This window comes from Microtus pennsylvanicus, chromosome 18 (assembly GCF_037038515.1).
Source record: "Microtus pennsylvanicus isolate mMicPen1 chromosome 18, mMicPen1.hap1, whole genome shotgun sequence".
NCBI classification, from domain to species: Eukaryota; Metazoa; Chordata; class Mammalia; order Rodentia; family Cricetidae; genus Microtus; species Microtus pennsylvanicus.
The window spans coordinates 28333963-28610915 of NC_134596.1; the positions used below are offsets into that span (position 1 = coordinate 28333963).

General features: G+C 49.8%; 14 protein-coding genes, 1 non-coding gene and 1 pseudogene across 37 annotated transcripts; 7 read left to right on the plus strand and 9 right to left on the minus strand.

Moving 5' to 3' along the window:
* The first annotated feature begins 31849 nt into the window (after window positions 1–31849).
* On the plus strand, window positions 31850–73386 carry Sema4b (semaphorin 4B). 2 transcript variants are annotated; one of them, XM_075953056.1, is made up of 15 exons: window positions 31850–32446; window positions 44702–44951; window positions 60296–60459; window positions 60595–60657; window positions 63328–63426; window positions 64088–64199; window positions 64509–64622; window positions 64723–64874; window positions 66426–66607; window positions 66725–66875; window positions 67679–67889; window positions 68000–68115; window positions 68335–68501; window positions 71087–71172; window positions 71729–73386. In XM_075953056.1, exons 2-15 carry the CDS (start codon window positions 44837–44839, stop codon window positions 72466–72468), a joined length of 2472 nt encoding a protein of 823 aa, XP_075809171.1. In that variant the 5' UTR covers window positions 31850–32446; window positions 44702–44836; the 3' UTR covers window positions 72469–73386. The 2 variants fall into 2 exon arrangements, with proteins under 2 accessions (XP_075809171.1, XP_075809172.1); XM_075953057.1 differs by lacking the exon at window positions 31850–32446 and having other exon boundaries at window positions 44494–44951.
* Window positions 73387–73931: 545 nt separating this feature from the next.
* On the minus strand, window positions 73932–78484 carry Cib1 (calcium and integrin binding 1). Its single transcript, XM_075953063.1, has 7 exons — window positions 78327–78484; window positions 78162–78196; window positions 76585–76693; window positions 75220–75370; window positions 74987–75105; window positions 74817–74905; window positions 73932–74160 (listed from the first exon to the last, which is right to left on the minus strand). Exons 1-7 carry the CDS (start codon window positions 78375–78377, stop codon window positions 74139–74141), a joined length of 576 nt encoding a protein of 191 aa, XP_075809178.1. The 5' UTR covers window positions 78378–78484; the 3' UTR covers window positions 73932–74138.
* A 232-nt stretch (window positions 78485–78716) lies between these two features.
* Window positions 78717–84278, plus strand: Gdpgp1 (GDP-D-glucose phosphorylase 1). Of its 4 annotated transcripts, XM_075952635.1 has the most exons (3): window positions 78732–79011; window positions 79200–79751; window positions 81209–84278. In XM_075952635.1, the coding sequence occupies exon 3, from the start codon at window positions 81217–81219 to the stop codon at window positions 82375–82377; it is 1161 nt and encodes a 386-aa protein (XP_075808750.1). In that variant the 5' UTR covers window positions 78732–79011; window positions 79200–79751; window positions 81209–81216; the 3' UTR covers window positions 82378–84278. The 4 variants fall into 4 exon arrangements, with proteins under 4 accessions (XP_075808751.1, XP_075808750.1, XP_075808748.1 ...); XM_075952636.1 differs by lacking the exon at window positions 79200–79751 and having other exon boundaries at window positions 78717–79011; XM_075952633.1 differs by lacking the exon at window positions 78732–79011 and having other exon boundaries at window positions 79125–79751.
* Window positions 84279–84776: 498 nt separating this feature from the next.
* On the minus strand, window positions 84777–84894 carry LOC142837998 (U6atac minor spliceosomal RNA; annotated as a pseudogene).
* A 3756-nt stretch (window positions 84895–88650) lies between these two features.
* On the plus strand, window positions 88651–104976 carry Ttll13 (tubulin tyrosine ligase like 13). Its single transcript, XM_075952269.1, has 14 exons — window positions 88651–89398; window positions 90092–90132; window positions 92062–92180; window positions 94574–94704; window positions 95112–95268; window positions 95665–95808; window positions 96331–96416; window positions 96735–96966; window positions 97560–97744; window positions 100466–100651; window positions 102647–102827; window positions 103115–103294; window positions 103859–104177; window positions 104561–104976. The coding sequence occupies exons 1-14, from the start codon at window positions 89142–89144 to the stop codon at window positions 104818–104820; spliced, it is 2478 nt and encodes an 825-aa protein (XP_075808384.1). The 5' UTR covers window positions 88651–89141; the 3' UTR covers window positions 104821–104976.
* Window positions 104977–105651: 675 nt separating this feature from the next.
* On the plus strand, window positions 105652–110546 carry Ngrn (neugrin, neurite outgrowth associated). The gene is made up of 3 exons (XM_075952268.1): window positions 105652–105870; window positions 106255–106365; window positions 109645–110546. The coding sequence occupies exons 1-3, from the start codon at window positions 105707–105709 to the stop codon at window positions 110183–110185; spliced, it is 816 nt and encodes a 271-aa protein (XP_075808383.1). The 5' UTR covers window positions 105652–105706; the 3' UTR covers window positions 110186–110546.
* A 5124-nt stretch (window positions 110547–115670) lies between these two features.
* On the plus strand, window positions 115671–137067 carry Vps33b (VPS33B late endosome and lysosome associated). Of its 5 annotated transcripts, none has more exons than XM_075952259.1 (23): window positions 115671–116085; window positions 120146–120226; window positions 120499–120560; window positions 121410–121459; window positions 121749–121816; window positions 126099–126144; window positions 128809–128903; window positions 129701–129805; window positions 130182–130278; window positions 130468–130545; window positions 130727–130800; window positions 131184–131270; window positions 131365–131455; window positions 131679–131753; window positions 131965–132029; window positions 132148–132202; window positions 133139–133185; window positions 133543–133675; window positions 134481–134554; window positions 135843–135944; window positions 136121–136188; window positions 136291–136415; window positions 136719–137067. In XM_075952259.1, the coding sequence occupies exons 1-23, from the start codon at window positions 115990–115992 to the stop codon at window positions 136796–136798; spliced, it is 1854 nt and encodes a 617-aa protein (XP_075808374.1). In that variant the 5' UTR covers window positions 115671–115989; the 3' UTR covers window positions 136799–137067. The 5 variants fall into 5 exon arrangements, with proteins under 5 accessions (XP_075808374.1, XP_075808377.1, XP_075808373.1 ...); XM_075952258.1 differs by having other exon boundaries at window positions 115672–116085; window positions 136121–136196; window positions 136299–136415; XM_075952262.1 differs by lacking the exons at window positions 121410–121459; window positions 121749–121816 and having other exon boundaries at window positions 126099–126160; window positions 136121–136196; window positions 136299–136415.
* On the minus strand, window positions 124438–124544 carry LOC142837988 (U6 spliceosomal RNA). The gene has a single exon (XR_012908439.1). It is a non-coding gene; the product is annotated as a U6 spliceosomal RNA (small nuclear RNA).
* Window positions 137068–139567: 2500 nt separating the features above from the next.
* Window positions 139568–160918, plus strand: Prc1 (protein regulator of cytokinesis 1). 5 transcript variants are annotated; one of them, XM_075952253.1, is made up of 15 exons: window positions 139568–139727; window positions 143282–143414; window positions 144064–144186; window positions 148781–149014; window positions 149091–149261; window positions 151063–151212; window positions 151449–151596; window positions 152458–152594; window positions 153129–153224; window positions 154180–154326; window positions 154507–154617; window positions 156250–156354; window positions 157854–158030; window positions 158349–158390; window positions 159933–160918. In XM_075952253.1, exons 1-15 carry the CDS (start codon window positions 139717–139719, stop codon window positions 160002–160004), a joined length of 1857 nt encoding a protein of 618 aa, XP_075808368.1. In that variant the 5' UTR covers window positions 139568–139716; the 3' UTR covers window positions 160005–160918. The 5 variants fall into 5 exon arrangements, with proteins under 5 accessions (XP_075808368.1, XP_075808369.1, XP_075808370.1 ...); XM_075952254.1 differs by having other exon boundaries at window positions 154507–154608; XM_075952255.1 differs by lacking the exon at window positions 158349–158390.
* On the minus strand, window positions 158027–168969 carry Rccd1 (RCC1 domain containing 1). Of its 4 annotated transcripts, XM_075952264.1 has the most exons (9): window positions 168767–168906; window positions 168031–168494; window positions 167473–167869; window positions 167263–167384; window positions 162867–162965; window positions 162418–162588; window positions 161767–161796; window positions 161264–161455; window positions 158027–158182 (listed from the first exon to the last, which is right to left on the minus strand). In XM_075952264.1, the coding sequence occupies exons 2-8, from the start codon at window positions 168359–168361 to the stop codon at window positions 161304–161306; spliced, it is 1302 nt and encodes a 433-aa protein (XP_075808379.1). In that variant the 5' UTR covers window positions 168362–168494; window positions 168767–168906; the 3' UTR covers window positions 158027–158182; window positions 161264–161303. The 4 variants fall into 4 exon arrangements, with proteins under 4 accessions (XP_075808379.1, XP_075808382.1, XP_075808378.1 ...); XM_075952267.1 differs by lacking the exon at window positions 158027–158182 and having other exon boundaries at window positions 160903–161455; window positions 168031–168330; window positions 168767–168969; XM_075952263.1 differs by lacking the exon at window positions 158027–158182 and having other exon boundaries at window positions 160903–161455.
* Window positions 168970–169739: 770 nt separating this feature from the next.
* Unc45a (unc-45 myosin chaperone A) lies at window positions 169740–184879 on the minus strand. 2 transcript variants are annotated; one of them, XM_075952417.1, is made up of 21 exons: window positions 184767–184879; window positions 183903–184315; window positions 183558–183719; window positions 183336–183372; window positions 182862–183180; window positions 180896–180988; window positions 180285–180452; window positions 178584–178752; window positions 177961–178131; window positions 176766–176937; window positions 176098–176398; window positions 174722–174816; window positions 173815–173956; window positions 173374–173514; window positions 173033–173160; window positions 172796–172862; window positions 172294–172407; window positions 171938–172053; window positions 170764–170881; window positions 170502–170657; window positions 169740–170347 (listed from the first exon to the last, which is right to left on the minus strand). In XM_075952417.1, the coding sequence occupies exons 5-21, from the start codon at window positions 183078–183080 to the stop codon at window positions 170090–170092; spliced, it is 2628 nt and encodes an 875-aa protein (XP_075808532.1). In that variant the 5' UTR covers window positions 183081–183180; window positions 183336–183372; window positions 183558–183719; window positions 183903–184315; window positions 184767–184879; the 3' UTR covers window positions 169740–170089. The 2 variants fall into 2 exon arrangements, with proteins under 2 accessions (XP_075808532.1, XP_075808531.1); XM_075952416.1 differs by having other exon boundaries at window positions 182862–183037; window positions 184767–184855.
* A 2292-nt stretch (window positions 184880–187171) lies between these two features.
* Window positions 187172–188751, plus strand: Hddc3 (HD domain containing 3). Its single transcript, XM_075953064.1, has 4 exons — window positions 187172–187328; window positions 187618–187673; window positions 187779–188019; window positions 188322–188751. Exons 1-4 carry the CDS (start codon window positions 187217–187219, stop codon window positions 188450–188452), a joined length of 540 nt encoding a protein of 179 aa, XP_075809179.1. The 5' UTR covers window positions 187172–187216; the 3' UTR covers window positions 188453–188751.
* Window positions 188752–192116: 3365 nt separating this feature from the next.
* Man2a2 (mannosidase alpha class 2A member 2) lies at window positions 192117–213948 on the minus strand. 2 transcript variants are annotated; one of them, XM_075953055.1, is made up of 23 exons: window positions 213356–213948; window positions 212186–212335; window positions 211246–211503; window positions 211021–211165; window positions 210733–210904; window positions 210435–210562; window positions 210046–210219; window positions 209538–209724; window positions 207018–207144; window positions 206561–206763; window positions 206237–206419; window positions 205975–206089; window positions 205700–205767; window positions 205406–205571; window positions 204081–204317; window positions 202171–202293; window positions 201777–201891; window positions 201411–201544; window positions 200729–200870; window positions 198647–198780; window positions 195810–196004; window positions 195571–195678; window positions 192117–194717 (listed from the first exon to the last, which is right to left on the minus strand). In XM_075953055.1, the coding sequence occupies exons 2-23, from the start codon at window positions 212315–212317 to the stop codon at window positions 194565–194567; spliced, it is 3399 nt and encodes a 1132-aa protein (XP_075809170.1). In that variant the 5' UTR covers window positions 212318–212335; window positions 213356–213948; the 3' UTR covers window positions 192117–194564. The 2 variants fall into 2 exon arrangements, with proteins under 2 accessions (XP_075809170.1, XP_075809169.1); XM_075953054.1 differs by having other exon boundaries at window positions 207018–207195; window positions 213356–213947.
* Window positions 213949–220370: 6422 nt separating this feature from the next.
* On the minus strand, window positions 220371–230251 carry Fes (FES proto-oncogene, tyrosine kinase). 4 transcript variants are annotated; one of them, XM_075952729.1, is made up of 19 exons: window positions 230131–230251; window positions 229427–229648; window positions 229127–229300; window positions 226829–226925; window positions 226446–226629; window positions 225696–225833; window positions 225506–225625; window positions 225204–225326; window positions 224920–225106; window positions 224706–224789; window positions 223983–224192; window positions 223542–223664; window positions 223170–223223; window positions 222544–222662; window positions 222098–222192; window positions 221882–222005; window positions 221227–221384; window positions 220996–221118; window positions 220371–220725 (listed from the first exon to the last, which is right to left on the minus strand). In XM_075952729.1, the coding sequence occupies exons 2-19, from the start codon at window positions 229637–229639 to the stop codon at window positions 220583–220585; spliced, it is 2469 nt and encodes an 822-aa protein (XP_075808844.1). In that variant the 5' UTR covers window positions 229640–229648; window positions 230131–230251; the 3' UTR covers window positions 220371–220582. The 4 variants fall into 4 exon arrangements, with proteins under 4 accessions (XP_075808844.1, XP_075808847.1, XP_075808845.1 ...); XM_075952732.1 differs by having other exon boundaries at window positions 221882–221975; window positions 230131–230247; XM_075952730.1 differs by having other exon boundaries at window positions 230157–230242.
* Window positions 230252–231751: 1500 nt separating this feature from the next.
* Window positions 231752–244890, minus strand: Furin (furin, paired basic amino acid cleaving enzyme). 3 transcript variants are annotated; one of them, XM_075953264.1, is made up of 16 exons: window positions 244643–244890; window positions 241041–241375; window positions 240558–240656; window positions 240358–240453; window positions 239823–239951; window positions 239644–239720; window positions 238877–238965; window positions 238241–238413; window positions 235824–236036; window positions 235358–235458; window positions 235148–235251; window positions 234945–235062; window positions 234655–234834; window positions 234246–234370; window positions 234044–234154; window positions 231752–233833 (listed from the first exon to the last, which is right to left on the minus strand). In XM_075953264.1, the coding sequence occupies exons 2-16, from the start codon at window positions 241215–241217 to the stop codon at window positions 233241–233243; spliced, it is 2385 nt and encodes a 794-aa protein (XP_075809379.1). In that variant the 5' UTR covers window positions 241218–241375; window positions 244643–244890; the 3' UTR covers window positions 231752–233240. The 3 variants fall into 3 exon arrangements, with proteins under 3 accessions (XP_075809379.1, XP_075809378.1, XP_075809380.1); XM_075953263.1 differs by lacking the exon at window positions 244643–244890 and adding an exon at window positions 243667–243816; XM_075953265.1 differs by lacking the exon at window positions 244643–244890 and having other exon boundaries at window positions 234048–234154.
* On the minus strand, window positions 237088–237408 carry LOC142837880 (small ribosomal subunit protein uS14). The gene has a single exon (XM_075953266.1). It carries the CDS (start codon window positions 237358–237360, stop codon window positions 237190–237192), a length of 171 nt encoding a protein of 56 aa, XP_075809381.1. The 5' UTR covers window positions 237361–237408; the 3' UTR covers window positions 237088–237189.
* Window positions 244891–276953: the final 32063 nt, after the last annotated feature.

The following is a 276953-nucleotide window of genomic DNA, read 5'->3' on the forward strand; positions in this document are numbered from 1 at the left end:
CTGTGCAAATGTCAGCCTGAACCTTAGAAATCCCTCATCCCCATCTTTGGTACTATAAAAACCCAGCTCTAACTGAGCTCGGGGCTCATAAAAACCCAGCTCTAACTGAGCTCGGGGCTCTCCGATCACTCCAATACATTGGACAGAGTTTGCAAACTTGTATAAGAATCTTTTACATACCGGACTTGGTCTTATGGTTGGTTTTGGGGGACTCTGATCCGGGCATAACTTGCATCACCACTGCCTGGAGGCCAAATTCTTCTCCAAGCAACTCTCCTGAGATGCTTTGTCTCAGCAATGAGAAAAATAAATAATACACCAATTAAGCCAATTTGAGAAAAGTTTTTGTTACCTTCAACCAAAACTAGCCAAATGATGCTCCTGCCTCCCACCCCATGTCCAGGAGCAAAGCTGTCCTGTTCAGAAGCCAGAACATGGAGTCCAAATGGGTCATCCAGTGCCTAGCCAAAGACAAATTCAAGTCCAAAGACTGAGCTCATCGCTGACAGCAGAATTCCTTCTTGCTAAGGAATGGGACCTGAGCCATTTCAAAAGCAGTGGGTGGCCAGCTCCCTAGGGTTAAATCCACTCCTGTGCTCCCTGGAGGGGTCTGCCTCCCTCACGTTGTGAAAGGTCCCAGGGGATCCAGACGTGGATGCCAATTCCTGGGAGTGGGAACAAACCTACCTGGTTCTATCTAAGCCTACAGGTTTTGATCCATTCAACTGTCTTTAGTTGGCTTGCTTGAGTTTTTTGTCTGAAGCTGAGGTGGTGGTTTTTGACACTGGGGATTTAACCCCCAGCCTCACTCTTGCTAAGCGTGTACTGCAGGCAGTGTGAGCACACTCCAGGTCCTTAACTTTCCTTGTCGCTGAGAACTGGGCTTTTCCCTTGAGAGTATTTCCCATTTGTGTGTCAATTTACGATCACAGTGTAAATGAGTAAAAGGCCTACTTCTCTCTCATCTTCTGGAAAACTACTACGAAGTCAAGGTCAGGCTCACTGGAGTCCTCAACCCTGGGCAGGCAACATTCCTCACTAATGACCCCCCCCCCCACACACACACCAGATGTGATTAAAAAAAAAAAAAACTGCCCTCAAGCCACACTGCTTGAGGGACCTAATTTAAGAAGCCATACCCAATCTAATTGAGCCTGAAGGAGGGTCAGGCTTCCCCGGCAGGCAAGTCCGAGTAAACAGCTGCAGCCTATAGTTCCTTAAGGGTCTATGCATCTAAGCCACACAGACCCTACCCTGGGATCCTCTCTTTAGAGAGTAAACAGCCAGCTTCTGTGGGTTAGAGCCCTCTGGACTTTGGTGATCCCAGGTCCCCATCTGCTCCCTCCAAAACAAGGAGACAGGGGAGATGAGGATATAGGCAACGGGGCTCTGCTGTGGTGTGCCTTGAGGGATTCTCGGATGTCCTGGTGAAGCCTTAGGTCCCCGGGAGCAGGAATAGGTGAACATCTGAGCCCTGTGGAACTGGTGTGGTTCACAGTTGATTCTCAGTGGCGCAAGTGAATGTCGGGGAGAGAGAAGGTGGGGAGGTTCTCCTGGTCTGGTGGCACAAATTTGTAATCTCCGAATTGGGAGTGGCAGAGGAGGGCTAAGGAAAGAGGATCAAGAATTCAAGGCCAGGAGCCGGGTGAGGTGGCGCACGCCTTTAATCCCAGCACTCAGGAGGCAGAGGCAGGCGGATCTCTGTGAGTTCGAGACCAGCCTGGTCTACAGAGCTAGTTCCAGGACAGGCTCCAAAGCTGCAGAGAAACCCTGTCTCGAAAACCAAAACAAAACCAAAAAAAAAAAAAAAAAAAAGAATTTAAGTCCAGCCTGGACTACACAGGGGGACTGTCAAATAAGTATATAAACAAATACAACCAACAAGAAGGATTTATTTATGTTTTTTTGTTTTTCAAGACAGGGTTTCTCTCTGTAGCTTTGGAGCCTGTCCTGGAACTAGCTCTGTAGACCAGGCTGGCCTCAGACTCACAGAGATCCAACCTGCCTCCACCTCCCACGTGCTGGGATTAAAGGCGTGCGCCACCACTGCCTGGATGCTTTTTATTTTTTGAAACAGGCTCTTGCTACGTAGTTTAATCTTGTGATTATCTTACCTCTGTCTCCCAGGTGCTGGGGACATGAGCGTGTGCCACCTTTCCTGGCTGTTGTGGAATCTGCATGAACAGAACCTTGAGCATTGTTGACAAGAGAGAGAGCCATGGTTCTTTGGGGGACCATAAGGGCTGTATCTCCAGAGAAGTGTAGATGTTCACCTTGACATCTCTTGGGCCCTCACGAGGCACCGGTCCTCCAGATTCTCTCGTACAGTCTTTCCTGCCATCAGCCTTGCTCCCACCCAGACGACTGCTATGAGCAAGGCTGGTGACACTGTTACGGTGTCGTAACGACGTGCAGGTGTGTCACCATGTTTGTCGTGTCTAAGAGATCAGGGTCTGTCTTCTGGGTTTTGGAATCCTCTGCCCCAGCCCCAGTAACTCCCAGGCATTTCCCAAGACAGACAAAAATGCTTGTAAATTAATTAGCGTCACTGGCACGGGTTTACCCCACTGCAAAGAAACGACATAGGTCTAAAGCTGGACTTTCAAAGCTGGGGAACGTGTGGGGAGAAACCCTTTCCCTTTTGTTTGACAACAGAGGAATCTTTTTGTCCTTTTTTTTTTTTTTTTTTTTTTTTTTTAAAATATTTTTTATGGTTTATTTAACTTTATTTTATGTGCATTGGTGTGAATGTGTCAGATCCCTGCAACTGGATCTTCAGACAGTTGTGAGCTGCCATGTGGGTGCTGGGAATTGAACCCGGGTCCTCTGGAAGAGCAGTCAGTGCTCTTAACCACTGAGCCATTTCTCCAGCCCCCTTTTTGTCCTTTTTATTACATTGTGTGTGTGTATGTGTGTACACGTGTATATGCCACGGTGTTTATGTGACTGTCGGAGAACATCTTTAAGGAGTTAGAGCTCTCCTTCCACCATGTGGGTTCTGGGGATTGAACTCAGGTCATTGGACTTGGTGGCAAGCGTCTTTACCCACTGAGCCTTCCCACTGGCCCCTCTGAGCTGATGAGGCTATTGGAATAGAAGAATAGAAGGTTCTAACTTTGTGGAGCATCTTTCCATAAGGCTGTCTGTCTGAAGGTTTTCAGATGCAACATCTTTCTGATTAGCTGGTAAAACAGGAAAGAATTAGGGGCTGGAGAGATGGCTCAACAGTTAGGAGCATATACTGCTCTTCCCGAGGACCTGAATTCAATTCCCGGTGCCTGATGTGGGTTTCCCCTCTGTATGCTGTGAATATGTTTTATTACCATTGGTTAATAAAGAAGATGCTTTGAGCCTATAGCAACACAGAATAGAGCAAGGCGGGAATTCCAAGCAGAGATAGAGAACAAAAGAAGGTGGAGTCAGGGAGACACCATGTAGCTGCCAAAAGAGAAAGACACAAGCTGTCAGCCAGAACCTTACCACCTCGTGGTGATTCACAAATTAATAGAAATGGATTAATTTAAGATATAAGAGTTACTTAATAAAAAGCCTAAGCTGTTGGCCAAGCAATGTTGTAACTAATATAGTTTCTGTGTGATTATTTTGGGTCTGGGTGACCAGGAAATGAACAAGCAGCCTCATCTCCAAGCACCCATCTCACAACTGCTTGTGACTCTAGCTGAGTGGGCGGTGGTGGCACACGCCTTTAAACCCAGCACTCAGGAGGCAGAGGCTAGTGGACCTCTGTGGGTTTGAGACCTGCTTGGTCTACATAGGAAGTTCAGGATAGTTAGGGCTACATAGACTCCCTGTCTCAAAAACAACAAAGTGGGGTAGGAGATTGAAGAGAAAAGGAGGGGAAAGGGAAAGGAGGAAAGGGGAACTTTGGCTTTGGAAACCTTAGAACATCTTCCAAGTTTTTGCTATGAAATTCCTAGAGAGACCGGCAAGGCTTTTACTTTCCTGTTCTTGGTTTTGCTTTGGATTCTGTTTTTTTGTTTTTTGTTTTTGTTTTTTCAAGACACACACAGACAGCCTTGATTGTCCTGGAACTCACTCTGTAGACCAGGCTGGCCTCGAACTAGAGATCTGCCTGCCTCTACCTCCTCAGTGATGGGGATAAAGGTGTGCACCATCGCTGCCTGACTCACTTTCCGGCTTTTAATGCAGCGTTGGGAATAGAGCCCAGAGCTTCATATACTCTACAGCTGAGCTATCCTCCGCCATCATTTTGTGTGGTTTAAACTGTTTGTGGCTGTGTTGTTTTTATTGTTTAAATTTATTTCATATATTCAGAGGATAACTTCCAGGAGTTATCCAGGTTCTTTCCTTCCATTGTGTAGGTCCCAGGAATCAATGTCAGATCATCCAGCTTGGCGACAAGCACCTAACTCGCTGAGACATCTTGTTGGTCATTTATTTGTTTGTCTTCTTGTGTTTTTGAGACAGTGTTTCTCTGTGTGACAGCTCTGGCTGTCCTGGAACTCACTTTGTAGACTAAGATGGCCTCTACCTCCCGAGTGCTGGGATTAAAGGTGTGCACCACCACCAGGCCTATTTATTTTTTAAACAATAAAAGAATAAAGGCACAAAATCTGTCTCTATGAAGGTGAAGGTGCTGGGCAGCTCTTGACCACAGGGGGTGCGTGTTCTCCCTAGTCGGGAGCTAAGAACCAACTATGGGGTCTGTGACTATGTCCAGCCTTCTGCCTTGCAGAAATAAGACAGCTAGCTCCCCAGAAACCAAGGGCCAGGGATCCCAGGAACCCCAAATCACTTCCCCTATTCCAGAAACTCCAGCAGCTGAGTGTGTGTCTGGTGTGCAGAGGCTGTGGGGAGGAGGTCATGTTTAAATTACAGACTAGGCAGGAATGCTGTGTTGGCAACTTTGCCCAGAAGCCAGCAGGGCGGGCGGTGTCTGGGGCATGACCTGGTGATGGCTGCCATGCGGGTTAAGGTGCTGGGTGGAGCTGGCTGCTAAGGGCCGGGAGAGCGTGGGTGTGACAGCCACAACAGAGATGGGGCTACACAGGGCGGGTCAGCGGCAGCTCAGTCCTGTGATTTAGGCAAAACCTACTTTTTATATATATATATATATAGTAAGAATATCTGTGGTCTGGCAACAGTCTGGCTCCCTTGACCTTACCCTCTTTAGTGGTAGCTCTTCTGCCCACTTCAATGACTAGCTTTTAACCAAGTGACACACTTTTCTTCCTTCCTCCGTCCCTCCCTCCTTCCGTCCCTCCCTTCTTCCGTCCTTCCCTCCCTCTTTCCTTCCTTCCTTCCTTCCTTCCTTCCTTCCTTCCTTCCTTCCTTCCTTTCTTTTATCTATTCATACACAAAAGAAACACTGAGTGTAAGGCACTGTGGAGCTGGGAGCCGGGGCTCTGGTCCTAGATGCTACAGTCTTTTGGCTCTATCTCTCCACCACCCTCCCCACCCCACCCAGGACAGGGATCAAAACCAACCATCAGCAGCCAGTGAGAACACATTCAGAGCCAGCGGCACTCCACCACCAAACGACATCTCTAGTCCTGTTTTTACTTTTTTTTTTTTGAGAACATCTCCCCGCATTGTCTAGCCGGGCCTTGAACATGTGGTCCTTCTGCCTCCGCCTCCCAAATACTGGAATCACAGCTCTGCCTCCTGATCTTTATTTAGGCTTCTCCTAAATAAACTCCCCCTGCCCCCCCCCTCTGCCTAGCCAGAATTGATCTTCCTTCAATGCCTTTCTCAAGCCCCACCAGTCCTAGGACGTGAAAAGGGGAACTTTTCTTCCTTATCCACCATGGTCATGTGACTAATTACACCCCTGGCTTGAGCAGGACCCCGATAGATACCTGAATGGATGAACGAGGTACCTGCCTCTGAGTTCACAGCTGAGACTGCCCAGAACTTTCACTTGGCAATCCATCCAGTCCTGCCGGTGACATCTCTCCTAGTAAACTGTTGTGTTTATTACCTCTTGAGCCTGTGTGGTTAAACAGGGCTCGCAAGATGTCAGCAACAGCAAGGAATCGAGTTGCCTCATTCAGCTACAAAATGGACAGGCAGGCAGGAGGGAAGACGGGGACTTGGAAAGATGCGAAGGGAAGGAAGACGGGTTTTTTTCCTTTAAAGCTTTCAGCATTACCTGCTTCTGCAAACAGCCTTTCTAGCCCTAGAGGATGGCTGTCTGCTACTGCTCTGGCTTCAAATCCTTCCAGCTCAGCAACCCGGAATGTGCCTCTCTAGTTCCAAGTCTAAACTCCTGGTAGAAGTTCTGGCTCATGTAGGTCTCTCATTTTTCTTTTCTTTTTTTCTTTTTCTTTTTCTTTTTTTTTTTTTTTTTTTTTTTTTTTTGGTTTTTTGAGACAGGGTTACTCTGTAACTTTGGAGCCTGTCCTGGAACTAGCTCTTGTAGACTAGGCTGGTCTTGAACTCACAGAGATCCGCCTGCCTCTGCCTCCCGAGTGCTGGGATTAAAGGCGTGCGCCACCACCGCCAGGCTTCTCATTTTTCTTGTGGACCAGTCAGTCACTGTGGCCTAAAGTCAGATGATTGGCAGTCCTCCCTTGGATAACCAGAGGAAGAGAAGGGCATCTCCGGACCACGTTGGAGGGCTTGAGCGAGCCTTTAGGAAGAGCTGGGGCAACACTCTGACGTCTATGCCTTTGTCGGTGATGGTGTTTGTGTTCTTGTGTTTATTCTTTTTTGGAGTAGGGGAGGAGACAAGGTTTCATGTATCTCAGGCTGGCCCCACACACTCTATGTAGTCAAGAATGATCTTGAACTTCTGATCTTCTTGCCTCTGCCTTCTATGTGTTGGGATTTTCGGGATGTGTTACCACACCCAACGTGTGTGGTGCTGGGAACACACGACACTGTGTATACTAGGCAAGAACTCTACAAACTGAACGGCATCGTTGCCTCTATCCCCCACTGCTGGACATGTCTGTGGTCCCCTGACTAGTAATGGTGATAAATTTGGGCAACTTTTACAGGGAAAAAGTTTTTATTTGCTTTTTTTTTTTTTTTAGGATCAGACGTCTTTGGTGAATCTTCCACAGAGTCTTCGTGAACCAGTAAATCATCTGTCACCTAGCACCACTGCCAGAGAGTCAGGTGTCTTGTCTCAGGGTTTGAAGCTAGAGAGAATCATAGCAGCCAAGTGATGACTGGAACTGTCGCTTCTGCTTTCCCTTGTGAGAAAACCCTTTGTTCCCCGTAGTATAACACTGGACTTAAAAAAAAAAAGATACGTATTTATTATGTAGTGTTCTGCCTGCATGTTTGCCTGCACGCCAGAAGAGGGCACCCTATCACATTAGAGATGCTTGTGAGCCACCATGTGGGTGCTGGGAATTGAACTCAGGACCTCTGGAAGAGCAGCCAGTGCTCTTACCCTCCGAGCCATCTCTCCAGCCTATCCCTGGCCTTTGTTGGTCTTAAATGAGCACTTGCTAAGCCTGGCTTTTCTATTTGTGTTTCTTTGTTTATTTTGATAGAAAGCAGGGAGGACAACTTTGAAATCGGCAAATGTAGGAGGGAGAGCCGCTTGCTGATTCCCAGCCGCCCCGGCTAACTTAGACCCGAAATAATCACACAGAAACTGTATTAATTAAATCACTGCTTGGCCCATTAGCTCTAGCTTCTTTTTGGATAATCTCTTACATATCAATTTAACCAATTTTTTATTAATCTGTGTATCAACACGTGACAGTGGCTTACCTACTAAAGTTCCCAGCGTCTGTCTCCGGAGGCTCCATTGCTTCTCTCTGACTCCGCCCTTCTCCTCCCATGCTATAGGCCAAGCCAGTTCTTTATTCATTAACCTATAAAAGCAACACACAGACAGGCAAATGTAAAACTGAAAGTACGCTTTCTTGCATGGCCTCAGCAATGTACTGCCAGGCTTTCGCAGTCGTGGTAGCACTATACTTACATGCTGGATGAGGAAACTGAGGCCCAGGTTTGGCTGGAACTGTGCCCAACATCACAGTGCCCCTCCGGGAAGTGGGACGACAACAAACAGGTGTGTGCAGACTTTTCTGAGATCAAACCAACTAACGGGCAGGGTGTTTTGGAACTGTGAGTGGAGACCAGGGCCTCACGTGTTAAACAAGGGCTCAACCATTGAGCTGCAGGCCCAGCCTGCTCATATGCTCTGCGTAGCAGTTTTCTGAGGTCAGAATCAGTGGAAGGCTTTTGTTACTGCTTGTTTTGAAATTGTTTATTCATTTTATATGTATCAGTGTTTCGTCTGCATGTGTGTCTGTGCTATGCCTGTGCCTGGCGCCTTGGGAAGCCAGAAGAGAGTATAGATGTCCTATACGTTACAGAAGAGTTCAGGCCACCGTGTGCTGAATTGGGAATCAAACCCAGATTCTTTGGAGAAAAAGCCAGGGCTCTTAACCTCCAGCAATCTCTCTACCCTCTATTTGCTTGTTTTTGACACAGGTCATACCTAGTTCAGGCTGGTCTTGACCTTAAGAAGTGGTTGAGAGTGACTTTGGAGCTGGCTCTTCCTGCCTCCTCCTGAGCTAAGGCCGATGACAGGCAAGAGAGAACAACACACTTGGTTTATCGGGTGCTAGAGACTGAACCCGGGGCTTCCTGGCATGCTGGTTAAGCACCCTACCAACTGAGCTACGTGTCTAGCCCTGAGAATCTGATGAAGTTTAAAGACTTTGCCCAGGGTCACAGGTCTAAAATTTGTGGATTCCAGAATCTATTGTATTTCCAGTTCCTGTCGCTGCACGACCCTGGGTTGGTCATCTAACCTGTTTGTAAGCTCCATTTCCTAATCTGAAACATGGGGGGTGATTATGGCACCTGTCCCTTGAGGTTGTTATGAGGCTTAGGAAAATGACCAGCTTGATCCCCATCAGTGGACCGCTAAGATTGGTATTGTTGAAACTAATATCACGAGACCTCCCACAGGGTCACGAGTAGGCCACTCCTTGTCGGAAGAGAACCAGATCCCGTGGGAGCTCCTCTCTCGTCCAGGTGCTCCGAAGACTCAGCGCAGGCGCTGCCTGGGAAAGTTGGCCGTGGAATCAAGGAAACAAAGGCTCCAGGTGCTCCGATGGCTGATGCCTGGCTGGAGGCCAGTTTCCTGCTCGATCAGGTTGCTCTTGGCTGCCCAGGTTCAGGGAACTTACCCCTTGTTCCATGCTCCTGCCTCTGCCAAACGGTAGGCTGAGCAATGAGCTTGGCCCCACAGGACAAGACAGAGCTTGGTCTCTGTACTTCCTCTCCGGAGCCCAGTATGGACTGAAGCCGGAAGTTCTGGAGCACGAGAAGGGACCCTTGCAGGTTCTCCTTCCTGCTCAGTGTCCTTGTAAACCCTCTGAGGATTGAGGCTAGGATCAGAGACTGGGCTTGAATGTCCGCGGGAGAATGGAGCAGCGGGGTGTCCTAGGGCATGCCAGCCAGGCTCTCTGTAACTCATTTCTTACTGGTTTTTTTTTGGGGGGGGGGTAGTGAGAGGGGGTTGTTCATGGTTAAAGCCTGTGCCAGGCTTGCAAATTCCCTCGTGTCCTGTACAAAGCCTCCGCGAAAGGGACCTTCAGTTCCAGCGGAGGGTGATCATTGCGGTGCACAAACTAGATCAAGTTTTGAAAGGTCTTTCAAGCCTGCCTCAAAGCCCAGCCTGCTCCACCCCAGCGGGCTCCCAGCCAGCAGCCTGCACCATGCTCCGGTCATGTGGTTAGAGTTTGTTGCCCTGGGACTTTCTGCTCACTGGTCCTTTCGCTGGGAACACTTTGTCCTCCAGGTCTTCCTGTGACTGTTCTCGCGCAAGCGCTCAGGTGTGTTCTCAGGTGTTAACTCTTTTATTTATTTATTTTTGATTTTATGACACACAATTTCTCTGTGTAGCCCTGGCTGTCCTGGAACTCAGAGATCCTCCTGGTTCTGCCTCCTGATGGCTGGGATTACAGGTGTGTGTCTCCACTCACTGCCTGGCCAGATGTTACCTCCTAATAAACCTTATAGGCCTGGAGAGATGGTTCAGTGGTTAAGGGCACTGGCTGCTCTTCCAGAGGACCCAGGTTCAATTCCCAGCACCCACATGGCAGCTCACAACTGTCTGTAATTCCAGTTCCAGGGAATCTGATACTCTCACATAGACATACACGCAAGCCAAACACCAATGCACGCTTAAAAAAAATAAAATTAGCAGGGCGGTGGTCCAACACTTCAGGAGGCAGGCATCATTTAAAAAAAGAAAAAAAAAAAGAAAAGAAAGAGAAACCTTTTTAGGTGGCACCCTGAAAGACTCCCCGCTTTGTTCTTCTGCACCTGCACCACCCTGGCTCTTACACCAAGATCTCAGAGGACATATTTTTCCAAGCTCCCATTTTCTTTTATTCTTCTCTTAGATTTTGGAGTTATTATTGCTATTTTTTGTTTTTATTTCCACGCGGACAGAATTTTGCTGTCTTGTAGTTTAGACTGGCCTTGTACTCTCGGCAATTCTCCTGCTCCGGCCTGTGGTTATTACAGGTGTAAACCAGCAAAGCCACCTGGCTGATGTTCCTTCTCGCTCTTTGTGTTGCCCTTGGAGAAGGCGCCCAGGGCTTTGTTCAGACTCAACAATTGCTGTACTGCTGAGCTGTGTCCATGGCCCAGCGAGCCTTCCAGGCTGCTGCTTGCTCCTACCCCACCCCAGCCTCAGCTCCTAAAGTATGGTGACTAAGTCTCCCCCCCTTTATTTTTAAAAATATAATTTATTTATCTTTCATGCCCATTGCATCTATGTCTGTGTGAGGGTGTCAGATGCCCTGGAACTGGAGTTACAGGCAGTTCTGAGCTGCCATGTGGGTGCTGGGAATTGAACCCCAGGTCCTCTGGAAGAGCAGCAAGTTCTCTTTTAACTGCTGAGCCATCTCTCCAGCCCAAGTCTCTTTTCTTTATTATCTCCCTCCAGCACCCCAGCAGTGCCTGGCCGTGTAGATACCCGGGTACTTGCAGGTCTGTGTGGTCTCCCCCTGGAATCCGGTTTCCCGGCTGACCCCTTCATCTCCTCTGCTTTAGGCAGGGGCTTGGATCTGTGATGTGCACCTTTGTGGGTGTGAACATGGGTGGATTTCCAAATTACTTTCACTCATCAGTACCTCACTCCAGAAGTTCTGTCAGACAGGTAGGGCAGGATCGTAAACCCCATTTCACACACGAGAAAATGGAGACATTCAGAGGATTACAGAACTTGCCCAAGACCACTGGCCTCCGTCACCAAGGGCAAGGAGTTAGGAAGCCATTCCCAGGACACCAAGCCAGACATACTGATAACTGGAGGGGGACAATCTGCACATTAAAACAATTTTCCACTAAATCAAGCTATAGAACTGATTAGTTATAATTACTTTAAGAGGGGCGGCTGGATACTGGTGGCACATGCCTTTTATCCCAGCACTCACATCAGGAGGCAGAGGCAGCAGATCTCTGTGAGTTCGAGGCCAGCCTGGTCTACAAAGCAAGTTCCAGGACAGCCAAGGCTACACAGAGAAACCCTATCTCAAAAAACATATATACATATATAGAGAGAGAAAGGGGGGGGCAAGTAGTCTGGCCTGAATTTTCTGAGCTAAAACAATTTTTAAAAAAGTATATCAAAGAGCAAAAGGCAGCCTTAAGGTCTGAGGAGAGACTGCCTCAAGAATCCCGTGGACACGAAAACCCACAGACTCTCAAGTCTCTTATATAAAATAAGGGAGCATTTGCACAGCACCTGGACTCATTCGCCCACGAACTTAAAATTATCTCTAGATAACTTCTAACACCTGGTTCATTGTAAATACTTGCGGGTAGTGCACACCTGTGATCATAACACCTGGCCAAAGCAAAAGGCCAAGGAGAGAGAGTTCAAGGCCAGCATAGACCACATGAAGAGACATAGGCTCAAAACCAAAGTAAAAGCAAAACCAATGTAAATGCTTTGTCACAAGGAGATGGGGGAACAAAATCCATTTTACTGGTCCTTTCTTTTTTCTTTTTTTTCTTTTTGTTTTTTTTGAGATAGGGTTTTTCTGCAGCTTTGGAACCTGTCCTGGAACTAGCTTTTGTAAACCAAGCTGGCCTCCAACGCACAGAGATCTGCTTGCCTCTGCCTCCTGAGTGCTGGGATTAAAGGTGTGAGCCACCATCGCCTGGCTTTTTTTTTTTTGAGACAGATATTTCTGTGTAGCCTTGGCTGTCCAGAACTCCCTCTGTAGGCCAAACTGGCCTCCACCTCAGCAATCCACCTGCCTCTGCCTCTAAATCCTGGGATTATGGGATTAAAGGTGTGAGCCACCTCTGCTCGGCTTCTTTTGCTGGTTCTTAATCCATACAGACTGGAGAGAAAGCTCAACAGCTAGAAGGGGATGAAGGAGGAGAAAAGAAAAAAAAGGCAGACTTACAGCTGTGTATGACAGTTCACAACTTTAGTTCCAGCACTTGGGAGTCTGGGACAGGAGGATTGCCATGGGGTTTAGATCAGCCTGGGCTACACAGTGAGACTCATTTAAAAGGGGGTTATAGACCATCAGCTGTGCCATGTGTCAGAAGATGTCGAATGTCTCTAGCAGATCTCCAGACAATGAGAAACACCCACTTCTGCACCAGAAAGGATCTTATTGGTCCCAGCACATGCCAGTTTTACTACATGAAGCTGGAAAGATGCTGTGTTAAGTTCTAAATGGGGCCTGGTAGCAGCTGTCAGGCAAATGGCTCTTTTATTTCCTTCTTCCCGCACAGCATCCTTTATCATTATGTATATGGTTGTTGTATCGTGTACAGGTTCAGCACAGACGTGTCCACAATTGTGTTGAGACAAGGTCTCACTGTGTATGCCTGGCTAGCCTGGAACTCAATGTACATAGACTGAGTTAGCTTCTGATTCATAGAGATCTGCTTGCCTTTGCCTCCCAAGTGCTGGGATTAAGGGGATGTACCACCTACCCCGACTCTAATCATGTTTTTAATCTGTGTTTGGTTGGATGTATGGATGCAGAAACAGTAAATATAGAAGGTTGAATGTGTGCATTACTTGTAACATCTGGGAAACTCTAAAATTCTTGCCTTCTTCCTGGGTTGGACAATCACAGTTTCTTCTTTATTTTCTACCATGGAATCATAGCGAGTCCTCTGTGTAGTTGAGCACATAGCACACACTACAGATTAATGGCTTAGTACACAGTGCTTGGTGCTCTCCTAGTACTTCACACCAGGTCTTAAAAATTCTTTTTATAGGGGCTGAAGAAACAGCTCAGCGGTTAAGAGCACTGGCTGCTCATGGTGGCTCACAACCGCCTGTAACTCCAGATCCAGGGGGGTCTGATAACCTTAAGACATACACGCAGCAAATATATATTCTTTTTATTGTTTTATTGTCGGGCATGGTACACACACCTTTAGTTCCAGCACTTTGGAAGGAGAGAGAAGAGGCAGGTTGACCTCCATGAGTTCAAGGACAGTCTGGCATACAGAGTGAGTTCCAGGACAGTCAGGTCTTTTACATAAAGAAACGCTATCTTGAAAAACCAAAAAACAAAAGAACAAAAAAATTTTTTTGTTTAAGGATTTCATACATGCATAATGCCTTGATCAAATCCATGCTCCCTATTCCCTTCCTTCCGATTCTGCCCCTGTCCCTCCCCACCAGTTTTCTCTCCCAATTTCATGTGCTTTGTTTTTATTTTTTGGTAGGTTTTTGTTGTTGTTGTTGTTATTGCTGATTACCCCCCAGACCTCCCAGACAGGGTTTCTCTGAATAGGCTTGGCTGTCCTGGAACTAACTCTGTAGATCAGGCTGACTTTGAATTTAGAGATCTGCCTGCCTCTGCCTCCTAAAGGTGTGCGCCACCACCAAATCCTCTTAATGCTGCTGTGGGACCATCTGTTGGAACTTGAGTAACCGCTTTAGACTGACGCCCCAAAGAAAACTGACTCTCCTCTCCAGCAGCTGTCAACTACTCTCAGCTAGAACGGGGGCATCGTGAGCCCCTCATCTTTCCTTGCTGGACTTCTGGATGCATTGATCTTGTAGAGCTCTTAAGTGTGTAGTCAAGACAACTGTGAGTTCCACATACTGTTATGCTTAGCAAATAACACTGTTTCGCTATGGATACCTCCATGCCTAGCTCTTATAATCTTTCTTCTCTTTCCTCTGCAATGATCTGGAAGCCTTGTGACGTAGACGTCCCATTGAGAGTTGAGCACGCCACATTCCGTCTCTTGTTCTCCACACTGGCCAGCTGTGGCTTTCTATATTAATCTCCATCTACTGGGGATTTCACACCCAGTGTTCACATTTTTTTAGCTGTACCTGAGGTTGAGAGAGGTGCAGCGACTTGCCCACACAGGAAAATGACAAGAGCCCGTCTAGAAACTCAGCCAGCCTGACTCCAAGCGGGGTGTTCTTCCCATCATGCCCATCCGCCTGTGAGTCCATCCAGCTGCAGGGAACGTGGAACTCTTCATGGCTAAATTGTTAAAAGCATAACGCCATCTTTAGATACCTTTATTAAGCTCGTTAAAGGCTAATTGAGTCCTCACCATTGCCTTCTGCTAGATCTTGCAGCAGGAAGGGAGGAGACAAGAGGCTTCTGTTGAAGCCACATCATGGGCTATAGGGCAGGTCCCTCCAAAGGAAACCAGAAACCGCATGTAGTAATAACTTTGTAAGCCGGTGTGCACCGTGTGGACGCATGTGCAGAGAGCCTGTAAGGATCTGCTCCAAAATGTCAGCTCCAGTATCCTTGGGAATGCTCTCATGAACGACTTTCCTTTATTTTGTTTGTTTGCTTGAGACAGAGTTTCACTCTTGGCTGCCCTGGGTCCCTTGGCAATCCTCCTGCCAGAGTCTGGGTGCCGAGATTATGGGCGTGAGTCACCATTCCTGACTCTCTTTTATTTATCTTTTTTTTTTTTTTGAGCCAGCATCTCACTTTATAGCATAGGCTTGCCTTGGACTTTAAATCCTTTTGCCTCAGCCTCCCAAGTACTGGTATTATAAATATGTACCACCAAATCCACCCCACTCCTCAGCCTCCCCTTCTTCTTTAGACTACTTTTTGTTATTTTTAGTTACATATATGTTTGTGTTGATGAGAATTTATATCATGGTTTTAGGTGCCAACAGAGTCCAGGGAAGGGCTCCAGATCCCTGAAGCTAGGATTATTGGAGGTTTGTGAGCTACCATGTGAATCTTGGGAACTGAACTTAGGTCTTCAAAAAGAACAAGCACTCTTAATTGCTGAGACATCTCTTTGGCCCCAGAAACTCTCTTCTTCATCCTCCTTGATAACTTCTGGAGTTTGTTTTATTTTACTTCTTCATTTAATTTTGTAATGCTGGGGTTTGAGCCCAGCCTTGTACACGGTAGGCAAGTGTTGAACCACAACTCCAGGGCCTAAATTTTATTTTAGAGAGAGAGAGAGCGAGAGAGAGAGAGAGAGAGAGAGAGAGAGAGAGAGAGAGAGAGAGAGCTTTCTCTTTATAATCAGAAGGAACTGATAAAGGGAATTGGAAAGGGAGATTGAAAAGGAAATTGTAGGGAGCCTCATACAGCAGTGACGGATGTCAGTCAAATTGCTGTAGGTGGGATGGGGGTGGGATCTGTGGCCACTGATGGACTTGCTATGTGGGAGAGTCAAATGTTAGGTAATCAAAAGACCTGAGGAATGAGGTCTCTTTGAACAGCTTTCTTATGATCTGAATGGCCGGACTGGTGAGATGGGTCTCGGAGTAAAGGCACTGACAAGCTGAGTTCGATCCTCAGGACTTTCAAGGTGAAAGGAGAGAAAGGACAAAAATTGTTCTCTGACCCCACCCCCACCCCAATCTGTACACGTCAAATAAATAAATAAAAGATATGACTGAGTAATGCCCCAAGCCCTTCCCAGGGAGTGTGGGATGACTGTGGACGAAAGCAAACTGAGAAGTGAAATGACTTGCTGTGGGTAATAGTAATGAGTCAGAAGGCAGAGCCTTGGAGTTTCCAGGCCGTTAACTTATCTCCTGAACCTGTGAGTCAGGGCCAGTCAGCCCAGGGGGGGTGTGTCCGTGCCGCCCATCCCTGCTCGCCCAGCTGCTGTGCCACCGGTCTGCTGGAAAGTACAGAAGACCCGCCCACAGGCCACCTCACCCGTGTATCCTGGGAAGGGTCGGGCATGCTTGGCTTATTCATCCCTCTACAGGAGACTGTGACTGACCTCTTAAGTGGTGACGTTGGACAGGAAATGTCAGTTATGGACCAGGAAAGGGAAAAGAAATACCTGAACCTCCTGCAGCTTAGAGCAGGTGTTTCTGAATCAGAAGAACCAACTACGTGTCTCTCAACTGTGGTCCATTAGATAACATTGTTGCAGCCGGAGATGGGGACACATGCCTGCAATCCTGGCAATAGGGAGGCAGGAGCAGGAGGGATGTGGGATTCCCCTCTGTATGCTGTAAATACCATTGGTTAATAAATGTCTTGGGCCTGTGCAGGGCAGAGCATAGGTAGGCGGGGGAAACTAAAATGGAAGCAGAGTCAAAGAGAAACCATGGAGCCCCACTGGAGACAGATGCTGGGACTTTACTCAGTAAACCACAGCCTCGTGGCAACACACAGATTAATAGAAGTGGGTTAATTAAGATTTAAGAGTTAGCCAGAAATACGCTTAAGCTATTGGCCAAGCATTATTGCAAATAATACAGTTTCTGTGTGGCTATTTGGAGTCTGGGTAGCTGGGAACGAACAAATGCCCTCCTACTACACAGGAGGATTGCTGTGAGTTCAAGCCCAGCCTGTTCTACTGTTGATAGTGAATATCAGGCTAGCCAAGGCTAAAAAGTTAGACCCCTGCCTGAGCGGGTTAGGCTGCTGCTGCATCCTTTCGGGATGCTTTGTTTGTTCTGACATACATGGAAATTTATCACAACTTAAGTACACAGAATAGGTTTTGTAGCCTAGCATAGATTTGAACCCCCCACAGCCTGTTTATCCACTGTGTCCCCCTTAGAGGAGTCCCTTCATCTTTCCAAGATTCTATTTCTTAGCTAGCTAGCAGTCCCGTTCTCTATCCAAAATTTATTTTGTTATTGTTTAATATTTTAGTCCTTTTTTTCAAAGATTTATCTTCATTATTTTTAATTGTGTGTCAGGGTGTGTGTCTACATGTGGGCATATGCGTGCGAGTGCAGGTGCCTGCAGGGGCTGCTAGAAGTGTCTGATCCCTTGGAGTTAAAGATGACCGTTAGCTGGGCATAATGGTGTATGGCTTTAATCCTAGCAGAGGCAGGGAGGTCTTTGTAAATTCAAAGTCAGTTTGGTTTACAAAGCAAGCTCCATTATCCAGAACTGTATAATGAGACTTTGTCTCAAAAACAAAAAACAAGAACTAACGGAGGGAGCTGCGAACCATCTAACACGGGTGCTGGGATCTGAATTCTAGGCATCTGAGAGTATAGCAAGGAACCGTCTCTCCTGACTCTGCATCTGTAAATTTTTGCTTGGGGATGGGGTGAGACAGGGTTCCTCTGTGTAACAGCCCTGGCTGTCCTGGAACTAGCCCTTGTAGACCAGGCTGGCCTTGATCTGCCTGCCTCTGCCTCCCAAGTGCTGGGATTAAAGGCATGTGCCACCACCGCTGAGCTGTAATTTCTAATTTGCACTATCCACAGTTAACTGTGGCTCAGAAATATTAAGTGAAAAATTGCAAAAATGACCAACTCCTAAGCTTTAAATAGAAGCCTATAATCTCAACACTTAAAAGATTGATGTTGGGGCTGGAGAGATGCCTCAGAGGTTTAGAGCATTGCCTGCTCTTCCAAAGGTCCTGAGTTCAATTCCCAGCAACCACATGGTGGCTCACAACCATCTATAATGAGGTCCGGTGCCCTCTTCTGGCCTTCAGGCATACATACAGACAGAATATTGTATACATAATAAATAAATAAATAGATAGATAAATAAATATTTTTTTAAAAAAAGATTGATGTTGGAGAGTCTGGAGTTCAAGGCCAACTTGGACTACTTAGCAAGACTGTCGGGGGGGTGTTAAATAACTTTTATTATGGCCTATAGCTATAATTCGTCAATTTTGTCATTAGTCATAGTTTCTTTACTTACTCTAATTAATAAATTGATCTTTATTATAGATATGGACATACATAGGACAAATCCCTGCCTCTGCTTCTGAAGTTTAACCCCACTGGGAGAGAATAAGACCACCACCACAATTTTTGAGCCAAATTTGAAGCAAAGTTTATTCAGGATTGACCAGGATGATGGGCACTGGCCAGGTCCATACCCTGGGTTCCCAGAGAATGGCCATGAATTACATTAGTCAGGTGTGTAGAAAGACCTGACCCATAATGCTATGTTCTTACCTTTGCCCAATCAGGGGCAAGCATATATCCTGACATGCTTTCTGCCTCCCTCTCTCCTGCCTGTGTGTGGTGATCAAGCACATTCGGTTCAGCTGGGGCAACCACGCTTGTTTACAGCAGCCAAAACACGGGGCTTGTTATCTTATATGAACAACAGCCCCCAGCGTTCCAGGAAGTTACCTGCCCTTAGGTAAGTGGGGCTTATATATTAAAGGTATTTTTGTTTTGTAGATCTCTTAAGCACAGCAATTTAAACTTAAAACATATCTTTGGTCATTACATTGCCTTGCCCAAAGTCACATGTCACTCAAACCAGAGTTTCCAGGCTTCCAGTCTTTTAGGTCCTGTCCCCTCTGCGAGCAGCCAGGAGGCAGGGATGGTAGGACCTCTATGAGTTCTAGGCCAGCCAGGAATACATATAAGACCCTGTCTCAAAACAAAACAAAAAATAAGGAAGGGAAGTAACTGAAGAGGAAAGACAAGTGAAGCAAACTGTGTTTGCTACTTATCAGATGCACTGCAAAAATGAAAGTTCAGAAAGTGTGGACAGTGCACAGGGATAGCATCCATCTTCCTAGACCTGAGAACGACAAATCAGTAATATGCTGGTTCCTGTCTTTTAAGACTTTCAGGCCGGGCAGTGATGGTGTACACCATTAATCCCAGCATTCCGGAGGCAGAGGCAGGTGGATCTCTGTGAGTTTGAGGCCAGCCTGGTCTACAGAGCAAGTTCCAGGACAGCCAGACTAGGCAGAGAAACCCTGTCTCAAAAAGACTTCTGTTTGCTTGCTTTCTCTGTGGCAGGGTCTCTCTAACTGAAGATGACCCAGGAGTCCTGACCCTCCTGTCTTTACCTCTGAGACCACAGGTGAGATGTTTTGGGTTTTTTGTTTTGTTTTCTCCTCCTTTTGCATGTGTGGGGAGATGAGACTGGAACCAAACCCAGGGACTCTTGTGTCCTACTTCTGAGCTACACCCCAGAGCCCACCTTTTTATATTTTCCTACTTTTTAAAGGAATGAAACAGAGAACACAAATGCTTTTACATGCTGCTTTTTATATTTGCTTTCTCAGATGCTTTTTACATTTGTGTTTAATGCTTTCTGCAGATTTGCAGGCTTTCGTGTTTATATGTAGTTAGATAAATCATCGTTTGTTTAGTTCTCTAAAGCTGAACATTTTGGTTGAGGTGGGCAAGATGGTGCAGGGGGTAAAGGCGCTTGTCACAGGATCTGAATTCCCTTCTGGAACAAACCCTGTGGAAGGGGAGAGCTGGTTCCTACAAATTGTCCTCTGACAGCAGAAATGGCCCAATACACTGATTCCTACAAACTGTCCTCTGACGGCAGAACCGGCCCATTACACTGATTCCTACAAACTGTTCTCTGACAGCAGACCGGCCCATTACGCTCAGACTCTCACCGTCCTTTGTTCTAGGTTGGATTTAGAGCTGGACTTTCATACTCTGGCTCCAGATTTTTCTGCAGCCTGCAAAGCTACCCCGTTTTGAGCCCCTTCTTTAAAACGATATCCTCAGGGTACAGGTCCTTCCAGCTGAAAATGGCTAGGGTCTACAAGAAATTGCTACCCCCAGGATCCGCAAGCTGTGGGTGCCCTGCTGGTGGGGTTCCAGCCCTGCCTGGGGTTCCAGCCCTGCCTGGGCTGCAGGACTCAGGGCTGAGACTTAGAAAACTGCAGTCTGCCTCTGGTTGTCAAGAGGGTGAGGGTGGTGGGTTGCTCTCGTCCTGGCATCTGGCCTGGTGTCTGTAGAACCAGGCAAGAGCTGCCCAAGAGGGCTGGCTGGGCGCCGGGAACTCGTAGTCTTTCTATTTAAACAGACACAGGCTGTCTGTTGAGATCCTGGAAACATCTGACCTTTTACAGAGCATCTCTCGAGCTCTCAAGTGCGGAGGGAGCCTCCTGAGTTCTGGAAATGATTTAACCCTTTCCAGTAAAACCCTAGCAAGGCTGAGGGAGAGGCAAGAGAGAGGGAGGGAGGGAAGGAGAGAGAGAGAGAGAGAAATAGAGAGATCTGTTTTTCGGAGCTACACAGATCCCTTTGGCCTTTTCGGTTAGCAGCAAGGGCAGCAACCTTCAACCCAGGAACCTGCTAGGTAATTCTTAGGGCAGGAGGCTCTGGGAGAGCAGATAGGAGGCTCAAATAGAACCCAGTGGTTGCAAGGAGACCCCAGGGGAAGCAGAGGGAGGACAGGCAACAGGGTGACTGCCCCTCCGACCGAAGGCGTAACCAACGATACTCCTTCACCCAGTAATGTTGGGTTGATTTGCTGTTCTGTTTCAGCTTGAGACAGGCACCGATCTTGGTGCGCGGCCCATGCAGACCTGGAAACCATTAACCTTTGCCGCCGTCTCCTGAGTCGCATCTTACAAATATTTACCGGGCACCTCCCATATTCCAAGCACTGTGCGTGACGCTGAGGGTCAGTGTTGAGCAAACACAGGTAGATATGGCCTGGTGCCATACTGTAGTGCTGGCTGCCTGGGAGAGTGGACTGGGGTAGAAGGGAGAAGAGCGGAAAGGAAAAGTACCAGCTCAGGACCCCTGAGACCGAGTTCTCAGCACAAGGGAGATTTATTTGACTCAGAGGGACAGAGGGCTGGGAATAAGAGATAAAGACAGGAGATAGCGGACAAGGGGAAAGGGGGAGGGGATAAGAAAAAGAGGAAGGGGAGCCGCTGGATAGAGAGGAAACCCCATATTAGGATGAGGTGTTTAATTTTAATCGGGCATGTTTATTAGATGAGCCAAAAGGGGGCTTTTGATTTCTAGGCGTCAATACTTTGATAGCTGGGCCTTGGTAGTCAGCCTCAGGAGGAAGAAGTGGCCAAATAAGGGAATAGACCGTGGTGGCTCGCTTCCGGAATGTAATCTAACAGTTTTTAGCAAGGCGGAGGGATGGAGAGATGGGCAAGGCCAGCCAGAGCCCCACCCATCGTGGCTGAGCTGGCTAGAGTTCCTTCACCCCCACCTTTTTGTTTTTTTATTGGGTCCTTGAATGTTGGGTAAGTGGGCGTGTTCTCTATGTCTGCTTCCTGGTGACCTTGGGGGGATGGGGGTCATTGTTAGGGGACCCAAGGAAGTTGGGTTGTTGGTCAAGGCTGGAAGTGTGGGCTGCGGGGCTGGACCAGGATACAGATTCCAAGGATGCTGGAGTTGCTGGAGCCGTCTGCAGTTGATTTGAGTCTGCTGGAACAGATAAACCAGGACAGAGGGGAAGCTAAAGAGCTTAGAAAAAGGATGTCTATTTGAAACTTTTAGGTTCCTGGTCCTGGCGGTTGGTTAGGAAGAGGGAAGAAGGACAGGTCCCAGGGAAAGGGGACGAGACCCCACCCTTAGGAATAGGCAATGGGCAGGAAAACGTAGGCCGTTGGCTGCCAGGGGTGCTTGTCTGGAGTCTGTTTGAGAGTTCTTGAGAGGAGCCAGGACAATTTAGATTGGCTATGTAAGGTTAATTAGGGGAACGACTGTTATCTGAAGGCAGGGTCTGGTTGTGTTGGGGGAGGCATAAAATTGGAGAGGCTTCTGTTACATCAGAATGGTCTTTCCTGGGGTGTTCAGGTGGGTTCTGAAATTGAAATATTTTAAGAACACAGACGACTGGGGAGACTCTTGACAAACCGTGAGAGAGGACGCACTATAACAAGGTTTTGGGGTTGGTGTAGAAAGGTTGAGAGAACTTGGCTTCAGCTCCCAAAGGGGGACTTGGATGACCAAGGGGACAAGTGGTCAGTAGTGGGGGTGGGACTCTGGCCGCTGGGCTATCAGCACCGAGAGGGACAGCGGACTAACACGGTGTGGAAGAGAGGCGCAGAGGAAATAGCAGGAGGCCCTGAATGAGCTGTTCTGGACAGTTAAGGCATCTAGGGGAGTTGGTGTGGAGAGTCTTTAGCAGTCATGTGGGTGGGGTGTGGAAGAGAGATGAGGTGTGTGGAGATTGTGAGGGAATGGGACCCTGAGGGCGAGCATGAACACACAAAGTGGGGGCTAGGAGAGCGGCACAAACATCACAGCAAATGGTAGCACGCAGGGAGCCAACATGGCTCCCCTTCACCCTTGTAGGTTACTTGACTGAACTTTAAATCGAATGACCCACAGGTTCAAAGAGGTGCAGGGAGTAACTGAGGAGGCCCTTGCCATCATGCCCAAGGGCCCTGGGTTCAGTCCCCAGTGCTATACTCACGCAAATAGGTGAGCGGTGAGGGTGGGGTGGGGTGTAGTTTAGTGATAGAGTTCTTACCTCTGAAGCACTGGGCCCTGGGGTTGTAACCTCAGTGCTTCTTGGAGGCAGTGGGGTGACGCTGTAGCTTTAGCTGGCCTAGAATTCATTCTGTAGCCCAGTCACAGCCACAGCAATTCTCCTGCCTCAGTCATCCAAGTTCCAGGATGGCAGGTGTAAGTCACTGTGCATGACTTTAAAAGCATATTCAACTCATAGAGTGTGCACAGAATTCTACAGAACGAACTGGTCAGAGGGTTGGGTTATTGATGCTTTTATGGCATCCTGGGCTACACAAAGGAAGGAGCAGGACTTAAAGCTTTGGAAGTCAGTGGGGACCTGGTTAGAGAGAGCAGAGAAGAGAGTACAAGGAGAATGAAGATTCTGGATGGGAGGAAAACTTCATCTCAGGTGATGTGTTTAAGAGATAAACCCAGACAGGGCATGGTGGCTCAGGCCTTTAATCCCAGCACTCCTAACACAGTGGATGGATCTCTGGGAGTTCAAGGCCAACCTGGGGTTCGGAATGAGTTCCAGGATAGCCAGGGCTACAGGCAGAAATACTGTCTCGACAAAAAGAAAAAGAAGATAAGGAAAAGAGAAAGATAAGCCCTCAGCAGAACAGGGTATGGATTGCCTGAGTGTCTGGGTGTGGTGTCCACTGAATCTTCCTGGTTGATAAGATGTCTGGGAGAGCTCGGTGTTGTAGTGTGTACATCCACAGTTGCCGCCCGTGGGAGGTTGAGCCAGGAGGACCACACTGAGTTTGAGGTCAGCCTTGGCTGCATCTCAAGACCTTGGCTCTTAAAATCCAAAATCAATTTTTTAAAATATTTATTTATTTATTTATTATGTGTATAGCATTCCTTCCATGTGTGCCCACAAGCCAGAAGGGGGGCGCCAGGTCTCATTATAGATGGCTGTGAGCCACCATGTGGTTGCTGGGAATTGAACTCAGGACCTCTGGAAGAGCAGTCAGTGCTCTTAACCACTGAGCCATCTCTCCAGCCCCTCCAAAATCAATTTTTAAAAGGAAATAATCACTTCTTGTCCTTTTGGCTATAATCTAATAGAAAAAGGAAATAAATAAAAACCCAGGGGTTGGGGGTAGCAGGGAGCTAATCCCTTAAGCAGGAGTTACTGCTTTGCTATATGCAGACAGAACTGCACAGCAATTAGATCTGAGACCAGTTCAAACGCAGCCTTCAACCTCACCCCAAGCCTACAAGGAGGAGAAGGAGGAGGAGAAGAAAGAGAAGGAAGAGAAGGAGAGGAGAGGAGGAGGAGGAGGAGAAACAAAGGAAGGAAGAAGCAAATGAGACAGGAAGAGAGACAGAACGAACCCTGACATTAGACTGAAGGGAAGACAAGTTGATCATATATGTGGAAAAGTTGTGAGAAAAAGCAAGTGTTCCACAACTCAGTGGAGATTGGATGCTCATATTCTACACTCTGGGTCGTGGAGAGAAGAAGGGGTGGAGGCAGTTTAGGGGAGAACAGTCTTGGGGGAGAAAATAAACAGGCCAAACAGGTGGCAGCCTGTGACAGCATCCAGTCTCCCCCAGTGATTAGAGTGCCGGTCAGTTTTTGGTTGCAGTGATAGTGCCTGAGAGAAACCATTTCGGCAGAGAAAAGGTTTCTTTCGGCTGATGTTTTATTGTATTTTGTTTTGTTGTTGTTTTGAGACAGGGTCTCACTATGTAGCTCTGACTATCCTGGAACTCACTATGTAGACCCGGCTGTCCTCAAACTCAGATCCACCTGCCTCTGCCTCCCAGGGGCTGGGATTAAAGAACTGTGAAATCTGCCTGACTGTTTTATTGGTTTTCCTAAGGTATAGTAGAAACAGATGGAGGTACTCCTGTGTCCTATATTATAAGGGCACATTTGTCCTCCATGCTGCAGAAAGGAATCGGTATTAATAGCCTAACAGTCACACACAGTTAATGATTTGTCTATTCTGAGTCAACTCCACCCAGCCCAGATGCTCCTAGAGCTGATACTGCAAATAGTAACTGTATCCGACGACGTGCCTTACCTTGGCCTCACTTCTGAATATTGTCCAGTTAAGCAGGTACATGCTTTTTTTTTTTTGAGACAGGGCTTCTCTGTGTAGCTTTGGTTGTCCTGGGACTGGCTCTGTAGACCAGGCTGGCCTCAAATTCACAGAGATCCACCTGCCTCTGCCTCCTGAATTCTGGGATTAAAGGCATGTGCCACCACTACCTGGCTGCGTGTACATGTTTTAAATAAAATAAAAACACATGTACATGTAAAAATAAAGTAGTTTGATATGTCAGGAAGAAGAAGGGGAGGAGGAACCCGAACCTAGGTCCTCAGAAAATGAAGAGTGAGCACAGGAGCTAATGAGGGACACACAGGTAAGAGTAAACGCTGAAGCAATTGACTCCCTTTGTCCCCTTTCCACCCACTAAACCCTGCTGGCTGGAGATGGGACTGAGACAGAAGCGGGGAGGGGAAGCAGGGTGAGGAGGGTTAGTGATGCATTGTTATTGTTTGGTTGGCTTTTCAGGTATTAATTTGCTGTCTACCAACTCTTGAATAAATCACAACTTAAGCTTTGGGCCCTGCCTCTGCTCTTTGGTGTTTGGGGAGGCCCTCTGCACAGGCTTAGCATTCTGTTTCTTATTTGTTTGTGTTTTGAGATGGGGTCTCACTATTCAGCTGGCTGGGCTGGAACTCACTATATAGCCCAGGCTGGCACCAAACTAATAAAAATCTGCCTGTCTCTGCCTCTGCCTCTGGAGTGTTGGGATTAAAGGCTTGTGCCACCACATCCAACCTTCGTGGTTGGTTGGCTCCATTTGTTTTGCCTTGCTTTGTTTTAATAACTGATTAGGTCAACTTATTAAAAATAGCTGACTTAGGTTTCTGTAATAGTGACTTCAACCTCCAGGCCTGGCTCAGTGTTGATGGAAGTAATGTATTTACCAATCTCAGAAGGACCATGTAAGCCATTCAGTCGCCTGTGGCCTTGAATCCTGTGTTTTGGAACCTTTACCAGGTGTTTTTCCTTTGTGGTTCTTAGTGTCGTGGTGGTAGCTTGTGACCTGGTCAGACAATCCCTTCCTTTGCACCGCTGATCAAGTCAGCACACGCACTTGACAGAGACTTCACCTAGCCACTGATGAGGGTGAACACCCACCTCTGGTTCCGCGGCTGCCTTCCCAGCATCTTTAGAAGCCACCGTGACTGGAAGACAACTGTAGAACAAGAGGTTCTGAGCGGCTGAAGCAAAGAGGTACAAGTGAAGACAGCAACAAACGATGGAGCAGAGCTAGCGCCCATGACAGTCAGAAAACAGAGAAAGAGGGCTAAGACCAGAAATAGCCCCTAAGAACACATGCCCAGTGACTATTTCCTCCAACTCGCCCCGCTCCCCGAGAGTTTCCGCCATCTGCTAACAATGCTAACAAATTATGAATCCGTCTCTGGATCGATCCGTTGGTGCAGGTGGAATCATTAGGATCTAATCATCTCTCAAAAATTAATGCATCCGTTGAGGACCACATCTCCAACACAAGAGCCTGGGGGCAGGGAGTTAATGACATTTGGCGGATGGGACCTGGAAGGGACCCAGAACAAGGGGATTCTTCCTGAGAGGCCAATCTCAAGACAGATAAGGGAAGTTCAGAAAATGCATCTCCCTGTGCTTTGAGAGAGAAACAGAAGACAGATGGCAAGATTCTCCTTCAGTCCAAGGCTCTTATCCAGCTGCTGTGACATGCTTTGTGGCATCCCTCTAGTCATTGCGTTTGCTGTGTTAGCGTTCATAAAAAGTTCTGGTTTGCAACAAGAGCACACTTGGCAGTAGGACACGTGCTAGGCATGCACAAGGATAGTCAGACTTTCTTTGGACCACCAACGCCCAAATAATAACACAGAGACTTCTTATTAAGTATGTACGCTTGGCCTTAGTGTAGGCTTGTTCCTAAACAGCTCGATAACTTAAATTGACCCGTTTATATTAATCTACATTCTGCCACTTGTTATATCTCTTCAGTTCTGTATGTCTGACTTGCTCTGCATCTCACCGCCTCTTCTCTTCTCAGAGTTCCTATCTCTGCCTGGAAGTCCCGCCTATCCTCTCCTGCCTAGCCAAGGGCCATTCAGCTCTTTATTAAGTCAATCAGAAGGTGCCACGGCAGAGACACATCTTGACAATGTACAAAAAGATTATCTCACGACACACAAGGCCCTGGGTCCAGTTCCCACCACCACTCCCTGCTTACAGGCAAAGCACTAAATAGGGTGCCGTGTGCAGAGATTTCAGAGTTTGTGTTTGTTGAGACCGTGTCTCATTATATAACCTTAGCTGGCCTGGAACTTGATCTATTGGCCTCTGCCCGCTGAGTGCTGGGCCACGTGCCACCATGCCTGGCTATATTTGTTCTACAACCTGCTACAGTTTATCCATATAGTCTAAGACAGCCTGCCTTTCCCAGATAGCTTTAATGCAAGCAGGAAGACCAGAAGGGAACTCCCCAACCCCATGTTGACTTTTATTTGGAATGTGAGGTAAAGGGAGATCATGTGACACTTGGGTAGGGGGAGAAGATCGAAAAGAGCTGTGCAAGGCCTGGAAAGATAGCTCAGTGGTTAAGAGCACTGGCCGCTCTTTCAGGGGACTCAGGTTCAATTCCCAGCACCTGTATGGCAACTCACATCCATCTCTGATCCTATTTTTAGGGTAGTCAGTGTTTTTTTCTGACTCCTACAGGTATCAGGCATCACACATGGTATACAGACATCCAGGATGAACACCTGTACGCATAAAATACTAAAAAAGGACGAAAACAGGTGCACAGAAAGTGTTGAAGAAGAGGCCAAAGACATGAAGAAGATGCTGTCAAAGGCCTGGTAGAGGCTGGGGACCTGCATTTGAAGCGGGAAGAGCAGTGACTACAATTTACTTTCTTGTTTCAAAAGGACTTGGAGGACTTTTAAGTATATATGTCACACACTGAAGATAGAGAATACAAACTAAACTGGACGGTGGTGGCACATGCCTTTAGTCCCAGCACTCGGGAGGCAGAGGCAGGCAGATCTCTGTGAGTTCGAGGCCAGCCTGGTCTACAGAGCGAGTTCCAGGACTGGCTCCATAGCTACAGTCCTCTCCTGGGGCAGTCCTGCCTGGGATTATGGAAAATTGTCACCACACCTGGCTTTTTTGGGGGTTTTGATGTCTTTTTGAGACATGGTTCTCATTCTGGGGCCCAAGAACTGTGTCACTCAGGGGGCCTCAAATTCATGGCAATCCTCCTGCCTCTGCTTCTTGAATGTTGGAGTATAAGCACGAGCCACCATACTTGGTGGCTTTCCCTATTTTTTTTTACTGAACTTTGATGAGATGCAAGGATCCTACCAAGGCCTCTCGAATGCTGAGCAAGCATTATACTACTGCTGATCCCTGGCTTTTGTTGGATTAGTTTGGGTTTTTTTCCCCCACATGTAGGGCTTATTTCCTGTGAAATGGTATCTTACTCAATAACAGATGCTACGGAGAAGTGGGTCTGGCCCTGGGCAGGCCTTAACCTGGCCCTGGTGCCAGGGTCACTGTTAGTCCCTGTGCTGACAGAATTTCCTGGTTCCTCTGGGCAAAATGAGTCAGCCTTATGCTGAGCTAGGACTGACCTCCACGGTCAATCCCCGTTAGGACTGAGTCTCTCTCGTGTGTGTTCTCTAAAGAGGAGCTGGGATGTGCAGCAGGCTTTGCTGGACTGCCAGCCCCCAAACACAGAGACTTAATTTCAATTATGAATGCCCGGCCTTAGCTTAGGCTTGTTTATAGCTAGTTTTAAAAAAAAAACTTAAATTAACCCATTTCTATTCATCTCTGTGCTGCTGCAAGGCTTGTTTACCTCATCTGTGTACTGTCCTTCACTTTCCTCCTTTCTTCGTGTCTGTCTGGCCCCCAGCTGACTAGCCCCTGGCTCTAGCTGGCCCCTCTTTCTCTCTGTCCACCAGGCCCTCCTATCCCTCCTCTGTCTAGCTATTGGTCATTCAGCTTCTTATTAGGCCAATCAGGTGCCTTAGCAGGCAAGGTGAAACAGCAACACATCTTTGCATAGTTTAAAAAGAAATGCAACATGAACAAACGCAACACATCTTTGCAGTTAAAAACATTCTATCCCACAGCAGGGCTGTACTCCGCCAGCTAATGCAGGAAGGCAGGCAGGTCCAACAGTTAGCTACAGACTCGAAGACAAGCTGCCACCCCTGACAGTGATAACAGAAGCAAGGACCCTGTCTCATGGTGTGTTTACTAACTGGGGTGTCAGATGCTGCTGGGGTTGCATTGTGGGTGAGCCGGAGAATGGCAGAGGGGGCACGGCAGCACCCACCTAACTTTCAAGAGGATCACTCAGAGTTAAGAGCTGCCATGTGCCACCTCGACCAGGCCTCCTAGAGCCAAAACATGCCTACAATGTGTAAACTGTTACAAGGAGGCACTGGTGGCTACTGGGTTTTCTTGGGTCACAGTTAGTCTGCCCGTGTGGTCTCATTCTCCAACTTCAGTGTATGACAGACATTCTCTTAAGCCTTCCAAGCCCCTTTGAAACAGGGAAGTAAACAAAAAAAAAAAAACAACAAAAGAAACAAACAAAAAGGTAAAAAACTGATAGTAGAATCTACAGTCTAAAAGAATTGAACCAATGTCATTTTCTTGATTCTGCAATATCTTATATGTTATCATTGGAAAAATTTGTTAATGAGTTTTTAGGGTAAATTTGTTCTGTTTTACAACCTCCTGGGAGTCTATAATTATTTCAAAATAAAATAGTTAACAGAAGGGCTGGGGATGTAGCTCAGTGGTAGAGGCTTGCCTAATGTGCCCAAGAGCCTCAGTACATAGATATACAGTCAAAAGAACAATGATATGTATAATTGTACAATATATATTTTATAGGAACACGTAAGAATAAAAACAGGGGCCGGGCAGTGGTGGCGCACACCCTTAATCCCAGCACTTGGGAAACAGAAGCAGGCAAATCTCTGTGAGTTCGAGGCCAGCCTGGTCTATACTGTGAGTTCCAGGACAGCCAGGGCTGTTACACAGAGAAATCCTGTCTCAAAAGAAAAAAAAAAGAGTAAAAGTGTAGCCTGGGGTGGCGGTGCACATCTGGTCTACACAGGGAGTTTGAGGCCAGTCAAAGCTTTATAGTGAGATCCTTTCTCAGAAAGAAACAAAAAAGAAAGAGAATAAGAAAAGCATGTATTCATGCTTTCTGGCTGGTTTTCTGTGCATTTGACACAAGCTAGAGTCATCAGAGAGGAGGAACCCTCAACTGAGAAGCCTCCATAGGCTTCTCATGATCAGGCTGTCATGGCAAGCCTGTAGGGCGTTTTCTTTATTAGTGATTGGAGAGGGCCCAGCCCATTGTGGGTGGGGCCACCCCTGGGCTGGTGGTCCTGGGTTCCACAAGAAAACAGACTGAGCAAGTCACGTGGAGAAAGCCAGTAAGCAGCCATTCCCCATGGCCTCTGCCTCAGCTCCTGCCTCTAAGTTCTTGCCCTTGTTGAGTTCCTGTCTTGGTTTCTTCCTTCAATGGTGGACTAAGATGTGGAAGCATAAACCAAATAAATCCTTTCCTCTCCAACTTGATTTTGGTTATGGAGTTTTCATCATTGCCATAGTAACTAAACAAGACCGCTTATTAAACCCCTTGGGAAGGGAGTCTGTGGGGGAGGGGAGGAGGAAAGAGAAGGAAAGATGAACACAGCTGTATAATCAAGGAGTGTTTTCAGTCAAACACTGATGGCAGTTATGTGCGGTGAACTGAAACATTAGCTCCAACCACCTCCTGCACCTGAGGTCCTGTCGTAGAAAGGGAGGGTATTGACAGGACATTGGGGACAGATGGATCCACAATGCTAAAGACCTGGCCCCTTCTAATGGCGCCTCCTCCAAGGATGTGAAATCGTTTCCTTTTACCCAACAAAAGAAAGGTGGGAAGAGAAGCGTGAGAGACAACAGCAGAGAGCAAAGAAGCTGTGGAGGAAGGTTGAGGGTGCATTCTCTTGCGGGTCTGCGCTTAATGAAGGAACCAAGGGGACCACACAGAAACCAGCTGAGTCCACAGGCTTGGAAGGGCCCTGGTCCCGGTGTTTTTCCAAGCAGCTGGTGCTCACAGGGTGCTCAGGAAACTGAAAGTACAGACTCTTTTGCATAGCTCCAGGGTCATGATGACCTTTCAGGGACCTCTAATTTAGCTGTGCTGGCAGAGTGCTTTCCCTAGGTAGACTTCCGGGGGCATTGCCGGGAATCAGTGATAGCAGAAAGGGTGGGGAGACTTCCAAAGCTATTTCCCTAAGTGCACTCACTCCCTGAGCTAGAAAGACAGTAGGTTTTATTTTCCTGCTAAATTGCCTGCTCACGATGAGGAAGCAAAAGGAAATCATTGAGGAAGTGTCTAAAGGTTTAATGAGAAGGATGCCCATCTCAACCTGTTCCATAGGAGAGACTTGGTTAAAAATTTATGCCGTGGCCTTGTGGGGTTGTAAACACCTTTAACATCTGGAGGCAGGGGGATCCCAAGGAGCTCCAGGCCAGCAGGACCTACACAGCAGACCCTGTCTCAAAACAAACAAACAAAAAAGTGTGTGTGTGTGCTACTCAGTTGGTAGAGTTTTTGCCTATCAGGCGCGAAGCCTTGTTTTCCCATGACTCTACTGCACTTCTGCCGTTCACTTATCCCAGGGATTTCGGGGGGGGGGGGGGGGGGGGGAGGGATCAGAAATTCAAGGTCGTTTCCCATTTTCTCCTCCAAGATTTAGACTAGGACCCCATTCCCCGGGTGGTGTTACTTTACACTGTTTTCAACCTCCCTGCCATAAACAGGTAATGCGTTTTGTTGATGAGTCAAAATAACCACTGTGTTCTTTTTTCTGCTGGAGCTCTTCCTGAGAAGGCAGAGGGACCAGGCACTTGGGACTCATTTAGCCCCGGAAGCGCTGGCCCTTGGCCTACTAGCGTCTCCAGCCTCCTAACCAGCCAGCTCTGGCCAGCTCAGCCACTTTCGTGCCCAGAACTGGTTGTTTCAGGAACCGCCCAGAAAGCTGCTGTCCCTTCGGGAAGACAGGGGAATCTCGACGGCCAGGGCAGGAGAGGGACGGGCCAAGGTCACTTGATAACCGCTGTTTATACTTGTACTCCTGTCTCTCCCAACTCGGTGGGTCGCAGGTTTAAGGGTGGAGCCATGAGAGGCGGCTTTGCACTCCTCTCTTTCCTTAGCCTCCACTGTAAACAATACTACCATTATTGAGGGTTGACCAAGTGCCGGGTGTGTGCTTCTCACCACTACGCTGAGGTTCCTGTTGGTTTCATGCCCACTTTGCAGGCGAATTCAGGCTCAGAGAGGTTAAGACACTTGCCCTAGCTAACACAGCCAGTTAAGTGTTAGCGGATCTGGGTTCCAATTCTATAGACACGAGCAGATTCCAGCTAGGGAGACCATCAGCGAGGCTGAGCAAGCCAAGGTCAGAGAGGGTGCAACCCAGTGGACCTGGGTCTATCTATGTGGGCAGCACAGCCATGGTGGGGGGCCCTGGCCCGACGTGGGTAGCACCGTGCCCAGAACTGCTGGATCAGGCTAGAGGATCGCCGAGCAGCGGCAGCGGAGCCAAGGAGGGCGCCTCCGGACAATTCCCGAAAACGCGAGCGGCGGGGTGGGGCGGGGCTTGGAGGCCGCCCAGCATTTCCGGGGACACCGCGCAGGACGCAGAGTGTTCACGGTACACTCCTGGTCCCCGGGGACGGCGGCCAGACGGCCGGGCAGTGGGAATGTGTCTGTGGAACTTCGGGACCGCGCGGAAGTAGCCTTGTCGTGGGAGGTAACTCCTTCCAGGTAGGGGACCCGGAGAGGTGGGAACCGAGGTCTGGGGGGGCGGGGATGGGGGTGACAGGACAAGCCCAGGCCTTCGTCGTCGCCCCCCACCTTCCTCCCGCCCCTCTCTCCCAAGAGGGCGCCACCTGCACGCTCTGATGGGCACCAGCCGGGGCCAGTGGGGGAGCCTGTTGCCATGGCAGCGCAGGAGGTTGGGCCCACGTTCCCATGGTCACCGGGGGCCTCTGCGCGAATCCTTTAACAGCGTCTTTCAACACCGCCCCCTACTCCTGGGCCGGGAGGAAAATCAGTAGGAAAAAGGCCTGGGGCTCCTCCTCCGAACGTTTGTGGCTGTGACCTCTGAGTTAGGGCCTTTGTCGTGGCTTCTTTCTTCTCTCTGAACAACAAGGTGGATTAAGGGCCAGGAGAGGGAGGAAGTTGGGGTCCTGGGAATGAGGCCGTCGCCTTTCCTTAGCTGTTCTAGTCTCCGCAAAGACTCAGGAGTCCTGGGTCACGTCGGGAAGGTCATCAAACCTCTGTTCACAGCCCCTCACCTGTCCTGTGAACGTGTTATTTAAGAAACACAGGAAGGGCTGGTGAGACGGCTCGGCAAGATGGGCGTTTGCTGCCAAATCTAAGGACCTGAGTTGTTTCCAGGACACAAAGGGTAGAAAGGGAGCACATTGCCCTCTGACCTCCACCTCTGCAGCTTGGCACTTGCTGTGGCCATCACGTATGCAAACACGCATTTAGTAAGTAAATAAATGGTGGCAAATTTAAAGAAAAAAAAAAGAATCAGAGATCATCGTAAGGGTCACCTGCAGTTAGAACTGGATACCGTGGAACTGGAGGAGATCTAAGAATCACCCGTTCCCTTCCCTTCATTTTCACCGGGGAAGCTGGACCCAGAGATACTCAGTTGTCCCCCAGGCAACTCAGTGGGTTTGTGTAGCTGAGAGTGGTTTTTTCCCCCCCCCTGAAGTTCATAGAAATAGAAGTTGTATCTTTCTGCACTTGAGGTCTTGAGCTCTTAATGACAGGTGACCTAAAGATGGACTGGGTGTGTGTGGCAGAATGACTTCTAGGGTAAAGGGGTCTGTCTTCAAGCCTGATGATCTGAGGCTGACCCCACGCCTCCCGTGGTAGGAGGGGAGAATGATCTCCTGAAAGTGCCCTCTGACCTCTGCGTACAGAATACACACGCTCCCTCCCTCCCTCCCATAGGCATAAATAGATGTCATTTAAGAAATGATAGCAATGGGGCCAGTGTAGCTTGGTGGTAGACCACAATGTGGACCAGCCTGTGCAGGACCCAAAGGAAAGGATGGTGACAACAGAGGAGGGCAGGGTATGGCGGTGCACACCTCTACCAGCACTGGACAGGCAGAGGCAGGAAGACTAAGAGTTCGAGATTATCCTCAGACACATGAACTTGGAGGCCAGCCCGGGATACATGAAGTCCTGTCTCAGACAAAAACCAAACAAACAAGTGGAAAAGCCCGAGAGAGTCCCAGAGTCCAAGATCTGTGCACCAGGAAGACGTTCAGCTCTGCCTGGGGCCAAACACTCCCATTTCCTGACATCTTCAAGTCATCTGCAATGTTCCCATCATGGTTTTATTGTCTGTCTTATTATATACATTGTAAATCATTATATTCATTTGGGTATCATGTAAACCAGACTGGCCTTGACTTCTCTGTGTCACCAAAGGTGGCCTTAAGCTTCTGGCTCTCCTGTCTTCATTTATTGAGTGCTGGACTACAGGCGTGTATACCATGACTTGTTTCATGCAGTCCCTGGAATCCAGCCTGGGCTTTGTGCAGGTGAAGCAAGCATTTTACCAACTGAGCTACACCCTCAGGCCCTGGGACCCTCAGTTCAACGTAGTATCTGACAGGAGCCGAACATTCAATCACCCTCCAACATGGCATCTCTGGTGAAGCCAACAAAGCTGCGGAGAAGAAGGGGAACAAGAAAACCCTGGGCTACCCTAAGGCAGGGAAACGGGGCCATGCCACCCCTTTGGGGAGGGGCCTTTTCTTAGTCACATTCTTTGAAAAGAAGAAGAGAAAAGCAGGTACAAAAGGATCTGGGAAGAACTAGGATGAATCACAGTCACCGAGAGCAGAAAACTCATTTGTTCATTTACTCAGCATTTACTGGGTGCCTGCTGGTTCCAAGCTCTGCCCCGGGGCTGGACATTTAAAAGCCTGAGTTGGGCAGGTCTGATGTGTGCACTCCGGAGCTGTGGAAGGGATGGGAACAGGGATGAGGTGTGTGAATGAGTGCTTTACTGTGGCCTAATGAGTGCCTTAATGGAGATCCGAGCCCAGGGCAGAAGGAGCCCCAGGAGCAACTCCGGAAATCAGTCGAAAACAGTGGGTTCTAGTCTGTGCTGCCTGGGACTCCTGGAGTTCCACCAGGCTGGCCCTGACTACTACCTTTGTCAAAGTCAAAAGGATGCGTGATTGAAAGTGTCTAAAGACATGCAGTCCAGGATGGGGAGACTCTGCAGAGAAGCATTGGGCGAATCGTGATGAATTATGAAGTCCTTGCCTGCAGCAGCTGTGTTCATTTCATCAGTCTGAGCCGTGCTTCTGGCAGCCAGCGAATAAGAAACAGTATTGGATGAATGAAAAACCGAGGGGAAGGGAAGGAGCGATGGGAGAGGGAGGGAGGGACAAAAGACAGCCGCCTGTATCATCAGAAGTGGAGATGGCTTGCAAGTTGAGACAAAACCAGGCTGAAATTTTGTTCCTAGGTATAATGCCCACGTGAGTTCTGCAGCCCACAGATCCCTTGGCCCCAAGTCCTCACCTGGCTCACGTGTGGCCCTAGCATGCCCCTGAACGAACCTCTGCAGCTCGCTGTGGAGTGGGAATATGGAACGATAACTCTGCTTTCCCTCTGCTGTGAGGATGAAAGATTAATAAATGTGAAAAGATCAGCATAATGTCTCACAACCAGTGCTAAGGAAAATACTACCCATATAACTGTTGAGTTTGATTTAGGTGGGGGGAGTTTGCCAAATACTTCATGTGGAGGTTACATAGCTATTCCAAACGAAAGACGATTTTGTTTTTGTTTTTGTTTTTACCAGATAAAGGCTAATTTTGTAAGTTCCCTGTTTCTGTATATAAAAACACTTTAAAGAAGTAGTTATAGCTGGGTGTGGTGATACACACCTGTAATTCCAGCACTTAAGAGGCTGAGACTGGAGGGGTATGTTTGTGGTCTGTCTCGGTCCAGCTCAAAGTCAGTCTGGGCTTTATAGTAAGACACTGTCTCAAAACCAAGTTGGGCAGTGGTGGCACACTCCTGTAATCCCAGCAGAGGCAGGTGGATCTCTGTGAGTTCGAGGCTGGCTTGGTCTACAAAGCAAGTTTCAGGACAGCCAGAGCTGTTTCACAGAGAAACCCTGTCTTGAAACAAAACAAAACTAAACACAAACAAAAAACAAAAACCCAAATCAACAATAACAGAAAGAAAAAGAAAAAAAAGACAATGTTCTTCACCTTGCCCTAGAGTAGGGAGTATGACGAAGTCAAAGCCCCTTTCTGGAGCACGCCAGGCCCGTGTTTGAACAACTAAGCTACATCCCCAGGCTTGTGCTCAAGTACCAGAGATCTGGGGTGTCTCACTCACAGTCCATATCTGGCAATAAGCATCCCTGGGATTTTCTGGTACTGCAAGAGGACCCATCTAGGTAGGAGTCTACCTCATCCCATCTCTCTGTGAGTGTGTCACCTGCACCATTTCTCCCACCCCACCCCACCCCCAGACTGGGTTTCTCTGTGTAGCACAGGCTGCTCTGGAACTCACTTTGTAGACCAAGCTAGCCTCAAACTCAAGAGATTCACTTGCCTTTGTCTTCCAAGCGCTGGCATTAAAGGTGTATGCCACCACCGCCTAGCCTGATACCATTTCTTTAGGATAACAAATTTGAAGACTGCCATGGTAGAACATTCCTTGTAATGACCACCCTGTCAAGACACTGTTGGAGTTGTAGATTGGTGGCAAAACTCATCTTCTATCTCCACTGTTGTCCCTGCTTTCTCTCTCGGTTCAGTATGACAGCCAAGAGCAAGACTGTGTGGGAGAAGTGTCAGCCAGGGTGATTTAAAATGACAGAAACAGGAGCTAAGTTGCTCCTCCTCTGGGAAAGCAGTCTCTGAGGTGGAAACTTGGTTTCCTGAGGATCGAGGTATAGCCTTCAAAAGGCTGTAGCTAGGGGTCTCGGGGCTCAGAGTAGATTTACAAGGGAAGGAACTTGATGGCAAATTGGGAGATAGGTTTTTAAGATCCTTTAAACCTAGCAGGGCGGTAGTGGTGCATGCCTTTAATCCCGGCATTCGAGAGGCAGAGGCAGGCGGATCTCTGTGAGTTTGAGGCCAGCCTGGTCTATAAAGTGTGCTCCAGGGCAGCCTGTGCTACACAGAGAAACCCTGTCTCCAAAAACTAAAACAAAAAGTTTAAATTTTTATTCTTTTGAGACATGGTCTTTCTAAATAGCTCTGGCTGGCCTTGAACTCAATCTGTGACTTAGGTTAGCCTTAGAACTTACAGCGATCCTCCTGTCTCAGCTTCTCAAGGAGTACAAGTATGAGCCTGCACCCGGCCTCTTGACTTGAGATCTTGAGAAGAGAGCAAGGTTTCATAAGCTGGACTGGAAGCTGAGCCTCTACTACTTGACCCTTAGCCTTCTGACCCCATCCTCGCCTGGCAGGATGCCTGCCTTCTACCTGTGAGTGGCAGGCGGTAGTTTGAGAGCCGCAAAGAGTCACTGAACAATCACTACTCCGGGGATCAGCTAGGCTAGTCCCCCTGACTGGGCAGGCCTCTAGGCAGGGACAGCGCCGGAGCACAGGAGTGACAGTGTCAATTTCATGTTTCACCCTGTCTGGGCAGGGACAGGCTGAGCCTTGCTGGTTGCACCACAGCCCTGTAAGGGTGGGGGGATCCCCTCCCAGGGAGTGGCCAGCTCAGGCCCTAACAGGCCCAGTGGAGGCGGTGCTGTGTGGTGGGCTGCTTGCCACAGTAGGCACACCCAGGGCTTGGGGCTGGGCAGCCTGGTTCCTTCTGCCCAGGAGAGTTGCAGCCTCAGCATCGTGTTTACAGGAGGCAGCTGAACCTGAGGGAGCACAAGGAAGGGGCTTCTAAGACTCCATGCTTTGTTGAGGCCATGGGGCAACCTTCAGATAGAGAAGCAATAACAGACTGGGACATAGGGCATTCACTCTGTGCCAGGCTACGGGTGGCTTTATAGGTACTATCTCATCGTGTTCCCTAATCATGCCATAAAGTCCTGTAGTATTTCCACCACAGGAGAAGCAGGCGACAGCTAGAGAGACTGTGGTCCTCTTAAGCCCCCCCCCCCAATGGGTCGTGATGAATTCTTCTCTACTTTATGCTCAACCGCTGAACTCCACCACTTAAAAGGGTGTTGGGGAGTGGGGAGCTCAGCAGGGGGCTGTAGAGGGAAGCTGGTCTGGGGAAGAGGTGAGGCTGTTTGATTTACATCCGTCGCAAGACCCTGTTGGAAGCTGTCTGAGAGAGCTGAAGGCAGTGTTAGTGCCGACCCTGGGTGGATGTCCTCTGCTCTAGAGGGTGCTGCCTGTCCCAGGGAAGTGCCCAGCTCCCAGGACCTGGCAGCCATTGGATGATTTAAAAGCACACATGGACTGGGTTAGCTGCTGTGACTTTCCTATCCAAATGTATCTCTGCTGCAGCTGAGTTGCTGCCGGGCCCCTGGGGAGGAGACACGGCCTCGCCTCGTGCCTAACCAGGGCAGGGTGGGGAACCGCAGCTGCAGGTTGGCATAAGAGGAGAGCTTGGGGCTACGAGGGGATGATGGCAAGGAGCCAGGTCCTGGGGAGCTAGCTGGGCCACAGCCAGTTCACGTCTGAGAGACCTTGCTAGGCAGCCTGCCAGTCAGCACCCAGGGGTGGGGGAAGGGGGAGGGAGGAGTCTGAATGCTGCCCAAGGAGGGGTGGGTGGGACCTTTGGGTTCAAGCTCCAGTGAGCTTGGCAGGAGGGCCCTCCCCCGCATGGATGCAAACAAAGCTACAAGTCCGGAGTAGAAGTGAGGGAGCATAGAGCCCTGCTCCCCTGGGTGGGAGTCAGAGGGGGCAGGCCTGGCAAGAGCCCTTTGGCGTGTTTCATGCATACCCAAGGACATCTTCCTGCCTGCACCTGGGCAGAGGCTGTACCAGAGGGTGAATGTTTGTGATAGGCTGACTTCAGGGAGCAGAGAAGCCAGGCCACGGGCAGATGTGCTGATTGTTTCTCTGTTTTCATTCTTCCTTCCCTTTTCTTCTTGCTTCTCCTCGGTCTCTCTCTCCTGTTCTGTCAGTTTGTCCTTCTCCCATTTGATTCTCTAGTCACAGTTCATTCCCCTACTCTCCCCGCTCCTCTTCTCCCTGTGTTAACCGGTGTAAAATATAAGCATAGAGCAGGGCATGGGGGCAGACTTCCACTCCCAGCACTGGGAAGGTAGAGGCAGGAGGTGGAGAACACAAGGCCAGTGTGGGCTACAGAGCAAGTCTTAGGCCACCTTGGGCTATGTAAGTGAGACGCTATCTAAAAACAAAGAACTTAAATATAGCGAAATACATAGATCTTAAGATCATAGAGCTCAGTACATTTTAACATGTGTACAAACTTGAAAATCCAACCCCAGATCAAGATACTGAATCTGTCTGTCATCTCTGGAGTTTCTTCACCTGCCTAAGAGGCATGTGCCCACTGGACTCTGACATCCCTCAGCGCAAGGCAAGTCTGTCTGGGCAGCAGCAGCAGCTGCTTCTCCCACCTCCTTTCGGGTTTCAAGACAGGGTTTCCCTGTGTAGCCCTGGCTGTCCAGAAGCTCGCTCTGTAGACCAGGCTGGCTTCAAACTCAGAGATCCTCCTGTCTCTGCCCCCCAGTGCCGGGATCAATGGCATGCACCACCACCACCTACTGGCTTTTCTGGCTTTCTTTATAGTGTATTCTTATGAGCATTTGACCTCTCATCTTTGCATTGGTGAGTGTGTGTGTGGCATGGGGGTGGGGGCAGACAGACAGACAGACAGGATGGCAGGAAGAATGAAGGTGGACAGAGGGCCAGACTTAACAACTTGGGGATGACTTCATCTTGCAGGCTGGAGCACGGAGGAAGCATTGCTTTTTTTTTTTTCTTGCTCTGTATTTTGGTACTCTCTTTCCAAGCTGCCCCCCCTGAGCTCTTTGTAAACACTGGCTGCCTGGCTAAAAAACACTTGCCTACATCCAAGAGTGGCAGAGAGGAGCAGGAGACACATCGTTGGCTTGGGAACCACTCTTTAGCCTACAGGAAGTTAAGTCAAAGGCAGTTTTTCTCTGTCAATCACCCTTCTGCTCTTTCCAGTCTGGGAGAGCACATTAGGAACCATAGGAGCACACTAACGGAAGGCAGCGGAGCCCGCCAGGAGAAAGGTGCCACGTACATGGATTGGAGGGTGCTTCCCCGGGACAAGAGTTGGGGACCCTCATGTAGACAGCGCTGTGTGTTTCTTACTGGAGTGCCTTGTTAGGCGTGGGGGGGAGGGGACAGAAGACTTCTGTCACTGTTCTCTAGGGGCTTGCTGCCCAGTTGGCATAAGACAAACTTCCAAAGCATGTGAGCAGGATATAATTAACAGCCACGCGAGGCCGCATCAGCCCCTGCCTCCTCAGGGATGAGTACAGCCATCAGACAAGCCCTTTGTTGCCAAGACACAAGAGCAGACCAATCCCCTACAGCTTTAGGAGCTACTGATGCCCGGATTTGGGCTCTCAATAAATGCTAATTGAGGAGGCAGCCATCGATCAGGCTCTGGTCTGGAGTGGGGTGGGAAGCAGAAGGAAGTGCTGTAGCTAGCGAACATCGATTTCTGACGAGGGTTTGGTATGCGTGTGCAGGGATCTGTGTGTGCAAATATGAGAGTCACATGCATGAGTGTATTTGTATGTGTGCATCGAGGCCAGAGGACAACTTTGTAAGTTACGTCTCAGGAGCCATCCCCTGTTTTTTGAGACAGGGTCTCTTACTTGGCCTGGAACTTGCCAGGGAAGTTAGGCTGACCAGCAGTGAGCCTCAGGGTCTGCCTGCTTCTGCCTCAGCACTGTTGGGATTACCAATGTATTTTTGCCCCCCGCCCCCCACTGTTTTCACATAGTTCTGAGATCAAACTCAGGTCTTCATGCTTGCATAACAAGCATTTTATTTATTTTATGTGCATTGGTGTTTTGCCTGAATGTATGTCAGTGTGAGGGTGTCAGAAGCCCTGGTACTTGAGTTACAGACAATTGTGAGTTGTCTCACGTCAGTGCTGGGAACTGAACTCTGGGTCCTCTAGAGAGCAGTTGGTGTTCCTAACCACAGAGCCATCTCTCCAGCCCTGCATGACAAGCATTTTATCTACTTAACTGTCTCCTCAGCCCTAGTCGAGGTTTTTTTAAAAAAAAATTTCTATAATATCATTATGGATATGATGAAAAATGTGGGCGGAGCTATGTAGTGAGGAAGACACAGAGTCAGTTGCTAAGTCTACAAAGAGCACTCAGGAGGCAGAGGCAGGCAGATCTCTATGAATTTGAAGTCAGCAATTTGGTCTACAGAGCAAACTCCAGGGCAGGCTCCAAAACTACAGAGAAACCCTGACTAGAAAAGCAAATAAGAATATTGGTCACTCAACCCTCGTGGAAGTTTCTTCTGGCATGTCGCTGGACACTGTTTTGACATGTCTTATTTTTTTCCCCTAAATGAAGAACTAAAAGATTGGTATAAGACGTTCACACATATTTACATAGTTTGACCAAATTATGGCAGCTATGCTCATACCTCGACACACACACACACACATGCACATACACACACATGCGTTTTTGCACATGTGTATTTGAAAGATAGTTTCTGACGTCATAGTGCATCATCTCTGAAAACAACAAATTGTATCTCCCAAATCTGGAACTTTCTATCATACCCAAGAAATACCATGCTCTTTTTTTTTTTTTTTTTTTTTTTTGGTTTTTCAAGACAGGATTTCTCTGTGGTTTTGGAGCCTGTCCTGGAACTAGCTCTTGTAGACCAGGCTGGTCTCGAACTCACAGAGATCTGCCTGCCTCTGCCTCCCAAGTGCTGGGATTAAAGGTGTGCGCCACCACCGCCCGGCTTTACCATGCTCTTATGTAAGAAAACGAACATTAAAGAAGCTATTAAATAATATGTTTTCAACCTAGCACAGGACTTTAAAATTATTGATAATATAAAATGCATATTAAAAGTGTCTTAGCTGCTCCAACACTTTTTCTTCCTCTAAAATGCAAGCAGGGTTCACATATCTTTTGTCTTTTAACTGTAAGCCTTCCCTATTTTAACTAATTTTTTTTATTTTTTTCACCTTTACAAGAATGATTTTTTTTTCTTTTGATGAGCCCAGGCTAGTTATCATTGTCAAATGCTTTTCATGCTGGATGTATCTGCTTTCCTCCTCATTGTTAGATGTGGGTTAAACCCCATTGGATTGAGACTGTGATTCTCTCATGGCACTGGATAGGAGGGGGCAATTACGTCACATTCCTATGGCAGATGATGTTTGACCCCATGGCTAAGATGGTGACTACCATCTCTTTGGCAGAGACATATTTTCCTTTGGACTGTAAGTCATCCATGGTACAGGCTCTCAGACGTTGTTTCCTCACCGTCTTTACACCCAGCCATGATCTCTGCTCAATTTGCTGATCTTCCATTTCTACACTGCCCAGCCGGCACTTTTCCATAAAGAAGTTTCCTTCTCTTCCCTTCTCTTTCCCTTTCTCTCTGAGTCACACTCCAGACTAATGGGCTGTATTTCAATTTGATACATTAGAAGCCATTACTCGTTAGGCCATTTGATGACCAAAGTGGTCATCAAACTGTCTCCTGCATCCTTTAGGCAGAACCTCATTAGTTGTCAATTTCTTTCCTTTCAGACCATCAAAATGTCCTTTCTGCCTTGTGCTTTCTCTTTCACCCTCCAAGGAGCTCGCTTTCCTCTTCCGGGGGAGTGGCGTGCAGAAACCAAGATCTGGAGGCAACGTCTGCACACCCATTATTTTTATCAGTGACTTGATTAAAGGTCTATGGAATACTTAGCCAAATTACAATGACTCAAAACTTGGAAGACGATATGAATATGAAATGGGATGATAGTAGAATCGATATTCAAAATGACCCGTGGGATGAAATTGGGGCCAGAACCAACAGATTTAAGAGTGATAATTTTGAAGTCGTGTGTTCAGTTGAAAGAGTTTATTGCCTAATTTCAGGTTTGGAGCACTCTTCCCTAGGTAGGAACTGATCCCGAGGGTTGTTCCAGGTTGTTAGTTAATACGAGCGAGTAGTAGTCTGTGGCTCCTGTTCCGCTCATTCACTCGGTCATTCCTTCAACCAATATTTATTGACGGCCCGCCTACCACGCACGTACGTCGACACTGTTCCAGGTGCTCGGGAGGTTTTGAGCTGAAGAAAGCTGTGCCTAACTTCTTTCATTTATTTATTTAAGGTATTCCGTCTTTGTTTTGTTTTGTCTCTTTTTTTTTTTGAGACAAAGAGCCTCATGTAGCACTCACTGGTTGGCGTCCAACTTGTTTTGTATCTGAGGTTGCCCTCGAATTCCTGGTCCTCCTGTTCCACCTGCCAAATGCTAGGCTTTAAAAAATTTTCCAGCTGACTTTAAAAAAATTACTGTTAAGCCAGGCCTGTGGCCCATGCCTTTAAATCCAGCAGCTGGGAGGCAGAGGCAGGTGCATCCCCATGTTTTACAGAGTCTGTTCCAGGACAGCCAGGGCTACATAGAGAAACCCTGTCTCAAAAAAAAAAAAAAAGTTTTTACATGTATCTGTTTTGTGTGTCTCAGTCACACAGGTCAGAGGACACAGCTTGAGGGTGTGCATCCTCTCCTTCTACCATGTGGATCCTGGGATGGAATTTAGGCCATCAAGGGTCTACCCACTGAACCCTGTAGCTGAACTATAGCCCCTGACTTTCATTTTTAAGGCCTCTGGCTACCATGTTGAGAAGAGATTGTAGGAGCAAGGGAAGAAGCAGTTGGAGGACCCTTAGTGTAGCCAGGAGAGCAAAAATACCCCAGGGTGGGATGTAGGGAAGCAGTAAGTTCAGATTTTGGGTCTGGACATGAGGAGTAAGAGACAAGACATGAAACTGTAAAAGGATCTCGGGGTGTGGCGATGGTACAGAAATTGTGGGACATTAAGGAGTCTGGTTTTAAGAAAGGAGACCTGTGACCACCAAGCGCGTGTCTACCCTGCCACTCTATTTGTGGGAGGGGGTGGGGAAGCCTGAGGGTGGGGATGGGGGACGAAGATGTTGCTTTGAGACTGCTGATATTGTCAGTGGGTGCAGAGTAGCTATTCGACCCACCCAGTTCCGGGTGAAATGGTCTCATTGCCACGAGAACAATGAACACAGATTTTCAAGTTTTTAATTCTATCCATGCACCCAGAAAAAGCTGGAACGGGTTTCCCAAACCTTGTCTCTCTGTTGAGTTCCCTTCCCATCCCCCACCGCCTTATTTCCCTTTCTCCCTGTCCACTGAAGATTAACCAAACTGACCTCAGGTCTGGGTACCTGCTGGTGAATACCTCTGGTGTCTTACTCCATCCTTAGGGAATCCTTTCCTATGCTCAGCCACGTGCTGGTTGGGGGTTGGGGGGAAGGTCTAGTCTCCTTGGCTAGACCTTCATGCAGCCCATGAAATCCTATTATCCCACTTGAACTAATTCTGCGCCGCCCCGGGCTTCGTGTGGACAGAATTCTAAGCATGGACAACCCAGCAGAATATCTAGATTCTAGACCACGCATAGACCTCCTGCAGAAAAGAGACTGGAAAGCCACCAGTCCCAGTGTATGCACAGATCCTGGAGCAAGGGAGTGGGGATGGGTAAGCGGCGAGTGGGGCAGGGTCCGCAGGAGCCGGAAAGAGGGCGGGTCTGAGTGGCCCCGAGAGACCTTGCGCGCCCCTCATCTCCGAGCTTCGGGTCCCCAGGCTCTGCCCCGCCGGGTGAACCGATCTGGCGCCCCTCGTACTCCAGCGCCCAGGAAGGAGGAAGGGGGAAGAGCTGGGTGAGAACCAGCTAGGAGGCCGGCCTACCCTCTGACTTCCTGCTCCGCGCCCTCCTCCCTGCGGCGGGGCGAGGGACTCCCACTCGGCTGCACTCTAGGCAGAGGAGCCTGCGGTGCGGCCGTCCACGTGACCGTCTTCTCTGCTGCCCCCCAGGTCCGGAGGCGAGGCGGAGGAAGGACTCTGGGAGACCGAGCTGGGCGGAGCTGCAGTCCGCGACTCCAGTTAAGCAATCTGAGCCCGAGCCGAAGGACTCCGCTGGCTGCTGTGCTCCGAGTTCCGCGCGCCGCGATGGGCCGGGCGAGCTGCTCCGCCGCCCTGCTGCGCGCGCTGCTGGTGCTGCTGCTGCTGCTGCCGCTGCTGCGGACGACGCGGGCGCTCGGCCCCCGGATCAGTGTGCCTCTGGGTGAGTGCTGTGGGGCGCAGCCGAGGGAGGGGAGCGCGGGTGCCCACGACAAAGGAGCGTTGAGGTTCAGTAAGACCCCTTCCCTTTTCAAAATGCTGTGGTCAAAGCGAGAGGAAAGGGAAGCTAGGGAGCCGAGAGCCTCTTTCTTCCATTTTCTATGGACCTGGAGAGGGCCACTCTCTCGCACCGTTGCTGCTGCTGGTTTCCTAGGAGGGGGTACACTCAGCACTGTCTGGAGGCCTCAAGTGCTGGCCATCCTGCCTACTCATGTACTTGTCTTTGATGCTGACCAGAGCCAACCAGGGAGCCACCCACGGCACGGGGCTGAGAGGACTGCTGCTGGCCGCTCTCTAAACTTCTCAGGCAGAAGCCTGGAACGGGGCGGGTGGGCGCCAGGTCTTTCCTCCCTGCCATTTCTGACTGACTGACCTGGAGGGTACACCCCCCCCCCCCCCCGCGGATTTGGAAACTTACGTTCCGAAGACCCTGCAGGACCCTAACTAGAGGGACTTGAGAGTATTATTATTCTGGTTGAACGGGATTCCTTTCCTGTAGCTTTTTATCCGTCTCTGTCTGCCTGTGTTTTCACCCCTCCACTCTATCTCTCTTTATTCCTCTTGGTCTGATTGTCCCTGACCCTTCTCCTGGGGCCCTCAAGTTTTGGAAATTTAGAGACTTGGATCTTTTTTGTTTTGTTTTTGTTTTTTCGAGACTTTGAGACAGCGTTTCTCTGTGTAGTCCAGACTGTCCTGGAACTCACTCTGTAGACCAGACTGGCCTCGGAACTTGCAGAGATCCACCTGCCTCTGCCACCACCTCCTCCTGGCTGGACTTGGGTCTTAAGCCCATCAAGTAACCCCTATTCCCTGTACTCCAGCTTCCTCCTCTGCAAAGGTGGCTCAGGCGACCTTGCAAAGCCATCTTGGGAAATTAATGAAAGTTGGTGCATTGTGGGCATCAGGCACATAGGCGCCAACAGTTACTGTTTGGCCAGACCCCTCTAACTTGCAAGCAGTCACGTGTGAGTTAGGACAGAATGAGCATAAATTAGAGGTTACACACTAGAACTCCACCAGACTTCCTTCTCTTTATTGCATCCCCACCCCTGAAAGCATCCCATTTGCAAAAGTGTAGAACCAGCTCTTCAATTATAAGGCCCCTAACAGGATCTAAATCTCTTATCGGAAACATTACTGGTGCTCCAAGTTCAAATTCTGCCTTGGCCATTTAGTTCCCATGTGACCTTGAGTAAACAGTTTCTCTGCCTTGATTTCCTCATCTGTAAAATAGGGATATTAGCACCTTGCTCAAGGCTCAACCCATTACTTGTTGTAAAGTCCTTAGGAAAGGGCTTGGTACAGAAACCTCTCTGCCAGTGTTTGCTGTCATTCTTGTTATGCTAAACTTGGACCAGCCCTGCTTGGAGTTGGGTGGTTCTCCACAGGGTGGAGATGGTTCCAGGGTCTTAGTTCCACTGCGGGCCCCTTGGGAGTTCTGTTCTTGGGGCGAGGAAGGACTGAAATCGGAATCAAGGATCGCTGCTCTGCTACTTTTAAATATTTAGCTTGTGTGTGGGTGTGCGGGCACACGCAACCCATGCGGAGGTCAACGAGGTCAGAGGGCAACTGGCAAAGTTCTTCTGTGGCCATGTGGATCTCAGCTGTTAAGCTCAGGTCATCAGGCTTGGTGGCAAATGCCTTTTCCGGATGAACTGTCTTGCTATACCCCTCTGACCCTTTTTTCTTCTGAGCTTGACTAATCTTGCATTAGTCAAGTTACCTCTGAGCCAGACCCATTGCTGGTTCTGTCCTTCTGTGTCTCCCTAGACCAGCGGTTCTCAACCTTCCTAATGCTGCGATGCTTTAACCACAATTCCTACTGGTGACCCCAACCATAAAATGATTATCATTGCCTCTTCACAACTGTAATTTTGCTACTGTTATAAATCATAATATCCGTGTCTTCTGATGGTCTTAGGTGACCCCTGGGAAAGGGTCTTTCAACCCCCAAAGGGGTCAAGATCCATGTATTGAGAACCATTGCCCCAGACCCTTAGACTCTCTCAGCTTTAGGAAAAAATGCAGGGCGTACAAGGTGGGGGTTGCTGCCCTGGGAGGGCACTTAGGACCACACCAAACACAGCAGGTCTTGTGTCTCAGGGAGTGGTGGGGAGACCTGAAAGAGGAATAAAGAGGCCCTGCTTCCTGGGAGAACATCAGCCCTTGGTTAACTCCACATGATTTTTTGGGCTGCCACAGGTGAGCAAGGGGTGTCTTGTGCACTGTACAGAGATTCAGCTGAGGGGTTAAAAGGGCCTCCAGGCCAACAACTGTGTTTTGGGGGTTAATTCTGTCAGGTTAGTGGGGCCATTTCTAATCCTCAGCACTACCTGCGGTGTTTCAGCAATGGCCAGCCTCCTGAACACTGAGTGTCCCTCCACATTTGACTGAGCTGCCATGCTACCACAGTGCTCCACCTTCCTGGGCCTCCACAGTACCCTTTGTCCCTGCTTCCACTCCCTGTCCTCCCATGTACAGGCAGGTTCTGTGGCTTGAGTCCCAAATGGGGAATGCCCTGGTGACTGAACAGGCTCACCCTTTGAGTCTGGCCTGAGACAGTTTCCTGTCTCATCCCTGGGGGCTTGTTAGATGTTCCTGGCACTGTGCCCATTCTTGGCAGACTCGTGGTGACCATGGGGTGCCTGGCCTAGAGCCCTTCAGCCTTCCGAGACAGGCTTCCCAGGGATTGCACAGAATGGAGACCATGCCCTTTTCCCGCCACCTGAACTGAATTCACACCCAAGCTCTCCCCCACCCCCACCCAAGGACCTGATGCTTAGGGATAGTGGGCTCTGTGATCAAAAAGTCCCTTGAAGTGGAAAGTCCAGTTTACTCTGCATCTAGGATCTCTCGTGAGAATTCTCATTCCTGTTGATGGTTCTTGGGAGTCCTCAGGCTGGAGGGGTCCTTGTGACCTCACCTGATGGTCAGTGGAGGGAAGGAAGACCTGGGGCATTTTGAGTGGGAGTGGGGGAGCATCCTGCAGACTCCTGAAGCCAGCTGGAAGTCTGTGAAAGCTGCACTTCTGAGAAGAGCACGAAATTGGGGTTCTTTTGCCCTGCAAACTTCAGGGCCATAATGTGGGGCAAGAGCAGGAGTTAGCCCTTGCAGCCTGGCCCGTTTGAAGAAACAAAACAAAACTGCTGCCACGGCCTACTGAAGTCAGGCAGAGTCCCTTTATTTGGGCAAAGCAAGAGAGCTATTAATTGTCCCCCAGCCCCAGAAGCAACCTGCTAAAAAGCTCTGGAAAGTGTATGAACCAGATTGGAATTAAATCTGTAGGCCTGCAAAATGCACTCAACAAAACCCCATTGAATGCAGAGAACAAGGCTCTTGGCACGAACCAGCTGCCCATCCTCCGGCCTGGAGCAGGCATTCAGAGTCAAGGCTGCCTGAGTGGCCCCTGTGCTGGCCCCCTGCTTTGGTCGCCTCTTGTCTGCTTACTGACCTCCCTCCTTGATGTGACCTCAGCCCAGCATGAGACTCTGAAGTTCTGTCAAGAGGCTGGTCTGTTCCTGAGTCTTCAAAGGCAAGTAGTTGAGAGCCCTAAGGATGGGTGCTGAGAGCCGGGCTGGGAGAACTGGCTACTACCCTTATCAAGGACACACCATAGGGCAAGCTATAGCCTTCTTAAGCCTGTGTTTGTATCCACACGACAGGAAGAATAGCGGGACCCATCTCCCAGACTCCAGGGAGGATTATTGAAATTATGTATGTAAAGTGCTTGGCCCGGGCCCTGACACGCGCAGCCCTCCCAGTGGAAGGTATCAGCTTCTGCTGCATGCTGCTTTGCTCAGACCTCCTACTGGCCTCACTCCGGGAGGTGCATGCTGTGCACAGGCAGTGTCCTGGACTCTGGGAGATGCCAGCACAGCTAAACCCTGTATCTGCCATGGGAGCTGAGGGGCGCAGTCCTGCTCTGCCCTGGGGAGGAGCTGAAGCAAGGGCCCCAGGGTTGATGGGAGGTCATTCCCATGGGGACCCGCTTAGGTTTGCCCATTTTTGAAAAGCTCCTGGTTTTATCCTTTTAAAATGTCTTCTGTGTCTCAATAATCTTCTCTGCTTGAGACTGAATTTCCCCTCGTGATCCTCCTGGCCTGTCCTTCTGCGCTGTGGTCTGTGAAGTCCCATTCAGTTGGTGGTGTGTGTGCCCAGAACACTAGGCTTGCAGAGTGTGGGAGCCCCTTGATGTTCTATATAACACAGGCATCATCTGATGATGGGGCCTGTTTGAAAGGCTCTGAAAGGTCACGTCGCCATTCCTACCTTCCTCTTAGCCCTTTCTTAGATCCCATCGCCCCGTCCCAGCTCCATGGCTGCTTAGGCTGGGTCAGGACTCAGAAGCCTTAGGTTGAGCCCTCCTCTGCTTCACGGGAGAGAGAGGATCAACAGAACTAATCCTGTGGTGTAGTTGGATTTTTCTTTGGGCCACCAGCTCACAAATAATGACGTGGAGACTTATTATTAATTATGAAAGCTAGACCTCAGCTTAGGCATGTCCCACTCGCTCTCACAACTTAAATTAACCCATTTATTCTCGTCTACGTTCTGTTGCATGGCTCATTACCTCGTCTCTCTGTACTGCTCATGGGGCTTCCTCTGCTTCTGACTGGTGACTCTGCCTTCTCCTTCCCAGAATTCTCTCTCTGTCTGAAAGTCCCACCTATACCTCCTGCCTAGCTATTGGCCATTCAGCTTTTCTTTTTTTTTTCTATACATCCAATGCACATTTATTGTATAGTCAACAGAAAAAGATGGTCCAAATACTGAAGTACAAGCAAAACATGAAAAAGATATTATTAAGAAACCATGCAAGAATTTTTAAACAGTGATGCTAACCCTGACACATTGGATACTCTAAGCAGAGAAAGAGCTAGTTTAGAGCACGGGAGGAGGGGCTTATATTCTGCCATTTTAACTATGGTTATCACTACAGTGGACATCCAAGCACTTTTAAATACTGACATCTACACTAACAAATTGGCATTTGCTTTCTAAGTAGCTGTCACAAAAGTTTATACAATCACTTTAATTTTAAAAATTATCTTACTGAGAAGGTTTAATTTTCACTTTCATTTCCATTTTAAGATGAACTCACAGTCCCTATTTTTAAAAAGTAATTTCTTTCTCTGTGTTTCATTCAGCTTTTCATTACACCAATCACAGCAATACATTTTTTTGCACAGTGTACAAATATCCTACAGCTGCTGGGCGGTGGTGGCGCACGCCTTTAATCCCAGCACTCGGGAGGCAGAGGCAGGCGGATCTCTGTGAGTTCGAGGCCAGCCTGGACTACAAGAGCTAGTTCCAGGACAGGAACCAAAAGCTACAGAGAAACCCTGTCTCGAAAAACAAAACAAACAAAAAAAAAACCACAAATATCCTACAGCACAGTGGTCCAGGCTGCCCTCTCTCCAATAAGCATCCTAGAAAACATTGTCTCAGGGCTGGAGAGATGGCTCAGTGGTTAAGAGCACTAACTGCTCTTCCAGAGGACCCAGGTTCAATTCCCAGCACCCACATGGCAGCTCACAACTGTCTGAAGATTCAGTTGCAGGGAATCTGACACCTTCACACCAATGCACATAAAATAAAGTTAAATAAAACATAAAAATATTTTAAAAAAGAAGAAGAAAACATTGTCTCTTAAGACTGCATTGTACAGCTGGGCAGTAATGGCACCTTTAATCCCAGCACTCAGGAGGCAGAGGCAGGCGGATCTCCATGAGTTCAATTCCAGCCTGGTCTACAAGAGGTAGTTCCAGGACAGCTAGGACTGTTAAACAGAGAAACCCTGTCTCAAAAAAAAAAAAAATTGCGTTATACAGCCACTTGTCCCCAATTATCCCTCGCTGCTCTTCTTTACCTTCTGGCCTCCTGTCCTGGGAAGGTTTGTCCCATTAGGGACAGCGTCTTGACAAGGGACCTTTCTTGCTGTTCTGAAGACCAAACACCTCTCACTTGCTCATTTGCCCTCTAGGATCTCCCTGGTTCGTGCGTGCCACAGGGCTGCCTCCAGCCCTCCAGGGTCACGGCTCATGTTCCAGTCTTGGGAACCTAGAAGGATAGGTAGTGAGGGGACAGGGGTAGCTGAGGATCACAGAGGGGAGCGATTTATCCACATCAGGTTCTCCCTCCCAAGCCTGTGGTTCTGCCTCTTCTTGGGCCCATCTGGAAGTTTTTCCTCTAGCCTGGAAGGCTAGCAGAGATGCTTTGGGGAGGGGCTTCTGGTAGGGTGGGAGATAGAACCTTCATTCCTCATTCATTCCTTATTCCTCCTTTCTCCTTTTTTTTTTTTTTTTCAAGACAGAGCTTCTCTGTAGCTTTTGGTACCTGTCCTGGAACTAGCACTTGTAGATAAGGCTGGCCTCGAACTCACAGAGATCCGCCTGCCTCTGCCTCCCAAGTGCTGGGATTAAAGGTGTGCGCCACCACCACCCAGCCTAGGGAATTTTTTTTGCCCATTGCTAGAGTTGAACCCAGAAAGACAGGGCCTTATGGCTGCTAAGGAAACCCTCTGCCATTGTGCTACACGCCAGCCCTGGCCTCATCTTCCTCATCCTACTCACAGAAGAGGAGGAACACAGTCTGCACGCGGTGCCCACTGGGCTAGGCTCACTCGCGCCCGTATTGTATTGTTTCACCCATTGTAGAAAAGAGTGCTGAACCTCAGCGGAGCCACCTCATCCTGGCAGGGTCACGCCTCACTGAGGACAAGAGACTGTGCCTGGGTCAGTTTCTTCACTGACTCAGGAGCCTCATTCTTTCCTAGAGACCAGCTGCCTCTCGCTTCACCTGCCATTCACACAGAAGCGGCCAAGTGGTCCAGCTCAGCCCTGTTGTGATTGATCAGCGCTGTGATTCCCTCTGTAAAGAAGTCTGGTGAGGTCACTCCTCAACAGAGCAGGGGAGCCAGCTGAGGCCCCTGACGGCACTGTCAAACTAGATAGCAGTGGTCTCGGCCAGGAAAACGGGGGCACATATATCAGAGGTTTGCATACTAGGTAGGGGTGGCGGGCAAAGCCAGTCTGGGGTTATATTTTGCTTGGCTTCCAAGTGACTTAGAAATTTTTAATTAGTAACTGATATTTAAAACTTAGGAAATGTTATATAAAAACCCAGATTTCCGCCTGAAGGGGAGTCTGGCAAGGCAGTGTCCCCTTTCCTCTTTCGAGGGCCCCCTGCCTCCGGATGGCTATGCTCCTACCCATTCTGTCTCCCTTGCCTGGCACCAGGGTGCCAGATGTTGCACACAGGAAGGCTGTCTGGTGTGTGAGAAGGTGAGAGGAAGGGAGGGGAGGGCAGTAGGCAGGAAGGGGAGCGCTGTGTGCTTCATCCATTCTCTTAGTCATCCAAGTCCTCCCGCGTGGAAGGGTGACCTGTCTCCAGGCAGCTCCACAGTGATTGGTGATGAAGTCAGGATGCACAGGAACCTTAGGACTTCCTGCCCATCCCCTACACCTCGGTGGCCCCGTTTCCTATTTCCTGCAACATTTTTAGCTGCCACATGTCTCCTTGTGATGCTGTGACTGACAGAGCTGCCCGTGTACTGGAGGGGTCAGACACAGTGGGGAGCGGGAGCCTTCGGTACCTCCGTGTTGTCAACCTAGGGCTTCTCTCTGGACTATAGCACCTCAAAACGAGGAACTCTGACCTGTGTTCAATCAGCAAACATTTGTGACGTGCCTCCTTGGAGGTCACCTGATCGGGTGATGTGTGCATGGGGTAGCAGTATGAAGATTTGTTCTTGATCCTGAAGGTGCTCTTCTGTGTGGTGGGAGAAAACAGGCCCAGACACCTCATCATAAAAGAGTGTCGCTTGAGTCTGTGACAGGGGTGACTAGTGTGGCAAGCCCTTGTCTGGCTGGAGATTCAGGCAGGCCATAGAAGGGCTGATAAATCCAATTTAGTCAGAGGGAGAACTGTATCACAGAGCTGCCAGTGACCAAAGCACCCTTGAACTGCTCTTGGGCGTCACTCTCGACACAGGGCTTTGCGACACAGGGCTTTGCGAGGTGGTGGTGACAGTTCTTGGAGAGCCACCCGCTGTAGCACAGCCCCTAGGAGACTACAGTAACCTGGGTGGGAGTAGGGAGTGTCCTGGTTCAGGCCTACGGTGGTGGAGTAGTGACATGGTGGGGGGGGGGATCTGAGAGTAGGCGGGGGATTGACAGAATTTGATGGTAGAAGGCGTGTGCGCCGCTGAGGAGAGGCAGAGTGGACACAGCGGAGCTGGACGGTAGTGAGACAGCAGAGCTCAAGACACGGAGTGAGAGGCCTGAGAGGGCCCAGGAGGGTACCCTTGGAGTAACTCATTGTCCGTGCTTGTGTGGGACACCAGAATCTGTATCACATGACCCTTCACAGAGTGAGGAGACAAGAGCAGCACAGGAGAGAAAATCCTTGACAGGCCAGAGAGCAGCGCCACTAGAGCAGGCCAACAAGGGCGCGGATCTCGCCTCTTCCACATCCCCCACAGGTCAGTCCCACCCGTGGCCTCCTGGACGGGCTGTGGGACTGAGTCTACAGGGGCCAGGATGTGTGCGGAAGGCCTGGATGACCCTTGAGAGCCTATGGGGCCCAACACTTGAAGACAAGCGTGTGATGGGGTCTAGGCTACCAGTGAGACGCTTCCTGGGCCATGAGGGATCTTCCACCAAGTGTTGGGCTGGTTGAGGCCAGTTCCCTGGAAGAGGGAGTGGGAGGCAAAGGCACTGGCGAGAGCTCTCATAGGGAGTTCGCCCTTGTTTCAAGACAAAAAAGTGGCTTCTGAAAGGGACAGCCTGTGTCTGAGGAAGCCAGAAGTTGAACAAACTTAGAGGCATCTGTGAGGAAGAGGGTAGGTAGGAGGGAGAGGCCACAGGAGAGGGAGAGTTAAGAGTGGCCAGCCACTGAGCAGAGGGACACGGGAGCTGACTGTGGTCCTGGGTGGCTTTTGGAGGGGGCAAGCAGAGGTCAGGCCCTGAAGGTGTTGGGACAGCCTGTGTTGATGATGTACAGGTCCCGTGGCTTTGGGGTTCTCACAGGGGTTGGCCAGCTCACAAGAGGGACAATTGGGAGGGAGGCATTCTAGAGTAAACCCACCCCTCGAGCACAAATGCTTGCTCATGCTCTCTCTGGTGTATTATTATCATTATTATTATTATTATTATTGGTTTTGTTTTTGAATCAGGGTCTTGCTGTATAACTAAGACTTTCTTTGAACTTCCAGTAAGTTTTTCCTCAGTCTCCCAAATGCTATAAATGCTTTATTTTTTGTGGGGCGAGAAGGTGGATTGAGACAAAGTCTTGTGTAGTCCAGGCTGGGTCCAAACTTGCTTTAGAGCCGAGGTCGACCTCGGACTTCTGAGCCTTTATACTTTTACCTCTCAAGTACTTGGATTACTGACCGCCATACCTAGCCACTAAATGGACTCTTGACCACTTCAGCCAGGGCAGACTTTGGCACATAGTCCTCCACAGTGGGTCTGACTCTTGTGAACTCTGCCCTGGCCTCAGCCCATTGATGTCGACCTTGGTCCCATGCTTACCTAGCCTGAGGACTAGGTGGCTGCTTCCTGCCCAGTACTGGGTGGTGTGGAAGGAGGAAGTACATCCAGGCCAGTTTGCTGCTGACTCTAACAAGTGGGTTCAAGGTTCTGGTGACTTGGCATGACGTCCTTGAGACCAGCCACTCAGGAGGCCCTTCACACCCCTGCAGAAGGCCGCTTCCTTGCTCAGACTCTACAAGGAGGCTGGTGTTTTCTGGTCACAGCCTGCTGGGACCTGTGGAGGGCTAAAAGTTAGAGCTAGGTCAGCATCTCCCTGTGGTGGCTCAGGAGCCACAGAGCAGAGAAAAGTGGGGTGCTACTCTGAGTCAGCCCTGCCCAGGGTGGGGCTAAGCTATATTCCTGTTTTAACCCAGAAAGCTCCAAGCATCTGACTGAGTCACAGGGAAGGGAAGAGTCTTGGTGAGCCTAGGAACTGAGAAGTTCCCACATCACTTCCTGCTAGAATGGGGTGTGTGACCCTGAAGGTGGCAGCCCTGGAATAGCCCCATCCTATCTTTTTGAAGGATGGGGCATCCTTGGGAAGGATAGGCTTTTGGGCAGCCACTGGCTCAAGTTGCCAAGGGAGAAGCTCTGTCCTGATTGGGGCAGCAACCAGAGCCTCTAGTTAAGGGATAAATAAACCCCAGGCAGCGAGACAGGGAGGGTATGTGGACCATACTCACAGCTAGGAGACCAGGTAGAACATGTTTGACACAAGAGGCACAACCACACACATAAACACACATACGTGCTCATACACACACACACACACACACACACTTCCAGTCACCTCTGCACACAGAGTACCAGGAACTCACACACAAGCCTGGACAGGCCCCAGAGTTCTGTGCTTCCGTGCACATAGGCACACAGACACACAGACATGGGCAGGCTCAGGCAGAGCCTTCTGCACAGACGTCCACACAGCCATTCTGTCACTCTGGAGGTGGCACCAGACGGATGGGAGCTTGGGCAGTCACAGCACTTGTGACTTGTAACACACATCCCGTTTCTGAGCCGATCTGACCATGAGACCCTTGTGGGCCCCGCTCAGGCTCAGGTGGAGTGGGCCGGCACTGTAACCTCATGGAGGGAGGCCACACCCCCCTGTCCTGCCCTCTGTGGCTTGCTGGGCTGGATTTTCCTGCAGGGCTTTTGGATTTTGTTTTTGAGCCACTCGAGTGTTGATCGTGTGCCAGGCACCATGCCAGCACAGGGAAAACGTGTGCAAAGTTGTTTTGAGTGAAGCGCTCAGTAAGTGTGGGTTATTATGGACATTATTATTTACATACGTAATCTCGTTTCTTCTCATAACAACCCTGTGAGGCAGAGGGCAATTATTGTTCCCATTTTGCAGATAAGGAAAGTGGGGCTTGGAAAGGTTAAGTGGCTTGCCTTCTGAGCAGTAGAGGTTGGATTGGAACCTGGTCTCTAATGCCAGTATATGCTCTCGATCTGTCCTGTGGGGTAACCAGTGGGGAAGATCTAATGAAGTCTGCCTGCAGGAGTGGAAGGATCGCTGGCAGCCGGGTTCATCAGCACAGCATGGCTCTTAAGTTTGAGACAGGGTGGAAGGGAGGAGAGAGGAGGGCAAGTGTGGAGGGCCGTCCCCCGCTTCAGGGCTTGTGCCACTTCCCATCCCGTGGTCATTTTGTTCCGTGTGTTTCCAGCAGACATGAGGGGTCGTGGGCCGCTGGCACCCAGACTGTCCCTCCAACCTGGCTTGCCTTTGTCTGAGGGACCCTGGGCAGCTCGCCATCCACCCGGGCTAAAGTGGAGGGGGCGTTGAGCTCCACCTGGAGCTTGTGCTTATCTCGGACTCTTGGCATTTCTGTGTCTGGACGGAATCCAAGGGTGGCTTCCCGCTTAGAGCTGTAGGTCCCACCCAGGTGGAAATGCCCTCTGGTGTAGGCAGATAAGCCTTGGCAAGCCAGAGGCAGCCTGTGCTTTCAGAAAACCTTGAGGGGTGCAAGAGATAAAGAAGGGGTGCAGGAACTGTGTGCCTTGATCTCGCTGAGTCGCGTGGGGCTCCTGTGAGCTGCGCTTTCCGTGTTATCCGAGTTATATACATGAGAAACCACAGCGGAGTGAGCGGCTGTCGTCGGGAAGGGCCTGCTTGGTGCCTCTCAGTGTTGTCCTCCAGCCTCCTCCTTCCGAGTCACCTGGAGCTGGCCCGCTGGCTGTCTTGCAGACCAGCAGTTTCAGAATCTCTGAGGAAGGCTTGGAGTCCAGATGTTTCAGGGGTTGGGAGGTGGTGGAGCTTTCTCTGGCCTCCCAGTGTGAGGAGCTGAGGGTTAGGAGTCTTGGTTGCTAAGGAGTTAAGAGTTGGAGAAGAGGCTCTTGGCAGTTTGAAGAGAGGGCATCTTTGGGCTGTGACTGCCTCTGGTGTCATCGGCAGAGTTCAAACTCTGACCTCAGGACCTTTCCTCATGAATTCTAGTGCAGCGCTGTGTCTACCTCTGGGTCACAGGAGGGTGACAGCCACACATATTCCCCTCAAACTCCTAGTTCTCCCCGCCACCACCTTCCACCCTCAAGGAGACCTCCTGGGGAGCAGATATAGCCCCTCCCTATCTATCATCCTATTGACTGGAGATGGTAGCCATCCCACGTGTCCCAACAGGCTTGTTGGAAAACCCCGCCTGAGAGCTTCTTCAGCATTCCGTGCCATGTGTAAAAGGCTTCTGGTGTGTCTTCCTGTTCTTGAATAGTGAGAACCAAGTTACTTCATTTCCCTTTTCCCTGTGGCCGCCAGGGGTCTTGGTGTTTAATGCGGAACCCACCCCTAGCAGCTGTGTGAAGACCGTGTGACCCGCTTATGTGACCTCTCCCCTTTCTAGCTTAGATGTCTTCCTCAGATCAGTTTTTCCCTGCTCCTGATTTTAATGCTTCTCTTTCGCCACTTTCTTGCTTTGTGTTTCCTTACCTCTTTCTGGAACCAGGCTGAGGGTATGTAAAAACACTGGACATACAAACACACATGAAGTCATCTTCACATTGCTTGGCTGGCATGCTGCCCCATGGCTTCCCGGCTCTGGGAGCCTTGTTTGTTTGCATGGTCCCGACCCACTGGTCAGTTGGGACATGCCTGAGGCTGCTCGGGGGCTGCTTTCTGCTTGTCTTTGTATCCTGTCTTCAGCCGCTTAGAATTTTTTAAATAATTTCTCTCTGAACCCATTAATCATTCAAAGCATAAATAGCGCACTGATGGGTCAGTGGGCGTTGACTTGTTTCTTTTTCTCCTCCTAAATTTATATCTTTTACATTATGCAAGTATAGGTTGCTTACTGTAAAGCCCCCATGGGAAAAATACCCGTGGTTCTAGTAATTGCTTCAGGACTTGGCTTTATTCATTCTTCTGTCTGGATTTTTTTCTCATTTATATTTTTTCCCACTAAGTGAGATAATCTGACCAGACATATTTTATAACCTTCATTTTTAGTAATAGATAATTAATATCTCCTAATTATTTCATCTTCTGCAACAGTGAATAGGCCCTAAAGTTTTCTCAATGGTCCTATATATTTGTATGTATGTAAATGCGTGAGGTCTGGCCAGGTGGCTCAAGGTAATGGCGCTGTTGTTGTCAAGCTTGACAATCTGAATTCAGTCCCCAGGACTCACATGGTAGAAGAGAGAACCAATTCCCAGAAATTGCCCTCTGACCTATACACGCATGCATGCGTGCACTCATACACACCCACACACCCTTCACTCCCCACTTTTAAATGTTAATTAAGCGGGAAAGGCTTTGCTGTAAGAACCAGCCCAGAGCTCAGCCTCTGTGCTCTTTGTCTGATGCACAGAGTCACCTCTGGGTCGTAGAGAGTTCCCAGGCTTCCAGGGTTCCCCTGGACACTGGCATGAAAGGCTCACACCGCCATCTTCCATCTCTAACCCTTTGGCTTGCTGCTGAGAAAATCAGGCTTCTGTCACCCTTGCCCTCCCTTCATGCCCCTTACCTTTTCACCTTTGCTGTTGCCTTTGCCACTTCAAGTAATACGCCTGCCCCGGATGTGGTGGTGCACGCTTATCACCCCAGCTTATCATACAAGAGGCTGAGGCAGGAGGATCATGATTTTGTTCTAGTCTGGGCTATGTAACAGAGCTGCCTCAAAAAGTCAAGCAAGCAAACTCCACTTGGGCTAAGGTTATACTGCACGGTGGTATAGGCTGTGTCATCCACGATTAAAATAGCAATACACTTTAACATCTTTTTATTATTTAAAGAATTTTTATGATTTATTTAACTTTATTTTATGTGGATTGGTATGAAAGAGTCAGATCCCCTGGAACTGGAGTTACAGACAGTTGTGAGCTGCCATGTAGGTGCTGGGAATTGAACCCTGGTCCTCTGGAAGAGCAGTCAGTGCTCTTAACCACTGAGCCATCTCTCTAGTCCCCTTTAACATTTTTTAATGTCTAATATAATTCTCGATTTTGTTCTGTCTGCAGATCCATGCAAATGTGCTGTTAGGGATCAAACCCAGGCCCCGATACGTTAGACGAGCATGCGCTGAGCCGCACCCCAAGCCCTAGCATGGCATTGTGACCCTCTTTGTTCCTCGGAGGGACAGCAGCGTCCCATCCACCCCCCCGCCCCCGGTCATGCAGTCTGTCGCACATTCATGTTTCCGAGCTCTAGGCTGAGGACATTCATGCTCTGTCTGGTAACTAAGTCTCCATGGGCACTGGGGGCTCTGGCTCGAGATGGAGGGGTTCAGTGCATCCCTGCAGGGCCAGGGAGGGAGAGGGCTGCCCTTGCATTTCCTTTTGTTTTGGTCAGATGCTGTCAGAGGGGGTGTTAAATGTACCAGCTTTCTTCTCTGTCGCAGTATTTATTTTTGTGTGTGCATGTACACTGCCATAGCATTCACAGGGGCATCAGAGGACACCTTACGGGAGTTCCCTCCCTCCTTCTACCCTCTGGGTCCCTGGTACTGAACTCAGGGCGTCAGGCTTGGTGGCAGGTACCTTTACTCACTGAGCCTCTGCCTGTCCTTTCTGAGATTCTATTATGTACTCACAACCATGACTTTATATTGTAATTTGCTTTGTATTTTGACCCCTTCTCTCTTAAAGTGGGGGCCCACTTAAGTAAACCCAGATTGGCCTCCAACTTCTAATTCTGCCTCATCCTCCCATGTGCTGAGATTACAGGCATATACCATCATACCTAACTAGATTATGAATTTATTTGTTTTTTCAATTTATTTATGAAGTATGGAGTGTTCTGCCTGCATGTGTGCCTGCTGCACGCCAGAGGAGGGCACCAGATCTCATTATAGATGGTTGTGAGCCACCATGTGGTTGCTGGGAATTGAACTCAGGACCTCTGGAAGAGCAGCCAGTGTTCTGAACTTCTGAGCCATCTCTCCAGCCCCTATATTATGAATTTCTTACACAGCTTAGTTTGCTTATTTTCTGGAGTTTCTAATGTATTACTTTTTGCCAGCTGTGTAATATTCCACTGAATGGAATATCATAATTATTTTTGTCCAGTCCCCTATCCTTGGACTCTTGGGTTTCCACTTTCTTGATGATATGAATGGAGCTATAATTAATGTTGTCCCCCGTGTTTCTCAAGTGCATTTCTTTCGTACATTTGGGTGTCAGAAATGTCCTTTGTACCCAACCTATTGTCCCAGGTTCTTGCCACCGACTGCCCTGAAAACCTGTCTTAGATTAAATTAGATCTTTCTTGAGATAAATGGAAAAGGCCATTCTCAGGCAATGCCCGTCTTCCTTTCCCTAGGCTCTGAAGAAAGGCCGATTCGGAAATTTGAAGCCGAGAACATCTCCAACTACACAGCCCTTCTGCTGAGCCAGGATGGCAGGACGTTGTACGTGGGGGCCCAAGAGGCCCTATTTGCGCTTAACAGCAGCCTTAGCTTCCTGCCTGGTGGAGAGTACCAAGAGGTGAGGGGGGCAGGTGGATGGAGAGGGGTGGCTGGGGAGCTCAGCCTGCAGATCAGAGGGTGCTTTGGGCAGGAGAGGAGCCTGGTGCTACAGACCTCCATGCCCTCACACCTGTTTCCCCTTCTTCTTCCTTAGCTGCTGTGGCGAGCAGATGCTGACCGGAAGCAGCAGTGCAGCTTCAAGGGCAAGGACCTGAAGGTGAGCCTGAAGTTGGGGAGGGTTCTGAGCAGAACTGAGCAGATACAACCAAGTGTTATGGGAAGTGCATAGCCTAAGAGATAATCAACCCCAATCCCATCCTTTCTGCGATCTTGAATAAGTAGGTTCATCTAGCCGAGCCTTACAGTTCCTACCTGTAAACTGGGGGTCACATGCTCGTGTCCCTGGATAAACCAGTGGGTCCAGGGCCCCTGACATATAAACAGTGCCAAATTACCCTTAGCACCAACAGGGACTGGGTGAGGTGGCGATCGTGACTGCGAAAGGTTTCCAGTAAAGGGACAGGCCTGGCAGATTCTATTTTGGTTTTGGCAAAGACATTAGATGGGGTCCAGCCCAACACATGATTCTCCTGAAGGACATCTCACCATCTTCCCAGAAGCCGCAGGTCCCAAATAGAGCAAGTGGCATTCGAGGCAGCCTTCAGGTCAAGTCCTGGCTGCCCCTACCCAATCATGCTTCATTCTGTAGTCAGTTAGCAAGTACTTGTTGGCAGTGTGGAGATGGAACTCAGCACCTCCCACTCTAGAGTGTTCTGACCGTGAGCTGAGCCTCGGCCCCTCTTCAGAACTTGTTCTGTAGTGTTAGCTACTGGAGACATTGTGAAAATGTAAAACCACGTCTGTAATCCCAGAATTTGGGCAGGAGGATTAGGAGTTCAAGGTCATCCTTGGCTACCTAGCAGATTGGCAGACTGAACTCCATGACACCATTTCAAAAAGATAAGAACAAAAGAATGAAAGATCAGTTTGTTTACAAGGTGGGCATGGAAAAAGAAAAATCTGCTGGAGAGATGGCTCAGCAGTAAGAGCACGAGCTGCTCTTCCAGAGGACCAACCTATTTCCCAGCATCCACCATGACAGACAGCTCACAACCTTCTGTAACTCCAGGGGACCCAGCACCCTCTTCTGGCCTCCACAGCACCAGGCACAAAAGCGGTCCACACATAGATGCAGGCAAAACACTTGTACAGATAAAGTGAAAATAAATAATTATTTAAAAAGAAAGAAAGAAAGCAGTTTACATGCTGAAAAGACATTTGAGCCTTTGAGATTTAGAGGAAGGTAAGGAACTGGCTGAAATACCCAGAGAGTGAGCAGGACTTTGGGTTTCCATCTGAGCAGATCCCTTTGGACACCAGTAGAAATCAGGCTAAGCAAAGAAGTGGCATGGTCTTGCCTTTGTTTGTGCTGTTTTACAGAACTGGGAATCAAGCCCAGGGTCTCATACGTTTTAGGCAAGTGCTCTACTACTGAGCTACATCCCTGACCCTCTGTTTTTGAAGCAGGTTCTCACTCTGTAGCCTAAACTGGTCTTGTAACCCAGGCTGGTCTTGAACTTGTGATCTTCCTGTCTTGCCTGTATTTTAAAAGTTTCACTTTGAGCTGGGCATGCTTGCACCTGCTTGTAATTCTAGTGGATTGTAAGGCAGAGGATTATTGATTCCGGGCCAGCCTGGGCTACATGGCAAGACTGTCAGAAATAAAAATAGGTAGGTCCCATTGTGTACAGGATAGAGTGTTGTATGATGTTTTACTCTTTTGATATTTTGAGGGGCTCACTACCTGGCTCCCAAATAAATCACACACAGAGGTTTGTTTATTCTTAGTCATGAATGCCCAGCCTTAGCTTGGCTTGTTTCTTGCCAACTTTTCTTTTCTTTTCTTTTTTTTTCTAATTTGTGGCCTGGTCATATACTTGCCAACTTTTCTTAACTAATTATCTCATCTACCTTTTGCCTCTGGGCTTTTATCTTTCTCTGTTTCTGTATACCTTTCTTTACTTCTTTCTCCATAGCCTGCTGTGTAACTGCTGACATTCTCCTCCCCTTGTTCTCTTGCTCCTCTTAATCCTCTTCTGTTTATTCTCTGTCTGCCAACCCCTCCTATCCTTGCTCCTGCCTCACTATTGGCTGTTCAGCTCTTTATCAGGTGTTTTGGACAGGCAAAGGATCACTGCTTCACAGTGTTAAACAAATGCAACAGAAACAAAAGCAACACACCTGAAAATCCTCCCCAACAGTAGAGTGTTCTCTCTGGGGCTGGACACAGGGAGGCCCCTGGGGGTTAAGCTATGACAGTGCTTCATCCAAGGTTCGATCCATAAAGGGGGTGAGAAGTGGTCAGGTTCTGGGGTTTTGGCTCTTGAATGCTTAGTGTCCAGAAAGGTGTGGGGTTTGAGAAACACCAAGGCCAGGGCCTCCCTCTGGAAAGATGGAAAGATCCCAATGGGAGTGTCGATGTCACCGAGTTGGGAATTCCTGTTAGATACCTTATGAAGGTGGCATTTGTGCCAGGAGTTCAGGGCTGAGCAGTTCTTCCTGTTTTGCCTTCTATTTCCTCGCGGGATTGGAGAAGAGTCTCAAGAGGGCCCAGATACTCCAAGGGGTGAGCCCCCTCCCCAGGGTGCCGGTCACCAGAGAGAAGGAGCATTTGCCAGTCTAGAAACTAACTCAGCTCCAGGATCTTCTGCAGTGCAGAGCCCGCGAAAGCTCTGCCAGCCAGCCCACAGCTGCTGGTTTCTCTATTGTTCCCTTTCTGTTACCTCTCAGGTTCCCAGCAAAGGCCCTGCCCCCAGGACTGGGGAGGAGGCCTCTGCAGTGCCCCCTGGTGGCATCTGTGGACCTGACGTTTTCTCCTTCCCCACAGCGAGACTGTCAAAACTACATCAAGATCCTTCTGCCACTCAACAGCAGCCACCTGCTCACCTGTGGCACGGCAGCCTTCAGCCCCCTGTGTGCCTACATTGTGAGTTCCCTCCGCTACCCTGGGGCTTGGCTGCAGCTGCCTGGGCACAACCTTTCTTTGCAGGGTGTGGTGGTGGTGGGGTGCCCTCCTCTAGCCCTGACTCCTGGTGAAAGAAGGATCCTCAGGGCAGGCTTCTAGGCAGCAGTGGGCATTTGAGACCCCTAAGCACATCATCCTGGCTGCTGCCCACCCCCTATTGTGTCTCCCTGCCGGGGCAGGGAGAGGTGCATGCAGCCACCTTCTCCAGAGATCCTGACTTCTGGCCAGCTTCCTGCTCTCTTCTGCCCTCCGGACTTTCCCTTGCTGTGCTTCACGCTCTCGCTCTTGCTTTGTCTCGTGCATGCCCACCCTGTGTTCCTCCTCCTTGCCCTAACATACTCGAACAGAGAGTGGCATTAAGGCTGTGTTTTGGAACACAGGCCTTGGAGTCAGAAATCCCTGGGTTTGCATTGTCTTGCTCTCCCTGACTCTAGGACTATTTTCCAAGCCTCATCTCTTTTCTGCTCACTGGGGATTGTTGCCCACTGCATACATGCCTTCATGTAGAGCATGGGGTAAGGAGGACGTGCACTTTGGCACCTGTGCACTTTGGTATCTGCACGGATCCCTGCTGTGCACTTCCTTGTTCCCTGCCTTGAGCCACTTATCTACTCCCCCACAGAACATAGCGAGCTTCACTTTAGCACAAGATGAGGCCGGCAATGTCCTCCTGGAGGATGGCAAGGGCCGTTGTCCCTTTGACCCCAACTTCAAATCCACGGCCCTTGTGGTTGGTAAGTGGTGGTGTAGGCTGGGGGCTTCGGGGCTTTATGGAGTTGCGAGATACACAGGGCAGGAGAACTGAGTCTGGGATGTGTCTAGGCTCTGGGCAGTGTGTGTCCCAGGGCTGAGCTGGGGTCTCCATGCTGCTGTGCTGGTTCCCAGCAGGCATTGAGTGACCCTGGGCTGCCCTCCCATTTAACTCTTCCAAGTTCCTGCTTCCGCCTAGGCGGGATGGATGGGGCTGTGGTCACTGTGGGCCCTAAGCAGGGCACAGGGCCTGGGCCAAGGGAGCCATTCCCATGGGAACATTCTCTTGGCAGATGGCGAGCTGTACACTGGAACAGTCAGTAACTTCCAGGGAAACGACCCAGCCATCTCCCGAAGCCAAAGTCCCCGCCCCACCAAGACTGAGAGCTCCCTCAACTGGTTACAAGGTGGAGTTCTGCCTCAGGCCCCCTGAGCAGTCAGGCCTTGGGAAGGGGACATTGTCCCAGGGGTTCCTGGACTGACTGTGTACCCTCTTGGCCTCTGCAGACCCTGCCTTTGTAGCCTCAGCCTACGTTCCTGAGAGCCTGGGCAGCCCGAATGGTGATGACGATAAAATCTACTTCTTCTTCAGTGAGACCGGCCAAGAATTTGAGTTCTTTGAGAACACAATTGTGTCCCGAGTTGCTCGAGTCTGTAAGGTGAGTGGGGGTGGGGAGCGGGTTCATCCACCTAAAGGACACCCCCCACATCTGTGTCCTCTAGGGAGCAACAGCTCAACCAACTACCTGTCTCTCTTCTTCATCTTCCTCTTCATTTTTTTTTGAGGCAAAGTCTTGCTATTTAGTTCTGAGTGTCTTAGAACTCATTATATAGACCAGGGTAGCCTCGAACTTACAGAAATCCACCTCTCTCTGCCTCCCAAGTGCTGGGATTAAGGAGAACATCACTGTGCCTGTCTGGCCTCCCTCCTTTTAGTTGAGAAAATCTCACATTGAAGGTAGTGGTGACAATGCACACCCAAAATCCTGACACTTGGGGAGCCGAGAGGTTGGGTATTGCAAGGTTAAGTTCATCCTAGAACACATACCAAGATCCTATCTTAAAAACTTGGGGTTGTTTGTTTGTTTTGTTTTCAAGACAGGGCTTCGCTGTATAGCCCAAGCTGTCCTGGAAATAGCACTGTAGACCAGGCTGGCCTCAGACTCACAGATCCACCTGCCTCTGCCTCCAGAGTGCTGGGATTAAAGGTGTGCGTCACCACCATCCTGCTTTAAAAACTTTCTTAATAGTAGTAGTGCCTCTCTTAGAGAGGGGCTCATGTATCCCAGGCTGGCCTCACACTTACTGTGTTGCTCAGGATGACCTTGAACTTGTGATCTTCTTGCTTGTGTTGTCATACCTGGTTTACCTAGTGCTGGGCTCAGGTTGGGGATTATAAATACTAGGCTGGCGCTCTACCGACTGAGCTACATCCCTTTGGAAAAGACATCTTTGGCTTTCTCTTGAAAACTGAAAATCCTGTTATATGGCAGTAATAACACCACTGCCATCAGAGCTGTCGCGTGGGTTAAGTTCTGCCATGGAAAGCTCTTAAGGTCCAAGCTGGCCGGTGGTGGCGCACGCCTTTAATCCCAGCCCTTGGGAGGCAGAGGCAGACGGACCTCTTGAGTTCCAGGCCAACCTGGTAATAACCTGCCATCCCTACAAGAAAGGACCACCATCAACATTAGTGTTCTTTGCCGATCTGTTAACGCTGATGTATTTGTATTAACTTCGTTACAAAGCTGAGTTGTGCTATTTCAAGGTGCTCCTTATTTGCTCAGTAATCAATCACAGACTCCTTTCCCTATTATAGTTTATTTATTCATTTATGTGTTTAATGGGTTGAAGTCCTACTGCGTTCCCTGGCTAGCTGCAACTCCTAGACTCGTGATCCGCCTGAGTAACTTGAAGCATGCCCAATGATGCTGGCATGCTGGATGGCATTGTGTCCCTGAACTGTCTTCTGTCCCTTCCCTTGGTCCTTGTCTGCTCATCCTTCACTGTAGGGCATGCACTTTCATGACGAGAAGCACACACTCCTTCCTAAGTTTTCTCAATTTTAGTTGCATGTCTGTCTTGGCTTTATCGCGTTCTTCATTCCTGTGTCTGTCTCAGCTGCTGCTGAGGAGGGCTGGCGAGGCACCACCGTGCCTCCCGCTGTGGCCCTTGGTCTATGACTAAGCCAGCGGCCCCTCTTCTCCTCCCAGGGCGACGAGGGTGGAGAGCGGGTATTGCAGCAGCGCTGGACCTCCTTCCTCAAGGCTCAACTCCTGTGCTCCCGGCCCGATGATGGCTTCCCCTTTAACGTGCTACAAGATGTCTTCACCCTGAGCCCCAGCCCCCAGGACTGGCACAAGACTCTTTTCTATGGGGTCTTCACCTCCCAGTGGTGAGTGAGATGCTAGGATTTAGCTGGGGACAGGAGGGTAAAGAATGGCTAGACCCCACTGACCCAGTCTTGAACCCCATTCCCAACTCAGAATTAATTTGGCTGTTTCTTCGGCAGGCACAGAGGGACCACAGAGGGCTCTGCCATCTGTGTCTTCACCATGAATGACGTGCAGAAGGCCTTTGATGGCCTGTACAAGAAAGTGAACAGGGAGACACAGCAGTGGTACACTGAGACACACTCGGTGCCCACGCCCCGGCCTGGAGCGGTGGGTATCAGTAGTTGACTTTGAACTCCTGATCATCCTGCCTCTACCTCCTAAGTCCTAGGGTTACAAGGAGGATGCCACCATACCCAGCTTTGCGCGATATTGTACAGTACTATTACTGTCCCTTTACTCTGTCCGTCCCGGACTCTGCCAAGTCCTCCTTGTCTAATTATCAAATGACTAGATGACCAGATCATAGGTAATGGTAATAGTCCTTTCTTACTTGCTTGGAACCCAGTAGACCACCAGGGTATGAGTGCCAACAGTTTGACTGGGAGGTGATGTTGACAAGCAGCGTGAGAGAATGGACAGGTGTAGGTGGAAGGACCAGAAAGGATTTGTCACTTAGCCTTGGCCACTCTGGGCTGCTGAGTCCGGACCCTTCCCAGATACCACACGGAGTTGTGGAGCTATTCCGTCTCAGACTACGATGCTGATCGGGCTGGAGCTATTGTAGCGTACGCCATTAGTTACAGATCACTGGGCACGGAGAAACCCTTGCGCAGGGAGAAACAGGACCCGGGCAGTTATGGGACTCAGCTGTGGCTGGCTTTATGGAGATATCGATCAGCCCCAGCTTGAGGATCCCAGGGTCAGATGCTAGATGCAAGACGAGGAGTCACACTTTTTGAGGCCTGTTTGCAAATTTGGCAAGGGGTTTCCTCACACGTCCAGTTTGTCTTTGGACCAGCACTGTGTTCTGGAGCTCGGGGGGTGGGGCGGGGCTGGCCACTACTGTCCCCTGTGGAGGCGTGCCTCCTCTCTGATTCCTGTTTCTCACGTCCTGCTTCTGCCTTCTTCAGTGCATCACCAACAGTGCCCGGGAACGGAAGATCAGCTCGTCCCTGCAGCTTCCAGACCGAGTGCTGAACTTCCTCAAGGACCACTTCTTGATGGACGGGCAGGTCCGCAGCCGCTTGCTGCTGCTGCAGCCACAAGCCCGCTACCAGCGCGTGGCTGTGCACCGAGTACCTGGCCTGCACAACACCTACGATGTCCTCTTTCTGGGCACTGGTGAGTGCTTGCCGCCGAGCAGGGTTGAGTGATGGAGGGGAATCTGTGCGTGGTTGGTGGATCCTGGTCAGTGGACTCCTTCAGGGCCTGAGCTCTGTCCGTGTTTCCAGGTGACGGCCGCCTGCACAAGGCAGTGACCCTGGGCTCCAGGGTGCACATCATTGAGGAGCTGCAGGTCTTCCCTCGAGGCCAGCCTGTGCAGAACCTGCTCTTGGACAGCCGTGGGGTGAGTGGGCTATAGAGTGAGCTTGGCACCAAGCCAATTCTCCCTCCCCTGCCTAAGCCAGATGGAAAGTTAAGGAGCCCTGACTCGTGGCCATCAACAGGACGTGGGCAGAACTTGTCAGATACTCCCTGGGCTGGCTGTAGTGACGGTCTGAGGCTAGTGTGACTGAGTGACGGGGCGCCCATGCCGCCCTCTCACTCTCCGTGTTTGGCTGTGTAGGGGCTGTTGTACGCCTCCTCCCATTCCGGAGTGGTGCAAGTGCCGGTAGCCAACTGCAGCCTGTACCCAAGCTGTGGAGACTGCGTCCTGGCTCGAGACCCCTACTGTGCCTGGAGCGGCTCTCGCTGCACACCTGTCAGCCTCTACCAGCCTGATCAGGCCTCCAGGTGAGAGCTCCCAAAGTTCCTGATGCTCATCGTCTCTGAGCACCCCATCCTCTCTGGGACCCCTGCATGGTCTCAATTCTATCCACATCTCCATGTGCTTATTTCTCAGTTTTCTACTTCCCTCAAAGTCAGTATGGGCCAGATAGGCAGTGTTTGCCTCACCTGCCTGGAAAGGGGAACAGGGTTTGGTAGAAGATGAAACATCTAGTGTGGATTGCCGTGTGCACATAGCCCACTAAGGACTACAGCGGCCTATTAAACCAGTAAAAAAAAAGGTTAGAGTAACATTTGATTTGAGATGTCTATTTAGAAAATAGGGATTTGGCTTAGTGGCACACACCTTTAATCCCAGCATTGGGGAGACACAGGCAGGAAGATCTCTGAGAGTTCAAGGCCATCTTGCTCTACAGGAGACCCTGTCTCAACTTTAAAAAAAAAAGGATGAGCAGTTGTGATGGGGGGGGGATGCCTATAATCCCAGTACCTGGTTTTGTTGTTGCTGTTATTGTTTATTTTTTGTTTTATTGAGCCTTGGCTGGCCTGGAACTCAGTATACAGTTGTGAAGGATCAAGAGAAAATAGGGCGGCCGGAACATGGTGGTGTATGTCTATAATCCTAGCACTCAGACGGTAGAGGGAGGAGAAATTCAAGAGCCTTCTCTGTGACATAATGAGTTTTCAAGGGTTATGGCTCAGCAGTTAAGAGCACTGGCTGCTCTTGTAGAAGACCCAGGTCCCATTTCCAGCACCCATGTCGGGCAGTTCACAGCCAGCTGCCTGTAAGTTCACCTCCAGGGTTGGCACCCAACCCTCTGGTCTCTGGTCTGCACAGATCCTGGTACACGTAAACTCACCTAGGCACATGTAGATACACATACATGAAGGTGATAAATCTTTCTTTTTTTATTGAGAGAACCGGGATGCGCACAAAGCTGAGCGCCGCCATGCCTCAGCTGGCGGGATTTTAACACACTGCCCTCATGTTTGTCTACAAATGTGTAAAGCAAACAGTCTCATTGTTTTAATAAACATAGGCTGTCACATCTGTAGCATTCTTTTGTTTACAGGAAAAGGGACACAAATTAATGCATGCCTGGAGCGTGGAAGTGTCACATTCCCCGTTAGTTCATTCTTGTTTCACAGAGGGTGTCAAATCTGGGGTCTGTTTAAACTAGTTCAGGAACTTCAGTATTGGGGATGGCGGTGCATGCTCTGCCATCAATCCCATTAGGAGGCAGGTAGAGGCGGAAATCTGCAGTTCAGAGTCACTCGTGATTACATTACAAGTTTGAGGCTAGCCCAGGCTACATAAGACCCTGTTTCAGCCAGGTGCTATGGCACATGCACTTGGGAGGCAGAGGCAGGCAGATCTCTGAGTTTTGAGGCCAGTCTGGTCTACACATTGAGTTTCAGGACAGTTAGGGCTATATAGAGAAACACTGCCTCAAAAGAAGCTCTGTTTCAACTTCGTTGTCCTGCCCCCTATCCTGCCCCCCAAAAACCAAAAACAACCCAGCTTCTTAAGGAGCTGATAACCTGGAAGGACATACCCAAAATTCTGTCTTGGCTGCTTCATAGCAGGTTGTGGGAGGCTTCTGTAGTGTTGTTGTTTATTCTTTATGCTTGGTTGAGTTTTTTTTTCTTTTCCGTTGAGATGGTCTCAGTATAGCTCTAGCAGGCCTAGAACTCACTATGTAGACCAGGCTGACCTCAAGCTCACAGATCTGTCTGTCTCTGCTTCCCCAAATGCTGGGATTAAAGACGTGTCCCACACTGCCTGGCTGAGTTTTCTAAGTTTTTTAGTGCATGAAAACCCATCTTTCTTTTTACACGTGTAATCTTAACACTAGAGAAGGTAAAGTAGAAGGGCTGGGAGTTGGAGGCTAGCCTGGGCTACATTGCATATCATAGGTTTTTTTGTTTGTTTGTTTTTTGTTTTTAAAGAAAAAATAAAAGGAAAGTTTCAGACTTTTTAGACAAAGTCTATCCTCCTGCCTCAGCCTCTTGGGTTTTTAATGGGGGTGATGTATTTGACACAGGATCTCATGTAGCCTAGACTGGCCTCCAATTCACTACGTAGTCAAAGATGATCTTGGATTTCTGTCTCCTGTGTCTACCTCCCATGTGCCGGGCACATTATGCTTTTATAGTGGAAGGAGATTGGGACTTTTATTTGTAATAATGTGTAGACAGGGGCCTGAGAGGATAGTTCAGTCAGTGAAGTACTTGCTTTAAATGCATGAGAACCTGAGTTGATTCCCAGAATACACATATAATGCCAGGCATAGTGGTAGCAAGAGAGAGACAGGCAGATCCCTGGGCTCACTGGACACCCAGTGGATTTTAGTTGGTGAAGTCCAGGCCAATGAGGTGCATGGTGTTTCTAGGGATGGTACCAAGGTTGTCGGCCAACCTCCGCATAAATGTGCACACGCATAATCACAACTGGAGATGCCTAGTCAAGCATGGTAGTGAGACTGCTCAGGGAAGTTCTGTTCCTTGCTGCTTTGGACCTAGTAGTCCAGATCTAGAGGGGAAGGGAACACTGGTCCATGGGATTCTACCCAAGATTTTCTCATACCCAGGCCGTGGATCCAGGACATTGAGGGAGCCAATGCCAAGGATCTCTGCAATGCTTCCTCAGCCAGGGCCCGGATTTTGGTGCCACCAGGTAAGATGCCCTGGAAAAGGTGGGTCATTTTTGCTTGGAAGATGACTCCAGGCATTTATAGATAAAGATTTTTTTCTTCTAGTCCTACAAAAAGGGGTCCAGATAGTGAGTCTCGCTCAGTTCCAAGAATCACCCAAGTTAACATCTATCTTAGGGTTCTGTTGCTGTGAAGAGACACATTTATCGCAGCAACTCTTAGAAAGGAAAACATTTCATTGGGACTGGCTTAGAGTTTGGAGACGTAGTCCATGGTTGTCATGACACGCAGGCAGACATGGTGCGGAGAGGTAGCTAAGAGTCCTACATCTGGGTCAGTGGGCAGCAGGAAGAGAGTGACACTGGGCCTGGCTTGGGCTTCTGAAGTCTCAAAGCCCACCCCAGCGACAACTTCCTCCAACAAGGCCACATCCCAAAAGTGCCAGTGCCTATGAGCCCACAGGGGGCCATTTTCATTCAAACCACCATCACAGCACCGGAGCACAGCTAGGAGGATGGGACTAAGCCTGGGGTTACTCTAGCCACCGGCTCCTTCTACCCCTGTCTGTTCTGCCCACAGGCAAGCCATGTAAACAAGTCCAGATCCAGCCCAACACAGTGAACACCCTGGCGTGCCCACTCCTCTCGAACCTGGCCACTCGGCTCTGGTTATACAATGGGAGCCCTGTCAATGCCTCTGCCTCTTGTCGCGTGTTGCCCACTGGCGACCTGCTCCTGGTAGGCAGCCAGCAGAGGTTGGGGATGTTCCAGTGCTGGTCAGTAGAAGAAGGATTCCGGCAGCTGGTGGCCAGCTACTGCCCAGAGGTGATGGAGGATGGGGAGATGGACCAAAAGGACCAGCGTGATGGCATCCCGGTCATTATCAACACATCACGAGTGAGCGCGCCCGCTGGCGGCAGGGCCAGCTGGGGTGCAGACAAGTCATACTGGAATGAGTTCCTCGTGATGTGCGTTCTGTTTGGGTCTGCCGTGGTGCTTGTAGCTTTGTTCTTTCTCTACCGACATCGGGATGGCATGAAGCTTTTCCTAAAGCAGGGCGAATGTGCCACTGTGTCCCCCAAGACTCGCCCTATAGTGCTCCCACCTGAGACCCGGCCACTCAATGGTGTGGGCCCTCCTAGCACCCCGCTTGACCACCGAGGCTACCAGGCCCTGTCAGATAGCTCCCCAGGGCCCCGAGTCTTTACTGAGTCTGAGAAGAGGCCACTGAGTATTCAGGACAGCTTTGTGGAGGTATCTCCCATGTGCCCCCGGCCCCGAGTTCGCCTGGGCTCTGAGATCCGAGACTCTGTGGTATGAGAAGTGACTTGAGATGTGGCCACCCTGGCCTCGGGCTGTGAATGTTCGGTGGAGGTCAGCTAGACCTCTGCTTCTCACAGAACACAACCATGGTACCCGGCCTGGGAGGCAGCTGGTATCACAGCCCCGACAGCCCAGCCAGCTGGTTCCAGTGCCTGGCTGAAGATGGATCTGCCTCCAGGGGCCAGAGGGCCTTGTCCTGTGGCAGAACTCTGCTACTTAAACTGAGCCCTTTGTTTAAAAGACAACCACAACTGTGAAGCCAGAGCAAGAGGGAAGAAGACAGAGACGAGGAGGAAAACGACACAGCCACAGCCACTCCAGCCTGCCTGGAGTCTTGGACACTTAGCCAGAGTGGCTGTGTGAGATGGCGGTGGGACTCCTTCCCCGACTGGCCTGTCCTACCTTCCGCCTTACTCTGCTGCCTTGGGCTACCCTTTCTCAGTGCAGAGCAGGGGCCCTGATCCAGCGCCAGCCCACCGAGGACGCATCTGTGGCTGCTGACACCCTACCACCTCAGGGACCCGAGGGCTAGGCTGGCTCTGCAGCCCTCCTCACCGGACCTGGGCCCAGTCCCAGTTCCTGGACTTACCAGGCCTGTATCAGGCTGTGGCCTCAAGAGAACAAGGGAGTGACCCCAGAGGAGTTCACGATAGAAGACTGTTTGTTGCCTGCTGCCTTTTCCCCAGAGAACCATGACCCCACCCACCTCGCCAGCCCTGTCTTTCAGTTCCAGCACAGGGACTGCTGAACTCTCATCTTCTCCCACTCCTAGGTCACCCTGCCCTGTCTGTCACTTAGTCTAAGGGATACTGCCCATCACAAGGACCCTGAATTTACATGGGTTTTATATTTTTTTAATAAGATGCACTTTACTTTCTTTTTTAAATAAAATCTTGAGGAATTGTGTTAATTGTGGCCCTGACTCTGGAAGGACTTTGTGTGTATGTCCTTAGGTGTCACCCTTAGGAACTGCACTCCTTTCTTCACACGGGGTCTCATTAGCTTGGAGTTCACCCTTAGGATAGAGAGGCTGGCCCGCTAGTCCCAGGGGTCCTCCTGTCTCTACCTCCTCAGCACTGGGACTTAGGGACTGAAGTCCTCATGCTTCTGAGGCAGACACTTGACCAAGTGAGCAATCTCCCCAGCCTGGCTCTGCTTTGTAAAGTTCCATCTTTCCGGGGTCCCAAGCCTTTTTCTCAAGCCTGCCTGCTGTCACCTGGCCAGGTGTAGTTAGCAGGGTGACTCCCTTTTGTCCACATGCAGTTCAGGGCACAAGGAAGGACTTTTTTTTTTTTACTCTGGAGTGTTTAAAATTTCCAGAGGAAGATGTGGTAAAATGGACTTTTCTTTGCCATGCCAAAGTTCTCCCATGTGGAAATGTACTTCTTGAGTGTGTCCAAAGTACGGACAGGCAGCAGCTCCTACAAATCCAGTCCGCTTTGTGTCATACGAGGAAGTCAAACATTCCTAACCCTTTATTACCGATCAGTAAAAACAGTGATGACAACAGCAATGAGAAGGGGGAGGAGGGCCCTCCCCTGCCAGGGGGCCAACGCTGCAGTGCCCTCTCCAGGCTGGGCCGGCGCTGGCCCTGACACACAGGCGTGACCTTGGCCACATCTCAGCAGTGGAAAGGTCTTGGACAGGATGCTGGTGCTCAGAAGCCATCACAGGACGATCTTAAAGGAGCTGCAGGAGGAAGGAGTGAGTTGGGTTTGGTGCTGGGGATCAAACACAGGGCCCGACATAGGGCTACACATATAAACTCTACCACTGAGATATACCCTAGCCCGTGTTTGGTTCTCTGGTAGAAGGTGGTGCAGACCTTACTGATCATACCCACCTCTCTCCCATGACTAAACAAGCTCTAGCTGGCCTGGAATTCCCTGTGTACACCAAGCTGGCCTCGGATGTGTGCTGGGATTATAGACCTGCACTGCCACAGTTTAAGATTCTTGTTTGAGGGGCTGGAGATGTACCTCAGTAGACTGACTGCTTGCCTAAAATGTCTGAAACTCTGGGTTCAGTCTTTAGTACCACAAAAATGAGGCACCCCAGCACTCAGGAGGAAGAGGAAGGAAGACCAGAAGTTCAGTGTCTAGGTTACGTGTGGTGGTATGTGGTGGTACGCAACTTTAATACTAGCACGAGGGAGGCAGAGGCAGGTGGAGTTTAAGGTCAGCCTGAGCCACATGAGACCCTGTCTCAAAAAAAAAAAAAAAAAAACAAAACTGGAGTAGGCTAGTTCCCTAGTGTGTCCCCTCTGGAAGACCACCCTTAAACATCCCTGTCATACTATCCCGGAGTGAGTGGGTACTCAGAATGCAGGGGAGCTCCTGTCACACCTGGCAAAGTCTGGTGAGCGGGAAATGACATGCTGGAACTCCGAGAGATTGATGGTCCCATCCCTGTCGATGTCCGACTCTTCCAGGATCTGGAGAGGGGAGGGCTTTAGGCTTCAGCCCCAACCCTTTCCACCCGACACCCCCAGGCTCAGCGGGCACAGTCAGCTCACATTATCAATGAGCTGCTTCATCTCAGAAGCAGTGAGCCGTGTGTCCTCGCCCTCTCCTGTGAGGCAGTTCACAAGCCGACTCAGGTCCTCTCTGTCCAGGGTTCCATCGTCATCAAAATCTAGGCGGCAGACACAGGGAGCAATAAGGACATGCGCAAGACGTGTTCTGCAGGCACACACCTGGCCCCCACTTCCTGTGTGGGAAGGAACGGGGTCCTGCTTACGGTGCTTACCAAAGATGCGGAAGGCATAGTGGGACTTGATGTCTGGGGTTGCTGTGTCACTGAAGACACTCAGGAGGTCCAGGAAGTCCTCGAAGCTCAGGCTGTCTCTGGTCGGGGATGTCGAGAAGACCGTGCAGATTCGCTCCTTGAAGGGGTTGGCCTGGGTAAGAAAGCCTTCCGTGAATGTCCCAGGGCACTGCCTGGGTGACATGCTCAGCCAACTCAGCCGGAAACTTGAGGGAGGGTCTGACAAACTCTGGCTGATCCTCCTGTCTCTACCTCCCAAGTGCTGGGTTACAGGCATGTGCCACCATGACTGAGTCCCTTCTGGGAACCTGAGGAAGCTGATGACAGTGGTGGCACTTCATGGAGTTCAGGCTCGAAGGGGAGAACCTCTGAAGGTCGGACTTGGAGGGCTCAGGAGGGACCACTAAGCCAGCCAGGAAAGGGGCAGAGATGGTCCCTGGTTGTAAGCGCACATGTGAGCACATGCCACCACACACGTGTGGAAGTCAAAGGATAACTTTCTATAGTCAATTCTCTTCCACCATATGTTCCAGAGGTCAAACTTAGGTCCTCAGGCTTACAAGGCAAGAGTTTTTAGCTTTAAGCTACTTGGAGCAAGTACCCTCCAGCTGGACCACGCTGGTCATTTTGAAATATACTTAACTGAACAATTATTTTGTTACAGAGCCAGGCTCTTTTCATAGAAATTTCCTAACAGACAGGTGTTATGGTGCATGCTTTTAATTCTACGCCAAGGAGGCAAAGGCAGGTGAATCTCTCTTAAGAGTTCAAGGATAGCCTGGTTTACATAGGGAGTTCCAGCCAGGCTAGCTAGGACTCCACAGTGAGACTGGGCATGGTGATGTCTTTAATCCCAGTGCTCAGAAGGCAGGGAAAGGAGGATTGAAGCCAGTTCAAGGCCAGCCAAGGCTACATAGTAAAACCCCCTATCAGAAAAAAGAAGTGGTGGGTTAGTCCAGTCAGTAAAGTGTTTGCCATGTAAACATAAAGACGTGCATTCAATCCCCAAAACTTCTGTTTTTAAAAAGAGAGGAGTGGGCTGGAGAGATGACTCAGCAGTTAAAAGCCTGTGCTGCTCTTGCAGAGGACCCTAATTCAGTTCCTAGCACCCGTGATGGGCAGCTGTCACTCCAGCACCAGGGGATCCAACGCCCTCTGTACTCTGTGGGCACTGGCACTAACGTGTGTACACAACCACACACAAACAAGTACATACCATCATCAAAGTTAACCCAGGGTGTGGTGGCATGTGCTCCCAACCAATCAGAATGGCAGGAAGAGTTAAGTAACGTAGTAGAGACAGGATGGATGACGTGGGGAGAGGGGAGAGTGGATAAAGGACTGAACCTTGAGCTCTGGAAGGCTGAGAATCTGCTCGAATGACACTCGGGTGTGCAGTGACTCTTCCACGCTCCGATGCTCCGGGGGAAGCAACTCACAAAACCGCCTGTGGGCTCTGGCAGAGAGAGGGTAACTTACTGGTGCCTTCAGGCAGCCCGGCTCCCTGGGTTTCCTACATTCCCATTCTGCATTCTAAATGCCGCAGAAACCAGGTGTATTAGTAAGTCACATGACCGAGACTTTCAGTCACTGGGTAACCTTCAGCCAGAGAGAAGTCAGTCACAAAGTAGCAGAGGCCTGGAGCCCCTTCTTAGGGTGGGTATTTATGGAAGAGAGGCATGTGTGTCTGAGGACACTGTATCAGGCACTCTATATAATCTAGAGATACCCGTGCCATTCCCTTTGGCTGTCAGGCTACAGAACCAGTTGTCCCCAAGATATGGGAACTCCCCAGGAATCTCATGTGAGAAGGATGAAGCCTGGTGTCAGCCAAGGAGGAACTGTCTACAGGGATGGGATGTCACACACTTCCAGTGACTTGTCACCTTTCATAAGAGAATGGAGCGGAGACTGATGGAGAGACCACATCCTGACCAGACTGCTTAGTGTCACATACCTTATGCCCTAATTTAAATATAAGCCTCATGTCAGCTAGACATGAAGGTTCACTCAGAGGGAGGGGGTTATCACAGGACCTCTGTGTTCCTTTTCCCAGTGTGGTCACAGTGGATATCTTTCATTCCTGTGCTTTTCAACATTATCCCTTTAATCAGCCTACTGAGGGCAGGTAGTCCCCCCAGCCTAGCTGGTTAGGGCTCCTGGAGAACAAGGTCCTGGACCCTAACAATGGCAGCAACAATTTCAAAGATTCCTAAAGAATGGAGAGGTTAGGGTCGGAGTTATAAGTGACTCTAAACAACGGGGAGAGAAGAGCAAAAACACGATGTCACTTTCATTGCAGGGACCCCCTTCTCTCACCTACCACCTCTTTCCCAGTGGAATTTCTTTGAGGAGATCAGGAACCTCCCTAAGTCAAGCGTCCTGGCCATCAAAGCACTTACAGTGTGCTTTATAAGCAAGTTACCAGAAACCTCTGAACCTGTTTCCTTGTTCGGTAAGCTCCTCCTGAAGATTTAAGTAATGTGGGAATCACTCAGTGGCTCCTGGGCTCAGTAAACGTTAACGGTTGGTTACTGTATTTTAAACAGGTAAAGTTGGGAGGAAGGTGAGCCAGCTCCTCAAGGCTTCTTGCTTTTGCCAGAGGGCAAAGTCCGCACAGAGCCACAGCTGTTCCAGAAGATAACAGGAAGTTCAGCAGTGAGGAGGCCAGCGGGGCTCAAACAATCCACCTTTTCCTGGATACACAGAGTGTATGTATGCGTGGTGCAAAGCTGAGATCCCAGCGCGGGCAAAACTTGCACTCTGGGCCTCCGGTTCTATATCCGCTGATCTTAATTTCCGTGAAACCCGGCCCCACCCTCGGAGGAGAGGTGTCCAGTCAAGCCCCCGCTAGGACAGCACCCCCAAAGCTCCCTTCCCTTAGCAATCCCGCGGTGGAGGGCAGGGATTGGGACAGCACTCACAGAAGGATCTCCTGCTTGGTCAGGAACGTCAGGTCCTGAAAGGCAAATCCAGACAAGGGTCAGCAAGCCGCCGGAAAGCCACGGCTGCCCCGCCGCCGGCTCCCGAACCCCACTCCCCGGCGCGGGCCCGCACGCGAGCTCCGCGAGAATTGATGCCCCGCGCACCTGGTACTCGGCCAGCAGCTCCTTGGACAGGCGACTGCCCGAGCCTCCCATCGCCGCGGTGCGCGCACAGCTTCACCAACTCTCCCCGGGACTCCGGCAACTTTCTCACTTCCGTCCTCGGGGCCGCGTCCCCGCCCCGCCCCGTCCCGTCCCCACAGCAACCGCTGCTTGGCCTCCGCCCCCGGGCCCGCCCCTGCGTCCAGTGCCCTGGCACCCTCCGCACGGCTCAGGGTCTCCGCTCCCGGCTCCCCGCGGGCCCAGGAGAGCTGGAGGCAGGGCCCGGGGGAGGAGCCGGACGCGCCGGGGCGGAGCCCAGGCCTCATGGCCCCGCCTCCTGGTGGGCGGGACAGAGCGCGCCTCGCGCACGTGGTGCAAACTGCGCTTGCGTCGGGGCCACTACGTCCCTCGTTGCGTTCCCCCGGAAGCGTCTCCGCGCAGATCCTGGAGATGCATCCGCCTCGCCTAAAGCAGGTGCTGGAGACCTCTGTCCTGGGTGGAACAGGTAACCTCCCCGGAGAAGATCCGGTGCCCCTCTGCCGAGAGGGACAGTCCCAGACTGTCTTACTGGATACAAGCTGCAGCCTCCGCCACCTTGCCGACTCTTCCAGAAGTAGCTTACCACCCTGCTGCCTCCTGAAGCTGTTTGATTGTGCAGTTATCGACCATTCGTGGAACAGTTGACAAGGTAGGCTTCCATTTTAAAAAACAGATTCCATTTCAGTGATGTTTCAGGACTCAGGCTTTTTAGAGATCCGTCCTGTCCACAGATCCCCACTGCCTTTTATCGTCATAGCTATCCTTTGACTCCTTCTGCAAAGTTCAGGCTTCCCGCCGTGGAAACCAAGATTGCTCCCTTCTCATCTTAACCGCCAGGACATTCAAATAATTACCAGATGCACTTACGAATGAACAAACTTACACTGCGTGGAAAAGTGGGGATTCCAAGCTGCCGGGAAGAGGAGGGAAAGGTGGATTCTGTGACAGTTAATGTTGGTGTCAATTGATTGGATCTGGAATCAAGGAGAAGGCAAAACTGCTGGGCACTCCTGTGGGATTTCTTTGGTCAGATTATTTGAAGTGGGAATGTGCACGCTGCCTTCGGGTAGTAGCTCATACAAAAGGGAAATGGAAGAAGGAAACTGCTTGTGGCCCGTTTGCCTTCACTTGCTGATAAGTCGTCTATCCGGTGACTGCACTATGGAGTTCATTTGCTGACATTAGAACCAGCCTCTTCCAGCTTTCAACTCAGACTAAAGCCCAGTAGCTATCCAGGAACCCTCCAGGCCTTCAACACCAGATTGGGATTGCTGAGACACTCATCCTTGTGGACTGAGCAACTACCATTGTTGGCCTGCCCAGGCAGTATCAAGTAAAACAGTCTACTAAAGCCCTGTTTAATATATATTCATCAAGCACCTTTACACAGTGAGCCTTCTTGCCAGCCCCTTCACCTTTATTTATTTATCTTAAAGATTTATTTATTATATAGACAATATTCTGTCTGCATGCATGCCTTCAAACCAGAAGAGGGCACCAGATCTCATTACGGATGGTTGTGAGCCACCATGTAGTTGCTGGGAATTGAACTCAGTACCTCTGGAAGAGCAGTCAGTGCTCTTAACTGCTGAGCCATCTCTCCAGCCCCCCAACTTTATTGTTTTGAGAGTTCCCTCTGTGTTTAAATTTATTTTAATTGATTGACTGATTTTGAGACAGGGTCTCTCAAGTAGCCATGCTATAACAGGCTCATCTCTGAACTCACAGAGATCCTTCTGCCTCTGCATCCTAAGTGCTGAGATCAGAGTGTTTGCCATCATCTCCTGTTTCAAAAACAAAAACAACCAAACAGTAAAAGCAACTGCCTCTGCTTCTCGAGTACTGAGATTAAAGGAATGTGCCACCATAACCAGCTCAAAATATATTTTTATTACACACACATATTTGATTTTCAAGACAGGGTTTCTCTGTGTGTCTCTGGCTCTTCTGGAACTCACTTTGTAGACCAGGCTGTCCTTGAACTCAAAAATCCACTGTGCCTCCCGAGTACTGGGTGCACCACTATGCCTGGCTATATTTTTAATTCAGTAAAAGCACCCTCGTTTGCAGATTATAGGATTATGAACAATGTCTATGCTTTCTAAATGTTTTGCCAAGGTCATATTATCTCTTGCTTTTATTTTTTCTTTTGTTTTATTTGATTTTTCAGGATTTTAAAAACGGTCCAAATGAGGGGTCTGGTTCATTTCAACTCCTTTGCTTCTAAGCTTCTGCTCGTCAGTGCTGACCAGGGTGAAATCCTGCAGCATCGAACCTTGAATTTCACATTATCCCCATTCATGAGCTGACTGGTTTGGCATCCTTTCGCCTATGCACGGCAAATCCTTGACTTCATCAATTTTCTCAGTTTTAGAATTAGAGTAAAAACATGATTCAAAAATAATCTCTGGCCGGGCTGAGGTGGTGATCCCAGTACTCAGGAGGGAGAGGTAGATGGATCTATCTGCCAGTTCTAGGACAGCCAGAGAAACTCTACACGGAGAAACCCTGTCTCAAAAAAAAAAAAAAAGATAAAACAAATATAAAACAATAAATAGTAATAATAATCTCTGAGCTGGGCTGTGGTAGTGCAGGCATTTTTGTTGTTGTTAAAAAAAAATCAAAAGCAGCCAGGCGGTGGTGGCGCACACCTTTAATCCCAGCACTCGGGAGGCAGAGGCAGGCGGATCTCTGTGAGTTTGAGGCCAGCCTGGTCTACAAGAGCTAGTTCCAGGACAGGCACCAAAGCTACAGAGAAACCCTGTCTCAAAAAAAAAAAAAAAAAAAAAAAAACACCTCTGGAAACGGGCTGTCTCTTATTTATGTACTTTTTATCTCTGTTTCAGGTAGCTTCATGGCTGCTCCAGATGGTTCACAGGATTCACAGGAAACTCCCTATCTGCTCCTTCCGAACCCTGAGGACTGGAAGGAGCAGGGCATCCCGGACTTTGTCTATGGACAGAAAGACCTCGTCGGGAAGGGAATCCAGTGGCCAGGGATTGCAGGCCTCACCCTGGACTCACTGCCAAGGTCCCGCTTTGACTCTGCCCTCTGTTCTGCGTGGAGACAGCGAGTGGAGCTGGGCCTCTTTCGATACCGCCTGGAAGATCTGCAGACCCAAATCCTCCCTGGCTCCTTGGGCTTTGTAGCTCAGCTGAATGTAGAGCGAGGAGTACAGAGGAGGCCACCCCAGAATATCCAAAGTGTGAGGCAGGAGTTTGACCCCGAACAGTTTAACTTCAATAAAATCCGACCTGGAGAAGTCCTTTTCCGTTTGCAACGACGGGAGCCGGAGGGCCCAAAGCAAGAGGACATCCTTGTGCTGATCAATGTCAGCCCCCTGGAGTGGGGGCACGTGCTGCTGGTGCCTGAGCCTGCTCTTGGGCTCCCCCAGCGCCTGCTGCCTGGAACACTGCGGGCGGGGCTTGAAGCTGTGCTACTGAGTTTGCACCCAGGCTTCCGGGTCGGCTTCAACAGCCTGGGAGGTTTGGCCTCCGTGAACCATCTCCACCTGCATGGGTACTACCTGGCCCACCCACTGCCTGTGGAGGGCGCCCCAAGCACACCTCTAGACCCAAAGGGCTATATCCATCTGCTGCAGGCCCTCCCAGCCCCTGGCTTCCTCTTCTACACTAGTGGGCCAGGGCCTGACATGGAAGGCTTAATTCGCAGGGTATGCCGGGCCACTGACTATCTGAGTAACCATGAGATTGCACATAATTTATTTGTGACCCGGGGCGCTCCACCCGGGCCCGCATCATCTTCCGCAGGCCTCACTGGGCTCCGAGTCATTCTGTGGGCCCGGAAGTCCAGCTTTGGAATCAAGGAAAGCGGGGCTTTCAATGTTGCACTCTGTGAGCTGGCAGGCCACCTACCTGTTAAGACATCCCAGGACTTTGGCAGCTTGACAGAGGCAGCTGCAGTGGCCCTCATTCAGGACTGTCTGCTGCCCCAAGCTCGGGCGGAAGAGGTGCAGGCAGCGCTGGTGGCCCTAATGGTCCAGGAAGAGCTGTGATTCTTCAGGAGTTTCTTCTTTCTTGATTCGAGGCCCTTTCCAAAGGCTGCTAATCGCTGGTATTTGGGCATCTCTTGTATGACGGCCTTCCCACTGCTCAGCTCAAAGACTGAGTATAAAAACAACGTTGAATGAATGTAGCCCAGCAGCGAAGGTTCCAGCTGCTTCTCCCCTCCCTTAGACAAGCCCCAGGGGTAACAGATCTACCATTAAGGGCCAGACAGATCACTCCCTAGGTATAAGAGTGCTTGCTCCATGCCTGTAGACCTGAGTTCAACCTCCAGAGCCCATGTGGTCCAGGTTGCCCTCTGACTTCCACACACACACCATGGCACACACACACCCAAACATGTACACACACATAAAAGTAAATATATCTCAAAGTATGTGTGCCAGGTGGTGGTGGTACACACCTTCAATCCCAGCCTGGGGTGGGGGTGGGGGCAACAGAGGCAGGGAGATCTCCGTCACTGCTTCATCCATATGCTCAACTTCCCGTCTCTCTGATAATCCATACTGAATTTTCTGCTAGCACCTAATAACAGGGTTGACTAGTGAGCTCAAAGGCAGCCTAGATCACATACCAACTCTGCCTTAATTTTGTTTTATTGCTGGTCATAGGCCAGCAAGAGAGCTCAGGGCTGAAGGTACTTGGCATCAAGCACAAGGACAGGAGCTTCATCCCTAGGACACACTTCGTTCAAGGAGAACCAGCACCTGCAAGTTCTCTGACTTCCCACTGAACAAACCTAACAAGTTTTCTGTTTGGGTTTTGTTGTTTTGTTTTTGCTTTTGTTTTTGTTTTGTTTCAAGACACGGTTTCTCTGTGTAACAGTCCTAGCTGTCCTGGAACTCGCTTTGTAGACCAGGCTGGCCTCGAACTCACTGAGATCCACCTGCCTCTGCCTCCCAAGTGCTGAGATTAAAGGCAGGCACCACCACCCGGCTCTGTTTGTTTTGAGAAAGGGGTCTCACTATGTAGCTTTGACTGGCCACCAACTCACAGAGATCTGACTGCCTCTGCTCCTGCATGCTAGGACTAAAGTGTAGCCTGACTTAATTTTTTAAAGAAGTGCTGGTCCTTTTACTGCTTCCACTTAACAAATGAAGAAATGGTTGTTGACAGTCACTTTCTTAGGTCAAGCAGCTATTAGCAGAGTCAAGGCCAAAGCACAGGCCTTGACTTGAGAGGCCAGGACTTCCTAACGCTGGTACAATGTATAGTTGAGACGGTCTTTCCAGTCAGCAGCTTCCATGATGGTGGTGCTGTCTTTCAAAGTTGATGGCCGTCCTGGGATCTTTCAGCAACTAAGTCCCTGTACCCTACCTGTGGTTGAGTCAATCTGGGAAGTTTTTTAAAGCTGAGTTAGGTGTGATGGCACACACCTGTAATCCTAGCATTTGGGAGGCTAGGACCCCTGTTTAAAAAAACAAAGGGGATGGAGAGATAGTTCAGAGGTTAAGAATGATGGCTGAGCCAGGCTCAGGAAGCAGATCTCTGGGACTTGGAAGGTATCCAGGGCTACATGAGGAGACCCCGTCTACAAAACAAAAAACACCCATCCCGGCAAGGTGGCATAATGCCTTTAATCACATCACTGAGGAGGCAGAGTATTTATGGGTTTGAGGTCATCTTGGTTTACATAGTGAGTTTCAGGTTTGCCAGGGCAACATAGGAAAACCCTGTCTCAAAACAAAAACATCCACAAATATTAGGACCAACTTCTTTGAGATCCCAACATAAACTGAAAACCCGAAGCTCTCCGAGAATCCTTGAGGCCTCCAGGGCCAGGAGAGGACTGCTGAGACATGCTGCCTCGCAGACAGAACAACAGCTGGATTCTTGGGTTCTCCCAGGTGAGACAACCTCCTACACATAGAGAGAGAATATATATAAACAAAGCTTTGTTCCTTCCCTTTTTTTTTTTTTTTTTTTTTTTTTTTTTGGTTTTTCGAGACAGGGTTTCTCTGTAGCTTTGGAGCCTGTCCTGGAACTCCCTTTGTAGACCAGGCTTTAGAGAACCCGGACTAATATCCTTGCGCAAGACTTGAACAAGACCAAGTCAAGCCAACCAACATTCCAATATAGATGGGGAAAGTCTTTGAAGACACGGTTTTCTTCTCAGAAAATCTAAATTTTTGTTTGTCTGTTTTTTGAGACAGGATTTGTCTACATAGCCCTGACTAGCTTGGAACTTAATATGTAGACCAAACTGGGCTTGAACTCTTCATAAAATCTGCCTGCCTCTCCCTCTGAATGCTGGGATTAAATGTGAGTGCTACAAAACCTGACCTTTTTTAGGAATTCTAGCTCACACCTAGAACTCACTCTGTATTTCAAGATGACCTTGACTTTTGAATCTCCTGCCACCACCTCCCAAGCGCTGGGATCACAAGTGAAAGCCACCACGTCTGTTTTTTTTTTTTTAAACTTAACCATATGCATGTTATTAGGCCCAAGGGCTTCTTCCATCCTTGTCAAGAGGTGTGCTAACCTTCTCTCCTTTCATACAACACCACCACGTCTGTTTTATGGGGTGCTGGAGATCAACCCAGGGCTTTGTGCACGTTAGGCCATCAGTCAACCCAGCTGATCTACATCCCAACCCCAAGTCTTCACTTTAAAATTACATTTATCAGTTTACTTTGTGTCTGTCTAGATGAGTGGGTAAGTTTTGGGAAGTCAGTTTTCTCCTACTTTGAGGACTCTCTAACTCAGGTCATCAATCTTGAATTCCTTTACCTGCTGAGCCATCTTGAAGCCCTGCGCTGTGTGTGGAATAACCCCTCTGTATGCTGTGAATATATTTTATTACCATTTGTTAATAAAGAAACTGTTTTGGCCTATAGCAAGGCAGGATATAGCCAGGTGAGAAATCCAAGCAGAGATACAGGGAGAAGAAGGACAGAGTCAGGCAGATGCCAGCCAGCCACTGGAGCAATAGTGTACTAGAGAACAGGTAATGCCATGAAGCCACATGGCAAAATATAGATTAATAGAAACGGGTTAATTTAAGTTGTAAGAGCTAGTCAGTAATAAGCCTGAGCAATAGGCTAAACGGTTTCTAATTATGTATTAAGCCTCTGAATAGTTATTTTGGTTTTTTTTGTTTGTTTGTTTTTTTGTTTTTTGAATGGTTATTTTAAAAGTGACTATGGAACCTGTTAGGACAGAAAAACCTCCATTTACACCCCTGCCCTTAACTTTTTAGGCAAATTCCTTGATTTGAATTATGAAGTTATTACCAGATTACATCACTTTTCAGAGTCAGTTACAATCATCTTGAGAAGTACTGAAAAAAAACCTTGACAAGGGTACATCAACGCCTAAATACACACCTTTTTTTTTTTAAAAAAAAAAGATTTATTTATTTATTATGTATACAATGTTCTGTCTATATGTATGCTTACAGGCCAGAAGAGGGCACCAGATCTCATTGCAGATGGCTGTGAGCCACCATGTGGTTGTTGGGAATTGAACTCAGGACCTCTGGAAGAGCAGCCAGTGCTCTTAACCTCTGAGCCATCTCTCCAGCCCCTAAATACACACTTTTCATTCTCTTTTTATAGGTATACAATTTAAAAGATTGTACACTGAGCATATGTACCTTACAGAATTTCATCTAAGTTATGAACTCACTCTCCTCAGAAATGTCATATTCAACAACATCTTAAATTTAAGGAAGGGTTTGATGATACAAGTTTCAAAATAAATATGTATTGACTTGACCTGTTTATGACAAAATATTTGTTTATATATTAGATGTCAGGGTAATGTAACCTCAGGGTAATTTTTTCTGCACTTATAATGCTTGCTTGTTTACTTACTTGAAACCCCTTTAAGGAGTAACAAGATCAGCAGATTTTTTAAATATAATCTCCTTTTTGGGAGTTTTTTATTTGTTTGTTTTTCCAAGAGAGGGTTTCTCTGTCTAACAGCTCTAGCTGTTCTGGAACTCACTCTGTGGACCAGGCTGTTCTCAAACTCAGAGATCTGCCTTCCAAGTGCTGGGATTAAAGGCGTTTGCCACCACCACCTGGCTAGAATAATACTTTTTTAATCACATAGAATACTAATTTTAAGAATAAAAGAATGAGAGTCTAGAGATGGCTCAGGGCTGGAAAGATGGCTCGGCAGTTAGGAGCACTCGTATCTCTTGTAAAGAACCAGCGTTGGTTCCAAGCACCCACATGGCAGCTTGTTACATATCAACCATATGTAACGCCATTTCTAGAGGACTGACAATGGCCTCTCAGGGCATTGCATACATGTGATACACATATATAAATGCATGCAAAACACCCATACAAATAAAATAATAAGTAAATTTTTTAAAGAATGAAAGAGGGAGCTGGAGGAATGGATCAGTGGTTAAGAACACTGGCTGCTCTTCCAGAGTACCTGGATATGACTCCCAGCACCCACGTGGCAGCTCACAACCATCTATAATTCCAGTTACAGCTGATTCACCACCCTTTCCTGGCCTCTCACAGATACGCACTCAAGGACACAGACATACACATAAAATAATTTTTAAATAAATGCTAGAGAAACGACTCACTAGTTAAGAGCACTTGTTGCACTTCCAGAGGGCTCAGGTTCAGTTCCCATCACCCACAACCATGTGTAACTCCAGTCTCGGAATCTGATGCCTTTTTCTGACTTGCACCAGGCACCAGAATGCGGTCCAGATCCATACACGCAGGCAAAAGCTCATACACATAAGATAATTTTTAAAAAAAATTAAAAGTAGCTAAAGCATCCATTACCACACAACCAATTACTTTGGCAAATTTTCAGTAAGCAGAAAATACTCATATTCATGTAACATCTGGAATGTTTGTCTTCTTTTTTTTTTTTTTAAACAAAACACGTTCTCTGAATTTTGCCACACAAAATAATCCAGCCAGGCAGTGGTAGCTCACGACTTTAATCCCAGCACTCAGGAAGCAGAGGCAGGTGGATCTCTGTGAGTTCGAAGCCAGCCTGGTTTAGAGCGAGTTCCAAGACAGTCAAGACTGTTTCACAGAGAAACCCTATCTCAAAAAAGCACCAAACCAATCAAACAAAAAATAAATAAATAATCTAAATCACAAATTGGGTTGGGATTGGTGGAGGAGGCTAGTGGAGGTCAAAGTGGGGGAATATCAGGTATAGAAAGGCGATAACAACAGAGCAATCGGATGAGGTAACTACTATTTCCTCATCGTTCAAGTAAAAACTTGTTTATGGTGGTGGGCTCCTTGCCAAGGCATGGGTGTAGAGGTCGAGGAGGACAGTTTACTGTTGCTCTGGTTCTCTCCTCCCACCATGTGGGTTCCAGGGATAGAACTCAAGTCCGCGGGCCTGTCAGCAAACACTTTAACCCGCTGAACCACCTCTCTGGCCCCATTCTGTAATTCGTTAATGGAACTGTTTCAGTTTATCAGGGTGAAAACCTTGGAAGGCACGTGTCCTAATCGCTTGCTGTCCCTGTCAAGGGCGGGGACTTTTTTATTTATTTACTGTTTATACATTGTTCTGCCTGCACACCAGGAGAGGGCACCAGACCTCATTACAGATGGTTGTGAGCCACCATGTGGTTGCTGGGAATTGAACTCAAGACCTCTGGAAGAATGGCCACTGCTCTTAACCGCTGAGCCAGCTTTCCAGCCCCATATCACCATTTCTAAAATGCAGAAGAAGCACAAGCAGGCATTTGTCCCAAAGAAGAGACTTGTTTGCCTTGTCCATCGGATTGCAGGAAAGGTGGATGGAGAAAGCGCCCACCCGCGTCAGTGCAGGAGGACTACAAGTCCTATAAAACATTGGAAGAATCCCTCTTGGTTGATCACGGGCTCTTCTGCACTCTGATCTCCAGCTGCACCCGGCAAAACCAGACAACCCGGGGCCAAGATGGCTTCGACTGGCACCAGAGTGGGTGTGGTTCCCGGGAAGGCCACGCCCCCAGAACGCTACTCCAATAGGGTTCGCCTTCGTGTCCATAGCGACGGCGGCGGCGGCGGCCGTCGGCTTGCTTAAGGAGGCGCCGCCGCCGCCAGGATCTCGGAGCTAGGAGTTAACCCCGAGGGGGAGCGGGCTCCCCCTCGCGACGGCGGGGACAGACAGTCCTGTGGAACGAAGAGACGGTCCCCGACGTCCAGCAACGCCCAGGAAGAGCCGCAGCGGGCGAGGGTCGGCCATGAGCGACCAGCTGAGTCCAACCCTGGGCTGCTAGGGGCAGCTCCAGCAGCCCCTGAGCTCTCCTCGAAACCTCGGGTGGGCAGTGTCTGCCGTGGGATTCCTTTCCTCTATCAGAGCCCAAAGGGTCTCAGCCATGAGATGCCCGACCCTGACGTGTTCACATAGGGAAACTGAATCCTGGCCTAGGGAAAGGGCCGGCCCAAGAACTTTTGATCATCAGGGGTATTTTAAAGCAAAGAGTCCTCCAGTTCTGTCAGCCACCTCTCTTTCTATTCAGGAAACAAAACAGCCGCGGTCGTAGCTTCTGCCTGCTCTGTTCTGCATGCATGTCAGTTTGTCGTATGGCCCGAGGTAGTCCTGGATGATGGGGTCTTTTAGTTCAGGGCTTACATCCTCCACATCCCGTGCTTCCCACAGCCCTGTACTTGGAAACAACCTAGTCTACATTGGTCTGAAAGAGCAACATTTTCTTCTAGCTTCATAAAGGGTCTCTGGATGAATTCCTGCAGGACTTCCTGGGCCTGGAAGGAGGTCTGATAAATATTTCATTCCCATACCTTTCCCCTTAGAATCTAAGAGGATGGAGCCCAGTACCTGTAAGAACAGTGAATCTGAGGAAGACTATGTTGAGGAAGAAGAGTCTGAGGAAGAGTGTGTTAGAGAGGAAGCTACCACCCCTAACTCTTCCCAGCAGGCACTTGCAAAAGCTGACTATAAAGAGCTTGAGAATGGGATTACCTTATCTGTTATAGCCAAGAAAATTCCAAAGAAAATCCTAAGTGCAACAGACACAGATGATTTGGAAGTTGGGAGAAGAAAGAGAAAGCGGAAACGAAGGTAACTTTCCCCTAGACCCCTAAGAGGTCTCGCTCTAGAGAGTCACCCCTTGGCCACCATTTGGTAGGGGAGAATGATGGGATATAAGCTTTTCACGTTAGCCTTTGGGAGACCGGAGGAGAACCAGGTTGTGGTGCGCGTCCATCAATAATCCCAGCAATAGGAAGGCTGAGACAAAAGAATTACTATTCATTCCGGGCCATTTTGGGACCCTGATTAGAAAACCATATAGCAATGGGCTGAAGTGATGGCTCAATAGGGAAGAGAGCCTAGTGTGCATCACCAAAGGCCTGAGTTTGAATTCCCAATGCTCATCAAAAAGGGGGGGGGGAGCTGGTCATGGTGGTATATGCCTTTGATCCCAGCACTCAGGGGCAGGCTGATCTCTGAGTCCCAGGCCAGCCTGGTCTACAGAGCAAATTCCAGGACAGCCAGGGCTACACAGAGAAACACCCTCTTGAAATGAAAGACTGGAGTGGTATTAATCTTTGCTGCAACAGGAAAAAAATAATCAGAACCATTTGGGTCTGTCCAGCTTGGTGATTTGGCATGTTGGTTTGGTATTTAAGATGTTGCTAGAGAAAATGAATTTATATTATACATTTGTTAGCTGTTTCTTCACCTGAGCTCCCGGCAGCCTGGAGCCTCCCCTGCCCTCCCGCTCTGCCTGATTTCTGTTCTCCTTCATTTTAGACCCCTGGCCATCAACCTGACCAACTGCAAGTATGAGAGTGGTAAGCGCCGGCCCCATCTTCCACAGCTGTGTGTGCAAGAGGGGTTGTTCTTCTTCCTGGGACAGCCACAGCCATTCTCCCAGCCCCTGGCTCTTGCCTAGGTGGCCTACTACCTACACCGAGGTTCCTGGGCGTCCCCAGGCTTAGCTCCTGGCAGCTGAAATGTCGCTATAGCAGCTTGTCACACTGGTAGGGAAGGTATCTCCACAGTTAGCTTGCAAAACTGAACACACACACACACACACACACACAAAAAAAAAAAAAAAACCCACAAGCCAGGCACTTGCAGATCAGAGGCTGGCAGATCTCTTGAGTTCTAGGCCAGTCTGACCTACATAGCAAGTGACAGCCAAGGCTACATAGTGAAACCCTGCCCTCCCCCAAGTAAAAACTAAAATAAAAAGGTTGCTAAGAATATAGCTCATTGGTAGAATACTTGTCTAGCATGCATGAAGCCTTGGGTTTGATCCTCAACACCCCATCAAACTGGTCCTGGTAGCTTATGCTTATAATCCCAGCATTTGGAAGATAGAGTCAAATGGATCAGAAGTTCAAGGTTATCTTTGGTTACGTAACCAGCAAAAAAAAAAATAAAGAAAGAAAGAAAAAAGAAAAAATTTGACGAAATGTCACATTGTTCTTCCCTTCAAATAAGGAGCATAAAGAAAAGTTAAAGCTGCTTTTGGGGCTAGAGAGAGCTCTCTTACACATGCACGCTTGTCCATATGGCTGGCAACCCAAGTTTAGTCTCTGGGGACCCACATGGCAGAGGGAGACCCTTGCTAATCATCTTCCGACCTCCACATGCATGGCCTGACCCACGTGTACCCACACACATACACGTGATTAAAAACAACAAAAATCTTTTTTGTTGTTGTTTTGTTTTGTTTTCGAGACGGGGTTTCTCTGTGTAGCCTGGCTGTCCTGGAACTTGCTCTGTAGACCAGCCTGGCCTCGAACTCCCAGAGATCCACCTGCCTCTGCCTCCTGAGTGCTGGGATTAAAGGTGTGTGCCACCACTGCTCAGCAAAATAATGAATATCTTTTTTTTTAAAGATGTATTTATTTATTATGTAAGCAACATTCTGCTTCCATGTATGCCTGCTGGCCAGAAGAGGGCACCAGATCTCATTACAGATAGCTGTGAGCCACCATGTGGTTGCTGGGAAATGAACTCAGGACCTCTGGAAGAACAGTCAGTGCTCTTAACCTCTGAGCCATCTCTCCAGCCCCAATAATGAATATCCTAACAATAAGAACAACAACAGCAGCTTTTGAAAGTTGAGAACATAGCTCAATGGTAAAGGACCTGCCTACCATGCAAAAAGTCCTAGGTTTGCGAGGCGGTGGTGGTGCACGCCTTTAATCCCAGCTCTCGGGAGGCAGGGGCAGGAAGATCTTTTTTGAGTTCGAGGCCAGCATGGTCTATAAAGCAAGTTCCAGGACAGGCTCTAGAGCTACAAAGAAACCTCGTCTCAAAAAACAAAACAACAACAACAACAACAAAGTCCTAGGTTTAATCTCCAACACCACAATAATGAAAACCGCGTTTTTTCCCTTGAGAGGCTCTCAAGGGGCTTAGCAATCAAAAGTAATAACCCAGCCAGGTCAGGGTTTTCATCGTTCTCCTCTTCTGACATCTGTACAAAGAGCCACTCAGAGTCTTAGGTGCCAGTGTGCTCCATCCAACCTAGGGTCAGCTGTATATCCACATGGTCCTGACCCAGAGCAGCAGAGGTCTGGCTCTTGTTTTCTCTGCTAGCCTCATGAACTTGCGATTGCAGCCTGGTAACTAAGATGCTGGGGTAAGAACCACATGCCTTTACAATCTGCTCTTTGGTCAGGTCTGTTCCTTCTTCAGCCCAGCTAGAGTCCCAGGGCTCATGACTGGTACCCAGGCTGGCAGCATTGATCTCCCTGTCTCTACAGTGCGCCGGGCAGCCCAAATGTGTGGCCTGAAGGAAGTGGGGGAGGATGAAGAGTGGACTGTGTACTGGACAGACTGCTCTGTCTCACTGGAACGAGTCATGGACATGAAGAGGTTTCAGGTACCAATGTCCTGGCCCAGCATCCAAAATGAGCATTCCCACCCCGTCCGCCCTTGCACTGGGAGACTTCCTCTTCCCATTGCTGCACCTTTCTTATACAGACAGGGAGGCCACCCCCAGGTCTTCAGCTCCAATAAAATTATTCTTTTCTTGGCTCTCTGGAGCTTCTGTTACCTGAAGTAGGCGGTGGGTGGGCCCATCACTGTCACATTGCTTGTTCTGACTGGTAGCATCTGACGAGGCTGCCTGCCTCACTGAGAGCAGGGGTGCCCATCTTTGCTTCACTGAGAGCAGGGGTGCCCATCTCTGCTTCACTGAAAGCAGGGGTGCCCATCTCTGCCTCACTGAGAGCAGGGGTGCCCATCTTTGCTTCACTGAGAGCAGGGGTGCCCATCTCTGCTTCACTGAAAGCAGGGGTGCCCATCTCTGCCTCACTGAGAGCAGGGGTGCCCATCTTGAAAGCTGCTTCAGGGCTAAGAGCAGAAGCCTAGGGATGTACCTCAGTGCTCTGTGGTGTGCAGAAGGCACTAAGTTTGATTTTCAGGATCTAAAAAGAAAAGGCGGGGCTGGAGAGATGGCTCAGTGGTTAAGAGCATTGCCTGCTCTTCCAAAGGTCATGAGTTCAATTCCCAGCAACCACATGGTGGCTCACAACCATCTGTAATGAGGTCTGATGCCCTCTTCTGGCCTGCAGGCACACACACACAGACAGAATGTTGTATACATAATAAATAAATAAATATTTAAAAAGAAAAGGCGGGGAGGGAGATAATGGTTAGGTCAGATGGATGGTTTCGTATCTAAGCAGCTTAGCGTCACACATCTATCAAGAGAGCGTGGAAGAGCCAAGCATGGGTGACAGGTAGCGTGGAAGAGCCAAGTGTGGTGATAGACACCAGTGGTCCCAGCCCTTGGGAGGTGGAAACAAGGCTCAAGGAGGAGATCAAGGCTAGCTTAAGTACAATCCAGTCTTAAAAGAAAAAAAGAAAAAGAAAAGAAAAACACACACACACTGCCGACAGAGAAGGGGGCCAGGAGAGAGAGCCAGCCAGTAACTGTACACATGGGGCTGGGCATAGTATGGTGGCACAGGACTGTCTGTAATCCCAGAAGTCCGCAGCTAGTCAAGAGGATGAGGTATTTGAGGCCATACACCTTGGGTTATATATCAAGACCCTGGCTCAGCACAACAACAACAAGAAGACAGAGTTTCATCATGTCTGGTGAAGTTGTGTGCAGCTTAGGGGTGAGGACTCCTGCGAGGAACAGGTTGGGAGGCGATTTCATCGTGGGAACATCATGAGTGCAGACGACAGATGTCCGCCCAGTCGCTAGATGATGGGGTTCTCTAGGAGCACCATCGGGTCTCAAGTCTGTCTTTATCTGAAATGTGGTTATGCAGCACATGACTCATTAAAAAGTGTCTGTGGACTTCTTTAAGGGACTCCAGAAGGGGGGCCCAGGACACTGGAACTTATCCCAACCTAGTCTTAAGGGAGGAAGCAGAAGAGAGGAACTGTGGGTTTTGGAGAAGCCACAACTGCAGGGAACAGCTGTCAGATGAAGATGGCGGATTAACAGTAATCGCTTTCACAGAGGACTCCTATGTATTGGTCAGATACTGCGAGGCAGTTTTATATTGCTTCTTCACTAAATTCTTAACATCCCTGAGTGGCAGGTAGCAGTTTGTTAAAAAGAGGACAGGAAGGCTCAGAACACAGAGTCAGCATAGCTAGTAACTGAGAACACCAGTTGAATGCGCTCGCCTATCTTTCACTTCCACCTTCCATTCCTGCAGAGCAGAACAGCTTAGGGCCTCCATCAGACACCCCATCCATACTGTGTGGTCTCCGGGTGCTGTGGGGTGCATTCCCGATAGTCTTCTTAGTTCCTTTTCTCCTTGGTGTTTTCAAATCTTCAAGGAAATGTTTCCTTATTTCTTTGTGCTATCACGTATCATTCATTATTCTTCTATTAAAATGTCAGTGTGTGTGTGTTTGTGTGTGTGTGTGTGTGTGTGTGTGTGTGTGTGTTGCTGGAGACTGAACCTAGGACCTCATGCCCACTACTCAAAGGCCCCATCACGGAGCCTTATCTCCAGACAGGACTGAGCGAGGAGGTGACCGGAGGGCACAAAGGTCCTGGCTAGTCCACCCGTGTCCAGCAATTCTGCCTTTCTCAGCCGTGGTGTAGACATGTACTGGGGGGAGACATGGAGTGACTTCCAGCCTGCCTTAACGGAAGCTTCCTGTTTCACCCTTGCTGACTAAATACAATGCTTCCTTCCACTGGGACTTATTCCTTTTCTTCCCAATCTTTCTATGGCTTTGTGGGATGTCCAGGTCCCAGGAGCTGCCACGCAGGGGCAGTATAACCCACTGACTCTGTTTCAGAAAATCAACCACTTCCCTGGCATGACGGAGATCTGCCGCAAAGATCTGCTGGCTCGGAACCTCAACCGCATGCAGAAGCTCTATCCAACCGAGTACAACATCTTCCCGAGAACCTGGTGTCTCCCTGCAGAGTGAGTGAGCCGAGACCCTGGGGGCAGGGTAAAGAGTCCCTCTCTGTGGTCTTGTGACCCAGATGTGTTTAAGAGGGTTGGAACTGGACCAAGACAGATTCAGCTGACTGGGAGTGGTGGCGCACGCCTTTAATCCCAATGCTCGGGTGAGAGAGGCAGGTGGATTTCAGTGTTTGAGTCTAGCCTGGTCTACTTAGCCAGTACAGGCTAGCCAGGGCTACAAAGAGAGACTGTCTCAAAAAGGAAAAAAGAAAAGAAAAGAAAGTTTCAGTTCACCAAAGCAGAAGTGGGTCCAAGTCTAAGTGCTCCAAGAAGAGCCTGGAAATAGATAACAAGAAGATGGCCATGGGGGTCCAGGACAGACAGGATGCACAGAAACCCTTTGACCGGCCTCTCTCTGCATGTAGCTATGGGGACTTCCAGGCCTTCGGTCGTCAGCGGAAAACCCGCACTTATATCTGCAAGCCAGATAGCGGCTGTCAGGGCCGTGGCATCTTTATCACCAGAACCCCCAAGGAAATCAAGCCAGGAGAGCATATGATCTGCCAGCAGTACATCACCAAGGTGAAGGCCACCTCGGAACCCCCAGGCCTTTCCCCCTGCACTAGCATGCCTTATCCCTGGTACATCAGGGCGGAAGTCAAGCCTAGGCTCCTGCCCTCTCTGTTGCCCTTGTTGTCTTACAGACTAGAGCCATTGTTCAGAGCTAGCCAGCCTGGATTTGACTCACAGCTCCCCCAATTCCCAGACATAGGATCTTGAGTCTTGAGCAGTTATCTGGCCCTTTCCTTGGTGCTGTTTCCTCACTGTTAAGTGAGAATAGCCACAGTAACTACTTTATCTGATTACTGTGAGGACTCAGTGTGTTACGTGTTGGAAGCACCTGTAATAACCATATATTGCATGTGATAAGCACTTCAGAAGTTCATTAGTCTCCCCTCTGGGTTTGCACGCTCTTAGCCCTTCCTCATTGATGGCTTCAAGTTTGACATGCGAATCTATGTTCTGATCACTTCCTGTGACCCTCTCCGGATCTTCATGTATGAGGAAGGCCTGGCCCGTTTTGCCACCATGCCGTATGTGGAACCTAGCCATAACAACCTGGTGAGGAGACAGGGTGGTACCCTCTTCTCTTCTCTTGCCATGAGTGCCTTGGTTCTAGGGACAAGCTTGGTAGAAAAGTGTGCCATTGGCAGCCAAGACCAAGGAAGGAAGCCATTGAGAGCCATAGCACCTGGGGGAGCTCTTGTTGGGTGGCGACTGAGGAAAGGTTCTTTTTTTGTTTTCTGTTTTTGTTTTTCAAGACAGACCTCCTCTGTATAGTTTTAGAGCCTGTCCTGGAACTCGCTCTGTAGACCAGGCTGGCCTCAAACTCACAGAGATCCTCCTGCCTCTGCCTCCCCAGTGCTGGGATTAAAGGCGTGCGACACCATCCCCTGGCCGAAAGGTTCTTTCTGAAGTTACCCAGCACAGCCTCTTTCCCGGGATCATACAGGACAGTCCCTGGTAAAGAGCACCAGGAGATGAGCAGTCTTGGGGCAGAGCAGTAGATAGTAAGAAGCACCAAAGGGCGGGAGAGGCCGCATGGAGGCAGTGTGAGCAGATCCAGGGCCATTCACTTTGCAGGAGGATGTCTGCATGCACCTGACCAACTACGCCATCAATAAACACAATGAGAACTTTGTCCGAGACGATGCTGTGGGCAGTAAGAGGTATCCCCTATTCTGTTTCCCTTGCTTCCTCTGCCTTTAGCCCCACAGTGTCAGGAGCCCACGGAAGCTGGCTCTTGGGGAGTTGATTTCTTAGGAGTCTCTGCTTTTTAAGTCCCTAGTCCTATGTCTGAGCTCTAGGCACAGACTCAGCAACCTACAGCCCTGATAACTAATCCTCGCCCCCAGCTGCTAGCAACCCTTTGAAGCCCAGGGTCCCAGGCATGGAATTGGGGTTAACGCCAGGGAGCCTCGTGCCTGCCTGCAGCCAGGCCCTGCTGGCATGGAACTTGGTCTTCCTCTGAGCACTGGGCCTCATAGGAAGCTGTCGACACTCAATGCCTGGCTGCGAGAGCACAGCTATGACCCCCGAGAGCTGTGGGGGGACATCGAGGACATCATCATCAAAACCATCATCTCAGCCCACTCTGTTCTTCGCCACAACTACCGAACCTGTTTCCCCCAATATCTGTGTGGAGGTACATGTGCCTGCTTTGAGATCCTGGGTTTTGACATCTTACTGGACCACAAGCTCAAGCCCTGGCTTCTCGAGGTAAGATTTCTCTCCTCGACTTGCCAAAGTCAGAGGCCTCACCCGGGAAGGAGTGCACTGACATGGTAGAATAGGAGGATGGGGAGGCAGAAGTCTCAGGGTGGGCAAGAACCAGAAAGCATGACTTCTACCATTTGCTGAGACAAACACTGGTGGCCTCTGACCTCGACAATAGTAATTCAGACTGGGCATGGTGGTACATGCCTATAATCTTGGAACTTGAGAAGTAGAGGAAGGAGGAGGAGGATTTCAGAATGAGTCTCGGCTACATAGTGAATCTGAGGCTAGCCTGGATTCAGTGAGATCTAGTCTTAAAAACCCAAGGGGAAAAAAAAAGCAAGCAAGCAAACACAGCAATCCATAGTCCGGATTTCCCAGTTGGTTGAGTGAGTCTTGTCCTTCAGAACCCTGTATCTGGAGTCCAGTTGTCTGGTTTTCTCTTCCTAGCCCATAGAAGGGTCAGGCCACACCTCAGTGGTTAGCTCAGGCCACAGGAGGGAGCTGTGTCTCCCCAGTCCCCCAGTTAGACCTGCGAGAGACCGCCACCTACTCAGGTGGTCTGGGAAAGGGGCAATAAGGACTCCTCTCGGCAGGTCAACCACTCCCCAAGCTTCACCACAGACTCCCGCCTGGACCGAGAGGTGAAAGATGCACTTCTCTGTGATGCTATGAACCTTGTCAACCTCCGGGGCTGTGACAAGAAGAAGGTGATTGAAGAAGACAAGCGACGAGTCAAGGAGCGGCTTTTCCCGTGTCACCAACAGCCACGAGAAGCCAGGTGTGCCCATACCCGATAGATATTTGTTTATTTCAGACAGGTCTCTGCCTGGCCTGGAGCTCAATGTGCAGACCAGGTTGGTTTCAAACTCCCAGTTGCTGGGATTAAAGGTGTGTGCCCCGTGTCCAGTTTATCTTTAAATTAATATAGTATTGGGGGCTGGAGAGATGGCTCAGTGGTTAAGAGCATTGCCTGTTCTTCCAAAGGTCCTGAGTTCAATTCCCGGCAACCACATGGTGGCTCACAACCACCTGTAATGAGGTTTGGTGCCCTCTTCTGGCCTGCAGACATACACACAGACAGAATATTGTATATATAACAAATAAGTAAATAAATAAATTAATTAATATAGTATGTGCTTATTTTGTGTGTGTGTTTCTGCACTGTGCCACGCCAGACCTGTGGTCAGAGGACAACATGTGGTAGTTGGTTCTTGCCTTCCACCATGTTGGGTTATGGGAATTGAACTTGGGTCCTTAGGCTTCTTCTCATTAGTGACTACCCACTGAGCTACCTCGCAGGTCCTGGTAGGCGTTTAGCTGTGCAACTTAACTTCTTTATTATTACTTTCTTGAGAAAGGGAGAAGTCTGTAAGGAGCTGATTAGCTTTTAAAAACTTTTTTTTGCATAGATACTACACTACATATTGTACAGACATATTTTAAAAAATACATGGAGTGGTCTTTTTCATGCCCCTTTCCTGCAGCAAATGGTTTTCAGCTGACCCACGCCACTATTGTATTGTTCATACTTGTACAAGCATTTCAAAGTCTAAAGTGGGGCTGGAGAGATGGCTCAGCAGTTAAGAAGCCCTCTGACTGCCATTCCAAAGGACCTGAGTTCAACTCCCAGCACCCAGATGGTAGATTGAAATCATCTGTAACTCCAATCCTAAAGGCTCTGACCCCTTCCTCTGTGGGCACTGCACATACACGGTGCACAGTCATACAGGCAGGTAAAACATCCATACACGTAAAAATAAATATTAAAAAAAGTCTAAATGTGTTTATACAAACTATTTCCTCCTTGTCTACCCAGAGTGTTAAATAAGTCACTTTCTGTAGCTTTCTTCACTAGGCTTGTAGGGAACTGTATGTATGCATGTAGTATGATTAGCTGGTTGGGCCTGTTTGGTTCTGTTACTTATTTTTTGACACATGTTCTTGCTATATACAGTAGCCCAGGTAGGCCTTGAACCAATGATGCGCCATAACTCCCGGATGTTTTTTTTTTTACTATTTTTATTTATTCTTCAGAGTTTCAAACATGCATACAATATATTTTGATCAAATCCATCCCCCCACTGCAACCCCAACCCCTCCCAGATTGACCCTCCGAACTTCTTTTTTTAAAAAATATTTATTTATTATGTATACAATATTCTGTCTATGTGTATGCCTGCAGGCCAGAAGAGGGCACCAGACCCCATTACAGACGGTTGTAAGCCACCATGTGGTTGCTGGGAATTGAACACAGGACCTTTGGAAGAGCAGGCAATGCTCTTAAACCTCTGCGCCATCTCTCCAGCCGCCGAGCTTCTTTTTTTAATAACCCACTGAGTCTGAATCGTGTTGTCTGTGTCCTCACCTCTAGCTCCATGCTCTTTCCATCCCCTCCTCCACGACGTGAACGAACCTTGCGGGGAAACTGGTTTGCTTTCTCTCAAGCTCATCTAGAGACCGATTCCTGAGAGTCCCTGTAATAATGATACACAGGAACAGTTCAGTTGTTTAGTAGATTTATTCTTGGTCACCCTTTATCTTCACTATAAAATAGGTTACAAACATGACAACTGGTTGCTAATACTGAAATTGTATTTTTGTTCATGAGACATAAAATTGAATTAATCTGGAGAATACCATTGTTTTTCTCTGTTTGCATTTTGATGTACAGAGGCAAAGTGTATTTGATTCCTTGAAATAGCCTTAGGTGCATAGCAGGTGCTCAAATGTTTGGTGGTGAATGGGGGTGAGGGATAATTGTGAGCACCCCAAAGAATCCCAAAAGATTGGGGGGCACATCTGAATGGATCATGTCTTTAGTGGGGAAAATGTGTGGGAAAATACTGTACTAAAGAATCAAAAGAATCCTGGTGTCATGGTACAGGACATTCCCAGCACTTAGGAGGGAGATTCAGGAGGGTTATAAGATCAAGGCTGGCTTGAGCCACTTAACAAGATCTTTTCTCAAGCAAATGAACCAAACAAATGTTAAAAACACAAGTTTTTTTTCTTTTTTACAGTCTAGGAATGAAGTGTGTGCCTCCCGGTATAAGCATGAGGCCGGCTAGCTGGCTTTGGTCTCACTAAGGAGCTGAGGCTGGATTTGAACTCTAGCTCCTCCTGCCTCTGCCTTCCCAGTGTTAGGATTATAAACCCGCAGCACATCTAGTTTAATCTTTTTTATTTTTTTACATTTTCTGTGACAAATGGGTATTACTCTTACAATTAGGAACCCGAAAGACTGTGGTAACTAGATTGTTTGCTTATGAATAGATCACTCTGTACTTAGGATGAGAATCAGAATTCTGGAAACCAGACCTAATTTGACAATTACGTACATGGTGGGGCTGGCCATGAGCTTAGATCCTTCCCTACACAAGCAGGGGTCTCAGGAAGACTAGGCAGCATTAGGAGGTTTTGAAAGCCTGAGCCAATATTCTTCTCTCTCTGGGGCATTTTCACAGCCCTTCTCTGACTTCCCTGAGCTTGGTTCCTATAGGCGAGAACAGATTGAGTCATCCCAGGCTGCCATGCAGGACCAGGAACGATATGAAGATTCCCACCTAGGGGGCTACCGGCGGATCTACCCTGGGCCTGACTCAGAGAAATATGCACCCTTCTTCAAGCACAATGGCTCTCTCTTCCAGGAGACTGCTGCCTCCAAGGCCAGAGAGGAGTGTGCCAGGTACCTTGGCTGCATTTTCCTTTGTACAGGTGGGTTGGGTACAAATCCTGAAGTTAAACTGCTCCCCAGCAGGGCAAGAGGAAGCCACATACTTGAGAAAGGAGAAATAGAGCAAAAAATTCTAACAGGTTCTCTCCGTGTCCAGGCACATACATGCATGCCTTCTTCACTTGAATGTATGATGTGTGTGTACGCACATACATGCATGCCTTCTTCACTTGAATGTATGATGTGTGTGTACGCACATATGTGCATGCCTTCACTTGAATGTATGATGTGTGTGTACGCACATACGTGCATGCCTTCACTTGAATGTATGATGTGTGTGTACGCACATACATGCATGCCTTCTTCACTTGAATGTATGATGTGTGTGTACGCACATACATGCATGCCTTCTTCACTTGAATGTATGATGTGTGTGTACGCACATACGTGCATGCCTTCTTCACTTGAATGTATGATGTGTGTGTACGCACATACATGCATGCCTTCTTCACTTGAATGTATGATGTGTGTGTACGCACATACGTGCATGCCTTCACTTGAATGTATGATGTGTGTGTACGCACATACGTGCATGCCTTCACTTGAAAGTATGATGTGTGTGTACGCACATACATGCATGTAGAGGCCAGAGGACAACCTTGGATGTTGTCCCTAGCTGTTCATCTTGTTGATGCGTCTTTACATATGTAAAGATCACATTTACTTATTTTTGTATGTACGTATGGACATGTGTACATGTGCGTGTGTACGTATACCATGGTGCACATGTGGAAGTGAAGTGAACTTTCAGGGGTCAGTTGTCTCCTTCGAGCATGTGGGTTCCAGCATCATAATTCAGGTGGTCAGGTTTGGTGGTTGCAGGTAAGCACCTTTGCCAACCAGCCGAGCCATCCTGCCAGTCCCACTTTGTTTTTATTCTTTATTATTATTATTATTATTATTATGCTGTTGTTGTTTTTCTCATGTGACAGGGTTTCTCTGTGTAACTCTGGAGCCTATTCTGGCACTCTCTCTGTAGACCAGGCAGGCCACAAACTTGCATAGATCCACCTGCCTCTGCCTCCTGACTGCTGGAATTAAAGGTGTGCGCCACCACCACCGGACATAAGTTTTGTGTTTGTGAAACTGGGTCTCAATATATAGTTTTGATTGACCGGCAACTTGCTGTGTAGATGAGGCTGGCCCCAAAAGCATAGAGTTTTGCCTGCCTGCGCTTCCCAAATGCTGGGACTAAAAGTGCGTACGTACCACAGTGTCTGGCCCACTTTAGTTTTTGAGTCTCTCATTGGCCTGAAACTCACCAAGTAGGCTAGGCTAGCTGGCCATCAAGAATCGCAGGGACCTGCCTACTTTTGCCTACACGGTGTGCTACCACACCTAACTTTTTTTTTTCCATGACAAGGTTTCTCTGTGTAGCCTTGGCTGTCCTGGAACTCACTCTGTCTCACTCTGTAGACCAGGCTGGCCTTGAACTCACAGAGGTCCACCTGTTCAGCCTTCAGAGTTTCGTAGTGCTAGGATAAAAGGCTTGCACCACTACCACCACTTCCCAGCCCTGACTGTTTTTTTGTTTTGTTTTACACAGATTAGAAGGCCTGAATTCAGGTCAAGGACTTGACTGCCAGAGCTGTCCTCCCAGCTCACCAACAGATTATTATTATTATTTTTTTTTGGTTTTTTGAGACAGGGTTTCTCTGTAGCTTTGGAGCCTGTCCTGGAACTCCCTTTGTAGACCAGGCTGGCCTCGAACTCACAGAGATCCGCCTGCCTCTACCTCCCGAGTGCTGGGATTAAAGGCGTGCGCCACCACCGCCCAGCTCACCAACAGATTCTTAATGAGTCTTTCCTTTAGTGCGATTCCTGGACTCTCTCTCATCAGTTCCAACAACACAATTTCCTTGTATTATCCCATCCTGCTTTCCTTCTCGCACCCCCTTCTCCCCACACCTTCTTTCTCCAGTGTCTGAAACTGCTGTGTCTTGTCAGGCAGCAACTGGAAGAGATTCGTCAAAAGCAGGAACAGCAGGAGAATCCAGGCACCAAAAAGCGAAAGGAAAGCAAGGACCAGAACCAGGGTGAATCAGCTGGGGAGAAAAGCCGATCAAGAACAGGAGCACGGAGCCTTATCACCAACTTGGCTTATAGGAACCGGAACCGGGAGAAAGAGGTGTCAGGGGCTGCGGCTCTTTTCTTTTCACACGAAACTCAATTGGGACCACTAGAGAAGGGACTCCCCACTATCCTCTCCTCTCCTTGCTTGAGAAAGATGAGTCTCTAACTAGTAAATTGAATCTGACCCTTTGGAACAGAAGGTGAGAGGATGGACAGCTAAGGGAACCTTACAGTAGGGTCTGGGGAGGGAAAGAAGTAGAGCGGGGCAGGGGTCCTGCAGCCATCCTTGCTGACAGTGTGAGCCTCATCTTGGACATCCTGTATCTCTCCTGTGCCTCGTAGCTGATCCCAGTACTCATGGACTCCATGCAGCCTCAGGACATTGTGGAAGAGGAAGAGCTTGAGCGGATGAAGCTCCTGTTACAAAGAGAGAATCTTATCCGAAGCCTGGGTATTGTAGAGCAGCTCACCCGCATGCTGTACCCCAGCCACCGGGGCCACAGAAAGCTTCATGAGTATCGGGTGAGGGTCCCTGCGAAGCCTCTCACAAAGCCAGGGAACAAGGGCAGTGACACCAACACGTGGTGGTGGTTACACCAAAGGAGGTTTATGTGATGGTAACTATCACTGGAGCCTGGGAGAGGGTCTGTTCGTCCCATAATGGCTGTTGCCAGGCCCCCTTGGGTTTGGTATTGCCACCCAGCAAAGTGCAGCTCCCAACTTTCTCAATGGCAAAAGATGTGCTCTATCCCTATTTCATAGTAACCCGCAACTTCTGACTGACAAATAAGAAGACCACCACATGCCCAGTGGCTTCTGTGTAATCACCCTAGCACTGCCAATGCCCTGGCTCTATGGGAGCTAAGTAAACAGTCTTGGGCCAACAAAACAGCTGCCGTTTTCACTATTCCCTGGGCTAGTAACAAACCTGTTGGGCCCTCTGTTTTTGTTGAACCCCAAAAGAATAACTAGTTAAACAGTGGCTGTGGCCTAGAAGAGATTGTTCTATGTTTTAGCTACGTATTTCTTCCAACATTCTACCCAGCCTTGCAAGAAATATGGTAAGGGGCTGCTCTTCTCCTCTAGCCTAGATTTCACCAGGACGGGCTGGGCAGTCAGGAACTGCAACCTGTGAATTTGGTCCCTTTGGTGTTCCTGAAAGGGGCTGCCACAGAACAGGTCCCTCCTCATTTCCTGCAACCACTTCGGCCCCATGAATTGATCCCCAGGATCTTAGGGCCACTGTCAAGCATGACTCCCGCAATTGCACAGCATTCTCGGTACCATCTGCAGCCCAAGAGCGTCAACTGGATAAGAGATCCAGCAACCATTGGCGCCTGTTCATTGTCAATGAAGAAATCTGGGAGGCAGTATTTTTCCAGCTCTAGAGTCAGGCTCACTAGCCGTAAGTATACAAAACTAGCTTCGGTCACTTTGACTGGTGTGAATTCCCAGTAGCGAATATTACAGCTGGGATGCTCCCAAGACAAAAAGTGGCACGCCTGGTAGTGTAGCAATGGGGGAAGGCGGTGGACCCGCTTATCTTCTTGCTGCTATCCAGTGACCCTGGTGATAGACAGGGCAGAAACAGCCCCAGTCAGTCCTCAACAGAGGTTGACAGGGAAATGGACACGTAAACAGACTAATTAAAATACAGTGTGGTAAAGATGCTGGAGGGAAGCGTGGGATGCCATTCTTCTGTGTAATTGGACCACAGTTGGGAAAGAGGTGAGAACATCTCTTCCATGAGTACCCCAACTTAGTGGGGAATCCATGTTTCTACCGCAGAAGGCCGAGCCAGCAGAAGGCTAGAAGCCATAAACCGAGCCCTGTCAGGATCAGTGCCACCCACTTTAACCCCAAAGCAGGGCTGTCTTCTCCAGCCCGATAGACAGCAAAGTGACTCATGGGCCGAATGCTGCACCTTGCCCTCCATGGTAAACTCTGAACACAGAGGAGCCAAGGCTGGGGATATCACCCTTTGCCCCGCCTCTGCGCCAGTGCTGCAGCATTCCAGCCCACTCCTCAACATCATCCAACACAGGTAAAAGAAGGGACGCCCAGCACGCAACCAAAAGAGCAAATGGCCTGCAATCATTGCTCATTGAAAGACTGCCACCAAGTTCCAGTTTGAAAAGCTCTGGCCAGGACCTTTGTTGGCAAAAGGCATAGCCCAAAGACACCAAGGATTCTTCAACATTCTAAGATTCTTTGGGGGAATCGGTTAAAAAAAAAAAAAGATGAAGAGCTAAGGCCAGCATGAATGCATCTCTGCTCGTCAAGCCTTAGGCTGGGTTTCTCGCTAAGCGGTGGGTCTGAACCCTGGGGCTGGAGGTCACTGGGCAACAAGGAGTTCCTTTCGCAGTGGAGTCAAATGCCCAAGGAACGGTTTAGTCACCATCAGAAGATTGCTGAGGGTCCGCCCTTCCTGCCACAGTGGCAGAATCAGGCAGGCCTGGGCAGCCTGTGCCAGAGGGGCGGCTCTGGGCAATGAACTCGTCTTTTTATTAAAGTTTATGTCGTTTTCCAGGCGCGTCCTGTACCTCCTTTCGATCCTCGCGTCTGAGGCAAGCTCTTCTCACAGTTACAGTAGGGAAGCCCAGCGTGGTGGCTCGGCCCTGTAATCCCAGTTACTTGGGAAGCTGAGGCAAGAAGATGATGAACTCAGGCTAGGATAGTTCAGTCTCAAAATGTTTGGTTTTCTTTTAAATGGCGAGGGAGACCATTTGCCTAGCATGTACGAGGACCTGGCTTGGCTCCCCAACACCGCAAAAACAAAATAAGAAGAAAAGGGTGGGCAACTGGGCAGTACAAGGGCAACCTCCGCCTTTTGGTAAACTGAAGGCTCACGGTCCCATTCCGGTTCTCCGTTCTGCTTCCGATCCCGCCCTCTCGCTTCCGGTCGCGAGCTGCGGAGGACTGTCTTGGGTCGCGATGGCGCTTACCCTGAGCCTCTGGTTCGGCGGTCGTGTCCGGGCTGCTGTCGCTCGTTGTGGGTTCGCGACCCAGGGCGTAGCGGGACCGGGCCCGCTCAGCCGCGAGCCGGACCCCGATTCCGACTGGGAGCCGGAGGAGCGGGCGCTCCAGGAGGTGGAGAGGTACCGGCTCCTTGGAGGGCCCTCTGCCTGAAGCTAGGCCTCCCGCCCCCCAGTTCCGGGCGTCCAGCGACCGCGTGTCCGCAGAGGCTCTAGTTTCTTCTCACCCGTTGTTGAGGGTGCAGGGGCAAGTGGTCAGCTCCCCTGGGACCCCTAGGATCATCGCTAGTGATGTGTTTCATCTCCCGCTCAAAGAGTTGGGCATGCTTATGACAAGGTGTTAGATTTCTGGGGCGGTGTACAGAGAGTTGCTTTAACCTGGCAGATATGGCCGGGCTGCCTTTGTGGGCAAACAAGGGGGCTGGGCTCTCTGTGCTGTAGTCCGAGGCTCTTTAAACACCCATCTTCCTTCCACGCATGGCTTCTGCCGTTGGTTCTTTCCCCCAGCACTCTGAAACGACAGAAAAATGCAATACGATTCCAGAAAATTCGAAGGCAAATGGAGGCTCCCGGTGCGCCACCCAGAACACTGACGTGGGAAGCCATAGAGCAGATCCGGTAAGATTCTGTTTTCAAAATGAGGTTTTCTTCTTGAGGATTTTAATTTTGTTGCCTTTTCAGCAGAAGATGCCCGTCTAGATTGTTTTGGTTTTTGTGATGCTGGGGTCAACATAGGACCTCACCTATGGTCCGCCAAAAGCTCTACCTCCAAACTACATCTCCAGCTCGGGTTTAGTGCGCTGCCATTATGGACTGTTGGTTGGTGGTTTTGGGTTTTGTTTTGTAACAAAGTTAGTATTTGTAGAGGCCCAAACGCCTAACATCCGAATAGAACGCTATGTCCCACTGAGATCTTGCAGAGGAAGTTTCCGCGTTTATGTGCGTTGTCTTTGGAAGAGAACTGTGATTTACAAGTATTGGAAGGAAACTTTCTTCTTGACAGTCTCATGCAGCCCAGGCTGGCCTCTAGCACACTGTAGTCGAGGACGGTCCTGAACTCCTTATCCTCCTGAGTGCTGTGTGTGGGAGGGAGAGTGCAGGTATGTGCCAACTCGCTTGCAATTTTTTCTTTTTCTTTTTATTGGGGAGGGGACAGGGCTACTCTGTAGACTGGGGTAGCCTGGAATCTGGAATTCTTGGCAGTCTACCTGCCTCTGCCAAGTGCTAGGATTATAGGATTACATTGTGTGTGAGCCACCACTATTGCTTGAAGGGAGTCTTTTTTTTTAAATATTTATTTATTCATTATGTATACAATATTCTTTCTGTGTGTGTTTGCAGACCAGAAGAGGGCAGCAGACCTCGTTACAGATGGTTGTGAGCCACCATGTGGTTGCTGGGAATTGAACTCATGACCTTTGGAAGAGCAGGCAATGCTCTTAACCACTGAGCCATCTCTCCAGCCCCCTGAAGGGAGTCTTAAAAGAATTTTTCTTATTTCCTTTTTTTTTTTTCTAACTATTAAGGTCTCTTAGGAGCTGGGGCGATAGCTCAGTTGGTAGCTTGCTATTGTAATTGTAATTCCAGCAGTGGAGAAATGGGAAGCAGAGACGAGACACGGCACATCCCTGGAGCTGCAAGGCCAGTTGGTCACCTCCACAGTAAAGGTGCGGGCCAGTGAGACCCTGTCTCAAAAGGATAGATGGCATCAGAGGACCAACATTAGAGATTGCCCTCTGACCTCCATGCACCAAGACACATACATGCACCCTCTACAGATGAACACACACACAATTTTTTTTAGATCCTGTTTTAGCTAGATTTGGCCAGCATATAGCTGTAATCCCATTACGGAGGAGGTGTGGGACAGAGGCAGGTAAATCTGCCTGAAAGCCCCAGTGACCTACATTCTGAGTTTGAGGGCAGCCAGGACTGCATAGTGAGATTCGTCTCAAAACAAACATTTGAGAAAGTCTCATTTATCCCAGGCTGGTCTGGAATGTGCTCCTTGGCTGAGATGACTTCCTTCCTGACTCTCTTAAGTGCTGGGATGACATATGTGTACCACATCTGTTTATATGAAGTGCACAGGATTGGATCTGGGGCCTCATGCATGCTTAACCAAACCGCTACGAACTGAATTACATCTTAAAATCCCTCTTTTTTGCTTTTTCTAAGGTTTTTGTTTTTTCATCTGCTTGGTTTTGCTTTGCTTTTTGAGACAGTCTTCACTGTGTAGTTCAGTCTGGCTTGAAACTCTTGATCTTTGCCCTCTCTTCAATCCTGGGATTACAGATGGGTGCTATTAGCCCTCCCTCTGCTCCACCGGTAACACGGTGCATATTAAGAATTATTTGCTCTATTTGTGTTTTGTGGTTTTGCTTTTCCCCTAGGACAGGGTTTCTCTGTGTAGCCCTTGCTGTCCTGGGAACTCAATTTATAGACTAGGCTGGCCTTGAACTCACAGAGATCCGCCTGCCTCTGCCTCCTGGGTGCTGTGATTAAAGGCGTGTGCCACCACCATCCAGCAAGTTTTCATTTCTTAAATCACAAACTGCATACTATAAATTCTGTTCCAATCTTTTCTTTTTATACTCACTGTGTACTTTTGCTTTGTCCATTTTAGTAGTGAGCTCCTGGCTCCTGGGCGGGAGTGGAGCTCAGAGCATTTATCTAGTAGGCATGAAGCCCTGGGGTCAGTCCCAAGAACCACCACCTTCCCTTCCTGACCTGGGAAAAAAAGTTTTACTTAAGTCTTTAGTAGGTGCACAGTGAGCCACAGTTTATCTTACCTGTCTTCTGTTAAAGGTGTTTAAATTCTTAACCTTACAATGCATTCTCCAAGCTGGGGAGGAGGTGAGGAGTGGGGTGGTTGCCCTCTCCATGAGTTCAAGGACAGCCTGGGCTAAACGGAATCCCTATCTCCAAACCAAAATAAATAAAGAAATACTAAAGATAAAAAGAGCTCTCCAGTAAACAGCTTTGTATATGTAGTATGCAGCATATCTACTAGAAATAAGATATTTGCATTATAATAAATAGTAATAAGTAGCCCTGTGTTGACTATATACCCTTTTCCATTTGTATGAGAAAGACTCTAATTAACAAAGAGAGCACTGTAGAGCTGGGTAAAGACTTTGTACTGTTTCCTGGATACCCATGAACCTGTACTATTCCTCATCCCCAAGGTTCTGAGAATCCTCTTCAGAGCCTCAAACACACTGGGTAAGTACTCAGCCACCGAGGAATAGTCCTCTACATTTTATTGTCTCAGGCCTTTTTTCCTTTGGAGATAAGGTCTATGTAGCCCTGGCTGACCTCAAGTTCATAGAGATCGGCTTGCCTCTGCCTCTGGAGTGTTGGGATTTAAAGATATGTGCCACCATTCCTGACTTTTCTGCCACTTGGGAAATAGCTTTTAACCAACCTTCCAGCTTCCTCCCTATCAGGTCCTTGCCTGTAGTCAATAAATGTCCTTTAGCTTCAACGGAAAAACAGGTCGTGAAGTAAAACTCGCCAGTTTCCTGTTCTTGTTCTTTACCGCCCATTATCTTGCAAATGACAGCTGTCAGCCAAACTATTTCCTGATGCAGTTTTTTTTGTGTTTTTTTGTTTTTTGTTTTTTTTGGTTTTTCAGTTAATGGTTCCCGTGTTTCTTGCTCTACAAGCAGTATCTTTGCTTTCTCCTTTGTCTTTTTCCGGCTTACTCCTGACCTTTTAGATCATCTCTATGTTGGATTTCGCTGTTTGCACACAGTATAGAATTAACTGGCACAGTCTAAGGGCTGCCTTCAGTCTTCCCCAAACTCTTTTACTTATTTGTCACTAGCATTATCACTTCTAACTCTTCTCATAGGAGACTTACTCGCAATCTGAAAAACTGCAGTTTTTCCATAGGTATTTACATGAGGAATTTGCAGAGTCCTGGTCGGTTCCCAGGTTGGCAGAAGGCTTTGATGTCAGCACCGATGTTATCAGAAGGATTTTAAAAAGTAAGTTTGTTCCCACTTTGGAGCAGAAACTGAAGCAGGATCAGAAGGTCTTGATAAAAGCTGGTTTCGCTCCGGCTTCTGGAGATGCAGTGAAGTCACTCAGTGCAGGGCATTCTGTTTCTGGCCTGCTGCTGCCAGGGGATGAAGTTTTGTCTAAACGTCAGACTCACAGCACAGCAGGTGCACAGAAGAGCCAGAAAGAAAGGACTAAAAGAGAAAGCTTGCTGCCTGCCACTGCAGCCACGGGCCATCAGAGAAAGCGTGAGAAGCACACCACCAGCGATTCGGAAGCCACCAGAAGAGCTGATGGTGACAGAGTGCCAGGTGTAGAGAAGCCGGGGGAGCTGAAGGCTGGGGAGCCACGTGATCAGAATTTCACCAGCAAAGTCGTACAGAGGGGACGTGAGTTCTTTGACAGCAATGGGAACTTTCTCTACAGAATTTGAGCCTGGGCCTGACTTTCAGAGATGCCTTCACGCAGCTGAGCAAGTAGATTTGCAGTTGCCAGCATTCCTGCCGATTTGGAAGAAAAATTAAGGCTAGGATGTGGGTGGAGGAGCTACTTGGCTAGAGTCAAACTTCTGGAGTAAGCCCCATTGGACCCTACGGATCTAAATACTCATTCATCCTTACTGCTTGGTCTTTCTGCTGAGAACAAGAATTACATGTCATGAATGTCTGTTACTGTGTTGGGAGGAAATGGAAAGCCTGCCTCCTGACCTCATTTCTTTCTTGATCACTAGCTGTTCTCGCACAGTTTAATCAGTTGGTTTCCTTATGTGCAAAATAAAGTAAAGCATAGCAGTTCGTTGCTTGGTGCTCTGTGGATTGGGATTTTCCTGTAAACTTTGGAGTGAGTGGTGGACTAGAAAAGGTGGAAAGGAAAAGTATTCTTTGTCATTAAATTTTGGTAGATGGCACGAGAAGAATCCCACCCAACAAAAGGCTCCTGTGCACAGCACTCCCCTCAGTGATAAATTATATTTTAAAGTTTAAAATTAGATTTTGTAGTGTGCCACAGTGCACATGCAAATGTCCTGAGACAACTTGTAGCAGTGTTTTCTCTTTCCACCATGCCTGTCCTGGAAATATGGCTTAGGTTGACAGCAAGTGCTTGTACCTGCTGAGCTGTGCCACGAGCTCCCACGGCAGCCCAAACTTGGACATTTTGAATTGCTGGGGTTCTGAAACCCATTTAGGAATGGGAACAACAGAGCAGCTTTGAAACAAAGATTAAAGTCTTAGAGTCCCTAACACATTTCCCCGAACTATGCTAAAGTTAAACTGTATTTGATAGCCCAGTAGATGCCAGGCTTTTCTTAAAGATGGGAGTGTGTAGGGAACTCAGCCCCTGAACAAATGAACAGACCCTATGATGCCTGCTGATAAATGGTAGTTCTGGGACTAAACCCAAGCCGCCTTTAAAATCCTAGCAATACAGCACTATGTGGCGTAATTTCTGGTTGTTTTAGGAGTTAACACTAAAAAAAAAAATAATAAATAAATAAATAATTGTAGTAGGAAATGAGAATTTCAGCAACAAGAATCCAGTAACACATTTCCTTTGTGCCTCATTCTAACACCTGGTCAGCTAAAATTGGTACTCATAAGTGACAGGCGGGGATCCTAACCACTATACTAACGAGGAGTCGTTGGTACTCATAAGTGATGTTGTCACTTAAAGCCTGGCCATCCCAATGTGACATTACTATTTATTAGAGTCTAGCTATCTGAAACGTTGATGACAGTAGTTATAACACTGACTGCTGTCTTCATTGTTTTTGAAATAGCTTCTTACTAGCCCAGGCTGGCCTGAAACAGCAGTTCTTTTCCCCAGCCTTGGAAGAGCTGGGACTACAGGTTTCTGATGCCATTTCCCTAGTGGCTTTCCCAGTCACCCAGGCTAAAGCAGCTCTGTCAGGTGTTCTGTGTTGCGCCAGCCCGGCAGAGAAGGAGAGTTGCCCCAGAATGTAATAGGGCTCTCTGGCAGCAAGGTGGAATAGTTCCTGAGAACGGAACCCCAAACTTCTGTTCAGAACCATATTTATTGGCGGCTGATCACAAAGGTTGCGTTTGAGATACAACAAGTTCCTCATGTCAGAAGCCCCTTTGATTTATCCTACATGTTATCTGAAGAAAACCATCACACCCTCGCAACCTTCAGTCACATTGTGTACTGTTGCAGTAACCAGTGATAGAAGACCTCCAGGTGTACCTGGATAGTCTTGTGACCAAAGATGCAACGGATGAATAAGCCCTTCAGAAAAATAACTATAAATCATAGAAAATAATCACTGTTCTTTACATGATTTCTTCAAGGTCCAGGTGCCTTCAGCAACATCAATCATGAAACCTAGATAACAGCCGGAAACAATTATTACATTTTATGTTTACTCCAGATACAGTGACTACGAGACTCCCACCACACAACTGTCTTCATGTTCTGTGACCCTACCCTTATTTCCTGTAATTTGAGAAATTAATGCTATCACCTCTCATTTTGAATGACGACCCCATGGAGGCAGGAGACCTATGCATTCATCACTGTGTTCCCAACTATTACCAGATTGGCTAAGCTCCTAACTGCTGCTGTATTGGTGAAGTGAGGAGATGGCTGAAGGACTTCTAACAATCAGTGAATCTTTTATGGCTCTAAGCACCACTTTTTAGGTTTGCTATCTCACCCAGATCTCAGCCAAGGGACATAAACTTCCAAAACGACCTTTCCTGCTGTGTCCTGTTGTCTCAAGAGTTTTTGGAAACAGCCTTGGCTGGGAGACTGGACTGTGGGGTTGAATACAGTGAATACAGGCCTGTATCCACTGGGCTGTGGTTATAGGACTTCATGGGTCCCTGTTTTGGGGCCACCCTCTTCGATGACACAATGAAGAACACCACACTGAATGAGGGAGTCCTGCACTTAGGAGCTCAGTCGCCATGGGTGCTGGAAAAAGAAACGTTTCAGGTTTCACTTGAGCTGGAAAGGAAGCAGCTCCAGAGGAGTGGGCACTCGACAGCTTGGGTTGGCAGACCACAGCAGGATGGATATGGCTGCACCACAGAGGCACACTTTGCTGAATTACGAAACAAGTGGCAGGAAGGCATCTCAGGGCACTTCTGTCCCTCAGTGCAGCAGACATCAACCTAGAGAGGATGCAGTGAGGTCAGGCAGAGGTCAACACAAATTAACTGAAGCACTGTATGAGCTCAGGCCTTTTTTAAATACTTATTTTTTAAAACTTCACTTAAATTCATTTATTTTAATGGCGCTGGAGAGTGAACCACCCAGTCTGTTTTATAAGTGGCTTTTCCAGTTGGTTTGTTTTCCAAACAGGATTCATATCAAGTAACAGTACATTTTGTTGTTATGTTCTTGAAGTCTTTTAACCCTTTCTGGGGAATAAGATAACAAATTCAAGCCACTAGGGAAAAAGAAACGTGTTAATAAATCATTCTGCAGAAAGGGATGCCAGCATATAGAACAGGCAAAAGTAGCTGGAATGCTGATTTGGTGCAAGATGGTAGTTTTTAAACTAAGCATGAGAAATTCCTTTCCTCTATTCCCCATAGGCAATTTGGGACTCAGTCTAGCGTCACCCTCTTCTCAAATTCATCCTATTGGTTTAGAAGGCAAAACCTTGAGGCTTGAGACCGCTCCCCTTTTTGCAGCTGACTGTAACTTTATTTATTTAGAGATAGGGTCTCTAGCACCAGCTGTACTGCAGCTGTGTAGATGAGGCTGGTCTTGAACTCACAGAAGACCCTGCCTCTGCCTTCCAGTACTGGGTAAGTTAAAACCATGGGGTCACCATGCCTGGCCTTCATAATATATTTCTTAAACCTTTTATTCTAGAATAGTCCCACCTTTCGCCTCTTTCCCCCTCGCCATTGATTTTGAGAAGTGAGGCCATTGCCCCAGATGAGCTCCTGCTCTGAGGGAGTCAGGGTTTGGGAGGTGGGAGGCGTCCAGAGATTGAGGCTGAGTCCTTGCTAGTTCTCCAGCTTATATTTTGAGGCAGGGTCTTTTGCTGAACCCAAAACTAGGCAATTAGGTTAGGCTATCTAGACAGCTTGCCTGAGGGATCCCCAGCCTCTGGCTAAGGAGTGCTGAGGATACTAAGGGGATGCCACGACCACTTAGCATTTTTGTTGGTGTTGGGGAGCCAAACTCTAGTATCAAGCTTTATCCACTGAGCTGTTCCCTGCTTACCTCAACCTTCTCCCTCCTTTCCTTCTCAGACACAGAGTCTCACCTTGCCCAGAATAGCCTTGAACTGATCCTGACTCTAGTATCAAGCTTTATCCACTGAGCTGTTCCCTGCTTACCTCAACCTTCTCCCTCCTTTCCTTCTCAGACAGAGTCTCACCTTGCCCAGAATAGCCTTGAACTGATCCTGTCTCCACCCAAGGTCTGGGATTTACAAGATACCTGTCAAGAGGTCAGACTGCCTGTTTGTTTTTTTTTAATATTTATTTATTTATTTATTTATTTATTTATTTATTTATTTATTTATTCATTCATTCATTCATTTATTTATTTATGTATACAATATTCTGTCTGTATGCCTGAAGGCCAGATGAGGGCGCCAGACCTCTTTACAGATGGTTGTGAGCCACCATGTGGTTGCTGGTAATTGAACTTAGGACCTTTGGAAGAGCAGGCAATGCTCTTAACCACGGAGCCATCTCTCCAGCCCCAGACTGCCTGTTTTTGTTTTGTTTTGTTTAAAGAAAAAAAAAGCCCAAAGTCTTAGACATTATCCATTTCCCCATACTTTTCTATTTATGTATTTTCTCAGTCAATTCCTATCTGCAACAGCATGGTTGAGACCTATAAACAGAGTCCTGTCCGCCATGTCCTGAATAACAACATAAAAAGCTTATATTAATTACAAATGTTTGGTCTATAGCTCAGGCTTATTCACTAGCTCTTACAACTTAACCCATTTTTTTATTAATTAAATTTTTCCACGTGGCTTCTTGACTTTACCTGTTCTCTAGCACATACTGTTTCCCCGCCAGCAACTCCCTCATCTCCACCCTTCTCTCTGTATTTTCTGTTTGTCTTTCCCTCTTGGCCTTATTCTGCCTTGCTATAGGCCAAAACAGCTTCTTTACTAACCAAATGAGAGGAATACATCTTCACAGCATGCAGGATTATCCCAAAGCAGAGACCTTGTCTCAAAAACAGAACCTCTGTGTAAGTAGCACCGTACGGAGGTACTTCTGTTTTGCCTCTTTATTCATTTGTAGCATGACTGTGCCACAAGCTTATTTATTTTTCCCATAACGGCCATTAGCAAATTAGAACTCCGATATCCAAAGGTCACAACCGGCAAGCCTTAATTTCATAGTCCAACATATTCATCCCTTTCCAAACTGCTCAAGTTCACATATACCTTCTACCACCAGGAGGCCAAGAACTGCATAAGTCAGAGGCTAGATCGACAGTTGGGACTCCAGCAGTCCGTATTCTGCAGATTAGGTTTCGCCCACTTTTCGAAACTTAAAATACAGGAAGGGCTCAATCTCTACTTGAACGGAACTACAATCTAGTCTGTTGTATTCTTAAAATGTATCCCTCCCTGGGATCTGGAGTTTGACGAATAGGCAATTAACAAGGTATAATCTCTTTATCCAAGGAAAAAAACTCTGGTCACGAATGGGGTTGGAAAGCTCCTAAGCGGTCAAGAGCGTTCCCAGCACTTGCGTCTGGCAACTCAGAGCGGCAGCTTCAGGAAGTATGGAACGTTCGTCTAGTTTTTGCAGGCACCCACACACACATGGTATACATTCGTGCACGCACGCACGCACATAAATAAAAGTATACTCGTAAAAAAACCTAACTCCTTCGCCTCCTGTTTTGAAATGTCCCTTTCCGGACGCCGTCCTCTCCCAGTGTTCTGAGCGCCGACCGGGAGAACCGGACTTCCGGGAGGTCTAGGAAGTGGCTTGTCTCTGGTTTGGAGGCGGGTTGTCCTGGCGCGCTCGTGCAGTTGGGAATCCTGCTGACAGGCAGTGTGCGCTTGGGCGGGGCCCCGTGGCTGCCGGTCTTCCAGGAAAAGTCCCCTGACGTCTGGCCTGGAGGTGGTCATTCATCCCTCTAGTGCGGCCCAGGAGCGAGGGCCCCTCGGGGGTCCTGGGTCCCCGAGCCCAGGCTTGTAGCTTATCAACCGGCGCTAACCCTGGGCTGTCGCCGGCCCCTTCAGAACAGAACTGCTCTCACACGGTGGCCCCGGTGACCGCTCCCATGGCTTTCCCCCATCGACTGGACGCCCCCGAGCTTCCTGACTTCTCTATGCTCAAGAGGCTGGCTCGAGACCAACTCATCTATCTGCTGGAGCAGGTCAGTGCCGGCCACGCCTGGCTCCTTTCCTGCGTCAACAGTGAGGCCCTCAATGTGACTTCTTCCTCGTTGAGTCCCTTGGTATTTTCCTTGTAGCGTCCTCTGCAGGTCCAGAATGGGGGCATTCGACAGGAAAAACCAAAGGGTAGTCAGTTGATAAATAAGTGGAAACCGTCAGCATCCGTGCAGAAGGAAGACTCCCTTGTGCCAGGCGTCACTGGAGGTGGAAATAGAGTTGAAATACCTTTGCCACTAGTTACATTCCAGTAGGTGCCCTATGAAACAATGACGCCTTGGGTATCGGGTGGTAAGTGAATGCTAGGCTTCCCGAGGAGTTCAGAATAAAAAACCGGCAGCTGGGGTGATCTGGGGGTTTCCTGGGGTCTGGAGTTTGAAGAGTAAACATCCTTTCTTTTGAGTAGGAGGAGCGTGTTCCATTCAGGCTATGGGGCTGCCAGAGGCAAAGCTGAGAGACCAGGGAAGAAAGCCACATTGTAGGGGCTGGCAATATGGTGCAGTGGTTAAACAATTGCCTGTGCACAGTCCCAGGTTTTACCCACTGCTCACCATCTAAAAGAAAGCTACACAGCCCGACAGCCAGGCGTGGTTACGCACGCCTTTAGTTCCAGTATATTCATTCATTCATTCATCCCCAGGCAGAGGGATGCAGACCTCGGAAGGCATCATACAGGGTGAGTTCCAGGACAGACAGGGCTACACAGAGAAAACTGCCTCAAAAAGCAAACAAAATTACACCCCGCAGGCTGAAGATCCGCACATGTTTGGGGCAGGCAGCAATACCTGCAGTTTGCAATTGTGCTTTGTAAAGGGGAGCAAGTGGACAGTAAGGCCAGTTAGGAGAGCCCTGATTCAACTCAAGTAACAAAAGCCCACAAAGAAGTCGGTGGCAGTAGAAGCGAGGGGAAGTGGTGGAGTTTTGTTTTTCGGCTTTGTTCCTTTGGGTCTGGCTGTGTATTCCAGGCTGGCCTCCGACAACCCCTCTGACCCAGCCTACCAAGCGCTGGCCTTACAGGGATTTCCCGGCACACGTGACTTGTGATAAATGTATAAATTACAGGGGAAAAAAAATTCAAAGCTGTTGAAATGTTGAAAGTTGTAAATGTTGAGGGAGGAGCAAAATGTACATGTCCCTTTAATCTGCGTTACTAGGAGACGAGCGATGCTACTGTCACTGCAGTAGTTGGCTTATTGTCTGCGTTCTTCATCTGCTTGGCGGGGTCTCAGGTTTAGGAATTGGTTCTGTTCTGCACTATAGACCCAACATCGAGTACCTAGCTTAGAGACAGCCACAGAGCATGCGCTTGACGGATGTTTTGTGTCAACACTGAACAAAAATGAAAGGCACACACATACAAGTGTAGTACGTGTAGACACAAAGATGCATGCACATGTACATACAGGTACACACTCACGCACACACATCTAGAGGAAGAGCTAGGTGGAGGAGGTAGATTGCTTCAGAGCTTAAGTAAAGTTAGGTCTAGTAGTGATGGGCTGTGGATGGGCCTCAGTGTTTTAGCTGTCCTCCTTTGAAACCCCGGGCTCAACCATAACCCTGGAGAGGGGGTAGAAGGAGAGAGAGAAAAGAGAGAGGGAGGAAAGGAGCAGCTGACTAGTGGGCTGGGGTGAAACTTGGAATACGAGCGAACCTCGGAGGATCCAGGGCCATACGTTATTTCTCCTTTGTGTGTCCCATAATGCTGGCATAGAGATTTACATATAAGTGTGACTCAACAAATGTGTGAAGAAGAGGAGATAAGTGCTGGAGAGTAGTTGAGACCAGGGATAGACAGTGCAGTGTTTTGAGGAAGAGGCACCATGGGTAACTCAAGGTCACAGGGAATCTGGGCAGTAATTCCCTCCTTGTACTAATTTCTGGGGTGTGTGTGTGTGTGTGTGTGTGTGTGTGTGTGTGTGATGTATGACTGCGTGTTTGCATGTGTATGGGCACAGACACATATGTCCACGTGTGGAGTGCCCGAGGTTGTTGACATTGGGAGTCTTTCTGAGTCACTGCTCACCTTATTCATTGAGGCAGATTTTCTTAGTTGAACCTGGAACTTGCTGATGCAGGTGGTCTAGCTAGGCAGCTTTCTCTAGAGCTCTGTTCTCTGCCTAGAGAGTGCTGGAATTACAAGTGGCCCCCCACCCACCTGACATTTACATGGTTTCCTTACTTACAGAGCAAGTACGGTATCCACTGAACCATTTCTCAGCTTGACTTACGCCTTTTTCAATGAAACTGTTATTCAGGCTTGGTATACTAAAATCATCCGTGGCTGTCGTTTCCCTTACACTTACCTGGAAGGTTGAGTCCTGTGGATACTTCCTCATATATGACCTTAAAAGCAACCCTTGTACAATATAGAAAATGTAGGAGACAAAGGAAAGTATTGAAACAAAACATTTCTAGCCGGCAGTGGTGGCACATGCCTTTAATCCCAGCACTTGAGAGACAGACGGTCTCTGTGCGTTCAAGACCAGTCTGGTCTACAGAGCAAGTTCCTAGACAGGCTACCATCGCTGCCACCACCTCCGCCCTGCTTGAAAACTATTTCTTGTGGGGCAGTGAGAGGATTCAGTAGGTAAAGGCACTTGTGTGTGCAAGCCTGCTGACCTGAGTTTGATTCCTGGAACCCACCGAAAGGTGGAAGGAGAGAACTCCACATATTGTCCTTTGACATCTGCACTACACACAACATGGCACACACATTCACATACGTCGTGCACACACATACCCAACAACATCTCAGTTTGTCTTCATCTGTTGTGCTCATACTACCTCCAGCCTGAAGCATGTCCTCACTGCTACATGCTTGGCTTCGTGGTCTGTTCCATTAACTTTCTAGATGAGCCCCCAACTCCAGCTTCTCACCTCTTCAACTTTTTTTTCATAGTTGCACATGCCATCTAAAATTTCTGGCTGATTTGTGCTTTGGTGCACAAAAGTTTTCTATTGTAGACTTGTTCCTCTAAGGATCAAGTCCAAATTCCCTACCTTCTGGCGCTGAAGCCCTGATGCCCAGTTCTAACTGTTTCAAACCATTTCCCACCATTTCTTCTGTGTCGGCATTATGAATTCTTGGTACTGCAGGCATCGTGAGTGTACTAACCCCATGTTGTAGGGCCTGTCTGTACACTGGGTGGCCTAGCAGCGTTCCTAACCTTTTTGCACTAGATGCCCTCCACCCTCTCCCAGATAACCCAGAACCAGAACGTGTCCAGGCCTTGTCAGACGTCCCCAGCTGAGACCTGCCAATCCCATACTATATGCACCAACCATCTGAATTGCTTGCTCAGCCTTCCTCTCTGCACCTACCCTTGTCTCCCTGGTCCCTGCTCGATTGTTCTGTAAATGTCACTATCAACTCTTCAGGCCTAGTCAGAAAGAACCTTCCAATGACTTATGCCTTCCTCTCACTGATTGTCACTGTGACCTCCTCCTGTCCACATGAGAGCAGCACCGAGTGTTGGTCTGGGATCCCTGGTGGGTATCACGCAGGAGGTGTGGGCAGGTGGATATGTGAGTACTGTCTGGGGTTTTCTTTTTTCAGCGATGGCGATTGCACCTCATACACACAGCACACATACTGTATCACTGAGTCATATATCCATCCCTGCCCTGATTTTCTAAGTTCTGCATCAAGTGTGGCATTTTTGTAACTTAAAGAAAAATGCCACTTGAATATTTAACAGCTAGTTAAAGGGTTTGCAGGATGCAAGGTGAGCTTTTGTTGAGTTTGTCTTTGTTAGGAAATGAGACACTGTTAAGAGGCAGAGTAGAAGAGGTTGTGGGGAAGAGGGACAGTGACCAGAATCACAGTTTAGTGACAAGGATCCAAGCTGAGAAAGTGAGATAGTTTTTATATGTGAAGAAGTGTCAGTGGTGAATAGAGACGGTAGCTAAGGTGCTCAGCTGCATGTCTAATGCCCTTTCACCTCAAGGCCAGGTTTTCGTTAAGTGAGTGCCGAGACAAAGTCCCAGCTGAAGGGAGCACCTGGGACCTCTGAGTGATCAATCATACTTTCTCTCCGTCAGCTTCCTGGAAAGAAGGATTTGTTCATTGAGGCAGATCTCATGAGCCCTTTGGATCGAATTGCTAATGTCTCCATCCTGAAGGTACAGCCCTTTTCTCGGGGAACTCCTGTTCTCTTTTCCTCTTTAAGTATTTTTTCTGTTGATGCGCACAACCAGTCCTGAAGGTCATGGGGCCAGGTCAGCAGAGGACTGATGGTGATGCTTGGGTTTAGCTTTGCATTTGGTTTTTCCATTGACCGTAAGGAAGGATGGGATGGTTGACTTCTGGGATTAAACATTCCTGTGTTGTCTTTGTGTCATGCCTGGGCTTTTCCAATTCTTCTTTCCACTCTCTTGTTGGATCCTCTCTGTAGCAACATGAAGTGGACAAGCTGTACAAGGTGGAGAACAAGCCTGTCCTCAGCGCCAATGAACAGTGAGTCTGCGAGGTCCCCAGGGTGTGTTTGCCCTGCTTTGTCCTTGTCTCAGATATGCAACCACAGGGCCTGCATGTTGGCAATACCCTGTGCTAGTCTTCCTTTCTGCAGTTCCTCCCACTCTGTCCTCTTTCTCTCTCCTCCATGTTATTATCTATTATCTACAACTAGAATTATTCCTCATCCAAAAATTGTTACTCTCCTGTAACACCTCCAGGGGTAGCTGGAAGATGGTTCAGCTTCAGGAAGTGGGTAAAGCACATGCTGGCTGTGCAGGTTCAGTGATCCGAGTTCAGTCTCTGGGGCCCACAGAAGGGTAGGAGGAGATAATCTACTGTGCAGAGTTGTCCTCTGACTGCTACCTGAGTCCCTGCACTCACACATACACAACAATGATAAACAGAGAGATAAATAAATAGAGCCTCTAGGGTCAATGAGATGACTTAGTACGTAAAGATACTTTCCACACTGCCTGACAGACAACCTGAGTTTCACCCACATGGTGGAAGAAGAGAACCTATTCTCACAAGTTGTCTTCTGACTTCCACACAAGCTGTGGCAAATGCGTACACACACACACATACAGTTTTGACCATTGGATCACCAGCTGTTGAAGAACAGGAACTCCTGGGTCTACCATGGAGCCAATAAGGCACTCTTATCATCACACTGTACCCGTTGTAAAGAGAAATGGCTTCTGCAGGTGGCACATGGTTAGCTCAGTGATCTGTAGGCCTGGTCAAAGAAGGGCAAATGATTAAAGACTTGTTTTTATTTTAATTTCTTCTTAGATTCTATCACCATCTTCATGGTTTCTCCTAACTTTCCTGTTTTTTTCTCATCCATAGATTGTGCTTCTTGGTCAGACCCCGCATCAAGAATATGCGCTACATTGCCAGTAAGTGAGCCATGGTTCTACTCTGGAGCTAAGAGCAGGGGAAAGGTGAGCAAGTTAGAAGGGCCTTGGCCATAGAACCTGCTGGATATAGTGGTGTCCGTTTATTATCCCTGCACTTGAGAGGCCAAGGTAGAAAGAACCCAAGTTGAGGCTAGCCTGTGCTACAAAACAATACCTTAGCGGGGAAGGGCAGGAAGCGGGTATCAGGAAGGGGAGGAAGTTCTGCTTCCTTGTTTCCTGTCTAACAGATGGCCCATGGCTTGCTGGGCTGCACTCCTTCTCTTTGTAGATCTTGTCAATGCTGACAAACTGGCCGGTCGAATTAGAAAATATAAAGTCATCTTAACTCCTCAGAAGGTGAGTTTGGATCCTAGAAGAGGGGGGCTGTGAGAGTGAACCAGGAGGATTGCTTGTTGGGGAGATATGAACAAACATCTACTCACCCCAGACAGGGAACTGAGGACAGACTGAAGTTCACTTTGATGAACCAATGAGTTTTATTGGGGTTATTTACAGGAAAATGGAAGGGATTATTTACAGGAACAGAAATGACTCAATGACAGGTGCATATTTACCAAATCTCATCCCTAGTATGAGTGACAGTCACAAAAGCTAAAAACCTGGAGTGTACTACAGTCTGCAGGCAGCACAATGAGTTGGAAAGTGTTGATTTCAAGTGACTCAGTTGATCTCTGTTTCTTCCAAGAAGCTGGGCTTGGCTAAGACTGACTCAAGATAGTCTTTATTGTATCTATACTCTTGGGAGGGAGGGGCTTAGTGAATCTGGTTAGTTTCAGGGACTTCCTCAAGCTGTTTTGTTGTTTACTTGATCTTTTAAAGAGCTTCCCTGGAAGACTGAGTTTCAGTCTCAGAGGAAACTATTATACAACCGAACTGGGATAAGTGGCCAGTGGCATGCTGTCTTCTCCTTACGTACCTGTGATTACTAAATAAAAGAGCTGTCATCAAACGGCTGCCAAAGAAAGCAATGTGGAATTGGGAGTTTTAAGAAATGACTTCTAGCCAGGTAGTGGTGGCACATGCCTTTAATTCCAGTACTGGGAGGCAGAGGCCACTGGATCTCTGTGAGTTCAAGGACAGCCTGATCTACAGAGTGAATTCCAGGACAGTCAGAGCTACACAGAGACCCTGTCTTGAACACAACAACCAAGAAGTGACATCCATAACTTCCTTTGTAATCTGTCTCTTTGTGGGAGTTGGGGCAGGGATGGTATAGGGTGCTAGGGGATCTAATCAAGGTCTGCCAACACATACTCTGGTATAGTAGTGGTATGGGCACTGGTTGTGTGTCCCTGCCAACACACTCCTGTATAGTAGTGGTGCAGGTACTGGTTGTGTGTCCCTGCCAACACACTCCTGTATGGTAGTGGTGCAGGCGCTGGGTTGTGTGTCCCTGCCAACACACTGCTGTATGGTAGTGGTGCAGGTGCTGGGTTGTGTGTCCCTGCCAACACACTCCTGTATGGTAGTGGTGCAGGCGCTGGGTTGTGTGTCCCTGCCAACACACTCCTGTGTAGTAGTGATGCAGGTACTGGTTGTGTGTCCCTGCCAACACACTCCTGTATGGTAGTGGTGCAGGTACTGGTTGTGTGTCCCTGCCAACACACTCCTGTATGGTAGTGGTGCAGGTACTGGTTGTGTGTCCCTGCCAACACACTCCTGTATAGTAGTGGTGCAGGCGCTGGTTGTGTGTCCCTGCCAACACACTCCAGTATGGTAGTGGTGCAGGTACTGGTTGTGTGTCCCTGCCAACACACTCCTGTATAGTAGTGGTGCAGGCGCTGGTTTTCTGCTGCTGTTCTGTTCCTTCTCAGTGTTTTCTCCCTTGTTCTGTTCTCTGTACCATTTTTGTTTTGGCTTTCCCTGGACTCTTGTCCTTTACCCTCTTCATGTAATACACACACACACACACACACACACATGCAGACACACACTTTTTTAAAAGACAGCTGTAATTCAGGTTAGCCTTGAACTTGCTGTGATCCTGGTCCTTCTCCCTCTCCCAGGTCTGGCATGCTGGGATTACAGGTGTGCATTACTAGCCCTGACTCCTCTTTATTTTTTTTTTCTTGGATAAAGCTTGACATTTTTGGGGGATAGAATCTTACTGTATAGCCTAGGCTTACCTTGAATTTATGATTCCTGCCCAAAATGCTGAGATTACAGGCTTACTTCATCGTGTCCACCTCAAACAAACCATTTATTTATTTATTTTGGTTTTTCGAGACAGGGTTTCGCTGTAGTTTTAGAGCCTGGCCTGGAACTAGCTCTTGTAGACCAGGCTGGCCTTGAACTCATAGAGATCCACCTGCCAAACAAGCCATTTAAATACAGTATATATGTCATTGACTCCAGGGCCAGATCTCAACATATCAGTGTGTCCATCGGTGTTTCCAGAGGCCTCGTGTGTGTCCTAAATAGGACTCCCTACTCCACCCCTTCTCTCCTCTGTGATTCCTGGAATACTTGCATGCCAATTTTCCTAGTTGTGCCAGCCCCGCTCTTTCCTCAAAGACTGCTAAATGCCTACTCCTTTATAAGGTTTCCCGGTTTCTTTTTTTTTTTTTTTTTTTTTTACTCACCACTATACAAACGAGGAGGTTTCCCGGTTTCTAAGGGAGATGAAAAAGCATTATACATAAGTACAGATGAAAGAAATAAAATTTGGGGCTGGATGGGTCTAGTGGTCCATATTTTTAAGATTTATTTCTTTAAAAAAAAGATTTATTTATTATGTATACAGTGTTCTGCCTACATGTAATGCCTGTAGGCCAGAAGAGGGCACCAGAACTCATTACAGATGGTTGTGAGCCACCGTGTGGTTTCTGGGAATTGAACTCAGGACCTCTGAGCCATCTCTCCTGCTCTTTAGTGGTCCATTCTAAGTTGATAAGTTTGCGGAGTCTGTGATTAATGTCCTCACTATTGACTCTCGGGTTCTTTCTTTTTTTTTTTTTTTAAATATGGAACGCTTCATGAATTTGCGTGTCATCCTTGCGCAGGGGCCATGCTAATCTTCTCTGTATCGTTCCAATTTTAGTATATGTGCTGCCGAAGCGAGCACTCTCGGGTTATTTCTATTACTATCATGAACCACCTGAGACTGTAATGGCTCTGTAGGCTTAGGGCTGAAGGGGCGTGTCTGGTGATGGCTGTCTTGCCAGCAGAGTCCTATGGTGATGCAGACCATCACATGTGGACAGACAGAGCACATGGGTGTGCCCTGATCTCTGTCTCCTTTTGTAAAGTCACCAGTATTCAGTCATGGAGCCTGCACGCTGATGACCTTACTTAATCCTTGTGAAGTCTAAAGACTTTCCTCTGGACACCATGATTAGATCCATTTTGTACTTTCTTAATATCTCATAGAGGAGATTAATTCAACAATGGGCGCTCAGAGGATGTACTCACACTGTATTCAAACATGGTGCCTACTGCAGAGGAACTCCAGAGAAATGGAAAGAACAGGGCCAAGAGTGTAGCTTGCTGGTGGAGTGTTTCCTAGCTTGTGTGAGGCCCCAGTTGTTTTTAAAAGTTATTTAGTGTGTGTGTGTGTGTACCCCACTCATGCACATGGGGATAGCAGGTGCCATGGTACATGAGTAGAGACCAGAGGCCAACTTTGGGAAGACAGTTCCCTCCTTCCACTGTGGGCCCAGGGTTCAGACTCAGTTGTTAATCTTGCTGAGACATCTCACTGGCCCTATTTGTTTTTGAGACAGAATGTCACTAATTAGCCTAGGTGGCTTAGAACTTACTATTCAGTACAAGCTGCCTGGCACTCCCAGTCTTCCTACCCCACTCTCCTGAGTGCTGGGATCACAGGTGTGTGCCCCCACTCTCCTGAGTGCTGGGATCACAGGTGTGTGCCCCCACTCTCCTAAGTGCTGGGATTGCAGGTGTGTGCCCCCACTCTCCACTGAGGCCTGGCTCTGATTCCCAGTGTGCTATTCAGATTTTCATCATTGTGACAGGTAAGCCTGCAAGGAAGCTTAAAGGAAGATTTATTTTGGCTCTGGATTTTTTAGAGTTTTCAGTCAATGGTTAACTAGTTCTAGGTTTTGTTTGTTTGTTTGTTTGTGACAGGGTTTCTCTGTGTATCCTGGCTGGCCTGGAACTTACCCTGTAGACCAGGTTGACCTCGAATGCAGAGATTCGCTTGCCCGTGCCTCTGGAGTGCTGGGGTTTAAGGCGCACCCTTTAATCACACTAGCTCTGTTTCTGTTGTTTAAAGCTGTTTACCTCATGGCACCCGGAAAGCAGAGAGACCGGAAGTGAACAGGGTCCCCCAATTCACCTGCTTCCTCTAGCTAGGCCCCACCCTCTACAGTTGCACCAGTCTGTTAATCTGTTTAAAATTGAATCCATTGCTGGATTAAGTCCTTGATGAGGTCAGATCTAGGTTAGGTCAGATCAAGATGTAGCCTCCTCTGGAGATCCCCCACAGACACACCTAGCAGAGTGCTTTACTAATCTTTGGATGCCTCTCAATCCTGTCAGGTTGACAATCAATATCACCATCACATCTAGCATCAGGGAAAAAAAAAGCAGGGGGAGAACAGAATAAAGTTGTTACTAATCACATTTCCTCTTCGGCTAATTGACTTTTCTCTTTCAGTTTTATGCATGTGAGATGGTGCTTGAGGAAGAGGGAGTCTATGGAGGTGAGAGGAACTGAATGTGAGTGAAGGCAGAGAGCATACGAAGAAGGAAATAACTCCCGTTTCCACTTCCCAGCCCCTTCTCTGGGTCTTACTCCCATTGCTCTAGTGAGAAGTTCCTGGGAATAGGACCCAGATGAGAACAGCATGGGAGACTAGGGCCAGAGGAAAGAATGCCCAGCTGCTGCTTCTAAGACTGCCACCAGACATAGGTGGCCCCGGACTCCCCAGCATGGCCTGCTGTGTCTCCCGTAGTCTGACTCCTTTCTCTGCCTTCAGCCTCATGTGCGGCTCCTTAACGTGTTACCTTCTAATCACCAGGGCTTTGCGCTTGCTTTGCCTCTTGCTTAGGCTGTGCTCTACCCTGAGAATTTTCCCCACCCAGTTTTCCTCAGTTTCTAAGCTCTACTGTTACTTCTTTGGGGAGGCATTTCCTTCTGTAGATCAGGTATTCCTGGTGGGTCTGGGCAGGGTATTCCCATGTTTTCTTGGCCCCTTAGCCAAAGGATTGAAAATAAGGGCTGACATATATCTGCAAAAGAAGCCAGGAAACTTAATTTGGAGTTCAGTGAGAGTACGGATTATAGAGAGGTACACATCAAGATTGTCAGCCAGCTCCTGAGTGAGGATACTCAAGGTCGCCAGGCTAGTGAACACGCTCTCTCTCTCTTTCTGAGACAGGGTCCCTATATATTCCTAGCTCGCCTAGAACTCACTATGTATACCATGGCCTCAGATTCACAGAGATCCCCTTACCTCTGCCCCCCAAGTGCCGGGATTAAAGGTGTGCACCACTGCACCTGGCCTGTCATCTCTTTTTATGGGGTCTAAGAGAAGGAAGGAAAGGCTGGTAACAGAGATTCATAGTTTGGGTGATTCTTCATTTTGATTGATACATTGTCATATATTTATCTTTTCTATTGCCCATATCTCTTCCCATAATTTGTCTAATTTTAGTCTTATACGTTCCTAATTACACATAAGCATAAGATGGCAAAAAGGAGTTTTTCTAAGAGGTCACTCGAGTATGCAGTTCAGGCCAGATCAGCCCTTCTGTAAAGCCTGTCTTTGTACCTGGTACAAATAAAACTGTCAAAATTTGATTGTTACGAGGGTTGGAGAAACCTCTAATGTTGTTCAGAGATGGGAGTGGGTATAGTCCAGTGCAGGTGAAAGTTAGAGGGGGTTCTGAGGTTGCTATGTTCTGAGGATCCGTTGTTTGGAGAGGAGTGTGTGTGAACAGGACATGCAAGCTAAGGAACTAAACGGCAGAGTGCGTTATCATAAGGGCCAGGGGAGCTATGGATAAGCACAACCAAGTAGAGTCTCAGGCTAACTCTCCTATGCCACCTGCTTTAAGGCAGTCCTTGAGCTGGTAATCTTGCCTCCTTTCCTGTAGCTTGTCTAAGCCTGTGACACCAGATTTGGCTTTACTTATTATTTGAAGTACGGAGTGTTGTATAAAGGGCCTTGCATATGCTAGGCAAGTGCTCTACCACTGAGCTATATTGTGGCTCCTTTTTTATTTTTTATTTATTTTTTTGGTGACAAGTGTCTCTCTATGTATCACTAGCTGGCCTTGAACTCAGATCTGCCTGCCTCTGCCTCTCAAGCCCTGGGATTAAGGGTGTGCTCCATCACAGCCAGTCTCTTTTACTTTCTGATATTGAGTCAAAGTTTTGCTGAGTTACATATGCTGCCTTTGCACTCACTCTGTAGTCTAGGTGAGCCAGGAAGTCATTCCTTTACCCTTAGTTGTGGTTAGTCCCTGGAATATTTGTGCTCATAGTTTTCCCGATTTGTTTTGTGATGGGACTAGAACCCAGGGGCTCATCTGTGTAAAGCATGTATTCTTTTTGGGGCCTACAACTGTAATAAATATTGTATCATAATTTGTCTGCTGCATTTGTCCATTCCACAGGATTGGGAGGGAGCCCATTTTGTTCACTGTCTCTTCAGCGCTTAATGTAGTCCTCCATGTAGGTGCATTTCGGTATTAGCTGCTGAATCACAAATGCAGATGTGTGTTTTTTTTAAAAATTTATTATGTGTATAATATTCTCAGTATTCTGCTTCCATGCATGCCTGCAGGCCAGAAGAGGGCACCAGATCTCATTACAGATGGTTGTGAGCCACCATGTGGTTGCTGGGAATTGAACTCAGAACCTTTGGAAGAGCAGGCAGTGCTCTTAATCGCTGAGCCATCTCTCCAGCACCAGATGTGTGTTTTCTTAACACTTGTGCTTGGCCCCCTAGTATAAACCACCACTTGCAACATTGCACTGTGAGCTGCTGTATACGTCTCCTTCTATGACAGCATTAGACACTCCTTAAAAGCAGACAGTTTCATACTCTGAGTCTCTAGTACTAACTGTACTAATTGACATATAAGCCGGGCAGTGGTGGTTCATGTCTTTTATCTCAGTACTTGGGAGGCAGAGGCAGGCAGATCTCTGTGAGTTCAAGGCCAGCCTAGTCTACAAGAGCTAGTTCCAGGACAGGCACCAAAGCTACAGAGAAACCTTGTCTCAAAAAAACCAATAATAATAATAATAGACATATAGCAAGCACTCAAATATTGGTTGCATGGCTATAGCATAGCAGCTTTTCATTTAGCATGGAACCAAGTACCATCTGCCTGAAAGCCAATGGTCTCTGTCTCCACAGATGTGAGCTGTGACGAGTGGGCCTTCTCTCTGCTGCCTCTGGATGTGGATCTGCTGAGCATGGAGCTGCCGGAATTTTTTAGGGATTACTTCCTGGTAATGCAGGGCCCTGGAATCTTGGTATTAAGGTTTATGGGGTCCAGTGGACTAGAAATATTGACATTTTTTCCACCCCTTATAATTGTCATGTGGGACAGTGATTTCACAGTTGAAGGCTGCAGGTTGTCCTGGATAGAACGTCTGTCAGGACTCTGTTAGCTATTGCTGTGCTCAGACACCTGAGAAGGCCTCTTACAGAAAGAAGGATTTATTGCTTTCACTCGTGATGTCAGGGATTTCAGTTGATGCTGTCTGAGGGCACAGCAGAGCAACTCATGATGGTCAGAGAGAGCGAGAACCTGCACTAGCAGCCGTTCTCCTTCTCTTCCCTTACCCTGCCTGGGGACTTACTTGGTCATGGATGGTTGTTCCCCTCAGCCAGTCTTACCCTGCAGTCAGTCCTCTCTGGAGACACCCTCACAGGTACAGCTAGATGGTAGCCTTACTGTGGAGACACCCTTACGGATACAGCCAGGGTTAGCGTTACTCTGGAGACTCCCTCACGGGTACAGCCAGGGTTAGCTTTACTGTGGAGACACCCTCATGGTACAACCAGATGGTAGCCTTACTGTGGAGACACCCTCACGGGTACAGCCAGAGTCAGCTTTACTACTCTCCTAGTGCTTTCCGCTCCATCAGGTTGACTGTCAGGGTTAACACTCACAGGGGTCCATAAAATGAACTTCTGAGGCATTCCCCAGACACTGCCATCCCGCTCCAGGGGATCTAGGCTAGCCATTTTCCACTGTATCAGATGAGTTGACATGGGTCTTTGGCCCATGTGGCCGCTGCAGGAAGGTGATCAGCGTTGGATCAATACTGTGGCCCAGGCCTTGCACCTTCTCAGTACGCTCTATGGACCCTTCCCTAACTGCTATGGCATTGGCAGGTGTGCCAAGGTAAGAGCGTGAGCACAACTCTTGTCCTTAAAGCCCATTTTCTGTTTCCTTCACCCAGCAAAGGTTACCCTGGATATCTGTGGCATAGGAATCTTCATTCTCTTGCTCTTATGCCCCAGGCTGGTTTCCTTAAGAGGAAAGTCTGCATGGCCAACAGCTTCTGGGTCACATTCCTAAATCTCTTTCTTTGGGGCAGGAGAGCATCTCCCCCCACCCCATGGTGTTCATGGGTAGAAACAAATGGGAGAATAGGTTTGTATTCCTCACAGTTAACTCCCTTCTTGGGGACATGACAGTATGGAGGAGACTGTACTCTGTAAGTATGGGGCTTCTGGAGACCGGGACACAAAACTGAGGTTGTCTTGGGCTCTGGTAGATGTCGTGTGATCTGTGGAGGAAACTGGAGGAGGAGGAGGACAGTGAAACCAAAGGTCGAAGGCCAGAAATTGGACACATCTTTCTCCTAGACAGAGGTAGGTGTTGCCCAGCACTCTCCCGTCTCTGGAATTCGTGTGCTGGCACGGTTGGGTCGTGAAGGTCAGGCTGTGAATCTCCATATGGGTTGTGAACATGGCACCTGTGAGAAGTCCTTGAGCTGCTGTTGAGCAAACTGAATAGAAAGCTGGGTCTGGGGACTCTTCACAGCTGGGTCTTGGTTTCAGACATGGACTTTGTGACAGCACTTTGCTCCCAAGTGGTTTACGAGGGCTTGGTGGATGACACCTTCCGAATCAAGTGCGGTGAGTGCTGTGATCCTCTGCATCTTGACAAAGGTGATGACCCCAGCCTCTGATGGCTCCCATAGTAGGGCAGTACTTGTAGGGGAGACGGGGGACGATAGGAGACCATTAACAGAGGTCAGCAATGAGTAGGAGAAGGCCTCAGTGGAGTTCTTAATAGCTGTCCCCTCTGCCCTCACAGGGAGTGTCGACTTTGGCCCAGAAGTCACATCTTCTGACAAGAGCCTGAAGGTGCTACTCAATGCTGAGGACAAGGTGAGGGTACAGGTATAATGGTACTTACCCAGGACCACTGCTGCACAAGGCTGGGGTCCAAATCCCTGGAAGGTTTCCCCATCAATTAGGATCAGATTCAAACCAGGCATTACAGTTGGCTCATTGGGAAGATGAAACAAGAGTTCAGGACCAGCTTCAGCTACATATGACTCTGTCTCAAAATCCAGAAATAAATAAAAAGCCCCAAAGAGTAGATCCAGACCATAGTAGATGGACCCGATACCCACTTTCTAACACCAGCTCAACTCCGGTCATACTTTGGCTAGTGCAGCACTTCCTGTGTTGTTATTGTACTCACGAGGCAGGCTGGGGCCTGGTACAGTTCTGACATTGTAAATGGTTCCTGTCTTGTTCTCTCACAGGTGTTCAATGAGATCCGTAACGAGCACTTCTCCAATGTCTTTGGCTTCTTGAGCCAGAAGGCCCGGAACTTGCAGGCCCAGTATGATGTAAGGCCCCAAGCCCTGTTCCTCTGTTGGCCTCCTGTGTCTGAGAGAGAATGGAGGTTTCTTGGGGTGCTGACCTATGGTGACATCTCCACAGCGCCGGAGAGGCATGGACATAAAGCAGATGAAGAACTTTGTGTCCCAAGAGCTCAAGGGACTAAAACAGGAGCATCGCCTGCTGAGTCTCCGTAGGTGCTAGCCTGGGGGTAAGGGAAGGTGATGTGTGTCCTCTAGGGGGATGCTGCTGAAGGCCATTACCTTCCTCCAAGATAGCTGTGCTCTTGGCAGGTAGTCTCATTTGGTTTCAAATAGAAAAAAGGGCTTATGGATTTTCCTTTATGAAGTTTTTGTTCTGGCAGTCAAAGATTATCCTTCTAGAACCAGCAAAATCAGTTTTTGTCCTTCCTGCAGACATTGGGGCCTGTGAATCAATCATGAAGAAGAAGACCAAGCAGGACTTCCAGGAGCTAATCAAGACTGAGCACGGTAACTGCAGGAGCCTCACCAGGTTCTTCTGCTCCTACCCCTCTAGTTCCCAGCCCCCCAAAAAGATGCTTTCTAGTCTCTCCAGCTGCCAGTGCTGCCTATGTAGAATACTGGGGTCCCCTAGCCCCACCCAAGGATGGAGAAAGATAAGGAGACAGACAGATCTTAGCCAGCTGATCCCCAGTGACAGGCTGTTTCTGACTTCTTACAGCGCTGCTGGAGGGCTTCAACATCCGAGAGAGTACCAGCTACATCGAAGAACACATAGACCGTCAGGTGAGCGTGTGTGCTGGCAGGCTGCGGGTGGGCTTAGAGGTGGGGTGGCCTAAACAGAAGAAAGAGAAGAACACGCATCCTGAGACGTCCGTCCTCCTGACCCTTCCTTCCTGTTCAGGTGTCACCTATAGAGAGCCTTCGCCTCATGTGCCTTCTGTCCATCACTGAGAACGGTGAGCCCAAAAGGTCAAATTGAGAAATAGCTCTCAGAAACAAAAGAACTGATTTTGTTTTGGGTCATAGGGGAACTTAATGTCCAGCTCTAACTAGACCACCTTCAGTCCGCTCCATGATGCCCGTCATAGGCTTGCAGTGGCATTTCCCTCCTCGGTCCATTTGATTTGACCTGGCTTTAGTAAGGCTTCCTGGTAAAACTACTCTAGGACTCGGAAAACTTTTTTTTTTTTTTTTTTTTTTTTGGTTTTTCGAGACAGGGTTTCTCTGTGGCTTTGGAGCCTGTCCTGGAACTAGCTCTATAGACCAGGCTGGTCTTGAACTCACAGAGATCTGCCTGCCTCTGCCTCCCGAGTGCTGGGGTTAAAGGCGTGCGCCACCATCACCCGGCCTGGGAAAACGTTTTAAAAAATAAAATAAATACTTCCATAAAGGCCCCAATTCTACAGCTGTTCATGGCAACATGTTCATACTGTTGACCGTTTCAGTGCTCAGTGAGCCATGCTGCTCTCTACCCAGAGACACATTCTGCCTCTAGGTCCCCTTCCTTGTGATTGGAAGCCCAGCTTCTGTCTTGATAGCTGTAACTCAGTTCTCATACCTGTCGCTTAGCCAGAATGCACAGGAAGTCCCGCCTTCCTCCTAACACAGCTTTCAGGTTCCCCCATGTGATTGGCAATGATGATTGTTCAGTATGCCTTCCTCAGCTCCTGTGGCTCAGAGATCTTCCTTAGACCAGGACACTAGCTTCACCTTTACTAAGCAAATTAAATTAAGCTGTCCATTTGGAATCATCTACGTCCTAAGCAAGGGTATCACAGTCCTGCTTCTTGATTGTGGTGTTGTTTGATTGGTTTGGCTGTCCGCTTCTGGGGTCCTCAGCCAGACTTTTTTTTTTTTTTCTAACATACCTGCCTTCTTTTACATACTCCTAGGTTTGATCCCCAAGGATTACAGATCCCTGAAAACACAGTATCTGCAGGTAAGGCTGGGAGGATATAATTTCCCTTTCCATCTAAAGTTGTATCTAATGCTGAGAAGTGGTGGTGCACACCTTTGATCCCAGCATTCGGGAGGCAGAGGCAGGAGGATCTCTGCATTTGAGGCCAGCCTGGTGTACAGAGTGATTTTCAGGACAGCCAGGACTACACAGAGTGAACATGTCTTGAAAAACAAAACAAAACATTTTCTGCTTCTTTGTTATTGCTGTGTGCACGAGCTCTATGGCTACACACAGTGGGCTCTGCAGAGCACAGCTGTGGCCTCCTCCCCCTGGATCACTAACAGTGCTGGTTGGTTGTGAGCACTCGGTAAATAACTGACTTCAAATTTCCTTTAGAGCTATGGCCCTGAGCACCTGCTAACCTTTTCCAATCTTCGTCGCGCTGGGCTTCTAACAGAGCAGGCTCCAGGGGACACCCTCACAGCAGTGGAGAATAAAGTGAGCAAGCTCGTGACGGACAAGGCTGCAGGTGAGTCTCTATCGCCCCGCCTCTGGACTGGGAGGGATGATTTCATTTTAGTTACTACTAAGAGTAGTTTCCATATACTGTATACTAACTTAGCTTTTGCTGTGAAGAGACACCATAACCACAGCAACTCTTATAAAGGAAAACATTTATTGGTGTAGCTTATATACAGTTTCAGAGGTTCAGTCCGTTATCATGGCAGGGAGCATGGCAGCATGCAGGTAGACATGGTACTAGAGCTGAGAGTGCTACATCTTGCAGGCAACAGGAAGTCGACTGAGATGCTTGGTATCCTGAGCATAGGAAACCCCAGAGCCCACCTCCACAGTGACACACTTCCTCCAACAAAGCTACACCTCCTAATAGTGCCACTCCCTATGAACTCATGGACACCAATTACATTCAAACCACCACACAAACTTAGCATGTGCTGACTTGACATGTGTTCTCTCTTAATCCTCCACGAGGAAGGTGGGTTTTTCCTTGTTTTTCTTCTAAAGGAATTGAAGCTTAGGGAAATTGACCTGTTCACAGTTCCTCAGTACATTAGGTTGATTTTATTCTGAAGTTGATGCCTGCCCTAGAAATTAAGGTCATCGTGTATGCTACATTGAGTGGGCAGCTGGTACTCTGTAGAAGAGAAGCAGTAGAGGAGGAGAGGTCTGCTGAATGCCCTGGTCAGTTCCAGGGAACTGTAGGGAACGGGTTCAGTGGCAGGAAAGATGGCACAGGGTATATCTTTTTTACCCTTGATGGTGTCGTGAATCTGTAGCTGTTAGATAGAACCCAGCACAGATTTCTTCCCCAGGAAAGATCACGGATGCCTTCAGTTCTCTGGCCAAGAGGAGCAACTTTCGTGCCATCAGCAAAAAACTGAATTTGGTATGTGAATCAAGGCTGGATGGGAAACATTTCTTGTTTGTTTCTTGATAGTGTACTTTGAGTCCATATTAACCTGTATGTCATTTGTATTTCATTCTTGTGTGTGTGTGGTGTATGTGCATGCATTCATGTGTATGAGTGTGGATATATGTGTGCTGTAGTGCACATGTAGAGGTCAGAGAAAACCCCAGGGTCAGTCCTCATCTTCCGCCTCATTTGAGATGAAGTCTTGGTTGTTTTTTCTCTGTGTAGGACAATCTAGCTTGCCCACTAGCTTTTGGGATTCTGTCTGTTCCCAATTCCCCATAGGGCACTGGGGTCAAATGCACTTGTGCTGTGGGTCCAGCTTTTACATGAGTTCTGGGGAATTGAACTCAGATCCTCGTGCTTTTGTAGCAAGTGATTTTGTCCACTGAGTCATCTCCTTATTTTTATTTGCCAGGAGGTGGTGCCTTTAATCCCAGCACTGGGGAGGCAGAGGCAAGCAGATCTCTGTGAGTTTGAGGCCAGCCTGGTCTACAGAGTGAGTTTCAGGACAGCCAGAGCTGTTACCCAGAGAAACCCTGTCTCGAAAAGACAAACAAAATTATTACATATGTTGAGTGTTTTCTTTCATATAGCCCAGTGCATGTGGCGGCCAGAAGAAAGTGTTAAATTCCCTCGAACTGCAGTTGTGGGTTGCCCTGTAGGTGCTGGGAATTGAACCCAGGTCCTCTGTAAGAGCAGTAAGTGCCCTCAACTGCTAAGCCAATGGTATTTTTATGGAGGTCCTTGGGTAACTTTACAGCACGAGACAAATGTAAGGAAGCACTGTTTAATACACATGTAAAGCACCTGGCAGTGCTAGGGAACACTGAGAATTATGGGCTCCTTGCTCTCTGTGAAGGGAAGGAACTGGAAAAGAGCCCTCCACCCAGCGCCTTCACAGGGAGCAGAAGGACCCTTAAAGAAGAAGCAGGTATTTAATGCAATGGTTGTCTTGTCAGGCCTTTGCTGGCTCCCTCTAGGTAAAATGTGAACTTGGGGTGTGCTACTTTTTTTTTGATTTTTAAATTTTGTTCTGTTTGGGTTTTTCAAGACAGGATTTCTCTGTGTAATAGCCCTAGCTGTCCTGGAACCAGTTCTGTGGACCAGGCTGGCCTTGAAGTCACTGAGGTCCACCTGCCTCTGCCTCCCAAGTGCTGGGATTAAAGGCGTGCATCACCATTGCCTGGCCAGTGTGCTATTTTTTCATACCTTTAAAAGGTCAGAGCTGTGAGCTGCCTAATGCAGTACCTTTGCTCCGTAGATCCCACGTGTGGACGGGGAGTATGACCTGAAAGTGCCCCGAGACATGGCTTATGTCTTCAGTGGTGCCTATGTGCCTCTGAGCTGCCGACTCATTGAGCAGGTGAGAAAGAGTCCCTTCTGCTTCCCCTCCTTGTCATTCTTTATGCTTCCTCTTGTCCTTGGCTGATCCCAGTTCACTTCCCAGGTTACGAGCAAGAAACCTGAGTCTTGCTGCTATTCCTTTCCTTTTCCTAAACTTTTCTCTCAGACTTGAAACTGGTGTGTATACCTTCCTAGGTGCTGGAGCGGCGGAGCTGGCAGGGCCTCGACGAGGTGGTGCGGCTGCTAAACTGCACTGAGTTTGCCTTCACGGGTATGTGGCATTGTTAGTGGCGCAGGGGGGTAGGCTGGACACCGCACTGGTGCTTGGGACCCGCGTGTGAATGACGATGGGACTCTACTCTGACCTTCACAGACATGGCTAGGGAAGACAAGGCTTCCAGTGAGTCCCTGCGCCTCATCTTGGTAGTGTTCTTGGGGGGCTGCACATTCTCGGAGATATCAGCCTTGCGGTTTCTGGGCAGAGAGAAAGGTAAGAGCAGGGCTGCATGGGTCCTGGGGGACACAGTCCCTGCACGGGACGGCTTTCCTCCTGGCTGTGGTACCACTTGCATAGCCGTCCCTTGGCCTGCTGTAGCAGGGGGCAGGGGAGCTCAGACCTGTCAGGCATGGCACATTATAGTGCCCAAGAGATTGTTACTGATAGAGAGTCTTACTCTGTTGCCCAGGTGGGTCTAGATGTTTCTGTGCCTGGGGCACTGTGGAACTTGTGGACTTGCTCTTTGGGACCTAAGATCTGTGTTTAGTCACTTCTGCTGCTTGTCTTGACTCTTAGGGTACAGATTCATCTTTCTGACAACAGCCGTTACAAACAGTGCTCGCCTCATGGAAGCCATGAGTGAGATGAAAGCCTGAAGTTTACCTGGCCAGTGTCGAAGTCATTCCTGATTGTGGACCCCAATGGGATGCTGGTGTTTGAGTTCACCTGCTAGAAAAATCCCCCGGCCAGACTGCTCAGAGCTGGGGACTTTAGAGAATATGTCTGAGGAGAGAATTCATGTCCTGTCCCCCAGGATATTCTTCTGTTCGTGAAGTCTAGCCCATGCTGCTAAGGAATGAGGAGAGGTATCCTTTGCTAAATCCTGTTTGAGTATTATTGTAAATAAAGCCTCTGTTCTCAAGCACAGCATCTTTGTAGTCCCCAACACTCCCTTCTTTACACGGTTGACTGTCCTGAGGGCTTTTCATGCTTTTGGCCTGGACTCTGGGGCCCCTTCAGTTCTTCCTAGTAACAGTCAACCAGCTTGCTCTGCACCAGAGTTTCCTCAAGTGTAAATGGACGAGGTGGACTCTGGTCAGCAAATAAATAACTTTCCATTTCTAAGATTTTGTGGTTCATTACGCTTTTCTGAAAACAAATTTATTATTGCTCTAACTTAAAGAGACACTCTTTTTGTTTGTTTTGGTTTTTGTTACTTTTTTGAGACATGGTCACTTGCTAGCCTAAACTGATATAAACTAGGCTAGACTTAAACTTGCGTTGATCTTCCTGCCTCGCAAGTATTCTGATTACAGGTTTGTATTACTGTGCCTAGTAAATCAAATGTTTTGTTTTCTGAAAGTAAGAAAAGTATCTTTCTGATGCATCAGCATGGTGGCTTTCTATAATCCCCAGCACTTGAGAGGCTGAGGCAGGAGGATCATTCAAGTTCAAAATCAACTTTGGCTTCGTAGTGAGTTTCATACCATCCTGGACTACAAAATAAGACCTTGTCTCAGAAAAACAAAAAAAAGACTTTGTAGCACTCAGTAGCGCTCAGAAAACAGACCAAAATCACCAGCAATAAATAAAACACGGTTCTAGGCTGGGCAGTGGCTTGCTCTTTTAATCCCAGCTGTTGGGAGGCAAAAGCAGGCAGGTCTCTGTGAGTTCCAGGACAGCTAGGGCTGTTACACAGAAAAACCCTATGTTGAAAAACAAAGCAAACAAAAAATATTGGTTCTAGAGGTGAAACAAGTTTTTGTTTATTTGTTGACACAGCCTATCTTACTCTGGCCGGCCTCTTAGCTCACAGAATTCCACTTGCCTCTGCCCTCTGTGTACGTAGATCAGAGCTGTGCAGCACCTTGCCTGGTCCTGCTGTGGTTTTCTTTTAAAGAAAAAAAGCAAGTGATGGCCAGGGAGGTGGTGCCGGACAACCCAAAGGGAGTTCCTAGAGCAGAGGTTGTCAACCTTCTAATGCTGCGACCCTTTTACAGTTCCTCAGGCAGGGCTGACCCCAGGGATAACATTACTTTGTTGCAGCCAGACGATGGTAGCAGGGGCCTTTAATTCCATCCAGTTCTTGGGAGGCAGAGGCAGGCAGATCTCTGAGCTCGAGGACAGCTAGGACTGTTACACAGAGAAACCCTGTCCCGAAAAATCAAAGAAAAATATTTCGTTGTTACTTGATAACTGTAATTTATCTACTGTTATGCAGGATATCTGACATTTGACCCCTGGGAAAGGGTCAGAGACCCACCTAGTGGAAGGAGAGAACTGAATCCTGGAAGTTGCCCTCTAGTCTCCATATACCCCCATAGACACAAATTCTATAAATGTAAATATTTATTATAAAAGAGAAAAGGCAACGATGAGACTTTATAGACGGTAGAGTTCTCCAATATAGAAAAAAAGACAATTTCAGTTATAATTCAGTGTAAAACAATGCCGATTTTGGACCTATAGACAGAGAAGGTGGTTTAAAAACGCACTGCCATTCACCCTTGCTGTGGCCAACAAGGATACTCCGAGGAAAGCTCGGTGCAGACCACAGGTTAATAAACAACCGTTTTGGCGTGTTTAGCAGTTACACTTCTACAAATCATTTCAAAGGAAGTAGCAAATTACAAATTACTTACAAGTTGTAATCTGAGAAGCAAAATGCTTGACTTAAGAGACACTGCCACACCAGTCTATTAGGTAAATCACTACAACACGTGGCACAGGTGCGGTAGGGAGCAAGTAAGGACGGGGGGTGGGGGTGGGGGGGGGAGTGGGGAGAAAAGGACCACAAGTACTTCGAGGTCAGGTTCGAACCGTGAAGCTTCCCTAATTTTCTCATGTAGCCCAGACTGGTTCACTATCCTGCCTCGGCCTCCTAAATTCTGGAAGTTACTCAAGTCTTCTCAAGTTTCTTCTGCAGTATAATGATGATCATTACTAACAGGTTTGTCTTAATGATTAAATGTGATAAACTTGTCTTCAACGGTACCAAGCCCAAAAGCCTGGTTTGCTCTTCTGCAAGCGGTCTGCTAATCCCCGCTTTTCTTAAAACGTTGGAGAGTAGCGAGCTATTGAGCAGTTCTGGCAGTCTCCCTAATCTTTCTGAGGAAGTAAAAAATTTGAAACCCAACGGCGGCAGCCGGGTGGGGCTGGGGTGACCTCATCGTTCTTCGGCCCCCCTCCCCGGCTCCTCCGCTCCCTTGAAGTTGAAGCCCAGCTATAGGGGCTGAAGACAAGGGTGTGCGCATGCGTATACCAAGCCCGCGCCGCCCCTGCAAGTGCTTCCCACGCCCTGGGCGCAATCCCCAGGTGCCACCGCCTCCGGGCCGGGGATAGAGAGCGCGTCGCAGGGGGCGGGACAAGGGCGGGGCTCCGTGAGTGGCGGAAACAGGAACCAATTGTCGGACGGCTCCGCCTCCGAGCGGAGTTTGAATTACGCGGGGGTCCAACGGCTGGAGAGGGAGACGAGACGCAGCTGAGAGTGTCCGAGGCTTGTGGAGGTTACTGTCCTCCGACCCGCGTGAAGGAGGTGGAGGGTCTCGGGTCTTGACTGCCAGGAGCGTCCGCCATGAGGAGAAGGTGCGGGTCTCTCAGGGGAGGGAGCCACTGTTGAGAGGCGGTCAGGTTCAAGGCTCGAGAGCCTGCGCTCAGTCGGCGTCTGCGGCTGGGGGCGCTGGGGGGGCTGGCGGCGCTGGGGGCGCTGGGGGCGCTGGGGGCGCTGGGGGCGCTGGCGGCAGGGCTCGAGAGGGCAGCGGGGGTCCGGGAGGGCAGTGGGGTTCCGGGCGACCAGCTGGGCGAGCCGCGAGCGGGACGGCGCAGGGTGGAGGCCCGGGTGGGTGCGGCTCAGGCCCGGGCTCAGCTCCCGGTTCCTCTGCAGCCTCAGGTGCAGCTGCTTTTCTCAGCAGCCGCTCCGTGGAAATGCTGAGCGTGCCATGGCGTTGGCTTCTCCGTTGTCTAATGCCTGGAATTCCATAGCTCGGGAGGCTGGACCACGAAGATTGCCTTGAGCTTAGCCCAGGCTACGTGGCGAGACCGGTTCAAAAAGCCGGCGAGTTTTAAGTGAACCGTTTTTCTTCGTGGCCGCTCGTCGATGTTAACGTTTAACTTAAACTGGAAAATGGCTTGATTTCCTTGCGCGTTAACAAACTAAAGTACGGAATGTTTTCCGGATCATTTTAAGATTCCCAGGCACTGCTTGGGAATCGAACCAGAACTGATTCTTTGGGCAAGAGGCTGAATTGCCGGTTTTGACATTTCTAAAATAATATGGGTGTGTGGGGCTCTGTGCTGAGGCTGTCCAAATCCCTTCGGAAAGTAGTGGGTGAGATTTAGTATTCGCTTGTATTATTGGCTTTGTGATTTGTAAGAGTCTTGGTAACGTGGTTATTGATTTTGATCATATTTTTTACCCCTTGGGCCTCAAGAGAATGGAAATAGAATGTAAACAGTATCTTGAATACAAATTTAGCACAAGGCAAGGATTCCAGATAGTGTCATGTCAATGACATTATACTTAAACTCTTTATGAAGACTAGTAAAACCCCTAAAGGAAACTAGTATTCAAAGTATATTTGGATGTAGTAACTCTCCCCTGTAACAAATTTCAGACGCCCAAAGCCGGAGAGTTCAAGACTTCCTGCACTATATAAAAAGATCCCTTCTCCAGATAGGAGGCCCAAACGCTGGGTGTGGTGGCACAGGTATTCCCCCACTTTAACTCTTGGGGAATGAAGGCAGGAGATTTGAATTCAAGGCCAGACTAACATTTGAGATTCCGTCTCTCAAAAAATGTATGTGTTGCTTCAGTATTGTTATTCAGGCATATTTTGGGGGGGGGGGTTGAAACAGGGTTTCTCTGTAAGTGACCTGGCTGCCTTGAAGTTCACTTTGTAGACCAGACTGGTCTCGAACTCAGAGATCCACCTGCCTCTGCTTCCCAAGTGCTGGGATTAAAGGCGTGCACCACCACGCCTTTAATCTTTTTAAATTTCAAGACAAGCTCTTCTTGAGATTGTAGGAAGGTCACAGCGTGGCCAGTGCTTTCCTTGGTTTTAATTGGATTTGAGATTTTTTAATTTAGGTCTCAGTTATTTTTTTAAGAGATTTCATTTTTTATTTTATATTTATTTATTTAGGGAGGCTTTTAAAACAGGGTCTCTGCACAGCCCTGACTGTCCTGGAACTCACTACCCTGTGGCCTTAACTCACAGAAATGCAAGTGCCTCTGCTTTCTGGGTGCTGGGTGCAACCACATGTGCCCCTCCCCTTTTAAAAGAGGGGTCTTTTAATTTTAAATTACGTGTACTGGTGTATGGTGTTTGCACTTGGGTACAGGTGTCTAGAACCAGACTCGGGTACTCTGGAAGAGCAGCAGTGAGTGGTGCACTCTTTAAAGGTTTTGTTCTTTGAGAAAGGGTTTCTCTGTAGCACTGGCTGTCCAAGAACTTGTTCCGTAGACCAGGCTGGCCTCGAACCGCCTGCCTCTGCCTCCTGAGTGATGGGATCAAACATGTGCACCACCAGGCCCAGCTTAAAAAATATTTAAAACTGGATGTGAGATTTATTATGAAAATGGTTTGGTGAGGTATAGAACACAGTGGAAGCCCTCAGGACTGCAGGTCTGCCACTTTTCCAGGAGACCACAGTATTTGACTTGACCCTGTAGCCATCAGGAATGAGCTGATTCTTCCCAGCTACCATGTCTTTAACTTAATCTGCACTAAACTTGATGAAACCTCACTTCTTTGAGATGTGGTGGCCAGGGAACTTGAACATAGGCTCAGTGTAGGACATCAGTCACTTATCAACTTATTTGGAAACTTGGTGCGATGAGCATGGTGACGTGGCTAATATGAACCCTCCACTGTGCCCCTGGGACTTCCCAAAGGCACTGTGCAGTCTTGTCTGAAGCCCACACTGGAGACACCATTGAGTCATGAATAGCCCTCAGAAGATTTTAAGATTTACTTCTAACAATGTGTACATGGGTGTGTGGGCATGTCCATGTGAGTGCAGCTGTGCCTGGGGAGCCCAGAAGAGCTCATCTGGAGTTCAGTTCTGAGCCACTTCAGGGGTGCTGGGCTTAAGGTGGCGTAATCACGCCCCCCCCCTTTTACAAATTTTTTTTTTTTTTTTTTTTTGGTTTTTCGAGACAGGGTTTCTCTGTGGCTTTGGAGCCTGTCCTGGAACTAGCTCTGTAGACCAGGCTGGTCTCGAACTCACAGAGATCCGCCTACCTCTGCCTCCCGAGTGCTGGGATTAAAGGCGTGCGCCACCATCGCCCGGCTCCTTTTACAAATTTTATGTGAACATCTTTTCACTTGTCTTGGATAAATCCTAGTAGTGGAATTGTTGGGTTGTATGATAACTGATGAGAAACGACTAGATTTTACACCAATGTGACTATATCATCTTGCATTCCACAAGCAGTATATAAGCGTCTAGTTTCTCACCAATATTTGTTGCCCCTTTTTGTTTGTTTTGTTTTTCAAGACTGAGATTCTCTGTGTGGCCCCAGCTGTCCTGGAACTCACTCTGTAGACCAGGCTGACCTTGAGCTTGAACTCACGGAGATCTGCCTCTGCCTCCCAGGTGCTGGGATTAAAAACATGTACCACCACCACCACCCAGTTTATGTGTAAGCTCTATGTTAGGGGTTTATTTTACTGACATTTTGTTTGGTTTTTCTTTTATAAACGTTTGTAATTCAGTATTATACTGCCAAAAATAGAGTCACGGATCAAAGTCATTGGGTCTTATTAAGAATGAATATAACCACCGGGTGATGGTGGCGCACGCCTTTAATCCTAGCACTCTGGAGGCAGAGGCAGGCGGATCTCTGAGTTCGAGACCAGCCTGGTCTACAGAGCGAGTTCCAGGACAGGCTCCAAAGCCACAGAGAAACCCTGTCTCGGGAAAAAAAAAAAAGAATGAATATAACCATTTTGCTTCTGTGGTATTGAGGGCACAGAGAATGGCCATGGGCTTATTAAACTAGTATCCTTACACTGATTTCATTTCATTTCTCAAGGCCACTGGGAAATTACTCAATTTAGCTCCTGAAAATAGTGCTTTTAGTTTTGAGGCGGTGATGCTAGCTATATGAGCAGAATGGTCTTCTATTGATCTTTCAGTGAGGTGCTAGCAGAGGAGTCTATCGTATGCCTCCAGAAAGCTCTGACTCACCTTCGGGAAATATGGGAATTAATTGGGATTCCAGAGGAGCAGCGATTACAAAGAACTGAGGTTGTGAAGAAGCACATCAAGGTGAGTTGCGTGGCACTGGTTTCTGCGGTGAGACAGGTAGGGATGTTGCTCTTATTTGAGATAGCAGATGGACTGATATTTGGGGGAGTTTGTGAGGTGGCTTAGTAAATAGGTAAAGGTGCCTGAAACTCAGATACAAGCCTGAAGACCTGGCCTCATTCATCAGAACCCATATAGGGTATTAGGGGAGAAGTGAGTCTGTAAAGTTGTCTTTCCTCCTTCATATGCGTTCCACGGCATTTGCATTCCTCAACCCCACATCATGAGCACACATAATGATTAATAAAAAATCTGGTCATTCATACTAGGATATCACAGGCTTTTCCTGGTTTTGTTTATTTAAGGCCCTTTCTGCAAATTTTTTTTATAATTATTTATTTATTATGTATACAATATTCTGTGTGTATGCCTGAAGGCCAGAAGAGGGCACCAGACCTCTTTACAGATGGTTGTGAGCCACCATGTGGTTGCTGGGAATTGAACTCAGGACCTTTGGAAGAGCAGGCAATGCTCTTAACCACTGAGCCATCTCTCCAGCCCCCTCTGCAAAATTTGATATGAGAGTTTTGAGATACTAGTTGGTTTTGTTGTGTTTTGTTTTTTATTCCCAGTGGCTCCAAACCTTTACTAACTGCCCTCTCTCTCGCAGGATCTTCTGGATAGGATGATTGCTGAGGAGGAGAGCCTGAGGGAAAGGCTTCTCAAAAGCATATCCATCTGTCAGAAGGAGCTGAGCACCCTGTGCAGTGAGCTACAAGTGAAGCCATATCAGGTGCGCTGGCACAGAGTGCTACTGGGGCTGCGGGCCTAAGATGGGAATAATATAACTGAGGAATGCCAGGGGAATGAGAGAAACATGAAACAGCTAAATAGGTCATCAAAACTTCTTGCTGTATTTCAGTTCTATAGATCATAATAACCTTTTAAGTTAACTTTGAGGAAAAGGTAGGCACAGATCTTTGTTTGAAAGTGGGGATAAGGGAACAATGAAGAAATGGGTTAATTGGTAAAGTCCTTCCCTAATGGGCATGAGAACCTGAATTCAACCTTCATAATCCTTACAAAAAAGCTGGATTGCTGGGCAGTGATTGCTAGGCATTGAGGCAAAGGCGGGGGATCTCTGTAAATTCAAGGCCAGCCTGGTCTCAGAACAACCAACCAGATAATGGTAGCATATGCTTGTAACCTCAGCATTGGGGAGGCAGAGGTAGGTGGATCTCTGAGGCTTAAGCTTCAAACCAGTGAGAGACCTTGTCTCCAAAAGCTACCTTGTTTTTACTTTTTGTTTTCTTTTTGGAGACAAGGTCTCTCACTGATTTGAAGCTTAAGCATTTGCTGCTCTCATAGGGGCTGGTTTCAGTTCCCAGCATATGTGGGAGTTTACAGGACTGTTCTGGACTCTAATCCCAGGGAGTCCAGCACCCCCTTGTGGCCCAGTGGGCACAGGTTCACATGCAGGTCACTTAAAGACACTCAGGAGAAAAGCTCATACCCTTCTAAGTAAATCTTTAGACCAAAAAGCAGGGTGAACAATAGCACCCAAAATTGATTTCTATCCATTCATTTGTTCATATATATATATATATATATATATATATATATATATATATATATATGAACCCCCACAGAATAAAGTGGGGTACATAGGAAGCAAGGATACTTAGTGATACAAAGAAAAGAGTACCAAACAAAATTCAACCTCTGTCTCTTTTAATAATCAAAAGCTGCATACCACTGAACTATCCAGAACGGTTCAGTTGGGACATATAGGGAGCTTTGAGAGGTGATGGCTGATTCTCATGCTCCTTCTACTGTGGCAGTAATAACCAACCACCTGGGTCTATAGATGGAGTAAGTCTAGCAGTCAGATTGCCTTTGAAGGGTGAGGATAATTCATCCCTGGCAGTCAAGAGTATTCAAGCAGACTGTGACATTAGAGTAGTTTACTGAAATTAATATAAATCATGGATTTGCTATATAAAGTTTCTCTTTATTTTAAACTTTCAGTGTAAAATTAGGTGCATGAGAAGTTGAGGGGTACACTGGTACATCTATCTTCCTTGAATATATGGCAAGTTTTTAACAATACTAAATGAAACTGTATTTGTAGAACATAAATAATTGCTATTCACTCTGTTCCCTTGTTTATCCAGTAGGAATAGAGCAGGATCTACTAAATTGGTATTGGTAAAGAGATGTTCATAGGATTATTAGTGTAAGTATTCAGTTAATAAGAGCTACGTATCATCTAGCTAACCAAAGTAAGCTTTCTGGTCTTTGTACCCTCTCGCAAAAGTATCCTGGCACTTAAAGCAGATTCAGCAGAATAGACTGGAGTGGGTGGGAGCATAAGATGAGGACCTTTTGCCAAATTAGTGTCAGTTTTGCAAGATAAAATGAGTTCTAGAGTTAGTGATCATGATGATTACACAGCTGTATTTACAACTGCTTCTTAACTTACATCATAATAAAACCATAGTAAATTTTTAAAAATTGTATAATTCATATAATTCAGTTACTGAAAATTTAGCTTACATTTAGTTATTGCCATATGCACAAAACACATTAGCCTAGAGTTGGGCACCATCATACACAAATGTCCGACCTGTGGATTAAAACAAAATTGTGATCTAAGCTGGGCGATGGTGGTGCACGCCTTTAATCCCAGCACTTGGGAGGCAGAGGCAGGCGGATCTCTGTGAGTTCGAGACCAGCCTGGTCTACAGAGCTAGTTCCAGGACAGGCTCCAAAGCCACAGAGAACCCCTGTCTCAAAAAAAAAAAACAAAAAAAAAAAATTGTGATCTAACCACTGTGGATGTGATTCCGTGGTAGAAGTTTGACCTGAATGAGATCAGGCCAACAAAATGGGTCAGTGGATAAAGTACTTGTCATGTAAAAGCCTGATGACCTGAGTTCAGTCCCCAGAACCCACATAAGGATGAGCAGAATCAACTTCATAAAGCTGTGACTTTCCTGGGACTGTCATATGCATGTCATGGCAACGTGCATGTTCCCCTATTACATACAAACAGTAATAAAATTAAATTTACAAAACTAAGTTGTTTTTAAAATTATAGGTGTTTTTTTTTCTTTTTAGTTTTTTGAGACGGGGTTTCTCTGTAGCTTTGGTGCCTGTCCTGGAACTAGCGCTGTAGACCAGGCTGGCCTTGATCTCACAGAGATTGCCTGCCTTTGTCTCCCTAGTGTTGGGATTAAAGGCATGCGCCACCACCGCCTGGCTGCAAAAAATTATGAAGTTCTTAAAACATGAGAGTTTTATTGTTGTTAGCGGTGATTTCTGTTTTTGAATTTATTGTGGGTGTGTAGATGTGCACATGCCATTTACATATAGAGGTCAGGGGACAACTTGCTTTAGTTGGTTTTATTCTTGAGAGCCCTGTTCTCAGGTGTGAACTGTATCACTGTTGTGCCAGTGTCAAAGGTTTGCTGAGTGCATATTCCTCTGTGAAGATGAAAAGCCATGAAATCTATTGCTAAGCTGGAGACTATTTGTATTTACTATCAGTGCACTATGCACTTAAGAATGGTAAAGGTGTTCCAGGACAGGAACCAAAAGCCACGGAGAAACCCTGTCTTGAAAAATCCAAAAAATAAAAAAATAAAAAATAAATAAAATGCAAAAAAAAATAAAAATGTTCATTAGACAGAATATTTTAGAAAAGAAAAATCAGCAGGCCTTTCCAATGGTCTGCTGATGGAAGACAGTTAGGAGCAGAGTATACAGATTCAAAACTTGGGCATAGACATGGCTCTATCTGGAGGATAGGAAAAGAAATCTAAGAGTTACCCACAGCTTTCATCCTGGGCAACTGGATAAAAAGATTTTATTACGTCAAGGAAGAGCAGAAAAAGACTGTGGTTGGGGGAGAACAGATACAGAGTTGTATTTGGATCATGAAACAGTTGTAAGATATCCATGGGACAGCCAGGATTTGATACTATGTTGAAGTATATATGTGAGACAGGAGGTATAGAAGATGACATTTTTGATGTCCCTTCTTGCAGCTATACAAGATTGCCATGAAACTAACCTGGTCAATTAGCACTATTATTGTAAGAGAGGCCACTGTTCAGTTAGAATAAGTTCTAAAGTGTTACTTCTTGCCATCTGATTAGTATTGTTATTGTTATATAATTGTCATGGCGAGCTAGAAGATGGCCTACAACAAATACTGAGTTCTCGTACCTTGTTTTTGGCGTGTATATGATGTCAGATATATACAAGTATTTAAATGTCTGGTCATGAATTCTCCTTGATTGTAATCTTGAAAATTACAGTCTTCTCTCCCTCAGACTCTGTACAGAATTGATAGAAATTGTTTTGAACCTTCTGGTCTGTGTGACATTGCAAATTAGCTGTTTTATCCAAGTCAAACGATTGCTGGTGCAGAAATACAAATAAAAACGCAGTATTGTCACTGGGAAGTAGTGGTGCATGCTCATAATCTCAGCGTTTAGGAGGATCTCTGTGAATTCGAGGTCAGTCTGGGCTATAAAGTCAGTTGCAGGACAGCCAGGGCTACATAGAGAAACCCTGACTTGAAAGGCAAAACAAAGAAGCAAATAAAAAGTTAGTATTCTCTAGACAGAGCTATAGCTGGGGGAACAAAAGCAGTGTTAGAAATTGACATTGTTTTTTTATTTATTCCATTAAACCAAATATCAAAATTGTTATAAAAAAAGAATGGTAAAGGTATTATGTAGGGGGGTTGGAGATATGGCTCAGTGGTGAAGAGTACTGCTTGCTCTTCTAAAGGTCTAAAGTTCAATTCCTGGCAACCACATGATGGCTCACAACCATCTGTAATGAGGTCTGGTGCCCTCTTCTGGCATGTAGGCAGAATGCTGTACACAGAATAAATCTTAAGAAAAAAAAGATGGTATGTAGGGTTTTAATTTAGGGGTGTTTTACCATAGTTAAAATTGGTAAAGGAAGTTGTGCATGGTGACCCATGCCTATAATCTGAGCACCCAAAACAGGGGGAGGATCAAGACTTTGAGGTCTTCCTTGGCCACATAGTACAAGTCAGATTTTAAAAGTCCCTATTTGCCTTTCCCTGTGGCCATAAACTACCTTGGGTTTTTGTTTGTTTTGCTTTTTGAGACAGGGTTTCTTGTAATAGCCCTGGCTATCTGGAACTGTTTAGAACTTTGTAGACCAGGCTGGCTTGAACTCACAGATAGCCCCTGCCTCTACCTCCAAAGTGCTAGTGTTAAAGGTGTGTGCCACTACCTCTGGCTTAAACTGCCTTGTTTGTAAATGTAAACATTTATCATTCATGTTCTCTCTCAGTTCTCTTCCCGTTCTTGGACCTTATTATAGTCATACCTTATTTTATATAGGAAGAAAAGGAGATAACTGTCTTGCAGTTAGAAAAAGATTTGCGCACTCAAGTAGAATTGATGAGAAAACAGAAAAAGGAGAGAAAGCAGGAACTTAAGCTACTTCAAGAACAAGATCAAGAGCTCTGTGAAATTCTTTGTCTGCCTCTGTATGATGTGGAGAGCTCCTCTGTCCCCACCTTAGAAGAGCTGAACCGGTTCCGACAACGGGTGGCAACATTGAAGGAAACAAAGGTACGCTACCTGCATTCATTTATCCTAAAACTTCATTTGGCTTCTAGGTAGCTTATAATAATTTTCTTTATTTTAGGAATCTAGGCATGAGCAATTTGTCAGCATTAAGAGACAAATCATATTGTGTATGGAAGAATTAGAACACACTCCAGATACAAGCTTTGAAAAAGATGTAGTGTGTGAAGATGAAAGTGCCTTTTGTTTATCGTTGGAGAATATTGCAACACTGCAGAAGTTGCTACAGCAGGTAATATCTGCTCAGATTATGCTATAACATCTTACTAGTATTTATATAAAAAACGACAGCTTGTTCTTTAGTCTTAAATAAGGTGCAAATGTGAATTAAGATATAAGCGAAAGCTGGAGGGTGGTGATGCCCACCTTTATTTAATTCCAGTACTTGGGAGACAGGGACATAGATAGATCTGAGTTCAAGGCCAGCCTGGTCTACAGAGCAAGTTCCAGGACAGCCAGGGCTACACAGAGAAACTCTGTCTTGAAAAACCAAAAAAGAGAGAGAGAGAACAATATGTAATATATCTGTTTCTTTGTTGGGGTGTGAGAGAGAGAACATGTGTCAGAGGTCAGTTGCAGGTGTCATTACTAGGAGCTGTCCACCTTATTGAGACAAGTTCTCACAAGGATTAGAGCTCACTTATTAGGCTAGGCTTGCCAGCCAGTGAGTCCTACAGATATGTCTCACCTTTCCAGTGCTAAAATGTAGTTGGATTTTCTTGTCAGACTTTCTTGGGACTACCAGCTCCCAAATGAGAGAAATTTTATTAATTATAGCCTGTTAGCTTAGGCTTGTTCCCAAGCAGCTCTTATAACTAAAATTAATCTTATTTCTATTAATCTATGTTCTGCCACATGGCTTTTTATCTTTCTCCCATTCTCTGTCTGACTCCCTCCAAGTCTCCCTGGCATCTCCCCGACTACCTCTCTCTGCCTAAAAGTCCTGCCTAGCTTTTGGCCATTCAGCTTTTTATTAAACCAGTTAGGTGCCTTAGGGTAGACATGGTAAAACAGTGGCACAATTTCACACAGTGTGATCAAATATCCTGCAATACTAAGAGTACAAGCATACTCTACCAGGCTCAGCTTTATGCATAGGTTCTGGGGATTGAATTCAAGTCCTTATTGCTTGAGTGGCAAGCACTTTACTGACTGAGTCCCCAGTTCCTATTTTCCTTTTTTTTTCTTTTCTTTTTTTTTTTTTGTGGTAGAGACTAAACTCAAACCTTGTAGTTTCATGAATCTTAGACACTAAACAGTGAACCCCTAACCATAGCCCTAACTTGTTTTTAATTATGGAAAAAGTCCAACTACCTTTTATGTGAATAAGAAATATAATAAATATTCTTAGAATATTAAGTTGATATTTCAGATGAAATAGCATTAACCATTTTAAATTATACCAATGTTTAATAATAATAAAAAAAATTAAAGTTTGAATCCTGAGCTAGGTTTGGTGGCACATTCCTTTAAACCCAGCACAGGAGGCAGAAGCATGAATCTCTGTGGATTCCAGGCCATACAGGGATACCTAATGAGATCCTGTCTTAAAATAACAATTGGCTGGAGAGATGGCTCAGAGGTTAAGAGCATTGACTCTACTTCCAGAGGTCCTGACTTCAATTACTAGCAATGACATGGTGGCTCGCAATCATCTATAATGAGATCTAATGTTCTCTTCTGGTGTGCAGGCATAGATGCAGGCAGAACACCATATGTATAATAAATAAATCTTAAAAACAAAAAACACCCACAAGAAGTCAGAGTTGGAATTCTGTTATAGGTCTGACAGCCTTATAGCATATGTTTAGATGACATGAAAGCATGTCTCTTAGCACTCAATGTAGAAGTGTGATAGCACACACCTAAACTATAATCCCAGCATTCAGGAAGCTAAGTCAAAGCCAGCCTGTGTTACATAGAGAAAACAGGAATATGAATATATGTGGATCTCATAAAAATGCTTTCTTATGAGTCCAGACATTTTCCTTTGCTATTTTGTCATAAACACTGCCTGCCTTTCCTTGTTACAGCTGGAAATCAAAAAGTCAAAAAATGAGGCAGAGTGTGAGGGACTCCGTGCTCAAATCCGAGAGCTTTGGGATAGGTTACAAATACCTGACGAAGAGAGAGAACCGGTGGCTGCAATTATGACTGGATCAAAAGCCAAAGTCAGGAATGCGGTAAGAAAACAAGTGGGTGCTGGGAAAATAGTGTTCTGAGCGTTTCTGGGTCCAGTCTAATGTTCTGCCTACTGTCCTGGGCCAGTAAAGACAAATTCTGTTTTGGTATATTTTGTGGGCACATTCCTTAGATTTCTGGCTTTTATAATGCTATAAAGTATGTTGTTGGTTTATTTACATGCGGAAAGGTAAAGAGAATATGTAAGTATAGCTCTAGCCTTTCTTTTTTCTTTCAGCTGCAATTAGAGGTGGATCGGTTAGAAGAGCTGAAAATGCAGAACATAAAGCAAGTGATTGAGACCATTCGAGTGGAGCTGGCTCGGTTCTGGGACCAGTGCTTCTACAGCCAGGAACAGAGACAGGCTTTTGCTCCTTACTATTCTGGTTAGTACAGAGGTGATGACCTTCATGTGACCTCCCTCACAGGTCTTTTACAAGCTTACTCACCAAGTTCTGTATTTTTGGTTCTAAGCAGATAGAGCCAAGCCTTAAAAATATCCCTTAGTTTTCATGTCATAAGTAAAAAATTTTGGCCAACTGAACCCAAAGGTATAACAATTAAATTTTTGTCTGAACTTAAGGAGAGTTCCAGGCTGTCATAAACTGAACAAAGGTGAAAGTGTCCTAAACAAAACAGATATTTAGATATTTTATTTTGGAGAATGTCCGTCAATTTAGACTATTTTAGTTCACCCCAGCTACTGTGGCTAGATTTTATTCATCTCTCTATCCTTAAGGTTTATTTTCACTTTATTTCTATGTCATTTTATTTTAAGGTAGAAAACTTTCTTCACTGTAGGCTTAGTTATTTGGAATACCAAACACTAGAGTAGTAGTTCTCAACCTCCCTGATGCTGCGTCCCTGTAATACAGTTCATGTTGTGACTCCCAACCATAAAATTACTTTGTTGCTTCTTTATAACTGTAATTTTGCTATTATTATGAATCCTAATGTATATATCTGGTATGCGACCCCAAGAGATCGAGACCCACAGGTTGAGAACCACTGTACTAAAGGAATGTTTTAATGTTTTTTTAAAAATAAAAAACAAACCTGCCACACACCTTTAATCCCAGCACATGGGAGGCAGAGGAAGGTGGATCTCTGTGAGTTTGAGGCCAGCCTGGTCTATAGAATGAGTTCCAGGACAGACTCCAAAGCTACACAGAGAAACCCTGTCTTAAATAATAACCAAACAAAAACCCCAAACCAAAAAAATCCACTATTGAACTTTTCTGTTGCAGAGGACTACACAGAAAACCTGCTTCATCTTCATGATGCTGAGATTGTACGGTTAAGAAACCACTATGAAGTTCATAAGGAACTATTTGAAGGTGTCCAGAAATGGGAAGAGAGCTGGAAACTCTTCCTAGAGTTTGAGGTAACATCCCTTTTCTCTAGAGTGAAATTAACCATCATGAAAGCATGCCAGGTGTGGTAGTCCTAGTGCTTGGCAAACTGAAGGATTACTTACCATGGGCTCTCCCCTAGCCTGGGCTTCAAAGTGAAAGGAAAAAGCATTACAAATAGAGAAGTGAGACTCTGAAGTAAGGAAAACAGGCTTACAGACAGCTAATTCCTCTGCGAAGAGAGGTTAGGAATAGAAATATAGAGTCCTTGGTAGGTTAGAGCCCCTGCAGTTACTCTTTATAGGCTGTACCAGTCAGGGGCTGTGTCAAGATGACTGATCAGAGATCCGTCTGCCTCTGCCTCCCAAGCACTGGCTTACATTATTTCTTGAGGTAAGATCTCTCACTGAACTTGGATCTCATAGCCTCAGCCTCTGAGCACTGGGATTAAAGGCATGCACTACCACCTGTAGCTTTTTACATGGTGCTGGGGATCGACCTGCACTCCGGTCCTCATGCTTATTTACTTTATCTAGGTTTTACTCTAACAAATATGTTTTTCACAGAGAAAAGCTTCAGATCCAAGTCGGTTTACAAACAGAGGGGGAAATCTTCTAAAAGAAGAAAAGGAACGAGCAAAGCTACAGAAAACACTCCCTAAGGTAATTCTGGTTGTAAGGTACCTTTTCCTTGGTCCTTTTTAAACATAGGAAGGACAGCAAGTATATATTGGGCCTTTATATATATTATATATCTCAACTGACTGTAAGAGTTTTTCTAAGGCTGCCACAACTACCAGAGATTAGTTGGCTTAAAACAACAGAAATTTATCTGTTTATACTTCTGGATGCTAGAAGTATGAGCTCAGTGTGTCTTTGATAGGGTTGGGGTCTCTCTTGACTGTAAACGGCTATCCTCTGTTCCTTTGTCTTCACATGGTCTTTCCTCTGGCTCTCTGTCCTAATTACTATCAATCCTATTGGATTAGGTCCTACCCTAATGACTTTATTGAACCCACTTACCTTAAAGACTGTCTTCAGATAATAACAATGAGGTGTAGGTACTAGGGGTTAAGACTTCACAGTGAATTGTAGGATAAGAATTGCACCTATAGCATAAGACTAATTTTCACAAAAGTGCTACTGTCTTCTTAGTAATAGTGCTAAATAGCTTTTGTTAACTTTTGCCAGATATTAGAAAATGATATGAATGAATGAAATACCATTGAATATACTATTTAATATGTAGAGATGAAAGAACCGAGATACTAAAAAGTTCAGCTTACCCACCTTCACTGCTCCATATTGAAAAGCTGACAGTGTGTGGTTCCATAGTCCTGTTCATAACATACCCTGTCTAGATAATGTTGATATTCCCAGTGCTGCTTCTAACTTTAGATATCAAAACCTCTATTTTTACACTGGGGCATTTTTTCCTTTTTAATGTGTGTCTAAATGAACGCTCTAGTCTTTGATTTCCCTTCACTTTAATTTACATTCATATGGGTTTGGCTATCAGAAGGTTGATGACACTGGGAAAAAGTCTTTCTTTACGATAATTATTTCATTTGAGATTAACACCAAAGGCTTAAATAGCATGTCCTTGTTTCCGGGCCAGCTGGAAGAGGAGCTGAAAGCACGGATTGAAAAGTGGGAACAAGAGCAATCAATGGCGTTTGTGGTGAATGGGCAGAAATTCATGGAGTATGTTACAGAACAATGGGAACTGCATCGATTGGAGAAAGAAAGAGCCAAACAGGAAAGAGTAAGTTGTGCACACAAATTAGAAAAAGAGGATACCACTTAGTGGTCCTGCATCTCTTCCTGGGATCAGAGTTTATTGAAGAATAGGTGGACTAGAGCAGCTTCTTCTACTTCAGCCTATAGAGATTTACCTGGGTTTCTGGTTCTGTGGTCTTACTGGGCATATCATTATTTCATTCAGCAACTAAAGAACAAGAAACAGACAGAGACAGAGATGCTCTATGGCAGTGCTCCCCGGACACCTTGCAAGAGACCAGGAATGACTCCCAACAAGCCTGGCAAAGTACGCAAGGTAAACCTATCTTCATGCTGTTGCTGTTCACAAGGGTAGGGAAGCTAGAGTTCTTTGCTTTTTATTGACCTATTTCTGTCTTTGTAGGCTGTCCATTTGAGAGTGTATGGGAAAACAGTAGCAGCTTATAGTGACAGTCAGAGTGGCCAATTCTGTGCCAGTTTTCAAGACCCTGCATGAATAAACCCCTGGAGGCTGATAAGTGGGAGCAACATGTGATAATCTTTTCAGAAGTTCATCATCCAAAGCCAGGCAGTGGTGGTGCATGCTTTTAATCCCAGCACTCTTGAAGGCAGAGGCAGGCAAATCTCTTACGGTCAGCCTGGTCTACAGAGTGAGTTCCAGGACAGCTAGGGCTATACTCTTGTATACCCTGTCTCAAAAAACTTAGTGATAGTACTAGACGAAAGACACCTCCCGTGCTTTTAACAAATGCCTTTAGAATGCTGGTGGGGATTACAGGCTTGAGCCACCATACCCAGCATTTTCAGCATTTTTAAAAATTAAGTAGAATATATGCAAGGCTCTTGGCCATTAATCCTTAGCATTAAAAAATCTTACAACTTTATTTAGTATAGTGAGCATGCAGTATATAAAATGTGCACTTTAATTAGGAATTATCGCTACAGTGAAGATAATGGACATATCCACAGCTCCAATAGGTTCCTAATGCCACTTTGCTAAGGTCTAAGGAAGGAGGAAGAGAATACAACCAGTAATTTACTGTCACAATGTTGCATTTTCTAACATTTTATACAAATAGAATCATGCAATATATTTTATATGGTTGCTTTCATTTAGCATGTTTTTGAGATTCATCGATGTTGTAGTATGATTCTTTTCTATTATTGGGTAGTAATTCCATTTTGTGCATATAGAATAATCTGCTTGGGCTGGAGAGATGGCTCAGTGGTTAAGAGCATTGCCTGCTCTTCCCAAGGTCCTGTGTTCAATTCCCAGCAACCACATGGTGGCTCACAACCATCTGTAATGAGGTCTGGTGCCCTCTTCTGGCCTGCAGACATACACACAGACAGAACATTGAATACATAATAAATAAATAAATAAATAAATAAATAAATAAATAAATAAATATTTAAAATAATAATAATAATCTGCTTGTCCAGTCACCTGTGAAGGGAGGGATTTCTAACTTTGGGCTGTTACAGATAAAACTGCTGTAGCTGGGCAGTGGTGGCGCACGCCTTTCCAAATCCCAGCACTAGGGAGGCAGAGGCAGGTGTATCTCAGTGAGTTTGAGGCCAGCCTGGTCTACAAAGCGAGTTCCAGGACAGGCAGGACTGTTATACAGAGAAAACCCTGTCTCAAAAAACCAAAACAAAATAACAAAAACTGCCATAAACATGTGTAAGTCTTCATATGGATATATGCTTTCATGAGGCCAAATTGTACGTCTTGTGCCATAAGTAGTTAGGTAAATTTATAGTTCATCTGGAAGATCTAAGGGGTTTTGAGACATTTCTTAAATTTCCTTAAAGATGTGCGGTATTGTGCACAGCCAACTTTATACTGTAGTAGCTCCTTTTCTGGACACTTCGTGCTGCAGGGTGGAGCTGGGTTGCTGGGAAGGCTGATGTGTTAACCTCCCATCAATAAAGTATCTGTTATTAGATGAACACCACCACCATGTCCAGTGCTACACCCAACAGCAGCATTCGGCCTGTCTTTGGAACAATGTACCATTCACCTGTATCCCGACCACCTCCTAGCAGCAAGGTTAGTATATTCTGTAGATGCATATCCCTGTTTGCTGTATGCTTCCAAGAGGTCCTCTTCAGCCTAGTTCCTAAGATCACAGTTTAGTGATCATTGAGATTCTGAGAGTCAGGCCAGAGCCAGATAGTCATTAGACCAGGGCTTTTTTTTTCTCCTTAAGACAGTGTTTCTTGCTGGGCACTGGTGGTGCACACCTTTAATGCCAGGCAGGCAGATCTATGTGAGTTCAAGGCCAGCCTGGTCTATAAGAGCTAGTGCCCGGACAGGTGCCAAAGCTACAGAGAAACCTTGTTTCAAAAAACCAAAATTAAAAAAAAAAAGTTTCTCTGTGTAGCCCTGGCTGTCCTGGAAACCACTCTGTAGACCATGCTGACCTCAGAGATTCCCGTCTGGGATTAAAGGTGTGTGCCATTACTGTCTGGCAATAGCTTGATTTATAATCACTAATGTTGACTGGAATTAGAAATAGTACAAAATTACAGAAGTTTAGGACACTGATTTGTTGTGAATTCTGTCCTTATACCAAGCTGAAGTTCAGTTCATTTATTTTTAATGAAATTCAAGTCAGCAGCTCAGCAATTAAAATAAAATATTCTAACAGTACAATGTAAGGACATATTGTTTTGATATTTAATGAAAGGGAATGATGGTAAGGAAAATATTAACAGCAGAACTCTATATAAAGATACTACTGCAGTTATGCTGTTAAGTGTGTCTTGAATCAGCACTAAGGTATTTAGATAGCATTTGTTGGCACAGAATAGTATGATATGCAAATTCCCAGTGTGTGTTGTGTGTTCCAAAGGCTGCAATGTAGTAGACACTACACAAGCAACTGATGCTGGAAGCTCCTCAGGTTCACTGATTCTAAATCAGTTTTTGGTCACACACATTCAAAAACTTTTTATAGCCGCATTTTTCATGACTGCCACAGTTATGTGACCTCATGTGGGTCATCACCCACTGTTTAAGAGGCTGGGCACTAGAGAATGGTCAAAGATTAGGGGAAACAGTCACCGCTCCTCACTGATGGAATGGGAAGGACTGGGTGGGCTGTTAGGTGGCTTCTGGACTACAGCCTATATGACAGACACTGGATAACTAGACCCACTGACAAGTAGGAACTTTGCTAAGAAGTATAATTCATGCCAGGAGCTAGGGGTTTGATAGCTCAGTAGTCAAACACGATTTGTATTCGGTGGGCCATTGGTTTGTTCCCCAGCACATTTTTAAAAGCTAAAGCGTACCTGTTTTGTTTTGAGATAAGGTCTCTCCATGTAGCTCTGGCTGTCGTGGAACTCACTAAGGATCTCAAAACCACCTGCTTCTGTTGGGATTAAAGATGTGCAACACCACGTCTGAGTTAACTGCACCATTTTAAATTAAACAGAAGCATAGGGTTACAGACATGAGTAATATAAATGTGGCATCAGCGGTTTTGTGAGCACATTCATTCTAGGGTGATGGATAGATAACATGGATATCTTTCTTCTCTGCAGGCAGTGGCCACTTCTATGTGTTCTGGAAAGAAAACACCTAGAGCTGCCCAGCTCAGGGCCAACAAGGAGAACATGGAGCTCAATGGCAGCATCCTGAGCGGTGGGTACTCTGGCTCGACCCCCCTCCAGCACAACTGCAGCATTAAATCTGTTGCCAGCACCTATTCTGAGTTTTCGGTAATTCACCTTTCGATATCTACCAGTCTCTGGGGAGCACACAGTTGGCAGTGTGGGTATCTTCCCAAGGGCGTCCAGGATATTCAGTCAGGACAGTGACCCGGAGGCTGAGAATCCCTTTCCTGCCTTGATCATGGTAGAGTGTGGGTGGCCTTAGGGGGTGTACAGCAAGGAAGCTGATGTCAGCAGCTAGGCATTTGACCTGAGTCCTTCTGCTTAAGCTACTGTACCATTCCCTGGCTGCAGGAGGTAACCTGCTAATAACTGGCCTGGTGCTCTCTTGGTGGAGTTCTTGGTAATTGTCTTCTTTGTTCTTAGAAGGACCCGTCCCTCTCTGACAGCTCCACTATTGGGCTTCAGGTCTGTATGGCAACCCCTGCATGTCCCATGTCCTCTTTTCTAAGCTGATCTGTCATCTGCTGGCTTCATCCCACCTGGGCACAGTACTATACTAACCCATAATCTCAGCTGTATCCACATAGATCCTTAAAAACCAAAGCAACAGCAACCATATAAAACAAACAAAAAACCCCACAAGAATTCTTATTGTGGGCTTCAAAAATAAGTGTCTGGTTTCTATTTCTAGTAGACTGACGTGCTGACTAGCAAGAAACATGTTCAGACTTGAATTGGATTCTCAGCCCCACCTAAGATTGTGCAAATATATATTTACCTATTATAATTAAAAAGAATACCTGGCCCCCATCCCCTAGTTTTCATATCAAAGCCCCCTCTCCCCCAAATGGGGATGGGAACCCCAGCTGTGTGCTGCTTATGCTGAGGCTCTTGGCCTGTGTGCTGATTGTTTCCTGGAGTATATACCTTACTAACCCACAGGGCTGAGTCGCCCAGTCTGTCCACATAAGCTGGCCTATGCTTCTTTCTCACCTCTACTTATTTCTACCAGTGAGTCGCTAATGTGTATGAGACTGAGATGCCTCTTCACTACAATGCTTTGTATTTGCTTCACTTACCTGCTTTGAATTTGCTGACACCTAACTACAGTGCCTTTTCCTTAACCGTCTGCTTTCTCTTTCATTATCTCACCATTGAGAGGTGAAGGCTGCCCTTTACCCTTGTGGGGAACAGCAAGTTAAAGCTGGGACTGCCTCCTCTTGGTGCCACAGGGAAGGAGATTGGGACATAAAATGACTGTGGCCAGTTGGAAATGTTGAAATTCTTCATGTTCTGGCCCTTCTTCTCTAGGTGGTGGTGTTTCTATCGGGAGAAATGGATGTATGAAACTCTTGTTGGCTAATTGCCAAACAACAGATCTAGCTTTCCCTTCCCTTTTTGCTTGCTAGCCAAAGCCCATTTTATCTATTTGAGGCTTAAATGTTACCTACACATCCATCTATCTCTAGCTAAGCCTGGAGGGTTTTTGGTATCAGCAGCTATTGTTGACAAACTCCATGGGCCAGCACCAAAGCCACTCACCTCTACTAATCCCTCTTTCTCTTGTGCTTTTCCACCATGTACTCCAGCATGAGATCAAATCACCAGCAGGTTACAAAGCCCTCAGCCCCCGGGATTGGTAGATAAACGGTCTGACCCTTGTTTTACTCATGTGCAAGGCCCTGGGGTTCAATCCCAACAGGGACAGGAAAAAACAAAGCTTGTTGCTTGCTTGGCTTTACAACACAAACTACACAAGCAACTTTGTGAATGTAAGGCTTTCTCTTGAAGTTTTAAGATTGGACTGATGGAGGCTCAGAGCGGGGCACATGTGCACATGTCCTGGGCCTGTGACTTTACAGAATGGTGCTCAGGTTCCTCAGTGTGTTCCTAGCACACTGAGTAAATGGAACACTCTGGGGAAACTGCCCTGAGGGCTTTGTGCTGCAAGTTTGAGTGGAAGGGCCTGCACTAGTTCTCTCACTGATGATGTTCATTCTTCAACAGCGAGAACTTTCAAAGGCTTCCAGAGCTGACGCTACTTCTCGAATCCTCAATTCAACCAACATCCAGTCCTGAGAATTCTTGACCAGTTAGCCAGCTGTGGCTTCCTGTGCCTAGACTGGACTGACTCGTTATACTGGGGTGACTTTATAGCTTTTCTTCAGTTTAGGTGTGTTTGAAACAACCCTGTTGTGATACCATGGGCCTAACTTGAGGCATGAGTACCACAGAGGAAGCCTGAAAATCTAGTTATGACTGCTAGTACACATTTTAACATCTGGTACCTAATTTGTTTGCTCTACCCCATAATTCTATTTAAAGAATGGTCAAGGGTTTATTTCACTACTGTACTGAAAAATGAGAAAATGACTGTGCCCAGCCTTGAAGTATGAGACATGAAACAATTCTGGCCTGTAGACCTGGAATTAGCAGTTAACATCTTTACCAATTTTTTAAATTAATGCTGTAGCTATGGTAGCTTTGATTTTAACCCAGAGACCTATTCCCCTCACCCCGCACTATCCCAATGAGGATTTCTTGTGTTCTGGCATTTGAGATGGCTTGACCTGCTCCCAAAGAGTAGCAGTACCAGCATTTATATAGTGCAATCTCTTTATGAAGTGTGTGTATGAACACATGTGCTTGTCTGACCTGTCTTCCAGCCCTGTGCTCCCTATGCACAGTTATTCTTGTAGTTGACAACAAAATGGAGAGGCTTTTGGGGTGGGTTGGGCCATTTGGGGCATGGACATGAGCAACTTTGCACATCTAAAAGGCAGTGTCCTTGCAATCACACACCCACCAGGCTCTTTAAGCACCCAGAGGATCACTACTCTTCCCAAAGCACTATTATTTATTCTGTGCGTGTGCCAACACAGTAAATGATTCTTTAAAACTCGGTCTGTGTCAACATGCTGTCTTTTACTCAAATATATATGTTCTCTTTTTAAATATATTAAAATAAAATGTATATAGTTACCTTTGGAAAACATGTTTTTTTTCTCCAAATCAATTGTTGCTTTGCTCTGTTGATTAAGAGTCTTTCTCATTTGGGTAATACTATTTTATTCATGTATTTTCTCATTTTGCAACTAGTGAAGCTGGGCTAGGGTATACATAACTTAGCTATTGATGCTTATCCAGCACACAAAGTCTAGGATTCTTTTGATCCCTAGCCCTGCTCTAAAAAATAAACATTTATATACATGTTCAGCTCTTTCCTACATGCTTTGTAACATTGGTTCTTATCATGGAGTCATGCACCTTTAACCCTGAGGTAGGAATCTGCATCCCTGTCTCTAAACTTATGTTGGTTTGTGACAGTTCATTCTCACCTAGGCTCCATTAGCAACCTGGGGGTTCACATGACATATGTCAGATTTCTTCTCTCTCCACTGCATACACATAAGTGTTCCAGGGTCCACAGGTGACAGCCCTTACTTGGAGTTGCTTTTCAGCGAAGTATTCCACACGGCAGGGTCGGTCCAAGCTGCTGCTGTCCTTGTGGCCAAGCTGTCCATATTTACCTAGAACGTAGCAAGCCCCTTTCTCTGATAGGCATTGCTGGCCTTCTGTGAAGCCAGGAAGCTTCAAAGCCCAAGCAAATTTTGGGGTCGCCCAGAGGACAGTGGCAATGACTCCTCTAGGCTTTCCTGCTTCCTATGTCAAGATGGTCAGAGGCATCTGTCTGGCAGACATCTGTTCCCACCCAAGGGAGACACACAACTTTTCAGCTCTCCTCCCACTCGTCAGGCTGAAGCTCCTACCCCTCTTGTTTGTGTGGCTTTATGTCAACTGCTCTATCCCCTTGGAAGAATCACAAACCCTTTTTACTTACCCCAGCCCCAGGTATAGAGTTCTCCTGTTCCTGTAACCAAAGAGTAAGTAGCTGCCACCATTGTTCTGCTAGTTAGACAAGATACTACCTGGCCTGGCACAAGCCATAGACAGCACGCTGGAATTCTGAGATGAACACATGGAGTCACACCCTAGACTGGGCAGGTTTCCTTCTAGAAGGAAGAACCTATGGTCTGAGGCTGTGGAGCTGTTAAAGATATGCAAGTAACCTTTTTATTGTTTTTAGTTGATAAGACTTGAAACAGAGTTCCACTATGTAGTCCCAATCCTCCTGCCTCAGCCCAAGAATTAGGATTTATAAGTGTGTGCTGCCATGCCCAGCATGAAAGTGAGACAGCTGATCATAAAGTATATATCAAAAGAGGCTATAATAGGGTAAATTTTGTCAAAAACATAGCTCAGTAATGTGCTTACTTGGTACGTGAGAAGCCCTAGATCCAGTCCCTAGCATACACATGCAGTGGCATGTGCCTATAGTCCCAACTACTCTAAAGTCTGAGCCCAGGAGTTTGAGTGAGACAAGCCTGCATAATAAGTGAGACTCTTGCTAAGATTAAAAAAGTGTTATTTTTTGCGCCCCCAGCTAAAGAATGGGATGGAATACTGTCTCATGCTGAGCCAGTCCACTCACGTGTCACCACGGCTGTGTGTCGGGATCCGCAGCTGGCCTTGACTGCATCTGAGCCCATGGGAAGATCCAGTAGAGCTGGGAAGGGCTGGATGGCTATGAAGGGGGCAGGAGCCCCAACATCAGTCATAGCTGCTTCCTCTTCTTTGAGACAATCTTCATTCAATTCTGTGGCTTTAGAATGGTTATAATGTTTAACATTCTGAGCATGGAGGCAAACCTCATCCACACACTGCATCTTCCTACAGTTGCTCTGTAAAACACTTTCTAGTGCCAGAACTGGTGCCCAGCCCTTACTCGACACACCTGCCGGTTGTGCTGTGCCAAAACCAGCATCAGCCTCCCACACCAAGGAGTGCTGTCTGTCCAGCAGTTGCCAGGATGAGTCCTGATCCTGAGCACCGCACCTCAGTGTCTAGCACACAGTAAAGAATCCTAGAGCTTGACCTTACCTCCTCCACTCACTCTCTTCCTGTCCTCTGTAGGGCTCCTTATGGGCAGGGCCAGCTGCCCTGACTCATTCCAGCCCCAGATATAAATATCTCCAGTTTCTGAAAGAGACCAAGAGGATCTGTGAAACAGATCGAAACCCTTCCATCCACCCGCATCCTCTACACATTCCCACTTCCACATCCTAGGGATGGGTAAAGGCTACCCTGTCCAAGTACCCAAGAAAGATGCCCCCTTCCCAAGACCCAGCAGCTTCCTTGTCCTAGACAGCCTTACTATGCACCTCTCTGGCTGGCCTCAATGTCTCCACCCTCTTCCTGGATGCTTTATATTAGGAATAGTGTTTTTGTACACTGTGAAGATGTGTTGCTCTCATTGGTTTAGTAAAGAAATAAATAGCCAATAAGGAAGAGGTTAGGTTAGGTGGGACTTGAGGACAGGCAGGAAGCTCAGGGATGAAGAGGGCAGAGTCACCAGGAGAGGCAGGGGGAAGCAATATCAATATGAATTTGCCATGTTGAAAAAAGGTACTGAGAGGCTGGAGAGATGGTTTAATGGTTAAGAGGGCTTGCTGCTTCTCCAGAGGACCCAGGTTCAAGTTCCTAGCACCCACACCAGGTAGCTCACAATCACCTGGAACTCAACTCCAAGGAATCTGATAGTCTCTTCTGGTCACCCCCACATGCATCCACCCCCACACACATATACATCATTAAAAGTTAATCTTTTAAGAGTAAGTTTGACCAAGAGCCAGGGGATGGTGGCTCTAATCATTTAATCCCAGCACTCAGGAGACAGAGGCAGGCAAATCTCTGTGAGTCCAAGACCAGCCTGGTCTACAAAGTGAGCTCCATGACAGCCAGAGCTGTAACAGAGAAACTCTAGTCTTGAAAAACAAAAACAAACTGGGTGGCAGTGGCACACACCTTTAATCCCAGCACTCGGGAGGCAGAGGCAAGCAGATCTCTGTGAGTTCGAGACCAGCTTGGTCTACAAATTTACGGGACACAATGAAAGCAGGGTTAAGAGGAAAGTTCAGAGCACTAAACGCCTACATAAAGAAGCTAGAAAAATCCCACAGTAGTGAATTAACAGAACATTTGAAAACTTTAGAACAAAAAGAAGCAGACATAATCAAAGTGAGAGCTGAAATCAACAAAATAGAAACAGAGAAAACAATACAAAGAATCAATGAGACAAAGAGCTGATTCTTGAAGAAAAATCAACAAAATAGACAAACCTTTATCCAAACTAACCAAAAGGCAGAGAGAGAATACCCAAATTAACAAAATAGAAATGAAAAGGGGACATAACAACAGACACGGAGGAAATACAGAGAATCGTCAGGTCATATTTCTAAAACCTATACTCCACAAAACTGGAAAACTTGAAGTGGACAACTTTCTGGATAAATATCACTTGTCAAAATTAAATCAAGACCAGATAAGCAAATTAAACAGACCTATAATTGCTGAAGAAATAGAAACAGTCATCAAAAGTCTCCCAACCAAAAAAAGCCCAGGATCAGATGGTATCAGCTTTTTAGTCCCCCCCACTCCAGGGCAGGATCTTAGCCCAGGATCAGATGGTATCAGCTTTTTAGTCTCCCCCCACTCCAGGGCAGGATCTTAGCCCAGGATCAGATGGTATCAGCTTTTTAGTCTCCCCCCACTCCAGGGCAGGATCTTAGCCCAGGATCAGATGGTATCAGCTTTTTAGTCTCCCCCCACTCCAGGGCAGGATCTTAGCCCAGGATCAGATGGTATCAGCTTTTTAGTCTCCCCCCACTCCAGGGCAGGATCTTAGCCCAGGATCAGATGGTATCAGCTTTTTAGTCTCCCCCCACTCCAGGGCAGGATCTTAGCCCAGGATCAGATGGTATCAGCTTTTTAGTCTCCCCCCACTCCAGGGCAGGATCTTAGCCCAGGATCAGATGGTATCAGCTTTTTAGTCTCCCCCCACTCCAGGGCAGGATCTTAGCCCAGGATCAGATGGTATCAGCTTTTTAGTCTCCCCCCACTCCAGGGCAGGATCTTAGCCCAGGATCAGATGGTATCAGCTTTTTAGTCTCCCCCCACTCCAGGGCAGGATCTTAGCCCAGGATCAGATGGTATCAGCTTTTTAGTCTCCCCCCACTCCAGGGCAGGATCTTAGCCCAGGATCAGATGGTATCAGCTTTTTAGTCTCCCCCCACTCCAGGGCAGGATCTTAGCCCAGGATCAGATGGTATCAGCTTTTTAGTCTCCCCCCACTCCAGGGCAGGATCTTAGCCCAGGATCAGATGGTATCAGCTTTTTAGTCTCCCCCCACTCCAGGGCAGGATCTTAGCCCAGGATCAGATGGTATCAGCTTTTTAGTCTCCCCCACTCCAGGGCAGGATCTTAGCCCAGGATCAGATGGTATCAGCTTTTTAGTCTCCCCCACTCCAGGGCAGGATCTTAGCCCAGGATCAGATGGTATCAGCTTTTTAGTCTCCCCCACTCCAGGGCAGGATCTTAGCCCAGGATCAGATGGTATCAGCTTTTTAGTCTCCCCCACTCCAGGGCAGGATCTTAGCCCAGGATCAGATGGTATCAGCTTTTTAGTCTCCCCCCACTCCAGGGCAGGATCTTAATGTGTAGCCATAGTTGTACTGGAACTCACTGTGTAGAGCAGGCTAGCCCCACACACAGATCCACCTACCCCCGAAGTGCTGGCTTTAAAGTTGTGCACCACTACGCCCCGTTGTTTTCAATCTCATTCAAAACTGTCACCTATCTCCCCCACTAGGGTAGCCCTAGAAGTCCCCACTGTATCCCTTTCAAAGGCATTGAGGTATCCTGTAAACTCATTTCTTTCTTTTTTTGTTTTTCAAATCAGGGTTTCTCTGTGTAGCCCCACTGTCCTGGAACTCATTCTGTAGACCGGGCTGGCCTTAAACTTATAAAGATCCACCTGCGGCTGCCTCCCGGGTTCCGGGTGCTGGGATTAAAGGCACGTGCCACCACAGCCTGGCACCTGTGCCCTTTTTCAATCCCATCTTCCACTGGTCCTACTGTAGGCTTCTGCCTCTCTCTTGCCTTCCTTCTCGTAGCACCAAGGCTCTATATTAGGTGAGGACTGGAGCTAGTTACTATAGTGCTTAGTCACTTCCTATTGCTGTGGAAAAAAAAAAAAACATGACCAAAAGCAACCCAGGAAGTTTAGTAAGACAGTCCATCATTCAGGGAAGTCAGGGCTGGAACCTGGAGGCAGGAACTGAAGAAGAGGCCACGGGGGGGAATGATGTCAGGGCTTGCTACCCTTGCTTTCTTATAGCACCCAGAACCATCTGCTCAGGGGTGGCCCAGCCCCTGGTAGGTGCGGATCTCCCATAGCAACCATCAATCCAGGAAATGCCCCCTCAGACTTACTTTTAGGACAATCTGATGGCCAATTTCAATTGAGGTCTCACTTTCCCCTTGGCTCTAGCTTGTGCCAAGTTGGTAACAAACTAATCAGGACACACTAGTCACTAACACTCCTTGGGAGGCAGAGGCAAGAAGACAGAGTTGAAGGTGAGTCCATTTGAGGCCAGGCTGGCCTTAAATGAGACTGACCGCAACATTCAGTAACAGTAATTTATAAAATGCTCAGTCTGTGCTGGTGTTTTATGCGCTTTCCAAATACAATAACAAAGCCCTAGAAGTATTTATATGACAATATCCTCACTTGGAAGTCAGATGAAACAGAAGTTAAGCACCAGGACAAAGGTAAAGATTGTAAACTAGGAAGCCTTGCTTGATAAGATACCTCTATGCTTCAACCTCTTTTGTAAGCCTGAAACTTACAAACTCCTAATTCTTAGGTGTGAAAACTTCCCTTTAGGCTGTTTCCAGTCCTGTCCTCTGCCTTCCTGCCCAGGTTGGACCCCACTGCCTCCTAGGGCTATCACATGAGAACATGGGGGGGGATTGAGAGCCCCAATCAGACAGATCAGTAGCTTCTGGGGCTGGAGAGATGGCTCAGTGGTCAAGAGCACTGGCTGCTCTTCCAGAGGACCTGGGTTCAGTTCCCGGGTACCACCACGGGCATATGCAGCCTTGTCCATTCTTTCTGGCTGAGCTGTCTCTTAGCAGTTCCCAGGATAAGTGTGTTTCCCTTCTGGAGTATTTTTAGAAAGCAGCCTTGGTGTCTAGCAGATGGGTGGGAGTGGAGGAGAATCCAGTAACAGCGATAACAACCCCAGCAGGCAAGGCCTAAGAGGGTGGTGGAGACAATGGGCCGAATCTGCAGACACTAGAGATGACTGGGTTGGGTTGAGTTTGGAATGAGGCCTGGGCTAGACCACCCACAAAACAAAACAAAAACCACAAGAGGAAGCAGTGGCCAAGATCACCAGTTCACCAGCTTGTTTGGGGACAGCCCCAGGTCACTCACCACTCACACACACAGAGTGCCAGCCACCCGCAGCCACCTCAGCCATCCGGAGGCCTTGAAGGGCTTCCAACAGCCTTGGCTCCAGCTCCGCCTCCAGCGTCCCGTGGCCCAACTGTCCGTGCCTGATCAAGGGAGTCCTTAATCAGCAACGGGTACATGCAAGAGACCACCTCCTCGAGCTGCACCAAATCACATCCAGCTGGTCCTCACCTGCCTCCACCCCAGGAGAACACCTGACCGGCTTCACACAGCATCAGCACATGCTCGGCACCCAGCTCCAGCTGGCGCACGCGCAGCTCTGGGGCCAAAGGCTGGCAGAAGGGGGGCTGCGGGTTCACGTAGGCATGGGCACTGGGCAGCAGCGGTAGGGTACCCGCCCTAGTCTCACTGCAGGGTTCATCTTCCCCTGGGTCCTCTGCCCCAGAAACCAGGTTCTGGACCCAGAGGGGCTCCCCCTGCAGTGCCGAGCCTGGCGCCCAGGCCCGCAGCTCTGTGCTGGACCCGTCTTTGTCACTCAACACCACCAGGAGTCCCTCGGAAGCCCACGCATCCCGGCAGCCATCTGCTGAGCTGTTCACAGAGCCTGACAGCTCCACCCGGCCTCCACCTACATGGGTAGAGAGTGGGGTGGGACACGTACCAAGGACCCGGGGAGGGGTGCAGCGAGGTTGCCAGACAAAGGGTGTACGGTATTTCTGGGCAGGCATAAGAATGGTTGGGCAGGTGTACAGGGAACAGGCCTGGAGGTGGGGTTGTGAGGGTACTCACGGGTCACCAGGGCAGTGTAGCTCCAGCTAGCACTCACTCGGCAAACGTCCTCACTGGCACACAGTGGTTCGGGACTGTGCACCGAATGGCGCCCATCCCCAGAGCCCAGCACTTGCCCAAAGCCGCAGAAACCAAAGCCAAACCAGGTCCCATGCTGTTCCTTGGCCATATTCACAGAGCCCTCTGTGGGTGGCCACCTGGCTGGGGCGTGGGCTATGGGATGGAAGGTTAAGGTTGCAACCCGAGAAGCTGATTGGAAACAGGCGAGTCTGGCCTTCAAAGGGGCTACAGCTGCATTATCTGTAAAATAGTGACCGGATACCATCTGCATTCCACTCTCCTAATCAGAGGCGATCAGTGTCCGTCCCACTATCGTTCCGTGAGTTTGGCCAACGGTTCTATCAAATGAGAGACTGTTGGACTATCTGGAGCTGGTTATGTCTCCCACTTTTGGCTCAAATCCACTGTAAAAAATATTAAGTATTCATCTTTTCTTGACCTTTCCCTTGCCCCTATACCCTGAACCCAACAGGAAATCTCGAAAGAAACTGGCCAGCGAATTGCAGGGCTCAGCTCCGGGGAAAGACCGGCGGGGTAGAACGTGTTTAAAGCGCCGCGCGCCAGGCAAGGCGGTCATTGGATGCAGCAGCCTTTCCGGAGCCAATCGCAGGCGCGAGCGGTGACGACACCGCGTATGGGGGCGGGCTCCCTGACGTACTCACATGCGCTGGCTTACCTGTCTGTCCCCGTGAATGCTCTGTGAGTCCGTGCGGGCTGCTCCCGCGAGTGGGCTGAAGCCTCCAGTGAGCGCCGACACCAGAGGACGCGGTGGAATCACTGAAGGAATATTCATGAAGATCGGAGGGAAACGGCAGGCGAGGACCAAGCCCTGACGCCCGCCATTCCCTTCGAGCTTGGAGGTTGTGGTTCTGGACCGTAGTCCAGACAGGAAGCGGTAGTATTCGTGCCTTCGCTGATTGGCCCAGGCTCTGTCGTTTACATCTACTGAGCCAATGAGCCCTAAGCTTTCCCGCCTCTGAGAGATCGGTGTCCTCCGCAAGAAGGGGAACCTGTTTGAGTAAAATCTTTTTATCGTTTTTTTTCTTTGTGTTTTTTTTTTTTTTTTTGAGACAGGGTTTCTCTGGAGCCTGTCCTGGAACTAGCTCTTGTAGACCAGACTGGTCTCGAACTCACAGAGATCTGCCTGCTTCTGCCTCCCGAGTGCTGGGATTAAAGGTGTGCGCCACAGCCGCCTAGCTTAGCCGAATCTTCTTCAACCCGGTACAGCTAAAGAAAAATTGATTTTCACTGAGGGAAGCGCACACCAGCCCCAAATGCTAAACACTGCCTGACTGGAAATCACTGAGAACTCAAATTATCACGACAAATGTATCCAGGGGCCAGCATATACTGCTCTCCCTTAAAACCGTTTATCTCATGGGCACTGGAATTTGATCAGTTTCCTAGGCTTTAGGCTTACCCTTCCACCAGAGCTAACAAAGAACGCTTTGTAATTCCTACAACTCTAAAGGCTGAGACAGGATCGTCAGTGTGAAGTCAGCTTGGCTACCCATATGGAGGCCCAGTCTCGACTATAAATGGGCGCTGAGGTGGGAAACCACCGACTTCCTTCTCTTGCAGGCCAGTCCTCTACTTGTTGGTGCCCAGCTACTGCCCCAGAGCCTCCCACCCTCATCACAAAGACACACTTCAGTTCCACACAGTTTATTAGAGCGGTGTGCCTGCTGGCAGGCTCTGGTGGTGCTCACGGCTAGCGAGGATGCTGCTGTGCCCTTCTTGATGCCCATAGTCCACAGGCTTGAGCTAAGATGCACCTTCCCCATCCATTCCCAGCTCTCCACAAATATAGGACCCTTCTGAGTGCTGGCTGGGCAGGGCTGTGTAGTGTGTGATCTCTCAGAACAGAACACCAAAGTGCAGCTGGGGAAAAGAGCCAAGGGTCCAGCATTCCAGCCCCGTTGGCCAAAGCTGCTTCTGTCCTGGCTCTCAGTGCTGCAGTGGGTGGCAGATGCATGAGCTGTGGGCCGGGGGCCGATCCTCACTCTCCGTCCCGGTTGGGCTGGATGAGTCTATATTCCACTGCTTTCCCGAGGCAGGCTGCAGCGGCCCTGGTGACTGGGCTTTCCTCACCCTTGGCCAACACTGACAGGATCTCCAGCACCTCGCTCTCCATCAGGGTGCTGGCGATCTCCTTTGAGGCCTCCACCATGTTCAAGACTACCACAGCACCCCGGTGTTGGAGCTCTTGGTTGGGGCTTAGAAGCAGGGCCTGCAAGATCTCCAGCCAGTGTGTGGTCTGTGGGAAATGGCAGGTGTGAAGACCCAGCAACAGGCTCAACCCTGGTAGAAAACGCATCTATACGCCAGGACTTCCCCGCACAGAACAGCAATGCCACCATGCTGGGAGTTGCTACTTCCCTCATCCTCCCCTACAAGGGCCGGGCACTTACCACTTGTGGGATGCGGCTGCAGAGTGTGGGCCGCATGGAGGTAAGCATTGCCAGGCCGCCGGCAGCAGCCCTCCGCAGCAGCTCGTCATCCTCTCCACTGTACAGCACCAGCAGCTTCAACCGGTCGTTGCCCTGGGCTTCAAAGAGATCCTGCACCTGTGACCAGATGGAAGCAAAGACCATGCCACCGGGGCACAAAGCCTAGTAGAAGTACAGGGCCCTTCGCATCCCTGTCACGGGGACCACCTGGGCCACCCCTCACCTCTTTGCTCATGGCCAAGTTACACATGCACTCGGTGGCTGCCCGGCGGATCATTTCGTGCTCCTCGAACATGTAGCCCTCAATCATGGGCACAGCCTTTTCCTTCAGGATCTTCTGTCTGCAGGACAGAGGTGGCAGGGTCTGCAGGACCAGCATCTCCGTATCCATAACCCGCTACCCTATCCCCCACGTGGCTGAGCTCTGAGCTGAGCTGCTCCCCAGCAAAGTCCAAGGACCTTCCTCTCCCAGTTGTCGGCTCCAGAGCTCCCCAGCCGTCTGGCCCGGTAGACATGCTGGCAATTAGCAGAGCAGGACGGTGGTGACAACGGCGACGCAAACGCCAATCATCTGAGCACTGAGCCTGACCAAGCTGCTTGAAGTATTTCACCTAATACTCAACACAACCCCATGATGCTTGACTTATCTTACCTAATGCTCACCTCACTCCACGGCGAAAGTGTGGGCGTGGCTACCATGACTATTTGGCCAAAGGGGAAACTGGGCTGGGCAGTGAGCAATGTGGCCTAGGTCACAATTAGTAACAACAGCTAAGGCGTGTTGACTGTGATTACTGCTAGGGCAGGTACCTATGAACTAAGGGCTTTGGGGGGAGGGGAGAGCTTTTGAGACAGTTTATAGCCTGGCCTGGCCTAGAATTCCCAGCAATCTTCCTCCCTTGGCCTCCCTTGGCATGAACCGCCGCACCCTCTTGCGCTTGCTAGAGCCTTTTATATACATTTTCTCAAGGAACTCTCTGTGCTACTGCTTCATGGGTTAGATACTTAACTAACTCACAGAGGAGAAACTGAGGCAGAATGACTTAAAGACTTGCTTAGGGTCATACAGCGAGCCACTGAGTGTCAGCAGCCTGGGGATAAGGAGGGGGAAGTGGAGGGCACAGTCGGGGCCCTGGAGCCTAACTGCTTGCGGCTTCTCTATCTACTGTGTTTAGGGCCCTAGACTTGAACCCCAGGCAATCTGACTTCAGAGCACTGCTCTCACCCTGGGCCTCCTCAGCACCGACCTTGGCACCGCCCTCGGCATGCCTCTTCATCTGTATGTTACACCGGAGTTATTGTGAGGCACAAACGATGACCAGGAGCTGTTTTCCAAACTGTAGAGTGCATACTGGAACTCACCCCAATCCCTATGCCGAGCTCCCCTGGGACCTTACCTGAGCCTTTCGCTGATCCCTGCCAGATTCGTTAGGGCCATGAGAGACTCAAAGTTCTGCAGTCCTGAGCAGTTGAGGTGCAGCAGAGAGACAAGGGGCCTAACCACTTCGTAGATCTGTGAAACATCCCACCTATCAGAGCGTCCGCTGCAGCAACCTCCCCACCCTGTCCCATCCCCACTGATCCACAGCATGGAGCCCGCCTGTGACAATGGCACTCTCTACAGCTGTCCCCTACCCCAGGACTCAGCAAAATTGCCATTTTCCTGTTGATCACGAGGGGAAGCCCATGCTGGAGCTATCAGGGCATAAGGAGGAAACAGGAGAGGTCATGATTGGAACAAGGAGACACATACCCGCTCACCAGGAAAGGTCATCTCCGGGTTAGAGGTGATGGTAAGTTTGGCAAGAGCCTGGGCTGCCTTTGTCTGCCCAACATCAGTGCCTTCCAGGGCCAGCGGGAGCAGAGCCTGTCAGAACAGCCCCAGCCCTGTCAATGCCCAGCCTGGACCTGGGAGTCTAAGGTCCAAGCCATCAACCCACTCACTCACTCTCTCCTTGGTCCTGAGAATACCCTGTGCTCAGACTCTTCCTCGCTCTGAGGTCTCTCAATAAAACCACCTATTAAGTGCTAAACACGGGTTGTGCTGGGCCCTGGGGCCACAGTGGGAAAAGGAGGCAAACTCAGGACCTTTATGGGCCCAGAGTACTGAGGGCCTCCGAAGAACCTGTCCACATGAGCGTCACCTCACCGGCAGTTCCTGTGGTCACCAATAGTGTCCCCCGAGGCCAGCAGCCACTGAGTCATGTTTTATAGGTGGATGCTCAGGATCAGGAAGGAGTCGGAAAGCAGCTTACCTTGCCTCCTCCCTGGGCCACTACGGTGCCTCGATCCTCCACTTCTTCCACCAAAGCCAGGAAGACCCTGCAGGGAGAAGGCATGGTGGGCGGGTGGGGTCCAAGGCTCTGGCAGGCAGGCATTCCATTCTTCAGCTAGTAAGGCAACCAAATGCTCTAGGACTCCCACAGCACAGGTCCCTCTCCCGAGGCATGTAGCAGGCAGAGACGGGAGTTAGAAGAGGCAGGCTGGCTGACCTGGAGAGCAGCTCCCTACACGAGTTCGTCAGCACGGGGCTCTCTGTCTTCACCATACACGTCATGGCTGACACCACCCCTGCTGCCAGCAGCTTCTTCACACGAGCCCGCACGAAACTTGGTTTGTCCTACGAAAGGAGGCAGCTGAGGAACCCCTAGGGTACTAGACAGGGAAATATGGAGTCTTCTCACAGCGGAGTCTGCTGAGTGTCGAAACAAACAGCCAAGACACAGCTTGGAAACAGCCAGTTTAAGGGATAGCCTTCTGCTGGGGATTCCTCACTCGCTCAACTGTGCTAATAGCAGGTACCCCTAGGCCCTCCTAGCGTACCCATCCATACCTTAGGGTGCTGCTCAGGAACGTGCTGCTTGGCATACTTGGCCAGCTCCACCATCTTGGGGTCGGGCTCCTCATAGTCGTAGCTGTTGGTGCAGTTGACCAGAGCCGAGGCTACTGCAAAGAGCACTGGCCTCTCCTCGGACTGGCCAGGATAGAAGGGCATTCAGCAGGGCAGCACGGCCTCTCTCCCACCCCCACAGCCCCACCTGGGACTTAGGGTGACACTGGGAACCTGCCTCAACCCCAGACTCAGAGCTCACAATCCCGGCTCTTAACTCCTCCGGGGCAACTGTGCGCCCAGACACTGTAGGCACCAAGGCCACACAAAGCAGCTAGCTGGCCCTGCATCACCAGGGACACTGGTGAGACCTGCCAAAGCCTGGCAAGCTCTCATCCAGGTCCTGCCCCTAGGTTGACTGACAACAGGAACCCACAGAGCTACCTTGCTGAGCTGGAACAGGGCCTTCAGAGCAGCCTCATCCTCCACAAATTCCTCCTTTACGTCGGCATCAAAGGTGAGGTAAGCCAGGCCTTCCACGGCCCAGCGCCGAGTGCCCGCGTCAATCTGGTCATTGCATAGCCACCTAGAGACATGGATGACAGCGGATGACCATCAGAGGCAGGAAGCCGGAGCCAGACATGGTGGCATGTGCCAGTAATCTCAGCACGCAGGAGGCAGAGACAAGGAGGGTCATAAGTTCTAGGACAGCTTGGGCTTAGGGAGACCCTATCTCGGAAAAACAAAATCCAGCAACAAGAAGCAGAAGTGGAAGCAGGAAGGAGTAACCTGGACAAGGAGGAGAGCCAGGAGCCTGGGCCTCCCTGTGACACTGGAGCTGAGGAGCTAGCTCCACCTTCCACCCACACCCTGTTTTCAAAGTTGTATGCATACAACTCTCTGCATACACATGGCGGCCAGAGGAGGACACCAGTGTCCTGCTGTCCCTCTCTGTCGTCCTCCCTTGGAACAGGGTCTCTCACTGAGGGAAGCTACAGTGATCCTTCTGTCTCCGCCCACAGGGACACGGACAGCCACACCCAGCTTCTTCTTCTTTTTTTAATAATTTATTTATATTTTATGTGCACTGGTGTTTTGCCTGCACGGACGTCTGTGTCAGATCCTGGAGTTACAGGCAGTTGTTAGCTGCTCTGTGGGTGCCGGGACTTGAACCTGAGTCCTCTGAAGAGCAGTCAGTGTGCTCTTAACCACTGAACCATCTCTCCAGCCCCCACACCCAGCTTCCTAACATGGGTGTCTAAGGCCCCCACGCCTCCCCCGCTGAGCATCTCTGCAGCCGCACAGCCGCTCTTAAGATCTGTCCCACAAATGGAGAAATGCGATAACTCACTTCCGGCATTGCTTGGCCAGTTTGAGAGTCGAGCCTTCGGCAAACTGCTTCATACTAAAGTCAGTCCCTCCAGCTGATCCGAGCTTACAGAGTCCCTGGAGGAAGAGGACAAGGACCAGCTATTTGGTGACTAGGTCAGAGACAGCAGCCTGGCTCTTAACTGGCTGGGGATCCCTCCTGGGCCCTCTGTCGCGGCTCTTGGAGCAACCCAAACATTAATTAATCAACAAGTCCTCCGCAGGCAACAGTCACCTACTGAGGCGGCTACGGGACACAGAGCCTGGTAAAACCGACACATTAGCTTTCTATATACTGAGCCCTTTCCACACTGACTGGTCTGCCCCTTTCATGTCCTTTGTAGCCAGGTAGTGGTGGCGCACACCTTTAATCCGAGCACTCAGGAGGCAGAGGCAGGCGGATCTCAGTGAGTTTGAAGCCAGCCTGGTCTACAAGCCCTGTCTCAAGAAGCCCTGTCTCGAAAGACCAAAATCAAAACAACAACAACAACAAAACGAAACAATCTTTGTGTCAGATATTGTGGTTCATACCTGTAATCTCAGCCCTGGGAAGGTAGAGGCAGAATGAAGAAATGTTTAAGGCCAGCCTCAGCCCCATAATGAGTTTGGGGCCAGCCTAGGCTACTGAGATTCCAGCTCAAAAAAAAAAAAAGGAAAGACCCTGTACGTTAGCCATGGCCTAAATTCTTACAAGACAGAGAAACCCAGGACAAATTGCCTGTGCTAGCCGATTTCTTTGTTAACTTCACACAAGCTGGATTCATCTGGGAAGAAGGAACTCAGTTGAGGAATTGCCTCCATCAGACTGGCCTGTGGAAAGGCCCAGGTGGCTGTGAAGATGCCATCTCTGGGCAAGTGGTTCTGAGGTGTATAAGAAAGCAAACTGAGCAAGCCATGAGGAACAAGCCCGGAAGCAGCGATCCTTTACAGTGCCCGCTTCAGTTCCTGACTCTGCGCTCCTGCCTGGAGCTCTTGCCCTGCCCTCCCTTTCTGATCTGAGCTGTAACATGGAATACAGTCTGTCCTCTCCAGCTGTGTTTGGTCGTGGTGTTTATCACGGCAACAGAAAACCAACAAGGACGACGTCGGCGGAAAACCAGACCCTACAGTGCTGACTGCAGCAGCTCACAGATGCTAGAAAGGCCCCAAACGTGCAGTTTCTGCTTCTCCATAGGCCTTTTTAACGGAGGGGACAGTATGAGACACCCCGCACCCCTAGACATCATCTCCCCACTAGATCATAAGCCCCTCAGTGGCAGGAGCCAGCCCACTCCCGTAGCCCCAGGGAGGTGCTGTGTCTACTTCTCAGAGGATGCCAGCTGATCTGGTCTGACTGCCCACCCTGGCCTCCCGTCTCACCACTAGGGCCCTGATGCGGATGCTGTCCCTCTCGCTGCCCTTGTAGAGGTCCTTGAGCAGAGAGACACCGTTGGCAGTGATGAAGGAGGCCCGCTTGGCTTTGCCGGCTGCGTGGATCAGCGCCTCCACTGCCACCAGCTGCTCTTCCTCCTGCTCAGAGGCGCACAGAGCGATCACACTCTCCATGACGCCGCTCAGCTCCAAGGCCCGATTGCCGGCATCACATGGGCCCTGCAGAAGGCAGGACACTGTCTGGATGGCTCGCAGCTTCCCGGCCAGCCCGTGGCCCTCAAACCAGCTCCTGAGGGGCACAGAGCGACAGCTGTCACGGGGAGGCACACATAAGGGGCCTCTTCTTCCCAGCTCCCCTATCTATGCTAGGTGGCCGCTTGGCGCTACTTATCCTGAAAACCTGCCGAGGGAAAGACTGGCCATTTCACAACAGCAACCACCAATTTCCATTAACTACCCCCCACTTGAGCTGGTGACATACCACCAGAAATAAGTGGTCATGGTGTCTCTTCACCACAACAGAAAAGCAACTAAGCCATAGGAGGTGCTGGGGATCACTTTAGTTTTCTAGTCCTCCCTTCAGGCTGCCCTCCATGCTGAACGCCGGTCGCTTTCCGGCTGGCACCCCTGGCAGCGGGAGCAGCGGCCTCCCTCACCTGATGTAGTTCTCACAGAGCCGGTGGAAGTTTTCCCTCTCGGCGTCACACTTGAGATCATCGAAGAGCTTGCTGAGGAGGATGGAGGCGCTCATGCGGCTGTTGGCTGTCACTGTGAGCTCCCCAGCACCATCCTGCAGGGAGCCCCCCACTTCCAGAATCTTCTTCAGACCTGGAAAGACACCCCACTCAGACAGTGCCTCCACTGGTGCCCACCCCTCAAGGAAGAGCCAGCCTTGGAGATGCAGAGAAAAGCAAGGCCGCCTCTCTGTCAGGAAGGTCAGAGTGCAAACTGAGGCATGGCAGAGGTGAAGCCATGGGGTTCAAAGGAGCCTGGCGGTGGGCGTCAGGCAGGGCCTTCACAAGTCCTTTCTTATTTATCTTTTTGGGAAAATGAGAAGTATAAATTGCTATGTTCTGATTTAATTGTCTTTTTCTCTGAGAGTAGTAGTAACACAGAGTCACTAAGAAAAACAAGCCAGGGGGCTGGAGAGATGGCTCAGAGGTTAAGAGCATTGCCTGCTCTTCCCAAGGTCCTGTGTTCAATTCCCAGCAACCACATGGTGGCTCACAACCATCTGTAATGAGGTCTGGTGCCCTCTTCTGGCCTGCAGGCATACATACAGACAGAATATTGTATATATAATAAATAAATAAATTTAAAAAAAAAGAAAAACAGGCCAAGGATATGGCTCAGCAGGTAACAGTGTTCTGATGACCTGAGTTCGATCTCCAGGACCCACATGGTAGAAGGAGAAAACCAACCTCTGCATGTTATCCTAATGTCCACCAGTGTCATGGTATTTGAACACACACACACACACACACACACACACACACACACACGGGGCAGGGGGGCGATATGTAAAGGAGAAAGATTTAATATAATAAAAATGTCTTAAAAGTTTAAAAGAAAATAATGTGATTTTTAAAAAAACCTGCAACTAGAGAAAGATGGCACTGCCTTTTGATTGGCCTTCTTAGGGACTGTCCAATGCACACGCATTTGCACAGACACACATGACGCACACACACAACTGGAGGGTCTGTCTCTGTGTTCCTTACAGGGACTGGAAGAGCTATAGAGAGCAGTTCAGGACAAGCAAGTGGCCGTACACAATTGCTCTTCTCATTACTCCCACAGCGAGGCAGGCCTCGGCCACCCAGGCAAGTTTTCCTAAACTGTATCACCTACCTTGATCAATGACCCAGAGTGTGAGGCTATTGTTGGGGTCCTTCGGAGACTTCCGGGGTACCATTTTAATTAGGAGGGTCAGGGCATTGTCTCGGCCTTGGCCCGAGACTCCCTTCTCAGTCAGCAGCTCCAGGAGGTTACTGATAAGGACCTTCAGCTCCCGGGCAGGATCTGGCGACAACACACGAGTGATCAATGTCTATGACATAAGAGGTTCAGTCCTCCACAGCAGAGACAAAACAGCACAACAGAAAACGCTAAGTTAGTGGGCTCTACAGTGACCCAGCCCTGTGTGACTGCTGAACCCCTCAACTGTCAGACAGACACAGGCAGAGGAGGCTTCCCTCCTGGGTTCTAAGCTAAGCCCAGCTTTCTCCTCAAGCACCTTGGCTATTAGAATCCAAAGGAAAAGCTGGGTATGGAGACACAAGCATATAATGTCAGCACTTGGGAGGCTGAGTGAGAGTCCGTTTCCATGGTGAGACCTCGTCTCAGCAAAACAAAAGCATCTAGGGTGAAACATCACCACTAAGCCACATTCCTGGAGCTACAGAGCTCATCCTGGAAGGATTGGTTGGGTGAGTTCAGCTCCACCCATCCCCTCCACAACAGCTTCCACTCACCCACAATGATGGCACCTTCTTTGCCTCGGAAGCCTTTCTTGACACCTTCCTTGAGGGCATCAAACATAACCTGCAGCAGGTGGCAGGCCGCCAGCGACACGGCCTGGTTCTCCACACCCAGGATGGAGACCACTCTCCGCGTCCCCAGGACGCTCAGGGTTGCCACCGTCTAGGGCAGGAAAGAATTGGACAGAGGCTTGGTGGGTAAAGGGGAGCCCAACGGTGACTCCCGACAGCAGTGAATCAGTGAGCGTGGCTGGGAAGTGAGCCAACACTGGGGTGGAAGGGCCGCCAGCTCCAAGCGAAAAGGAAAGCAGGTTAAAAGTAGGACCTGGGTTCGTGCCATGCTTCCTCTCAGAAAGGATGGAAAGAAAGCATCCCATTTGGTAGTGGTAGCCTACACCTGCAATCCCAGACGGAGGCAGGATAGCAGCCAGTTCTAGGACAGCCAAGGCTACATATTACAGAGACCTGGCTCTCCTCTGCTCTCTGTAGCTGGGGGGAAGACAAGCCCCGGGAGCAGCTATTTGGTCTCATCTCTCTTCGAGAAGGAAGCACACCTGGACAAGGCATCCTCATAAGAGGCAAGCTCCTTCCCAAACCCAGCAGGAGGGTCTGTGCACACCTGAGGGTGTGAGCATGCACGGGGCAGACCTGCACAGCTTCTCCATCTTCCTTGTAAGCTAGAGAACCTAGGAGGCCTGATGTGCTCATCCCAGCCCACACAGACTCGGGGGAGCTAGAGGCTGTGGCAGGACACACATGGTTTGACTAGTTTAAATATAACCCAGGCTTAGCCTCAACAGATTTCACTGAACTACTTCACAATCTAGCCTTCTTGGAACTGGAGACTCCTCTAAAGGCAATCAAAGAGCCCAGCATGGCAGCACACACTGAAATCCCACAGGGACCATGAGTTCAAGGCAGCCTAGACTACATAAGAAAACCCTGACTCTAAGTATACACATAAAAACATACTGATCAACCAAAGACTAAGTCCCTATCTCCTGGGTCCAGACAGCAATGGCCGAGCAGGGCGGGTGTGAACTTTCCAGGCACAGGGGCAGGGCCATTCTTGTGGCACTGTCCATGTCAGGACAGCACCATCCATGCTGCTGACCAGGTCACTATCTCCAGGGCAGAGATGCTATTGGTGACATCACTGGCATCTCTCCTCTCCAGAGGAAAAGGAATCTGACCTTTGGAAAAGACAAAACCCCTTTCTGAGCAGCCTTGAGTGGGGAAGTGACCAGGTGTCTTTGAGAACTGGCTTCAGGACAGTACAAGATGTAGGAGGCTATGTTTGTGCTTTCTGGTCCCACTCCATCCTAATTTGATTTTTGTTTGTTCATTTGTTTTGCTTTGCTTTTTGAGACAGGGTTTCTCTGTAGCGTTGCAGCCTGTCCTGGAACTCACTTAGTAGGCCAGGCTGGCCTTGAACTCATACAGGTCCGCCTGACTCTACCTCCTGAGTGCTGGGATTAAAGGCGTGTGCCACCACTGCCTGGTTACTCCATCCTAATTTATATTTGTCTTTTCTGTTCTTTTTATTTTTCCCCATAGCTGTATAGCTCCTATCTGTGCTTTAAACTGTTTTTGGAGAAGACAAGGAGTGGAAGAGTAGACAGGTAGGTGGAATTCATAGACAAAAGGACAGACAGACAGACTGAAGCAATAACTAGATCTCTCCACACCACCTACCCGCGACTGGTGCTCAGAGCAAATGCCGACCAGTGTGCGCAGGGCCGCCAGCATGAGGTCGGTCTCTCCCGTGTCCAGCAGGCATTGCAGGAGCTGAACCCCATTGCTCCGGAAGATCTTCTCAGCTCCTGCATCCTCTCGGGCCAGTACCACAAGGTTCTGAGAAGCCTACACCAAAGGAAGCACATTCTAATGTTGATGCGACATCCTTCCAAGGTCAGGGCAAGCAGACAGGCCCTGAGCTCTGGACCTCGCTGCTTCTCCTTAGCCAGCCATAAATTCCGCCCTCGGAACTTCAGCTTCTTTCTCTTCAAAGAGAGCTTAGGTGATGGCTAGAATGGGGTCCCTAGCAGGGCTTCAAGAGCAAGAACAGCGCCTCAGTCACACTGTGTGCAGGCTCCTGGTTCCAGGAGGGCCACCAAGGTGCTCTGGCAACACTAGTTCCCTTTCCTTGCCTCACACTAAGGACCCGATCCCCAACAGCTCCTATACAGGAGGCATGGCCTGAGGCTCAACCTACAGCAGTGCGGGCCAGCAGGACTCCTGAGGCCCACACTGGTGAGTAAAAGGGCACCTACGGGAGCCCTAGAGGCTCGCTCCAGGACCTGTACCTTTTGCTTCTTCTCTGTGCCTTTCTCTTTGGGGTCCAGCAGTATCTGAAACATCTGCTCGACTTTGGCATCTGTTGAGGACATGTACCGCACCTGCGAGGAAGCACAGAGTACGTCACCTTTCTTGGCCAGACACGTCATGTTTCCTCCGAGTTCTCCCTGACTCTCCTCCCCGGCAGGCTCAGAGCGCAAGGCCAACAGCTAGGAACCCTGGCAGGCAGGAAGAGACTTGCCAGGCATCTCCTCCTAAACTTCCCGGGGCTGTTTTCCTCTCTGAACTTCTTCCTGCTTGGGCAATAGGGCCTGCCGAAGCGAAGGGAAGAGCCTTCAGAAGAGCAGGCATCTTGTCAGTCACAAGGAAACCCATTCCAGTAGTGCCAGCTACACCACAGCAGCGTAAAAACGTAAGCATGTAATACGGCACCGAACTTGGCAGTCAGTTACGAGACACCAGGAGGGTTGCGAGGGAGCTGCTAACCCTCCCTTTGATGCCCTGTGTGTGTGCGTGTGCATTTGTGTATGTGTGTGCAATAAATAAGTCAAAGGTTTTGTTGTTGCTGCTGCTGTTTTTTTGAGACAGGGTTTCTCTGTGTAGCCCTGGCTGTCCTAGAACTCACTCTGTAGACCAGGCTGGCCTTAAACTCACAGAGATCCTCCTGCCTCTGCCTCCTGAATGCTGGGATTAAAGGCACTACCTGGCTTCAAAGTATTTTTTGAAAACCTCCTTAATCTCATTCTTTTCTTCCAATGTTACCATTTTGATAAACACCACATATGCACGCACGCACACACACACACACACACACACACACACACATTTTTTCTCTCTTTATCAGGCTGGTCTTGAACTCACAAAGATCTGCCTAGATCTGTCTACCTCCACCTCCTGAGTGTGCCACTACACTTGGTCTTTGGTGTACATTTTTAACAGGCTTGTGTGTGTGAATGTTTCTTTCAAAATAGGGTTTCTCTGTGTAGCCCTGGCTGTCCTGGAACTCGCTCTGTAGACCAGGCCGGCCTCGAACTCCCAGTTTAACAGGCTTTGGATGTATGCACTATCTTTCACTGTGTTTAGACATATTTACCCAGTGTGCGCAGACATGATACACTGTACGGGTCATGAGCTTGGTGGTAAAAGTCTCTCCTGGGTGTATTTCTGCATATTTTACTTTTCCATCCACCGTACAGCACAGCCCTCTCCACACGACCACTCATGATGCACTTCTCAGAAACAACAGCACTGACCTAGCCTGGTTAGCTTTGCTCTCGTGGCTGGGCATTTAGGCAGGCTCCAAGTTTCTCTAACTATAAACAAGACTGAAAGAAAAATCCAGACGCCTGAAATCGCAGCACTTGAAAAGTATAGACAGGAAGTCAAGGTCATCTTCAGCTGCACAGCAACCAGGACCAGCCTAGGCTATATGAGACCCTGCCCAGGTATAAATAAAAGCGTTTTTGGAAGCAGGATAATCAGGGGTTCAAGGCCTGCTTCAGGTAGGTAGTGAGAAAAGGGTCAGCCTTGGCTAACTAATACTGACACCTAAAGGAAACATACCATGCATACCCTCACCAGCAGCTGTGAGAGTACGCGCACGCGCACACAGAGCCACACCACTTTCATCCTCGCCTCAGTCTTTGCCAAGTGTATAAACTTTCACACGCACCAAACAACCATGCTTTTAATTCAATTTCTTCCAACACACTGAGTATTATTTTGTTTTGTTTCAAGACAAGGTTTCTCTGTGTAACAGCCCTGGCTGTCCTGGAACTAGCTCTTGTAGACCAGTCTGGCCTCAAACTCACAGAGATCCACCTGCCTCTGCCTCCCGAGTGCTGGGATTAAAGGTGTGTGCCACCACCATCCGGCCAGGCTAAGCAAGCATTATTAAACCTTGTTTTGAGCATTGTGTTTACATCCTTGACCCTGACCAAGGCCATCCCCATCCTCTCTTGATTTTTCACATACCTTCTCCTCAATTTGGCCCCCAATGTTTCTCAAGGATTCCTGGAAAACTTTGTTCTTGGGCTCCAGGCTGACACATCTCTTCAGATCAAGGACAGCCTGGTCCAGGCGGCCCAGCTTCTCCAGCGCTTGGCTTCGGCGGTAAAGCGCCTTGACATCCCCGCCGTCCTTTTCGATGGCTGAGATAAACAGGAGCTCTGTCAGCACCCATGAGGCCACCATCTCCAGGCAAGAGCAGTAGGGAAAGATCTTGAGGGCCAGAGGAAGGTGGGGGGTACCAATGTGGAGCTCGGAGCTTCAGCCTCAGAAAAGGTGAGGGCAGCTGCAGAAAAGCAAAGGCCGAAGAAGTGGGAAAGCAAATAGAAAGACAAGTGTCTGGGATCAGAGGAAGTGGAGGAAGGGAAGGCTCAGTGGTCCCAGAGTCCTTGCCCATCACAGAAGACCCACAGCCTCATATGAGGGCCCACACCCCCCTACCTTTAGACGCCTCTGATTCTGCTTTATTGTAATCCTCCTGGAAGAGAAAGATCAGGAGCCTGCTCTAATCGAGTAGCAATGGGCGCCCTTGTTCTACTGACTCCCCCACTACCAATGCCCAAAGACACCTGACAACCGTGGATGGCTAGGAAATGCTCAGCCCTAGGCGCAACCCCAGACCCAGGTAGAACCAGGTTAGACCAACCCGACCCCCTCCCTCACCAGCTTAAGGTGGCAAGCAGCCCGGTTTCGGTGCAGAATGGCCTGGTCCTGGGGCGTCGCGCCGAGACTCAGGGCCTGGGTGTAGGCGGTCAGGGCACCCTCGTAATCCCCGCATTTGAACAGCTCGTTGCCCTCCTTCCGCAGCTGCTCGGCTGAGCTGGCCTGGGGAGAGAAAGGCAGTGGGCGGATCAGCGCAGCTGGGAGAGGAGCCCGGTCCGGGCAGATCCCCGAGGAGGGCTCTAAGGAGGGATACGGAGTGACGGTATTCAGGTGAGATCTCACAGGAGGATCAGCGTGCACCCCGGGAGAGAAGATCGGGGCTCGGAGGTCCTTTAGACCACTCACAGTCATTGCGGAGCTGAGCTTCCTTCAGAGCCGGCCCGGCGCAAGAGCAGTCTCTGGAGCAAATGCAACTCTGGTCTCAGGAAGATGCCGGGAGCTGCTCCGCCCCAGCAATGCGTCAGGGTTACGCCAAAGAAGGCGAGGCAAAGAAGACGTCGGGGCCGTGCAAGGGCGGGGTGCTCGGCTGCATTGCGCAGGCGCAGGTTTAGGCTCAGGGACGCTCCAGGGGCGTCTAGTCTGTTCCCACTGGGACCCGTAGGGGGCGCGCCGCGGAGGCCCGAGAAGAGAGGAGGCGGCTGCTGGCGTCTAAGCGTCCTCTCCGGCTCCGACCACGGAAGAAGTGCACGAAATCTGCGGTCATCAGTGCCATCAGCAGTAGACTGTAAAGGCCCAGTGCCAGGAGCGGGCCTGGGCCCCTGTGGGAGAGAGGAGAGAATCAAGATCGTACACTGACTGCGACAAGTCAGCGGTGACGGGACCCGGAGAGTCAGAGAAAGCGCGGAATAAATACTACCTACGCATAGTTTGCAACCAAATGTGGGGGCTTGCGAGTGTCTTGAAGACGAACGCAGCTAGATTCAGAATTAAAGCCCCTACTACAATGTGTGTAACTCGTGGGCTACCAGATCCTCTCTATTGACACATCCCATTCCCTTCCCCTTCAGAAAAAAAAAAAAAGTCCACAAAACATACAGCAGCTTGGTCACTTTTAACTCCTTTTAACAGAGTCGTTTTAATCATGATTTACGTGACTTCCTCTCCACTAGTCTGGAAGCTACCAGCCTCCCACCGCAGAATTTAAGGCCAGAGCCCAAGACCCTGGCGCACGCTGCCAGTGTCCTGTGGATCTGGGACCAGAGTTCTCACCTGAGGATGGGCGGGGGCTGGAGAGTAGACAGGTTTACTTGGTACAGGGCCTCAAATTCATCCCGGGTACAGCAGGAACCCCCGGCCGCCTGCAGGTGGCAACAGTAGGCTTCCTCAGAAGTGTCGGAGAGGCGGGGACAGAAGAAACCCGGGTAGTGGCGGCCTTCAGCGTCGCGCGTGGTCTGGCACAAATGGGGGTGATGAGCCAGTGCTGGAAGAGAAGCAAGAAGGCTATAGAGGAGGGAGGTTACCCACACCCTCGTCACCCGGTTCGAAGTGCAAAACGGGGTCCTGCTTCCTACCAAGAGAGGAGGCTTCCTTCACCCCTCACCATTAGCTTTCTCAGCTGCTGAGGTCGCTCTCAGAGGACAGGGGAAGTGTATATACCTGAGAGGTCGGTGGGGTGGGCAGGGCTCATCCAACTGAAAAGCACCAGCAGCCCTACAGCCAGGTGTGTCAGGAGAGGCGCTGGACTCCTCTGGAGGCCCATGAGGGGTCACCTCCGCCTCAGTTGTAGTCCTAAGCTATGATTCCCGACAATAAGGAACCTGAAATTAAAGCCCCAAGGCCCACAGGGGTGGAAACTCCTCCATCACAGGCTTCTGGAGAGATGAGAGCAACTGAGTTCCTGTCATCTTCTGGGAATTGTGAGGCCCCTGGCTCCGAACTGCCTATGCTTTCCTAAGCAGAGGGAGGAACAGCACAGAGCACTTGGAACGCCGGGCGAGAGAGAAGTTGAGATGTTGTCCTGAAAAAGTGAACACATAAAGCCAGATATGGGTCTGCCTATCCATCCTCCTACTCCTAAGCTACTACAGACACCTCGGGAATTCTGACCAACCCATGTTAGGCCCCGGTCAACCTGTGGAGCGTCCCTCCATAACTGTTACAACATGGCATCTACCAAGCCTCCCTGAGAATCCTGTCAGTAAACATCCCCTGAGCTTCACCTCCCCAGCCACCAGCCCAGACACAAAAGCTACCTGCTGGTTGGAATGCACTTAGCAGCTGGCTACCTCCTTTGAGAGTCCTTCGGGGAGGTTCCCAGATCTCGCTTACTCTTCAGATGTCAGAGCTGCCAACACTAAGATAGGGAATTTCTCCGGAAGATCCAAAGATCATTGGTCAGTAAAGAACGAAGGATTATTCCAGTGCCTACCCGAGATAGGCAACATTATATCCCTGAAACAGCTGGGGCAAGACTCGTCACCTCAGAGGCCCACAGCAGAGGCCTGGGGACTAAAACAGGCTCCCTTATGGTACAAGAGACCAATGCAGTTTCTGTAGAAACAGCGCTGCCTCCCAGGAGCCTAGATCTGAAGCAATTAGGCAGAACTTCTAGCTCAGGATCCCGTTCTCCAGAAGGTCGCACCGTAGCGTCTCATAGTGTCTCTAGGGCCCAAATGTAAGGCTCAGACACCCATAGTAACAGGGACAGTGCCTGTGGGGAGAGCTATGTTTGGAGCACTTTGAAAACATTCTGGGTGCTGAAAGACTGTGGACAGCCTTTTTCTCCTGGGAGATGTCTCTGCCCCCCAGGCTAGAGGAACTGGGCTTTCTCTATGGGCTCATGGCTACCCATGCCTTCCAGTTCAGTACTCAGAACTCCTTGAGACCATCACCTTTGTTCTTGTTTGCCTTTCTTCTCTCCACAGACCGTTAGTTCTCAGAGAGTTGGGGTAACTATATTCGAGCCTGGAACACAGTACACCACTCCAGTCGTGATTATTGAAGGCTATTCTTTCTCTCTCTCTCTCTCTCTCTCTCTCTCTCTCTCTCTCTCTCTGAAGGCTATTCTCTCTCTCTCTCTCTCTCTCTCTCTCTCTCTCTCTCTCTCTCTCTCTCTCTCATTTTGTTTTTCAAGACAGGGATTCTCTGCATAGCCCAGCTGCCCTGAAACTCACTTTGTAGTCCAGGCTGGCCTCAAACTCAGAGATCCACTCCCTCTGCCTCCTGAGGGCTGGGATTAAAGGCGTGCACCACCACCATGCACCACCACTGTCTGGCTAAAGGCCTTTTTTCCTTTTTTTTTTTTCCTGTGCCCAGGCTCTCAGCCTCTGAAGAACTTCCACTGAGACTGGGGTTATGGCTCAGTGGATTAAAGTGCTCGCTGCCTAAGAATAAGGACTTGCATTCAGACTAAAGCAATAGCCAGTAAAAAGCTTGGGGTGGCAACCTACACCTGTTTGCTGGGGAGGCGGAGACAGGAGAATCCGTGCAAACTAGTTGGCTGGCTAGTCTTGTTAAATAACTGAGCAGCTACAGGTGCAAGGAGATACCTTGTCTCCAAAACTAAGATGGAGACATATGGCCTCTACACGCCACACGCTCGCGCACATACGCATAACAGCTTGTTATAATTAACTCATTCTCCGAGCCTCCGATGCGCCAGGGGGCGCTGTAGATGACCTATTGGGACACGGGCTTCAGTCCCCCGAGCCACCCGCGCGATGGGCTCCGAGGTGGCTCAGCTGCTGGAGGCTGCTGACTTCGCCGCTCGCAAACACCGGCAGCAGCGACGGAAAGATCCCGAAGGGACTCCCTACATCAACCACCCCATCGGTGGGCGCGCCAGTTGGGAATCAGTCCTCGCGTGGCGGGTGGGGACTGATTGGGACGGAATCACAAAGGGTGTACAAATCATTGAGCACCTACTGAGTCCCAAGCTTTGTGCCAATCACTTTTCGTGCGTTCTGCTGTGCAAGCCTCACCTGAGGCAGTGATGGGATTGTCCCCTAAGTACAGTCCCAAGAGGGTCAGGGACTTCCCAAGGTCACCCAGCTGGTGAGAGGCTACGCCTGGCTCTCCATTGTGGCTCCCTCTAGTCTGACCTCTGCTTTGCCCCTGTCAGGTGTGGCCCGGATCCTAACCCACGAGGCGGGAATCACTGACATTGTGGTGTTACAGGTAACTTTACCCTTATCTGCCAGGAGGCTGGTGTGGGAATCGGGGGCACTGTTGAACAATAGTTGTAGGCTAGTGCCCCCGGACTGAACTGGAGCCTATCACCAGGCGGCCCTGCTCCACGACACAGTAGAAGACACAGACACTACCCTGGATGAGGTAGAGCTGCACTTCGGAGCCCAGGTTCGGCGCTTGGTGGAGGAAGTAACAGACGACAAGACCCTACCCAAACTGGAAAGAAAGCGGCAACAGGTGGAGCAGGCACCCCACAGCAGCCCAGGGGCCAAACTGGTGAAACTGGCAGACAAACTATACAATTTGAGAGACCTGAATCGCTGCACCCCTCAAGGTATGCTCCCTTGCTAGCTCTGAAGGGGTGGGGGAAATGTTCAGCTTCTAAAAACACAGATTGGTCAATTTTCCAGAAATAAGCAGGGGTGGGGTGCGGGGGCGGAGGTCTTAGTGCCTTAAACTAAACCTAGAACAGTCTTCTTCCACAAAGTGGGAAAAGTTGCTGAGTCCTGGAAGAGTTTCAGGTCATTCCGTCGCAACTCGTCTTATAGCCTTGTACCAAAAGCCCTCCAGGAAACAGGCAAAAGCCAGTGCTGGCCTCTACATCACAGGAGCGGGTTTCTGTCCACTCTTGTGCAGGGTGGTCAGAACAGCGAGTCCAGGAATACTTCGAGTGGGCAGCACAGGTGGTGAAGGGACTTCAAGGAACGAACCAGCAACTGGAAGAGGCACTAAAGCAGCTGTTTGAGGAGCGGGGGCTGACGCTCTGAGCGGTGCTTGGTGACTTCCTGTAGCCTGGCTCCAGCGAGGCCCGAGCACCATGAAATTCTCCCTGCAGCATTTCTTACATTCCTCACTCAGCTCATACATTCCAGGCTAAAAGCGTCTGCATTTTCTAACTCAGCTGAGCGCCAGATATGGACATCAGATTTACCCATCCCTCCGTGTACAAGTCTTGGGTCTGTTTGCTGTTTTTCACGGTGGGACTTCTGGCCCCTCAGGGATTTAGGATTGCGTAAGTTTTGGCTTATAAACTATGGAAAATAAAGAACTTAGGGTAAAACTTAAATTGCTGTTCCTCCTTCCCTGGTCTTCTGAGTGAAGAACCCACATGCTAGATACTCGCTTCCAACTATGTATCCCCTCCATCAGTTCCCTTGGGTTGAGAGCATCAATCGTTGGAGCACGACGTCCTTTCACTGAGCTGGATTGTGTTGTTATGAAGGTCAGATGATGTAGGTGACTGATTTGGTAAATTCCCTTACCGCAGATATTCAGGGAAGAAATGCCACCACTTATGGCTGGGAAGAAGAGAAATCCCAGCAAGACCTCAGTGCCCCAATACACAAACTGCAGCGGGTGCTCAGTAATTCATAGCCTTGGCCTTGGCCCTTAAAGATTGATGGTTTACTGGGTTGCTAAGCGACAAGAGCTTCCGGGGTACCCGGAACTGGCCTTGACGTTGCCCCGCCCGTGGAGGTGGGTGGAGTCGGGAGAAAGCACCAAAAAAAAAAAAAAGTTCTGGAGCGGTCACTTTTTTTTTTTTTAAATGGTCCGTAAACTGCTGAGGATTTTTCTTTTTTTGGTTATATTTCTGTGTTCGTGTATGCGCGCGTGCGGACGTCCCAAGTGTGGGTGTGGCAATCAGACGACAACTTGGGGAAGTTGGGTTTTGCCCTTCATCATGTGGGTCCAGGATATCAAACTTTACCCAGTGAGCTATCTCGCCTTCGCCTGCCCCTTATTTTTGGGGGGGTGGGGGTGGGGATAGGATCTCACGCAGCCCAGGCTGACCTCCAAACGTCCTCTTGCCTCTGCTGGGGTTACACATTGCGCAACCACGCTCCAGCTCCTCTGAAGGCTTTTTTTAAGATTTGTGTATAGTGTTCTGTTTGCTGTGTGCCTGCAGGTCACAACAGGGCAACAAATCTCATTACTGATGGTTTTGGTTGCTGGGAATTGAACTCAGGACCTCTGGAAGAGCAACCAGTGGTCTTAACCACTGAACTATCTCTTCAGCGCACCCCCCCACACACACACACACCAAGACTTCTTAAATCTCAGCAGCCATACAAAACTCTGTAGTTTTTACACTGACGCTAACGTCGAGCTACACTTGAATGTCCCATTTTTAGGAAAACAGCTAGCCGCCTGAAGACACACTCATCACAGGGCCATCATCTTCACCCTCTTCTGGCTCCTTACTCTGTAAGCCCTTTGCCCTCGCAAGGCTGGTTCTTCCTGCGACTTCACTTTTGCCTTTGGCCCACTGTCTTCATGTTTCTCCTCTAGTCTGGCTACTTCCTACTCTTGTGGTTTTCTCTGGCTGTTCGGATTTTTCCTCCAGCATCTCTAATAGACAAGCTTGGGAGTTCATTTTTGGTCTTTGAGAACAAACAGGAAGGAGGCAGGTGGGGTCTTGAGGAGCACTAGCACCTTTGGGAGGGACATAATTCGGCTCCAGGGCACAGTGAGCATCATTACTTTGGACGATACCTCCAAACCTTGACTTTTCCTTTGTAGAAACAGTCCTCCGTCTTTTGAAACATTTTTTTTTTCAAGAGCTCAGTGAAGTCGAACAAGTAGTCAGGTGTTCCTTCTCATGCTGTTCACACAGAGCAAGTCTGCATGAAGATATTTTTTGCCTCATGGCTTGATGGGGTATCCTTGATCCAGGTTGACCAAACCACCTCTGCCCGAAGCAAACTTTTCCGAGTTCAGCAGGTTCTTCCTTCCCCAAGGCCCCTTTTTTTCTCTTTGAGATAGGGTTTCTTTATATATCTCTGGCTGTCTTGGAAGTCACTCTATAGTCCAGGTTGGCCTTGAACTCAGAGATCTGCCTGCCTCTGCTTCCTCAGTGCACCACCACGCTTGGCCTCTTTCTTCTTTTACAATGGCCATCCTCCTCCTAGAAAGGAGCCTGATGACCTAATCGCCACCCACAGGTCCCACCTCTTGCTAGTATTTCACAGAACTACAGTGGAACACACACATGCTCAAACTGTAGCATGCGATGCTTACAAAGAAGCCCGGGCGTTTCTTCAAGGAACTTCCTCCCCGTCATTATCTCTAATCTGCAACTGTGTCATACCGTACATGTTAAAGTTGTCATCACCAGCCCACTTGGGCTTCCTGTGTGCAGGCTATCCTAATCAACCAGGGAGTCCAAAGTCAGAAGCTCAAATAGACCCAGTTGTTCCTAGCAACTGCTATGATTTGGACTTTACTTCCTACTGGGCCTCAACAAAACTGGCTCGGTGGAAGATCCGGTCTCTCTGCTCTCCTCTCTCCCTTGTGAGACTTGCCCTTCACACACATTTTTGTTAGGAAAGAACAAAACTTTTCAGAGATCTCTAGCTGAACTTCAAGCCTCACCCTTTACTACATCATTTTGTTCCTCTTCGTGTTCATGTGGGGGAACATAGTTTGACAGCTCGTGTTTGAGATGGCATCTCAATACTGTTCAAGCTCGCTCTAAACTTGAGACTCCTGCCTCTGCCCCCAGAGCAGCTGGCTTCACAGGGACCTTCTCAGTAGCCACCACGACAGCAAACGAGCAGTTCCAGTTCAGATGCTGCTCCCCAGGAATTTCTGCTTCTTTCTCTTCACGCCCTGGGGATGGCAGATCCCAACCCTGCATGGCCCGGACTCCTTGCAAAAGGATGCAGAGGCTCACACTTGCCTTTTTCTCTGCACTTGCAGCTAGCCGCTCAGCCCTTTCCTCTTCATGGAACTGGATGTGTTTCGATGAGACAGTCCTTCCCTTTCTGGTGACTGAGGTTGTTTTGTTGTATCCTGGCTCCCCTGTACTGTTGTCCTCACAATGACAAGGGCTGCTGCTTACCGTAAAATAGTATGCACTCACTGGGCTGCTTGTTACTGAAACCAATTGGAGCCAGGTTATGGTGGCATGCACCTGTAATCCCACACTTGGGAGGCAGAGGCAGGAGGATTTCTGTAAATTGGAAGCCATCTTGTGCTACCTGTCTCAGAAAACAACAGAGAAACAAACAAAAAAAAACCAAAACAACACACACACACACAACAAACCCAAACAAATTTTTTGGCCTTACTCCCAGAATTGTCTTTTTTTCTTCCTGTGTTGTAGAGCAAGTTTCTGTTTCTTTATCCAGATGCACGTGGCCCTGCGTGCACATCACTTCAGCGCCCAGACTGAAGAAACAGCCCTATCTATTGAGGACAGGACAGAAACCTGCACTTTCCAGAAGCAACTCTGCTGACAGGACATTCTGAACAATGCTGCTCTAAGAAATACTGGACTAGGGAACACCAGCGAGGCAGATGGTGCAGGCCTGTGAGCCCAGCGTGGCGGCAGAGGCAGAAGATGACAGACCGACAATAAACCTGGTTCTCCATGGCAAGTCTGGGATGCGCTGACACTTTTGTGTGGCATTAACTTTACTGCACATCTAAGACCTCCAAAGAGTATCCTTTATTCTGCTAATTTCCTAGGGGTTCACAGAGTCTCCCCTGTCATTGGACTACAAACCATATACCAGCAAACAAGACTTGCTCTAACAGCGGCTTCATACCTTTTCCTAACGCGTTTTGGGACAGAAACTCCCACCCACACCTGCCTTGAGCCCAGGCTCTACGCTAAGTAAGCCCTTCCCACGCATCATGGTTTTCTTCACCGAGACCTGACTAGGAACCCAGGCCTGAGCCTGGCTGCGTGCACTCTGGAGGACCTGTCACTACTGAATCTTCAGGTGACCGCTGGGCAGACCCTGGTGATGCTCTCTGAGGAGCCGAGCAAGCTTTTCTCCTGCAGTGCCTACCTGCTGTAGATGCTTGCTCACCTGCACAGGTGGGTGTTAACCTGTTTCCTATAACATGCTCTCATTTTTTTTTTGTGGCAAAATCTATTTTTTTAGTCGTTCCCCCTATTATATGTTAAGGTTCCATGTTATATCTAGAAAAGAATGTCCTACATCAGGTATAAAAATATATTTTCTTGCTAGGTGTGATGGCACATGCCTTTAGTCCCAGCAGCGGGTGGGGACCTCTGTGACTCTGAGGCCAGCTTGGTCCACATAGTGAATTCCAGGACAGCCAGAGCTACACAGGGAGACCCTGTCTCAATATATATATATATTTCTCAAAATATTGTTGTTGTTTTTCCCTCTAGACCTAGTTTTTGGGAAACTGAGGTAGAGTTCCAACTAACAGCTAGCTTGCTGTCTCAGGGAACTATTTATTAAACAATCCATCTCTCCCTCCCTGCACCTGAAACCATGTACCCACGTCTGTGTGCTGGGTCTGTCTGAACTTCCGTGCTGCCCCAGCAGTCTCTCTGACCCGCATGACGACTGAATTCATGCTGGTAGGACTCAAAAACAAGTGCCTTCTGCCCACCTTGGACCCACCAGGCGCACACCACCACTGCCATTCAGAACTACCTCATGTCCTCCTGTACTCTTCCAAATGAATGTCAGAACGGGCAGAATTCCACAAAGTATCCAATCTTGCTGGAATTGCACTGATTTTATGGGCTGATTTGGGAAGAACCAGTCTTTACAGGAGCGTGGACAGCACTCAGGCAACTCACAGAATGCCTTGCTGGGTCTTCGGGTGACACTAGTTTCTAGGGAACTTGTGGTTTAAAAACAGTGGCCGTCGGGACTCTTCCTTGGCCCCATCTGCTCAACTGCAGGGGTTAGTGACCCGGGGACCCTGCTAAATAACAGCACGCCCCTGGCTAATTTCTGACTCTCAGGAGCGTGCCTGTGCTGTTTGGTTCTTTAGGTGCCATTGTTACTGGTGATAGGGACCTTTATCTAGACGATGCTTCTTTCTAGTCTTGGCTTACTAAGATTTCATAAGGGATGGAGTTTCTCTTTTACCAACTCTCTGTTTATCATTTATCGACAAATTCACTATTAATTGAAGCTAAAATGAAGCATACGGCCTCCTAATTTTTTCTCCATTTTCTTTGTCCCACATACCAGGAAGGCAATAATTCTGCAGATGGAACAAAGATGAACCTTCTCAACCTGCCACTGGACCCAGCATGGGGTGCCTTTCCAAGATACCCAAGCACAGGGGTCTTGGCAGCTCCGTTTCCTTTCTAGGGAAAGGAACTTTCCAGAACCCCATGACAGGAACTTGTAGAGAGCAGTGTGTGAGATGAAGCAGCAGGGAGGATGGGAGATACTTCTCACCCCTGCCACCAACCAGCACATCACCAGAGGACAAGCGCAGGGCAGGCATGGGCACCCGAAGTGTTCTATGGCCTCTGGCCTTGATTTGGAGTCCCAAGCAAGTCCTTCCTGCCGCCCAGCAGTCACTAGCTGGGGCATACAGGCTCAGTGGCACTTAGAGCAGAGGCAGAGCAGAAAGCAGCAAGGTCTTTAGGCTCTTGGGAGAGCTAGGGATCCCTTCCGCTCCTCTACTTCACTAATCATGGGACCCTATGCTCTTCTCCCAGATTTCTGCTCCTGTGCTTCGCAGAAGGACATGCGGGGTCTCTGTCACCACAGGACCTCCCCCAGAGCTAGCTCCTAAGTGCAGTCACCTGGCACTGGGCTGTTCCCTCAGCTTCCTTGACCTCTTCTGTTTGCCCCGACTCTTCCTACATCCCATTTTGGGAAAATGGGAGCCTGAGCCTGTGCCCCACTGGGTACCTACTCACAACCCAAAGAACCTCTTCTCCCTTGTCTCACCGGCATCTGCCCACCACCGATGTGTGGGTTGTCCCAAACACAGAAGCAGCAATAGACAAAGTAAGGGCAGAGCCCAGTCCGTCACAGTTCTGAGAGGCAGAACAGGATGTGGTACTAGTGTGACCTGCCCAACCCATCCTGGTGCTAAGAGACAGTCTCTGTGGATGCACTTTCTCTTCAGGCCACAAGAAGCCCTAACCTAACCCAAGCGGAGGCGGAAGGTGCCAATCTCCATGGGCTCCAGAAAGATGTCAGTGCTGTTGGAGGGTGAGGCCAGAGGGTACAGCAAGGTCAAAGAGGTTGGCTGTAGAAACACCACATCCAGGCCATGGAAGAGGCTCCCCAGGGTCAGCTGTGAAGAGAGAGGAGGCAGGCTGAGCTGGGCACCGCCAACACTGGGCTAAGTTCTTCCTCACAGCCAGTACCACCTTTTAGTTTTTTTAATACAGGGTCCCACACTGTCATCAAGGCTGCCCTCCAACTCACAGCAATCCCATCTCAGTCTCCTGAGTGCTGGGATGGTATTGTGAGCCGCCACACCTGGCTTTCTGTCAAATCTTTGAGAGAAAGTAGCGCTAAGATGGCGACACATGACTGTAGCTCTTGGGAGGTGGACTCAGGTGGCTCAGGAGTTCAACTCAGCTTTGGCCACAAAGTAAGATTGTATCCAGCCTACATAAGACCTTGTCTCAAGAATAAAAACACAATAAATAAATATAAAAAGTAAGAAGGAACTCATCTCACGGAAGCTATGGTCCTCTCTGAAGCAACACACCTCAGACAGGCTCTGCTCAATCTACTCAAGTCGGGAGCCTATCCAGGCACCGGAGTAGCCTGGACACCAAGCTGTGTTTGAGAACAAGGACTATGTCTGGATTCACTTCTCAGTTACCAGGGCAGACTAACACTTTGAAAGGTGCAGCAGTTCTTCATTCTCAATTTCCCACCACGCTCAGTACAGGCCCCCTCCTCCTGACTTCTAGTTCAGTGCCTTGTCTGAAACTGCTCATGGCCAACTCAATACTAAAAACACATCAACAGCCTCTCCTTTGTTTCTGAGGAGCCCTGAGGTTATGCCTTCTCCTCTCACCCTACTGCCAAGCCCCAGGCCAGCCTCCCTCTAAGTTCTCAGTTCTGCTACTGCAGAAGGTCCAGCTTCACTGTCTTGACAAAGGGTCCTGCCTCCACCCCTGGGCCTTGCTCACCTTGCCTTGGCTTGTGGTACAGTTGAAGCCCAGGTTCTTGGCCTCAAGGCCACAGTCAAAACCCTTGCGGTGTAGGAGGAGTGCGGCATCAGCTGAGGGCAGGGTGTCCTGGAAGGCAGTCAGGGCAAGGGCAATGGAGGGTCAGCTGCACTTCTGCCCAGAGGGCAAGGCTGAACAGAGAAGAGCTGAGGCAAGGCCAGAACCTGGTGGTGAGGGCAAGCACTCACGGGAACACTTACCTCAGCTGGGAGCGTGCGCAGATTGAGCAGGTGGAAGTCACAGGGCAGTGGGGAGGCCACAGGGTGAAAAGAGCGCAGAGCGGGGCTGGTGGCCTGCCTCTTGGCCACAGGCAAGGCAAGCGGAGGCATGTTGAGGTACATGGAAGTCAGGTGGCTGAGGAGGGACGGGTAGCTGGTAGAGCGTTCATCTTGGACCTGCAAGTTGAACCCAAAATGTAGGTGAGGGGAGCCAGGCTAAAGGGTGAAGAAGGGGAGGCAGGCCAGATCCTTTCCAAACAGCTTTCCCGCTCCACCTGGACTCTAGCTGCCTGGTTCCGGGCCCCAAACTGCCAACCCTTCATGAGTGGCTACTTCTTGTGTTCTCGCTAGTGTGGCCAGCACACAGAGAGGAGGAAAGGACGACAGACAGGACAGGCTTCTCATAGTGACAGTGTTGTAACCATCCCACGGTTAGATGCCACATCCACAGTGCCAGCCTGACCCTCAGGTTTACCAGCTGGAGTGAAGACCACCCCTCAGGTGGCTCCCAGGATGCCACATTCACAGGCTTACGTGGGACTTCTCTCTGCAGCCACTATATTTCTATACGCTGGACCCCTGACCCCGGCACCCCCTCTGAGTGTCCTATATACAGTCTCCCTTCTCCCTTCAAGCCCAGGCAGGGTGGTTATTCCTCTTCCATTTTGCTTCTGCAATGTCTTCAATACAGACTGCCACTCCAACTTCAATTTCCGACCCTTTGCTTAGTTCAAGTCCCTTCAACATCTTAAATCTGTCATCCCTTCCTTGTTTCCCCGGAGAGCCACGGTCCTGACAGCTGAGGGCAAATGACATCCCTCCTCGCTCAAGTCCTTCCATGGTCTCAGACTCTGTCTGGGCACCCTGCCCTGCTCCTCCCTCCCACCATGCTCTAGCCCAGCACTGGCTCATGGAGTTTTCTGATACAGCAGAAACGCCTTTTGTGATAGCCACTGACTACCTAGAACCACTGGGGTCTTAATGTAATTTAAACAAACAAATTATTATTATTAGTGTGTGTGATGTGCACCCCCATATATGTGTGACGTTGCCTGCATATATGCATATATGTCTGTGCACTTCATGTGTGCAGTAAGTACTCCTGGAGGCCAAGAGAAGACACTCCATTCCTTGAACTGGAATTACAGATGGCCCTGAGCTGCCCTGTGAGTGAAGATCAAACATGGGCCTCCAGAAGAGCAGTCAATGCTCTTAACCACTAAGCCATCTCTCCAGCTCCTTACAATTTTTTTTTATTCTTTTGATTCTGAGACAGGGTCTCACTATGTAGTATCAACTGCCCTGAACTCCCTATGCAGACCAGGCTTCACCCTCACAGAGATCCACCTGCCTCTGTCTGCTGAACACCTGAGTTGAAGACATGTCACCACACCTGGCCCAAGGAGCGTGGTTAGTGTTGAGTGAAAACCTCAACTTATTTCATCTGAATTCATTTGAGTAGCTACATATTAAAACAAAACAAAACAAACATGGTGGTATACTCCTATAATTCTAACCCTTGGGAAATAAAGGCAGGAGGATGAGGCTAGCCTGGGCTACACGAGACCTTGTCTCAACAAGTAAGTAAACAGGCATACATAACTGGGCATGGTGGCATATGTCTGTAGTCTTAGCTGCTAGGGGGCTGAGACTGGATGCTCACTTGAACTCGGCAGTTCAAGGCCAGCCTAGGCAACAGTGAGACCAAAACAGGAGGGCAGCCTAAGCTACATAAGACCCTGTCTCACAAACTTTTTAAATATTTATTTATTTTTATGTGCATTGGTGTTTGGTCTGCATGCATGTCTGTGTGAGGGTGTCGGATCCCCTGGAACTGGAGTTATAGACAGTTGTGAGCTGCCTTGTGGGAGCTGGGAATTGAACCTGCATCTTCTGGAAGAGCAGCCAGTGCCCTTAACCGCTGAGCCACCTCTACAGCCCCAAGAGCCTGTCTCAAGCACATACACACACACACACACCTCAAAAACAAACCTAAAAACTTGACTGGAGACTTAGCGGTAGCGCACTTGCCTAACATGCGCAGAGCACTGGGCTGCACATGTGGACGGCGGCTGCCATGCTCGTCCGCACTGCTCCCGTCTAAAGTCACAACCAGCCTCACTGGCACCGTCACCGCTGCCCTCTCCGTTGTTCATGGTTCCCCCTCACTGAAGCGGAGCCTGGGGACTGCTGATTCAGGCAGCCATCTCCTCAGCCATACTGCCTTGGCGCTGCGGGCCCAGCCAGACCCACTTCTGCCCTAGACTTTTACTCTTACAGCAGCTCCCCAGCCTGCTCCTCTAGTGGGGGCGGGGGTCAGCACAGCAGGGGCTATGCACCCACAGACTAGTCCTGCTATAGTAAGTAGCTAAGCCGCACCTGCCCTGCGGGGTGCTAGGCAGCAGACTCCAGCTACAGGGCCGGTCTGCTCACCCCAGGCCACCCCCACCCTTTGGGCTGCTGGAAAAGATCAAACCCCTAAACATGGCTGCCAGTTTGGAGAAAAAGCCAGGCCGGTGAGGCAAAGAAAGCCCAAGCAGGGCTGTGTCGGGGTTAGGAAATGCTCGGGCTGGAGAGGGGACGATGAGGGCAGCAAAGAGAAAGGCAGAGGATGAACACGACAGGGGCAAGGTGAAAGTGTGGTGGGGGAGGGGCTGCCAAGCTGCACGAGAGGGGTCAGCAGACGCCATATGGCCCCTGCCTCAGCACAAGAGTGAAGCTGTACTCTCTGTACTCCTCCAGCTACATTCGGGAAACCACAGGGTTCCCCACGGGGCTGAACCTACATTAGCTCGCTGGACAACGGGCCCAGATCTTACCTCATGGCCCACGGTTCGCCGTTCTAACAGGAGGCGGAAGTGGTTGCAGGTGATCTTGTTGTCTTTGAGCCCTTGGCCTAGACCCCGGTTGTCATCCTGCATCAGTCGTCGGTCCAAGATCACCTCCAGCTGGCCTGGGGACGGTAACAGTGAGCTCCAGCTTGCCAAGCCCGGTCTCAGCAGACACAGGCCTTGGGAGCCGACTCTCCACCTCAGGTACTCAGGAAAAAGGGCAGTGAGACAGACAAGCTGAGTCACTCAGGAGAGAATGATGGAGTTCTAGTACTGGGAGAGCAGAGTGCAGGTGAGGAGACAGGAGGACCCGAAAGGGGAGTTCTGACCATGGCAGTTCCCCTCGGTGACTCAGGACTAAGACCTGGGCCCTGGGCCTAGATCAGCAGGAAACCTCTTGGGGTCAGGCCACACAGAACACGGTAAAGAGCCAGCGGACAGAAAACTGAGAGGCCTGTCATACTGCTGCAGAGCCCCTCATCTGAGGTGGGCTTGCTCGGGTTGGACAGACTCATGACTGACACACGTTCTCTGGCCTCTCTGCTCTACCTGGCATGGGCTAAACCGCCCAGCAGGGCAGCCTGGAGTGGATGGCCGTGCCCGTCAGAATCTGCAGGCTGTGGTGAAACAGGCAGAAGGCATATGAGGTGAGGTGAGCAAGGCCTCCAGTGAGAGACAGAAGAGGACTACCCATGGAATGTGCTGGGGGAGGGGCCTCACTGCAAAGCCTATGGACCAGAGGGAAAAAAAGCTTTCCCCACAGCTGCCCAGAGCAGCCTCCACCACAGAGGCTCAGGTTTCCCTTTCATCTCCACAGTCCTTTTCTGATCTCTGTAGTCGCTGTGGCTTTCTCCTCTGAGCAGACACAGGAAGCTGTCCCCAGCCCTAAAATAGGTTCCTTGCCTAGAATATAATCATTCCTTAATGCCCCATGTCCCAGAGGGGCAGACAGCTGACTGAGCAAGGACAATGGGCTGCATTCAGGAGTTCTGAGACAGACAGAGCCCAAAAACATCCTGGCAGATGAGAGGGGAGCCACACTCCTCCCACGGAGGAAGTAGGCACAACACTCAGCACAACTGTGGCACAGCCTTAACCCTGTACTCAGTTCAGCCCTCAAGGCCTCTGTGCCCCACAGACAGAAGAGTCCCTGAGTGACTTCTCATTTTGTCCCAAGGCTGTAGATATCACAGGGGACAGGGGGCCTTGGCCTTATCCCTGCTGGCTTCTCACTCTCTCCAGTACTGAGCAGAGAGGCTCACACCCTGCTCGTGCCGCGCAGGTCATCCAGCACAGAGTTAAACCTCCAGACAAAGTCTCACCAAATGGCCCAGACTGAGTTTGAATTTAGAATCTTCCTACCTCGGCCTCCAAAGAGCTGAGGTTACATGTCTATGCTACTAGGCCTAGAACTCTTCCTTTGATTAGTAAGAATGTCAGCTGGGTGACAGTGGCATATGCCTTTAATCCCAGTACTCGAGAGGCTGAGGCAGGTGGATCTCTGTGAGTTCGAAGCCAGCCTGGTCTAAAGAGCTAGTTTCAGGACAGGCTCCAAAGCTACAGAGAAACCATGCCTTGATGAACATAAAACAAAAACAAAAACAAAAAACAAAACAAAACGTCAGCCTTTTTTTTATATATATATACTGACCATTAGGAGGAAATACAGACATTTCTCCTTTTCTAAGTATGACACTGGAATCATCTGCCCGGTGATCTGCCTGGTGGGAGCACACACCTTTAATTTCAGCACAGAAGGCAGAGGCAGGTGGATATCTCTCTAAGTTCGAGGCCAGCCTGGTCTACAGAGAAAGTTCCAGGACAGCCAGAGCTACACATAAAAACCCTGCCTCAAAAATAAAAGGAAAGAAAAAAGAGCTGTGCCCCTCAGCTGAGACTAATCCTTCAATCCCCAGCTTCTTCCCCCAAAGGGGAGGATGCCCAAGTGTGACTGAAGGAGCTGTAGATGGCTCACCCCTTTCCAAACTTTGGGGTGATGGGGTTTAGAGAGAGGGGAGACGAGCCAACAGAGGACTCTCTGAGGCAAAGGGAGGCTGGTTCCCTACTCACCATCACCGAGGCTGGAGACACCCAGGGCCTGGGCGGTGTGCAGCGTGAGGCGCCTCTGTGCATCTTGGATATAGGCCATGACAGGCATGGGGTAAAAGTTAGCCTGCAGGGGCAACTTCTTTAGATACCGCCGGGGCTGTACCTGCAGGGAGGAGTTCAAGGCCAGCCAGGAATGATGTCTGATTTATGTTCTGAAAGCTCCTTAGTGTGAAGGCATTTCTGGCTATTATTTTTGTTTTTGTTATTATTTGTTTTTTCTTGAGACAGGGTTTCTCTGTGTAGCCCTGGTTGTCCCAGAACTCACTCTGTAGATCAGGCTGGCTTTGAACTCAGAGATCTCCCTTTCTTTGCCTCCCAAGTGCTGGGAGTAAAGGCATGCACCACCACCACCCAGCTATTTTTTCTTAATTGAGTGTATGTATATGACATGTATATAACGTGTGCACAGTAGTGTGTGTGCCACAGCACACATGTGCAAGTCAGAGGAGAACTCTGTGGAATGGTTTCTCTCATTCCATCTTTACCAGGCTTCCAGGAATTGAGCTCAGGTTGCCAGGCCTGATCAAGAGCCTTTACCCACCAAGCCACCTCACTGGCCCCATACTGGCCCCCAGTCCTTGGCCCCCTCCCCACAGCACTGGAGGCCAAAAGCAGCCCAAGTTCTATGGGGCCCAGGAGTTACCTGAAAGCCATTGAGGTCTGTGAAGAAAGTACCCTGGCTGTCAATGTCCGTGTGAATGCGCAGGGCCAGCTCCTTGTTCACATAGTCCCTGATGTCTACCAGGAACGCCATGTCCAGAGACAGCCCCTCTACCCCTGCACACAGGGACAGCCAGAAGTGAGGTGAGCATAGCCTGAGAGACTATGCCGGGGAAGGCACCACCACCCTCCTCCTGGGAGCTTCCAGGCCACAGTCCATTGGATTTTCCCGCAAGAGAATCAAACATCCATGTCAGATGACACATCTGTTTGTCAGCAGAGATGGGGCAGAAGAGGAACCGGTGCCAGCCTGCGTCTCCTTGGGACCCTCCCCACCTGCACAGCTCACCTGGCAGGTTATAAAGTCGGATCACTTGGTGAAAATGCTCGTAATATGCAGCCACCTCCGAGAAGAACGGGCCTTCGGTGACACGCAGCACAGGAGGCTTCTTGGGGACATAGGGCTGGGAAAAGAGCACGGGGGCACTGAACCCACAGTACAGAGTACACAGTGACAGCACCAACCCAGAGTGGGGCAATGGAAGTCCCTGTCCCAGTGCTCTGGCCTGAGCACCTGTGCTGAGCAGGCCCAGAGCCATGGTTAAGTCCACAGTTCACCTCTACATGGCAACGAAGACAAGGACAGGCAGGCAAGACACAGGAGGCAGAGGCAGAGACCGAAGGGATGCCAGGGCCCTCCCAATCCATGAGATCCCGCAGATTGTGGGAGCCATCGCAGGTACCTTAGCCTCGCTATCCGGCAGGAAGAGGTAGGCACCACTCTTGTCTTTGGATGTGCGGGTGCCGTAGATGAGGAACTTCATGTCCATCTGCTGTTCCTGCTCCTCGTCCACCCTTCGGATGCTCTGCCAAAGAACACAGCCCTGACCCCTGGCCCCACACCAGCATGTCAGGTCTCCCCCTGGGAGGGTAGGGACTGACTTCCCCTCAGGAGCCAAGCCCAGTGCTACAGCTGGGATCTTAGGTCTGTGTGTTAAGGGCTTCTTCCCAGACTGCTGCTTCAAGAGGTGGAGACGTCCATCGGGACTCTACCACTTCCCCGCCTCCCTTCTACTTTTTCTTTCTTGTTTCTTGTTTTTTTGTTTTAAGATTTATTTATTAGCCAGGCAGTGGTGGCACACACCTTTAATCCCAGCACTTGGGAGGCAGGTGGATCTCTGAGAGTTTGAGGCCAGCATGGTCTACAAGAGCTAGCTCCAGGGCTGGAGAGATGGCTCAGTGGTTAAGAGCACCATCCTGCTCTTCCAAAGGTCCTGAGTTCAATTCCCAGCAACCACATGGTGGCTCACAACCATCTGTAATGAGATCCAGTGCCCTCTTCTGGCCTGCAGGAGGAGTACTGAGAATACTGTATACATAATAAATAAATAAATCTTTAAAAAAAAAAAAGCTAGTTCTAGGACAGGCTCCAAAGCTACAGAGAAACCCCATCTCGAAAAACCAAAAAAAAAAAAAGAAGAAGAAGATTTATTTATTATGCATGTTTGCCTACTGGGCACCAGATCTCACTACAGATGGTTGTGACCCACTGTGTGGTTGCTGGGACCTGAACTCAGGGCTTCAGGAAAAGCAGCTAGTGCTCTTAACCTTTGAGCTATCTCTCCAGGCCCCGTCTTTTTTGTTTTTCTTGAGACAGGGTTTTTCTGTGTAGACCTGGCTATCCTAGAACTTACTCTGTAAACCAGGCTGGCCTCGAGATCCAACTGCCTCAGTCTCCTGAGTGCTGGCATTAAAGGTGTGTTACCACAACCCAGCTAAGATCGTAACTTCTGATCTTCCTGCCTTCACCTCCCCATGCTGGGATTACAGGCATGTGCTACCGCACCCGGTAGCTTCTTGTAGCTCCGATGGTAGATGCTTAATCTAGCATGCAACTCCAGCCCCCACCTTTTTTTTTTCTGAGAAAGGGTTTCTTTGTGTAGTCCCGACCAGTCCCTTTTTATTTTTCCTTCCTCCCTTCCTTCCTCCCTCCCTCCCTCCCTCCCTTCATTTATTTTGAGGTACCATTTCACTGGCTTTCCTGGAACTCACCACGTAGAGCAAGCTGGCCTTGAATTTACAGAGGACACCCACACACACACACACCCCAACTCGGTCTCTCAAGTGTAAGAACTGAAGATGTATGTGATCAAACCCAACTTCTTTCTTTAAACTTTTTGAGACAAGGGTCTCACAATAGTTCAGGTTGGCCTTGCTATGCAGCCAAAGATGACCCTGAACTTGTGGCCTCTTGCTTCTGCCCTGCCACTGCTGAAATCTTAGGTATGCACCAGCACACCCAACCTCTCTCCTGCATCCTGGCTGTGCCGTAATTTACTTTCCTGAGATGTGTTCCTTGCTGTGATGTGCTGCCTAACCACAGGCCCAAACGCAACGGGCCTGCCTAACCGCAGGCTCAATGCTCACAAACTGTAATAAACCTTCTCTTCTTTACAAGTTGCAGACACAGTAGCAGACGGTTAATGCTGTGCTCAGCCGTGCCTGCTGTCAGCTTGAGAGCTGTGAAAGCTCACACCCAAGCCTCTGTGAGTCAGGCAACAGGGGGTACATGGGGCCAGAACAACTGTACACAGTCTCCTGATGCCCATGCCCTTCTCTGCTCCCTCCCCACCGACCCAGGCCTGGCCCTTACCTTGAGGAGCCCAGTAGGGCCGGAGAACCAGACCTGCATGTAGCGATTGCTGATGGCGAAGTCACTGGGGCTGGAGTCCATGACACGGAGAGGGAAGGCTGCTTGCCTGCCGATGGACAGCTTCGCACCGTTCAGGTAGACGCGTACGGAAGATGGCAGCGTGTAGGGCCCATCGAGATCTGGCTGCAGCTGCAGCACACCCAGGCCCAGGGCTGGCAGGCGGATGGGCACCGACACCTGAGTCCAGGAGCGGAAAGAAGCAATGAGCAGAGAAGCACCAGTCCAGACTTCTCCACCATCCTGGACCTCCACATTCTGTTTGCTGGGTTGTTTTTTTTTTTTTTTTTTTTTTTGGCTTTCAATTTTCTTTTTCTGATTTTTTTTGAGACAGGATTTCTCTGTGTAACATCCCTGGCTGTCCCTAGAACTCACTTTGTAGACCAGGCTGGCCTCAAACTGCCTCGGCTTCCAGAGTGCTGGGATTAAAGGCGTGCACCACCACCTCCCGACATTGTTTTCTGAAGCTAAGCATGGAACCTTGCATTTCTGTCTGTAAAGTCCTATCTGCTTTGGCATCCTGGTTCTGAGCCACAGTGTTATTCCGCACGTCTGTCGGCAAAGGGGCACAGCACTCAGCTGAGAGCCCAGAGTCTGAAGCAAGCTAACTTCACAGACTGTCTGAGCAACCTTAGGCAGGTAGCACAACCTCTCTGGACCTCTGCTTCTGGTGAAATGAGGATGGCATCACTATGTACACTCATAAGAGTTTGATGAAAGCTGGGGGGGTACATTGCTGTACCCCAACAGTCAGGAGGCTGGAGCAGAGCAAAGCAGGTCTGAAGCCGACCTAAACTACACAGTGAGGCTCGTCTTTAAAAACAATCTTAAAGAATTGAATATTTAAGCAAATGAAGCCGTGCCTGCCATGAACTATGTCTGAGCATTTATTTTTCATCCACATTACAGATGAAATACATAAGTCAACCATAATAAACCATCTTTAGAAGCTGTGTCCAGGAATTAAGAGACCAGCTTGGGCAACATGCAAGACCCCATCACAACGAAGTAAACAAACACTTGCTGAGCAGCCGAGGGCACTGTTGCTACCATCTGTGCTATAATTATGACCACAGTGTCCTCGCCATCCTTTTAGGGATACTCAGATCCCAAGAGTGACTGTCCTTTGGGCAATGCCTCTCCCCAAGCCACCTGCCTCTATCCTGGGGAGCAAGCAGAGCGCAGCGGAGGAATAGGAAGCGAGTATTGGTGGGGAGGGAGGCCCAGGAGAGGTACTGATGAGCAGGGAGGGCTGAGCCCTGCCTCACCTGGTAGACATCGGGGACCAGGTCAGTGGCCGAGCTCCAGTGCACACTGATCTGCACAGAGAGGGGCTGACCCGCCTCGGAAAGGACTCGCACCCTTGGGGAGTTGACCAGCAGGGACACCACACTGAGCCTCTCCTGTTCCAGCGGGTTAAATAGCACCACAAACCTGTGGGTGGAAGGTGGGCTGACCCGGGAGCTTGCTGCAGTGGCAGGGCAGAAGCAGCAGCCAGAGCAAGGCCCCCTTGTTCTGGGGAGTGGAGGGTGCCTCTGTGAGCCTGGCCAGGCCTGACTCACCTGGGTGAGGAGTCCAGCTGGATCACTGTGCGCTCTGGCAGGGCATCGTGACTTGAACGGCTCTCGTCCTGCAGTGACGTGAGCAGGAAGAAAGAATGAATGGCTGGGCTCAACCTCCTTCCCACCCCAACCTGTCCAGGATATGGACCATAAGCATGGAGTTTGCACCGCAGAGCAAGGAAGAGAAAAAGGCACAGCACCCAGCAACAGCGGCTCTCGAGGTAGTACCCACCCAAACCACAGGATCTCTCAAGCAGATGTAGCAGGGGGCTCACCATTTGAAGGAATGGTGTCCCAGGGTCAAATTCGTAGGCTTCCTTGTCTCCTAGCACCAGATAGTGGGCAGCATTGATGATGACCTGCTTCAGGCTAACCAGGGACCGCAGCAGCCTGCGGAAGGGAAGAGAGAAAGCAGAGAGAAGACAGCCATGGGGAGGCTGTCTGCCACACCAGCAGGACCAGCCCCTGGCAGCCTACCCACCAACCACCCACATAGCCTCTCTTTGAAATGGTGAGGGACATGGGGGTGGCACCTACCTGACTCCATAGTCTACCACCACCGCCTCCTTGGCAGTTCCGGTGATGGCATCATGGTGCTGGAAGAGCCCCAGTGTGCGCCGAGCTTCCGTCAGAAGAGCAAAATCAGACACCGGGTACTGGCCAGCCAGTCCAGAGCGGCGGGCATGAGCCACAGCCAGGCTGTATAGAACCTCTGCCCCACTACCCAGAGAAAGAAGTCAGAGCCCTTCCTCTCCTGTTCAACCTCGCCCAAGGGTCACCCCCACACTGGCAGGGTCCTCTCCCACTACTCCGCAAAGGTTAACTAACTTGCACTCAACAAGGGAAGGCGGCAGGTCTCACCGCAGGTGGGCTTCTAGGACTCGGTCCAAGCTCTTGTAGAAAGGCCGGGAAGTGTAATAGCCTGTCCAGTAATGGTCCTCCCGGTCAGCATAGGAGAAGAAATCTCCACTCAGCACAGGAAACCCTGGAGGCCTGGCACCGGGCTCCACTCCTGTCCTCTTATACAGGGCATCAAAATACTCGGAGAGGGTCCCGAACTGGGCCTGTAGGGACACAAAACACTCCCATCGATTACAGAGCCTCCTGAGAGCTCTGGCTACCATTCCACAATGCTGCAGGTGTGTGCCCAGGTGAGGACTTTGTCTAGCAAGAGCTGGGGAACTTGGGGATGCATTCTGATCCAAACAGGAACCGTGCCCGGGATTGGGAATGACCTGGAGCACACAGCTGCAGGGCGGGTAGAGGAAGGATCGGGCTGCAGCAAGAGTACTACACAGCCATCTGCACAGCCTCCCACCTGCACATGGAGCTCAGGCTTGCTGTTGAGGAAGTCAAAGAGCCGCTGGTAGTTGAAGAACTGGGCATCCCACTCCTGGGGCTTGTCATAGCGGAAGTCATCACCCAGTGGTACAAGGAGGACGTTGCTGCGGAAAAGTCGGGACTTCTTCCGGTACTGGTCCAGGAGCAGGGCTGCCCTGGAAACACAGACGGTCACAGGCCCAACATGAAGTCCCAGGCTTAAAAAGATCGGTAAGGGTTGTAGGGAGGTGGCTCAGGGAATAAAATGTTTGCCACACAAGAATGAGGACTGGGGTTTGGGACACACCCCCCCAAACATGTAAATGCCAGTGGGCATGGAGGCCTGACTATAAATGCAGAGCTCAGGTGAAGACAGGATCCCCAGAGCCAGCTGCATAGCTAGACCAGCCCACACTGGAGATGGGCTCTGGGTTCACCTGAGAAACCTTTTCAAGGAGTAAGGTGGAGAAAAACCAAGGAAGATTTCTGAGGTCAACCGTGGCTCTTCATATACACTCACAGACCTGCGTATGCATCCACAAACGTGGGCGTGCACACATTCAAACTACGCCTGGTGGCATTCACTTTTAACTCTAGCACTTGGGAGGCAGAAGGCAGGAAGGTCGCTGTGATTATGAGGTCAGCCTGATCTATACAGTGAGTTCCAGGCCAGCCAGTGCAATAGTGAGATCCTGTCTCAACAAAAGAATAGATGCAGCCGGGCGGTGGTGGCGCACGCCTTTAATCCCAGCACTCGGGAGGCAGAGGCAGGCGGATCTCTGTGAGTTCGAGACCAGCCTGGTCTACAGAGCTAGTTCCAGGACAGGCTCCAAAGCCACAGAGAAACCCTGTCTCGAAAAAAAAAACCAAAAAAAAAAAAAGAATAGATGCCCAGGATAAGCTCAGCACAGAAGCACATCCTTGTAACCCCAGTACTTGGGAAGCTGAGGCAAGAAGGTTCCAAGTTTGAAGCCAGACAGGTCTATACAGAGAAGGCCTGCTGGGTGTGGCAGCACATGCCTGTGACCCCAGCACTTTGGGGATACCAGTAGTTCAAGCCCATCCTCACCTACACAGCAAGTTCAAGGACAGCCTCAGCTACCTAAGACTGTCTATAGCCCCCATACACACATGAAGAACGGTGCCTTGCTTGAACTGTATGAGAAAATTTATTTTTATCTATATCATCTGTCCAGTAGAGCCTTACAGCATGTCATTAGAGTCATGTTTCTGTCAGGTGTAGTGACATGTGCCTGTAATCCCATACTTGGAGACTGAGGCAGGGGGACTGTTGGAAGCTGAGGTCAGCCTGAGCCACATGACAAGACCCTGTCTCCAAAAACAGAAAAAGAAAAAAGAAAAGTAGCTTTGGTGCTTGCTTGGATTGCTAGCATGAGCCGCTGCTGCTGCTACTAACCACATTCTCAACATTTTAGCTAAAGTGACATTTAGATCAACCTTCACACTTTTGTAGGGGTCTAATTTTAGTCACAGTGACATCTTTGAGGTCCTTTACTATTCTCTTAGAAGGGACAGGTCTTTTTTCTCAGAGATTAGAGGATCTCCGAAGGACTGGGTGGATCTAAGCAGCATTTGGGCCCAGTGAGTATAAGGTCCACCTGCCCGACCTGGAGCTGACCCAGAGAACCTAAGTCAAATGAAAGACAGCAGTTGAAACGTTGCAAGAAATAGTACCAACCTAAGAACTGTTCAGGGCAAGTGCCTGGCATAGTGGCACATGCCTTTAGTCCCAACACTTGGGAGGCAGAGGCGGGCGGATCTCTGTGAGTTTGAGGCCAGCCTGGTCTATATAGTGAGTTACGGGACAGCCAGAACTAAATAGTGAGACTCTGTCTCAGGAAAATAAAAAAGAGGACAGGCTCCAAAGCCACAGAGAGAAACCCTGTCTCGAAAAACCAAAAAAAAAAGGAAAATAAAAAAGAATTGTCTACTGGGGATGTAGTTCAGCTGGCAGAGTGCTCACCCCGCTTCACAAACCCCTGATCTGGGCAGCAACCAGGTGTAGTGAGTCATGCTTGTAACCCAGCACTCAGGACATGGAAGCATGTTTGAGGCCAGTCAGCCTGAAATATGAGATCCTGTCTCAAAAAGAAAAAAAAAGGGGGGGGGATATCTCCTAGTCTATTAGGGCATCAGAAGGCAGCCTCAGTGAGGAAAGTAAAAGCCTTCTGGAAAGGAAGCTAAGCGCTAGTTCTATTCCCCAGGGAGGCAGTAAGGAGTCGCTACTGCAGATGCACGGCCTAAACTCTCCCCGCAGAGTCTGCCCTTCCTTCCAGGTACGGTCAGCATCATGCAGCCCCATGTGACAGAGCAAAGAACAGAAACCACGTTTCAGTCTAACTCCGAGGAGCAAAATGTCAACATCAGCCAGACGTGGTAGCAAAGACCTGTTCCCCATTCTCAGAAGAAAGAGGCAGGAGGATTGAATACTCCTGGGGCTCCACAGCCCAGAACCCCAAACCCCACTCTTTGTCCCAGCAGGGCTGAGAGCAGATACCTGTCTGCCACATTGGCCTCTGTAATAGCCCGGGGCGGCACCTTCCAAGGGCAGTTGATGCGCCCGCCAGGCAGGCGTTTGAAATCAAACTGGCAGCAGATCTTGGGATCAGGGCCACAGGTGTGTGGTACATCGTAGCTGTAGAAGGGCATCATGTGGCAAAAGATGTCTGTGCTGGCGTCTGGATCTACAGAAGACGAAGACACACCATAGGGTCAGCCACTGGCAGGCAGGGTGAGCAGCTAGCTACAAAGACATCACACGTGTGTAGATTCGTGTCGTCGATAGGCAACCCTGAGACACTGAGGCTCTGGCCAAACTCAAGACTGTAAGTATGTGGAGAATGGGAACAGGACACGGGGCCCCCAGATCCACAGCTCCTGCAGGAGATGTGCCCCAGACGCCAGCGGAGGTAAACAGGACTCACACAGGGGCTGATTGGAATGAACTGCCCCTTCCCCAGTAAAGACCGCACTGCTATACGACCCATGCCCCTCCCTGGCCTTACCCCACATCTGCCTCCACATGAACTCCAGGCTGTGAGTGGCAGCAAAGTGCTTCTTGATGGCATAATGCACCCTCTGAATCAGCATGCTGGTCAGGTTGGCACGGCGCAGCAGGTAAGGCATGGTGGAGCTGTGCCCAAAGGGGTCCACTGCCCAGCCCGAGCGAGGCGTTGCACCTGGGCAGAGCACAGATTTCAAAGGCCCTGAATACCTTAGGGACTGGCTGCTGGCTTTCTAGCGCCAGGGAGGCCAGCTCCTGCCGTGCCCAGCAGGCAGGCTGCATGAGCCAGGAAAGGAACAACGCCCAACTGGTCACTGTACCTCACAGCATCTTGCCACCACATTCAGGCCCAGCACTGGGGCAGAGTCTAGCTCCCACGCCTGGACTTACCCAGGTTCCTCTCCAGCCACTGGTGTCCCTCGATGAGCTGGTCAATCAAGGCAAAGTAATGGGAGTTGGCCTCATCAGGCATCACCCACCCGCCTGTTGCAATCTCCAGCTGCCCGTTTCCCACCAGCCTAAGGATGAAGGCACGCTCAGGGTGTGGCAGGGAAGGGCGACAGGGACTACATGCATTGGCCTCCTCCAGCCAGAGAATACTCACAAGCTTGGCACCCACGGCAGGAGACAAGACCAACCCACTGAGCCAGGGCATAATGACACCCCCGCCTTCCCAGCTACCACTGACCTTCGAACTGCTGCCTTCTTTTGGGCGCTGATATTGTCCCACCACTTGGCGAAGAAAGAGACTTCTGCCCAGAGAAAGCGTCGTCGGGGATCTTCCTGCAGCTTGGAAACCATGCTATTGAGGATGTGCTGGGTTTGCTCCATGTAGTACTTGTCAAAAGTCTTAATCCAGCCTGGGGGAGCCAACGCAAGGTCCCCTGAATATGCTGCACACGTCAGCGGCACCCCTCACGTCTGTCCTCAGAAAGCCTGCCCCACACCCCGGCGCCGGGGCCTGCTAGGCCTTCACCTGGATCGTTGTGTGAGTGGGGTACCACAAACACCTGCAGGTCTTCGGCGTCCCAGTCATTTGGGCTGTAGGAGATGTCAAAGCCTTGTCTCCACACGCCACCCTCCACATTGTCAAACGGCAAGTCTTCGGACACCGTTAGCATCTGTCAGGGAGGAACGTGGCTCAGTGCCCACCCACGACAATAGTAGATCCCCCCCACTCCCCGCCAGCTCCAGCTCTTACCTGTAGCTCTGGCTTCTGACCCCTGCCCCCCAAAGCAAACTGGCAGTCCTGGGGGGAGACAGAGAAGAAGCTGGGCCGGGGCTCTGGGAGCACAGCCCAGGAGCCATTGGCTGTGTGGTAGGGCAGTAGGGCTGGCGGGCCCTCGGCATTGGCTGTCAGCTCCAGCACCGAGTCCTTGATGTGGCTAATGATCTCGTGGTTTTCCTCCAACAGCTGTTCCAGCTGTTCGATCCGGTTCTGCAGCACAGAAATTTGGCTCTGCCAAAAATAAGAACAGAAAGGGATCACTCATATAGCTCCCTGTCACAGACACAGGAAGAATTCCCGCACAGGGCCACCACCTGATGCCTGACTGGTCTATGATTCCCTCTCCAAGTCGGACCATGGGCCTACAGGGCTGAAGTGGACTGCACATCACCCCGCAGACTCCTGTCCACTGGGCCTGGAAGTAACGTCACCCTCCAGCTCACGGAGGGCAAACGTTTCAGCTCGCATGCCTGCGCTCAATGGCCTGGACTTCCTGTCTCAAGCATGGTGCTGAGGTTTGCATTCAGCTTAATGGCAAAGAAACAGGGCAGTCGATGAGCGGCGTCTGCCAAGCACTAAACTCAGACGAACAATGCACACGGCCACTTTTCTTCTTCCACCATGGCTGCTTTTCACCTCCCGCTGTGGCCTGCACAGCCCTGTGGTGGAGCTTGTGTTTAGCAAGAACCAGCCCTTGGGCAACCCACCTCCAAAGGAAGGAAAATCTCTCTAGGAGTGCTCCTGGGCTATGGACACATAACTCAGCTGTAGCCTGCATGCGTGCACGAGGCTCCAGGAGTACTCCCCGAGACCACGGGGTGGGGGAGGGTGTTTTTGTCCTATCCTGACACAGCTGGGAAGATGCCAAGCCCAGGTGACTTGCATTTGAGGAGGAGAACAAGGTGTGACTCACCCTGGGGAAGTTCCCACCACTCTGGTGTCTGGCGGGGTCGTGCTGTACGCGGTCCAGCATCAGGTAGAGCGAGAAGACCGCGACGCAGAAGATGGCAGCGCCACACACCGTAACCTGCTTTTTCAACTTCATGCTGACCCCCACATGTACCTGGCAGGAGACACGCCACCTGTCGTTCTGGCATGCAAAACCTTCTGTTGCACTTCCTAGCAAGCGCCCTCTGAATTCCCAAGGAGCACCTATATGTGCCTGACTCTGTTAAAAACCAAAGAACGCCCAAGAACCAAACCTTGCTCGCGACTCCTAGCGCACAAGTTGCACATTTATCTGGGGCTGGTCCTGTCGGACAGGAGGTCTGTCTCCCCTCAAGCAGAGCCATAAAAACCTGGATACACCGTGTGTGTGTGTTGGGGGGAGAGGGGGGACACTGGCAGGTGAGACAGCTCAAGCGGTAAAGGCACTTTCAGCCAAGCCTGACAACCAAGTTAAGCCATTTGGCTCGCATGGTGGAAGCAGAACACCAACCTCCACAACTGTCCTCTGATTGACTACCACATGTTTGCTGTGGCGTAGACGCACACAGAATAAATAAGCGTAACATATTAAAACAAAAACAAAAGTAGGGATAACAGAGTCCCAGCTCTGACTCCCGTTTCATTATAAAACCACTAATTACAAACAGCTTGCTCAGGACTCTGCCCGCAGAGAACGTCTGTCCAGGCTTCCTAGCCATGTGTTTCCTCCCTTCGGATGCATAAATACCAAGGCTTCTATTTTGTTTGACTTAGAGGTACAATCACTGACTGGAGACACAGGCTAGCCATCCCGGCTCTGACCTCCTAGGTCAGACTGCTTGCTACTCAGCAGAAACAGTGCCTGGCCCAGATCCTGTCTCAGGAAGCATACAGAATGGATTTCTTTTTAAAGAGATGCTCACGTTTCTAACACAACCCAGAATTAGTATTCTAGTATTCACCCTGGCAGTACTGATTCCTGCAGTGCAAAAACTTCCAGTCCTGGCTTCCAGAGCGCTTTCAGGGACTCCTGAGAAGCCAGCGGCGAGACTCAAAGTCCCCAGGGTAGCAGAGGCCGGGAGCCGCTTCTCGGAAACGGAGCAACTCGAGAGGACCCACAATGCCCGCTGCCACCGCCCGCGGGTCCCCCACTTGCCTGTCGGCGGAGGGAGGACGCTAGCTGCCGAACGCGCGTGGGCGGGACCGCGTTCTAGAGTCTGCTCTTCGGGCCCTGGTGCTGAAGATCTCTGTCACCCTGCGTCCTACTTAGCGCCAACTGATTCCGCTCGGGAGCCTCCGGGCAATATTTTTAGCCCCTGGAGATTGGGTCCTGGCCAAAGAGGGCGGAGCTGGGGAGCAGGAGCTGGGTCACCGTTGGGGGCAGGCACCTGCCGCGGGGTCGTCGTCCCCCGCCCCACGCAGGCCCGCCCAGCCCCCTCCGGCCCTCGGAGCTCAGCGGGCACCCGGAGGCCGCAACGCCCGCGGCCTGCAGGCAGGAGTCATCGCCTGCACACCGCCTGGCCCGTTACCGTACGCGGCCGGCCTCCGCGCCGCTCGGGACCCTGCCGGCCGCGCCGCCACCGCTTGCATCCCCGGGGACCGCAGCCCGCCCGCCCGCGCGCCGGGCAGTTGCGCAGGCAGAGACGGAGGGCTGCCCACCCACCGCTCCTGCTCGGCCCCGCAGCCGCGCTCCCGCGGGGGCCAGGCCGGCCGCGCGCTCCTGCGCTTAACCCGCGCTCTCGCCTCTAGCGGCCGCGGGGCCGAGCGGCGCGCCGGGTGGGGGAGGAGGAGGGGTGCGGGGGAGCGCGCGCTGCGTCCCCCAGCTCCGGGCCCCGCCGGGCTCCGCAGCGCCCCCTAGCACCAGGCGCGGTCGCCTCCCAGTGTCTCGGCCCGGTTCCCGCGGTGCCTCCTGCTGGGTCGGTACAGGGGTCCGCTAAGGCTGCTGTGCCGCTCTAAGCAGCCGTGGAAAGGGCAGGGCGCGCGCTGCGGAACCGCGGCAGAGCCGCGAGACTTCTTTACGATCTTCCGAGAGTCAAGAATCAGGCACTAACAGAAAGGGCAGAACAGCGCGTGCGGTGCGTGGTGGCCTCCCTTGCCTGGCTCCATAGTGATGTTTCTTAGGCAAAGGGATGCCCCCTCCGTCTGGGCACTGTGAGTTCCCGGTGGCTCTGAATTTCCTGCCACGGAAGGCGAAAGGCATACCATACTGTTAAAGGTTATTCCTTTATTGGGCGTCCAGGTTTCAGATTTGCAGCGTAAGACATTATACCGCAATGAACATCTTCACGGATTTCATATTTTTCTGTTTTTAAGATTACTGTTTGGCCAGACGAAGGAGATCACGCCTCGTCCCTGCACCTGGAAGGCAGAGGGAGGCGAATCTCAGAGTTCGAGGCCAGCCTGGTATACATAGTGAGTTCCAGGATAGCCATAACTATAAAGACAAAAACAAAACAAAACACCTTTCATCTGTGAGACAGGAGGATCGCCACAAGTTGGAAGCTATCCTGGGCTACACATTGAGACCCTGTTTCAAAAGAAAGATTACTAAAAATTACTGCCTGACTGGGCTAGTGACTGAAACTGGGCTAGTGGGGGGTTGTGGCAAGAAGATCCCAGTCACGAGACAGTAGCCTAGGTCCCACACACAGTAATAAAACATTAGATTAGCCTGTGCCTGATCCCAGATTCACATCAGGGAACTCTCTCCCCCTATTTGACCACATCAGGAGGTGGGGCTTTGGTGAGATTAAGATCAGCTAATGAATGCCTAGCCCTTAGAAAGCAGATTATCGGGACTGGAGAGATGGTTTAGAGGTTAAGAGCATTGGTTGCTCTTCAAGAGATTGAATTCAAACTGGGTGGTGGTGACGCACACCTTTAATCCCAGCACTCAGGAGGCAGAGGCAGGTGGATCTCTGTGAGTTCAAGGCCAGCCTGGTCTATAAGAGCTAGTTCCAGGACAGGCTCCAAAGCTACAGAGAAACCCTGTCTCAAAAACCAAAAAAAAAAAAAAAAAAAAAAAAAAAAAGAGGCTGAGTTCAATTTCAGCACCCTCTACCTTCAGGGGATCTGACATCCTCACACAGGCCACAGGCATACATGCGGACAAAACACCAATGTACATACAATAAAAATAAATTAATTTTAAAAAAGCAGATTATCACTTCCTTGTAAAAGCACCCCAGAACCTGGCACCTCAGCAGTCAAGAAGTAGAGGCAGGCAGATCGTGGAGAGTTCCAGGCCAACTAGGGCTGTATAGCCAGACCCTGTCCTATTGAAATAAAAGGAACCCGGAAGCCAGTGAGATGGCTCAGTGGGTAAAGATGACCTGAGTTTGATCTCCAGAATCCACACAGTGGAAGGAAAGAACCGACTCCTGCAAGCTGTCCTCCGATCTCCCACTTGTACCATAGTGCACGAGCATACACACACACACACACACACACACACACACACACACGGGGGGGGGGCGGTTAGTAAACATTTAAAGCATCCCAGGAGGAAGGATGCTTTGTCCCTTCTGCTATGTGAGGACATAGAAGAATCCATCTATATACCAAAAAGTACCCTCTGTTCACACACACACACACACACACGCACGCACGCACACATGCACACATACACACGCACGCACGCACGCACATACAAATGCGCACCCCAATCTACTCATGTCTCACACTCTTCAGGCGTGTAAGTCAATTGTTATTTATATACTACCTAGTTTATGGTATTTAGTTACAGCAGCTCAACCAGCCTGAGACATTATCTTTGGACAGATTTGCAGCTGTGAGTTTTCCTGGGCAAATGATAAGCCCTGATATGATGGATGATGCTCGGCTTTTCCAACAGTTTCTGGAGAAACTGCTCACCTGTTGAAAAGCAGCAGTTAAATACTACTGCAGCAACTTTTAGTTGACTAACTAGATAGAAAATGCAATCTCATTGTTTAACTCCCTTTTTTTTTGTATCATCTTCAGGGACATTTTTCTAGGGATGTGTACCAGCGGGAATGGCCGATGCTAAGATGTAGGTCTCCACCAGCATGTAATTCTCCGTAGCTGTTTGTGCTTGCCCTGTGTTCACAGAGGTTTATTTCCTAGTCTTTCTACTGAATTTTGGGGAGAAACTTTATTTCCAAAGGCTCCAGTTTCTCTCTTAGTGACCCTTCTTTTTCTTCTTTTTGTAAATTCTTGTATAATTTACAAATCTATTTTTGTTCTTGTTGTTTTGTTTTTCTAGCCAGGGTTTCTCTGGGTAGCCCCGGCTATCCTGGAACTAGCTCTGTAGACCAGGCTAACCTCAAACACATAGAGATCCAAGTTCTGGGATTAAAGTCATGTGCTGTCACCACCCAGCCAAATTTACAAATCTTAAGTGTACATCTTGATGGGTCTTGACAAAGACCTGCAGAAATACAAGTCGGGCCGGGCAGTGGTGGCGCACGCCTTTAATCCCAGCACTTGGGAGGCAGAGGCAGGCAGATCTTTGTGAGTTCGAGACTAGCCTGGTCTACAAGAACTAGTTCCAGGACAGGCTCCAAAGCCACAGAGAAACCCTGTGTCAAAAAACCAAAAAAAAAAAAAAAAAAAAAGAGGAGTGCTTGCCCAGCATGCACGAAGCCCTGGGTTCCGTCCCCTGCACTATATAAACCAGGCACGAGCCTGTAATCCCAGCACTTGAGAGTCAGAGGTAAGAGCACCAGAAGATCAAATTCACCCTCAAGTATACAGAGAGTTAAGAGGCCAGTCTGGGATAGGTGAGACCCTGCTCGGACACACAAACACACACACTTCAGAATAGTACAGTCCTGCCCTCCAAGAGGTTCCTTTCTCTCAAGTGGTCAAGCAACCCCTAAGCAGACTGGAATGACTAAATGGGACCCAAGGCTTGCTCTGCCGCTCTTGGTACACTTATAGACTCAGCCAGCCAGCTAAGGGACAACAGCCCGAATAGATCCGGGCAACTGATTGCTTGCAGCCTTGTGGCAGTTCCTAAATCCACGGAACAATAAAGAGGAGCCAGGCAGTGGGATGTGATGGTCTCGCGTCAACTGAGAGGGGGTGCTAAGCCACAAACAAGCAGTTTTGCAGCTGTAAGCGGCTTGTGATGGGAGAGATGAATCCAATGAGGGTGGCCCTAAGTTTAGCAGCTGTGGAGGTAACAAGAATTACCTTGAAGGGGTCCTGCCATTTAGGGAAAAGGAGTGAGAGATGTTGGTCTGGAGGAGAGAGAGGGACTTGATCCCTGATGTTATTTTGGGGATGGGACAGAGGTTGGGGTAGGCACTGATCAATAAGGTTTTATAGCAGGGAGGGAGGGAGGAAGGGAGGGAGGGAAGGTGACAGAAAGGGAGTGGGTAGGTGATCAGTGAGGCATGAGGGCTGACGTGGGATTCCCCTTTGTATGCTATGAATATATCTTATTACCATTGCTTAATAAAGAAGCTGCTTCAGCCTGTAACAGGGCAGAATATAGCCAGGCTGGAAGAGATATCTAGAGAGAATAGGTGGAGTCAAGGAGATGCCTTGCAGCTGCCCAGGAAGTAAGAGGTAACAAACCACAAGCCTCGTGGTAAAATATAAAATAATAGAAATAGGTTGATTTAAGATGTAAGAGCTAGCTAGAAATAAGTTGAGGCATTGGCCAAACAGGGTTAAAATTAATATAGTTTCTGCGTGATTATTCGGCTCTGGGCGGCTGAAAAACCAAAGAGTGGTCTCCATTTACAGTCTTCCAGAGAAGGTCAGAGACGGTCTGAATCCTTATGCTGTGGTGAGGATGTGTCCACTAAGACCAGGAGGTACCTAACTTGTCTGACTGTGGGCAGGTGGGTAAAGTCAACTTGCCTGTCAGTTTACGGGGAAAGAGCCTCTGCCCTGGTGGGTAGGAAAAGGAAGGTTGCAGTCTCTGCAGCTGGGGTCTAACATTTGACAGATTTTTACAAGAGGTAGGCAGTAACAGCCCTAAGAAATGCAAGTTCTGGGCTGGAGAGATGGCTCAGCGGTTAAGAGCACTGCCTGCTCTCCCAAAGATCCCGAGTTCAATTACCAGAAACCATGTGGTGGCTCACAACCATCTGTAATGAGATCTGGCGCCCTCTTCTGGCCTGCAGGCATACATGCAGGCAGAACATTGCATAATAAATAAATAAACAAACAAACAAATAAAATCTTTAAAAAAAGAAACGCAAATCCTGGGGGCTAAGGATAAATAAATAAACAAACAAACAAATAAAATCTTTGAAAGAAAGAAATGCAAATCAGGGAGATGGCACACGGATTGCTCTTCCAGAGGACCAGGGTTCAATTCCCAGTACCCACATTGAATGGCAGCTCACAACTGTCTATGCCTTCAGTTTCAGGGGTCCCAACACCCACACAGATATGCAAACAGGCAAAATACCAATGAACATAAGATATAAATAGGCTGCAGGCGGGCCTTGACAACCCGAGACAAGGCTTGGCTATTCAGAAGGAAGAGCTGGTGTAGATAGGACGGAATCTGACAGTGGGGACAGAGCTGAAGACGTACTGGTGCCTTTGTCTCCACCTCCCCAGGAACGATGACAGGTGTGTGTGCCACCCTTCCAAGCTTGCTGGAAGTTTGAGGCCAGCCGACCTCCTCGGACAGGTGCAGGACTTCTTCTCTGGGCACCCGCCCACCTGATGCCTAAGTAACTGTGTCCTGTCAGTTTTAATTTTGTAACCATGGTCATGTTTAAGGCCATGGCATCTAGGGCATTTGCCTTTGTGATTTTTCTGGTTGGGCGATGACCTCAATATAGTATCTTGGGTGGGATCTGTAGTAACTAGGTTTATTGATTTTGTAGCCGTGACAGGAAAATAAGCAAACAAATAAATAGGCATATTCCTTTTCATAACTTCTGAGAGTTCACTGTGGTGAGGAAGACATGGCAGAGCTGTGCGGTATATGGCATGGTGGGCTGGGGTGCAGAAATAAGAACCCAATGCCAGTGGCTCGACTTCTTTCTTTTTTTCTTTTTTCCTTTGTTTTTTTTTTTTTTTTTGAGACAGGGTTTCTCTATGTAGTTTTGGTGCCTATCCTGGAATTAGCTCTGGTAGACCAGGCTGGCCTCGAACTCACAAAGATCAGCCTGCTTCTGCCTCTCAAGTCCTGGGATTAAAGGCGTGTGCCACCACCGCCTGGCTCGCTCTTTCTTTCTTTCCTTCTTTCTTTCTTTCTTGTTTGTTTTTGTTGTTGAGACAGGGTTTTATGTAGATGAATTCCTGACCCTCCTGCCTCCACCTTCCAAGTGCTGGGATTACAGACAGGAGCCACTATACCCAGCTTGACTTTTTCCTTGTCCCGTTTAGTGTCTGGAGACCTGGTCCACAGGATGGTGGTCCCCTCACTCAGGGTGGGCCCCCTCTCAGTCATTCCTCTCGGGAACATGCTCAAGAGGATTTGGGGGACCTCGACTTTGCTCAGGCACCCATTTTGAGAGCTGAGCTCTTAGGAAAGCATTTCTTCTTTGTGGGAAAGCCTTATTTCACCTGTTTTCTGATTTTTAACTCTTCGTCTCCTCCTAAATTTTCTGCAATCGTTCTTCACTTCCACGGCGTCAGCTACTCTCTGATACTTATAATCCCTTGATTTTCACACCTCTGTGGCCACCTGTACATCAACCTGCTTTTTATCTCCATAGGATTCCAGAAAGTTCCAGGTGGTGGTGGTGCACGTCTTTAATCCCAGAACTCAGGAGGCAGAGGCAGGTGGATCTCTGTGAGTTCAATTCCAGCCTGGTCTACAGAGCGAGTTCCAGAACAGGCTCCAAAGCTGCAGAGAAACCCTCTCTCAAAACAAAACAAAACAAAACAAAACAACCAAACCAAACCAAACCAAACCAAACCAAACCAAACCAAACCAAACCAAACCAAACCAAACCAAACCAAAAAAGGCTCCCAGAAAACCGTGTCTTTACATTCATCATCTGGGCAGCTTTGAGAAAGCTGTGAGCCTTTTCTAGGGAACAGCACCACCATCTGGTCAAAGCTTGTATACCACCCTGTGCTCCTTCCTAGCACCAAATTTTGCCAGCCAAGTGGGCTCTCTGCCCTTCCTCTTTTCCCAGTCCCATAAGGACCCTGCTTATCTTCTCCTAGAACTGGCCCCTGGCCTCCAGAGGAGCACACATGCCAAGATTACCTGATGGGCACAACTGGTTTTATTTTTCTCTGCCTGAGAGGAAGCTGGGCAGGAATTGGGACAGAGCGCCTCCCTGGGGCGCCACTCTGCAGCAGCCCTCTTGCTGGCGGTTGGAACCCAGGTCTTGGAGCTGTCCAACAGGGACTGAGCGCTGCTGAGGAGGTACGTTCTTTTCTGGACAGGCCACTGGCTTCAGCAAGGGGCCCCTAGGCCTCACCGATGCCGCTTGCGGATGCTCTGCAGCTCCTGCACGATGCTGCTGAAGCTAGGCCTCTGCCCAGGCTCATAGGCCCAGCACTGTTCCATGAGTCTGAAGACTGCATCAGGGCACAGCTCCGGGCAAGGCAGACGACCCCCTGCGAAGACAGGCACAATGGAGCCAGTGTGAGAAGGGACCAGATGGCTTCAGACTCACCACCCTTAAGGAGCCAATCTGGTCTACTAAGAACCCCAAGACAGAGGCCTAGGTTCTAACCCCTAACCCACCATGCATAAATAGGCTTGCCACCCATGGTAGCTACAGCCTGTTCTTATTCTGCCCCAGTAGGAGGTTCTGAGAAGGAAGCATTCAGCTGCAGCATCTCAGCTAGGAGCCCTGAGGCACCGTCCTGCATCTGTGGCCTCACCCTTTTCCACAAACTCCCGCGTCTGCTGATTGGTGAGGTTGGGATAGGGTGAGGCCCCCAGGCTGAAGGTCTCCCACAGCAAAATGCCGAAGCTCCAGACATCGCTCTCTGAGGAGTAGCGGCCTGCAAAGGAGACGAGGCCACATGGGGAGATAGTCTGCATTCAGGGACCCAGAGTCCACCATGCCCGGCCGTCAGCCTTGCAGCCCAGGGTGGGTGAGAATCAGGTACCATAGTTAAGGGCCTCGGGCGCAGTCCACTTAACAGGGACTTGTCTGAGGCCCCCTGAGGCTGCATAGATCCCATCGGCTTCTTCTCGGGACATTCCGAAGTCACTGATCTTCAGTACATTTTTCTCGGTCACTAGGCAGTTCCGAGCAGCCAGATCCCTGGGTGAGACAGGGCAGAAGTTGATCTCCTCCAGGCAGTGCTGTCTGCCCAGCGGAGTCAAACGCTCTAGACAATGAACAATAGCTGTTCCCTGGGGCTTAGGAGGTGGCACACTAAAGTGCCTGCCTGTTGTGCAATCAATCATGAAGACCTGAGTTCAGATCCCGGGCTCTCATAGAGAAAGCTGGCAATGCTTGTCTGTTATCCCGGCACTGGGGGATGAGGAAGAAGTGGATCCCTAGAGCTGACAGCTAGCCAGTGTCACCAAATCCATGAGTTCTGGGGTCAGTGAGACACCCTGTCTCACCCTGTCTCCAAAAATAAAGGGGTAAAAGATTAAGACACCTAACACTCATCTCTGGCCTCTACACACATACACGTGTATGCACCGGCACACATACTGACATAGTGTAAACTCTCCAGCACAGGGCACTCGAGACCAGTTCTGCCAGGCGGCCACCATGACGGGGCCTGCCGGGGCCTGCAGTCCACTCACCGGTGGATGCAGCACTTGCTCTCCAAGTACTCCATGCCTGCCGCTGCATCCCCGACCATCTGCAGCAGCGTCTTCACCCGCAGGCGGGGTCCCTCTGTCCGCAGGAAGGTGAGAAAGTCGCCCCCTGGAGGTGAGGGCAGCCTTGAGCCTGGTGGAAGCCCCCCAACCCCAGCAAGCTGAGCCGTCCCTCTGGAGACCAGCACCTCCTCCGCTCACCTTGCACCAGCTCCATGACAATGTAGATGGGCTGTTTCTGTGTGCAGACCCCGATGAGACGCACAATGTTGGGGTGGCTGTACTGTTTCAGGATCCTGTGGGGCACAGCTGCTTAGGCCACGTGTGCCCACAGCCTTCTGCACCTCCCCCTAGTACCCTCTGCTTCTCCCCTCACCCCCCACCCCCTAAAGAAAAGCCTTAAATGCCAGCAATCCTGGAAAGGTGACCGCAGGTGGGGTCCTGCTCAGTACCTCTTTGCATTATGGGTGCTACTTGGACTCAGAGGATTGAATGCCAGGCCATGCACAGAGGGACCCTTCCATACAAGGAACATACAAGGGACACTTCCATACAAGGAACATACAAGGGACCCTTCCATACAAGGAACATACAAGGGACCCTTCCATACAAGGAACATACAAGGTCATACTTATTCTATCACCCACCTCGCTTCTTGAAGAAACTTGGCCTTGAGGTCGGGTGGGAGTGTTTCTCGACAGGACTTCACAGCCACTGGGGTGTTGTCTGCTCGGAGGCGGCCACTAAACACATCTCCGAAGTTCCCCTGAAACAGTCCCGGGCTCACACAGCTTCCCGGTACTGCTGACCTTTCTCAAGGGGGGCAGCCCACCTTGTCCCCACTGTTCGTGCTGTCACCGTGGCTCTCTAGGAAATGCACCCCCAGCAGGGACCCAAAAGTTAACCTGTGCCACCTTCCCTGAGAAGTGACGTGGGAAACCCAGAAATCACTTTTCTTTGGGTTGGAAAAGCATTCTGATTGAAAAGTGACAGGCATTTTACATTCACAGAGGAGCTTGGTAAGAAGCCCTTGAGGGGAGCAAGAGCTGGGTGCAGGGTGCTGGCTTCTGGGGGGAGCCTAGGAGTCGTTTGCTATTTTCTGACGAAGGAACCAGGGTACAGGCTGGAGTCACACTAAGTCAGGGAGACCCTCTAGGACTCTGGAGGTAAAACCCAAGGTGGAACTTGGTGAAGGGCCTGAAGGAAGCTGGTGAGGAGGTAACAGGTGGCCCCCAGATGGCTGGAGGATCCCAGGGTGGTGGGGCTGACCTACCCTTCCAATCTGCTCGCCCAACACCAGGTCCTCATGCTTCAGCACCCACTTGTCCTGAGGAGAGAGGCTGGGGCGTCAGAAGCCAGCAAACAGAAGAGGTGCTGGGCCCTGTGCCAGGCTGAATAGCTCTCCTGCAGACACTATGTCTGTCTTGGAGCCTCAGTGTGTCACACTGGCTGATAGGGTTGGTCGCATCAGGACACACTCAGATAATTCGGGGATCAGGCTGATATATATGGGCGGGAAGGCATCCCACACTGAGGCTGGCCACCCTGTGGGGTAACGCTCCCTTCACCCTCTCAGTGAGACCAAGGGATGAGGCTGACCGGTGAAGCCCAAGCCCAGCACAGGCCAGGCCAGCCACAGGCTCACCTTGGGCACGGCCCTGTACAGGACAATACCGCTCCTCTTGGTCAGGGGCTGCTGGGAGGACAGCAGGTGGTCGATGAGCAAAGGGATGCTGGGAAAGCCGTCCCCTTCCAGCCGGTACAGGTTCTGTGAGGCAGGGGTTAGGGGTGTGGGGGAGACATGAGGTCAGCAGCTTCCTTTGGGGAGGAGCCCTGAGCCCTGAGAGAGGACAGGAAAAGCATGAGAGAGACAGGGGCTCTCTAGGACACAAAGTAGAGGCAGTGGAGTGTGGTACGTGGCACCCCGCTATCTTCCTTCTCTGGGGCCCCCTCCAGCTGAGAGAAGAGGCACCTAAGATGCCAGCTACTCCTTATTCTCTCAAAGTCATCTAGGCCGTTTCCCTGGAGAGGGAAAGGAGAAGGAAGGAGTGGGGTCCAGAAGGCTCAGGGTCCCAGCCCCACTCACGTCGGAGGACTGGATGATGAAGTGCCGGGGCTGGCCGTCCCACAGCACGGACAGCACGTACTCCTGCTTGCCCTGGCTTTCCCGAACCAGGAAGTCCCCCGAGTGTGTGAGCAGCTCAACCACCTCCGCCCGAGGGAGGGCCCCATGGTACCACAGCTGCTCATGGAGGGGCTTCTGCACCTCGGGAACAAGCTGCAGCGGCGGAGGGATCTGAAGGGAACATGCAGAGGAGTCACTGGGCTGGCTCATAGCAGGAGCACACTGGGCTAGTGTGGGGTCCCTCTGTCTCCTACGCTGCTCTCCTTCCTACATCTATTCCCATGACACTAGAGAGGCCTGGTTCACACTCACTCTGAGCACAGCTTGGATGGGAAGCCCAGGCTATCAGATCGCAACCAAGTTAGTACTTTTCTCCTCTGAACCACAGGCCTCCCCATCACTCCCAGAGCAGACAGAGCAATGGAGTAGCCAAGGCTGCAGGGCCCTGCAACAACATTCAGGGGTGATGACGAGAGGCCAAGGGGGCTGTTGGGGCTTGGAGGTATCTGAAGCCTGGAACCCCAAGGAAGAAAAGGATGCTCCCCCACCCTCACCCCACCCGCTGCACAGTGAAAGAAGTCTAGGCAGGTCCTTCTATCTAGGGCATGGAGGAGGATGTCTGAGACCCCTGGCCTGGCCCAGCTAGATGGGCAGAGGTAGAGGCCCAGCCTTAGCACTACTCACAGAGAACTTGGGGCGGAAGATTCCAGAGAAGTGGCTTTTAAGGATCTCCAGTGTGGGTGTCCTTCCCCCCTCTCGCTCCTGCTCCTGAGGCCAGGGACAGACGTCAGCGGGTGGTCAGGCTTAGGGAGGGGGAGGGCAAACATGAGGAGCACAGCCCCTGCAGGTAGGCTGGCGAGGGAGGAGGTGCATGGCGGTTGGTGGCCGGGCATCTCACCGCGGAGGAGGTGGAATGCCGGTCATCTTGAAGGAGCGGCACAGCCGGGGGCTCGCCAGTGCCTAGTTGCTCCATCTTGTTCTGCAGCAGCTCCTGCTGGGCCTGAAGCTTGTCTTGACTGCATAGCGCTACCTGTAACCCCTGCATCGCCTCCTGCAGCACCTGCCTCTTGCCCAGAAGCTGCACCCTGCAGGCAGGAGCAGGGCAAGAGGAGAAGCTCAGTCTGAAGTGTGCACGCATAGTGGAGGGGAGCCAGGAGGCTGCCACAGGTGGGGCCTGCTCACCGCTCCCGGGGGTGGGTGCTCTGTTCCTCATTCCTCAGCTCGCTCTGCAGCTGACTGACCATCTCCTGCCGGCTAAGCACCTCTTTGGTGGCCGCGGCCAGCTCATCTGTCACAGTGGTCAGCCTGCACCAAGGACAGGATGGTGAAAGCTGTATCCCCCCCCATCCCCCTACCCTGCCACACGCACCCTAACAAAGCCAACCTAGCCTGGCCACCTAGCTAAGGGTTCCCTGCACACACACACACACACACACACACACACACACACGTAGTCTGCCAGACTACCATGCACTACCACGCACGTGTGCTGCACACTTTCCAAGGTCAGCTCGTTCAACTGCAGCTCCCCAGGTTCCAGCTGTTCACCCTCTTCAAGAAGCGACTCATCGAAAGTGACACAAGGTGGCACATTGGGGGTGGATCTGTGGGTGGAACAAGGTCCTTCAGTGACTAGGTCAGAGGTCCGGGAGCCAAGGATAAGGGCTGGCTTACCCGTACTGCCGGAGGAAGCCTAGGTACTCCAACTCGGGCTGGATGCGGGCAGCAGCTGCCGCCAACTCCCGGTGAATGGTCGCCACATCGTCCTGCACCAGACTGCTGATCTCCAGGTATTCCTGCAGGATGTCCTTCCTGTACCCCCCCACCCCAGAGAACCACTGAGTTAGAGGGCTTCGGGCTGGGCAAAGAGGGCCACTCAGCCTAGGACACTGGTGTGGTTCAGGAGCAATTCTAGGTTGGACGACGCGCCCCACCTCCACCCCGCCACTTTCAACTCTGCTCATTTGCAAGTGAATGACCTTAGGCAAATCATTTAAGGCCCTCCTTGGCCTTCTGCTTCCTGGTAATATTTATAGGCACATAGGGCAGTTCCTGGTACACAGGAAGTACTCAGGAGCTAGGTCCCCAATAAATATATAAGGAATTAATGTGGGGGGGTGGAGAGATGGCTCAGAGGTTAAGAACACTGGCTGCTCTTCTCAAGGTCCTGAGTTCAATTCCCAGCAACCACATGGTGGCTCACAACCACCTGTAATGAGATCTGGCGCTCTCTTCTGGTGTGCGGACATACATGGAGGCAGAATGTTGTATGCATAATAAATAAATAAATCTTTTTTTAAAAAAGGCATTAATGTGCTGTTGACCCCAAGTCTGTGTCTCCCAGGCCTAGTACGTAGCCCACCGGCTCCAGTTCCGGTCTTACGTTTTACCACTGGTTAGAATGGAATGGGGCTGTGGGCTTACAGAATGGCCGCCATCTCCTCGTGCAGGTCCTGCAGCGACTGCAGCAAGCCAGGCAGCATGAACTGGTGGTAATGCTGGTGGTGCAGCTGTGCGGCCCTCACGCCCAGCACGTAGCGGTTGTGGTGTGCAAAGAGCTTCCACAGGCTGCGCACGTACTTGTCTTTGGCCTTGTCTCGATCCTTGTCTGGCGGGTGGGAGGTAAGAGGTGTGTGTGGGGGAGGGGTATCACACATAGACACACACACACACACACACACACACACACACACACGCTCAGGGGGCTGGTATTCCAGAGGCCCAAGCAGCAACCCCACCCCTGGGCACCCGTAGACAGGTCTACTGGGCTGAGTTTTTGTTCCCGTCGGGAAGGAAAGCTCCCAAACCTTTGCTGGCTTCCTGGTACTTGCGCCTGGCCTGGGCACTATCGCGAACCAGGGTCCGGTACTGACTCTTTAGCTTTTCAATGTCCTGACTGTGGGTCTGGAAGAAAAGGGAGGTCAGAGGGGGGGAGGCCGAGCCTCAAGCCTTGGGAGTCCTAGCTGAGGTAGAGCCTTAGAAAGGTTGTGCTATCCAGGGTGTCAGGTTAGCCTAACTTATACTTCTAGAAGAGTCTGGAGACTTCTGGGGAAGCTGGCTGCTGAGGTCAGAGGAGCTGAGTTATAGATGGTCTGCTGAAGGGGCCAGGAAGAAATTTGGGGCAGGACCCGACTACCTGGTGGCAGGTAGAGTTGGCCTCAGGTAAAAATATTCCTATGACTCCACCCTCAAAAGCCCCTTAGGCTCAGCTTCCTCTCCTGTTGTTATCACATTGAAATTTTTTTCTTGGGCTGGAGAGACGGCTCAGAGGTCCTGAGTTCAATTCCCAGCAACCACATGGTGGCTCACAACCATCTGTAATGAGGTCTGGCGCCCTCTTCTGGCCCTCAGGCATACATGCAGGGCAGAACACTACATAATAATAATTAAAAAAAGAAATTCTTTTCTTTTTCCCCATTTTTTTCTTGAGGCAGGGTCTCACTCTAGTCCAGGTTTACCTAGAATTCACTCTGTAGCCCAGGCTGGCCTGAAACTTGCAGCAATCCTATCTCTGGATTACAGACATGAATCACTACACTCGATTTCATGTTGAATTATTATCATCTCAAAGGTTTGTCTCATTTTATTTATGTGTGTGTGCGCAGGAAGGCATGTCCTTCCAAAGCCAGAGGGGGCTATTATATCCTGGGACTAAAGTTATAGGCGTTTGTGAGCTTTGTTTGATGTAGGTGCTGGGATCTGAACTCTGATCCTCTGAGAGAGAGCAGTAAGCACTCCTAACCACGCAGCCATCTCTCCAGCTCTTTGTGCACGTGCGTGTGTGTGTGCGCACGCACATGCGTGTGTGTGTGTGTGTGTGTGTGAAGGTGTGCATATGATATAGCACACATAAAATCAGAGAATAACTTGCAAGCATTGGTTCTCTCCTTATTTCAGGGATCAAACTCAGGCTGGCAGGCTTGGCAGCAAGTGCCTTTGCATACTGAGCCTTCTCAGTGGCCCTTAGTTTTCTTTTGTTCTTTTTTTCCCCTCCTCTTAGACAGGGTCCTGCTCTATAGCCCAGAATAACCTGCAATCTTCTCGCTTCTGTTGCCTGAATGCAAGATTACAGACCTGGCGTGTGCAACTCTTTAATTTCCAACATTTTTTTTTGAGACAGCTCTGGATGTCCTAGAACTCACTTCATAGACAAGGCCGGCCTCAAATTCACAGAGATCGGCCTGCCTCTGCCTCCCGAGTGCTGGGATTAAAGGCAAGCGTGCCACCACCACCCGCTGCCCGCCACCGGCTAACTTCCCACATTTTAAATTTGCATAGGGTCCTGCACGGCATGTTCTTGGTAACAGGACACTAGGTGGTGGCCACAGACTGGAGTCCTTATCCAAATTCTCTGGCTTGGGTGCCGGGACACAGCACGCAAGCTTTCATTTGCTTCTTGAAACCTCAGTTACCTCGTTGTTACTGATTAAATTCATAGGCTTGGCCAGTCTTAAAGGGCCAGCTAGTAAATATTTCGGGCATGTAGGCCAAAGAGTCTGGAGAAATTACTCCATTCTGTAACCGAAACATAGAGTCCTAAACGAGCGTGGCTAGGACCCCACAAACGGGCAGACCCTTGAATTAGGATGCAGGTAGGAAAGGAAGTTGGACCACAAGGGGGCGCTGTGGGTCCATGGGAAGACCTAGCTCTGTGGTGCTGAAAGGGGTGTGGTACTCGGAGGCTGACCAGTGAACGTGGGAGACAAAGCAGCCGCACACACCCCAGCCTATAGTTGAAGAGCCGCTGGAATTGAGACCTCGACAGACCTCTGTCTCTGGGTCCCTGGAAGGAGCCACTCTGAGCCAAAGACGGACTTGGCCACCCCAAGTCCCTCACCCCTGAGCTGCACTGATCTCGGAGGCAAGCGCTAGTCTCACCCATTCTGGGCTTCAACACTCTGCTCATGCACAGACCTATGCCTCGACAGGCCCTGTAGCAGGTTAGCCAGAGCTGGGGGAGAAAAAGAGGAAGCTGCAGCAGCAGCAGCAGCAGCAGGGTCAGACAAGCCATCCTGGAGCCAGGCCTGCGGCCAGTGACTTCCGCTTCCGCAGGCATTCTTGTGCAACTCCTGATTGTGAGAGTCCTCCTCGGGGTGCACACCCACCTTGGTGAGCTCCTGCTGCAGCTGCTGCCACTGTTCGTTGTACGTCTTTCTCAGGTGCTGCCGCTCCCGGATCAGCACACTCAGCTTGCTCAAGGGCCCCGAGTTCAGATCTTCCGCGTGCTGCCGGAGCACCCGGCTCAGGTTCTCTGTCTGGCTCGTGATCTCTGCCCAGGACTACGGCACAAAGTGGGGATGGGGAAGCAGGAAGAGCGTGACAACGGCCCTCGAGCCTAGACGTGCTACATTTCTCCAGCCCAACATCTAAGGGTTTGGGGAGAAGCCGGGTGAGTGGAAGCTCACCTGGCTGACGTGGCTGTCAGGACCACTGCTCCAGTTCTGGCCTCCGCCGTCCTGCAGGGACATGTGGTGGAGCAGTCCTGCATATTCCCGGTCACTCTTGACCCTCTGGGCCATCCACTTCCTCATCCCCTCCAGTAAGCGGAGCTCCGCTTCCTGCATCTGTTGCACTGCCCCGTGGCCCTGGGGGCTGCACAGCTCCGAAGAGAAGCCCATATTGGTGTCCTAGGGACAGAGACCAGGTCATTCAGTGGTGACAAAGCAGCAGCTGGAGGTGGAAGGGCAGGAAAAAGAGGCCAAAGGCTAGTAAGGTCAAAGAGGGCTCCCTCCGGGCAGGACATGGGTGGAGTCCTATCCAGCAGAAAAACCGAGAGGCACAGAGAGCAACCTGGGCTGGGGACGGCACTTGCTCTTTCCTGTGTGCAGGGCCAGGTCCCAGAGCCAGTGGTTCCTTTTCCAGGAACGGACTGGAGATCCCTAATAGGGTCCGTCACCCACACGGTCCCTGGATGGTCCCGGATCCTGCACCAGGGTCCTCAACAGTGCCAAGTTTGCTGGACTGCTCGGCACCACTGGACTCTCCTGCCCTTCCCAAGCTCCCAGCCCCACCCCCAACAGGTTTCAGGCTCCCAGAGCATCTGCCTGGCCCCTTTCCAGTTCTCACCCACTGCCACCCCTTGCCACCCCTTGCCCATACCCTATCTAACCTTCTGGACCGCAAAGGTGAAGTTACCTTTGCGGTAACTTGTGGGCAGCTAGCTGTTCCGGGGGCAGGCAGCAGCGGACCAACTCGGGCCCAGAATCCACTCAGCCCAGTTCCTGATTACCAGCTTCCTCCTCCGTGGTTTCAGTTGCCCCAGGCCCCGGGGCGGATCCACTACAGGGAAGGGGAGGGCTGGAGTTTACAGCCCCCCCCCCTACTCTGCATGCCCTGGGCTACAGCCTACAGAGGCACGGGAAACGGAAGGGAGGAGGAGGCCGGCAAAGAATGGTCATGCCTGTGCACCAGACACTCCCAAGGGCCCTGCGACGTCCCGTGAACATGGAGAAGGAACCCAAAATGGAGTGGGAGGGACTGAAGGAGTTGGGCCCAGTGGCACCTAGGGTGCTCAGAGTCCCGCCAGGGTGCTAAGGTGTCAGCAATCGCAGACACAGACGCAGGGGAGGAGGGAAGCCTAGTCCTGTCCCTTCTCTGGATTCCCTAAGCACAGCCCGGGCGGCGGCGTCAGCCTCTATTTGAATAGAAAATTTCCAAATAAATACCCCGAGCAGAGGCCTGCTGCTCAGCACAGGTACCCAGGTAGGGCTTCAGTCTCAATGGAAGCCTGGGTCAGCGCTGGGTATGAGAAAGATGCTCAGGCACCCCCAGCCATGTAGTCCTAGTGTGCCATCCCCCTCCACCCTTGTAAGAGTCTCTCTATGTAGTCCTGGCTGTCCTGGAACTCATTATGTAGGCCAGGCTGGATTCAAACTCAGATCCACCTGCCTCTGCCTCCCAAACTGGGATTAAAGGTGTGCACCACCACACCCAGCTCCATTTCTGGGCAGAAACGGGGTTATCTGACTTTTGGATTAGAACTCACTTTTAGGGGAAGCCAGGGCTTAACCTGTAACCATGGGAGAACACCGCTTACTGGCTGGCTCAGATTGCTTTCATATACACCCTTGGCCAGGGGTAACTCCCCTCCCTGGATTACCCCCCTCCCCCCAGTATGCCAGATCTTTTCCACATCAGCCATTAAGAAAATGCTCCCCAGACTTGCCCAGAGGCCAATCTGATGAAAGGCAATTTCTCAACTGAAGCTTTTCTACCCAGATCAAACTAGCTTGTGTTACATCCCCTGGCCTCCCTTCCCCCAGCCCCCCACCCCCACTTCCGCCTGGCTGCACACACAACAAGCACACACACTAACAAGCAGACACACACAACACTAACAAGCACATGCATACACAAACAAGCACATACACACACAAGCACACACACAAGCAGCGCACACACAAGCACCACGTGCACACACAAACAAGCACACGCATACACAAACAAGCACACACTAACAAGCACGCAAGTCGTCTTGGCTCACTCAGACTCCCCTTAGACCTCAGCTCTGTAGCTGGTGCCCAGGTGACTTCACTTGGCCCACCCTCTAGGCCTTGCCCAGGAAGCTGGCACACCTGCTCAGCACAGGACGCCCCAGCCCCCTGGAGACATTTCAGCTTTCTGCAGTCAAGGCACCACTGAGCCAAACTGGCCCCCAGTTCCCACCTGTCCCCAGCTGAGCCCAGTGAAGAGTCCTGGGAAGAGCAAGAGAAGCACGCCAGAGACCAGGCTTGGTTTGCATAGTCTGCACGTTTAATCACTTTAAAACCTCTAACATTATCTTGTGTCCATTAAATAGAACCAACAATGCCAGGCCTGTTTAAATTACAAGGAAAAAAAAATCACTGTGTACCAACCCAGTATCTTACAAAACCAGCCGGGATGGCCATGAGGGGTGGGCAGAAGGGGCACCCCTGGGCAGGTAGGCTGGGTACCAGAGGAAAAGCTAGGGAAAAGAAAAAGGGGGTCCCAGGTGGGAGGGGACTGATTGTCCTAATGGGAGGGGTGCAAAAGGCACATCAGAAGAGAGGGCTTGGGGGGCATCATAGGCTATGCTTTCTCCACCAGGGCACAGTGTTAGAAAAGGCTTGGTGCCGCCACCTGCCCACCCCTGGCACTGGAGAGCCAGCGACCCATAAGCCCTTGGCACAACCCCATTTGAAACACAGATGTCAGTCTACCCCCCTTACCATAACCCCCTTTCCTAGAGCCCACCTGGCCAGCCTGCCTCTTCACGGCACGGGGCTTAGTTATTCCCTACTCCTCAGCAATATGCTGCAGGCCCCTCTACCTCAGGGCTGGGCAGCCATGGGAAGGGCAGGGTGGGCATGGGTGTGAGGAGGTCAATGGTCCAGCTGCTACCCCCATTAAAAATACAAAAACAAAAATCAGCATCTAAAGTGAAATAATCACAAAGTGAAAATATATCCTCAAACAGCTCCTGAGATCCCCACAGGGGAAAGCAGCATCGGGTGGGAGGCGGGAGGGGCCGGCTAGGCCACCGTCCCTTCCCATCACCCACCCAGGGGCTCCGGTACTGTGAGTGCCAACAGCCCAGGCAGCCCCGGGCTCAGAAAACAGGGCCCTGGCAGGGGGGGGAAAGGTGTCATCGACAGGATGTCAAGACACCAGCTTAAGGCCCCCAGAGCTTTAGTTTGGCCCGTGCCTGCCCAGCTCGGCCTGGAGTGCAGAGGCAGGCTGAGGGCATGTAAGGGTGGGCACGCTGGAGCTGGACAGCGCCTGCTTCGCTTTGGTCCCTTCCTACAACTGCAGCGGCTGTGGAGGCTCACCCACGAGCTTGAGGGTCAGGGGATGCAAAAGCCCTTGGAGAGGTGGCCGCCGTCTTCAGTACCTCCTGGCCGGCCTCCCTGTTGCCTGGATGGGGACCATTATTGCTTTCTGAGGGGCAGGAACGGGTAGGGCTGCAGCGATCAGGACCCCAAGAAAGGCCGCCCCTCTTCACTCCGCAGAACTCCAGCTGGGCCTTGGAAGCTGCCCTAAAGATTTTACTCCTTCTCCACGTGGAGGGGTGGGAGGGGGTGAGGCTCCTGGGTCCCCACCTCAGGCAAACAGGTAGGCCCAAGGGTGGGGTAGGAAGCAGTGTCTGCCCCTCTTACCTCCCAACTAGGGTCCAAACCCAGTCCCAAGATAAAAAAATACTTTGGTGAATTAAAAAGTGCCCGAGGAAGGGATCAATTTGATGGGGTGGGAGTGGGCTCGTCAAAGGGCGCTCTGGTCTTTTATAAAGGCGGTCCTCTCGCCCCGGCCCTCATCCTCTTCTGAGTCAGACGGGCACTCCTCCTGCCAGGCTTCTGGGGGCAGCCCCTTGTAGGAAACGAGGCCGCGGTCCATGGTGTACACCTTCACTCCCCGGAAGCTGAAGCCAGAGCGCAGCTGCAAGACCAGGAAGACGGTACCGAAGACCAGCACAATGAAAACGCAGCTGAGGCCGGCCACCACCTCAGGCAGATGAGAGGGGAGCAGCCCAGCCTGCAGCCGGGGCTCCACCTCCACCTCCGGGTGCAGTGCAGGAGGCTGCTGCTGAGGCCGAGACTCTCGGCTGCTCTGGCTTTGCCGGGAGCAGGTTTGCTCCACAGGGTCCAGGGAGGCATGGCTGGGGCAGCTGAGGCAGTCTGTGGGAGCTGGGCCCTGGCATGTGGCACATGAGGTGTGACAGGGGGTGCAGACGCTGGCACGGATGATCTCCACATCATTCTCAGTGCTGTAGTGTGTATCGAGGACTTGGGGTGTGAAGCCTGGTGGGCACTGCTGGACACAGCTTTTCTGGTGCAATGAGAAGCCTTCCTCGCACACTGCCAGCACAAGAGAGGATGGGGAGCATTAGTCAAGGGCATTGCAGCCTCTAAGCCACTGAGCTCTCTACCCGAGGTCCAGCCACAGTGGACCTACTGTCCCCAGGAGCCTTTTTTCTTTAGCTGCTAGACCATCACTGTCCCCTCTGACTCCACCATTCCAATCCCATCCCCGCAACCTTCCCAGCCGTAACCACATCCACTACTGACCCACGCAGGCCTGGCTGGAGGTGAGGGTTTTGCAGCCGCTGCTTTCAGGAGGTGTAGCGAGCCCCTCAGGAGCTGTGCCATATAGTACGAGCGTAAACTTGGTCAGCGTCCCTATTCCCGGGTTCATAAGAGAAGGGTCAAGGGCGTGGGCACCGTATCAACAGCCTAGAGCCCAGCAGCACCCCACCCCCACTCTCCATACCATAGTTGTTGGCTTCGCTGGTGTTTTCAATCTCTAGGACCCATTCGCCAGAGGGGTCCTCATCCCAGGAATGAGTTGTCATGAAAGCCCAGTCATTAAACCCATCAGCGGAGTAGTCATGGGGTCTGGAGGGAGAGAGTTCCATGTAGCCCACGACATATGGGACATATGCTATTCGTCCCTCACAGACTGGAAATGTTTTCTAGGAAGGCTATTTCCCAGATGCTCTTAACCAGGGGGCACACACAACTGGCATGAAAAATGGGTCTCAGGCAAGGATTCCCGTTGATGGGGGAGTCCCAGAGGATATGGCTGTCCCTCTCCCAAGTGTCCCTGATGCTTGCTGGAGTCTTGGAGATAAAGTGACAATGATCTGGAAGCGAGAGTGCAAAGGGGACATGGTGAGCACCTGGCAGCCAGTAAGGTGGAGCGGGTGCCCATGGGGCTGACAAGGTGGATGGCCAGGTCGCCACGGCGGTTGTAAGACAGGGTGAGCCGTGCCTGAGCATGTTCCAGCCGGGTGATGTGGTTGGGCTCGCCCAGGCACGCCGTCACAGACTTGCGCACCTCTAGCCGTTTGCCAATGTCCCTACGCAGAAAGCACCACGTGAGTCAGCAGGACAGGAGTGGCCAGCGGGCGCCCCAGAACTCTCAGGCCGATTTGCTGCCCCCCCCCCACATTCAGGGCCCAGTTTTTACTTGGGTTCCACCAAGATGTCAATGATGCACTTCCGCTGGGGGGCCACTGTTGTCCAGTTCTGAGCCAGGGCCACCATGGCACCTGCATCCAACAGCCCATAGCCATACGAATGGCTCACTGCAGAGACAGGGAAGGGTCAGTAGGGAAGCAGAAGTGCCCCATCCTACCTCAGAGTCTAAACCTCTGGGTCACCATCCCTCACCTTTCCGGCCCACACCGTTGGTGGCCCAATCATTAGCATTGAGGTGGGCTGGCTTTGAGGTCTGTACCACCAGGTGCTGCATGTCCCGCCAGGTGAGGTTCTTACTGAAAAGAAGAGAAAGTCTAAGGGTCAGGCTTTCTGGAACATAGCAGGAGAAAACAGCTCCTTTACAGAGAGCGCTGCGGGGACAGGCGCTGCTTGTCCACTTACTTGGCCTCCAGGGTGAGAGCAATGATGCCAGCTGCCAACGGGGCAGAAGCTGAGGTGCCCGTGTGAGATTCTGTGCACTTCTGCCTCAAATCAGTTGTCACCTGCCAGAGGACATTGGTGTTGAAACCATGATGGATGTTGGGGGGAGTAAAGGAGCCACCTGCCTGTCCTGCCAAGAGCAATCAGTACCCCAGAAGTCAAGACACTTGGATCCCAGCTTCTACCTTGCTAACATGCATAGCTCCTTCTCTCAAGGATTAAGGTGGATCAATCAGAGGTTGGAGGAAAGCAGGTTTTCAGGGAGACTGTACTTCTTTTGCAGCCCTCAAGATTCTACGAGGGACTCCAGCTCTTGGCACACATTCCACAAGGCCACACAGGGATGAGAGCAGATGAGATCTAATGGGGCCCCAAGCAGAGAACAAGAAGCCTTCTGACCCAGTTCCCAAGCCTGGGGAAGACTTACAATCTGCTTCTCATTCTGGTTGCCACTGCTGTAGGTGGTGGCCAGCGTGGAGGAGCAGGCCTCACTGTACCAGGGCACGTTGCCGAACTGCGTGGCGCTGCTGATGGACAAGGTGTAGATGCTGTTGGTGTAGCCGTCACAGTTGCAGCTGTCATGCTCCCGGCCCCCGTTCCCCGAGGCCCAGACGAAGATGGAGCCCAACCCCCCGCGACCCTGTGAACAAAGCAGGCCAAGGTTACTCAAGATGGGGCATGAGTTGCGGGGCGGATAAGGGGTACAGAGGTGCAGCAGGAAGATGCTGCAGCAGCCTGAGAAGATGGGAGCCCCATCGCTGGGGTCTCAGCTCACTTCTTGGATCCACCTAAAGATCCCTATGAAGTATGTATGTACACTTAGGCATGGGCATCAAATCAAAGCAGCCTAGGTTCAGAGTGGTGTGGTCCCCACAGGACGGGGTAATGGATGCTCTCTCTCTCTCTCTCAAACAATTACTATATGATATGTGCTGTGGCTGTGCATGCCATGGTGCCCATGTGGTGGTCAGAGAACAACTATGCGGAGCTGGTTCTCTCCTTCCCCATGTATATGGGCACCGGGGCTTTAACTCAGTCATCCAGCTGTGTGCAGATGCTGTACCTGCCAACATCTCTCTTAGACCCTGTCACGTATTATCTGTGGTGATGCTGAGATCAAACCCATGGACGGGATGCAGCTCCACGGCAGAGGACCTGCCTAAAATATGTAATGTCTATGCTCAATATAACACTGCAATCTTTGCCCCAATTAAAAAAAAAAGTCAGGGCTGGAGAATTAGCTCAGCAGTTAAGGGAACCTGTTGCTCTTGAAGAAGACCTGGGTTTGATTGTCAGCACTCATGGTGGCTCATAGCCATCCATAATCCCAGTTTCAGGGACTTCAACAGGTGAGCATGCGGTGTACATACATGCAAACCATTAAAACATTTATACATATAAAATAAAAATAAAATTAAAAAAATCAGGACCTTGGCCAGGCAGTAGTTGCGCACACCTTTAATCCCAGCACTCGGGAGGCAGAGGCAGGCGGATCTCTGTGAGTTTGAGGCCAACCTGGTCTACAAGAGTCAGTTCCAGGGCAGCTAGGACTGTTACACAGGGAAACCTAGTCTTGAAAAAACCAAAAAACAAAAAAAAAAAACACCCAAAAATCAGAACCTTATTCAAACGTCACCTATTCACTGTCAGTCTCCAACTCCTTAATATTTTAATAACATTTAGTTTTAAAATTTTTTTTTTTTTGAAGGTCTTCACTGTTTTATTCTTATGTACAAAGACTGGCGTTCATCTTTTCCACTGGGTAGAGTCTTGAAGAATCCATTCAAGGTCGCTTAGTCCAACTTAATGAAGCCGATGTCCTTCGCGTACTGCCGGAAACACTGGCGGCACATGTTCAGCCCGTATTTCCGGATCAGACCGTGGCGGTTTGAGCAGACGCGGCAGGAGCGGGATCCCTGGCCGAACTTCCGCGGGTGACTCCAGTAGAGCTGCTGGTGACCCATGTTGCCTCACTGACGGCCGACGAGCCAAAAGGCTTAAAATTTTTTAATGTGCATGTATGTCTATATAAGGTTGTCAGATCCCTAGGGAACTGGAATTACAGACAGTTGTGAGCTGCCACATGGGTGCTGGGAATTGAATTCTGGTCCTCTTGAAGAGCAGCCAGTGCTCTTGACTGCTAAGCCATTTCTCCAGTCCATAAAATTTATGATTTTTTATGAGTGTTTTGCCTCTATGCATGTACATGTAGTACAAGTGTGTCTGGTGCTCTAAGAGGCCAGAAGAGGGCACCAGATCCCTGGAACTGGAGTTACTGATAGCTGTGAGCCACCATGTGGGTTCTGAGAACCATTTGCAGGTTCTCTACAAGAGCAGCCAGTGCTCTTAACCACTGGAAAATTTCTCTGGCTTCTATAACATTTCATTTTACCACTTTTGTCAATATTAAAATTAAACACAAAAGCCAGGAGGCATGGTGGCACACACCTGTAATTTCAACGTCAGGAAGCTGAAGCAGCAGAGTCATGAGTTCGAGGCTAGCCTGGGTTACAAGGTTACATGGCAACCTTGACCCTGGGACAGTCAAAACCACATAGGAAGACCTTGTCTCAAAAACAAGGGCCAAGAAGTGGTGGCAAAGGCAAGTGGATCTCTGTGAGTGCAAGGTCAGCCTGGTCTACAAAGGGAGTTCCACCACAGCCAAGGCTGTTACATGGTGAAACCCTGCTTGGAAAACCGAAAGAGAAAGAGAAATAAAGAGAGAGAGAAAGGAAGGAAGAAAGAAAAAACAGTATCTAAAATAGAAAACAAGGAAGAGAACAAATGTAAAAGATAGAATTAGCCAGCCTGATTTCCAGGGCTGGCATTGAACCCCCACTTCACCTGGCTAACTCCCCGAAAGAAGGCCTCTTCAGCGAGACGGGCTGGCCCATCCACGGTTTTGCCATCGTCCTCAGGGCCCCAGCTGGCGCTGTAGATGTGGATGTGGTTGGGGTTCAAGCCCAGCGAACGAGCCTCTACCGCATCAGTCACCTCGCCATCCAACATGCGCACCCCTGGCCGCAGAGGGGGTGGGAAAAGGGATGCCGCGTGGGTCCAGCTGCCAGGGGCACCCGTAGGCACAGGCCCAGCCTGAACCCCAGGGAGGAGCAAGAAAGAGGAGAGGCCAGTGCTGGGAAACCCAAGGCCCATCAGTTGTCTACCACTGCCTTTCACAGACACGACCCAAAGAGGACAGAGGATGTGACCTTCTCCCCAAGACTACACACTCTTCACTAGGAACAGCCTGGGGCCTCAGAGGAGCAAGGGATCCAAGGTTGTGCTGAGTAAGGGAGACGCTGGCACTGGCTCTCCTATGCTACCAGCACTGGGGTTCCAGCTTTTCCGATTGCTAAGAACCTCCCACAGACTAGCATGCTGCCTAAAGATCCATTGTGGAAGAAGGCCATGGGCAGAGAAAACTTCCAAAGAGGTCCCTACTATCTTCAATGTGGACCCAGGGCCAAGGCTAATACCCACCTCCAATTCGGGCGTTGTAAGCCACACCCACACCACAGACACCGTTGTTGGCCACTGCTGCCACTTCACCTGCACACCGAGTGCCGTGCCTGCCAGGGTCGAGAGCACAGCATTAGTGTGGTGGATAGAGTGTAGCAGATCAAGCTTGAGGAGTGGAAGGATCAGGAAGGACCTTGAGCTACATCCACCATCCCTTGTGTGTGCACAGCACTTCCCCTGTGGGGCCTGTAGTCCTCTTTGGTCCGATCAAAACCTCCCTTGGATCTGGGTGTGGAGGATCTGAGTTTGAGTCCAGCCTGGTCTGCAGAGCAAGTTCCGGGACAGTGAAGGCTACATATGGAAACCATGTCTCAAAAGACCAAAACTAAAACTCCCTTGGGTGACTGGGACTAAAAACAAAGACTTGGTTGTGGGGTTGTTTTAGAGTTTTACTGTGTAGCCCTGGCTGTCCTGGAACTCACTCTGTGGATCAGGCTGGCCTAGAACTCACAGAGATCCATCTGCCTCTGCCTCCCCAATGATGGGATTAGAGGCTGCGCCACCACCAACCCTGGTTGTTATTGCATAGCCACTACGCACCTGGCTAGCTTGGAACTCACTATGTAGACCAGACCTCAAATTCACAGCATCTGCCAACATCTCCTTCTCAAGTACTGGTTAAATTAAAAGAATATGCCACCATGCCCAGAGAGACTTCAGTTTTTAGGTGGGACATGTGACATCAGACTCACCCCAGAGGCCCAGAGGCCAGGACTCACACTCCTCACCTGTTGTCATTCATCTGTGTGTACCGAGGCTGGGGGTCAGGGTCCTGGTCATTGACGTCAAAACTGGCTCCAGGATCCTGTAAGAACAGGCCGTCATCAGGAGCTGCTAACCACAGCGATGACAGAATAGGCCCTAGAGGCCCCTGCCCAGGGGTCACAACCACTCATCCACTCCTCACATAATTGCCTGCCAAGTCAGGGTGATTCTTCTCGATGCCGTCGTCCAGGATGGAGACCACAATGCCGTGACCTGTGAAGCCCTGTGCCCAGGCTTCCTTCACATTCAGGTCTCGCTGAGTGACACCAGACTGCAGAGACAACCAGTCCATCACCAGAAATATTTGGTTGTTAACTCAGAGAACCCGTTCCAACCTCAAACCTCGATCTTAAAATGCCGCCACTGCTTTCTACCGGGCACACAGACTCCGGGAAGGCAGGACGGGCTAGAGCAGTGGTTCTCGCAACCCTCTAGCTCCGAATTATTTACATTATGATTCATAACAGTAGCAAAACTGCAGCCATGAAGTAGCAATGAAATAATTTTATGGGTGGGGTCACCACAACATGAGGAGCTGCAGCAACGGGAAGGTTGAGACCCAGTGGGCTAGAGGCAGAGAAAAGGGGGGAAGAATCAGAAGCCCCAGAGTGAGCCTCATCCACGCACAGCCCCTCCCAGTGGTGGGGAGAAGACTAGAACCCAGGAAGGCAGCATACCAGGTACCACTGCTGGGGGAACTTGGGGTCTGTGGGCTCCTGATACACGTCCCTCTTGGTCCTTCGCTTTACGACCTGCTGCTCCAGCCACTTTACCTGGGAATGAAGTAGATAAGTAGATAAGTGGGGGGCGGTGCGAAGTGTTGTGGGTGCTCAGAACAGAAGGGGATGGGAGCCAGAAGGGCCAGGGCCACACTTACTTGAGGCTCCCTCTGTAGCCGGCTGTGCCGCGGGCGGTGAGGCAACAGGGACCGCTTTGTCACTGCTCTGTGCCTGAAGTGGTAATAGTCACCGAAGATCTGTAATAAAGCAGCGAGACTGAGATGGGCCTTCCATCTGGCAGTCCCTGGGGGAGGAAGAAAGGGGGTGGACGAGGCTGCTGGGGAGCTCACAAAGACAAGTGGTGTGGGGGGGCATCTGTTCGCTACTAGGACCCAGGATGACAGGCAAGGGATAGAGAAGGACACCCCTCATTTAGATGTGCTGGGTTTTCTAAGCAACCTATGATAAAAGCCCACTAACAGAGCAATGCCACAGATCCCATCCCCGTCACTCAGAACCTGCCTCTTGTTCAGATGCCCTGGAAGACAAACTGCTTTATGGTGCAAAAGCCCCTGCCCTCACCCTCCTCACCACGGGGCAATGTCCTGAAGTTATACCAATAGGCCAGGTAAGAAACCTACCTGGCCTAGGTTGTGAAACCCATGCTTCCGTGCCAGGCTGTCAGCCACAGCTGGGCCTCCAGAGATATGCACAGCCCAAGTGTTGGTGAAGACCTTTTGGCCACGAGCATCAGCTGCTAGCAGGACCAAGGCTCCTGCTGCTGCTACCACCCATAGCAACCAGGGCCTCAGCTCCATGGGGGGGCAGATGACTGGGACCCCGGAGCTCCCGTCTCCCTGGCTTGGTCACAGGGCCTCGGCTGCCACGTGCCTGCTCACTGCCGGGGGCCCGGAGCTGACTGGTGGGGGCATGGGGCCGAGATGGGCAGGGCTGGAGGGCAGGATGAGAGCCGGCTCTGAGGGAACAAGAAAGGACGCTGCGTCAGTCCATTCTCATCACACACTAATACCGTTTTCCTGTCTTCAATGCGTAGGCTAACAGGCGTTTCAAGGGAGGTGGATAAAGCAAACACCTGAGGGGTTGGGAAGATGGCTCAGGAAGGACATTCACTGCTTCCCCAGTGTGAGGACCAGAGTTTAGAGTCCCAGGACCCACATAACAAAGTAGGCTTGGCAGCCTGCACTGGGAGCAGGGAGAGACACCAGGATCCCCGGGGCTTGTTGGCTGGCCAACCTATCCAAATCACAAGCTTCAGGCTTGGGAAGAGAGCAGGCCTCAAAACAAAAAACAAACAAACAAACAACAGTGGTCAGGGCTGGCTCTGTGTAAGAGCACTCATAGCTCCCGAGAACCAGGCTGGTCCCAGCACCTGTAGTGCATGGGTCACAACTGCTTATAATTGCAGCTCCAAGGGATCCAACATCCCCAGCTTCACCAGACACAAACCCCTGAAATGTCTCTGCAAGAATCCAGCTCCTACCCCTATGGGTCAGCCAAACAGACACATGGACCCAACATCTCCCTTCACAAGCCCTGCTTGAGTCATTCAAAATAAAAAACAAACAACATCCAAAGAAAGAAAGATACATTATAAAATGGCATGTACACAGGATTCCATTTTGTTTTCTTAAAACTATAGATGCATGTTTATACAAAACCAAAACAAAATCTGGAAGGACACCCACTGCAATGCTAACAATGGTTCTCTGGAGATGGTGAGAATCTGAGCAGGAACTGTTACTTCTTGTCTTTGTGTGATCGTATGTTCTCACACCTAGCTATATTTTATAAAAAGAATAACATGCTAGCTCTTTAGAAAACGTACAGGGTCTACCCAGCTCATTAGGGTATCCCGGTTCAGCGAAAACGGTTAGCTATAGGAGTTCTTTGAAAACAGAGTCCCTGCAAGGAAAGAGTGGGTGACTTAAGTTGGGGGGGGGTCTGGGAAACCATGCTCTGAGCACAAGGGATTCCTGAGGCTTCACCTCCCTCTAGGACTAAGATGACAGCCATCTTTAGAGGCAGGGCTCAGAGCTGCCCCCTTGCTTGTTCCTGACCCACCACTTTGCGTAATCTGAGCCAGGCAGTCAGGGCAAACACTGGCTGCTGAGCCAGGAGCACCAAGGTGAGGCTGAATCAATAGTCCTGAGTGTTGTTTTTCCTCCTTCAGCAAACAGACAGCAGGACCTCTCTACCAGGGGCCACATAACTGTCCCCAGAAAGGGCCCCCAGCTAACCACAAGCCAAGCTCCTGGGGTAGGTGGAAGCTAGGGCAGGCTCCAGTAGGCTGCTGGGGGTATCCTGTCTCAGGGCCAAGTGTTTGCATCTGCCCAAGGTTCCTGATGCCCCCCCCCCACTCCAGAGTCCCAGCCCCAGAGGTGGCCATTCATTCAGATGGTGACGTGAATGTTACCTCAGCGGAGCAGGACAGATCTGCTCGCTACCAGATTCTCAGGGAGCTACAACAGGCCTCCCTAATTGCTGCTGTCTCACCCTACGGGCTGAGGGGACTCCACACACAATTCCTGGAGTATTTTCAGTTTACACCAAAATAACCTGACAGCTGATGGCAGGAGACATCCACAATGCAGAATCCATGCCCGAAGGGCAGAGTCCAAAGGGCTCCCACGACATGCCTGGGAGTTCCAGTTCCCTGTCCCCTTGGGAGATAAAGCCACTATTTATGGCTAATCAGAGGCTCCAGTGCTAAGGGGTACAGGGACCCCAAGCCCTCATTTAAGAAGATGTGGGGCTTAGAGGAAAGGCCTGCTCTCCTGTGACATCTAAACCTCTTGGGTTTAAGACACCAGGCAGACTCCCGGCCCAAAGTTGGGAGACCTGCCTACAGCTTCTGAATTCCGGCAGGGTCTGTCTGGGTCCAGCCCAGGTTCTGGCAAACCATAGATGGAGCCACAACTGCGTGGTGATAGAGGTGATTAACCAACTATTTAATTACCTTGCAGCAGTCCACGAGCAAGCACCCACGCTTCAGGCACAACTGAACAGGATGGGAATCTCCCCACCACTAAGAAAGGTGATCTGCCTCCCTCCACCAAGTGTCCTCACCTACGGCAAGGGTAGGCAATGGACAGCAGACATCAGACAGCCATGCCTCAACATCTGACATAGAGGACCCCCCCAACACACACACACACACACACACACACACACACACACACACACACACACGCTGAGAACAATGAATGAACAGGCTTCTCCCCACCCCCATCCCAGACTCTGACTCACCCTCTGAGTCCCGGTTGTCTCAAACCAGGAGGCTGGATATATTTCTAGCTTCTCTGGGTCAGTCCTGCCCAGCACTCAGCTCTGGGGCCTGGCTACAGACTGAGCCTTGGCGCTGTCCCTAGCTGTTTTCTTGGGCAAAGTCTTTCTCTCCCTCCCTAGAACCTGCCAACAGAGACAGCCCAGGTATCAGAACTGCACCAACCACCAGGTGTGGCTGTTGTTTCCTGGGGCCTGGAGACCTGGCTGAGACAGCAGCACAGAGCAAGTCACAGAAGACTGTCGGGAAACCCGGTCAGGTCTCTTTCTAGCAGAGACCCCAAGGCAGGTCTGTTACCGGCACACATACACTCCCATGGAATTCTAACTCCTAGTCCTGGCTCAACTACTGTTCCTTGTGTGATCTTACACAAGTCATTTCCTCTTTCTGGGCCTCAGTTTCCTTGGTGGTTAAAACTATTAAAAGCCAGCGGCTTTAAAACTTTTTTTTTTAACGAAAAGCCAACGAATCTTCTTAAAAATGTAAATTTTAGATAGAAGCCTAATATAGGAAACAAACACCGAATCTGCTCAGCCACTCTCCTTCGCTGTGCCCACACCTGGCCAGCAGCCACAGGCCCTCCCTGGGCCACATCACCTGCATCGCCTTGGTACTTCCCAAGTCAAAGAGAACCCCAGCGCTCCAGAGGGATGAAAGTCGCCTTCCCCCAGGCGCCAAGGACCAGAGGCGGTGGGGAAAGTAGGCACTGACCAGACCAGCGTCTGCCGTCAGACCTGTCTGGCAAGCAGGCCGCCCCTCGACCAAGCCACCCGACGGGGGCAGCAGGGGCCTCCGCCAAGGCCTCGGCAGGAGGCAAACCTAGACCTCCCGGAGCCGGCCTGCGCGCGCCCGTCCGCCGATCCCGCCCGCCGATCCCGCCCCCGGCTGCTCCGGCCGCACAGGTGTGCGGTCCTCCGCCCGAGGACCCCGTGTCCCTACCAGGAGCGCGTCCCGCGGGGTGGGGGGGCACAGGCCCGAGCCGCCGGGGCTCCGGAGGTCGGCGGGGCAGGCGTGAGCACCCAGCGCCCTCGGAATGCTCTGCCCGGCCCGCCCCAGCAGGGGCCCCGCCGGCGTTTCCTGAGGTCAGAGGGCTCGCCCCGGCCCCAGCGGAAAAGTACCGGCGCGGGCCCCAAGCCCCGCGCTCAGGTGGGCTGCGCTGCTCCCGTCCTCCCACCGCGGCGGCCGGGAACCCGCGGCCAGAGACCGGCGGCCGGCGAGGCCCGGGGCTGCGCCGCCCGGTTCCGCGTTCCCTCCCCCCTCCCCACGCCAGCTCCGGGCCCGGCTCCCCGGCGCGCCGCCTTCCCGGCCCCGGGGCCGCGCGCCCTCGCCGCTTACCCTAGGGAGCCCAGGCGGGGAAACTTTTCCGGGCGAGCGCCGGCCGCGGCTGCTCGGCAGCCCTCGGCCGAGCGCGGAGCCCGGCGGCGGGGGCCTGGCTCGGGCGGTCCCCGCGCCCGGCAGCGGCGTCACGGCGCGCAGGCGGGGAGGCGCGGCGGCGCGGCCTCGGCCCGGCCGGCGACCAGGGCAAGGCTCGGCCTGGGCTCGGGCGCGGGCGGGGGCAGCGGCCCGGCCGCGGCGGCGCGGCTTGTTTACTCGGGCCGCTGTCACGGCGGCGGCGGCGGCGGCGGCCCCGGCTCCTCCTCCTCCTCGCCGCGCGCCCCTCCCCCTCGCGGCGCCACCTCCGCGCTCCGCGGCCGCCGCCGGCCTGGCCCGCTCGCCGCCCGTGCTGGGCGAGCGTTCCGAGCGCCCCACGCGGCGGGCCCCGCGGCCTTTAGGGCGCCCTGGCTGCGGCTGCTGGCGGGGCGGGTAGGAGCGCGGCCCCTCCGTCCGCGCCGGGCTCGGCTCTCGGCCCCGCGAACTCCCCGGCAGGCGGTCTCAGAGACGCCGGCGGGATGGCGAGGGAAGGGGCCGGGAGTCGTGGGAAGCCCAGGCTGGCCCTGCCTTCCCCGCGGTCCCGGCTCCAGAGCCCTGAGTTTGGGGGACAGTCCCGGGAAGCGCCCTGGGATGGCGGACCTGGGGCAACTCCACTCCCTCACTGGTCGGACCTCACGGCGGCGGTAGGGCAGCCCTCGCGCCTCCTGCTAGAGGAGGCAGACTTTTATTTGCTTCTGTAGAGACAGGTGGATAAACAGAAATAGCCCACCCCCTTTTATGTTTGGTCTCCCCCCCCCCTCCCCGCCCCCTGCAACAACGGAGAGCCAGGCACTGGGCCAATCAGTTCACATTATCTTCTCCTTATGTACATTCTTTAATCCACATAATCCGTTCAGGCTGATTTAATAACCCCACTTTACAGATAAGGAAACTGAGGCACACAAAGTTTAAATAATTTTCCTTAAATCACACAACTTAGCAGGCCTCGGATTTGGCAGTGCTTCACGCCAAGCTACTTAGAATATACCAGCCAGAACCCTTCCCTCCCTGGGTTCCTGCCCTAGAAAACGGCTGTGCTACTTGGCCAAGGTCGACATTCTGCTGGAGCTGAGAAAGAAGAGGGGAAACAGGGCCAAGAACTTCCCAGGCTGGGTTGTTCCAAGGTCGTCAGCAGCCTCTGCCCAAACCCTTCTCGCTGTCTGTGAGAGATAACCTGGCTACAAAATGCTATCCCATCCTCTCCTTGAGGGTCTTTAACACGGGTAAAGCCGCTGAGTGCTCCTCGGGGCTAGGCACTATCCTAAGCCGGCTCCATGTGGTTTGGCTTAACCCAAACCGCAAACCCCATGAAGTTCACACAGCGGTTGTTTAGGGATCTTTTCTGCATTCTAGACTGTTCTTCTGAGGATGGGGTTTAGACCCAGGAAGGTTAAATATGCCAAGGGGCCAGGGGTGGTAGCACTTGCCTGTAATCCCAGAACTGGGGAGGCAGAGGCAGGATTAAGACTGCATACTAACACTTTGTCTCAAAATTCCCCTGAAGTGTGTGTGTGTGTGTGTGTATATATATATATATATATATATATATATATATATATATATAATTTCTAAAGTCATTCATGTGGCAAATCATCCAGCAAAGTTGAGTTCCAATCCCTGTGGCACTATTTTGCATTATGACAACCTTAAGTTCCCAGAGCCTCAGTTTACCCTTCTGTAAATGTGTATGCAGTTAATGGAGTCTGTTATAATTTGAGCACCCTTAAAAACACTACCGACACAGGGTCCTCAAGGCCAGGAGATTGGTCTGTCCGTCCTTCTGGCTCCTCCCAGACTTCTCTTAGAAGGAGCTGGGAACTATGGGGGCCATTATGGGGGAGCCCCTACCAGCACACCCCATGCACAGTTGGGAAGAACAATACTCCTGTGGTGAGACTGAGGCCGGAAGTGAGTCAGAGTTTTTCCTCGGGCTGTGAGCAACAGCACCCATTTAGGGGAAACAGGGACAGGGTTGGCCCTATCTAGCAGGGGAGTCCCCCCCAGTGCCCCTCCTGATTGTCCTGTGACCTAAAAAAAGGTCACCCCAGAATGAAAGCCTCTGTGGTTCTGCCCATCCTTGGAGGTTGGGCCCAGAGGCATCTCGGTGATCTTCCTCGCTGATGCTGCCTGGCTGGACAGAATCTATACAGGCACCTCACTGAGGGAGAGGGATACGTGGAGGGACCCAGCGGGTTGAGCAGCTGCCCGGCTTAACCCACAGCCGCTTCCACTTTGTTCCTCTCCCGTTTGGAAGTTCACAAAAATTGCATTTGCAACAATTCCGCTGGCCAGTGAGCGGCAGAAGGCCTCACCTCGGTGAAATAATTTCCGTCTGTAGTTCTGTTCTCCTGCTCACCTTCTCCCTATTGACCTGCAACCTAAGCTGCCTCTGACACTCAACTCCTGACGAGTCCCCCACGGTGACACTTATCTGTTTTACAGAATCCCTAGGACCTGGAGTGACTGGAGTCTAGAGATGGGAGAAGCGGGGCCCTCTGGAGGGCTGGAAGTAAGAGGAAGGGGCCAGTCTCTCTTTATCCTTAGATAAAGTTGAGCCATAATTAACCACAGAGCGCTAAAATCCATCCAGTCCCTTTGTCCCCTTGGGAAACTGCGGGAGTCTCCAGCTCTCAAACATTCCCCACCCTGAGGCACCCAGAAGCCTTCAGCAGCAGTCACCCTTGGTTTAAGTCACCATACACGCAGCCTGTGTGTATAAAGGGTGCTTCCTGTCCCTGGAGGGATGGGACAGCTTTTTGCTTGCGTCCTTTTTTTCTCTTACCTGAACCTCCATAGCTCCTGTCTATAGCAGTGTCTCCATAGCTCCTATAATACAATAGCAAAAGCTTCAAGTCATGCAAAACTGAGTAAAGCATTGCCATACTTCACCATCTAGCTCCAGAGAACCCAAGACGATCCATCCTGCTGGTCCCTTCGGCTTCCCTGTTGGCTGCTGGTGCCCCGGTGAGGCTCCTGTCACGCCAGGCAGTAACTTTCCAGTTCCGGCTAAACCACTTTGGGAAAAAACCCTTTATATGACAGGCCAATTGGTGTCTGTAGGTGGGGGGAGGAGCCTCAAACTAGAAGTGATGCGGCAGTGACATATCTTGTCACGTTGGAACCGAATCCCAACATGACTAGCCTTTCTCATTTTCTCGTTTATTGGGGTGGGTCTGCACTTACCTTTTCCCGCTGGCTCCTCTCCATCCTGGTCACTTGGTGCTTTAATGGCTTCCTCTGGCCAGCTGGAAGTCTTCAGCCTCCCCTTCTGTGCCCAATGAGTGCTACCCACAATTAGGCACCTAATAAATGCTTTGGGTGCAGCCCTGTCTGCTAGGCATTTGCCGGATATGTGCTGCGTGCCTTGCCCTGGTTCCCTTAAGGCTTGTCCTCGGGAAGGCAGAGCTACCTCTGACCTGAGACTCCGCAGGGTCCTTAACTTTAGCTTTGTGACCTGCTGCTCCAATCAGCCCACTTCTCCTCCTTCACCGTAACAGCTGACCACCATCACTTGAGCTTCTGCCTTGGTTGGTCGTCCGTCCATACAGGGTTTCTCTCCTTCAACACTATTGATGCTTAGGGTCATACTGTCTCCGTGGTGGGCGTTGAGTGGGCACTGTCCAACATCGGTCACCTCTCTGGTCCCAACCCCAGATGCAACCCCCACAGTAATAACATCCCCAAGTTCCTAAACTATGTCTCCAGTGACAAAATCACAACCCCAGGGAAACCTCTGATCCACAGTCAGGTATGCCAGTCTGGAGGCATTGGGAGTCGTAGCTGGGAACCAGATACCCCGATGGCTCTCGGGTGCCAAGCCACCTCATCTGGCAGTCTGACAATGGTTATTGAGTGTGCAGAGCAAACAATGTCACATATCTTCATGACTTCTGGGGACATCTCTTTCAGAATGTTAAAGACAGGGTGACTCAAGGATCACACTCCATTGACTAGCGTGGGGAAATGGGTGAGACATCTTAGCGTTAGGTGTATTTAGAAAGCAGATCTAGGAATGGGAAGTGGGTAGGGAGGGGCGAGAGGAAGCCTCCCCGATGATGGACGTGTTCCTTATCTTGATTGTGCGATATTGTCATGGGTATGCACATGTGTCAAAACATATTAAATTGTGTACTTTAAATAGATGTGGTTCATAGCATGTCAATTATACTTCAATAAAGCTGATTCCGATTGTTTACGGTTTTGGTGCTTCACAGACACTGCTCTGGAAATCCACTTGGGGAGTCCCCAATGGCGAGGCTAGACTGAGAGCACTGAAGACAATAATGCCTGGTGTGACGGTCACATTCGTAACCCAGCCCGCAGAGGGGCTGAGGATTGGTTTGGGTTTGAGACCAACCCGGACTACATCGTAAGACCCTTCTAAAATAAACTAAAACTCACTCATGATGATACAAGTCTGTAATCTCAGCACCTGGGAGGTGGCGGCAGGGGGATCAGGAGGAAAGGCCAGCCTCAGCTCCAACCAAGTTTGAGATCAGCCTGGACTACATGAGACCCTGTCTCCAAAAGCGGGGTGGTGTTCACAACTGACAGGAGGGGACAATATGAGGAACAGCTGGGCGGGAGGTCATGGAGAAGCTGTCCATCCTCCGGCTCAGGAAAGCTTAGTCTGTCAGACGACATCAAACCAGCATGTCTGGAACGGTGTTATCAAGGGCTTCAGAAATAAAACAATGGATGTAGTGTGGGCAGCCAGGAAAGAAACAGATGATTCTGGAAATTACAGGTTCCTTCACTAACTTTAATCCTTAAACCAAATACTGCAAGGGGAAAAGTCAGCTAAGACCTGGGGAAGGGCGGCACTTTCTCCACGGGGCAGGTACTCCTGGAGAGCAGAACCCAGAGTTCCGTGCCAGCCTGCTCTTCCCAGGATGCCGCCCACCTGAGGGGCTGCACTGGACACATGTCTAAGAGGCCCAGGAGGGAGGCCTGGGAGTGGCACACTTCTGCCAGGGGACCAGATTCCTTTGAACCACTGGAGACCTCAAGGTCCTCAGGAGCCCTGAGCACAGTAAGGGGTTCACTCATCTGCCAGGTTAGTTGGGTTCGTGGCTGTGATAAAACCCCGACTGAAAGCTACTTGGGGGAGAAAATGGTTTACCTCTTCTGCATCGCAGCACATCACTGAGGGATGGCAGGGATGCAGACGGGGACCTGGAGGCACAAGAAATGAAGCAGAGATCATGGATGAGCACTGCTTGCTTACTGGTTCCCTCAGCTACCTTCCTTATACTAGACAAAGACCACATGTCCAGGATGGCATCCCAGGCCCCAGTGATGGGCGGGGCCTTTACATCAGTTAGTAATTAGGAAAATACCCACCAACTCGTCCACAGGCTGATGGGATGGAGGCAGCTCCTCACTCGTGGGTTCCTCTTCCCAGGTGTGTCAGGTTGACAGCTGAAGCTAACTGTGACATTGGTGGCGCACCGGTAGATGGTGGACTTCTTCCAGGTGTGGTGAGGGAGACTGACAATAGGCGGGTCCAGATCACCATGCCCCATCTAGGAGATAACCGAAGGGCTCGGGATGAAGCTCAAAGGAAGGGCACTTGCCGCCATGTGCAAGGCCCGGGTTTTATCTCTAGGACTTGCTAGGCATCATAGTGCAATCCCAGCACTCAGGAGGCTGAGGCAAGAGGAGTCTAAGTTCAAAGTTAGCCTGAGCCTTCTAACGTGATCCTGCATCATCATCGTCGTTGTCACCATCATCATCGTTACCATGGTCACCGTCACCATCATCATCGTGTGGACCTCCCTGGGGAAGAGCCTGACCCTGGGGTGTCAGGGAAAGCTATGAGCACAAAAGATCTTTCAGCCAAGTCTCAAAAAGGAAGCAAAGGTGTGGGGTCCTAGAGCCTCAAGAACAGGGGGTTGGGGAATAGACACGTGGAGGAGAGAGGGTAGAGTGGGAAGAAACCAGAACGGTAACGGTAACAAGGACAAACTCAGAGTGCACATGGCAGGCAGAGCCTAGATGCCAAATTTAGCACTCCAAGTAACGGACAATTTTGATAGTGCATAGAGTTTTATTAATTTGTCCCATTTATTTATTTTTTACAGCCTTCTACAGAGTGAGTTCTAGGACAACCATGGTTATGTAGAGAGACTCTATATCTCACACCACACACACCACACACACCACACACACACACACACACACACACACGTCCATCTGTCTACTGTGGGAAGGCAGGTATAGGGACCCACAACATTTCTGCATAATAGGTACCATATGTGACCCTCTGGACATGACATGGGGACTCTCACCAGTCAGTATGCAGGTGTGTAGGCTCTGGCTGGCGGGGGCGGGGGCAGATGGAGAGGCTCTAAACACCCCTATTAGGAAGTGGGGTCTGTAGGAAGAGAGCTGGTGAAAGCAGCTTGGAATCCCACAGCTCAGTCAAGTAGGTGGATCAGGTGCTTCTCCTTAAACCACACCCCCCAGGGGCATCTCTCGAAGGCGACAATGAGGTCCTTTGAGTTGCCAGCTGGAGCTTCCCACCTTCGTTGGCTCGCTCTGGGGCATCATTCTCATGCCTTAGAGTTATAGCCCCCCTGCTGCTGACTGCAGACACAGCTGTTACTGTCCCCATTTCATAGGTTCTGAAACTGAGGTCTAGAGAAGAGGACTCAGGATTTGGCCGGGGGAGTGTGAACAGGGACGGTCCACCCACTTATACCACCCTGCCTTCTGTCTCTGCGTGAGGGAGCTCTGGCTGAACCAAACTCAGTTCACTTGGACAGACTGTGGGTGGCACAGTCTTGCTCACCTGTGTTATCACAGGAGATATGGGCTTATTTTTCTGTCCCGTTCACTAATGCCTCCCCTTCCCCCAGCACTTGGCAGGAGATGGCATAGAGTGCCTGAGCAGTCCTCACCGGGGCTCCGTTTCCTCATTTTTTTTCTGGCATGGTATTAACAGTACTGGCTTATCGTATTAACTAAGTGCTCAGCATAGGGCCAGGCAGCCACCAAGGTGTCTGTGACTGTGTTGTGTCCTCAGGAGGACCCGCCCACCTTGGCTGGCACCCAGGCCTTCCTGGCACAGTCCCCTCACGTGGCTGCCCACGGTCAGCACGGCCTTCAGTTGCCCTGGCTCCCAGGTCGCCCGTTGGTACCTCTATCCACTTGGCACCGTCCATTTCTTTCCTGTGTGGTCAGAGATCATCAGTTGTCTGTGTTTTCCAGTGGTCTGAGGCGGTATCTCTCGACTTGTTCCGCATGCTGGGACACACGGACCGGGCTGACTGAGACCAGTGGGGCCTTCCTAGCAGCTGCCACATGTTTGGAGAACAGACAGGACCTAGAATTTATTCCAGTTATACCACAGGACAAGAGTCTCTGAGGGGTCCCTGGCGGCCATGCCTCATAAGGACAGTGGCTCTGCCACCTCCTGCATTGTGCTTACTGAGGGCTCTCCTCACAGGGATGGGGCAGCCCCAACTTCCTGATCGGGCTCTTTCTTCCTCTTGCCAGTGCAGGCCTTCTCTACCTTGAATTCTGTCCATTGTCTTAACGCTGTGGTTCTCAACCTTCCTAATGCTGTGACCCTTTAATATAGGGTGTCCCCAACCAAAACATTATTTTCATTGCTACTTCATAAGTGTGATTTTGCTACTCTTATGAATCATAATGAAAATATCTGTGTTTTCCAACGGTCTTAGGCAAACCTCAAAGGGATCATGGCCCACAAGTTTAGAGCCACAGCTTTAACAGAAAGTAGATCAGGGAGTCTCCCTGATGCCAACACACAGGAGGTTTTATATAGACCAGGCTAGCCTCAAACTTGCCCTGTGATTGCAGAGGACCTTGAACTCCTGATCCTCTTGCTCCTCCCCCTGACTGCTGAGATTATGGGTCACGACCAGCTAAACATTGGCTCTTCTTTTTCTTGTTGTTGCTTTTTAGAGACAGGGCTTCTCTGTGTAGCCTTGGCTGTCCTGGAACTCACTCTGTAGACCAGGCTGGCCTCCAACTCACAGGGATTCACCTGCCTCTGTCTCCCGAGTGCTGGGATTCAAGGCGTGTGCTATCACCGCCTGGTTAAACATTGGCTTTTTCGGTACTAAGTGTACCTTGCTCCTTGCTCCTACCTGACTCCGTGCATGATGAAGAGGTGAGTAGCGGCACAGGTCGGAGCACACCAGGCAACAGACCCAGAGCGACCTTGCTGCCCTCTGCCCTCTGCGCAGTCCCCCCACATCTCCACCGCATCTTTCTTATCCCTGCAACTTCTCTTCCTTTTTGCTTTTCACTTTGTCGTCCACTCTACTATGAAGCTAGAGTTAGCGCTGAGCTCTTGCTCCTCCTATCTCGGCCTCCCTAATGCTGGGATTATGAGCATGTATCACCATGCTTGGAGCTCAATTGTTTTGTCTTGAAACAACACACACGTCTATTTTTTATACCTTTCCACATTTCATTTTTCTTTAGTTAGCAATATATCTGCATTAGAGAGATGCAGGAGACACACAGACACAGAGTTGGGCACTGCTCAGTGGCAGAGCCCTTGCCCATCCTGCGTGTGGTCCTAGGTTTGAGGTCCAGCCTCACAAAAGCGAATGAATGAATGAACGAATGAATGAAAACTGCAAACCCAGCAAAATGCAGAGGACCGATGAGTTGAATGGAACCAGATGATGTTATCTGGCTGACACCAAATTGCTACTAGCGGAAAGATGACCAATTAGCGCCGATCTTGTCTGAGACAGGCCTCGGGATGCTGCCATGTGCCGGGCGGTGACTCAGTTCTCCCCGCTTCTCTCCGAGATACAGCGGGCGCACTTCTGTTTTCACAGTGGCTGTTACATCCCTTGGACCAAGCATCATTTACACGTGAGCCCCGCCCCTGTTCTCTCCTCGCTCGCCAGCAGCAATTAAAAAGGACTAATCCACGCCAACACAATCACAGACACAAATGCAAACTTGGGCAGTGAGATTCCATGTCAACAGTAAATTGTAAGGTGGCCATGCTGACGGGACTGATAATGAGTGTAATTGCAGTGGCTTGCCTACCCGTCCAGGCACCAACCCTCACACACACAGGGCTCTTTCTTTCGTTTTCTTTTTCTCCTTTTTTTTTTTGTTTTGTTTTGTTTTGTTTTGGTGAGACAGGGTTTCTCAGTAGCTATGGAGCCTGTCCTAGAACTAGCCCTTGTAGACCAGGCTGGCCTTGAAGTCACAGAGATCCGCCTGCCTCTGCCTCCGGAGTGCTGGGATTAAAGGTGTGCGCCACCATTGCCTGTCTCTTCTTTCTTTTCTTTTCTCATAAATCCTAGACCTGCCTTGAGCTTCCTGTGCAGAGGAGAACGACCTTGACCTTCTGCTTCTCCTGCCTCCACTTCCTTAGCACTAGGACTGCACACTACCCTGCCTGGTTTAAGAGCTGCTGAGGATCAACCAGGGCTTCATGCAGGCGACGCAAACTCTCTATCAACTGAGCGATAACCTCAGCCCACACACAGGGTCTTATTTATTCCTCTCCAAAGGCTAGTGGAAGAAAATAATCCATTTTACAGATTGGAAAACTCAATCTTTTTTTTTTTTTTTGGTTTTTCGAGACAGGGTTTCTCTGTGGCTTTGGAGCCTGTCCTGGAACTAGCTCTGTAGACCAGGCTGGTCTCGAACTCACAGAGATCCGCCTGCCTCTGCCTCCCGAGTGCTGGGATTAAAGGCGTGCGCCACCATCGCCCGGCTGGAAAACTCAATCTTGATCTAGACCTGATGTCATAGACCTAAAATTTCAACTAGGTGTGAGGAAAGCCAAAAGTTGGCAAATTCTTGGTTGGGCTACTTACTGAGACCTTATCTCAAAGTGAAAAGGGGGCCGAGGACGCACTACTTAGCTCAGGGGCAGAACCTGTCTAGCCTGGACCCAGCTCTGCGGTCAGTCCCCAGAGCCACAAAGAAACCACCTTTCTCCCAGCAACCAGAAGACAGAAACCACTGCTCAGTCTTAGGGGCACTGAATATCTTGCCAACACTTCCTGTTTAGGAAATGTTGTCACTGTTTCAAGCTGTTTGTCTAACTCTGGGGGACCACTAGGGACCCAACTATGGTCTTTGCCATCAGTTCCTGGCAATGGGAGCTCCCTCTAGCCAGGACTGGAATGAATGGAGTGTAAAGTAGAAGATGGAAGGGAAGCAAGGTGGTCACGTCCCTGCTGGAACCTGGACGCCTCTCACCCACATCAAGCGAGCAAACACACAACACAAATGCCACTGAGGAGATAATGGCCTGTGTCCATGACTGTGACAATGACTCTGTGTCAGGTGCTGGCAGAGGAAGGAGTAAAGGTTCTGTATGATCCTGCGGAGTCCTTGGCAGGCCAGCCTGGGCTTGGGACTGGCAAGGCTGAAGATGGGCGTATGTGGGGCTGGGTGCATAGAGTTTCATGGCAGACACTTACCTAGCCCTTGGCACCCTCCCCCCAACACACGTGCACAAACCCACACAGAAAAGCACACTCAAGGTCATTGTTCTCTGGCAGCAGCCCCCCTTCCCCTCCTGCCTCACTTCCTTCCCCACCTCCTCTGTTCCTACTGCCCTTTGCTTATTCCCTGTTCTGGGCCTGTTGGCACCTGAAGCTGGAACTCCGTCTCCAGAAGAGGCACAGCGTAGCCAAGCAGGTCTGGAGCCGGGGCCTCCAGCCAAACTTAGATCCCAAGTCACAGGCCGACCTGAGCGTCACTGGATTCCTCAGGCGTCAAGCAGATCCCTGGTTCCAGTACCAAGATGGTTGACCTGGTGGCAGCTTACGACAGGGGCTGGCTGCCACCTGAGCGGCAGTCCAGGGTGGGTAGTTGTCCAGGAAGGTTACCCAAACACATCAGGCTGAGTCCCAGCCCCCTGCACTGGCCTCTCCAGGTGAGAGACTCCAGACAAGGACCACAGAGCTCAAGGAACCATCAGAGCAGGGCGGTGCCACCTTCTCCATTCCAGGGCCAGGTCTGAGGATGCCAGTCACTCCCACTGTGGGATGCGGCCACCTGTCCCCCCTCTGCTCCAGCCTGGGCCCCACACAGCCGTCTGTCTTTGCTCATCCTAGACTAGCACAGTTGACTGTAGACGCTAAGCTCCCAGTAGCTCGAGGAAAATGCCAATCACCAGCAAAGCCCAGGTCAGTGCCCCCACTCCGACAGTGCCCAGTGCCATCACGCGACTTGCTATGAGCAGGTGTGTGCATGGGGGAAGGTTCCTATTCTTTTACCTGGGTTTGGTCTCTGCTAGAATCTAAACTTTTCCTACTTATGAAAACATTTACTTTCTTACATTACAAAACAACAACAACAACAAAAGCATCTTTTGTAAAGACAACACTGCCCTCAGCCTGTGTCCACCTTACCTTATTTAAGCCGCACCGGGCCACACTGGTGACCCTGTCTGTCCAACCACCTTCCCACCACGGTGTCCTAGCCCCGGCTCAATCTCTGCCTGTGCCCCTCTTCTTTCATGCCCAGGCGCCTACACCCCTTCTATCTTTCGGACGCTTCTTCCATGTCACCATGAAGCTATTTAACTATGTTAAAAGCACACATGGCCGGTGGGCCGTCTTCATCGCCTTGCGTTTCCCCCACGGCATTTTCCGTCACTGGGTGGACTACTCTAGTCTCCTTTGTTTGTTTATTGCCTTTCTTTCCCCACTGGAACAGCAGGTCCGGGCAGGCAGGGGCTTCTCTGTTTTATTCACTCCTTTATCTCTAAGGACCAGAAACGAGCGGTCACCCAGTGGGTGATGCATCGATATTTGCTGAATGAATGATTTCACCGCGGAAAATTGCACTGAAGACTTGTTTCTACATAAAAACACAAAGAAGTAGAAAATGAGCTGGGCGGTGGTGGCGCATGCCTTTAATCCCAGCACCTGGGAGCCAGAGGCGGGCGGATCTCTGGTCTACAAGAGCTAGTGCCAGGAGAGGTTCAAATATAGCGAAACCTTGTCTTGAAAAACCAAAACCAAACAAACAAAAAAGAAGTAGAAAATGCCTAGTAGGTGATCCATGCCTATAATCCCAACACCCAGGCGGGAGGGACAGGAAGATCAACAGTCCAAGATCACCCTCAGTGACATAGCAAGTGTGAGGTCAAGCTGGCTTCTGAGACTCTCTCAAACTAGAAAACAAGGCTGACCACGGTGGCATCTGCCTTCCACCCCCACTTGTGAAGCAGAGGGCTTCAGAGTGCTGAGTTAGAAGCTAGTCTGGTCCAGGTCAGTCAGGGAAACCCTGTCTCAAACAGACAAAATCCAAACCAAAGGGTCTGGAAAGATGACTTGGTGTTTAAGAGGCACAGGCTGCTCTTCCAGAGGACCTGGGTTCAATTCCCAGCACCCACATGGCTGCTCACAACTGTCTATAGCTCCAGTTCCAGGGGATCTAACAACCTCATACAGGCATCCATGCAGGCAAAACATCAATGCACATAAACAAACAAACAAAACAATAATAACCAAAAAGAAAAACAACAACAACCCTGAAAGATGCCTGGACTCCGCCACCCTGCCAGATGAGCTCACTGTTTCTGGAGACATTCAAGTGGAAGCCAAATAGCCTTTAGGGGAGGGATTATGGAACGTAGGATTAGGAACATTAAATTCTCTGACACTGATCAGCAGTGTCAGAGAAAGGCAGATCTCTGTGAGTTTGAGGCCAGCCTGGTCTGCAGAGTGAGTTCCAAGACAGCCAGGGCAATGCAGGGAAACCTTGTCTCTAAAACAAACAAACACCACATATATTCTCTGCTTAGGAAATTTCTAGTAGTTTGCAGAACATCTCTCACCTTCCCTGAGTGGGAATTTTGAGACCACAGATGACTCTTCTAACGTGAGGCTTTTCCCTTGGTCCTCTGCCCTGGGTGGAGAGTCCTTTGACCCAGAAGGCTTGGGAAACAGGGTGGAGTGGAACCACCCATCAGAGCCAGAGGTCTCACAAGGAAACAGTAGAGGCCTGCTCAAGGCTTCACAAACAGACACGGGTGGGGTGCAGCCAGCCTCCCTGTGTACCAGCCCGGGTTTATTCAAGGACTGCAGTCCCTATGGACACGGGGAACCTCAAATGGGTTCCCTTCCACCTACTGCACAACCTAAAATTCCACCGGGAGAGCCATTTAGGTTTCTGAAATTTTGTGTGAGACAGGGTTTGGCTGTGTAACTTTTTAAAGTTGTTGCATGGTGCAGTTGGTCTCAAACTAAAGGTGCTCTTTCTGCCACAGCATCTCAAGTGCTGGGATTATAGGTGAGCCACCACACCTAGCTAGTGTTCTGCTTTCAGTGTGTGTGTGCTTGTGTGTGTGTGTGTGTGTGCGTGCGTGCGCACGTGTGTGCGTGCATGCGTGTGTGCGTGCGTGCATGCATGTGTGCGTGCATGTGTGTGCTTGTGTGTGCGTGTGTGTGTGCGTGCGTGCGTGTGCGTGTGTGTGCATGTGTGCGTGTGTGTGCGCGCGCGCACGTGTGTGTGCGTGTGTGTGCGTGCACACCCAGGGGTGGGTGGAGGCCAGAGGCTAACCAGAGGTATCACTGCTTGTTTTATTTATTTTCTCATTTATTTATTTATTTATTTTGTTTTTTTGAGACTGGGTTTGTCTGTAGCTTTGGAAAGTGTGCTGGAACTAGCTCTTGTAGACCAGGCTGGCCTCGAACTCACAGAGATCTGCCTCATTGCTTGCTTGATTAAGACAAGATCTTGCCCTAGAACCTAAGTGCTTCTGGATCAGCCCTCTGGCTCCTGCGTTCTGGATTACAGGTATGCCATACTGCCTTTATTTCCTGGGGCTGGATTTTTAGCCCCGACCCTGCAAGTACTTTAAGGACTGAGCCATCTATCTCTTCAGCCCCAGTTTGCTGTTTTTAAAAATGTCCTCATGGGTGACAGTGGCCTGGGAATAGAGTGCCTGTCTAGCAGAAAAAAAGGCCTCTCAGCCAGTCCCCAACACCTTCAAACAAACAAGAAAACTAAAACCAGAATATGCTCCAGGGAGAGCCGTGTGTTCTGCATGGCAGCCACATAAACCAGGTCTGAATTTGCATGTATGTCATCCCTGGTTGTGGGGTAGGCTGAGGTCATGGGAAGCAGGGACAGGCTAGGAAAGGAGGTGACCTCAGAGTGCTGTTCTCCGTGACAGGAGTCCTCAGAATTGAGGCCTCCAGACAAGGGTTGTGGCCTCCTGGATAAACCCCAGTGTGGGCCCTTGCCCTTATCTGGGGCAGGAAGTGGCTATGGGAAGCCAGAGCCAATGAGAAAACCCCTCTGTGCAGCTTTTTTCTCAGGGCTCATCTTCACAGAAACAGGTTACTGGGACAGCTCACCTATGAGGGACATTAGGGGAACTTCTTGAGGGTTCACCGAAAGAGGCCCCGTGAGCATCCTAGCTAAGCAAATTCGCAGCCCACAGTCAACACTTCATCTTAGCTTGTGGCAGGTATTGTCAGTCCATCAAGAGGGACAGAACCCACTGCTGCTCTGTCAGGATTTACCCATGAGCCCTGGGTATGGTGAGGCAGGCCTAGAATCCCAGAGCTTGGGAGGCCAAGGGAAGAGGCCTGTTATGGATCCAAGATCAGCCTGAGTTACTTAGGGAATTCCAGGCCAATCTGGGATACACGATATGTTCTGGGCTAGCCTGTGGTACATGGCAAGACCCTATTAGTTTTTTTGGCTGGGAGCTGTGGCCCAGGCCTGAGGTTTTGTGTCCGGATGCTGGACCTAAGAAGAAGTGCCCATGTGTGACGTGCCAGGCAGAAGATGCCATGGCAGCCCTATATGTCAACAAGCAGAGTGTGGAGACTGCTTGAGTGACCTTATAAAATGTGGGCTTTCTGAGTCCCATGAGTCAGCTGGGCAGCACCGGACGGGTGTTAGCAGCAACTGGCCCAGATGGACAGCTGACTCCTCCTGTCCATTTGAACCTTTGGCCTCGGTGCCGATGTCCTAGGCTGATCCCACAGTGCCAATGGTACCTTTGCTGGATTACGGCATAGGTGACACACACGTGCCCTGTCTCGGACTAACCATCCCGGCACAGATGGCAGAACAAGTTTGCCTTAGGGTGGTCCCCGCTCTGGACAGGGTCACCTCTGCCTTAGATTCCTGGTCCGTCGCTGAGGAATCTGACTCAGAAATAAGTTTGTGGTGCCTCAGTTTTTTCATCCATTAAATTTCATCCATCCCTCCCCCTGAGACTATATCACAAGAACGGGTGAACCACTCCCATAAAACACTGGCGTGATGCCTGGCACACACCAGGTGCTCACACAGGACAGTTGGCAAGATGGCATGGCTGTAAGAAGCCAGTCTGTGCCCCCTACCTTCCTGTGGGAACTGTTACCTTATACCTGTTGAGGAGATACCGGAGCCAGAATACACTGGCCAGACTTGGAGGGTGAGAAAAATCTTTCTCCATGTGGGAAATGGTAGAGGGGGTTGCTCTCAGGCATTCTCTCACAGAGGCTCAAGTTCCCTGTGGTCTTGCTAGTGTGTGACCAAGGCCCTTCTCTTTCCTGTCTTCCCAGAGAGGATTCTCAATATCTTCTGGGACCAGGGTGGGTAGCTTCAAAATGTGTCCAGCTGGAAACAGAGAGGGAATTGCACCTGCCCATTCTGCCCCCACGTGTACCCCAGGCCATTAGCTGAACCTCAGGTTCCTACGTGTCTCACCAGTGAGGAATGGGAGGCTCCAGGTGGGAGGAAGTGTCATCATTATATCGATTTACTGATTTTTATTTTGAGACAGGGTCTAAGTTGCCCAGGCTGGGCCATGAACTTTTATTTCTTCTGCCCCAGCCTCTGAGTTTAGGCCTGTATTCCCTACCAGGCCCAGCCAAGGTCAGTCATCAGCTGTTTGTTTCTTTCAGGTTTTTCTCAGTGTGTGGATCTGAGATTCCTTTCTGCAATGCATTTTATCACCACCTGCCGCTCTTTGTACTACCTGATGGAGCACAGGTGAGGTGCCAGGTCCTATTCCCAGCCCTGGAAAACGAACAGGAACTTGGGGCTTCATGTTTTTTGGGGAAGGGCTTGAGGTTGGGTCTTATTTTCTTCTGTCAACCTTTTTCTTTTTCTTTTTTTTTTTGAGACAGGGTTTCTCTATAGCTTTGGAGCCTGTCCTGGAATTAGCTCTTGTAGAACAGGCTGGCCTCAAACTCACAGAGATTTACCTGCCTCTGCCTCCCGAATGCTGTGATGAAAGGTGTGTGCCACCACTGCCTGGCTCCAAACTTTTTCTTAATAACCATGATTTACATTAAAAAAAAAAAGAATAGCAGGCTAGCCTGGTCTAATGTCAAGTTCCAGCAGGACTACATAGGAAGACCCTGACTCGCATACACACACACACACACACACTCACACACTCATACATCCAATTAACACAACCAACACTATCTGATTCCACACACCCAGAGCCGTGAATACACAAGACGAGGGCTCTACACCCCCAGCCCTGCTATGGTTGTCAGAAGATCAAGAGAGGAGGCCTCAGGGTTGGACTGCAGGCTGCTGGGAACTCAGCAGCTTCCTACACCTATCTAAACGGCCATCAACCTAGGGTGGGTGGGTCCATTGCTCAGTCTCTAGTCAGCTTCCTTGTTCCTCAGTCCTTGGACACCTGAGAGAATTCCCTCCTCGAGTCAAAGGTAGCTGACCTTGAGAAAACTCAAGCCCGAGGCCCGGGAGCGGGGTGGGATGGGGGCTGACTCCCCTCCCCGAGGAACTGGGCCACAAGGTGACGTTTTCCCCACTTCCTTTAGTCGGCTTCGCTGCAGCACAGCTGACTCAGCCCTTTAGAGGACTAGGAGGAAGTGGCTTTCTGAGTAGTCCCAGAGGCCTGGGAGCCCATGCCCCACCCTATGTCCCCACCTGCAGGGTCCCCTCCCTCTCTCAGACCTCCATTGTACCACTGTCGGGGCTCTGCCACCTCACACTGCTCTGAAGTAGCTTCAGTGAGGCAGATCTGCCCGTACAGAGAGCTAGTGACTGGCTGGAGACCAGCAGCTTCCCTCACCAAGGTCTTCACTTACAGAGACTGGAAAGGCTCCTGACATTTGGGCGGGGACAGTTCTTTGGGTGTGGCTGTTCCTACCTCTGTTTAACAGATGAAGACCCTTCCTCCAATCTAATAAATTTAAAAGACTTCCTGTTGGGTGGGGCAGGGGAGCGGATGCCAACGGCGCCAGCACTTGAGAGGGATTAAGCTGCAGCCAGAGGCGCGCTGGAATCAACAACAAAAGGGCTCCTGGCGAGGATGGGGGCAGGACTATCGTCCAGACAATCTAGGATTCCACCACCACAGACTCCTGGTGAAATCCTAACTTAATCCCATGTCCTCTACCTAAGAATGGTCCCAGAAGTGTGTCCTGTCCTAGACACTGTTCCCTATTCTGCCTCCTCCTGAAGTGGAGCTGGCCCAGTGGCTGCCTGCTGAATGAAACATGACAGAAGCCATACTATTGGCCTCCAAAGTCAAGTATCCTCCTCTGCCCCCATGCTCGGTGTCCGAACCCTCTCTGTTGTGGTGAGGAAGCCCAGGTCACATGGCAGGGTCACACTGGGATATCCAGGGACATCCAGTGATGCTCAGCCTCTCTGCTGGTGTCCCCAGCACTAATGGGCAGCCATGTTTGTGAAGGAGCCCTGGGGATCCAGCTGTGGTCCTGAGGGATTTACTCAAAGGACTGAACCAAGAACCTGGAAGTCAGTGCTTGACTCCCTTGAATAGGAAGCCAGGAAAGTTTCTGCTTCAGGTCAGAAACCACTGGGCTTTTGTCCAAGAAAGTCCTTAAAGGCCTTGTGCAGAGTGGAAAAACCTCCAGGGGTAGGGAGGTCAGTGAGGAGACTCCTGGCCCAGTCCAGGCCTCTGTGAGGGGAGGCAGGGAAGTGAGGGCAGAAGGGAGAGCGGGCAGGACAATGGAAAGAGCCCCAGCTGCGGGGCTCAGGCCTTAAAGCCCTGGGAGGCCGAGACAGGAAGGTGCCTGAGTTACAAAGGGAATTAAAGGCTGGACAGGCAGCTTAAGGCGAGCCTGTCTCAAAAGGAAAAAGACAGAAAAGGCTGGCTGAGCTCTGTGAAAGATTCCAACCGAGCGAGAGACCTGGCCTAATAATTATGGTGCTACAGTGGAAGCAGGGAAGTCATTTCCAGAAGGTCTGACCTACACACACTCTGTAGACCAGGCTGGCCGCCTGTCATTGCCTCCCTTGGCTTAAAGGCCTGTGATACCACAGCTGGCTTTGTTGGTTTTTTTTTTTTTTTTTGGACAAAGACTTGTGTACTCCAGGCTGGCCTTGAACCCCCTACGTAGCCAAGGATAACCTTGAACTCCTGATTCTCCTGCACCTACCTCCTGTTGTGCTGTGACATCTTTTCTTTTGGGGTGGCAACTCTTGGGATCGAACCCAGGACCTTGAACAGGAGAAACATGCGTCTTCCTACTGAGCTTCACCCACCGGGCCACCCCCCTGAGCTCCACCCTAAGCTGGAGCCCCTCTTCGGCCACCACAGGGAGCGAGGGAGGCGCTGTCCTGCGGTCTGCTGAGTGCACAGCTGGATTGGATTTACTCTACAGAATCTTATCAAACTACACGCTTGGAAGAAAGTGCTTGCTTTGCGTGCACAGTAAGTTTCAAGTGGACTTTAAAAAGGTTGCTTCTCACTGGGAGATCACGCAAATATTCCCCTGTATTTTCTTCTTCTCAGAGTTAAAAGTTTTGTTATTCACATGTGAGCCCCGGACCCACCTGGAGTTGGGAAGGAGCTAATTTTACTCATTCCATATGGACCACCTCTTGCCCAGGCACCGTTTTAAGAGAGCCTGTTTTCTCCTGGTAGCTGGCGTTGCCTGTCAGATGGTGAGCTCTCCTGCTGGCACTGTTCCATGACTGCCCTGCCCCCATCGCTTCTTTCCTTAGCCTGATGCCAATGTCTTTCTGTCTCACTTTCTTTAAAAAGATTAACCATCTAATAGGTCACAGTGGCACCTGCCTGTCTGCTGCCTGGTGAACAGGAGGTCTGAATGACTTTTTGGGGAGAATCTTAGAAGAAAACAAAAGTCTCCCAGTGGGTCCCACCAGTACTAGAAGCCTGGTTGGTGCTGTTTGGTCATTGTTTCCTAGAGTCTTCATTACTGTTCTGTTACCTTGTTCTTATTTCTTTCTTTCTTTTTTTTTTTTTTTTTTTTTTTTTTTTTTTTTGGTTTTTCGAGACAGGGTTTCTCTGTGGTTTTGGAGCCTGTCCTGGAACTAGCTCTGTAGACCAGGCTGGTCTCGAACTCACAGAGATCCGCCTGCCTGTTCTTATTTATTTCTAAATGTTATTTATAAGATGGTGAGTACCTTTAGTCCTAGTTCTTGGGAGGCAGAGGCGGGCAGATCTCTGAGTTCAGACCAGCTTTCCAGGACTACACAGAGAAACCCTGTCTTGAAAAACAAAACAAAACAAAACTTGTTATTTATATATGATTGTGTGTGTGCATGATGTGGGACAGAGGGCTGAAGTCAGAAGGCAGAGGTCAGAGGGCATCTCCCTGGAGCTGGTGTTCTCTACCTTCACATGAACTCTGGGGATCAAACTGAGATGTCAGGCCTGAATGACACTGCTTTTATCCTCTCCCCCTCCCCCACCCACCTCAGACATCTCATTGGCCTTGTTTTAAACGAAACTTTAAATCAGATGTACTTTGCATGTGTGTGTGTGTGTGCATGCACGTATGTATGTATGTATGTTCACCACGTGTGCCTTTGGAGGTCAGAGAGAGTATTGGATCAGCTGGAACTGGAGCTGTGGAGGGCGTGAGCCAAGTGGTGTCAATCAAATGCAAAAGTGCCCTTAACCACGGAGCCATCTCTCCAACCCCATTTGGTTGTTTTTTTGAGACAGGGTTTCATAGCCCAGGATAGCCTTGAACTTGATTCTTGGTCTTTCTAGTGTTGGGACTTCCTTTTCGTTAATTATTAACTAATCTGTGTGTGTGTGTGTGTGTGTGTGTGTGTGCGCGCACGCGCACGCGTGCATGCCTGCAGGTGCCACGGTGCTTATGTGAAACTAGAGAACAACTCCTAGGAATCACCTCTCTCTCCTGCCATTTTGTGGGTCCCAAGGGTCGAACTCAGGTTGTCAGGCTTTGTGACAGGTGCCTTTGTTTGCTGAACCCCCTCTCGAGTGGGAGCGCCAGGACTTCAAGCCCCTGCCACACTCAGATTTGATTCTTGCTACCACATCCAGCTTCCCTGGAAGATGCGAAGGGAAGAAACGGTGGGGAGGGCGCTGTGACCAGTAGACTGGCCAGATAAGGCCAGGGCCGAAAGGTCAGGTTTCCACTGCTGCGGTGTCTAGTTGAGCAGTAAACAGCCTTAAATACCAATGGTCAGGAGATGGAGATAAATGGACAGAACTCTACGAACCATTGAGCATGGGGTGAAGCCAAACTCAGAATCAAAGATGACTCCTTGGTTCAGACCTAAATGAGAGGAAGGCAGGGTAATCAGCCGAGACAGAAAAGGCCTGGGGGATGATGGGAGCTTGGGGACATCGCTTAAAAAAATGTCCACTAAAGGGACTGGAGAGATGGCTCAGTGGTTAAGGGAACTGGCTGCTCTTCCTGAGGTCTGGGACTTGACTCTTAGCTCCCAGGCAGCCATTAACAAGCGTCTGTAATTCCAGTTGCAGGTGATCCGATGCCTCCCTCATTGGGCAGGCATTCATGTACTGCACACACATATATGCATGCAAAGCACTGGGCAGTGGTGGCGCATGCCTTTAATCCCAGCACTCAGGAGGCAGAGACAGATGGATCTCTCTGAGTTCAAGGCCAGCCTGGTCTACAGAGAGAATTCTAGGCCAGCCATAGCTACACAGAGACACCCTGTCTTGAAAAATAAAAAATAGAAACAAACAAACAATTAGTCTTTAAGTACCTCCTGCTTATGTTAGGTACTGCTGGTTCTCTTAAGGCCTCTCACTGGGTCCAAGAATGCTGGATCACTTGCCAGCAGTGTGGCCCGGGTCGGTGACTTCACCTTCTGAATAATTACATCCTCCTCTGCCTCTTTTTCTGCCAAAACCTCCTCCAGTTGCCAAGGGTCACGGGTGACAATGCAAGCAAAGCCATGAACTCGGTAAATGACAGTTCCTGTTTCATGAGTAATGATGAGAGAGCTGAGATCAGACACACTGCTTCCTACTACTCTCGGGAACTCAGTCCTCTCATGTAGCCCGAGCTGGTCTTGAACACTCTGTAGCTACGGCTGTCATGTGACTTGTGATTTCCTTGCCTCTGCTCTCCAAGTGCTGGGCTTACTGGCATGAGTCCCCACAACTCAGGATGTGTTTTGTGTAGTGACTTCACCCTGCGCACCATTCAGGCAAAACTCACCAAGAGGAGAGGTGCCGTGGGGAGGGGAGGGGACACTGTAACCTTGGGTCTGAAATCACTAGACAATTTTTGTGTGGATCTGAAGAGGGCAGCCCCCACTATTCAGAACAGAATGGCAGGTACCTGTTCTGAAGCAGCAGAGTGAACTAGGAAGATGTGAACATGGAAACAGAACAGAAGAAAAATGGCTAAGTCAGGGGTGGAGGGGCATGTCTGTTGGTACAGACAGCACTTAGGAAGCTGAGGCAGGAGGATCACCATGAACTTGAGGGCAGCCAAGTCTGCAAAGCGAGACTAAGGGTGGAGCGGGGGAGGAGAGGGATAAGGGAGGGAATATGGGAGGGGTAACTAATGCTAAGGGCCATTTGAGGGTCATATGGAAACCTCCTATTGTAGAAGCTTCCTAAAATATCTAAATATGTGAAAGGAGTCACCAAATAACAGGGGGAAAAGGCTTCAACTAGACATCATTTGCTACCAACTGAAATCTCCTGTGTGGGGAATTGGTTACATCTTGTTGAATCATTGGTCAAAGGGGCCCCACAGGAACCCCAAACATCTCAGGCTATTGCCAAGGTGATTGGTTGCACATATTGATAAGAAGACCTTATTGCTAAAAACACTTACTTATGTCGGTGGACAATGGTGGCAGATGAGAGCATCCACCCCTACTGATTAGCATTCACGGTACTGGAATGTGCTCTGCATGCTAACAGAGGAGAAGAATAACCACCAACCTAGCTAGAAACCCACACCGGTGTAGTAGTGGCACAGTGTGGGAGTAACCAACCACTATATGCTTGAATTTAAGCCCTACTGCCTGAGACGAAACCCATGCTTGACATAGCTCAGGTGGCCAAGAACCTGAGATTAGACAAACTATGGACCTAGGGGAAAACCAAATACTATTGTTCTACTAAAGGGACATAGCCGTAAAATGACTCCTAATGGCATTCTGCTGTACCCATAGATCAGTGCCCCACTCAGCCACCACTGGAGAAGCTTGCTGTTGCAGTAGTGAGGAACTACAGCAGAGACTCACAACTGAACAATGCAGAGAGGATGAGAGACTTTAGAACACTGAGTCCTAAACAGGATGTCTTCATCCAACTCCTTTCCTCGGGGCTCAGGGAGCTATGCAGAAACCGTGTCCTCCAGACCCTACAGGACTGACAAACACATGAACTCACAGAGACTGCGGCAGCATGCACAGGGCCTGGACAGGTTCAAGCCAGACAGGGTCCCAGCACTAAGAGGGCCAGTGGACATGGACTCCCTCCCTTAGCCAAGAAGCTATCTGCAATCGACACCTTCTTATGAAGGATAAATTATTTTTCTCAACGGTGTCTCACTGAGTCTATTAGCCATATTTAAGGGCAAGCCCCATGCCCAGCAGTCAACTCAAAACAAACTCAATGATATTTTTGTAGATTTTGGGTCTCATATTGCTTTGTTTGGGCATTTTTTGTCTTATTGGTGTTTTGCTTGTATATTATTTCTGATTTTGTGTTTGTAGGGTTTTGTGTGTGTGTGTGTTAATGTTTTTTGTTTGTTTGCCTGTTTGCTTTCTAAAGAGAGAAAGAAAGGGCATGGAATTGGGTGGCTGGGGAGGATCTCAGAGGATTTGAGAAGGGGAAATTGTGAGCAATACGAAGAAAACTTTTTTTTTTTAAGTTTTTCTGAGACAGGGTTTCTCTGTAGCTTTGGAGCCTGTCCTGGAACTAGCTCTTGTAGACCAGGCTGGCCTCGAACTCATAGAGATCCACCTGCCTCTGCCTCCCAAGTGCTGGGATTAAAGGCGTGCGCCACCACCGCCCGGCCAGAAAACATTTTCAATTAAAAGAAAAAGAGTGGGGCGGAGGGAAAAGGGCAGCTGCCTGGTTAACTATATGGGAGCTAGGCGAGTTTTGAACCCACGATCTACTGAAGGAGCTAGGGTGGGAGTTCTGCCCACCAAACCATGCCCCAGCCTCTTCAGGGTGTTTTCCCAAAGGATTAAGGCAGAAGGGGCTTTCTTAGTGTGTTGACTCAGGAGGATGGAATCTTTTTCAGGAAAAACTGATCTGTTAGGGGACACATCTTCTTCCTTAAAGCTAGAGTATGCAGCCAGCTGTGGTGGGGCTTGCAGATCCCAGGCCTTGGGGACTACAGGGAAGGGGCTCAGGAGTTCAAAGTCATCCTCTGCTTAGTGAATGAGCTTGAGGCTAGCCTGGGCTACATGAGACCTCGTCTCAAAATATAAAATAAAATAAATTGCTAGCCCTCGATACAGGTGCTCTTCCATCAATTAATGAAAATTGCTGATGTGAAAATCAACGCAGAAGCAAAAGAGCTGGGCATAGCGGTAGACCCTTGTAATCCCGCACTCTTTCTGGGGCGGGAGGTCTGCTACCTGATCAAGGCTAACCTGGGCTATGTATCGAGGACCATGGCAGACAGGGCTATGTAGCAAGACAGTGGTATCCAAAACCTGAAGCAAAATGCAAAAGAACCTGGGCTCCGCATCTAAGAATGCTGTCTAATACATGCAGCATTTGAAGAGACTGGCAATGGCTTCTCTGGGTTGGCCCAGTGGGAGAGGCGACAGGCAGCGAGGCTCCTCAGCCTCTAGGCTGTGTGTGTGAGTGTCCGTGCTCACGTGTGCGGATGCAGGTGTGTCTTGCTGCTAGGGAGGTCAGATGACAACCTTCGGGTGTCAGTTTTCACCTGTGACCTCCTTTGAGGCTTTGTCGTCAAGCCAGTTGGCCCTGGCCCTTCAGGAGCCTCTACCGTGTCTGCCTCCCATTTCCCGAGGGGAAGGTAGGGTTGTAGACTCTCGTGGTACTGTGCCTGGCATTCACTTGGTTTCTGGGGATCTAGATTCAAGTCTCAGACTTCTGCAGGAAGTGCTTTTACTCCTGCAGCTAGCTAGCTTCCTGGTCCTCTTCCTCCTGTCTGCTCAGTCCAGGCTCCGGAGGGACAACAGTGACACACACTGTTCTCAAGAGCTCTGGAGATGCCAGGGCTGGAAGGGGACACTCAGGGACGTGGGTACAGGGGGAGCCCCAGGAATGTCTGCAGAGCCTAGAGGCCCCAACTGGTGAAGGGAGCAAAACAGTCATTGCTGCAGAGTTCTAGCAGGGCGTGGATTCAGAAATAAGGGCACCAGGAGCACAGGGCGGGTGTGTGTGTAGGAGGGGGTGAGGAGGCTGGTCAGGTCAAGGCCCATTTCCTTGGCATCCTTGGGCCTCCTTAAGCACTGGGGCCAGGCTTCTTCCCAAAGGTTAAGCTAGACTCACTCAGTTGCCCCGATGACACTCGGCCTCCACAGCTGTGTCTCTTCAGCACTCAAGGCTGGCACCCATTACCACCCTCTGAGTATAAAGGAAAATACAAGAAGAAAGTCTACTTGGGTCCCTGAAGTCAGCTCCTGGGAACCTGCTGTGGGTGAGTCTGGGTCAGCCCTGGGTGAAGGGCCTGCTAGCGCCTGGCCTCTTCGATTCTTCTCCACATCCCAGCATGCAACAGGGCATAGGATAGGGCAGCTTTCACAACTTGGCTTTTGCTAGGAAAAGACTTCAAGGAGCCTGGCAATAGTGGTGCATGCCTTTAAACCTAGCACTCTGTGAGTTCAAGGCCAGAATGTTCTACAGAGTGAGTTCCGGGACAACCAGGGATACACAGAGAAACTCTGTCTTGAAAAACCAAACCAAGAGAACAAAAAGAGAGTGAGGGTACATGGATGTGCTTGTGGGGGCTTCTCTTGTACCCCCATGAATACATATTACCTTAGTTGTTTCATGCCCATGGGGCTGCCGCAATGTCTTAGCTGGGAACCTTCCATAGTCTTCCCTCAGCCTCCCTGCTTCGCCTGACTCCCGCCTTGGAGTCCCGAAAATAGGAGCTTATTTCCACCAAAGGTCAAAGTTGGAACTTAACCAACCTCTAGTTCCTTCTAGGTTGTTGTGCTTCTCCCTCAAAGAAAGAAAGGTCCCACCTGGTAGTGGACCAGAGAGTTTTGCTCTCTCAAGGTTATCTACAGGCGCGGCAGATAACCAGACCTTGTACGTTGTACTCCAGGAAGAGGTGCAGATCTGTTCCTACCTCCCACAAAAGTCTAGTCCCTTAAAGAGATAACTTGGGATTCTACCCAGGGAGTGGTTTGCCTACAGACTGTTTTGGTCTAGAAAGTGAGAGAGACTTGTGTTTTGTTCTAGCAACAGTTTAATTTCGACAGTAGCCTGACCTTCAATCGGTTCATTTCCTTGTATGTTAATGCAGTTTTTGTCTTACTCCTACCTTTTGGGGTCAAGGGTATTTTAAGCAGCTGGAAGTTAAACACGGGCGAATTTTTAGTACTCACTGAAACTCCCTCCTGATATGTTTCTCTGTTTTATTATTTTCATTTGCTTCTTCACATTCTTGACTATATTTCTAAAACTCCACGCCTCTACCCTGGCGAGAGGTATGTTTGTTGGGGCTGGTCCCCGACACACTACACCTGTGGCAGAGGAGAGAGACAGAAGATGGAAGGCTTAAGAGCTGGATGACCTAGAGTCCCCACCTATGCCACCCATTCTCCACACCTTGCCTCAGTTTCCTCCTCTGTAAAATGGCGCGGCCTGTACCTCCCAGATGAGATAAGCATCTGGCACAGAGTAGGCCTTCAATAGCAGTAAACACGGGGCTGGAAACGCAGGTCAGGGGGGCTGAGTGCCTAGCGTGTCCGGATCCCTGGGTTCAATCCCAGCATTTTATAAAACCAGGTGCGTGCCTGTAATCCCAGCCCTTGGAAGGCAGGGGGAGTAGATTCAGCAGTTCAAGGTCACCCTGAGTTATATAGAGCTCCAGGATAGCTTGGGCTACGTGAGACCATCTCAAAAAACAGTGAACAGTACTTGCCTGATGGGAACTTCTAGGTGGAGTGGAGGACCCGTGATCTGCTGGGTCTGCAGAGATGAATCACAGCTTTAGCGCTCTGGGCCGCCTGTCAGCTCTGTCAGGAGTGCCGAGCCGCCCTCGCAGTGCGGCAGACAGTACACTGCAGGGGAAGAGTTCACACCGCTCTTTCCTGAGGCTGAGACACGGAGGTGACAGCCCCTGCCCTCCCCTGGTGTCCTGATATTCACCTGCCCTGTGAGGGGTGGAGGTGACCTCAGTTCACCCCAGTCTTAGGGGGATGCTTGTGCTGGGGCTAGCCCTGGCCTTCCTTCATCCGGAAGCTCAGGAAGGAGCTTGGCAGGCACGGTTCAGGCAGCTTTGGGGGAGATGGTGGAGGTTACATGGGTGATATCTCTCAGTGGGGCATGGGGTCTGGACTGAAGAAGGGAGCCCTGCTGACTCTGGCCAGTAGGCCTAGTCCTGTCGGGAATCCTCCATGGTGTCCCCTGGTGCCCCAGTAGCCGGTGCTATTTCTCTAGGAAGTCAGGTCTTCCCAAGAACGATAACAAAGACTGTATTTCCATTTAAACTCACTATCGCTTCCTTTTTGTGGGCAACAGGTGATATGGTCTAGCTCTGTAGCCCAGGCTAGCCCAGAACATATCATGAAGCCCAGGCTAGTCTTCAATCTGTGCCTGTCCCCCTGCCTTGGTTTCTAGGAGGGCGAGGATTATAATTGTGAACCACCAAGTCCAGCTTTTTTTGACTTATCGAGACAGGATGTCATGAATTCTAGGCTGGCCTCAAATTCATGATTCTCCTGTCTCAGCCTCTCCAGTATTAGGAACACAGGCATGGGCCACCACGCCTGGCCTTTTGTATCACTTGTCCCCACCCCCTTTTTTGAGTTCAGGTCTCATTTTTTTTTTCTTTTGGGGGCAGGGAGGAATTTGAGGCAGGGTTCCTCTGTGCCACAGCCCTGGCTGTCCTGGAACTCAATCTGTAGACCAGGCTGGCCTTGAACTCACAGAGATCCGCACGCCCCTGCCTCCTGCACTACCCAGAAGGTCCCATCATTCTTCCAACAAACCTCAAACTAAAAGTAACGAGGCTTGCCCATCATCTCTGTTCCCGGCAAGGAGCTTGCCACGCCCCTGCTTTGCAGACAAGGAAATCCCCAGCTCTCGGAGAACTTGGCAGAGTTTGTCTAGCTAGTCAGCGGCTGTGTGCCTTCCTGATGCTGGGCATGAGGACCCACAGGGGTCAGAGCCAGCAGGACGAGGTAGGGCTGGATCTTCCCACAATGCTCAGGAGAGGAGACCCAGTGGGCATCAAGGAGTGACCAGCCTGTGTGTGGCAGATAGCAGGGGAATGCTTCCTGGAGGGGTTGGATGTGGGGTACGTTAGGAAGAAAAGAGCACATCCAACGCAAGGGGAGTAGTTCAGTGCTGACAGAGTGAAGCTGAAGGCATGGGGACTCTGCTCATGAGGGAGGGAGGTGGAAGGACCTCAGGTGCCAGAGTGTCCTGCTCCTTCTGCAGCCTGCCTGGAGGCTAGCTAGGAGATGCCTGCCTGCGCTTAGGAACCCACACTACGGCAGACACTTCTGGCAAGACAGGTCACTGGCTCCTCTTTCTAAGAGGCGTTGAATGCCTGGGAACCACCTTGCCTTTCTCAGTAATTTTACAGTCACCCCAGCCAGAGGGGTGTGTGTGTGTGTGTGTGTGTGTGTGTGTGGCGTGCACGCATGCGTGTGAGATCTGGGACCAAACCCAACACTTTGAGCATGATAGTTAAACACTCACCAGAGTTACATCCCAGCCTCATCTTTCTCAAAAAACTGGAAGCCCAGGCGCACGTCCTGTCCCACAGCCTGATTCATGCTGGACATCTTATCTTTAGCTGTGACCTTCAGAGACTCTGGCTTTTCACACTGTCTTCCTGAAAAACTTATTTACGTTAAACTGTCAATGACTCATTCAGCTTAAAATGGAGTGACGATCAGGCCTGAGTATTCATGGGAATCATCCCGGGGTGTGTGTGTGTGTGTGTGTGTGTGTGTGTGTGTGTGTGAGAGAGAGAGAGAGAGAGAGAGAGAGAGAGAGAGAGAGAGAGAGAGAGGGTGATAACTACAGTTTGACTTGCTCATTCTCAAACAATTCAGAAAAAAACAAAGACTAGGGTGCCCCCCCCCCACACTTAGAATACCAGCTTCTGTTGGAAACAGTGGTGTATGTTTCTGTGAGTACAGCATTCTTGAGATGGAGGCAGAAGAACTGCCATGAGTTCCAGGCCTGGGGCTGGGGTTAGGGCCATTGCTCAGTTGGTAGAATGCTGGTCTGGTATAGATGAAACCTTGGACTCAATTCCTAGCATTTCATAAACCAGGCGAGGAATAGACACCCGGACTCCTAGCAGTCTGGAGATGAGGCAGGGAGAGCAGAAGCTCAGGGCCATCTTTGGCTGTTTACCTATTTTAAGACCAGCCTGAGAGCACACACCTGTAATCCCAGCGGGAGGCAGAGGCAGGTGGATCTCTGTGAGTTTGAGGCCAGCCTGGTCTACAAGAGCGAATTCCAGGACAGGCTCCAAAGCTACAGAGAAACACTGTCTCGAAAAACCACACACGCGCGCACACACACACACACACACACACACACACACACACACACACACACACACACAGAGCAGCTTGACTTATAGACCCTGTTCACAAACAAAAGAGGCTGGTGGGATTGCTCAGTGGGTAAAGGCACTTGTCACCAAATCTAAGGACCCGAGTTAGATCCCCAGCATCCACACATGGCAAGAGAGACTTGACTTCTTTAAAAGTTCTTTGTAGATATATTTATTTTACATTGTGTGTATGAGTATTTTACCTGCATGTATGTTGGTGGGAGAGAGGCCGCTTATTGGTTCCTGGCCGCTTAGCCCTGAAATAATCACACAGAAACCATATTATTTAAAACACTGCTTGGCCAATTACTTAAGCATATTGCTAGCTAGCTCTTACATCTAGAATTAACCCATCTCTATTATTTTATATTTTACCATGAGACTTATAGCCTAGGTTCTGGCATCTGTCTCCAGTGGGACTACATGGCTTCTCTCTGACTCCACCTCCTTTCTCCCAGCATTCAGTTTAGTTCCCCCCCTACTCCCCCCTCCTAGCTCTGTTCCCCTATAGCTCTGCTATAGGCTCAAAGCAGTTCCTTTATGAACCAGGTCCTCTGTAAGAGCCACATGTGCTCCAACTCAAGAGATCAGTTTTATTCAATCTCCTGAGTACTGAGATTAAAAGCATGAACCACCATGCCCAGACTCTTTTTGTTTTGTTTGGAGACAGGGTTTCTCTGTTTAACAGCCCTGGCTGTCTTGCAGAAATGGCTCTCTGTAGACCAGGCTGGCCTAGAACTCAGATATTCACCTGCCTTGGCCTCCCAAGTACTAGGATTAACTAGGATTAAAGGAGTGTGCCACCAGAGCTAGGCTTCTTTCTTTCTTTCTTTCTTTCTTTTGTTATTTATTTATTTATTTATTTATTTATTATGTATACATAGGTCTGCCTGCGTGTGTCCCTGCAGACAGAAGTTGACACCATATCTTTTTTTTTCTCTTTTGATTTTTCCAGACAGGGTTTCTCCGTAGTTTTTTTTGGTTCCTGCCCTGGAACTAGCTCTTGTAGACCAGGCTGGCCTCGAACTCACAGAGATCTGCCTGCCTCTGCCTCCCGAGTGCTGGGATTAAAGGTGTGCGCCACCACTGCCCAGTTGACACCAGATCTTATTACCAGTGGTTGTGAGCCACCATGTGGTTGCTGGGAATTGAACTCAGGACCTCTGGAAGAGCAGTCAATACTCTTAACCACTGAGCCATCTCTCCAGCTCTGCTTCTTTCTTTTTCAAGACAAAGTCTCACAATATAGTTTAGACTGACCCTGAATTCATGGTAATCCTCCTGTCTCAGCTTCCCAAGCACTGAGGTTACAGAAGTACACCATCACAAGAAGTGTGAATGCTGTATTTACATAGAGAAGTTTGGCCCTGGGGAGGGACGAGGGAAGGTATATGCTAGACTGGAAGCATTCCAGATGGGACTGGGCCGCTGTCTGTATCTCGGCCGCAGGACACATGTGTGAGACTCTGGCTTCAGTCTCCAGCACCAAGAAGAAAATGGGTGACCCTCCCTGTCCCCTTCTACATTTGTTGTTTTGAGTCAGGACCTCACTATGTAGCCCAAGTTGGCTGTGAACTTGCAGCAATCCTCCTGCCTCAGTCTCTTGAGTGCTGAGATTACAGATGCCACAGACTTGGGCTGAGGACTGAATTTTATTGGAGTTCAACAGAAAAAAAAAGGAATAAATTGCTGAATATTGAATCAATCTTTTGTAAGATTTACTAGTCATGAAGGATTTCTCTAAGGTTAAAGATGATTCCCAGTTAAGAGCTGGGAACACGAGGTGAAGGGGACGAGTCGGTGGATGAGGCCTTGCTACACGAGACCTGAGTTCGGATTCCAGCACCTACCTACAAGCTGGTAGAAACGGGGGGGCGGGGTGGAGGCAGGTGGATGCTGAGGCTAACTGGCTATCCAGTCAGGATGAAACGGAGCTCCAGGTTCAGAGACCCTGTCTCAAAAATAATGAGGCTGGAGAGATGCTCAGTGTTTGAGAACACTCACCGCTCTCCCAGAGGATTCGAGTTCAGTTCCCAGCATTGATATCAGGCAGCTTGTAAATGCCCATAACTTCAGCTCCAGGAAACCTGAAGCCCCCCTTCAATCTCCTTGAGCACTTGTCCTTGTATGCACAAACCCACACACATACGAACACATAATTAAAAAAAATAAAATAAGAACCGGGTGGTGGTGACGCACACCTTTAATTCCAGCACTTGGGAGACAGAGGCAGGCGGATCTCGGTGAACTCCAGGCCAGTCTGGTCTACAGAGAAAGTTCCAAATCAGCCAGGACTACATAGTGAGAACCTGTATCAAAAATACAAAACAAATGGCTGGAAATGGACCAGTGGTTAAGAGCACTTCCTGTTCCTGCAAAGGGCTAGAGGTCAGTCCTCAGTACCCACATTGGGAGGGAGGCTCACAACTGCCTGGAACTCCAGTTCCAGGGGGTCACTAGCCATAGGCCTGACCTCCTTAGACACACACATATGACATACATTCACACAGTCACACACATACTTAGAATAGAAATAAATCTTTAAAAAAATTTTAAAGGCTGTGTAAGCCTGGTGACCTGAGTTCCATCTCCAGAACCCAAGAAAAGGAAGGAGAGAATTAGCTCCATCCCGTTGCCCTTTGACCTCCACTCCCGCGCTGTGCCACGTGTGTCCTCCACATCATACTTGCACACACACAATAAGTAACTTAAAAAGAGGAAAAGGAGGAGAGCAGCTGAGGAAGACATCCTGATGTCAACTTCTGGCTTACACACACCCCACATGCACACGTGTATACATGCACACACACATGCATACATGTAGAAACAAGCACACACACATGCACATGTATATACATGCACACACATGCATACAAAAAAGCCATTGGAAGCCAGATGTGATGCTGTGTGCTGCAATCCCA

Bases quoted from the DNA above. Each gene is read 5' to 3' on its own strand.
- Sema4b (XM_075953056.1), top strand. From the start codon at position 44,837: ATGGGCCGGGCGAGCTGCTCCGCCGCCCTGCTGCGCGCGCTGCTGGTG. The intron at 60,460-60,594 runs GTGAGGGGGGCA...CTTCTTCCTTAG, and splicing joins CTGGTGGAGAGTACCAAGAG to CTGCTGTGGCGAGCAGATGC. The intron at 68,502-71,086 runs GTGAGAGCTCCC...TCTCATACCCAG, and splicing joins CAGCCTGATCAGGCCTCCAG to GCCGTGGATCCAGGACATTG.
- Cib1 (XM_075953063.1), bottom strand. From the start codon at position 78,377: ATGGGAGGCTCGGGCAGTCGCCTGTCCAAGGAGCTGCTGGCCGAGTAC. The intron at 78,197-78,326 runs GTGCGCGGGGCA...TTTGCCTTTCAG, and splicing joins AGCTGCTGGCCGAGTACCAG to GACCTGACGTTCCTGACCAA. The intron at 76,694-78,161 runs GTGAGTGCTGTC...TCTCTCTGCCAG, and splicing joins ACCAAGCAGGAGATCCTTCT to AGCCCACAGGCGGTTTTGTG.
- Gdpgp1 (XM_075952636.1), top strand. From the start codon at position 81,217: ATGGCTGCTCCAGATGGTTCACAGGATTCACAGGAAACTCCCTATCTG.
- Ttll13 (XM_075952269.1), top strand. From the start codon at position 89,142: ATGGAGCCCAGTACCTGTAAGAACAGTGAATCTGAGGAAGACTATGTT. The intron at 89,399-90,091 runs GTAACTTTCCCC...CCTTCATTTTAG, and splicing joins AAGAGAAAGCGGAAACGAAG to ACCCCTGGCCATCAACCTGA. The intron at 96,967-97,559 runs GTAAGATTTCTC...TCCTCTCGGCAG, and splicing joins TCAAGCCCTGGCTTCTCGAG to GTCAACCACTCCCCAAGCTT.
- Ngrn (XM_075952268.1), top strand. From the start codon at position 105,707: ATGGCGCTTACCCTGAGCCTCTGGTTCGGCGGTCGTGTCCGGGCTGCT. The intron at 105,871-106,254 runs GTACCGGCTCCT...TCTTTCCCCCAG, and splicing joins GCGCTCCAGGAGGTGGAGAG to CACTCTGAAACGACAGAAAA. The intron at 106,366-109,644 runs GTAAGATTCTGT...GTTTTTCCATAG, and splicing joins GAAGCCATAGAGCAGATCCG to GTATTTACATGAGGAATTTG.
- Vps33b (XM_075952259.1), top strand. From the start codon at position 115,990: ATGGCTTTCCCCCATCGACTGGACGCCCCCGAGCTTCCTGACTTCTCT. The intron at 132,030-132,147 runs GTGAGCGTGTGT...CTTCCTGTTCAG, and splicing joins AAGAACACATAGACCGTCAG to GTGTCACCTATAGAGAGCCT. The intron at 133,186-133,542 runs GTAAGGCTGGGA...AATTTCCTTTAG, and splicing joins TGAAAACACAGTATCTGCAG to AGCTATGGCCCTGAGCACCT.
- Prc1 (XM_075952253.1), top strand. The intron at 149,015-149,090 runs GTACGCTACCTG...TCTTTATTTTAG, and splicing joins CAACATTGAAGGAAACAAAG to GAATCTAGGCATGAGCAATT. The intron at 158,391-159,932 runs GTCTGTATGGCA...ATTCTTCAACAG, and splicing joins GCTCCACTATTGGGCTTCAG to CGAGAACTTTCAAAGGCTTC.
- Rccd1 (XM_075952264.1), bottom strand. From the start codon at position 168,361: ATGCAGATGGTATCCGGTCACTATTTTACAGATAATGCAGCTGTAGCC. The intron at 167,870-168,030 runs GTGAGTACCCTC...CTACCCATGTAG, and splicing joins CTACACTGCCCTGGTGACCC to GTGGAGGCCGGGTGGAGCTG. The intron at 162,589-162,866 runs GTAAGGTCAAGC...ACCATTCTAAAG, and splicing joins GAAGAGAGTGAGTGGAGGAG to CCACAGAATTGAATGAAGAT.
- Unc45a (XM_075952416.1), bottom strand. The intron at 180,989-182,861 runs GTATGTGAAAAA...GCTTCCTCGCAG, and splicing joins GGGGCCAAATTGAGGAGAAG to GTGCGGTACATGTCCTCAAC. The intron at 172,863-173,032 runs GTCAGCCAGCCT...TTCTCCCTGCAG, and splicing joins TGTAGGGAGCTGCTCTCCAG to GGTCTTCCTGGCTTTGGTGG.
- Hddc3 (XM_075953064.1), top strand. From the start codon at position 187,217: ATGGGCTCCGAGGTGGCTCAGCTGCTGGAGGCTGCTGACTTCGCCGCT. The intron at 187,674-187,778 runs GTAACTTTACCC...GCCTATCACCAG, and splicing joins CTGACATTGTGGTGTTACAG to GCGGCCCTGCTCCACGACAC. The intron at 188,020-188,321 runs GTATGCTCCCTT...ACTCTTGTGCAG, and splicing joins GAATCGCTGCACCCCTCAAG to GGTGGTCAGAACAGCGAGTC.
- Man2a2 (XM_075953054.1), bottom strand. From the start codon at position 212,317: ATGAAGTTGAAAAAGCAGGTTACGGTGTGTGGCGCTGCCATCTTCTGC. The intron at 201,892-202,170 runs GTACCTGCGATG...CTCTTTTCCCAG, and splicing joins TGCCGGATAGCGAGGCTAAG to CCCTATGTCCCCAAGAAGCC. The intron at 194,718-195,570 runs GTGAGCAAGGCC...CTCTCTTCACAG, and splicing joins GTACCACAAGCCAAGGCAAG to CTGACCCTGGGGAGCCTCTT.
- Fes (XM_075952729.1), bottom strand. From the start codon at position 229,639: ATGGGCTTCTCTTCGGAGCTGTGCAGCCCCCAGGGCCACGGGGCAGTG. The intron at 221,119-221,226 runs GTACCTGATTCT...TCTCCTTTGCAG, and splicing joins GCCCGAGGCCCTTAACTATG to GCCGCTACTCCTCAGAGAGC. The intron at 220,726-220,995 runs GTGAGGCCACAG...CTGTCTTCGCAG, and splicing joins GCGGGAGTTTGTGGAAAAGG to GGGGTCGTCTGCCTTGCCCG.
- LOC142837880 (XM_075953266.1), bottom strand. From the start codon at position 237,360: ATGGGTCACCAGCAGCTCTACTGGAGTCACCCGCGGAAGTTCGGCCAG.
- Furin (XM_075953264.1), bottom strand. From the start codon at position 241,217: ATGGAGCTGAGGCCCTGGTTGCTATGGGTGGTAGCAGCAGCAGGAGCC. The intron at 235,063-235,147 runs GTGAGGGATGGT...CTGTCTCTGCAG, and splicing joins CAACGGTGTGGGCCGGAAAG to TGAGCCATTCGTATGGCTAT. The intron at 234,371-234,654 runs GTGCTCACCATG...CTCTCCCTCCAG, and splicing joins TCCACCTTACTGGCTGCCAG to ACCCCATGACTACTCCGCTG.